The 282,225-nt window shown below is 28.0% G+C and overlaps 8 protein-coding genes across 11 annotated transcripts in view; 6 read left to right on the top strand and 2 right to left on the bottom strand.

The window, feature by feature from the left end:
- The window catches only part of LOC113558694, a 17,149-nt gene extending 6,722 nt beyond the window's left edge, over positions 1-10,427 (top strand). The window contains exons 4-10 of the mRNA XM_026964204.1: positions 6,457-6,818; positions 6,946-7,080; positions 7,471-7,696; positions 7,771-7,998; positions 8,714-8,987; positions 10,039-10,186; positions 10,264-10,427. Coding sequence (XP_026820005.1) covers positions 6,457-6,818; positions 6,946-7,080; positions 7,471-7,696; positions 7,771-7,998; positions 8,714-8,987; positions 10,039-10,186; positions 10,264-10,321 — 1,431 coding nt within the window. The 3' untranslated portion in view covers positions 10,322-10,427. The remainder of the gene's footprint in view (positions 1-6,456; positions 6,819-6,945; positions 7,081-7,470; positions 7,697-7,770; positions 7,999-8,713; positions 8,988-10,038; positions 10,187-10,263) is intronic.
- A 95,008-nt stretch (positions 10,428-105,435) lies between these two features.
- Positions 105,436-182,365, top strand: LOC113556769 (protein O-mannosyl-transferase TMTC2-like). The gene is made up of 11 exons (XM_026961909.1): positions 105,436-105,501; positions 105,620-105,723; positions 114,029-114,178; positions 115,010-115,490; positions 136,154-136,805; positions 138,990-139,104; positions 160,216-160,301; positions 160,478-160,716; positions 173,984-174,124; positions 177,894-178,157; positions 182,075-182,365. The coding sequence occupies exons 1-11, from the start codon at positions 105,460-105,462 to the stop codon at positions 182,243-182,245; spliced, it is 2,445 nt and encodes an 814-aa protein (XP_026817710.1). The 5' UTR covers positions 105,436-105,459; the 3' UTR covers positions 182,246-182,365.
- A 7,682-nt stretch (positions 182,366-190,047) lies between these two features.
- Positions 190,048-201,886, bottom strand: LOC113556768 (serine/threonine-protein kinase minibrain). 3 transcript variants are annotated; one of them, XM_026961907.1, is made up of 11 exons: positions 201,044-201,886; positions 200,604-200,825; positions 198,016-198,242; positions 197,291-197,521; positions 197,069-197,216; positions 196,716-197,002; positions 196,508-196,654; positions 196,179-196,439; positions 195,887-196,097; positions 193,623-193,987; positions 190,048-190,262 (listed from the first exon to the last, which is right to left on the bottom strand). In XM_026961907.1, the coding sequence occupies exons 2-11, from the start codon at positions 200,686-200,688 to the stop codon at positions 190,224-190,226; spliced, it is 2,001 nt and encodes a 666-aa protein (XP_026817708.1). In that variant the 5' UTR covers positions 200,689-200,825; positions 201,044-201,886; the 3' UTR covers positions 190,048-190,223. The 3 variants fall into 3 exon arrangements, with proteins under 3 accessions (XP_026817708.1, XP_026817707.1, XP_026817709.1); XM_026961908.1 differs by lacking the exon at positions 190,048-190,262 and adding an exon at positions 195,611-195,689 and having other exon boundaries at positions 193,848-193,987; XM_026961906.1 differs by lacking the exon at positions 190,048-190,262 and having other exon boundaries at positions 191,734-193,987; positions 201,044-201,884.
- Positions 201,887-202,560: 674 nt separating this feature from the next.
- Positions 202,561-204,407, top strand: LOC113556770 (probable 18S rRNA (guanine-N(7))-methyltransferase). Its single transcript, XM_026961911.1, has 6 exons — positions 202,561-202,870; positions 203,068-203,105; positions 203,159-203,337; positions 203,595-203,788; positions 203,871-204,097; positions 204,163-204,407. The coding sequence occupies exons 1-6, from the start codon at positions 202,697-202,699 to the stop codon at positions 204,308-204,310; spliced, it is 960 nt and encodes a 319-aa protein (XP_026817712.1). The 5' UTR covers positions 202,561-202,696; the 3' UTR covers positions 204,311-204,407.
- A 918-nt stretch (positions 204,408-205,325) lies between these two features.
- Positions 205,326-210,296, top strand: LOC113556876 (G patch domain-containing protein 2-like). 2 transcript variants are annotated; one of them, XM_026962081.1, is made up of 11 exons: positions 205,326-205,691; positions 207,321-207,396; positions 207,466-207,542; positions 207,621-207,748; positions 207,850-207,978; positions 208,091-208,278; positions 208,358-208,542; positions 208,614-208,741; positions 208,807-208,923; positions 208,980-209,065; positions 209,656-210,296. In XM_026962081.1, the coding sequence occupies exons 1-11, from the start codon at positions 205,635-205,637 to the stop codon at positions 209,763-209,765; spliced, it is 1,281 nt and encodes a 426-aa protein (XP_026817882.1). In that variant the 5' UTR covers positions 205,326-205,634; the 3' UTR covers positions 209,766-210,296. The 2 variants fall into 2 exon arrangements, with proteins under 2 accessions (XP_026817882.1, XP_026817883.1); XM_026962082.1 differs by having other exon boundaries at positions 207,326-207,396.
- Positions 210,297-212,017: 1,721 nt separating this feature from the next.
- On the top strand, positions 212,018-218,634 carry LOC113557064. Its single transcript, XM_026962355.1, has 8 exons — positions 212,018-212,428; positions 214,536-214,693; positions 214,791-214,957; positions 217,155-217,289; positions 217,363-217,512; positions 217,573-217,734; positions 217,804-218,036; positions 218,163-218,634. The coding sequence occupies exons 2-8, from the start codon at positions 214,585-214,587 to the stop codon at positions 218,230-218,232; spliced, it is 1,026 nt and encodes a 341-aa protein (XP_026818156.1). The 5' UTR covers positions 212,018-212,428; positions 214,536-214,584; the 3' UTR covers positions 218,233-218,634.
- A 1,431-nt stretch (positions 218,635-220,065) lies between these two features.
- On the bottom strand, positions 220,066-221,987 carry LOC113556031 (V-type proton ATPase subunit d). Its single transcript, XM_026960732.1, has 3 exons — positions 221,832-221,987; positions 220,838-221,639; positions 220,066-220,737 (listed from the first exon to the last, which is right to left on the bottom strand). The coding sequence occupies exons 2-3, from the start codon at positions 221,621-221,623 to the stop codon at positions 220,468-220,470; spliced, it is 1,056 nt and encodes a 351-aa protein (XP_026816533.1). The 5' UTR covers positions 221,624-221,639; positions 221,832-221,987; the 3' UTR covers positions 220,066-220,467.
- Positions 221,988-239,648: 17,661 nt separating this feature from the next.
- LOC113555969 (homeobox protein CDX-4-like) lies at positions 239,649-274,067 on the top strand. The gene is made up of 3 exons (XM_026960626.1): positions 239,649-241,187; positions 271,568-271,713; positions 272,951-274,067. The coding sequence occupies exons 1-3, from the start codon at positions 240,407-240,409 to the stop codon at positions 273,095-273,097; spliced, it is 1,074 nt and encodes a 357-aa protein (XP_026816427.1). The 5' UTR covers positions 239,649-240,406; the 3' UTR covers positions 273,098-274,067.
- The last annotated feature ends 8,158 nt before the right edge of the window (positions 274,068-282,225 follow it).

A 282,225-nucleotide genomic window follows, 5' to 3' on the forward strand; every position in this document is an offset into this window, starting at 1 on the left:
ACTCTAAAGGAGTAATTTTAAAGGACATCGCACTCTAGTTTTTGTAAAATGAAGACAACTTGTAGGGATGTGGCGTTCTTTCAACAATTTGTGATAATTTTCTTTTTAAACAATTTATTTATATAATTTAATTATTGATTCTCAAGTTTTTAGATGAGATAACCTACCATAAATTAAATAGGTATATTAGTGTTCTAATAGATACTAGATCTAACATTAGGTAATTCTTTATAAACAATAAGAAAATTAATTCTAATAACCTTAAAAAAAGTTTAACACTGACTTAGATTACAGAAATATACTATATTGCAAGCGTGTGGATACATTTAAAAACAATAAGAATATTATCATTTTGGATGACTTAATATTTTTTAATTAAAATAATAAAATGGTATCTACTACCTATGTTAAAAGTTTTTTTCTATCTTGAATGAAACATAATTTTAGCAGGAAATAGAACATTAGATAACTAGTTATTTTGAAGACTTAAACCACAAAGTATTATCGGAGATAATATTCTTAAATACTCACTTTAAAATAATATTGAACGATACATATTGTAATAATATTACAATCAATAATTAAACAGAGGTTTCACTTTATAAAACATATTAATTGAAATTGATAGATTTTTCAAATGAAAACATTGAAGTTGAAAAAATAATTAAGATTTAAATATAAATTCTCATGAACTTGATACATTATTTAAGCATAACGGTGATTAATTTGATGTGTTGATAAAAAGACCAACGATTCATTTCTGTGTTCCTACATATTCATATCTAAAAATCAATCTCTCTTATGTCCCTTTCCATTCCATTAATTATTGCCTTAAATTGATTTTTTTTTATGTTAATATTCAACTAAATTGTGACTTTTATTTATAGTTCTACGGCTCATCTTAGTTAATACTTACCTTTACTTAAATTAAATTTTATTATTTTTTTTTTCTGCTATACATACATGAATATTTATATTATATTTTATATTATACTTGTTTATTTGTAAAAGGTATTTTTTAAAAACTACTATATCAAACATAAATAAATAAATAATAATAATACACCATAACAACAATGTTATAAATGAGAAATTAAGCTAAGGTATTGCCTCTTGATGAAGTTTATATGGATAATATTTAATGCATAATAGCATTTTAATTTCACAAAAAAGTAAGCTATATAGAAAAGGATAAATTCTAAAATATAATTTTTTTAGTTTTTAAAATACTTCAATATTTTATAACATGGCATAGTCAGTATAATATCATTTAATTTGCAATATTAAAATATTATATGAGGTTTTCACAAGAGTTGTAAAATCAAATAACCTAACGAAATAACTTTAGAACAAATAAATTTAACTTACTTACTTTTGATCAGAAGACAGAAAGTACTAACTGTTAAAATATCAGATACAATTTATTACAATTTATACTAATTAGCACTTTCAGGTAAAAATTAAACCATCTTCAGTGTTTTGTAAATAATTTAAATTTAATATCCATTCTGTTATTTGTTCATAGGTAAATTCAATGTATTCAATAATCTATAAAATTAAATCCTATTTCTCCTTCATTCATATTAAAACAAGTCACTTTTACTATTGAAAATAAAGCATAAAAATTAAGTATAACATTTTAGTTGACGACAATTAACACTTAAGATTATTTAAATTTAACAACTTTTGATTTTAATGTGTATACATATTATAATATAATCTGCGATTAATTAGAAGCACGAAAAAAAGTAATCTAATCTTTTAATTTTCAACCCCTATACAAATAATTTATGAAGACGTGATCTTTTCCATTATCCATAACTCAAAAGTCGCAAAAAAAATTAGTGTTACACAGAATAATTTGGTATTAGGCTGGCTCATCTTAATCCTTTAGGGAAGCAGATAGTGAAAAAGACTCAAAAGAAACATTAACTATATATTTAACATATAATTTAAGTTTAAGAAAAATAAAATTATTTTACTTGTTTATTTTTGCTATTATCAGTTATCACTTACTGAATTAGATTTGGTTCATTTGAAGTAATATTATCTTCAGTATCAGATTTATCATTGATAATAAATGAATCAATTGCTATTTTCAAATTCGTAGTTTTCTACATTTTGATACAATCATAATTTTTTTTATAATATTACTACGGATTATCTGTTACTAATTAAATACCTGTAAAATATAAAAATGTCTCAAAATGTAAATCTATCTACAAATGTATTACCTATGTGATTTTGTTAACTTTATTAATCTAAATTATATTGTATAACACCAAAAAATACCCTACTAGGTATTGGTTAATTAACTAAAATTGAATTAGTTTAAATTCAATTTCAACAATTACTTATTTTTGTTCATTTAGAAGACTTCCTATTATACATATTCTATAGAAGTAAATAACAGGGATAAATCCAACTTATTATTTTAATATGCAATTTATCCGCATAATTAAATAGTTATTGACAGTTACTTAAAGTGAATTCCATCATCTTATATGACTTATTGAAACAATTTTTACATTATTTCTCTTACTCTAAACTGAAAAGATATCGGCAAACGAAAATTTGCATAATAATATTTGTTATGAAACATTTTTGGAATTTCAAGTGAAGCTATATATTTTTGGGATATTTAAGTGGTATAAATAATAAATATGCAAGTCTAGGCAAAATAAGTTTAAGCTACCTCAACAAGCATCTAAAGTTGTTTTTGTATTGATATTTACTTTAATACTAGCACTAGGTAGAAGATTAAATAATTGTTGTGCTTCAAATTTCAAAAGTCCTTTTAGGTACTTTTTAAATTATTTTTTTTTGGATTCATTTGGTTAAAATCTCATACAGTTTATAATGATGGTTTAAAATATAGTTTTTTTTTTTTAAATTAGTATATCTTAATCATCCTATAAAAACTTCTAAATAAGAAAAAAATATTATTTTATTTTATTACATGCTCATGTTTTTTTTTTTTTATAAAATGATAATATTATTAGTCTCCTTTATTTTAAGATTCACAATCTCAAACTTCTAATTTTCTTAAATCAATTAAACTCATGTAAATAATAGTAGGTACTAGTGAATTATAATATTATAATTACAGAGAGAATACTGGTATAGTATAAATACCAACAATAAAAATTAAAAAGTTAAATTAAATTATTTATTTTTACAAATTTGGTACATATAGTTAATTTGTATTATGAATAGGTAGTTAGTAAAATTAATATAGGGAATGATTTATATTAATTTAAATATTCTTATTTTTATTCATAATATCTAACATGAATATTGGTTGAATTCAAACTTTAGTATAGTTACACTAGGTATATAAATACTTGATATAGTTGATTTTTTGTATTCATAAATAAATAATACAATATTAAACTATAAAGGATACTTAAATGACTTGTTTAGTTGTATAATAATTATTGTGAGTGATAATTTAAACTTTACTTGTGAAAAATTTGATTATTTATTTGATTCATTAGAAATTACACCAATTAATTAATTATATTATAAAATGAATATATAAATGTTTTGAAAATTGATAATTTTCTATTTTTCTAATTAGTTTTAAACATCATAGATTTATTTAAAAATACAATATGAGAAATATTCTAGAACTGTCTACAAGTTTTTTCTAAGAAATAGCTTAACAAATAGGTCACATGGATAATTAAAATTTACATTATTTCATTACAAAGAAAAAAATTAAATGTTGGGGGAGTTAATATATATTATGTAGGTATAATTAATTTAGAAGTTAAAGTAGGTAGGTACCTAAAAAGATAAATGATGGCTGATTAAAACTAAAACAAAGAATATAAATTATAAATGTTTCAGTCCAAAAAGCACATCTAAATTTGGAAAATGATTATACGTATAATACTGGTATACTATTAAATATTATAAATACCACATGGAATAAACATTTTGTTAGATGAATGTGACTATAGGTACCTAAATTTAAATCCAAGTAAATACTACTTACCTTACAAGATATTTAGGATATTTATGAAAGTTAGTTGGTTCGTTAATTTTTTAAGAAAGGAATACCGGCGCAATACGCTAAGCAACGGTTTTACTAGTTTCATCCGAACACATTTTATAATATCGAATACGATCGCAAACATCATTATTCATTGTAGATATTATCATCATCAATGTCCAATATGAACTCAATACGACAAAGCGGAATAATATTGTCAACCTATCAGTTATCGTTAGGTAAACACGAACATAATATATTATAGCGAACTAGTGACTACATTGTAGTCTGTACGATTTTAGATAAGTAACTCGTTGGGCAACTGAATAAATATAGTTCGAACAGTTCGGTCGTTCGGTGGCAACTACACTATACATACCTATTGTCCAGTGGTTTTCAAACTTTTATTATACACGGCACACTGACCTTTTTTTTAGATGAACAAAATTGTCTTGAATTAATTATAATTATATATACATTTAATAAGAAATGTTTGATTGATGGGCTAACAAATATTTTTAATTCTTGGACGAATAGTTGACACATACCCACATTTTCCTATATCACAATTCAATGCAATCGGTAATTTATGGAAAAACCATGGCACACTTAGTGGATACTCGCCGGCACCCAGCTTGAAAACCACTGCTATAGGCTATAACCTATGAAAAAAAAAAGTCGTGGTCAAGGTGGATAAATGATCAATAGGTACATCATACACGTATACATTAGAAAAATGCTGTCAAAGAGTCAATAATTATTACTTCCTATATCTAATGTACCTAGTAATGTCCATTATGAAGGCAAGCCGAACAATTTAGTAGGTACAGTCCAGTCGTAACTATACCACCAGGAGCAATGCCTACCCGACGAGGGCTCGAATATAATAATAGTATTATGGTTTGTAATTTGTAAGACATAGTAGCCAGTAGGCTATAGTATACATCATTAATTAGTATGCATTAATAAATAATAATTATTAATATTTTTAATGTTAAATAATGTTTAACTTAAAAATTACGAGAGTAGTTTTCATTAACACTAACTCAAATAGATATTTTATTAGCTTACCTATGAGATTAGATCATTTTTGGAATGCTAAAATGGTAAGATTATAAAGCTAACTAAATTTAATACGTAAGCGTGCGTACACTGCGTATGGGTACAACAGGACGGGCGCCCGGCAGCTTCCCCTCCTGTGGGCTACATTTTTTCTCTTAATATAATTTATAAATTATGTTTAAAAATATAATAATTGTTATTTTGTTGACCACAGATTGTGTTATTAAAATTATTTCATTATTTGTATTTAGTTTTTATTGAATAATATAAAAAAAATATTAAAATAATAAACCTAATATATTATAACACAATATACGGTGTGTTTCCTTTAAAAGAAAATTCGAAATATTTCAGTTCAGTGGTCTAAGATTAATAACTGATGTGGGATTTTCGGGAAGAGACAGAGAATATTTAGTTACACGTTTTTTGACGATTTTCAAATTTTCATATCTTTTAAGAGGATGTCAGCGCACTGTTTGTTTTCTCTCTCTAGCCCACGCGCAACATAGATAAAACGCATTTACGCAGTCTGAATAGAACTCGCTCAATTTTGGTTCTACAGTAAATATACCTATTATAAAATTAAATTTTGACAAAATTTCAGAATACAAGACAATGAGTTTTTTTTAAAAAAATTAAAATTTTGAAAAGTTTAAGGTTATTTAAAAATGTTGTGATTTATATCTATTTTTAAACAATACAATTAACGTTGTATTGGGAATAATGAAAAAAACTCATCGTTTTGTATTCAGAAATATTATCAATATTTAATTTTATAATATGTATATTTACTCTAGAACCAAAATTGAGCGAGTTCTACTCAGACTTCGTAAATGCATTTTGTCTATGTTGCGCGTGGGCTAGAGAGAGAAAACAAACAGTGCGCTGACATCCTCTTAATGCGTGCATGCGCAATACAACTTGCATTTTTTTAAATAACAACGGGTGTTTTCAATACCAAATTCAGATAAACCTAATTTTTTAAAATCATTTTAACCTCTCAACCATGACTCTAAAACCAAAATTAACTGAATGACAACGAGCAAATGTTTTAATTTAAATCATTGAACTTTTCGTCGATCATTCTATAATTTTACTAATTTCCGTGCGATTCCGCGTATTTTTATTCACTCATAATATGTTTATAGACATAAAATAAATTATTTTTAAGATTTTAAATGTAAGTTTATCTCAAATTGGTAATAATGTTTAAAAATTGAATTTTCTTTGCATAAATATAGGTACCTATTGTTTTATAAATATTAATGTACAAAAAAAGTGTTCTTTTAAATCTTAAAAATCAACAGTGAGAACAAAATATGAACGATGAATTAATAACATCAAAATATTACAAAAAACATTACACTTATTTACCATGCAACATTAATTGATTTCAGAAATTGTTTATAACCAACGAAATACATCCATTGATTGTACTTATGTCAAAAAAAAAGTGTGATTCGAAATTGTACATATCTGCAGCATTATTCGAACACGAACACCGCAATATGCAGGCTGCAAGAAATTATTTTAACGAAGGCATTAGAATACATAAAAATTGCAAAAGACTGCGTCTAGAACAATTCTTGATAGAAATACAATTTTTGGTAGACAAAGATCTGGAATCATCCCACATGGTTATACAAAAGTATAAAGAAACAATCGACCATTTCCGCGACGACATAGAACTACACATAATTTTACTAGAAAAGACCTTACAAGTTGAATCCATTAATCATCTTCAATACATTGTTATGTTGTGAGTACCTATTATATATATATATATATATATATACAATAGTAAATAAATATATGTTGATTTATACATGAGGTTTTGTTTCAAAACATAAATAATATTAATGTTATTTTGTAATTACAAAATATAGCGATTTTATCAATAGATACTCTCAAAATTATCTGATGTGGCATAAAGTTGCATTATTATGTACAGAAGGATACATGCTTGATGACAAAATTCCGAGCACTATAAAGTACACCACTAATTGCGAACACAGAATAAGGTTATTTTAATCAATATTATTATTATTAATTATTATATAGAATTTATAACTGCGAGGGTATACATTGAAAATATCTACCTGCCTATCTTAAAAGTACTAACGTTAATAAAAATATTTTTTTTTATAATTTAGTCAAGAAATTATTACATTGGTATAAAAAAATTATGTAAAAAAAAATTGAAAATATAATATAATATTAAAAATATTGTTTTGTAATGGTTATGAATATATGGTTAAGAAAATATTTTCAAAAACTTTAGTACTCATTCTTTTACATAGATAAATGATAATATAATAACTTATGATGATTACCGTTAAAAAAAATCACTCTGTATTTATTAATTGATTATAAAGGTACCTACATAATAATGATACGATTTTGTTGTATAGGAGTTGTATCAAATGGTATGAAGAAGGTTTAAAAAAATTGTTAAACATGGAAAAAAAAAGAAATTTAAATGAATTATTTACTGAATATTTAGTAAAACAATGGATAAGCAGTTCTGTTAACGACGAGGCAATTAGATGTTTAGTCAACAGAGCAATGGAACAAGCGTTCCAAAAAGGGCATTTTGAGCTTGGTGGTCTACACAAACCAGATTATTACGTTTATTGGGTAAATTTTGTAAATATAATAATAAATGTTAAATTTTAAATTATAATTTGTATACGTTTTGTTGTGTTATAAAGGCCGAACATACCAATCAAAGACGTCCTGAAATTTTAAAAATGGCGATCGATCGCAACAAAGACAACGTTGATGTGTGGGTAGAAGTTTTAAAATATCATAATGAGATCCTTGATAATTATAAATTAGTAAAAATGGTTTTTGATGACGGTGTTCGGGCATTGGAAAACAAATCATTGTTCTTGTGGAAAACTATGGAATTATATTTGCAGAACACCAATCTTTTTCTGGTATGGACGGTATGGTATAATAATTGGTATTTCAGTATTTGGTATAATTATGAACATATTTAACTATTATTTTCGACTACATTATACTGTCTTACGCACACACATTAAAGTTATATCGATGGTTGGAAATTATTATGGACTTTATAATATTACGATATTTTCTCGGCGTTTAATAGTCAAAACTTATTTTTTATTTTAACAAATAAAAACAATTTAAACAGAACGTTATTGTGATAGTATATTATTTACAAGTATAACATGCATCTTGATACACATATGCAGAGCCGTGCCGTTAAGATTTGGCGCCCAGGGCAAAATTAAAAATATTCGCCCTTATTTTATTTATCATTATGCATTTCAATTTTTTTGGCGCCCCTTTTACATCATGTGTCCGGGGCGCATGCCCCCTAGGCCCCCCCCCCACTGCACGGCTCTGCACATATGTCGAAAAAATGATCTTTCGTGCATTTGACGCAGCAGGAAGCATGATAACAGTAATTTGAGATGTTTTCTTAAATGAGGTAACTAGTTATAACATCATGGTGGAACGAATTACGTAAACAATAAACGGTAATAATATAGCAAACATAATATTAAACACACGAATGACTGTGAAGCGGATCAACACCAAACTGTTCAAATGTCCTGATTTTTTGTTTTTGTTGTATGTCTTTTAACATGGTTTGCTATAAGTTGTATCGTTTGTTGTCCATAGCTCGAGCAGTTTTACGAAGAAGGCGCCGACAGCCCATACAACGAGATTAACACGGTATACAGAGTCAAGTATCTCGAATGGTGCACTTTGTGCAAAGACATAGACTTTAGTCGGGAATTGTTCAGCAGATTGACAACCATAGAACCAGAGAACAAGAACTTGTACTTGACCATGATAAATGGCGAGAAATTGGCCCCTATTATAGACGTCAATATCATAAGAAATCTGTATAGCCTCACGTGCTTGAAATTTGGCCACCAAGAAAATGACGTCCGTGAGTATATTTTTATAATATTAATAGTAATATGCATTGCAGCCATTCGACTAATAATAATATTGGGTAGAGGTAGGTACTACCTGTTTTTCTGTTACTGGTATTTAAATTACCTACTATTCACATCGATTATGTGCCATTTTTATTCACTTGTGAAAGAAACGTATTATAATTAGTTTCGTGACAAATTCTCCTAAATAACTAATGGGTAATACTTTTAGTCCTTTCCCACTTATTATTTCTCTTTGAAAGCTTCTACAACAATTTTTCTAAGCCTCCAATTTTCGTATAAATACTTAATTTTTGTTATTTTAGATTTAATTATTATTCCAATTTACTACTGAGCCTTTATTATGATTTATATTTGACAATGTTTTTGTAAAATGTAATAAACGTCATTTCTGCAGTTCAAAAATACATAAAACATATTATATTAAAAAAAAATAATCGACCATTAATTACCATAATATCATTGGTTATATAGTCTCTGCATTGTTTGATGGAATTGTGACTAGTGGTATCCAACCTTTAGCCTATATGGTAAAAGGGATAATTTGTTCCAACGAAAAACAGAGTATGATGTGGTCAATAGACGTTCGTTATAATTTTTTTTACAGATAATATAAATTAGTCTCCATCTTCCGGACAATTTTTTTTTCGGTGTATTATTTGTAGGTTAATTTAATTGAAGATATTTTTCTAGTAAATTATATTATTTAACAAATGTAAATGAATATATTACTGAGTGCCAAATGCCCAAATCACGTTTTGTCAGCAGTTGAGGCGCGTTTTTAAATAGGATAAGATAAAATATGAACTATGATCAGTTATAAATTATAACTTAAACTATTATTTTTTAATGGGCGGACACTAATATAAAATTACAACGTAATCAAATATTGCTCACATATGACATTTTTTTGTAGAGACTAATTTTTCTAAATTCACCTGTAGTGTCTCTGTCGAGACGATTGCAAAATATTTAAAGACTAATTATAATTGTATAATTGTATCGTATCGAGTCGATTTTATTAAATTGCTTAAATTAAAGGTTTATGGACCGATTGGATTCAGTTCGAGTTCACATACGGTAAAAGTCCAGACGCCGAAGACACCTATAATGTGGCACTTATGTTTGTCAAGCCAGAGTTGATGAGTGTTTTGGAACACGAGTACGATTTGATGAAAGAAGCTTACAAGTTAGTATTATTAATATGAGTTATAAATACTTTAAATTATTTTAGATTGTAAATTATTATTATATTTTCATTTGCAGCAGTCGCACCGTTACTATCGATCCAGTTGTTGTTAAAATTCCAGACCCCGAAGAGTAGTAAATAGGTATCTGATATATTCTTATTAGGTATATTTTCTTTTTTATGTTTAGCACGTTATTTAATTATAAGTGTAACGTGTTATATTGGTGATGATTGGTTGTGTTTTAGTTATTAAGTACTCCATTTAACTGTACTTATATAATATAATTGATAATTATTATGTTTAAGTTTTATTATTATTATTATAGTAACTGCCTCGGCAACTTGGGCCATTGGCTACAGTATATTTATATTTATTTTTAAGTTTGAGGGTATATTGTTACATTAGGTTGGGGAAAAATAAAAAATAAAAATAAAATAAATAAATACATACATACATTATATATACAATTATATTATATTATTATTATATTTACAATATTGAATATGTATAAGTTTGTATTGCAATATAAATATATAATCTTAATTATGTATTCTAACTGTGTCTCTGTATATTTTGGGATCAAGTCTGTAATATTATTAAAAAATAAATTAATAAATATATTATGTATGTTGTTCTACAGACCAATAACACATTTAAAAAATAGTTACATAATATTTACACTATAAGATTAATTATGACGTATAATTATGTATGATATACCTTGTTATTTATGAATATTGGATACTCCGTTTTGATATTTTATTGACGCTGCCCTGGAACAAGCATACAAAGTAAAACACTTATATTCGTTGTATCCTGTGTAATGTGCCTTCTAGATTTTTATTTACTACCTATTTAATAGTAAAAGTTAATATTTAAAACTAATAATGATTATTATACACTACACACTACCGATATAGTACTTAAATACCTGAGTAAAATACAGAACATACCTAATAATGAAGTGATGAAATAATAAAATTAATTATATTTATAAATATTAACATGTCTTTTATGTCTATAAAGAATTAATTTATGTATGATATTGTACTAGATTTTCAATTATTTTAACTTGGAATACAATTTTCAAAAACTGCAAAAATACATCGAAAATTAAATAAATTAAATTACCTAATGTCGGTATACTTAAATAACTTAAGATTAAATAATTTGACTATTTATTTTATTTTTATTTATTATATTAATTGAATTCAATATTAGACATTATATTCAGATGAAACTTATGTAAAATTATGTTTATAATGAAATCTTAAGTGAAGTCAAGAAGTAAAATGTAAGAGATAATGAATAATTCATAGTATACTGACCACGCGGTGTCCGTCTATTTAATGATTTCATAATGTTCTAATTATTATCCTTACAGCCGTGTGATGCGGGTGAGTGGAAATTTCGACGGTTGCGCGGTGGCCGGCCAACCGGGTGACGTCACTGACCACTGTCATAGTGTCATTGGTCTGTTGTGCAGACGTTCTGTTGCATGTAATAAATTCAAATTTATATTATACATTTATAAGACGATGTGTGTATGGTTGTAGTTTAGACGAAATCGTTTAATTAATACAGCTGATATTAAACAAAATATTAGTGATGATTCTAAAAGTAATAATTGAAAAACCAGCTGCATCTGAGTGTAAACCGTGGTTTTTAGTTGACCTACCGCAGAGGCTTTTTTTTTGGACGTGCTCTTTCTTTTGCATTATTCTAGGCAGAGCAAGTTTTTCAGATTGCCCTGTGTTTTTGAAACAATATTTGTATATTTAGCTATCATGTAGGCAGATTGCTGTTTTGTAATTTTCACCATATATCACACAGAGATTGTTCAGGGCAATAAATGAGTCTACTCTAAAATCGATGTCTCTGTGCACTGCCAAGTCCATTTAGTGTTTGTATAAATTATTAATCAGTGCCCGAACTAGATCGGAGTGCACCGAAACGGCGTCAGTTCCGGTTGTTAAATTAGAATTTTAAGGTCACTAGACTATATATTATGGAAACTAGTACTAAATTTTTAAGCATTTTTTTCAAAAAATCATTTTTAATGGACATTTTTTTCGTTAAATATCGTTAAATATTTATATTTGAATTCAGATACTCATAAAAAATTAATTTGGCTTTCCGGTAGAATATTTTTCACATATAGTTTAACTAAATAGTGAAGAACTGTATTACATTTTTAAATTTTAGGTATAAAAATAAAAGTTTTTATACATGTTATCAAAGTTCTGACTTTATACACTTATAAAAAAATATATAACTAGATTTTCGATATTTTTTAAGGGGCTGTTCACCAGCATTTGTTTTCACTGTCTATCTCCCACATAATATAGGAACAAAATGTACTCTGTATTTTCACGACTCTCTGGTTCAGTTTAGGGCAAAAGTACCTATTATATATTTTATAAAGAAGAGTATTTCCTGTGCATTGACCGAATATATTTTTAATATTTACATTTTTTATAAATATAAGCATGTTTTAATTTAAAATAATTTCGATTATTTTTAACCATTAATAATTTATTCAAAATTTTGTTGAAAATTAAATTTGCGTAATAAATGCACATTTTCCCTTCCTTTTTTATCAGTTTTCTGAATTAATAAAAATAAATACTAGGAATTTTTAAATTTTTGACTTTCTAATATACAAACTAGATCTAATTTCATATCCAGAAATCACCCTCATTTTTGAAAATCGAAACATTTTATCATATTATATTATTGTGTACATAAAAGTAAAATACGTCATTACAAAATCAATACATTTATCGCTTCGCTCAGAATTTAAAAATATTATAGTATATTATAGGCATATCCGTAAATAGAATATTAATTTCATTAGTGTTTTGGTCCATAAAATTTAATTTATTTGCATTACTTGAATTACTTGAACGTGTTAAAAAACATTTAAAATATTTTTAAAACCATCGCTAATTATCAATAATTCACATATTTTTAATTCTAAGTGGATAATGAACACATAAATTTTAAAATGATGTGTGTATCAGTGTATATTATTATATATTAATATATATGTCTATATTATTGTACCTACTTGATAATAAACAGTTGAAAAAATGTTTTGATCTTAATTTTGGCCATTTTGGGGGTACATAATATATTTACCTGAATGATACTGTAAAAAAAAATATACAAACAACGGGAATTTTTACGCAAAATCATTAAGTATTTAACTAAATCAATTTTGTTTTTTTAATGTGACTCAAAAACGAATAACTTATACGAATACTTAAAATGTTTGTACTAGAGTTAGGCCATTAGTATTCAAAATATTTGTTTTTATATAAGCTTCCTTATTATTAGTTAATTTGTAGATTAAAAAATATTGTATTATATCATCACAGTATTTTTTTATATAAATATTTTATGTTAGAACTTAGAATTGTTGATTGTTTTTTAATGATATTTGTCAAAATCACGAATATTTACGTAAACGGTTTTGTAGTTAAAAACTCATAAAATGTTTTTTTTTTAAAAAACAGTGGTTTGAAAATGTAATACAATATTTCTCAATTTTCTCATGAGATATTATTGTTAAAATAATTAAAAAAGTTGAGCGTAAATATACACGAATTTTTTTTATGTACTTTTGGAATTGAAATTATAACGAAATTGTATATTTACATGTTTATTGAACATTGTTCAATAATGATCTTTCATCGAACGATTTTCGTTTTTATCATTTATCATTGTATAAGTGTATAACTAGTATTGCAGATATTAGTACTAATGTTAGATATCGGTAACATTCACTTAAATGCCCGTTTTTGTGATTGTATATAGAGTAGTTCCTATAGCTCATATTTTGTAATTATAGATCAACATTTTTTTTATGCATCATTTTTACTTTGTAATTAAACCAAATACGATTGGTCAAACAAAATTCCATTTATGTTTTGATAAACATTGGCAATTTGTATATGTGTGTCTATAGTGCCTATGGAATATGCATGGTATATGCACTATATATAAGTGTGTATACTGTATATTATACTATACACATTATATATATTATGCTCTCAAGGTGTATCCATTTTTCCACTGTGAAATGATGGTCAAGTCACTGACGTAGTGACGTGCGTTCTTGACCTACATGCATTTTTTTCAAACATTACCTAATACTCTTTTGAAGACAGTGAATACATTTTCATCACAATTATATATTATGTTAAGCATTAGGTACACGTAAACTTAGACTTTGGGAGAGCAGAACATATAAAACGCAACTATATATTTAGAGTAAATAATTTACATTAATTTTGTATTTTTGTGAAATTTCAGTAGTAAATACATTTTAATGTATTTGTGAAGGCGTTTGCATACCTTAAACATGCTTTTACAGACATATATCCATTGTCCATTTGTCAAATAGTACATATATCAAACAATAATAAGGCATAAATTCGATTAATAAGATTAAATTGGTATCATTGAACAAAAATCAACGTTTACGAATTTACGGTCGGTCGTCGATGTATCAATTATATAAAATAATTTAGAAAAACAATAAGCTTAGCCGCTTAGGTAATCTAGATAATTTTTTTACATCATTTTCTATAGTTATAATAAACTATTGAAGCATTTTTTTTTATTTATAATTTTTGTTATCAACATCAGAACCCAAATAAGTATAACTGAGGATGCTATTTAATATACACAAATATAAAGATTCATAAAAATTTCAAAATTCATGATTACATTTTTAAACTATGTGATCAGTTAAATTAATTATTATTTGTTGGTATAGGTATATGTAGTTGTATTGTTAATAATTAATTTTTGTATACTTCTCATGCGATCTAGTAACGTAACTTGCATAATACAATTTTTAGTGTTAATTTACGCTCATAGAGGTCAGTCAAAGAATCTAAAATAAAAGAAAAAATAACCATTTATTACTTGGTTTTACAAACTTATATAAGTATATATTATTATATATAACATATTTAACTTTCATTTTTAAATTTCTTTGTCTGTAGTATGTACTTTAAGTTTTTGTTATACAATTTAAGCAATTCCACCGTTGTAATCAAAAGTTTTGTTCGAATGCATCATAGAATATTATGTCATTTTAGTCTAATGCTACATGATACATTGATACAACCACGATCTTCATCGTATTTTCACATCAGGTTTTTTGAAATAGGATTATAATATATAAATAAAATTGTTAATTGTTACATTCTTTTTAGCACAATTATTCAAATTCTATAAAATTATATTTGAAATCTTCCTGGCTTTACGTACTATGTATGTGATCCAACCATTAATCATTAGGATTCAATTTTTATATATTAATATATATTCATAGGCGCAATTTGAGGGGGCTTGGGGGGATAACCCCCCCTCCAAAAATCAATCATAGCCCCCGCCCCCCAAAAATGGTTTGTATGTATCCCCTTCCACCTTTATAAATCTCAGAGAGCACACACACACACAGTACATACATGAAAATTATTTAAAACTCAAATTGCGCCTATGTATATAATCCTAACTTCTCGAAAATTGATTTAACTCCTATACTATGATATACTAGATGTCATAAAAATTTGGTTTCGAATTTTGTTTAAACAAATAATATTTGTGTTCATTAAGTTGTACAATAATATAATAATAGCTAGTAATATACTATGAACTATTCGTCATATTCAATATATATTTTATACACACATATAATGTATATGTATCTGTACGGTTTGATTCTTATACTCTATAAATTATTGAGTAACAGTGTATGTAATACAACAATGACTTCTTTGTGGGTATGTATAGTTTGACTTATCAGTTATTATTATGTTGTTAGTGGTAACGATGTAAACGATATGTTTATTGTGTTTATAGGTAGGTACTAGGTGTAATATAATTAGTAATTACTTTAATTATATTTTTATTTATTATAGATAGGTACTTAGCTAATTATTTAGTGTCATTTTCCATCGTTAATCCATCTATATTGTATTATCGACTGTACTATATAGAAAAATATGTTATATTTAGAATTTGTTTATTCATAAAATTTCTTGCCAATAAGTTGAAAAAGTTTAACTTGTATAGTCTGTTACAGAAATTTTATTAAATATTTATTTTAACTTTTCGGTTTGCAATTATTTTTAGTTATTAATCATTATCTTTTTTAACGATATATACATTAAATATACCTATGTCCTGTATTAACATGATAAATTAGTTAAATCATAGTTAAACATATTTATTTTTAATTCATCATTTGTTGGTTGAGTACTTTTGTTTAGAGAATTAAGGTTACATAATTTGTTTTGGACAGGTTTATAGTGTTAGATTATGCTTTAGAAATCAAATTCACGTGTTTCTGCAATCATGCAAACCTAATCCAAGTCATTATTAGTATTAACTAAATAAATGTTGAATTGTCTGCATAAGGTACATTTATTTTTATTTTTGTAAATAGATAAATGATTAAGTTTTAATATAAAACAATACAAAGTGAAATCATTTATTTTCTCGTTGGTAAATTCAAATGCAACGAATACTAAAAAACGTTGGAATTTATACGTCATGTATTATTATAAAATTCATATACGTTTTTTTATTCTGTGAAAAACCCGTTCAAATGTTAAAAAAAACTACACACTGCTTTATTTTATTAATAATTTTATAAATATATATAAAAAAAATCTATTATAATATATTATATTCATAGCAGTTATAATTTTATAAATAATTTCTATTGTAAGCCGTATTGTTTTTTTATGATTTTGCTTTTGTCTCCGACATTTTAGTAGCTTAAAAAAATATTTATTTACGCAAATTTATTCTTCAAATATTATGAAAATAAAGTGTTAAACTATAACCAGCCATTCATCTAAATACATGCATTTATTCATATTTTGTTAGCTCTTTAAGTCATGACTGATATTGAACTATATATTTTCATTGGCATTGATGTTTATTACATTGTTTCCCATAATTCCGTGTTATATTGACCCATAAAAAACACAATAATATACATAATATACAATACACGTTTGCACAATATTTTGTATTTAAAATATTGAGTGCATTTCGCATTTCCGTGTAATTCATTTCGTTTCTATGCGGCACTACATTGTATGTACTATTATTATGTATCGCTATTATTTATAGTTTATACCGACGTGATAACCTATTCGTTCTGCACATAAACTTTGGAGAGGCACAAAAACTTAACAGAATAATTATTAATTATTATGTATCTAAAAGTTCTATGGATACCATTCATTCCACAGCAAGTGCCAAGCCTAGGCACTATTATATAATATATATAGGTATAAATATATTATATAACATATAAATTCTCTTGAAACATTAACGTAAAATATGTATATTTAAATGTATACATACCTATGTTTTTACTTTTTTTTTTTACTGTAAAATCGTTATCTCAGTAACTTCAAATAAGTATTATATAAATTATTGAAGCACTGTAATTGTTTTATTGTGTATCTGAACGAGCAAATAACAAATTTAATAATAATCCATTTCGTAATAATAACGAGCACAAATACTTATTTTATATTTTATACACCTATCATAAAATAACTATCGGAGTAACTTATGTTAAGATTTGATCGGTCGTAAAATGTGACAAATTCAGTTTCGATATTAAAAAAAAATATATATTATTTTATTGATCAATTAAGTAACAAGATAAATATTTCATACGATAATGTAGAATATATTGTATTTGTATACATAATGCTATGTGAACACAGTGAACAAAGTTTAATTGTTTGCCAAATTGTCACCCATGGCTAATACTGCTGAGGATTAAAACATTTTATAAAATTTGTTGATAATAATTTCAATTAGTATTAACCGTCAACTGATTTAGTAGGTTATTTTTCTAACAAAAAATTTTATAGGTTTATAAATTGTGTAAAATGTCAAAACATTAAAATGCATATAATAATATATAACACGGAAAATAGTTTAAACAATAACATTGTTTAATAATACACAATATAATATATTTCAATTTATTTTTCTAAAGTATTATTTTTATTTCCACTGGTTTTTTAAATTTTAGATTGAAGTTTAACATACTAAATATTAAAATTAATAACAATACTAAATGTTAAAATTAATAACGATGAATAAAATTAAACCAGTGTGTTGGAATTCCTAACTTATAATGAAAAAAGCTTGCAAAATATCAGTTATGTAAAATATAATATATAAAAAAGAATGAAACTTGTGATATGTATTAAAAGTTTGATCAGATGATGAATAAATTATATATAATCGTTAGAATTTTTTTTAATTTAAATATAAATTTTATTATTAAAACAAAAACGAAATATTATGGTGTTATTATGCATATATTTTGCGTTATTATTATTATTAGTAGTATTTATTACTATAGTAACTAAAACATATTATTAATGTCATAATATAATATTTACTCAAATTCAGAAATATTGACAAAACGTGAAATTAATATGACCGATTGAATAAAAAATATTATACGAAATTTTTAAAGTAGTTTGCGAAATGCAATTGATGAAATTACATGTATAGCTGATTTTAACTATTATTGCTCAATGATAAGTCATTGATGTACAAAGTTAATGTACAACTTTCCATACAGTAAACATAAAGTTTGATTTGTAATTTCCTTAAACACCTTTGGGTACATTTTTGGTGCTACATCAGTTGAGTCTCAAATGTCTTTCAGCATTAAGCACACGGTTTTGCGTCATTTTGAAAACTGTCATACAATATAGTACCTATATATATATATACATTGTAGATGTAGTACGATCATGTATTTATAATTTATAAACCAATTCGACCGATCACCATTGCGCATTATGTTGATTACTACTTCGAAATAAACATATTATATTTTATATTATTCTATCGTATTTTCAAGAATATAATATGCAAAGCGGGACCTAAACTAACCTGGGCGATGTTTTTTTTGTTTTGTTTACACTGTCTCGCTTTACTTACATCAAATATTGGTATTATTCGACAATCGTCAATCGATAATCGTAATATGAATCGTATGTCTGTTGTGTTAGAGATTGCGAATCGTTGTGTACTATAATCTAGACTGCCTAGAGATGTATCGTGTATGTGGTTTACGGAGGGTATACCGTTTCAGTTTTTGTATTTTTTTACATTAATGTTTTATATATCTATTAATTTTTCAGTACATACTATCGCCGATGCACGAGATACGAAATTCAAAAGTGTTAACGCGAATTAATCGTCCAAAGTCAGCCGACAAACTGCATTTGAGTTAAGTTTAAATCAATATGTTACATTGATTGGGTTACGAATTATTTTAGGTCATACGCTTATTAGAATTTAGACTTACACTAGCTAGAATTAAGAAGAAGAGGTAGTATAATAGGCAAGCATATCAGTAATTCATACCAGTTACTATATTATAGACTATATAATATACGTATATAATATGCCTGCTTCAGTGGTGTAGTTAAAACTTTTAACGATAAAATGGACGGACATAGAAAATTATATTAAACATTTTATTTTTATTTCTACCGCTAACCATAATAATAATTGAATATACATTAAATCTTAATAGATATTATTTATACTTTACCTTGAATTTATAAAACTACATACATTTTTCTCAATTTTTCAGATATGACATCAATAATTTCTTCAGTTAATAACGTTAAATCAGCAAGAATATATATATATAAATTTGTATGTTTCGGTGAAAGTACGAATACCTGTGAAACCTAGGGTACATAAAATAGTTTGGTTAAACCACGAGCGATTTTTGTAGTTCGGACTTTTACAAACGATGTTTGGTAGATCTTCAGATAAACAACCAGTGTTGGAAAAAGTCCAAAATTTTTTGTATTAGCTGATAATATATCATAGCTAGTGGCTACTACTTACTAGTATTATATTAAATAGATATATCGTATACACATTAGAAATTCGTTTAATTATTGCAATTATTTTTATGTGTAGACTTGGTACTGTGGCATCTTGAGTTGCACAATACATTTTTGGATCGGTATTTACATCTACGTATTTGTAATACGTTTTTTTGAATAGATTTTCTTATCAAACATTGTCTACCAATGAAAGACAGTCGTGATACACTGCTCGATGAATATCAATTATGTTGTCTGGCATTATTGTCAATTCTAAAAAATGGTTATTATAAAATACGTATTAAACGTAATACTAAATTATTCAATCAATTGTGTTTTTTAAAATACCCAACTTTAAATAAATTGTGCTATTTAATTTAATTAACTGTATCAAGTAATCTAAATATTATTAATAATTATTATTTTGAGTATAACTTTATACGTAGTGATATATCGACATCTGTATGAACATGCGAATAAAATAATTCCATTATTAACTTAATAAAAAAAAATATTAAAAAATATTGCTTAATAACGCATAACATACTAAACACTATTTGACAAACTATTGAGCAATTGTAACCAGTAGTAGGTAGTAGCTGATATGCACCTAATAGACTTAAATAATAATTATTATTATTAATATTATTAACATCACATAATTAGTAAAAAATTGCGGACTTTTACCAACGCTGGTTGTTTATTCTAAGATTTACCAAATCTCGCTTGTAAAAGTCTGAACTACTACAACAATCATTCGGGGTTTGACCAAATTATTTTGTATACCCTAGGTCTTAACGACATTCGTACTTTTACCGTGAATTAATATATACTCCACTTATTCACGACACATGTAGATGCAATATTGTACTTGAATAAAGGCGCAGGCCCGCAGGTTGTCCAGATGTGAGTTGGCGCCTTAGCGAGTCTAAGTGATAGATAATACACTGTAGACGACCAAAAGAATCACCGGCAAGGTCTAATGTAAATACATACCTGTAGTGTACGCTATATATGCGGTATGTGGATCGATATGACGGTTATAAGAGGACGTGTGCTTACAGTTTTGAGCTACGCGCGTATTACCTAAGTGCAGAGCGTCTTCGGGGAAAAGTCGGCCATTTATAACACATTCCGTCGCGAACACATGACGATGAGGATATATATTTCATATACATACACATATAATACGGTGAAAACAATAGGAATCGAAATACGTCGGCTTTCGGATATCGTCGATGGGACGGGCGGCGCCGCGGGAGTTAGATTATAATAAATATCATATATAATTCATGAGCTATACAGCGGGAAGGCGAACGCTGAAGACAAAGGGTTTTGTGTCGTTGGCTATAGACGGGCGCAGTGCAAAGACCATCGACCTTTAGTCGGTTTCAAGTTATCACCGCGGCAGGGGGTGGCGAGGACGATATAAGTGTATATACGCGGCTCTGGCTTTCGTACTGCTGCTCCGCGCCAGTTTAATTACAAACGGTTTGAGGTGGTTCGCGGGCGAGGACTTACGATTGGAAAAGCTAAGCCGCTTTATTCGAGCTGCAGCCCGTTCTGCATTATCGTACACACAGTCGTTCTGCGTCCTTATCGGCCACTTGCAGCTCGCGGCCCCGGCTCTAATCCGCCTTAAACCCGCGCTCGCTCTTGTCGTCGGAAGTATTAAGCAGGTACGTACCTGCAGCGGAGTGCGTAGTTGCATACAATTATATAGGCCGCCGACGCCTTCCACTCAGGCGTGACTGTAAATATTGATATTATTTAGTGCTATATACACGTGGTGTGTACGGAATGTTTCTTTTATTGTGAATCGGTTGACTTTTTAGCAAATACAACGTTTTTTTAACCATAGTGAAATGAAATTATTTTCTTAAACGTTGAAAAAAAATTATTTAAAAATACCTCGTGATATCTTTCGATATTGCCTGACTACTTTGACAAAGTAATTGTTTTACAATATTAGGTTTATATTTTTTGCATGTAAACAATGTATACAGTGAAACCTCTGAATAGCGGACACTCTCGGTCGCCGAAATTTTGTCTACTATTTACAGGTGTCCGCTATTTAGAGGAAAACATTTTTTTTTAATAAATAAATAAATTCAATAATTTTATTTTATTTTATTTTTACATTGATTAAATACATCTTAAAAAAATAAAAACTAACATATCTGAAAAAAATCCGTTACTTCAGCTTGCTTACGAATTGCAGGCGTAGTTAATTCACATGTTAAAGCATTTTCTAATTGGACTGTGTTTGAGAACAATAATGGACTATACTGTACCTCGATAGAAGAAATATATTTACGTATGTCTTTTACTGCTAGCAATGCCTCTCGTAGACTTCTTATTTGTGGAATTTCTTGATCTTCGGACCCATCATTTTCTTCATCACTTTCTTCTTCATTTTGTGTAGACATGCTCGTACTATCAGATGGGTATTCGATATCGGCGTCGTAAGTCTCTACGCAATCGTCTAGTGTTATGTAGTCATTTTCCGTAATTTTATTGTCAATCACCTTAATAAGATTGCCAAGTTCTTCTATTGGTGTAAGTAGATCATCAACGTCTGTAACATTGTTATCATGGTGCCTAAAGCCAGACCGCAAAAAGCATTTCTTCACTGTTTCGGGTTGAATGTTTTTTCTAGATGAAGACACCCAGTAAATTGCATCCAACACGTTGATAGGTCGACTTGAATTGGCATCCAAATCGGCAACAGCTTTACGTAACAATTGCGTACGATATAACTTCTTAAACTAAAATTACTAATATCAATGTCATAAAAGTGTCCGTTATTTAGAGTGTCCTGTATTTAAAGGTTTTCCTATACAAAAATAGTGAAAATGTCCCCGTCCCCGAAAAAATGTCCGCTATTTGGAGGTGTCCGTTAAGGGAGGTTTCACTGTATAATATATATAATCCAATAATGCTATTAGGTACCAAGTAAATAAATGTGATTTATGATGTCCGAGTGCGATGCGTCTTAAGAGTGAGGAATTCACGTAAAACATATATATATTATATTACCTAAATGATAAAAAAATAAATTAATGCTAAGAAAACGGATTTATTGGGAAAAAAAAAATACTTAACGTATTTATTTCATTTAAAAACTATTTTTTGTTTTTATACTGAACAAGTTAGATACAACTACAATGAGCATATATTTTAAAATGTATATGTATTATTTTTTTCAGAAAAAGAGAATGACAATACGCGCGAGAATGACACGACTTCTCCCAAACAATAATATCAATCCCCGAACAAAATTCAATTGTTTTTTAAATATTTGAAATTTTGAACACTTGAACTGATGTGTATATTAATAAGATATAATTATTCTTTTCAAATATAGGGTAGTTGTAGCTGAATATTTTGTCCTGTTTTTATTTGTTTAACATGGACAACGTATATAATTCAGAACGCTGTACATGCATATAACTTAACTCCAGGGAAAAACCTACCAGTGAAAATGAGAATACTTCATTATTCGGAATGGACATTAGAACTTTAATTCTATAGAGTTAATATTTTTAACATTCAATAAACGGTTTGTCTGAAACAACGTAATTTATTACCTATATATAAACAAAATGATTACATAATAGTTATGTATATATATAATATAATTTATATTTTCAATAATATTTAAAATATTTACAAGCTTTGGATTACAATATTTTATATCTTTTGTTTTTTTTAAAAAAGAAACAAAAACAATTATTTCAGGTGAACCAAAATAATATTACGAATTGTTAAAAATATTGCGTATTTACGCTATGGTAATAATTTCCCAAAATTATAAATAGAAAGAAAATATATTGACATGGGCAAGATGATAAGACATTGCATAAAATATAAATAAACTACTGTAAAATATTGTCTCCCGTTTAAAAAAAAAAGATTTCCTACCTGTGAATCTAAAAATATATGATATTATGATTAAATTATTAGATATCGGCTACTATATTGTGCATTTGCTTAAAAACTTTTAAAACCCGTATATTGGCTCTTGGAAAAGTTAAAATAATATTAGTAAAAACTATACAATATTAATTAAAAACAATTATTCAAACTCTTGCGAGTGTAAAATATTTAACGATACATTATCTTCAAGTGAAGGTTCTTTATCTCTTTATCTTCAACAGTTCAACACTTCGTAATTTAGACATATGCAAATTTCTATTTTTTTTTTTTGTTTTGCTATTCAAAATCCAAAATGAACATAAAAAAGTGGTAAGACGGATTATTGTGTGATTTTTTTCATCAAAAGTTTACTTTGATTATTTAAATATTTAAAGTAATTTTAAAATTTAAACAGGTATTATGCATATTTAATAAGTTAGACTAAGCAGTAAGCACTAACGTATTATAGCTTAAAAAATATTCAATACTATTATTTATTTATTTATTTTAGTTATAATGAAAAAAAGAAAATTAAAACTAGTCTAAGTACACGAAAATTCTATAATTTATAAGTATGATAATATTAGGCTAAATGGATGTCTATTGTCTATAGTGTTAGTGTATATTATTATAGTTTAATAATTATTAAGTGAGAATTATATATCTTTAGATGTCGGAAACCACAGGGAAGTGGTTATATATTATACGTAAATATGTTCGAATATTTTTCAAACATTAATAAATTGGAATTGGAAATGGAAATGGGAAATTATATTACATAATATCATATTCAATAATTATTATAAATAACAGTAAGCAATAATGTTGGAATGTCGAATCGGAGTCTATAGAATATAATATTTTAGTGTTCTTAATGTTCTTATAAATATGTTGCATCAAAATTGCACACACAGAGCGTCGTCTTATAAAAACTATACATATTTTTCTATACTCAATACTTTAATTTATTATGATAATTATTATTATTTTATACTCTTTTATAGGTACGTACTCTATATTTAACGTTCAACTGAATTATATTTTCTAATTCATTCGTTTTCTTCTAATTGTTCGGTTTGTTCACGAGGGAGAGGATGGAGTTGAAGGTCCCCGCTATTATGGTTGTAGTTTCAAACACATTGTGTACATTCATCAAAATATTGCGTTTAAAAGTGAACCATCAGTAAGACATTTTCTAACCACTCAATGGCATTTTTGATTTCTATCAAAGCCCCGAAAATGTTTTGAAAATTTGGTTTTCACTCTCAAAATCATCTTGTGTTTGTCTGCGTGACCTAGTTTTCCATTTACAATATTATAAACGTCTACTGCTATAATAGTTATTAATTTATTACCGCCTACTACCGGAACGGAAAATTCGGGTTAAAATTAAATATTGTAAACACCGGTTATTGTATAATTGTTTGCTGATAACAAAATACGGAAAAATTAATGTCAATATTATTCACTAAACTTGGCTAACAGTACATTTAGGTATACAATATTATTATGGTTGACAGTAATTATTATACCCAACTATATAATATATTGACAATAACCATCAAGAGTGGTTGTGTTTGACGTCGTACGTACATCAACTACTGTTTATATTCGTTAATACTCATTAAATTTCGTTAATCAATATTATATGTATATTTTTTCGATTGTAATTTGAGTACTAGCTAGTTGTCATGGAAATTTAAACTGCAGGCTGAAAGATTATCCTTTATTTTAAGCATCATTCAATTTTCAAACAATATTATAATAACTTATCAGCTCACCGTGATATTTTGAACATTTTAAAAGTGTTTCATTGTTATTATTATTCTTGCTTTTATCGAAATTAAAACTTGACATTTTAATTAAAAGTTCAGTAAGTAACTTTTTAATAATTTAAAAAAGAATTGTATACAATAGCGGAACACATAAACATTGAAAAATATAATTTGATTAATGTGTACTCTTATGTACATCGTGTACGCGAGTCTATGATAACATTGAAAATTTAATAGTATATTTTATAAAAAAGGGATATGTAAAAAGTATATTTATAGTTTTTAACACTAATTTTTTTTTTTCTATAAGTTAAACTATTTAAGGAAAGAGTAGTCATTATAAACACGTACATAATGATAAATCAATAGATTAGTCTACAATAATAAACGTTATTATTAACCTTAAAATAATTTAAAATTCTAATAGTTTTTAAAATTATTTACAGATAACAACGAGCATAATAATTATACTTAAGCGTTTAATAATTAACAGTTTATACTGTAAATGTATGGTACACTAAAACAGAAATGAATAAATAGTAAATCATAAATTATAATTTATTCATGACAAGTATAATAAATAACAGTATGCGTATTGTTTAAAAATTAAAATTATGAATGTAAATTTACTATTATATATTATGATATAAATTTGACAACTCTACTTCCAGATTTTTTTTTAACAATACTGTATTTGTTACGTAAATTTTTAATATGTTAACTATGTTTAAATTACCTAACTCGAGTAACGAATAATTATTATTATTAGTTTATTACTTATTAGATATTACAGTTATTACACTAAGAATAAAATTACCAATTAATTCGTTTAATTCAATATCAAATAATTTTCATTGCAATCTCAAATTGTATCCAATTATTAAATATTTATTTTATTTTAAATATATATTTGTTTTTAAGCCGTAGCTATCTTTAAACTACACAAATCATTTGAGTTCATCAGTTAAACTGATTTAATGGAAACGAAGGTATGGATATTATATTTTAAAATATTTTTACCCAGATTATTCTTATTTATTGGTGTCGCGTTAAATTTACAATAAACTTTTTCTCACTATATAGATGGCATTTGATTTATCTGAACACCAAAACCGATTATATGAATGTATAATATATATATATATAAAGAGAGAGAGTTAATATATTTTATTACATTTATACATATATATGTATAATAGTATGTCGCATATCCTTTACAAAACGTGATTCAATATACGATCTTATTGCGAGTGGTACTATATCTGCGATGTCATTTTATAATTTTATATACAACCAAAAGTTCGATTAAGTCCGTTCGGGTTTTACTTTTTCCTGCTCATGTACTTATTTAAATATACTGTACGATAAACAACACTTATACATCATAAAACTTTCGTGATAGATTCATTAATATCGATACGGAAAGGTTTCACGTTAGGTTTTTTATACTTTTTATTCTAACACCTACACCATATACGGGACAGCTGCTTCTGTTACACAGCGGTGACGACCACCAGAAATTATAAATATAAAACAAATATTTTTTTCTTCCTATTTACTGCTATTTATTTTGAGAATATTATTGGCTCTTTACTAATATATTGACATGGTCACAGGACTGATACATAATACCACTGTACCAGAAGAAACGGTACAAAAGTGTATTAAAATATAGTCTTGCATTTATTGCAGTATATATAGGTAAAAGAGAAAAATAATAATATAAACCTTTATACATTATATTGTAGTAGTTGTTCCGTATAAATAATATTTTATAATAATAATATAGTTCGGGAAAAAAATGTCTGGCCCCCGAAAATGTTATTTCCGCACGGCGACGCCGTAATATACGTATATACTATAAATAGTAATCGTCATACCTACATTCAGAAAATCCTCTATATACACATAAACTATATATTATGCACAACAATCAAATGACGCGAACAGAAAACCAAACGCCTATATAAATATAAACGTCTCTTATCCCTAAATAATATGATATACATATATAATATTTGTACGAATATAGTGTTCCACGGGAACCGAGTCATCTATTTCATACAGAAGGATTCTCTTATCGTGAACCTACAAACAATATCCACGAAAATAAAATACAAGTATTTCGGGGTTAAAAAAATTGTCTATCAATACAACACCTAACCTGATAATCATAGACAATTGTAAACTATATATAGATGTACAATGTTCGTTCTCAGCAGTTTAAGAATATAATAATTTAGGAATAATTATTTCTCGTATTTCCGGATAAATGTTTCATACTGTAATAATACAAGCACCCTGTATACATCAGTATGTAAGTACATTTAGTAGTCACCTCGTCGTCACAGCCCGCAGCAGCCGGTGAAATTGGGTATTTCGCGATCGGATGTTATTGTCAACCGACGACGACGGCTGCCGGTCATAATCCCCGTTGATCATCAGTATTCCGAGCTCGCGCGCGGGTCTCCCGGAATCGCTCGAACGACACGTGTTACGCCGAGCGGGTGCGAATGCAAAGGATGAAAAAATATGGTGGTGGCGCGGGGAGGATAAATAAATCCAAAAGAATTGAACACCACGTGGACCGTACGTGTATATTATAATATAATAATATTGTATGTGTGCGCTATGTATACACGTTATATAATTTGCAATTTACGCGCCCAAAACGTACGGAGCTTTGCTGCCCGCGATAACGCAACAACGCCAACGACTAAACCGATGCACGATTGTATTATGTTGTTAAATATGCAATATTATCATTACCAAACCTAACCTAAATTACCTAAACTCGTATAGGTATCACGGGTGAACTAGGTACATTGGAAATCGGGCGTCGTGCACGATAATGTCCCACGAGTTATCAAAGTAGTAATGTCGTTGTAATAAAGTTTTCAAAGTAATAAAGTATATTATAATAACGAAAAAAGTCTTTGGGACGCTAACCATAATATCTAAGTTGATTTCCAAAAACAAATTATAAAATCTCAACAGATTATTAAAAACTAAGGATCATAATCATGTACAATATACATGCGTGATTTGGTTAAATTTTAGCTACAGAAGTACAGGAAAACTAAAATTTGTTAGCTGCCGCAAGTTATTAAATTACCCAGAAAGTACAATCCCTTTGCGCGTAATTGTACATAATTATTTTTGAACGAGGACCTTTTGTCAAAAAATGGTACTACCACTCACGTACAGGCACTTCAAACGTTTATTCAAAATACAAACACTTCAATTAATTTAAAATGAAGAGTAGAACCGTAGACTGTGTAGTATAGTCATTGATCATCTGACCGGTGGAAGGTAGTATTGTGCGTGTTATTTACATTCGACAAATGTACTGCCTACCCATATTGAAAAATGGAAAAATGCTTCAGGCGCGACGGTACTATAAACGGCCTAAAAACTGACAGACTACGCACCCTCGAGATTATACGCGTATGTAAAAACGTACCTATACCCCTGTGCCGCTGATAGCAATAGCTGTCTACACCGTTTTCGGTTGACTTGACACGCTGTCAGCATTGAAAAAACACACAATTTAAAATAATAATAAAATGTCTGACATTTATTTTTGTGATTATAAATTTACATACGAGTTTTTTTTTTGTCGCGACCTTATATTATATTGTTCAAATTATTATTATTATTATTATTACTATGATGATACGAGTACAATATTTTTATCGCGCATTGTATAGTGACTGCGGCTGCAGAGACATAACAATCGACACGATACACGCATACAGTTTTACGATATTTATTTATTTATTTCAACGATAAACTCGCGGCGAGCACATAACATATGTATACGAGTACATACGTGCAGAGTACACGCACTGTACACTTGAAACTTTTGCAAGATTATCGATTGTTTGACACGGATAGTTAGAACGGCAGGAATTTATCGCCAACATTTATGTTCTCGTCACTTTTTAACTACCTATATATATAGTCCAAACCAACAGTAACGGGTAAACATGATTTTCCAAATAAGTGATTTATATTAAACATAACACACTTAACGGGAGACAAAGTAAAATGTTCTTCCTATAGTTTCTATACTTATATACCTATGGACTTAATGAAAACGTAACTGTTAATATCTATTTAGTATGAAATTGCATTAGCTCTAGTTGGTATGTATAATATGATAATAGTCTTATGTAAACTAATCGTTATTAAATACGTCAACAAGTCCTTTTGGTATATATCTCATTCTCATTTTTTTTTTTTGTCAAAAGTTGGGATGACGAAATATCTGATGTCATAGTGTAGCATTTTCCGTTAAGTTGGATCAATAGCGAGAGCTTTGACGGTTCCAAAGTCTGTTACGACAAACTCGATCCTTTTATATATAAAATATATATATATTATATAAACATACACACGTACTCGTCTCGAAACTACAATGGAAGTCTGATTTCTATTCGCCAGGCTTACGATTTCTTTCACAGTTTTACTGTATTGTCACATTATATTGACGGGTATCGAGGGTGTCTATTTCACTCACATCATGAACAAAAAAAAAAAAATAAAAATAAAAAATAAATTATGAATAAAAATTGTAAACAAATGCTTCAAACGTGACGTATCACGTTATCATAATATAATAATAGTTGGCATGTGTATCAAAGGATTTAACATCTCGTTGGTAATATTATGTATTTATGTGTATGAATAAAACATCTGTCTATCTTGGTAAAGATTTTATATTATGTCTATTATAATTTTGACGAATATTAAATATACGTATGTACGTGTATACACCAACACTTAAGTAAACATACTCAACTATATCTGCGCAAGATAAGAAATCCATCATATTGTTTTAATTACCTATTTAAGTCTAATAAAGTGTACAAACATTAAACAACCATTATTAAATCGTAATCAGAGCACAAAATCGGAATTAATTTGGTAAATTTACCTTCGAATTTTGAGGACATAATTAATGTTTTTTTGTAAGTCTCTGCGTCATCGTTAAATAGTATAACAAAATGTTGATTTGGCTTATGAAAAATGTATTATATTATATTAAAATAAAAAATTTATTGCATATCGCAGAGACTAAGTTGTATAGACTATTTGCAGTCTACGCAGAACGTTTTTTAGTCTGTGAATATTTAGTACCATCACTACCACTTGTGTTGTCAAGTACCTATTTATACAACATATTATGAAGTTGTGTACTAAAAAAAAAATTATTTTAAATTAATAATAAGATTCTATAGAGTTTCTACCATTGGTGTAACCATGGTTTTCCAATGGTAAGGAAAGGTCAAGCTAAACATAATAAATTATAATTAGTTACTGTAACACAGTTTTTTAATACAAATAATTATTGAAGTAATATAGGTATTATATACTCAAGTCTTAAGTAATAATTACAACGTATAATATACACATATAGTAATAATATTGATAGATACTGTTTTATGTTAGATATAAGTAATACGTTAAATAAAAATTTTAATTTAGTATAAAACGACAATATAGTTTTATTATTTAGTTTAACCGTGTCCAAATTCATTTGGGTGTTATTTTGGAGAATAATTTGAGTATAATATTAATTTATTTACCTATTGAATATTTTTTTTAACGTAGGATATTCATTATTTCGAAAATATTTTTTATACAAAATTTAAAACCATGGAAATAATCATTTTTAAAACAATTTTTTTTTCTTTTTATCAAATATATTCTTCAAATTTTCCTATTTTTGAATAAAAATATACATTTTATTATTTTAATATCATATTATTCTGAAACAAAATATTTTTCAGAGTATTTATCTGATAACACTGATAATAGGTATTAGTTAAAACACGTGATCTATAGTGAATAATGATCAATCAATTATCAAACTGTAAAGTATGCTTAATATTATACTACACGACTGTTTTTATGTTTTGTGTCACGTGTCTTTAAAGCTGAATAGCTTATATTTTTCATATTTTAACCGAAGTCTCCTTAGCAACAATTCATTTTTGAGCACGCCGCGTGGTTTTCACTTTGTACAACATATCGCAATTTAGTAATTTTATACATTTCAGACGTCTGAGAACTTTTGATGCATACAATTTCGATTATTCCAGAGATTTTTGTGAGTGATTCGTGAGCAAATATAAAAAACACGCCGTGGGTTCATTTTCCGAGGAAAATAAAAAAACGGGGAAAACGGTTTCCGTAATACGCGAATTCATTAATATGTGCGTACGTGTAAGAAGATTGTTCCGTTCGATTTCGTTTCAAATTACGTTTAAAACTTTAAAACGTATACATCTGTTGTTATTATTGTTATTAGGTGGTATAGGTATGTAAATACGTGCACCGTAATGTCGCCGAGACTGCGGCAGTTGGGTGGCGTCGGTGAGCGCTATTCAATTTCATACGCCGATAAACGACCTTTGTAGTACTATATAATATATAATATAATATTTTACGCGTTCCTATATAACATTATTATGCTAATCGACCGATATTGCAATAGATGTTATTTATACACGGGGATCGGGTGCAAATCGAACCGGAATCGATCCGATTATGTGTTATATAGCGCGTACGAGAATAACGGTTGGAATAGCACGCTTGCGGACTTGCGTGGCGGTGGTACGCACGTAATGCGATTTTAATGGATACGCTGCCGTTGACGTGTCGTGCGACAGTAATATAATAATGTTATTACATAATATGCGTGTACCTTATTATAATATAATATACGATGTAATGTTATACTGATAACGGTATGATGCGTAGTTTTTTTTTCCATTCCACACAATTATTATAACACCGTCAATTCGATTGTATCGTATTAATTTGGCGGGCTTTTAAATAGAAAAACACTGCGGAGTAGACCATTACCGCCACCGCCACACAACCGCCCCTACCACCGCCGCCGCCACCGTCGCCACCACCGCCGCCACTACCGCCACTGCGGCAAACCACCGTATCGTCCTAATAATGTTATGTCCTCCGAAACGTTAACCAACACACGCTTATAATTTTTTATGAGGATTTTTCCTTTTCACGAGGTGTTGGTGTTGGTTAGCAACGTCCGACCGATTCTATTTCTGTTGAACGGAGCCTCTGTTTTTCTCTAGATGACAGGTGGTTGGGTTACCATTTTTGCGTGCGGATTTTTAAATTTAGATATTCCCGGGATACATTGCTGCTGTCATAAGTATATTGTGTGTGTATATACATAAATTGTTAGAGATCACTTTGTTTTTAATTTTAGCGTTGTGTCATCAAAGTCGTTTAGAATATTATACTAATGGCTTTTGAGGAAATTATCGAATCACGTATTTTTTTTTGTCCATTCTTTCCGTGTCAAATTATTGATTATGGTTAAATACATATATATCAACACAATCTAATATAACTGAATTATTTAAATTATGAAATTGGTTTTGGATTTTTTTGGACATCACAAGTTAGGCAATATTGTTATCGATACTTCTGATATTAGTGACATTTCTCAATGCACTTAGTAGTTAGTGGTAGTACCCAGTCGCTTAGGAAGACCGCTTTGCAATGCACAGATTCGGAGTACGTATAATACGGAATTCCCGCCGTTTCATCTGTGTGTATTTAGAGCTTTTGACATTTGTGAATATAAATTAATCACATTTGAGATTAATTTATATATTATACACATTATTATGTCGTGCAATTGTGTAGAAACGAAAAAAAAAATACGCTTACATTATAATATATTAATATTATATATTATTATTGTTTCGACGTCGGTGGCGTGATCGTCGGAGTGTTGCAAGGGATGGATGTATGTGATATTATTATACGTACATATTATACATACAATGTATCTCGTGGGAAACAATAGCCAACAAAAGCGTCGCCGGTCAATGTATAAATTGCTTATTTATATAATTTACGCACGAACTCTGGCGAGCGCGTGTGTGCGCGCGTGTCGCAGTGGTGTGCGAGTGTGTTGCGCGGGGCGCGTCGTGTCGTATACATAATGTTTACATTGAACTTGACGTGTTTTGTTCGCGGACCTCATAATTAATGAAGTAACCATGGTAACGAGCCATTCATCAATCTATTTAAAGGGACCTTAACGCCTAAACAAACCCGCGAAAATTCGTAACAATTAAACCGCCCGCGTGTGGCTTGCGGACGACGTGATATCTGTGTACTCGCGTGCGCTTTTTTTTTTTGTTGCCTTTTCATCATTATCGCGTCATATTTTCGCGGACGCCGCGTGATGGATGTATGTAATATTATTATATGCCAAATTATTTCCGTGCGAAACGGTTTCGACACGACCGGTCGACGGGCGCCGAAAATTCGGTGGTTTTTTCGGGAGGGCGTGGGATAAAGTCGGAGGGAGGCAGTTTGTATATATGTACCTATATCTATATGTATATTTGTATATATATATAGATAGAGAGAGAGAGAGAGAGACATTTGTACGACTAATTCGAATATCCCTATACGCCTCGATGGATTCACCTACTCTCGTCGCGCCCGAAAGCACACAACCCGGTGGATTACTACACGTCTATTAAGTAGGATTTCATGTCGATTTCCCTCCAGAGTCTAAATCTGAAGTCTTCCGCTCGATTACCGTTGCTCGCACACGATACGACGACGGTTGATCTATACGACGCGCTGCATTGTATACACTCTATATACCTATTCTATATTATGTACTATGATACTGCAGGTACTTAAACATAATACGTATTATTATACGGGGCGATTCAACATTCGTATCCACCCTTCATTTTAGATTTGAACGATGAGTGTATCGATTTTACAATGATGTATGTTTTTTTTTTTTGATTGTATAAGCACGATAAATAGTCGATAAAATATTTCAATTTTCGGTTATGGACAGAAAATTGGATTTAGTTTGTACTTTAAAACGGTAAAGTTTTTATTATCGTTTTCTTTTTACAATTAAATTATCAAAATATTTTTACTCTTTGTAAAAGACTTAAGAAATTTTCGATTTTTTCTATGAATATCAAATAAAAATCGTTCGTTGGGTCAAAATGCTTTTAAATGTAATAAAAAATCCCACATAATAGTTGTTATTATATTTGTATAATAAAGATATTAAGAATACATAGGCACATTTTTTCATTATTAATATGATAAATGCAATTTTTTCGGTAAAAACTATAACAATCTACCGTAATGTTTAAAGTAAAATAAATATAACTGTAATAGCTATATATATCTAAAAATGTAAAAAGAAATATACTTACTGATACAGACTGCGGTGTTTCCGTTTAGAATCGCTTTTCGTATACAATGATGTATCATTGAATTCAAATTTAACTCACCTATAATAGTAACCAATTACACACATAATGTATAGTAGAGCGGTACCCACTCTTGCTTATTTTTTTTACATTACATTATTCGATAGATTACTTTTTTTAAATGTTGATTTATCCAAACCAAAATTTGAATTAATCGAAATATTTTCCGAGTTATTAAAATGTACCCAATTAAATTAAGTTAATAGTCCTTAATTTATAGACAAAAATATAAAGTAGATGTAATATCGAATCTATTGTTTATTATACATAGACAATTTTTACAAATTATAAAATTATGAAGTTTAACATTAATAAATATTTATTATATTTTCCAAACATACTATTATCCTTAGTATACAATGTTAAACGTCAAATTACTCCATAACTACTGAATACTGGTCCAAATAATTTTGATTTAGATTGATACATGAAAATCTCAAGAAGAAATTACTGAATAGTTTAAAGTGTTTTTTTATTTGAGAAGTAGAAGCTTGTACAACACAAGTAGTGACGGATACTCCTATCAAAAATATGATCATATTATTATAAGAAATTATACTATAAAAATATCTAACTGTACTAATATATAAAAATGTCAAAAATCATATCTCATGTTATGACTGAATCAATAAAGAAGAAAAGTAAGTGGCCGTACTGGTTGAATCACTCTGTATATATACCCCGATTGCAATATAGAAACACTACGTCAGACCAAGCATAAATGGCTGATCGCGCCTGTATAGTGCTAGTCATCATCGTCGTCCTAGCTATGTTGCGACGGGGTTTTGACGGTTCGATGGGTATTCATAATATTATAGCATAATGATTCATGTGTATCAAGGCATAGTTGCGTGGGGTAAACGAATATTAAAGCCACAGACTCGCTTATGATCCACATACCGTTCTACGGAGCGATGGGAAGGTAGCTTAGATTTTTGCGAAGTGTTTCCCGCAAACAATGTAAGTACATAATATTATTTCATCCATAAAATATTCTATATAGAGTTCGAATAATGCATTATAAATTGTTGGTAGGTCCGAAAATGCAAATGTTAAGTGGAATACAAATGTTTTAATTGTGATGATATTACGACTTACGAAAAACAGTTTAATATTCTTATATCATATGATTATTGTCACATTGTTAATATTTTATAAACAATGAAAACTATCTCAGTTGAATTTTGTTTTTGTTTAGGAATTGTGTTTAAAGTAGGAATTATTTTAGAACCGAGTGACTCGACGAGCATATATTATTATTGTGTCGGTCCCCTGATACCGAAACGTATGGCACGAAAACTGTATATGAATACGAAGACAATTGTTTCAGTGTTAAAGTTGTTTTGAATTTACAACGCGATTAATATCTTCAAGTTTTGGTCAGGTGATATTGTCCTGCGGGGAACAAAGTACAAACGAAACGCCGTAGAGATAATGGGTAAGGCTAAATCACGTTGGGCTGTAAACATTTTCTGTTTGTATCTATTTGTTCGTGAAACGCAACATACCGTTTCCGTATATATTTAGTTTGATTTATTATGCATCACGTCTCTGACTTTATGTTCCTTTTAATTATTTGTTCATCCATTACAAGCGTACAAGTATAATTAGATCCACTGTTTCAGTCGAAAAGTAATACAATTATGAAACGCGAGCTACTATTCATTATGAACAACCCACAGGTCGTATATGTTAAAAATAATAATAGAACTATGCATTTTACATTACTATGTATATATACACACATATATATATATATATGCATTATAAACGTCTATCAATGGATTTATTTTTTTATGAAGTTTAATGTGAATATTTTCCATAGGAATGTAAAATGATAAAAAAAAATGTACATGCACTTTACGTAACCTAATTGGTAGGACCGTTTGTTACAGCATCGTTACAATTTCCTAGTAAATAATTTAAACGTCAATAACGATGAGGCTTATGAGTTATAATTGTAAAATGAAAAATTGATACAATTGATCATTATAGTATATACTGGCAATATATAATAATATTATATTATACAAGTCACGCGCACTATTGTGTTTAAAATAAATAGAATCATATTATTTTTATTTTTATTGACGTTTCCGGTCAAATAATATAAAATTAAAAATAAAACAATCTTCATTAACAAAAATCATCACAGCAGGTAACTATTTGAAGTTTTTTTTTTATTAATAATTACAAATTATATAAATACGGAATATCATACTATACAAAACACGCCATATGTATAATAAATATAAATAATAAACACTAAAAAATAATAAATAGTTATTACAGGTAACGGACTTGAGTCAACGATATATTATTTACCCCGATATTTATACAATAATAATTCATACATAACATAATTTGCCTATCTGTAATAAGATAAGTTTTTTTAGGTACTTAACTATACTCGTATATTTAGGAACCAACAAAACATTAGGATAGACGAAACTCAAAATTTAAAAAATGACTTACCTACACTTAACGGATTTATAATTGACCGCGGGTCACACATTCGAGCACTTGTGTTCAATTTTCAAGTATTATATTTTAAAATTTATTTTCGATTATCTGCAAAAAGCAAACAGCATGAACGACTCGAGAATAATAATTAAAATTAAATTTTCGAATCTACTTATTATGTATACATATACTATTTGTTGTGTGTAATATGTAATAATACTTTTCAATATTATGTGAAATTTAATTTGCTCTTAAATATGAGTATATGCGATGTGAACTCTGGGGAATCATTTTATATATTACCTTAATGAGAATCAATTAAGCACATATGACGTACTTACTAAACCGCACACGCCTCGAGTAATACATATTTCTCCAAATATACGTCAATCATTTATTTATATCACTTTATTCCAATACCGGAAAATAATTTTACGTCTCTTCCTACATAATCTTCTTTCTTTTTCTTTTTTGTTGCATGAGATATTCTCCTGCGATTTGAATTAGTTTGACGTGAAATGAAATAATTTCATTCCCTTTACGAAAGTAGAAAATTTAATATTTTAAAGTAATATTCGAAATTCCTCTGATGGATTTGCAAGTCATATCAAGTGATGTATCATAATATATTATGTTAGCTGCCTGCATCAAGAAATATAATAATATGAAGGTATATATATATATATCTGAATAATAATAAAAAAACGCCTTTATTCTGTTTAAAACGTTTATGTAAAATTATGTGCTATGTCCGATTATGTATTCACTTTGTTATCATTAATAATACTACTTTCTTTACAAAGTTTGTTATGAAATACCCACATCTAATATAATTAAATAGTCATATTATATAAGAAAAATATTTTAACATTTATGTTTTCCACGCACCAGTGTCATTACTAATAACATTATTCGCAATACATACTTTACAAGAATTCTATAATTCTGAACGGCGTCTTGTATAGGCAATTGAAGGGCATTTCGCTAGTTGAATCTTGAATATTATGTACATCACCGAAACGATAATAATAATAATAATATGAGATGGTTCTTTTTATTTAATTGTATACGTATAATAAATATAATTAACTTTATATTGTAAAATTTGGTGACAATATTTTTTGTTATTGTATTAGTTATAACCAGGTGATCATCAAACATCAAACCTCCATTTTTCTTTAATAATGAATACACTACATTTTTATTATTAGACATTTTAAGTATACTTTTGGACCATATTTTCATGTGTTTGATTTTTTTTTTTATACCATTTTATGGTTGTATTATACTCTGTTTGAAAATTAGTATCTAATTATTTTCAAAACGTAGATATAAAGAAAAGCTTTTATGAATTTCTAACTAGAAAATAGTAAAAAAAATCGAAAATTTCAACTGTCTATAAATATATCAAAAAAGTCAAAATATTTCGAGAATTATATCATGTATAGAAAATTATAATATTTATAAATACTTTTAATACTTGGTACAAATTTAAGTCTGTGGTAACTCGTCTTTGAATTATAACAAAAAAATATCCACAATTTTGATCTTTCCAAAGTACAAACTAGATCCAAATTTCTATTCAAAACTACCCTCAAAGTTGAATAGTGATTAATCTTATTCAATAATTATCGTGTATTTACTATTCATACACAAACACGCACGCACACACAAGCACACGTCATTTTAAAATCTATATATTCATCGCTCTACCATAATTTATACAAAAAAAGGGCGATTCTCATTTGAATAAAAGAAGTTGGTATCGCCACATGGCACTTTTTAGTTTTGAAATGTTAAAAAAAAACAAATTTGAATAAATATTTATTATTAAAGGAAATATGTGTGTAAGAATCTTTATTAATTGAAATATTATTAATTTGTTCATCATTTTCATATTAACACTCTGTTTAGATTCCAGAAGTATACACAATTTACTATAATATATATATGTGTGTGTGTAGAAAGAGATAACATTAATATAAAATAAGCACGTGTAAAATAAAATTCGATAACTAAACTTTATTTACAGTATGGTACGAATATTCACATAGTATTTACTTTATTGATTAAATAATGGCTGTTAAATTTTTATCATTGTATATTTGTATATGATAATTATAATGGGACAGCAAGGCCTGTGGTAGTGTGGAATACTAAAAATTATTTTTAGTAGATTAAAAAAAAAAAAAAAAACAGTATCTATGAATATCCCATTTGTGTCACTAAAAGTAAATAAAAGCGAAAAACGTGTAGAGATATTTCAAACATATAATCAAATTAATACAATTTTAGCGACGCGAAAAAATATATTATATTAAGTCGATTATTCTTAGGATCGCTTAAATACTGTTAAATCAACGGTGACATAATAATATAATAAAACCGTTGTTAAATTAAGTTAGACTATGTCCGTTTATTGTACGTGACGTGAACAAAATCATTGCTCTACTGTCACAATAAATGATTTAAAACAAATTATAAAGTCATTAAAAAGTCAACTCATCCTTATGATTTATTCTATTAAGGCTTATTGAGTGTGTTCTATGTGTTTGCAACACATCACGTAGGTACCAATACATTTTTTAATATAAGTGAGATTTTTTTTTATAATATCATAATATTAGGCAGTCTATTCGATTAGAGTTTTATAGTTTTTCGCAGACGTTTAAGATCAGTACTTTTCCACGATAAATGGCATCGCTTCGGATCGCCTGACGCGTTTCGCATCCACGTTGCAGAATTTAATCAGACCCCAGTAGCAATTAAACAGTTGAAATTCACGGCGGAACAAGTCGTTTAAAGTCTCTGCCAGTTCGTTTCGGGTCCTGTCATTCCCGACCAGAACCGGAGACTAAGCTACGCGTGGTCCCCCGAGGACGCGCGAGGCGAACACTTATGCGGGTGTTAGTGTGTGTGACGTCTATGTGTGGGTGTGCAACTTCTCGTGTGACGGTAACGACCAGAATATACACACACACACACACACACACACACACACACAAATATATATATATATGATACACGGAGTCCGGGTAGAAGGGGTTGTCGGGATTTAAGTCGTGTTGTGTTTTTTGCCAGTGTAAACATCTGCCCGCCCGGCCCGCGGGAAAAGCGACAGCTGGAACAATACGCATCTAATAAAAGTTAACTGCTGGCTCGGTGTCGCGGAGGTTTGCGAGCGCTGCACACACACACACATGCACGGTCGTGCGTATTATAAGGGTGGCCGAAAGTTTTCAATGTGGTGTAAAAGAGAAGAGTTGCTGCATGCTAATCAGAGTCCTTGGGATGTACGACTTACTATAAAATAATATAAAACAATAAATTATACACCGTTGCGCGACGACGGTGTAGTGTTGTTGTTTTTGATCTCCGCCGTTAGCCAGTCGCCGAAAATAATTAATAACCACCTCATCCCCTTTCACGCCCACGACTAGCGCCACATTTTCAAGACGACCGTTAAGTTATGGTCTAATGTGTGACACGCACCTCTTCGTCCCCGATTTCGTCGTTCGGTTTTCCCGCAAATCCGCTTATACATTATTTATAAAACGGTTTATAGTAATATATTAAATAATAGTATTTTAAACTTAATTCGATTCCCCGAGTCGTAATTCACGCGGTCAAAAATGGTAAAAATAAACGTCTCCGACGTGGAAAAAAAAGTATTCGCCCGTAGTACGTCATGATTATATAGCAATAAAAATAAAAATAACCCTTGAATTAATACGTAAAATATTATGTATTATATAGTCGTATAATATGTCGTTTTAGACGCAAAACTGAACGTTTCCGCATACCGCATAAAATATCGTAGAATATAACATTGCGCGATACTCTGTTGGCGGTGGTGTGGTTTTTGTCATTCAAATAGTGTGGCTCATCGCGTCGTCGCCAAGCTGCGATTATTGTGGTATTGATTTTGAAAATCGCGCCGATACGTGTATAATATATGTATATGTATATATATATATATATATTTGTATTTAAAACGTAATGGTGTATTTGTGTAAAACGCGAGTGGTATGTATCGGTACACAATTTCGTAGCGATTAATCCCTTGTTAATCGGTTGCGGACGATTAAAAATACGCCACATTAATTAAACTTTAATGGAAAATAGTGGTTAGGTGGAATTATAGTATTAATTATTCTCTTTATTGATATGGCATTAACATGATGGACGAACGGAACTGCGAACTAATATACGAGAAATATTGTATGCGCGGTTTCAACTAAAACAGATATTATAATATAATAATAGAGGTATATCGCAAAATAATTGGCTAATGAAGAAAATCGTTGTTTTTCTATTTAACATAGTTTGATCATATTACTTTTATATTATGATGAAATGTGCGAAAATAATATGGAATCATAGTCATTACTCGTTACTTCGAATTGTAATATTATGTTTCACGGCTTTTTTTTAACAGTTAGATGTGTGTATATTCATTGAACGATCGACAATCACATATTCGCACGGATGAAACGACGAAACGTCGAAGTTGATATAATTTATTTTAAGTCCGATATGTGTACAGAGTAAATCGTCACAAACGTCTTCCACGTGCTCCGAAATCAAACATAATATGCGATTTGAGACCGAGTCTTCTAGGTACAGACCTAGTTCATAGGTTATATATATATATATATAGTAATCAAGGGTGCGCTATAGTTTGAATTACGTCCACGGTAATTATTAATACACACGCATAATGGTAAATAATCGCACAGAGTGTACGCGGGCGAACGACTGGGTATTTAACACGACTTCAATAGGATTTAGACGCTCTGGCATTATCTTCTCGCAAACAAAATGTCCACTGGCGTTCGTAGTTTCTTGAAAGTTAGTTCCTAATAACATTTCATCGTGCGTCTGCTGACAGGTTGTGTTTTCGTTGTACGAATACATAAGTGCGCCGCGGACAAACCGAGTAGACACCGGTGCGAGCGGGTGGCGGTACAGTGAAGGTGATGCTTTAACGGGGCCGAACTATTTTCATTATTAAAATACACTTGTTAGGGAAGTCGGAAAAAACAGCGTCGCGCGCGCCCGTGACAAGGGTAAAATTACGCGGAGAATCTGTTAGGGGGCGAATAAAAAAAAATAAACAAAACGACGGTCCCGCGCGGAGGACTCATAAGTACGTAGTGACGCGTAAAGAACAAAAAGGGTCCGATCAACTTTGCCAAAAACCCGTTCGACAAAAGGGCCGAACGACGCCCGTTCGAGACATAGTGTCTGAATAATAGTGACTGCTTTGCATATTATTACGTACAACAGTGGGCTATATATTGTAGTTGTTTTACGACGTCTTCTGCCGGTGCGAGATAATAAATTCCGTAATCCTTTATACCAGATGTTTAAGGCTCTACAACATTATATATATATATATTATAGTCCGTCGATACGGGACATTAAATTTAAGTTTTTTATTTTACGTCACAAAACATACTATTCCGATTGTTTTAAACGTTCGCCTTTTTTCTTTCACTCTCAGTCCTTACTATTGCTCGTTCTAGTACCTGGTGAAGTTGTAGTGCTCCGCGAAATCACTTGCAAACAATGCGCCATTGTAATAAAACATTTTCCGAGATGGGGGAGGGGTAGGTTGTTGGGTATGGGGCAAGTAATCGGGGAGGGGGGTGGGTAGATACACGCGCGCAATCGTCGAATCTTGGCGGATTCGAATTTTCCACATTCACCCGGAGAGTCGGAGCAATTATAAACTTTGAACTTTTAGGGAACGTGAAATAAATGTATTATTATATATACGTGAATAAGGAGAACGGCTAAAGATTATAATGTCATAACAATATTTGCCGTCGGGTGAAAAGCCCTTGCCATTTCTTTCAAAAAGTTTGACTCCGCGCCCGAAAAACACTATACATATATACACATTACACATACATAAGTCGGTCCCACAATCGACGTCCTTATTCTTTCCGTCGTTCAATTGTTGTATTTAACACATTTTCAACGTTTAATTTAATATATTGCTGCCGTCAGCCACCTTTTAGAGTATTTCGACATATAATAAAATACAAAATTAGGATTTAGAGAATTATCATTGTCAAATAATAATTAATTATTTTAATCATTGTACATCATAAAAATAGCGTTTACTTTATAAAATAATTTGTATCGACATTTTTTAAACGTATAATTTGTAAGATGTCATCTGATTTTCTATACGCAAAAATAATGGGAATTAACGCGAAATTTGATACATTCATTTCTCTAAAAAATTTAAATGAAAATGCCCATACAAATAATTTAATATTTATTAAATATTATTGTAAAATATGTACTTATTATTATTATACACGGAATTACGATTTCGACTATTATTTACTAAGTTGAAACAAATTAACTTAAAACCTCAAAGAATAAGTAAAATATTACTGTAAAATAATTTTATAAATTGTTCCTTCATTTGAAATTTAAATTGTTTTAATTATTTGTTTGGCTTGACCTAAGAATACGCGTTTTGTAGATATACCCACTACTTTGTATTTTATATTATATATTTATGGTTATACGTTATTTCTATTATTATAGAAATGGTAGTTTATAGCTTATACAATGTACTATATTTACCTTGAAAAAATACATTATTACTAACCATTAATAAAATATAAATTTTACCGTGTACAATTATTTTTGCATTATTTTACTCATAATCAACTTTTAAATTGACTAAAAACCATTTAACATATCGTTATAATGATTATATTGTACAACATTAATTTTGTTTTAACTGTAGCGTAATATAAAATATTAAACTAAAAAACCTTCAAAAAAAAGTATTTTAAACACCAACAGTTATAGTATAAAATGGTATTTAATTTAATTTTTATATTTATATTAGTATATTATATTATATGCATGCAAATTATTTTATTTAATAATAATAATAAAAAAAAAATTAGAAAATAGTTGATTTAATTTGAATTTTGATTATAAAGTTCATTAATTCTTAAATAATACTATTTGTCTGAAAATTTTTTAAAAAAATTTTTTAAAAGGTTTTCAAAAATGTTAATTGACAGAATTTAATTAAAAATACCGGAAAATGATCTAAAAAAGAAAAATATGATTTAAATATGCAAAAAATGCAAAATAAAAGTTTCTTAAATGAATTTGTTGTTATATAATTTAAATGATGTACTTATAAAGCTACGTTTTACAATCACTAAAAAAAAAAAATGCACTTTTCTACAAATTCATAGGCCTAGTTATGATAATTCATATAAATCTATATCATAATATGAGTAACTATATAATAGTTTTTCTATTGTATCGTTATAATAGCATACTTATATTTTGAGTAGTAGTAGCGTCTTGCAAAGTGTTTCAAGACACTTCAATAATATTGGTATCATACTCGTGATAATTTGTTAAACGGCCATATAGGTATAGTGACGTATTATTAAATTATATGGATTTTGGTAAAGAATATATATTTTAATAAAATATGTTTAGAAATACTGTGATGTTTTATTTAATAATAACATACATAGTTATTATTTTAATAATATAAGTTATTTTTTTGTAAAAATCAATGTAACTGTTGAACATTTAAAATTAAAAATTTACCAATTTTATTTTGATCACAAGAGATATACAATAACACGGTCATAATTAATCTAAACGGTTTAGTAAATTATTTAATTACATTTTGTATGGCTAATATAATAACATATCGATATGCAATTTATATGGAAATTGATTCGAATATGAGGAAATGATAAAGAGATTTACATACAAATTAATTATTTTAAGTTGACATTTTAAAAATAAATTACGATTGTCATGATAATTTATTTTGGTTTCAAGAAGCCTTTAGATATAGTTACAGCATTTTGGACGTATGCGTAATCCAATAAAACCTTATTCATGTAATCTTTAAGATTATCGGTACAATGGTTTGTGTAATACTTGTTTTTTCTTTCTATTGTTGTAAATAAAAATTAATTAGATCGTAAATTACTTTCAATAAATACACTTTACACTCAGATTTTTCATAGATTTCAATGTTCGTTGAATTATGTTTAAGGATTAATATATTACATTTACTAAAACAAATCTATATTTAATAAAATGCCTTCAATAATATTAATATCATATTATTAAACATTTGTATATCAATGTCCAACTCCCATGTCATAAAACCATTTGTTAATATGAAAAGTGTCATAACATTGCGTCCGCATTGTAAAATAGTAATTTGATATGAGTTTATTGTATACATTGGGTTATGCATGCACAAATATAATATAATTATTAATTACATTTATACAATTTACAATTAATAATCCAATCTATTTTGACCAATATTTTATTAGCAATGAAACAAATGTGTTACTTTATTGTTCTTTATAAAATAAATATTTTTATTTCTCGTAAGCTAATCAATTGTCGAGCGTTATAAAAATTGTCTTCCTACCACAAAAACCGAAAGAAAAAACGAATCTTAAAAAAAAACACTTGTCTTATACCTATTATTATATAATATTATCAATTATTATTTCATTAAAAATTCATTTTTTCCCAACTTAAACTATTTTTACAAATATTGATACATAAATGTATTATAATATCATGCTACACATTAATTTCAATTGAATATAATCGAATATTACGCGCATATAATATTATAACATTTCAAATAAATTACTTTTTTTCTTAGTAAAGACTGATAATATGTCATTTAAATGTCAAACAAGCTTAACGGTCTTCTGCATTATATTTTCAATTGTTCGCACCTACATTAACAATACGTATTTTTATTTCCCCTCTCATAAAATAAATAAACAGAAATAACAGACTGTTTGCCGTGGACTTGTAAGAACACGCGTAGTTGTTTACTCTACTTGAAAAACAAATATTTCTTTGGCGATTGTGACACTAAAACAACACGAACAACTTGTCACCTATTTTTTAAGCTCAGTAAAAAATAAATACGGTTTTCAGCGATACGACATAATATAAAGGCGATATTTAACAAAGCTGGCAAACATAATGTCAATATTTATGGTATTGAGTATCTTTTGGTGAACACACTGCGTATAATATGCGAACAAAATACGGTTACTCATATTTGACGTTTCGCTATTGTGTAGGTCTCCATTAATTATGAATTGATAACTTTGCAACTAAATATTTAAAATAAACTTTGGAAATCCTGATGATATCGTAGTTATGAACAAGGTTAATATTTAAAATAAAGCTTGAAATGAATAATATTTGTTACGTATAAGTTTCAAAATATGTCAATCATTTATAAAATTTCGAATGAATTGAATACGTTAATAATTGGCAAACCTATAGGTACTGAACTAGACAACCTAATATTTAAAAAAAGGTTTTTGAGAAATTTAACACCATATGTTAATTAAATTACTTTTTTTTATACAAAATAATTAAATTAATCAACTGAATTTACATGTTATAGTTTTTAAAAGGTACACTTCAACACACACTACTTGAATAATTGTTTGAAGGAAAATGAATTTAAAACAATAATAATATGTTGAATTCAGACTATTTGTTACCTTATTTTAATAACACTTAAATGTTTATGAAAAAAGAAACAATATTAATTTTATAAAATTATAGAAAATCAGTATTTAAATTTTTTTGTTACATATAATATGACAATCACGGCTTGAATAACAAGCATAGATACTTTAAAATACACGATGCTCTATCTGACCACTTTGATTTATTATTTGTGTGGCTCATTTATATAAAATGTTTAAAAAAAACTTAATTATTTATATACATTTTTTTTAGATTAGTATAGTGATAATATGTTATTCATACTTTTATTTGTAAAAATAAGTAATAACCTATATAGGTATATAATTATATCGATTATAAGCATCTATATCTGAATTTGTAAAAAGTAACTATTTTTAGTGTTAAATAATACGGTAAATAAATTTGATCAAAAGAGAAAAAAATGACACGTGGAAGACATGAATAGAGAAAATATCCATTGACATCATTTTTTAAATATAAACATAAATAGCAATAACATTATAATAAATGATCTAAAATCTGAGTTCAAGAATTGATTTTTTATTTTTTTTTATAAATTTTAATATGAAAAATAAAGAAATTAAAAGGTGTCTGGGCCATTTTCTTTTCAGTTGACGGGTTATATAAGTTAAGTCTAGAGAGGATGAATTTGATTTGAGGGGATTTGAATGATTATGTAGTTATTATGGAATCGTTTATAGAATTCAGATGCTTGATCAAGAATAGTCATTATAGAGGATTCGATTACCAATCTATCACGGAACATTGGTTATTGTTCTGAAGGAAGTTGTAAATATAAAATTTGATTTAAATTAATATTATTTTTAAACTTACAAAACCTTAACACAACATAATAATTGTATTTAAATTTACAATTATTCAATACAATGCATATTGCAATTTTATTATATACATTTGCATAAATAATAATATGTTGCATTATGAAAAATATTACACAAGTATAATAAAATATAATAACTTCTAAGTATTTTCACTATAATAAGTACCATTGCGTTAATAATTTCAAAAGGAAAAAAAATACCGTATTTCACAAAACCAAAATATTTTAAGCTAAAAGTTTTCACCCTAATATGTGTATATTATTAATGCACATAAAGCCTTTATTCCGAGCAATTTCCTCTCGAGACACGAATTTTCATTTCAATGCTCTTCCAAGTTTAGTGGATAAAAATATCTGGGAAAGTTGAATAAAATAATCGTGTTTAAGATATTTTGAATTCAATTTTATACTCTCTTATATTCAGTTAAGTATATATATATTATATATTTTCAGTATTTAATAATATATTTGTTTAAACTTAAAAATACATTGAAATCTGATTGATTGAAATATATGTATTTAATAATTATTGTATTCTAATAATATTATCAAACTAATATTTATGAATATTTTAATTACACGCATGGTGAAAAAATTTAATATCTTACATTTATTTGATATTTCAACACTATACGTATTAGGTATAATTTATAATTATCTTGTTTTTAGGGTTTTAGACAAATATGGCTGTAATAATCAAACACCAAACCAGCAATAAATATTATTATTTTTTTTTTTTTTTTTTGTTGATAGTTTTCATTTGTAGTAGAGACGTATCGCATAGTCAATATATATTAGATAACAATAAGTATAACATTTTTATTTATATTGTAGGTACCTACCTATACCTAATCATCATCAATGCTCAATAATACGCTATAATTTCTAAGTAATATACCTTCCATGTATAATGTGTAGCATGGGGACTGCGAATGACATATTATTAATAATTATTAATTATCGAAAATCATTCAAACTATATCATCATGACAACTACAACTGTCAGAATTTTATTTACGAATATACCACATCTCAAACCTTTCAATATGCTCACCAGCTGGTGGCGGTTAGACAAGAGAAAATCAAACTGTAGGTATATAAACCAAATAAATTAGCAATTAGCATACATATTGTGTTTGAAGAGATTTCCTCGAAATGTCGGGTATAATTTACATGAGTGGTTTGTAAAACTTTTAGAAACTTATAAATGTGTCTTTTTTCAGAAAAAAATAAATATTACTATTGGTAAAAATTATTTCAAACCACCGTATTGACAATAGAAAAATAAATTACTAATATTGATATAAACATAGAATGAAATTTACTTAAAAATAGAGGAGTACGCATTTGAGTACATATTTTATGTAGTTATTTTTAAACTTATAGTTTTAAAATAAAATATTATTAGTAGTCCGCCGATAACATTGAAAAAAGAAAATAAGATATTGCACTAAAAAATAAATACATGTGCTATATAAAGTGGTATAGATAATTTTGTTAGGTATGGAAATGAATTCATAGCTCCAATAATCGAATTAGACGAATTTCAGTGATAAAATATGCGGTACTTCCGATCTGTACATTTGTATTCTGAATCCTGTTCGCCAGAAATGTGCTCAGTGTACAGAAACAGCGGTTTTTCCTTTACTTCTGAGATACCTTTCGAGTAGTCCGATCACGGTTTTTAATTTCTTCAAGTTCACCCTCTCTCTAGGTTTGTGCAATACGAATTAGCTGTTGTAATTAAAGCTGCAACGTTACTGGAATAATTTCTAAGGAAAAGAATAATACGATCAAAAAAGTATCTACTATTCAAACAATATATGTAGTATTTTTTTTCGTTGTATAGAAATTCAAATTTAAAAGTCTTGTTTATAAAAAAATATCGAATATCTGTCACTAACTATTATTATTAATGGTATTAAAATAGATACGTGGAAAAAAATCATTCCTTTTAAGTATGGTATTTAATTTAAAAAAATAATTGCACAATTAAAACACACAATATAAATAATAATAACAATTTTTAAGAAAAATAACATTTTTAATTTATTATACACTCAAACAGGTATTTAAAATAACTAGTCATTTTTAGTATTAATTAAAGTTATAAAAATTAAATGCTAATGAGTAGTTTAAAATAAAAATAATACAAGTATAATGGAGTAATTTTATTTCTCACTATATCTAGTAATTAGTAGGAAATGTAAATATACGCATGCAATATTTTTCTATTATCATTATTAAATAAAAGTCATAATCATTGAAACACATCTGAAAATAGAAATTTCATCAAGAAACTAATGTAACTAAAAAAAATTAAGCAAAACAGTAAGATAATTTCAAAAAACATATTTTATATTGTTATTTTAATGTACTTTTAATTTAAAATATTAATTATGTTTATTCATTAACAACAGTCATTACTCCTCTAATCCTCAAAAATAAAACGTAAACACTTAAATTCCTAAAAACACATTTGTGAAATAACAACTATTATATAAGTAAAACAATTCAAACAAATAACTTCAAACACGATTAATGAGAAATTACTTTAGAACGGAAACTATTACGTACAAACACAATGTACATTGACATCATAACAGAAAACCACTCATATTCCGAACAAGTAGAAAAAAAATTGACAAAAATTCGTTTTTATAGCGAAATACTTTCAATATAATATACAGTTCGCGGAGTAATAGACTTATGTACATAAGTACATAATATAGTATGATTATTCGTTACAATAAAAAATTTTATTTCGTCCAATTCATCTCTTTGAATTGTAATATTGTATACAATAGATTGAGTACATGGTTATATCTACGTTGTGTTAATATTTCGTTTTACTGCTGCTGATAGAGCGCTTTTATACATAAAAAATACTATTACTTAAAATCAATACCGTATTACATATTTTATATTTTATATTAATGGTTGTTTATTAATTGTGATTTTATAAGTGCAAGCTAAATATAAATTACTATTATTCTTTCACCCCCTTCCGATTTATCTACTCTACACCGGAATAGCTACGATTTTCCACCCATATTATCGTAATAATATAATAATGTGTATGTCCTTTAGTCCGCATCGTGGTGACTGATACATTCGAGGGTCAACTGTAAGTGTTTTTTTTTTTCATTTTAAAACTCTCGCATTAATACACTTACCCTATTCGGGACGTAACTGCATCGAAATTGCATCATGTACTCTGCCCCTTCTTCACGTTAAGTTTGTTTACAAGAAAAGGGGTGGACAGCCGCTGTCGAGTAACACGTAACGAACGGAAACAACATACTGAAGTCATTATCGTCATCGTTTTTTTTCGCTCGCACGTATATGTGTATCATTATACATTTTTTTAAATTGCATAAGCTTTCCGTTGTCTGTTTAGAGAATAAAAATTATGACACGGAATTTTTCAAAAAAAAAACACTACGCGCTGTTTTTTGTGTGACATCCGCGAGAAGACGTGGCTAGGAGAAGCGGGACGACGACGGCGGCGGCGGCACCGGCGACAAAGACGCGACGTGCCCGCCTAAAAACTTTGGCCCGTCGCCGCTATACTCGCTTCCCTCATACCCCCTCCAGCCCTTCCCTCCACACCATCGGTCTTGCATTATTTATCCCGCAAAGACGGTCGTGTGTTTTTTCCCTTACTTTTATTTTCTCGACGCGTCCGCAATAACTTCGAAAGTCATGATGGATATGAGCAATAAATAAGTGAGACTAGGGGAGGTACAACCTGTCATTTATCACAGGGGCGAGGGCGGCGAGTGGATAGCGCATAACAACATTCCCTCGTGCATGTTACTTATGCCACGGCGGTGTATAAATTTCTACCGCCGTCGTGTAGTGGGTCAGTACAGTCTGAATAATAATATGATTAAAGTCGGCGCGGATACCTACTGTATACACACACACGAGTATATTATTATACATTATATTATGCGCGTGTATGATGGCGCACTATATAATATTATATTATGTACGTGTAGGAACACACACACACACACACACACACACACACACACACACACACACACACACACATATACATACATACGAGATATACCCATAAGTAGTGTGCGCGGTACTCGTTGAGTATTCAAAAATGTCACGTTTTTGCTGGTAGAATTTTTTTTATTATTATTATTATTTCGGCAGCGACCAGCGCGCGAGTGGGGGTGTGTATTTCGAAATTGAATGGTACGCCGTCCGGACCCCCCTGGGGGCGGCATGAATTTTTAAAACATCATTCTGTTCCGTTTGGATTTCCCATGAGGTGGCAGGAACGCGCCTTTTGTTCGCGCCGACTATGGTTCGTGTTTGTTGTTTTTGTATACGAACACACATATAAATATATATATATATATATATATAGGTGTGTGTAGAGCGGAAGAGAACGATAGAGAGTACTATCTGTGCTAGTGTGCTGCCAGCCCGGACCGAGCGGAGACTGGTAAATTGAAATTTATTTTTCTATGACCTGTAGTCCATGTTATCCATATGCGCACCCGTACACATGTGCGATATCCGTCATAAAATAATTTAAAACAAAGGCCATCTTGAATTTTTATCAACATTTACAGACCTCATAAAAAGGTTTTGTTTGAAGTAAATAATCAATGAAGGTAAAGCGCAACGCCTGACTAACTCGTAGGCGGAGAAATACGTCTGTTCCATATAGGTATAATTTGTTAACGTCTTCCGAAATACATAAATGGTATGACATATAAAAATATTATTATTTGTTCATTTAAGACCAAATGCAAACTATAATACATGATTTTAAATATAATTTTATTTTAATTCTAAGGTGATAAAAAATAACAAGAGTTCACGCTGTTACCTTACCACACGGAAGGTTGGAAACCCGACTAATGCACTTTGTTCATAATTGTTCGTTCTACACGCATAAGTACAAAAGTTGAATTTGTATATAAATACAGGCATACTTACATTCAATGTATGACTCAAATTAGTCAAATGTGAACAGCGTGTAACATAAAAATGCATTATAAGAATGACATTTAATGCTAAATATTTACGAAAAATTTAAAATATGCAAACACGCATATTATTATTATTATTATTATTATTATTGCAGTTACATTTTAATAATTGCAACTTTGTGATAATAAATATACGACTTAACCTAATCAAACCTAATACGAATAAAATGGCGTTTTGATAATTTAATGTTTTTATAAAGATTGGTGTTATTATTACACACTAACACTGCAGTAAATCACGCAACACTCTTTAGGTGAACATTAGAAGGGTTTTACCATCTGACAGTATCGTTTGGAAAAAAAAAAAATAAGAACATTTTTTTTATTATTATTATTACGTTATGGAAGTTTAAAGTAAATATAAAGCACAAAACGCTGGAGCGGGGGAATATGGAATTAAACTGTGTTTATCACTTTACGACCACGGTTGCCGACGTCACAGTGTTCGCTTGTATTTTCACAGATTTCACCATGGGTCATATTTGTGGACATTTTCTCGCTTAATGGCATATCCAACGCGGCCGGAGCTGCGGTCGGAAAACTCCGAACAAAAGAAGTACGGGCGGGTCGGCGGGAGTGGAGGGCACTGATACGGCCAACGGGAATAACCGGCGGAAGAAGTGAGGGACAAAAGAACGGCGTAATAGAAAAATCTTTACTGCGGTGCTATAGTAGTTATTACCTCTTGGGAAATTAGCTGGTTGCCTGTTGACTTTTGAAAGGGACAACACCGGCAGATGTGGCAATTACTCTCGTACATCTCCTGCATTAGAGTCCCCTGAGCCAACCCAACTTTTTATCTCATTATCCCTAGCCTCCACGTCCCCCCGATACGAATCACTATTTTCTACCCTCTGTATTAACTTCCCTAACCGCATGTATACGAAAAAAAAATAATACCTGTTTATAATTTTTTTTCTTGCCATAACCCTATATAACCCTACCGCAATAACGATATCCTTATTTGTATAGGTTAAATGTATATACATTAAATTCATTCTCGTATGGTTATAGCATTTATAATACTATAAATATTTTATAAACGATTTTTATATTATTTTCACAAATATTTGGTGAATATTTTTCATATTACCATTTACCTATATGTTTTTTAATACATACGACTTTTTAAATTATAAAAACGTTATCGACAGAACAAATCGAGTATTTGCAAAATTTAAAATTGTAATATTAATAATGTGTTGATTTAGGTTTACAAGACAGAACACCTATTATATTTTTTACTATAGTCATTCATCTGTAATGATTAATTTATTCCAAATAGGTTGAAAATGTAAGTAGATTAATTATATATTATACTAAATAGTTTAAATTATAACACGTTTACAAATTATGTAGATGTATAATAAATTTGTATGTTATATTAAAAATTTAAAACTTATAGTAATAATATATTATTAATTAATAAGTTATAACCTAATATAGAATATTTTTGAAACATGAAGTACACTTTGTAACCTTTATAATTTACTTTAATTTATAAATATGCTAAAGGATAAAATGTTAAATTAGTAAATACTAATTAAAAACATTATAATTTATAATACTTTATTCAGTATCATATTTTGGATTTTAATATACTGAGTGGGTTAGCTGCAAAATTAATTGGCACCCAAAGCCCTTGCGGGAGACCGGTCATCTAATACTATAAACAAAATAATATTTTCCTTTCTCGTAATCCAAAGTTTAACCAGTAAAATAATTAAATTTCTAACTATGTGTACAGAGATCTATGATTTATTAATGTAGAATAAAGAAGCATATTCACGAATAGTAAAATACTTATCGAAATAATCGTAATCATACTTCATCATAATTAATTTTTGGTTTTTAAATTTAAAACATTGCGTTAAATTTATTATTTCGAAAATTATATTATAATTTATAGTATAGAAATTATACATTAAAACAGGTCGTCTATCGTCTTTATATAGTTAATTGAATTATTTCCATTTTAAATAATTGTGCGTCACGAATAAATGTATAATAGTTATCAGAAATATACTTACTATGCGTAATCAAATTGTATACTCAAAAGATCAAAAATAATAATAATAATAATAATAATAATATATAGGAATTATATGAATATTTTCAGTCGTTTATTTATTAATACTATAAACCATTTAAGTTTTATATTTATGAAAAAAAAAAAATGGATTTTAGACTTTTAATCAATTTCAATGTAATCAGTGAATCCGATCAATGGAAGAACGCTGGCAACGGGAAAACGTAGAAGTCAATTGGATTAAGTATCGTTAAAAGGCATTTCTTTAGCGTTCATCGAATCACCAGTGAAATAATATATACATATTATATCGTTGAATAGTGGGCGAACTCATAAATAAACCCCCACGCTTGCGGTTGTGTCCTAAATCACAGGAGGAATACCTCTACCACTCGCCCAGAACTATACAAACGGTTCGCGGACTATTCCGGCAGTATCTCTTTCTCTTACAAGAAATACATGAATCCAGTACGGAGCTGATTGAAAACAAAAGTTCAGCGGCTTGGAAACAAAATATAAGAAGAGTAAATCTCCGGGTCAATTTGAGATTAAAAACATTTATCTTTTTTTTCGGGGAACGCTGTGAATTTTGGATGCATAAACAAACCTCTCGGAAAACACCCTCTGAATCTCAAAAACTTCTCTCGAATTATTTGTGCTATTCCCCTTTTCCATTTCCTCGTTCGTATGGACTCTTTTTTACGTGTATATATACTTATTCTATGAACACAGATTAAATATTCTCCCTAATGGTATGTAGAGCATTCAATTTTATGTGTATATATATATACATATATACTGCATATTATTATTTTCGTTGAAAATATTCAATTACTACAATAATTGTTTACAAGAATGTGAAATCGCACTCAATATGTTTTCCTCGATCGTCGTTAGTAATACGTAAAACGCAAATAAATTCTATACGCTTAACAGCTAACAAAGAAAATTAATGTACTAGGTAGTAGGTACACTAGCTGCAGTGTATACTGTAAGTAATTTTCAAAAAATAAATGATAATAGAATAATATAATATGTAATCCGTTTTTTTATAACGAAATGCTGTATTTTTTATTTACAAATTTAAATGTTTCAGTACATTGTGAAGTATATTTTAATAGTCTATATCACTGAAATTATCAACACTCGTTGTTTTAAAGTTGAACATGTCAATACTGTATACAATCATAAGCTAATACCTAGTACCCACTGTATTACTTAACTAAAGAGGTAAAAGTAATAATAATAAGTGCCCGAGACACTTTTATGGAGAATGCGTTTATTATGTTATTGCATATTGATAAAAGTGATGACTTTTATTTCCATTAGAAGATGTAGGTATCATTTATTTTAATTTGTTGAAAATGAGTTTTTATAGTTTGTTTTCAACTTAAAGACTGTATTTCAGACTACTTTTTGTCCTATAAATGAATTTCAGACGACGTTGTTATTTACGATAAAAAAAAAAAAATATATAATAATTTTGTGTTGAACGGCGTGATTTAGACATGGCAACATGTGTCTAATTTAGAGTGTACGAATACTACGAAATACAAAGAAACAAGTATCGTGGTCTATACCTTGCATTATTTGAAATCGACGTTTACTACAGAATTACGTATAATTATTTAAATATGTCGTTCAGCATTTGTACGGTATACCGTGAAAAGTAGGGCAATTTAATGGCAAAAATAGTTAAACTCCTCATCGTGCCTCACGGTATGTATATATTAACTATTATGAACATACTAGAATTTAATAGAATACTCATCGACGTTTGTTTAAAAAAAAAAAAAAAAAAAAACATAAACATGTAACACACAAGGCATTAAGACGTGGACTATGCTCGATAAAACAAAAACACCCTGCAGTTATTAATGTAGAATTTAACGGTAGAAAAAAAGTTATTTTTGATTCTTATTATGTTGTTAGTAACTGTTTATTTTCCATTTAGTTCTTAATTAAAAAAGTTTTGGTGTCCAATAGAACCGTTTCGTACATAAGTGCAGCTTATTGCTTAAGTAAGCTCTACGTAAAAAATTAATACGAATTGATCAATACTTTTCAAGCTAACGGAAAAATTAATTTTAACTAAAATATCTTTTATTCAGCATAGCAATTCAAAGTTGGGTATATAAGTGTAATAAAAATAAATCCGAACAGGGTTGAGCAATGTCGCAGTGGTTATTCGTTTTGCTTCGCTAAATGGTACCGGTAGTACTCTAGCTGTACATAGTAGTGTGCATTATTATTCAAATACAATTTTGTTTATTGAAGATTTCCAAGATTACCTAACAGGGAAACTATTCATAATACTAATACATTATATTTTAAAACTTCAAAGTATCAATAAGATAGTGATCTAAATCGATACCTATAACTTTCGAAAATTTGTTGTAATATTAAAATATGTACCTACCTACTTAAAAACTTGCGAAGTAAGAAATACGTATTGTGATATAAATACATTGATCGTTTTGTTCCAAATCTGAAAATAAATATTAAAAAACTTAATCTAACCAACCATTATATTGTGAATTTGTGAATTATATATTATTTAAACATAGTCGATTCATGTTAATTGATGGAGATATACAAATATATTTTACAATTAATAATATGATTGTTTAAAACTACAACAAAATCTTGATCGATTTTCAACATGGTACCCAGATAACAGGTTATATTTAAATAATGATAAATATATGCAACAATCATTCCATCAGTTGACCATCACAAACGTTCAAGTACACTTTTGAATTATATCCTGATATATCAATATTATTAAAGTTGAGAATGAAGTAAGTGATCTCGGTATAATTATATCATCTAATTTGAGTTTTAAAATCATATTATAAGGCTCGAGAGCTTTTATAAATTTAGTATAACTTTTTAATTATAAATTATACGTGCCTAAAAGTTTTGTAGTTATCATTGGTACACCGTCTTGGAATTTAGTTCGGTAATTTGGAACCCTTGACAAACAGGTTTGATCAATAAAACTGATAAAATCCAAAGAAATTTCATTGTGATGTTTTCTCTTAGATCAAACTACCTACAGTAACTGTCAAAGTCGAAAAACAGTATAATACAACTCATCTAAGTAATTATAGACGTAATTTTAATAATCGTACATTTTTATACAAGTTATTAAATGGAACCATTAACTTGCGCTTTCGAGTCTTATTGGCATTAGAGTATCCTTAGGTTAATTCCCTATTTCATATTGCACCGACCAAACAAAATTTTGTTCTTCGTAGTCCCATTAATATAATAAATTGTATATTACAGTAACGATCATTTGTACAACTTTGATTTTTATTTGATGATAATTATTGCTAGTTTAAAAAGTTGTTATTTGTGTATTATATTATTATTTCTATGCTATAATATGTCACTGTTATTTCTGACCTATGTTTTATATATCTTCTGTACTCCTTACCTAGTAGGTAGGCGTTTCTGTCAATAAATAAAAAAATAAATTATCAAATCAAATATTTTTAAAATTATACCTATTATTGGATTTATCCCATTCACAATATTATTATTTGATATTTTCCATAAAACGATAATTTATTATGTAAATACTTATGTAGTATGTAAAATGGCTAAAATATATACACACTTAGTGTAATAATATTATAGATATTTTCGGAGTTGAGTAAAACATGGTGTTTTAAAACAAAAAATATTATAATCTACTCAACAGGAGTATACAAAGTATATATGGTAATGTTTAATATTTTAGCATAATATGCATTATCGTAATGAAACAGTTTATACGTATTATAAGGCTTCATATTCTACTACATATTTTAATTAAATATTTCCAGGTAATTTAATAACGAAAAACATAGGAACTCTTACAAAAGGATAGTAATTAAATCCTTCAAAAATGTAAATATGTAATATTTTTTAAATCACAAAGAAATATTAAAATTACTGAGATTTGGTTATTATATAGGTAAACCAAGCATACGTACATGGGGATTTGCCAAGTATGGTTACTCGAATTTTATCCTTTAATAGTTAATTTATTCAAATTCTGATTTTTAAAATTTTTAAATACACTTAAACAATATATTTTAAAATTGTTGATATTTTCTGTTCTACTCAAGGTGTGTGTGATTCATTTTTTGTATTTATCAAACTATATGTCTCTTTTCTTTTTACTGAAAATATTTAGTGTATATATAATTTTGTAAATATTGATGTACCTTTAATTTAAAATTCTAAGGAATAGTTTATCATTTATTAATATATTTATACTTAGAAATTTAGAATAATATAGTTAACACATAGTGTTCATTTTGTATGACACTCTAGTACAAAGACATTTTAATGTAAGGCATTTAAGTTAATTTGAAATATCAAAAACCCGTCATTGAATAACCGCATTATTGAAGAAGGAAAAGTGGTTTGTACAGTTTTGGTGAATTACTTTGTAATGCTGTGTGCACAAATATATGTGTAGAGATATTCATGATCAAACAGAAAAATAAAAAAAATTATCATTGTTTCTTTTAACTATATTTATATACTTACATTATCTATATGGCTATATATGTTACAGTTTAATTTTATCAAACGTGAAACATTTACAAATATACATAATACGAATGCGTTACGGCCGTTGGTGTGTATTTTCCTATGTTACGAGTAAAAATAAATAATGCATTTATTTGTAATATTCACATTTAATATTCTCAAATATTCTTATGAAGATAAAAAAAAAAAAAACATTTGTAATTAAAAGTTTATACGTGAAATCAAACACGCGTCGAGTAAGTAAATAGTAAATGTGAATGTTTTTTTTATGCAAAAAAAAAAAAATCGTTTTATTTGTCGAACATGATTATGTTTGTATAAAAAACCAATAACAACCCGAGGCAATCGTTATTCGTTTGTTATACGATATTTTTGCCGTTATCGAAACGCAATTCGTGAGGGGATAAAACGCTTTACCGTACATATCTATCGCCGGACTTTAAAAAGCGAAGATTGCCCCGCCGCGAATATACGACGCCGCTACAATACGATATTATATAAAAGTGTGCTTTGCGGGCGCACGAAATACGCGCGGCGGCGGAAAGGTGTCGCGGTAATCGCGACGGTGTTCCGCTTATATTATCCGCGCGCGCAACGGACCTGATTAATTTATAACTTACCGTGTACAATAAGTTCACGAGGCGTATTTCGAGGATTTACCTACCCAACGCACACACGTTTATGTGTATATATATATGTAGGGGTTCTGGCGAGGATCGCGCGTGGCGAAATCGAAGTTGGAAAAGGCTTTGGGACTCGCGTGGTCGTCGTATATAGGCGTGTCGGTTGCCGCGAACTTTCCAGATAATGACAATCGGAGCTCGTTAAAGATTTATATTGCTGGAAAATGGGCTATGTGTGATTTGTACGTGTGTGTGTGTGTGTGTACACTATAAGTATTTGTGAATGGGAATCCGCGTGAACTTTCGGTCCCGGCCACGTCCCGGTCCCTTCCCGCCCGTCCCGCCGCGGTTGTTGGCGAACAACTCGGAAAGCCGCCCCGGCGTGACAAAGTGTGTTTGCAGGACGACAACGCGCGTCTAACTTTCAATACGATATACCTATATCTCTCCGACCACCGACACGCACGTAAATCGTGTACGACGGGCCGGCGGCGGTGGCGGTCGCGCGCAGTTATTTAGGGCGTCCGATCTCGGCGGATAACGCCCCAGCCATTCCCCGTCGTTCCCGTCCGGAAACGAAAATCAGACGACCACTGTGTACCTATGTCGTGCACCGATACTCCCCTGACCCGCGATATATAATAAGACGAAACTTTGTATATGCGCTGGGGGTTAGCACGTACTCGGCACGTACAATGGCATTTCGTTCGCAGCCACCCGACATTATTCTTTTCCGTAGTATACCTACCAGTCGATAAACAAAGCTCGTCCCTGCCAATTCGTCTTTCTCTCTCTCTTACACACACACACAACACGTGCGCACGTTCAAATAACAACAACTATATACCCGATCGACCAACAACACGAGTTGTACTACACCACTGCATTATAGACTATATAGCTAGTGGCCAAAAGGTTATTCTAAGTATTTATTTACGGTGTCCTTCGCCCCGATGTTCCAATTTATTGTCCGAAATAAGCACACGTGACGCAAGCCGACTGATTGGAAAATCTCGATTTTTTCTCAGCGAAAAAATTGTTTCTCCGAAGAAAATATCACGTGTTTGTAACTATAATATGATAGTTTGTTTCATGTTCTCGCCACATCTTTTTAAAACTTTTATGCATATAAATATATAATCAACAAAGCATTTATCACTAGAATTTTTTTTAATAACATATACGAGCACAGTATAGTGTACACGTCGGTATATTGTTATACGTCGGGCGGACAAATGTCACTAGTATTTGTAAACTAGGGATAAATATTAATTATTTGTGGCTTATGTGAACTTGAAACACCAAATAATGAAGACGGCGAAAAGGTAAGTGACACAAGTAGCTTACTGGCGTTCGGCTACCATATCCTCCCAACATCCAACCCGGTAAACCGCCATTCATGCAATACCTTTGTTGCACTATTGAAAAACGCTGATATTATTTATATTTAAAGAGACGAAAATAATAAGAACGAATGAATACCGGGGAAAAGACTTCACTGTGGATCCTGCAGTTGCTGTCATTAAGTGCGATATGAGAGGAGGTAAACATATCACCGTTGTAAATTATAGAAATATAGGATAACTGATAAGGTGTAATAAAATGCATCGTGTAATATCTCAGCGAATGTGTTTTAAAAAGTTTTAATTTATGAAGAGACCTACATTTGGTGATGTTACAAATTATTATATTTAGTAAAGCCAAATAACTAACACGTCGGTGTTCAAGATGAATAAATTATACTGGGTAATTCTTTTGCTGTTCTAACGATTTAAATTTATTTATTAATCTGAATTAGGTACGGTTTATAATATTATTATATAGAACGATTACCAAGCTAAATATTAAACTGTATTAATTGAACGTTTAGGTAATTTAAGTACAATTTCAATAAAAACTATATTACGTGTTATACTAAAATAAAAATAAAAGTAAGTTTTAAAGGTTTTTGCAGTAGGTTTTCAACCGTACAACTTTTTCAACGTATAATATAAGCTCAAATACTAACAGTAATTGGGATATTTTCACATAATATTACGCAACATAATAATCGTTAATTTAATATAGGTACCTTAAATAGGATGCTTATAAGAGGGCTCGGAGGTCGAAAACATCCATATAGGACGCACACAAGGGCTTATCTTTGGGTTTATCTCTCGCATACAGCCAAGTGACTATATGTCCTTTGGTCAATATAATTTGAGTGTATTTAATACCAGCAAACTCGTGATGCAGAGAACTGGAATGAAATAAAAACAGCCACAAACAGAATGGTTTTACGAGACTCGGTAAAATCTGCTATATTTAAAACGTATATAATATTCAACCATTAAATAAAATACTCTAATTTAAATATAGAAGAAATTATGAATCTTAATAACATAAAACAATTCATAGAAAATCTTTAGTAACTCACAGCAAAAATTGTACTGATACAAGTAAGAATTATTAATATTATAAAAATAAATCATTATTGCGTATTTTAAAATATTATTATTATTATTATTTGAATTTTAAAACATCTAAACATAAATGTAACAATGTGTGTAATTTTACACTCTCTATCATTAAAACATATTCAAATAATGTATACATATTCGTTTTACAATAATATACATTTAAATTTATTAGCTATTTCCTTCTAAGAATAATAATAATAATAACAATAAAAAAAAAATCTTAAAAGTTATTTTTTCAAATGTATAAGAGGAATGCACTTTACAACTACAATCGTTATAAATAAAAAAAAAGTTAGAATTGCTAACATCTGTCTTTTAAATTATATCAAACAAATTGTTATAAACAGTAACTTTTATCATAATATTTTATAAATAAAGCTCAAGGTAAATCTTGTTAAATGATCTGTGAATTTTGATTTTAGTTTCGAAGATTAAAAATATATCATTGCATTATAATAATATGTGTGCTTTGAAAAATTTACTATACTATTATATTTATAAATGATAAACTATTAGATAATTAAAAACTTAAATGAAAAATTAAATTTCGAATTTTGCAGAACACTAAATTTAAAACCGAAGATTTATTTCATTGTCCTTTTGTACAATAAATAAAAATATAATAAATAAATATATTAAAAAAATTATAACAAAAAACTGTCATTATTCCCAATAAAATTAACTAAAAAAAACCTATTCATACTAATCATCTTCGTTACACATTAATGACTATAATGAATTATTTAGATAATACCTCGTATTTTTGAAAAAAAATATTCATCTTACCTGTAAGTATAAAAAAAAAATAATAATATAATAGCTGTATACATAAAATGTAATACTTAAGTTTAATCTGTTTAAATTATATTTACAAACTTAGGGGTAGATAAAGATCTCCTAGTTTATTTTGTTCAAAATCGTTTTTTCGTAAACAATAATTTATTATTAAATTCAAATTTAAAATATCCATTTTAACATTGATCATACTTAAATACGAGTCATGATTATTTTCGTTTTTATATTAAAAGAAATATATTAAATGAATTAGACCCAAACGTAGAGTGTATATTTTTTAATTTTCTATCGCAATGCGCAATGTAAATATCAAAAATGAATTAAATTAAAACGAGTTTATAATTAACAAAGGGTTTAAAGAATTCGATCAAAATGTATTTTTAATTAATCTGTAATTTAATACTAATATATTTATTATTCAAATGATAAAGACGTTTTTAAATCTGTTTCGTGCTAATTACAAAATAATGATAATTTTGGTTATTCGCTGAAGCACAAATTTTTTTTTTTAAGTTATAAGTATGCTCGTAACTCGTAATCTCGTAATTAATACCGTAAGGTAAAATACTTACTTGATGGATAAATGTCACACTGTGTTAAATTCTTGTAAGAATTAAATTTCTTTTTAATAATATAAATAATTTAATACTTAATGATTAAATTTTTTTAATTAATCTATTTATTTATTCTTGTTAATTGTATGTAATATTAATTATTTATCACTTTCGTGCTAAAAATCTGAAATAAATACACGGATATATTTTTTCTTAAAAAAATAGCAAATATAGTTTTAGTCATAAAATTATGTACTTATTTGATAATAACAAAAATAAAATTCTAGTTAATTAATTTTTTTTAAACAAATTTTCAACCATCATCCATTTACACTTTTATCTTGAAAATGATTTATTACTTCATAGTTCATTAGATAGATTCAAAAAGTGAACATGAGATCCTTTGTCCCTTGAATTTTCGCCTATACGCATATATTATATTTGATAATAATTTATAGACAAATTCGTAGAAACGTAATATATTATATTATTATATACGTTGTTTACTAAATTTATGAAAGTGAGAAACAATAGTTTAATACACATAAAATAATTAAAAATATACTACTTTTTTGGGGGTTAGTTTAATTAATTCCCTTATGTTCTGCAAGTAGTCTTCAACGATTGCTATATATAAAATTTAATTCTCAGAAGTCAGAATAATTAAGTTTCTTTTGTTTAAAAAAAAAAATGTCTATTACGTAATAATAAATTTATGTATAATTAGTCACCGAAAAACAATGTAAGTAGTTAATAGAGATAATAAGATAAATAATACAATTAACTTTTGATTCTTTTTTCAAAAATAAAGCTTGTGCTATAAAAGAGAGTCGATTATAATAGTATTTAATAATTTAATTTAATTAATTAAAAAATTATAAAAATATGATATAGAATAAAACTTTGAATCGGATCATAATAAACTCCGTTAGAAACAATTACGATAGTGTGTTTTCTCTATTAGCCATCTAATTAGCACTCTTATCACGGGTGTACACCAATTGAAGAAGTGAGAATCTCCTCATAAGGATGTACAACACAAACGTAAATGGACGAAGGTTATCCATTGGTGCGTAATAAATCCCTAGAATAAGTCTACATTACCAGACCGAGAATTTTTCTCGTCTAATAAGTGCGCAGTGTAACTATTCTTGCAAAATAAATGGCTCCGGGAAAACGAGCGTCATTTCGTTAATTATTTCCGTTTAAACAGCCGCAGAAGTAGATAAGGAAACCAGAGCTTGAAATTAATAGGCGTTAAAAAAAACTACTCGTAAAAAAGGTGTTACAAAAATAGAAACAGTAAACCGCACGAAAGGCGTGCAAAGATTATGGTCGTTTTCATGTGCGGCAAACCGTGATGGAAAAGTTTTTTTTTTATGTATACGCGGCGGTTGTAGTGTTAGTAGTAGTGGAAGTATAAATTCGATTAAAAGTAGCTTTCTGCATCGCTTCTGGACGACTGATTCAACGTCCTACAAAAAACACATTTATTTTTAAAACTTAGGTACTCCATTGCATTGGTTGAATATCGAGAAAAAAAATGAACAAAACGACGTTATTCGTGTGTTTTAAAATGACTAAGTATACCTACAGCAGTAACTATACTGTATCATTATTTTAACAGAGAAAAAATTGCCAAATGGCACTGACAGTATTTGATAAACTATACGTTATATCAGATTAGTTATTAGTAATGTAAGTAATTCAGTATGTTTCTACATTACCTATAATTTATAGGTTTTTATAAATAATAATTTTAAGTCTTGTAATAATGTAATAATGTATTATAAATCCAATTCTTTAGCCGGTGTAAGATAAGTTGAGTGTTATCACTTTTAATTAGTTATATTAACATATTTAATAAAGACACGCATTAATAAAATATAAATTATTTATTGGATATAAAAAAAATAGAATATTTTAAAATTATTCAGCTTTCAACAAAAATTAAATTTGAAAAGTTTAATATTTATACAAATGATTGTAAAAAAGATAATATTATATCATTTTTATAATACCGTATTTTGTTTATACATTTAAAATAAGTAAAGTTAATGTATGTATAAATACTTAAAACTTAAAATTATTTAACGTCAATGTCATGAAACTATCAAACTTAACAAACAAGATTTTCATCAATTTGATTTATTTAGTATAAACCTGACAAAATTATATACTTTTTATAAATAATATAAAAAAAAAATAAATAAAAAAATATGACTTAATTAGATATGTATAAAGCGCAACCGTATTTATAACTTCTCTTTTTTTGAGAGAGAAAGGATATTTTTTCTTTTTGCCAAATATATTGCATTATAATTATTTTTACAGGACTTCAAAAAATAAATTAAAATTTTAAAACATTTTAAAAGAATTCTGGCTCCCTAAAATACCCTCCAAGGCTCCAAATCCACAGCGTTTATTATTTTTAAGTAAAAAAATACGTTCTGTGTTGTGCACTTGTGATTGAAGTAATTAATTACGATTCAGCAGTTTAAATTATCGCATGCATTATAGAAATAAAAGTGATTACAAAATTAAATATCTACTCAAATAAAAATGTATTGCTTTTTATTTTCATATACATTTTGAAACGATCAATATTAAATAAGGACATTTTCAATATAATTATAATATTCAATAGTGTTATTATTAAAATGATGCAGTAAATTCAAATGTTATATTTGAAAATTAATTTCATTTTTTCCTTATTTTTTTTATACGTGAAATGTTAATTGACTTTGTTGGTTTGGTCTGTTTTTACAAAAACCTAGTGAAATTTTGTATGAATGCTTTATTTTGAAAGCTAAAATAACAATAGTACATTAATTTCCATAACAATAAAAATCAGAAACAAATTGGAGAAATCGTTTTTATACTACAAAGGTCATTTTAGTTTTTTACTGGCGATTCAATTATTATTATCATCATCATTGCAATATTTAGATGGATTCAAAAAAAAAAAACGATTGGTTAATTATTGATATTATTTTCCGCACTTTTTTTACTCTGCAACGTCAACGATGGAAATTTTCGGAACCTTTTATTATTATATTATTTTTTTTCTTTAATATATTTAAATTGTTTTTGATTATATAGATGATATATAGTATAATAAAAACGATACTGAATTATTTCGTTTCATTATCGTTTTAGGTTTATTTTTTTATTTCCAGCAAATCATATTTTTCAAATTTATTTTTAATTTAATTCACAGGTTTTTACCGACTAAATCCTTTTGGATATTTGTATGAGTTTTAATCAACGTTATATTTATTTACGAATATATACATTTTAATAATTTAACAATTTAAATTTATTTCAAAAAATAAATACGTGAATATTAAATGTGCCGATTATAAAAATTGTTAATAACTATGTTATTTAAAATTAATTTCTTATAATCCTATAATATAATGTTGACTGGAAGCAGTTATGATACAAAAACCTCCTAAAAAAAATTTACAGTCGACGATCTAGAATATTTTTACAGAACTAAGTTCTTATCATTCTGAACATAATTTATTCTGGCTGTAAGATTTAAATTATTTAAATTAATTTTTCGTTGCAACAATATATTTTTTTTATTGGCTGCGGTGTACATATGATTACATGAATAATCTAGATTTACTTTCATCTTAAAAACATGGTTTTTAATTTTAAATTATATTTTCTAATATGTAATATTATAAGATTTATTTAATATACATCTAAATATCTAATTGAAGGTAATAGAATATACCTATACAGTTTTAGTTTGAAATAATATAAGGATTCAACAAAACTTGGTCAGCCTGTACAATAATGGGTTTTTATTTGACAGGAGAGGTTTAAGACCAAATTTGGGGTGCCGAGTAAACATCCGCAGCTATAATGGGAAAAGTATATATACCATTAAATAGCAGTGTTTTTCTTTTTCATTTCTTTTTCGTGAAGAGTTAGTTAGTGGTTTTCCGTCCCCTCACCCCTGTCAAAACTAATTCGATTAAAAACCTAAAGTAATATATATATGAACAGATATGGAACCAATTTTATTTACACTGAAAACGATAGCCTAATGCGATCCCGTGGCAATTGTTGCTTCGATGCTACTTGCACAATCGGAAGACTCGATCGGGTGATTATTGTCGTAGGGCACACTCGAGGGCACACTTAAGTAACCGCTCGGAAGCCAAATAAAAACGTCCATTTTGTCGGACAAGCCCAACATTTATAAAATAAGATTCAATTCGATACGGATAAATGGTAAGTCCGAGATAATTGGGTTCTAACTGAAGTCACTTGGCGTATATTTAGGGGTGATTTTTATTTTTATTTTTCGTAGAACCTCGTAAGTGAATATAAGAAATATATTTTGTAGCTATTTATTTCACTCATCATTTGTCTATGCAAACAGGAATAACAAAAAAAATATATTTGTTATTATCAGTTGTCACCGGGTGACTATATGAATCGGTAATTAATCAATCAAAGTGTAAACAATTTAGTATGAAATTCCAATTTGTTCACATATTCTGAATACACATTTCGTATAAAAAAGTAATACAATTATCTACACACTATAAAATATATTTTATAAAACGATTAACGACACGCGCTGCATATTTTATTGTGTAACATAAACAATATTCATTAGTTGGTACAGCGTAAAGTATAAGTCAACTCAATGCGATAAAAAAAAAAAAAACACGATGATATTCAATCGTTTAAGTATGTGTACGGAAGAATAACATTTTTACCTTTTATGGCTAAAATATCATTCTTTCAAGATTTGCTCATTATAGAACTAAACTTTTTGTTATTATGATTTTTTAATTGACGCGTTTGAATAAAAGTAATTTTATAGCATACGAAAAAGATAAAAAATTATAAAAAAAATATATTCATCACATACGCTTGTTATCTATACAAAAAAAATTACAAACTGACTTATTTATATATATAAAACATTTATTCATTTTTGGACTTAAATACACCTTTGTAAATTATGAAATATTATATTTGTGCACATATTCGCATAATATATCAGAATATATCATAATATTATACAATATACTTTATATCATTATATTGTATGTATATCATAATTTACAGCGGTTATTTTATAGTTTTTGCACAGTGTACTGTAATGATTTCGTCTGAATATGTGGGGCACATAATATAATTATAATGCAGTACGAACTTCATATGCCATCTCTTATCATACATCTATATTCCACATAAATAATAACGGACAGTGGAGAAACGTGAAATATATGCCTCGAAATAAGTATACAATTTTAACTACATAAAAAAAGTACAGCCTGTACCTTGTATAAAACTTGTTTTATTTTTTATGTAGTTAAAATTTTATACTCGGAACAGGAATGACAATAGGGATGACATTATTGTATATTAATTATCACTCAATTAATTGCATTGCAATTTTATCCGAATCTCATAAAAGATAATCGAAATGCAGTTTTATACTAAAGTTATAATAGTTTAGTTCTGCTTAAAACCAATAGATGAACAAAAATTTTTAGACAACAGCGTTTGAATTGTTCAATTATATGTCTTATCAGATTTAATTTAAGTTAGTACTTATTTTCAAAAATATAATAATCAGTGGTTATAATAAATAGTGATATATGTCATTACAGTGATAATATTTACGCTGTATTTCAATACAATGTGGTTTATTCTTATGCATTTTTAATCTTGCAATTCAACATTTATCAATCCAGCATACGCTTGACCGATTTAACGATATTTTTAACACAGTGCTAGTTTTCTCGTTCAGTGTATGGTTGTATTCGGGATAAAACAGAGAAAGTGACAGAGAGTGAGATGCGGTGCAATGAACGAAAAACACGAAAAAAAGCTAGTTATAAAAAAAAAAACATAACAAAAACAGATTTATTCCAGTTTCCGCCAACTCTCGCGTATCAGTTTAATACATTTATTTAATGTTATTTTATATATATATATATATATTATATTCAAGTCGTGTAACATAATATCATTGCATTATACGTTATGGCGCGGTGAAGCGACGACGGTGATACTATAATAATAGAAACTCAACGGAAAGAGGATATCCCGTACCGCTGCGGCGATAGGGTCAAAGCTTATGCGGCACGGCGACGTTAATTAATCGTAACCGAATGTCCCGCCGCAAGCTCGCAACAGCCGCCGCCGCCGCGGCTAAAATCACTGCGCGTTATGTAATAAGGTAGGCACCTATATAACATTATGTGAGTGTGTGTGTGTGTGTACTCGCGCGCTAAGGGCAGTGGAAAAGGATGGTTAAGTGTAGTCGGGTTGTGGGCAGAGAGAAGAGAACGGGCTACGTTTGGTTCATGAATATTCGAGTAGGTTAATTAATCGTCGAAACCCGAGAGTGGGTTCGGAGAGAGCGCGCGCGCGCGCGCCACCTTACACGACGGCGGCGGCGGTGTTTGGATGAAATACAAAACGCCTTTGTGATGCGACACCGTTGCAAAGTCCTGCCAGCCCGTCCGTTTAATTATATGGTAATTTAACACTCTTATAAACACGCGCCGTCTTCCGCATCAACCGTGTCCGTCGACCCTGTATCCTCGTGCACCGGTGTTGTACAATACGCGCCCGCACTGCAGTGTGTATACATAATATTATTATTAAACGATATACATAATAGTAAGCCCGCAACCACGACCGTTATTTTGATCTGTTATTCTGTTTGATTTACCCGTTTGGGGTAGTCTGCTGCAGTCTCCGCCCACTATTATCGCGCCAAGTCCGTGGAGACACCGACGACTGGTGTACGATTTGCAAGTATCCCACTCAGCCGCCCCATAAACACTCATCACTATTCTCACTACGAGAGTAATATTTTATTACACGCGCCTCGTACGTTATACGTATATATATATATATATGTAGAGAGAGAGAGTGATTCAACAAGCATGATCGTACTATAAAAATGGCCCAAGCATAATAAATACCTAAGATCTAATAGCTTTTAAATCTATTTTATATATTAACGACATTTTTTTAAGAACTGTTATCCTCAATATAAATATTTTATAACTGGAAAACTAATCATTATAATTTTAAATTTGACACGCTAAAATTTTCAAAAACATAATTTACAATAAAAGAGGGGTTTCCTGTTTGAAAAACAAATGTTTGTTTCGTGACAAAACACTTCTTTAGAAGTACAAAAATCTCATTAATTTAAAAAAATAAATTTAACAAAAAAAACTTAAGTTCTAAATTTGAATAATTTCATTATCAAATGAAAAAACGGTGATGAGTATGTTTTGTGAATTACTCTATATATATTATGAACAAATATTTAATGGTTTGGCCTCCCCCCATGTTCATTGACAATGGTTTGGCTTTCGGTGACGGATATTAAAAAACATAAATTGATATTGAATTTGATTCCCTATTATAGTGGATTCGATTTCAATACTTGACATTTGTAGCAATACTTTGTCTGCCACTGTCTATCTGATCATATAATTGCGATGATATTGTACATAAATTTTAATGTTTCATCAATATACGAGTATATGTCGCTCATAAATCAGTAACTATATATCATGGTAAATATAAATTATGCTATACGAGTATACAAATTGTATTTTTATTACGAATGATTGTTGATAGGAATTCTACACAAAAATGCATACAAAAAAAAAAAATATTTAATAATATTGTAGTTGTGTATAAATTGACTATAGTTCCTAATTACAATGTATTATCCGTAGGCGTGTATATTATAGGTATCATACAATTTATACAAATGTAATAACTAGTCATTTCGAGAATGTATTGGTATAATTTAACAAGGTTTCAATTGGTAATTGTGAAATAAAAATATTTTTTAATGGTCGCAATTAATGTGCCACGAGAAAATTAAAGTGGCTATGTGACATACGACATTTTGACATTTTGGATATTGTATTTCATTGATGCTCCCCCTCCTCACCACACCCACCCACCACACACTTAACTTTATTCAATGTATTGGAGCTTAATGTGTGCGGAATAAGAACGCTACGAAAAAGTTTTAAACCGAAATCATTTATAACATGCATTATACTCTGTTGTCGATAAATTCGTTTATATTTGTTCGTGCACTGACAAAATGTGACGCGAATATTATACGCGAATTATCAAGGCTGGTTATATGAAATTAATCGTCTGGAAAGAAACCATGATAAGATAAATAAGTGTTGAATTTCGATGTATTATACCCACCATTTGTCATTAGTTTTCCAAAAAATAACCCTCTAAAATATAGCACTATAGCAATTGAAATTCTTAAAAATATAAATTTATAATACCTAGTGTGTTAAAAGACGATGATTTTTGTGATCACAAAAACCAATTTATAATATCAACAAAAGGTATACAATCAGATCAAATAAGATCAAATCAGGAAAATAATATGTTCTCAAAGGGTTTTAAATGTTTAATACCATCAGTTAATATTGAAGTATCTCAATATACATATAATATACTTACCAAACCACTGGCTAAAATTAGCTAGCTTGTAAAATGTACCACTATTAACGCTTTATGTGCAGCTATTAATAAAATTATGTTTTACAGTGATCAATTAATATTATATAATACAGCCCTAAGAATAGTGGTTCCAAAGCTGTTTTTGTTCGCGTATCTATAAAAATTAAGGGTTAGTCCCCATAAATTAATTAACTACAATTTTGTAGTATTTAAACACTCAAACAATTTTATTTATTTTAAAACACCAATTACAAATATTATATTATATTTCGATTTAAAGTATGTATTACAAAATAATTTTATTTTTACGAAAAAAAAAAATGATTATCAATATTTAATATAAATGCGAACGATGCGTTTATTTTCCGTTCATTAATGCTTCAAAGTTAAACAAAGGTGTTACTGGCATACGCATTATTCTTTCAATATTAAGTTTGGACCAATTGGATTTTAATAGAGCAACTGCTGAAAATCCTGCTTTACATAAATACGATATCGCAAAAATGGTATTGATGTACGCAAAACTTTAGGATATTCATCTTTTATGTTGTTTCGTAATCCTAAAAGTGATAATTTCAAAGAAAATTTCATTCGTAGTGAAAAATCAGATAAAATGTCGATCAATTGTTCTTCATCTGTATTTGTCTATAGTATAAACAATACCAAGTAAAATTTAACCCTCTGAAACGGGAATAAGAGCTATCTATAATAATGCGATTTATTATATACAGTAGGTACCTGTGTGACTATATATTGTATTACAATTATTATCAGATATACGAGAGAAGCTTATTCGCGTATCACGTTCAATACATTTAACATGGTTTTCTACTTAACTGCTGTATACTCTGTACTTACATTGGATTATGCTAATGGCAAAGGAAGACAATTTAATACTGTAAATTCATTTTGTATTGGTCTTTTTAAATTGTAACCTGTAACTGGGTATTCGTTGTAAGTTATAAAATACATATACATAATATCTATTACGTATATGAAAAAAACACAACGAAACATTGAACTATAGACTCCGGGTGGCGTAGTATTTTTTTTTTTTTTTGTTTTATTAGAAGTAAGGCTTCAACATCACAGGTCATGATCCTGGTATGAATTACAAGTATCTAGATTAGAAATAGTAAAAGAAAAAAGGTAAATTTACAAAATGTACTTAAACACTACGGAAAAAGATAATATTGTTAAACGATAAATACGAGAAAAGCACAGTGATTATTATTGTTTATTAATAATTACGCGTCACCGTGATAACCTCGTTCTATTTATTAGGTGACTAATTATATATATATATATATATATATACTCTCGTGACAGTATTGTGCCTTTTCGGCGTGGTCCGGACATCTGTATTTCTTGTCGGCCATCAGCGCAGGCATTTGCACAATGAATTATATTGTAATACGGAACAATATTAATCCCATAACGTATTAATATCTGTATTGATATATAACTACTGTAGTAGTGTGTTCCGCGTAAGACTTCGTCAGATATATAGTACCTCTGCGACTATGCAATATAACTAACATACACGTATTTGTCATACATCATATTATGTACATAATACATAACGGTTGGTATATATATATATATATGCGTGTAGTTGATTAGCGGTGTATAAACCGCTCGCCCCCGCGTCATGTATACGCATTACATATTATGCGCGGCCCATAAATGCCTAACATGTGTAATCGAAGTACATATGGAATTCCCGATCAGTTTACCGCGCACACCGAACGGAGTAGTGATTGGCATTCGACAAAAGCTTTAGGCGCGAAATGAATTGCACCCTATAATAGGCACGTAGCTACGCGTACACACGTGCAGCACGTTGTTACATGTACAATCTATACTACGCCAGTTCACATTGTATTCCGCATAACTAAACAATAATACCCACGGGGGCTAGCGACATAAACATTATCGATGATGTTTATCGCGCGGGTGTGTGTGTATGTTTTATACAGACAGATATCTAATGTGAGTTTGTTGTATACAGTTGTATTAATAAGATGCAATATGGTATACATGTATATATATATATACGGGGACACAGGGTGATTCTTTTATCAAACAACACTCATTATTTCAAAAAGTGTTATACATAAGTGTTATACTATTCAAAATGTTTTTGAAAAGTTTTTTTCACATAGTTTCAAACTGTTAAAAAAAACGTTTTTATTAAAAATTATATTTTTAAATATTTTTTATCCTTATAATTTTGTAAGTTTTTTACTTTTTTTAATGAAAACGTAGTGTTTTAATTTCATATTCCAAAGCAGAATAATTTTCTGAGTATTTTGATACATACAATTCGAATTTAGGGCGAGTAGTTTATGAGTTATGCGTATTTAAAGCTTAGTTGCGCGGAGTGGAGTGAAATGGTACGGGGTTACCCCGCAAAATGTTTGTCCACTACTCCGCTTGTCTAGACTTTAAATAAGTGTAACTCATAGACTACTCACCCTAAATTCCAATTTTATGCATCAAAATACTCAAAAAATGATTCAACTTGAAACTATGTAAAAAAATATTTTCAAAAACATTAATACTTTTTGAAATAACGAGTGTTGTTTGATAAAAGAATCATTCTGTATATAATATTACAATGCATCGTGCAGTGATATGACTTCGAAATGTTGACCCGAAAAAATGTATTTTTATTAGTCTATCATACTATGCTATATAGGCTCGTGATAAGCCCGTAGCCACCGGAGGGGGTAGGTTTTGCGCTTCACGGACCTAATCGTTGTCTCCTCCAACAAATAAGTGTGCATGTATGTTGTGGTATACTATGGTTAAATAGGTATGCATTTTATTGCTTAATAATTTCATCGGAAGTAGTTATAAGAAGCACTGTTTAATGTAAGAAGATTTTTCTAGCTGCAGTATTGAAACTTTTGCTCCAAAAATATATAACCTAACTGTCTATATTTCATTTAGACTTATAACTTATGCAATTAAAGTTAATAATGCGTCACGTTTAATTGATGTTTCCAACATAATCATACGCCTTTTCATTCTCCGTCAACGCACGTTCCGGCCAAACCAATACATTTTACAAATGATAAAGTAAAGAATGTATGCCGAACTTTTAAAACTTTAAGCAATTGGTAGTGTTAGAAGAATTTAGTGCCTTTTGAAATTATATTTTATAAAAACACATACTAATCGAATAACGGGATTCCAATAGTATTTGAGCCCGCGGATGTCGTTTCGACCTCTAGTCCCTCCCTCACCATAGTTACGCCACTAGCTATATAGTGCTATAGTAGGTATATATCGTTACATGATATAATATGATACACAAGAGCGCTTTCGCCGCAATTTTTATCGTATTCACTGACCAGCGAGTTGTCTGCTGTCTCGTCGAATTTATCTCTCACGCGCGTTTTTTTTTTTTTTTGTTTCCGGACGATTAGTTCGTTCGCTGCCGAAGGCACACGACGACGGTCTATTGCAGTCTTCGGCAGGACTATGGCAGAGATTTGTCTACATGTGTCACGACGTGTCGTAGGGCCACCGCCGCCGCCATTTATACGATTCACAGAGAATCGATTTGCGATTTATCTGTGCAACTATTCATTTAATAACACACACATATATATATATAGTATGCGGGTGGTAGTACGTAGGCACTGTGTGCTGGCAGTGGCGGCGAGTCTTTAATGTCGGACGTACACACGCCGTTATATTACCTAAAAGCCGAGTGGCGACTGGCGGGAGAGAGGCGGTTGAGTTAAAGGATGTTAGTGGGGGGGAGTGGGGCAACTGGCGCATTTGTCAAATGAACCGAACCGCGAGGACAGATAAAACGGCACCGAATACTATACTAGTATACATCTATATATATATATATATTTATATATAGATGTATACTACTGTGCGCGTAGTTTATTAACGACAACCTCCCGCCGCGCACCGCACGTCGTCGCGAGACGTCAGTGGCGACGGGGTTTCCCCGATCCGGTCATTTGTTAACTTCAATCTAATCAAAACGAAACGTCCGTGTCCGTTGTGTACGTGAGTTCGAGCGCTCGCTATCTTCTCGTCACGACATTGCAGTATTTGTCAACGTTCCCCCGCGCGATATTATATTATTATTATTATTATTATATTATTATCTACTTCACGACGTCTGAACGCCACTCCCGCTGTCGACGTTATTATTATTAGATATAATTTATTTTTGATCCTACCGCCCTGCCCTCTTGTCGAGGATATCCGATCGGCAATTGTTAATATTATATCCACCTTGCCATCCGATCCGCAGTTACGCAACGCATTTCTATCGTTCTTCTATAGTATAAATTATTATAAAATGATATTGCAGTATTATAAAATATATTACCACGCTTTCCACACATAATAATAAGTACAATGTAGATATTATCGGTTTTGGATTTGTATTATTATATGTACTTTGTCATATTATAGTTTTACCTGCGTGTGATGAAGCTTGCGATAAGACTAACGACATCGAATTTGTACAGTTATTACCTACCAATAATTCGTAATTTAGTTAGTATCTGATATAGTTTTTTTTTTTAAATTTACACCCTTATAATATATGACTTTTTGTGGTGAAAAAGACACAGTTTCCGTGGTTATAATTCATTCGAAATAAAATAAAAGTATAATACAATAATTGATATTTTCAATTTTTTAAATATTATTAAAATTATTACTACATATTTATTAATGTTTATTAATTATTCATAATATTGTATACGTATACGCGAAAAGTAACACTTATTGATTACGCTTTTGGTCGTGTCGTTGTTGATATTAAAAGTAAAATATAAAAAAAAAAAACAGAGTCGGACTTACTCTCAATAATATTTTACTATAAAAGTATCATATAGTATTAAAGTACCCCCTTACTCTATAGTCTATGGTAAATACTATATAGGTAGAATCATTCATCTTTGAGATAAATAATGTCTGTAAATCCATTGAAATCCGTTTTTGCGACATCGCCAATTTCACTTCTAGTTTCCATTATATTGAACCAACGTTATGAAGAATTTTTATTCGTTATTTTTTCTTAAGTCTGAAAAAAAGTATTTCACCGCACAAAATCGATATATACACTATAAATAAAAGCTATGTGCACTTGTAGTTTTAAAAACAAGCTAAAGTTAAAGAAAATAAGAAAATCCATCACTTATGGCAACACTACGGTAAAATTAAATGCTTTAAGAAAACAAAGGTATTAATCATTTTTCTACATTTGGAACTTATTTTATTTTTCTCATTTAATAATATTATGTCAGCTGTAAGAAAAATAGCTATTTACGGTATATTCATAAAGAAAATAATTTAGCTATATTCTTCATATTGTAAGTTGAGCTGCAGAATAGTTTCTAGTTATAAAATAAGATTTATTACCTAAACATTCGTAAAAATTAATAATATCCGTAAGGTATCCACTATCAGTTATAGTATAACTGTTATACTTAATGCGTATATATATATAACATTATCGTAAACTACCGATCATTTTTGAAGTTGTATTTATCTCAAGCTAGCATCCTAAATACCCCTCCTTCTTGAATACATGTCGGTTTACTTTATTATATATTATATAACTTATACACTCGTATAGTTTAAAGCAACAAATATTAATATACCTATTAAATTTATTTTTTACTTACACTTTCAATTTTAGATACAAAATAATTTAGTATAAAATGCTAAAATACAGCATAATTTACTAGTTTTCCTTACAACATACCTATATATGTATATATATATAGTATACAGTACATAGTATATATATAAGTACATATATATATATAGACAATAATTGTATATTGAATTTTAATTGAAAATATTTGTCTATTCGATAATTATGTAAAACATGAGTCGTTGCAGAAAAATATTTAGTAAATAAATAAAATAACAAACAAACAATTGATTTAAATATAATTATATAGCGCTTTTTACAAGAGAAGTAATAGCAATTGAATACACCTAATGCATGGGAACAGATTAAATGTTTTAACCTCTTGATTTACCTTAGTAACTGACTTTTTATAAGCTCTATAACATATTTTATTTTCAAAAGAAAACATTTGATATATTTAATTTATAAAAAGCTTACCAAGATTAGTATTCATAGAATTAAGTATAGTTCAGAAATTTATTTATTTTAAATAAGGTTATAATAATATTATTCAAGTATAGAATATATGCGTGTGTATATTTTCTATTCAAACTGTACCATAGTAAAACCCTCGAGTCTCAATAAAACAAGAACTTTTATAAAAGAGTACTTGGTGTGATCTTTAAAACTAAAACAATTGCAATGAAAAAGCTGTTTCAGAAAATTTAAACTGCGTATGCTCAAAGAATTTATAAAAAACACCATATGTGTTTATTTGATAGCCGCATACTTAAAACAACTTGAGTATAATAGGCCATTTGCAATGGATTTATTTATTTGTTATGGGATATCGTGAAACAAATATTAAGTCTATCGGTGTTCGGGTAAAAAAGTTCCCAAGGAGATAAATTATGTATGATAACAAAATCGATTATTTGATTCAAAAAGTTTGAAATGATACTCTAAGGATACCGGAGATAGCTATTCATATTATATATTACATAGGTATTCAGAAAATCGTATTAGAGTCGATCTCATAGTAAAACAGATTTCGAAACGCGTAATAGATATACTTATAAAGAAATACTCACGTGCAGTGTACCTACCGTCCTATAATACTACGTGTTTACTGCTATCATATTATTCCTTGTTTACACACAAAAGATTTTATAAGTCAATGATGACCGTATGGTAATTTATTTCCATACATCTCTATAAAAAATTATAGTATTTTATAGAGATGTGAGATCTTTTACCAGTAAAAAATTTACCATAAATTTTACTAAATTTTTTTTATCAAAAAAAAAAAAAAATGTTGTTTGGCTTTTCTAATTAAATACAATCCAAAACGCTTTTCCAAGTTTGTAAAGCGATACATTTTATATTAACTGATATTAATACAATAATTATTGTACTATTCATATTTTCTATTAATTGTAGACGAACCGCAAAAGAACTTATAGTGATATTATCATTTGTTAAATTGATAAAGTTACTACAATTTGTTGTAAATTGTTATTATTTGTTATTTTAACAAACAAATATAATAAAATACAGAAAATTTTGTATTAAATTAATTTGATAATTTAATTTAAATTATTTATTAATTGTTTTATGAAAAATTAAATATTCATTATATGTACTTACACAGAACAATGTTTAGTTGTTTATTGTTATTATAAGAAAAAAAACCAAATTTGATAAGTATACAACAATAAAAACAAAAACGATGGCTCTAAGATTTAGCTATTTTACCATTTTTACCACTTTATTACCGATATTTTTTTTATGTAAATTCTGCACCTCTAGTATCTCAACACTTTCGTCTTTTAGTTGAGTTCAATTCACAGAGGTAACGTAACTCGATGTATTCATATTATTACGTCTCATACTCTCATATCCGTCTGCAGTAACGAATTTCATCTTCTTTTGTATAATATATTATTAAATATTGTCTTTTGTCCAGGTAAACTGAATTCGATTTTTCAACTGCCGTATTGTCGATATTTGCTTTTACAAGGGTTAGGCGAGTGGCGAATGACGGAAAACAGAGACCTAGGGTGATATACGTAATATTGTTTGCAAATTTTACCGTGTACAATATAATCTGCATATAAAAATAATAAATATACATATTTAATGTGTATACGACGGGTAAATGCACAATACGAAGGTGTATGATGTATAGAGAGGACCGTATACTAGGTAGACGCTTACTGGTCGGTAGAATATTTCTCGTGTAGAATGCAAGGTGTCTACGGTCTTACGGCACAGCCTTCAAAAATACACTGAGCTGTTTCGCAGACTTCGGTAAATTATAACAAATAACCAAGTTTTATCCGCCAGTCGGGCGAAGGTTTCCAGTGGTGCGAAACAGTTGCAGTCCGCTACATGACGTAACTTGTACCTATATACAATATAAACGTACAGGTATATATTATAATACTTTGCACGCGCAGGTGTTACATTTTCTTTGTACTTTCATTACCACGTCGCCACTTTAATCCCGATTTAATCTCGGTGCGATTGTCCGTTTGACTTTCGCCGGAAAGTTTTGCCCGGGGAGAACAACATCCATCTTATTATTGTCGGATGACACAAACGCGTCAGACGACATTACTCGCGTAATCAACCTAATGGGTTTTGCCTCCGCCCCTTCACCACAGCCTCATCCGACCTAAGTCACACAGTCTATTCATCCACAACTCACAAGCCGCCTACACCGACTCCTTTTGTCGTGTATAGCTTCAAAACACATATATACACACACATACATCCCATCGCCACGTCTCTCCGTCGTGTGATTTATACTATATAGGCGGAAGTGTATAAGTTTTACAGACTGAAATATATATTATATAAATATAGCCAGCAGTTTTTATTTCAGTTTTATGACATATATTTTAACGGAGAAGTGTCGCACGTTTTTGGGATATCTACGAGTTTAAGAACAATTTATATACCCAGTACCCATAATATTATTATAATATTCAAAATTTCCTACTTAACCGCTTTAATTTTTAAATTAATGATACCGGTTTGAAAAATGTCTATGAAAAAAAAAAAATATGAAATCGACTCTCATTCGTTTCAAATGTTTTAGTATATTATTATTACGTGACTGCTGTTTTATATTTAGAGTTCGCCTAATCGTTGTCATATATTTTTCAATTATATTTATTTTTATATCGTATTACTAAAAAGTGGCTATTCAGGTGATGGGTGAGTTTATGGAAATACAGTTTGATCATTATTATTATAACTGTACCACAATAACGAACGTATTTTTTTTAAAAAAAAAAAAAACGATGTTTGACGTGGGATTATATATAACTCATCGGCAATAAATTTAAAAAAAAAAAATGATTTTCCTCAAGCATTCGCTGAACTGATAGCGACGAAACATCTTGTCATTAGACATCAATTGTTCGATCGTGATAGTGTTTGATCTTTCTATATTACCCTACATACACATCATATAGGTATCTGCTATATTCCGCCGTATTGACTGAAAATAAGTATCGAAAATATTTTTATTTTACATTGTTCGATAGGTGATAGAATAATAATGGAAAATACGAATATTATAATGATTTAATATTACGAACTATAGTTACTTATGATACAATAATATTGATCTCAAAATTATTTTTATGTCCGTACATATAGGAAGACGCTTTTACACAGAGTGATTCACCGATCGTTCTAACCCCGATTTTATCATTCAATTATGAATTTTTTCAAATTCCGATTTTCGGGAGTAAAACAATTTTTCTGAAGATGTTTACCTCGATCAAAATCAAAATTCAGATAAGTAAGAAATACAATGAATAAATGTAATATTGGGTCTGTGTTGATTATATTCGGACCATTATTGAAGACGAAAAGAGGGTGGTGAATCACTATGTATATCGCAATATATCAGTAATATTATTACAAAATTGGTTGGCACTACACACACACGCACGCACGCACGCACACATAAACACACACACACACACACACGCGCGCGGGACAATGTGGTTAAACCTAAAACCGTACATAATATAGGCGTATTTATGGTTCAACCACTATGCTATCCATTACATATATTGCTCATATCGGTGTACAACGCGCGTACGTCATTCAATGTAATTGTTTTACTCCCGCTGACTCGTCCGTCGATTACTTTGCGGCTTGTTTGTTTTGTTCGGCCGCGTCATCGGCTGTCGTCCGCGCGCGTGACGGACGACCGCGCGCGCGCTCACGTCAACCCCCTCCCCCGCCCCATCGTTTAAAGCTCCCGGGACCGACGCTATTAGAGTGATTAAACTCGTTACAGGTGCGCCGCCGCCGAAACCCGTTGGCCCGCGTCCCCGGCAAACACATCACGTCTTGTTCAAAACGGGCCCGCGTTACTAGATTATATCAGTATATAATAATGTATATGACCGGGCGCGAGCACTAACGTTAATGAATTGTCAAAACTCAAAAGCGTGTCATACAGCGGTACCTATACGCGTGTGTAATGCGTGCACGAGTGTGTGCGCCAGACGATTGTTTCAACGCGAATCGGCGATAACCGAGTTGAGATATCTCAACTGTCTCCAGGCGTCCTGAATTTTATTACAGGATCCCGTAACAAGTGCGACCGGTGTCCTGATAATATTTTTAATTAACTTAATAACCCAGTGCGAACATCGTGTAATATTTTTATTTTCTTTGTGTGACTAATTTACTAATTTCTCATATTGATTTGCATAATATGATTATTATGAAACCAAAACAATAAGAATAAGTCATTAACTATGTTCTTTATATACTCGTTCCGTCGAAGAAATGTCATAAATACAAAAACCCACATTGTGTATTATTATCAATGCTAACGATTGTTTTTTATTATTATTATGATTAATATTTTAACGTTTTAATGTTAATTGAATAACTCAATAAATATTATACTTAAGAATAAGTAAATAATCAAAATGTTTAAATCTAATAGAAAAGTAGATTTAGTTTTTCAAATTTATTGAAAAAAGTGAACCTTATTTTATTGATTTATTTTTTTTTATTTGAGAACCAAAGTCGTACATTACCCCATTATTATGTGTTGAGTATAAAACTTTTAATTTGTCTTAATTTTGAAAATGTTAACACCCTAATAGTGTTAGCTCTTTTATAGGTACACATAGTTACCAACTGTTTAAATATGTACCTATAATATTATTAAGTATTTTCTTAAATTTCGCAAATTATGATTTCCAATAAATACAGTTTGTCATTAATAATATGATCCAATAATATACTAATATAAATTTTAATAGATATTAAGGCATTGAGATTAACCTAAAACGATTTCATGATGATCACGGGAATGACAGGGATCGAATTAACACTGCAAATAATATATTATATTATTATAATTTAAATATTATACTCGGTAGTCGGCTTTTCTTGTTTAAATAAGAATCACTCTGTATGTAAAATTACTTAATAATATTAAATTATTGTATATTTCCAAAACAATAAAAGTGTATGCTTGCACGTCCCGTCTGAAAAAAGGACAACCTTATTTGTCTTACTGTTTTTACTTCGGATTTTCGATTTTTGTTTCAGAAGTTTTTTTAATCGTTTAAAAACTCGTATTGTTTGTTTTCAGTGTATGCTGCGTATGTATTATAGCGTATTATACGACCTTTTTGTAAAAATCCGATAGACCATTACTGCAGCAATTATATAAAAACGTAAATGCACTAGAGATCTCGTTTTACGATCATTTGGAACTACAAAAAACAATGAACGCGTTAATCACGGTTACTAGTTCTTTTCAATATTATACATTACACTATTTCACTTATTTTTAAGTGCGGTGTACCGTCGTAAGTACATAATATATAATACACACACTATATAATATTATAATATAGAACTATTGTAGTAACATATAGTATAATAATTTACGAGTGGAGTTATCGATATTTATATCCGTACACCGTTATTGACGTTATTGTTGTATACTTTTTCATGTCTAATAAAGTAGTAACTTTATACCTTTTATGATTTTAGATTCTTAGCTGAGCGGTAGATAACTATTGGTTGTGCTGCAATGTGTGCATTTTTTTCCGGTCAACACTTTTCGAGGTCAAAAAGTTTCATGCAGCATTTCTTTACAATGTATTGGAAATTGAAAACAGATTGATATTGTACTTTAAGAAAGTATAATAAATATAATATTCTATCATAGAAGTTTCCAAGATAATCGAAGAAAACCAGTAGACAAAAATAAGTAATAACTAAGGATATAAAAGTATAAGCACTCGTTTAATAAAAAATCTTGACATACTTTTTTTGATTAAAGAGCGGACTCCGCTCTAAATCATTATTGCAATATCAATGCATAATAAAATATAATAATAATATTATAATAATATAAATATATATTATATTGTCGCTGTCGGATAAAAAAGTAAAAACGATATTATTTTTCATTTACATCTGTGTTGTATTTTACGAGGCATGCTTGTATAAATACAGCAAATGTTTACTTTTCGATCAAATATATCATCAAACTATATAGGTAATATATTTAATATTTATATTATACGGATACTCGGCGAACTAATAAACATGGATAACGAAAGAAATGTTTCAATCAAAATAGCTACCATTTATTTGTAACTCGCCTATAATGAATATAGACATAATATTATAAAATATATCGCATAGATATTGTCTACTGTATACGAAGGGAATATTGCCAATTATGTATATTTACTATGTTATTGATCATGTTGTGTCGATTAAAAGCTAGCTGATGTAATGATTTGAAGCTGTAGACCGAGAACAAACAAATATTTTGATTTAAAATGCATTTCTTGAAATCGTGCAGGTACAGTCAGTTTTTATACAATCGGATTTAAATGTTAAAAAAATGTGTAAAAAATGTAAATGGTTTTGATGTCAATGTCGTTTAGGTATCAATTTCAAACCCGGATGTCTGTGCATCTATGTATATTTAACATAAAAACTGCCGTCGCGTCGTTTCGTACCAATCGTATTTCTCGGTTGAGATTCGTACGTCAAAACCTATTAATATACTATTGTTGCGCATATGTATATTATCACGGTCGAGTCCCTATGACCCTTTTCGATTCCCGTGCACTGTAAATTCGGTGTTTTCGACGCCACTGCAGCCGGACACTGAACAGAAACGTCCCGTCCTACAGTCCCTTCGGTGTACAACAGTCATGTTGTGCCACAGCGGCGGCGGTAGTACGACACGCGTCGAGTCCTGAGCGGGTATTACAATACAATTACGATGTTTGTGTCGCTGTCCCGCGCTAGACCGTCGTAAACACGAATATTTACCAAAACGGGGTCGAAAACGGTCGGCCGGCGCTATACTTATATATCGTAATTCGTATAGGCGTCTCCGGCGGACGATTCGGATCGCCCGTCGCGCGTAAATCCCACCGGTGAGCCCCATAAAAACCCATATAAAATATATATTGTATGTTATATGTATTTATAGGTATAAATTCAGCTATACCAGCTACTACTACTACACTGGCAATTTTTTATTTGTCCAATATAAATTTAATAACCTAATTATATTATTATTACGCGAATCCACGACGAAATATATGTCTCCGAAACGGCCGGAACGTACACGTAGGTACAATATACATATATACATTCTCTATCATATATTATACATACCTGTTCGATAGCACTTACCGCAGTACCTATATAATAATATATATTATATGATATGTTTAAACATAAAACCTTTTTGTTTCGGGCTATTTTTTTTTTTTTTTATCGCGAAACGATATAATACCACGCAAATGTAACTCGCGATATGACTTCGAGACGATAAAATCCACGTTCGGACATATAAAGTTTAATGTGTGTAAGGCCATTTGATATGAAAAAATTCATGTACATTAATGCGACCATATATTATTATTATTATGAAAACATTGTTATCGAGCTGCAAATACACATTAACCAAAGAATCCACTGAGGTATATAGTATTATATAATAATATTTTATATACTTACATATCATATTATATTATAATATAATATAATATAATATAATATTATTATATTATTATATTAATGTGTGTATTTGAATGCGCAAAAAGAAAATTAAGTAATTTATTAATTAGGTTATGTACATATATATATAAGTGTGTGTCTAGCCATTTTAACAATTTAATAAAAAAAATGCCGTCTCCATTCATTTGTGTGCATTTTATACTGTTTATTAATATTTACTCGTCATCCACTTACACTTATTATGTGAACCTTTTATAGGGTGAAAATACATTTTTTTAAATTATTTTAAATTGAATAGGTATGGAAATAAAAACATATACACTTCAAAAAAGTTATCTTTAATTTACCACTCTGTTTCTAGTATAATAAGTTCATCTGCTCACTATACTGTATAAAGTTATTCGTAATAAATTATTAATTAACAAAAATAAATTAATTGAATTCATTATAAATAATATATACATTATACGCATTTTATAAATTGTAACTTTTACGTATGCACCATATAACTTTTTTAAATGTACGAGAGTATGCTCTTCAAACTACCTTTGATATCCCTGTGAGTATAAATAAAATAAAGTAAACTTTATCAAAAAAAAGTCAACAGTTTCATGAATTAATTATTATTTGCAACAATAATATAACTATAGTTAATTATAATAAATTATGAGTTATAACACTTATAACTGTTTGAATACTATTTATAGACCATGTGACTTTCACATATTTTACTAACATGCTTATAAATGTTATAACTTATAATATCATAGTAAAATAAGTATTTCTTTGATAATATATATTATATTATATCATTTTAGTAGGATGCCTGCAGAGTAATTAAAGTAGCTGAAGTATTCAATACTAGATACTGTACTAGAACTTGAATAAATATTTATCGTTTTGATACTATGAATTTCTATTGATAAAAATCTTTTCTCACGCATAATAATAGCTGTAAAAATAAAATATTTTTAAATAATATGACATATTCGCCCTTTTTAATAAAATCTCTTACTTAAAATACTATAGATATATGTGTATATATTATGACAAATTAGCACGGAAGATTCAAATGTATCACTATACTTTCTACTCTTATTTTTATACTTTTTATATTCATTAGGTCATATGAATTAAGTCCATTGCAGTTTGTTTGTATTTAAATGAAAAAATCTATTTATAAATTACAATAGTCACATATTATACACATAATAGGACTGATATTAAAGTGTTCCAGTGAATGTTGATACAGTATTGCTAGGATAACATGATGGAAGTAGCATTGAGTTGCCCATCCCTGGTATATATAGAATTATAAATTACCCGCAACATCGTAACTCAGGCCAACGAGCAGACTGTGGAAGTATTCCAGTATTCCAACCACCCGTTAAATTAGAAACTCGTGTATATAGTATTAATAAAAATAAAATTATAATTGAAAAAATATTAAATAAGATTTAAAAATTATAAAATATCTTACAATAATTTTTAATTTTAATAGAAAAAAAATAATATTTTAAATTTTAAAATATCTAATAGAGATAAATTAGTTTGAAATTTGTGTTTGTTTTTCTTTAACCGATCTTAAAGATAAAAAATTCGATAAGAAAAAAAAGATAATAATATATTTATTGTATTTAGCCAAACGATTATAAAAAAAACGTGAAATATGATCTGCAGTGTAAATATTGAAAAGATTGCTTACACCTATCATAGCTGCTTATTAACTATTTTATACCTTATTTGAAAAAAATTCTAATTATTTTCCCAATTCCCATGTTGTAATTAAAATTGAATGCATACCATATAGCAAATATAAATTACTTATAATATGAGTGCTTGTCAACATCAATTTGCATAGTAATATTGTTCAAGAAATAATATCCCAAAACGTATTCCTATTTACGCATTTATATATTATTTTCTTATCACTAGACACTAGCAAAACTCATCCCGACTTGTTGGCCACTGCTGGAAGATTAACCTCGGAGAGTCGCAAGGCCTGTTAAATGGACCGAAAAAACGGTCTCTCATTCTAAAGCGTTTAGGGTGAATTTAATGCGAATACCACCGGATGTATATATTATATTTATTATGTTTATGCGTCATATATATATACATGTGAAAGTATATATATACGCTAATATTATGTATAAAGGCCGTGACAATATATCACAAACGCTATATTATATTATATATTCGACGTGACATTATAATAATAAAACTAATGCCATAATATATATATATATATATTATAATAAACCGAGGCCCGGATGTCGGATATCGGAAGGAGACATGGGTTGCTGTAGCGAAGGGAAAATAATGATTGATTTGAGGACGACGCAGACGCCAACCGTACACATAATACTCTCCATTACGACGGACACCCGTCACATTTTTCATACAAACACACACACACACACATATGTATATACATTATACCTATGGGTACGATTTTTATTTTTTAAACATTCGCGTACGCCATGAGCGAGTGAGCATTCGTATTATAAAAGTACGAAAAATTGACGACCGCACGTCAAACGTATATATATTATACGCAGTATATAATATTATTGTATGCATTCGTATACACGGAGATAGAACTGCTGCGCACATAATAACCAAATCCGTCGATATCCTCTCCACTACAGTACCCTCCAGCAGTAGACCCAGTCAACCGCCGCACATTCGGAATCTCTTCTTTTTTTTCTCAGTCCGCGGGACGTTTCCAATGATTTTTATTTCGTTCGACGTAATAATAATACAATATATATATACGCGTGTGTGTGCATTATATTCTATACGTATATAAAGCGATTACTATCGAATCTCCTCGCCGCCCCCGCGTCGATCTGCCGCGTCCCCGGAGGCGTCCGAAATCCGAAAAGGAACGCGCGCGCGCGCGCTCTTTTCACGCGTTATTAGATTTACGCGCGTAATGTATAATACACTGAATATACGACGCAAGTTTTACGTTATTACGCGGAGCGGGGCGAGTGTCTTCCGAATGCGTCTTCCGCCGTGGCCCGATGGAATACGTAAAAGTTTTCCCGTCTCCGCCGAATAATTTCGATTATTTACGCAAATTCAATTTTCTCATCCAGTCGCGTATTATATTGTATGTTGTATGTATACCATTTTTTTTTCCTCTCGCGTGAATGCGCCTCTCGTTGTGTATTCGGCCCATAATATCAGCCGGCGGTACGCGAGCGTCATTCGACGATAATGGAATAATAACAACGACTACACACGCGCGCGTATAATACGCGTACTCGTACCAAACGGAGCGGTGTGGATTTAGGTACGCCTTATGTCCCTATGCGTAAAATAATAGGTATGAGACGTATGGGGTGGTGACACAATTTCTCTTCTCCTCCTCCGTAATATAGAACGAACGTGTTTTACAGGAATTGCGTTCTCGCGGGTGGAGGAAATAAATCGTAACACGCGCACTTAGATATATATATATATATAAGTAACATTATTTTAAATGATAATATTACGTTTTAAGAATTTTGGTTATACCCATTATCTATGTCAGCGGTTCCCAACTTTTTTAGTTGTGCGGACCACCAATTTTATAAAAATCTTTGAGGCCCACTAATGACTAAAAGCACACGTATATAATATACTAGCTGCCCGATCTTCTCCCGGAAGAAATTATTTTTTTATAATTTAATTTAAAACATATGACTGTTTTTTGGCTATGCAAATAATATAGTATAATTACATACTGTAGTTATTGTTATTGCTAATTTCTGAAAATTATATATCCTACATTTTGAATTCAACCACTGGGGTGGTAAATTTTATCCTTTTTATTATAGAATAGAGATAAGGTAGAAGAAATGTAACAATAAATTATTTGCTCAATAAATAATATATATTTCGAATGGAAAAATGCAAGTGCAAACAAATAAATAATTAATAATACTAATAATGATAACAATAAAAAATAAACAAACAAATAAAATATTTATTTTGAATTTCAATAAATTACAGAAGATAATATAGACAATAATAAAATTAATAATCAATGTCTTATTGTCTTCTAGTAATAATTCTATTTTCTACTGCTTGACGTTCGAGATTTAATCTGATTTTTTTAAATGTAAAAAAAAAAAAAACAGATATCGTTATCGGTAAATATATGAAAATAATTGGTAATTATGTAATCTATAAATATATATATAATAATTATTATTATGAGTGGGAAGCGATAAGGTCAGAGACGCTCAAAACCGGTTTCCTTCGTCTCCAAAATCAGGTTAGATTCTTACATAATATATAGATATGATATTATTAAGTATATAATAATATTATTTTTAATATAACATACGTTAGTAATGCACTAATGTTAAAATGGTCCATACGGCTCAGTCGATGCTTCGCTCGGTCCACAAGTGGACCGTGGCCCATGGATTGGGAACTGCTGTTCGGTTGATCTATGTGTGATACTGTAATTAGGTACAGTGTACCACGTGTTTATAAATAATCAATGAATATAACAATGAAATTTAAATCGATCATTTATTTCAACGTTATGCTTAATATCTAATCATTACTATTTGTCATTTATGAATATAAATTTCGAATAATTTATAATAGATTTGCTTTGAAATTATATAAATATATTAATGATATAACTTATAAAGAATTCTATACATTACACTACGACCAACAAACAAAGAGAATATTTAGTGGGGACGCGTGACTCTAGTACCTCCCTTGACTCCGGCACTGGTTAATTGATATAAATATTGACGAGTAAATTGAACAACTTACATTAGGTATGTAATTATATATTGTGTATACGTAATTAGTATAATTATATACGTTTGTCGTTTTGATATTTAGACAAGTAATGGACAAGAACACATACACAGCGAGAACCCTATATATTCAGCAATGAGAAGATGAAAAAAAGTGGGGAACCGCTTTTCCAATTAAGTACATATATATATATATATATATATTGACCCCGATGAATAAACAACCCTCGATTCGATTTATTTTTAATAAACGGAACGATGTTTCGGGCTCTTCAAACCAAAATCTATTGCACGAACCTCGTGATATACCCTCGTGTGCGGAATGATTCAATTCATACATATGTATACCTATGATAATAATATATGTATAGGTATCAACTCATCCCCTCACTCTGTAAAATACAAATTTTATTTCAATCGATTTTCTCGGTTGCCGGAAATTGGCCGCGTGTATATTCGTGAATATATCAATTTCTGCTAAATAACCCGTTATAATTTATAAATTATACGTACATATTAAATTTAATTTAAGTGACATGCCTTAAAATTGTCATATAAGAAATATTACATGACTGTAAACACACGCATGACGTGTGTAAGTAATTAGTACTTGTTAAAATATTTTAATGCATACATTTTTTTTTTTTTTTTTGTTTGTTTAACCAAGAAAGCAAATTTCCGATGATGCGTTGAAACGTATAATCTTCATTCTTATTTAATGCTTAGAGTAGTTGTTTATTTTACAGTTTTATACATTTACAGTGTAGGTTAATATGTATATTAATTTAATATAGTATTATAAATAAATAATATACCATTTAATTGAAAATCCAACATAGATTCCCATATCGTATAAGTATTCATGAAGCCACCATGGCTGTAAACCATTTACATAGCCGAAAGTAATTACCGAATCCCTTAAAACACGTGATAATACCTCTAAAAAATTATTATGCTCAAAACTTAACCTATCTATTGTTACTCTTGTCAATAAATATATGAATACAAATTTTCCATTTACAAGGTAATTGACAATATATCTATAAAACTGGAAAATTAAAAATATCAAAAGTCAAAACAAAATAAATCTTTCTAGTTTTTGAAATTTAAGCGCACACTACAACGTAAAGTCGCATTAAAAAAAAAAAAAAAACCGTTTTGAATTAATATCTACGAACGATGACAATGACGTCTTCGATTTCCCGATTGATTTTCCAACTAATAATATGACTATCCTCGAGGAAATAATCAAGCCGTCACCTCCAATGTGTATAACAAGTTTATTAAAACTTAATTGAATGTGTAGGAAATTGAGAATTCTTATTGATAAAGACAACATTTTTGTAAATCTTCTATGGATCAAATATTAAAATTACAAATTACTTCTTATTATAATTTTAAATTAGAATACTAATAATATATAATATAATATAGTACTACTAATATCAGAGTACTACTCTGATATTTTAAAAATAGTAATATGTACGTTTTTTTGTATATTATGAATCGATGTAAAAAAAGCCAATTAAAGTGGTGATCATTAATATCCATCCATTTACTAATATTAATCAAATAAAAAAAAAAATTAATTAGCTTATTGTTTAAAAAGTTAAACAAGTAATCAACGTTCTTCATATAAATAAAAAACAGAATATTACTTTGTTCCTTATCGATCTAGGAAAATCGGAAAAATGTCAAAATCTTTCAATTAAGTAGCCAGACAGCAGTATAAAAAAATATAATTAAAAAAAAAACCAAAAAAATACTGAAAAAAAATTTTACAATTAAATTTCCAGGAATACTTACACGTTCAAATTCATTATAGATAATCTTTCTGATTTATATTTAAAATAAATAGGAAAAACGGAAGAAGCTTGAATTGGAATGAACTACAAACAGTCGATGCACATCCGCAAAATACCATTATCAATATCATACTATGTATAAAGAATAAAAAATACATATTTATCGTAAGTTTATGGTATATTAGAATTTTTAGATATAAAAGTATAAAATACAATATTTAATTTTGTTATTTATGGTATAATAATAATATCATAGCATATACAAGATGATTCATTTAACAAAAACATTGATTATTTAAAAAAAATACAATCGTTTTCGAGATATTTAATTTCAATAATTTTAAGTTGTTACAAAACAACATTTTTGGAGAAAAAAATTATATTATTATTATTTTTTCTATCATTACAATTTTCAAGTTAATACTTAATACTTTTAAACAGGATATTATTTATTTAATAGGTATATAATGTATATATATATATTATTTCAGAGTATTTCAAAATCAAATTTTGGACACATAATTTATTAGTTATATCTATTAAAAGTATTAATACATAGTTTATATGAGCGGAGTTGTGGACCAACATTTTTCGGTGTACCACATTCCACGACACTCATAAAAACTTTAAATAACTGCAAGTATAATATCCATAAACTACTCGTTAAAAATCGATTTTTTTTTGTATCAAATTACTTCAAAGAATATTGTGTTTTGGTACAAGGAATTAAAACTGTATGTTGTCATTAAAATAAGTATAAAACAATTAAAAAATGACAACAATACATTTTTTTTAGGAATATCTATTTATTTTAAAAAAAAATGTTATTTTATAACTATAAGAAATTATGTAACGAAAATATATTCAAAAATGTTAATAGTTTTTGAAATAATGAGTTTCTTATATTAAATGTATCACTTGGTATTATTCTATTTGTCACGGTCGGACGGCTATACTACTATACTAATAATTATAGTACGGAAACTGGAGAGTTTGTAGTAAAGCGCAATATTATAATCATGAGATTGTTAAGTGGGTACATCGTTAAAACGGGCAATTCAAAAGTTTAGAGGAACAAAAACAACGTTGGCTGTGTTTAAAAAAAATAGTCTGGTACAGGAATAACGAGAACGACCTCGTATGGAATACAATTTTGGTGGAACCATCGAGATATGCGTGTTTATGTATATACATATATACATTTATATATTTACCTACTATATTATGTATGAATGACATAAATTATTAAATTTTTATATTATTAAAAATAAAAAATAAAATACACAAATATTTCATTCGTTGAAAATTCAATTGAGAATACGAATATTATATGAATTTTAATTAAAAACTTTTTTAACAGGCGTTGTAAACTTATAATTATTATAATAATAATATTTAATAATTTTAACTATAGGATTTGATAAATCTATTTGAAAACTACACATTATTTTTTACGATTATAATTTTATTAAAATTTTGAAGAATAGTATGTAAAGATTAAGTTTTAATAATACTAAAATATGATTAAAAAAAAACGATTTTTCATCAGATGATAGCAATTAAAATATTATTGCGGGTTATTACATTTGAACGTCATACTCTTATATTTATATTAAAAAAGGTAGGTAGCTGTGTTTAAAAAAAAAATTATAATATTGTACAAAAGAACTTAAAACAGATGAAAACGGTTTAAATCCATGTGAAAATCCCAGTTTAATGAGTTTTTGTATGCGTACACATGTAGGTAGACTAAAAAAGTTAATATTCCTGAGCACGTGCCATAAAATTATCTACCATTTTTAATTATAAAACCTAATTAAATAATACGTCGACAATAGCACATATTTAAACAGATTCTTTACTAAAAATAAATAAAGTTAACATTTTGACTATTTCGCATTAGTGAATAAATAAATATAAATATTGTACGAGTCATAAATTGAAAGTTTAATTTTAATCTTCTTAGTTCTTTGCTTAATGGTTGAATACAAAACTGTAATTCTCATGGCTCTTCACCCGTTGTTCTTGTTGCAAACGTCTTGCATTTAAGCATATGCTGGTAAGAGTTGATAAGGAACGGCTGTCGTTTAATCGAAGAACTAATTCGGATTTATAACATCATATTTCAAATGAATGGACACATTGAAATGCCATTCCTCCCCCCCACTCAAACACAAGAAAATTCTAAATATAAAGTTGAAGTTGGACTACGACTGATTATTTTCAGGATGTTTCGAGGCATGAAATTACAGACTTAAGTATTTTTCCAAATATGTTTGTGTCTTGAAAGTTTTAAAGTTAACGTCTAAAGTAGTTTTGTGTAATGTAATAGACTTTATGGATTATTATTATAGAGTTCACTAAGTTCAAAAGCATTTTTACTATTTAAAGTTGAACTATTATCATGCACATTAGCACATTTGCCTTACATAATAAAAATACAATAAACATTTAATTGTAATTATTTTAAAAAAAAATGCAAAAGAAAATATTTGTATTTTGTATTCCATTTATTGCGGTAGAATAAACACAATTCTTTCGATGATTTTTCAAATCTATTGTTATAACTATAATGATATTATTTTATATGAATATATGATAATATAACAACAATATAGAGTCATTATTCAGATTAAACATTGTAAAATGTAAACGAAGTGAAACAGAAATCAGCTCTCCTTGTTTTAAAATAATGTTATTTAGTTATTTTTTTTTTAATTACTTCTTCTTCATTTTCCAGCTACTTCTATAATTAACCTCTATCTAAAAAACACTAATGAACTCATAAGGGTGTGGGAAAAACTTTTTTGCACAAGTTCACTGAAATAATTTTTAACTTTAGTTAGAATATTTAGTGGTTTTTATTTGTATTTAGTCATTTTGAAAAACAATAATACTCACGTGTTTCAAATTCCAATTGTATCCGGGGTGTCTCTACTTGATCGGAATTTATCACCTACCTGCCTTTAATACATTTATACACGGATACATAGCTATAGATTAAAATTTAACTGGGAAATAATTATTTTAATATTGACAGATGTAATATATGATATTATATATATAGTGTCTATATGACTACGTATAATATGTGATTATATACGACAGAAATGATTACGTTTGTCATCCATTTATTATATACGATTATTCCATTCCGTACAATTGATATCCGAAACTAATCGCACATACAACATAGGTAGATCTACACGAATTAAACGATTTAATTTACATATTTTATGTATGTACGACGTACATACTGAAAGTATTCATTGGTTGGTTTTAAAAAATGTGTCCTTTGATATATAGAAACTAAACATAATTAATATCTTCAGAAATCATGATAAAACAAATTGTGTTCATGTACAATAATGTAAGACGAATGCAATGAATAAAATATATATGACAACCTCATCAAAATGATATTCTTATTATAATGATGGGTACAAAAATGTTTTTGATAATTCTTCGAGGACTCGTGCAACCGCAAACACGGCATGTGCCACACAAGGGATTTAATTAAAAGTAACCGCATTCGGCTTTTTAACCCTTTCATTCTCTGTGCGCCGATTTATAATAAAACAGAATTAATGGATTTAATGTGTTTGGCTGTAGTGCATAGAAGTATTAGGAAAGATGTCCCTGGACATACCAACCCGTCCGAAAATTTATGATAAATTCGGTTAATTAACTAATTGTGTTTTATAACGAAGGTAAAAAAAAAAAATGTAGATAGATTATATTATAATATTATGTATAATATACGTAAAAATGACCTTATGAAGATTAATAATGAAAAAGGTCTGACTCATTTTATATTCATGAAGTTTTCGTACACTGTTACCGTGAACGAATATTTTAGCAAACGTATTGTTTATAATCTAAATAATACGGAACAATTTATAAAAATATAAATGACATTTTACGTCGATTTACATTTGAATACGCTTATTTATTTAGCATTTATTGATTCTTCTCACTGAGAAATATTATTCAAAATTATTTATAGTGATAATGATAAATAAACGTTTTATTCCAACAGGAAAAAAATATTATATATAAATGTAATCAATAAAACTTTTTCCCGGGAAACTGGCAATGGTAAAATATATCAATCATTATAGAAGTACAATTATTTCATAGTATCAACGATTAATCAAAAAAAAAAAAAAAAAATCTAATAGAACGGTGCAAATAATACAAGTAATATTAATTACATATATATATATATTTGAAAATATTATAAGCAGTCAAATAAAAAAAAAAAAAAAAACATTTACAGTTATTCACTGATTAATATGAATTAATGTCAATCTGTTTTATAGGAATACATTTAAAAAGGGATTTAAAAACAAATTAACTCACAGAATTATTTTCAATTTAATATAATAATGCAAACATTTTATAATAAACTATGTATTAATATTATGATAAGTATTTTACGAATGTTCAGATAATATTTATAGTTTTTTTAAATAATTTAATGTTAACTATACCAATTTAGTCTTAGTCAATTTAGAATTTATTGTGTTATAGCTTATAATATTATACATAAATAATTATAAAAAGTACACATACATACAATTTAAATAAAATACAATGAAATGATAACTATATATAACTCAATTATATTTCTGATTAATGATAGTATTTTTTTGTAGTCTTACATGCACCAACCATATTTTATTTCTTTAATTGTGCTATACATAGTATTACTATTGTTATATTTTATTTGCTTTTTCGGCTTTGTATTAAAAATACGTCACGTATTATAACTTATAAGTCCTCACACTATTTTATCATTTTAGTTTACCTTGTGAATCTTAGTTTTACCTTTTCTGCAATGTACATAAATAGAGGTACTTAGATTTGCTTTTAAATAAATTATACAAATATTATTTTTAAAGTTTGTTAGTTTTACTTTATAATTATACAAGTTTTATTTTCAAAATATTATGTTTCAAAAAGTTTCAGGAGACGTCTATTGAGTGCTTGAGTGGTCGTTAGTAGGTAGTTGAAAACGTGTTTACAGTTTTTTAAAGTTAAAAAATTAGAGCTCTCATAGAAATATAATCATTAATATTTATTTATTTTTTTTACTAAGAAAATATATTTATTTAAATTTTAAAATAATTTTCTATTAATACTTATTTAACTTATTTTCAGATGCTGAGAAAAGCGATGATTATACCATTTGTACCTATTGGTTTTACAAAGATTTGTTTTTTTTTTTTATGTATTTTAAATGTGTATGTGTGTGTATTTATATTATTTGAAAAACAAACAAAAAATTAAGAAATAACGGGAATTTTAATCCAAATTCAATAATATTATTAAAATAATTGTTTTGTGATCACGGTTACTTATAAACTTTTAGCTTTCAAGTATATTATAAATTATACTAGATTAAATTTAAAAAAAATGTAGATTAAATTAAAAATATTACCTATATATTTATACCATAAACGTATTCACACTGTTTTATGTAAAGTACTAAGGTGGTATCGATTCAAAAATTAATTATTTAATAATATGGTATAAATATATATATTTTATTTTAACTACATCAAAGTCATATACCATGAAATACACTTAGTGATATTATAGGCAAACAGACTTTCCGCTTAGAATGGTTTTTCTTTTATAATTATGATATATCGTGAATTCAAAATTAACCGCCTCTAATAGTGAACCATTCCAAACCTAATTAACAGTAATGCAGTCCTCACTTGTATACTTGTTTTAACTTTTCTTTTAAATTTCTATAAAAAATGTATTTTATTTAATAAGGTAGATTATAGCTACTATTATCATAGGTGCAAATAGGAATTTTTATTTAAACTACAAGGTGCGAAATAATAATCAACTTAATTTATTTTCCAATAATTTTTCCTATTACAATTTTATTTTTGATATGAAAGCTTACATTTCTTCTTCGTATTAAAATGCATTCACTTTGTTATTATACAAATTATATCATACTATATAATATATAAATTAATGTTAATACCGAACAATTGAATTTAGGTGGATTGGTTTTTTTGTTATTTGATTGTTGCGATCTCAGTATAACTTTTATTCAACGTAAGCGAGTGTACTGTACCTGTATACTATTTATATAATAATATAAATGCATATTATTAAAGTAAATATAAAGTAAGCTGAATAGAATAGTATTTACACCATAAAGATTATACTATGAATAAAATATAAGCTTGAACAGGAAATACAATGTCACAAGGAATTGTTTACAAATTAAACTATGATCCTTATAAACGTAAAATTAAAATTAATGGTAAAAGAAAGTAGGCAGATGAGTACCGCTCTGCTGGTAGAGTGCCACTGTCGGATGAGTCACTATAATATTATGGGTATATTAAATTTGAGTTCAATAATTTATTATTTTATGCTAATCACTAAGTTTAGTTCATGATATATTTTTTTTGTTTTAGTTACTATTTAAATAATTTATTTTAATTTAGTATTACAGTAGTAATTTTTTCTTGAAAGTATTAGATTTATATTATTATTAGTATTTAATTATTAAAATTGTATGATTTCAGTATGAATTACTAATGAGGGATTTGATGTTAAATTATTAAGAATTTTTTCCCAACGAATAATTGTTTTTATCGATCTTTATGCTTAATCACCCTTAAGATTTTAGATGATAGTGTAGCACTATTGTTAAATTATTAAAGTATCTACCTATTTAGTCTTCCAATCAATTTTACTTGTTATATTTAAATACATTTGAACTTATTTACCATCATTTTGTAGCCTCGTCTTTAATATATCTATTATAAGCTATGACAAACAAGACTTCGTTACGTCAAAAGTAAGTTAGTAAAATTCCATACTTGTACAATATGTACAATACAAACGATAACAACTAAGTTTTGCTGTTAAATGTCAAAAATGTATTATTATATTGTGTTATTTGATTTTAGAGATCTCATATTTAAACAAACATTTCTGATATTTATTTTGCATTTAAATCGATGAAGATAGTATAAATAAACTACATTATTTTCTTTCAATTTTGGCAATTCCCAACGAGCCTGACGTTTACAAACGATTTTCCTCGTTACGGACGGTGTTCAAACTGTGAGCGGCGGTGATTTCAACGTAAAGACATGAAGCTTTTGTGCAGCCGTGCTGATAATAACTATAACCACAATATTATTTGAATTCTTAAATGTGTTTATTATTTACATTGATTATAATCAGTATTGGTTCAATGTTACGCTACAGTTTACAATGTTACTGGTCATCGACGAAATACCAATATGACAATGACTGTGGTTAACAGATGCAATCAAAAAGTTTATATTTCATATTATTATTGTAGTTATATGTAAAATTTCAATATATTTGTTTATATAAAAGCCAAATTTTTAACGAATATTTAATTAGCTATGAATAGATATTTAAAGTTTGAATGAATTGAGCACAGTGATGGCTTATTTGGGATATTCCGAAAAATGATGATCCTATGAACAGGGTGCTCATAAAAACGTAAAATACTTATAACTAATTGTAAATATTTATTTATTAAAAAGTATAAGCTGGTAGACCAATGGCTACATTATAGTGCATTATATTGTGTATATATATACTAAAAGTATAAAACTCACAAGATAATATTTTCAGTTTACAATAAAGAGAAAGTTGGAGCTAATTGGCAATATGCATTCTTTTCGAGATGATCATTAGTAGTGTAGTTAATGCTACTTATAGCAACATAGAGCGGAAAAATATATGGAACATTGAAATCAACGTAAGCAAGGATATTTGGTAAGTCTATTTTACCTGAAAATAACTTATTAAGACAATCATAAGTTCTTATACATATATCAGCTGGTTAGGACAAATGTAATGAAGTAAGAATAGGGAGTAATCATGTGGTTGGTGATTAATTTTAAGTATGCATCCAGCAAAATAAAATAATGTACGCTGATAATGCTCTAAAAGATAACTTTAGTTAGCTGTATGCTAATCTCATAATACAGAAGCATATTAAAAGGTTAGGTTAGGTACGAGAGCGTACTAAGACAGTATAAAGACTTAATAGGTTTATACTTTACACTTTATACATAGAAATATTAAAAAAAATTCTACATCGGTCATAAGATCAATAATGTTTGTATTCATTCAAACGAGTAAAAATATAAAAAATATTGTTGTATATTAAATTCGAATTATGTAAAATTAAATAAATTCTACCAAAAACACCAATACTTTTTGTGTAATCTTTACAAAATAATCACTCAATATATTATTATGATGAAATATTGTTTTATTGGGATTTTTTTTTTTTTTTAATTACCTAGCCCTGACCAGCTAATTTTAGTTTATTTGATTAAATGTATGGTTAATAAAATGCGTAAATTCTAACGTCGTAAAATTGTTGTCACAATACTATGGTCAATGCGTATTGTGTATACATATAGTTGCCTACATAATATAGCTCAGTAGGTACCTTTAAAGACTATAATACCGTTAAAGTAACAGCTTTATGAACTTTGAAGCTTTTAATTTTTATTAACAGTTACAATTCTAGACGTCATTAAAATATATAACACGCGTATACGTACGTGTATACCGTACTTCGTAAGTTGTCAGGTAACCTCTGTCTAGTACACATCTATATATGCAATATATATTACTACAGTAGCCGGCAGTTTAAATAAACCTTCTGCGGCCGACTAAATACGAGTAAACAAGTGCGAAGGCTCATGGAGAAATCCTCCTACTCATGTGGTACGTTCTACCACCGTTCATATCTTTCTCCGTGGCCTTTACTACGCACCAGTATAAATATTGACTTATGCAACGAGACTTCCTTACATTATAATAATTACAACCTGTCAATCGGAACGATTGCTTTTTTTCGATCGCTTATCCTTTAAACGTCAGTTTTTACGGGGGGTCGAACGAAACTCAGCTGTGGCTTGCAACTCGCCCCCTATATGGTTGTGGACTGTGTTATACACAGAGCCTCCTTTGCTGTTGGTTAAATATGAAAAAAAAAAAGATATTTTTTATTATATTTGTATTTTTCGGTTGCGAAAAATGTGACATCAGCATTATATGAGCACAGCGATGATGAGGACTGATAATAAAACGGTAATATTATTATAATATTTCAAAAAAACTAAATGTAGTTAAAAACTCATAAGTCACTAAACTGTAAAAAACGGCGTACCTATACATAATTTATTTAATGAGGGGACAAACGAAGGTTAACAAGTTCATCCCTGTCCTTTATTTGCCTATATTATTATATTGTATTATAAATGTTAGGTATTATATGATAATTTTGATCGTTTATGTTCAATTATTATTATTGTCATTTTCAGCGATTTGATCGACACTTTTAAGATTAAAACTCAATAACAATTAACCAATCATAATTATATCTCAGTATAATCATAAAAAAAAAAAAAATTATAATAAACAAATTTTAAATATCTGTCTTTAAGTTATCTTAGAATATCTCTTTGTGTGTTATCCATTCGGTGCAGCCATTGTTGACAAGTTCTCGGTGATTAACATTTTAGATTATTTACATAAGCGTGTTGTTTTATTGAATTAATTATGTATGCTCGGGTAATCAATTTAATGTAGTTTTATTTTATTTCACGCCAATAAAATTATTTTTTCTTTATTGTGTCGCTGACTGTATGTTATGAAAATAATTTAATTTAACATACGGTGAAGCTAAGCAACAGTCATTTTGTTGTACATACAGCACTTGTGGTATCATAATATAATTTTGTCTAAACATTACAAAGATATTACATTGTTTATAAATTAATATATTATTATTATGCGTATTTTTATAATACTTTTCATCCCACTACCTATAAATTAAATTTTCTCTTTATTTTTAGTCGTAATTATATTATGTAATGCCTGTGGAAAACACCTACAATACTGGCCTCGTACAATAACTTTTCATAAGGAGGTTTCTAGTAATTAAAATACCTACATGTTAAAATAAAAAAAAAAACAATAGATTGAAACAACCTAATTTCCAGTACATTTTCATACATTTCAAATGAAATATTATCGATAAATTAAACGATATTGGTTATAATAGGTAAACAACTTGTAGTATACAAGTATATATAAATCGTGGAAGCAAGTAGATTATTAATTTAGTTACACAATTATCTTGTTAGGCAAATAAATAAATACGCTTAGAAAATATTAAGTTGTGGAATTAGTATATTAGAATTGTTTTTTATTAGGTAGCCATTTAAATTGTACTAATTAATAGCTTAGCGATTTGTTTGATTAAACAATATTAACAGTGATAAATATATCACTATATAATACGACGTAATCCATACGTAAATAACCATGTAATTAAATTCTTATTTTAAAATACTAAACGGCACATAATTACTTTTCTTGAGAAAAGCTTACAACTTATACTGTATTATAATCGTAGGCAAGCCCACGAGTGCAGCAGACCGTTCATACGCATCTGCTCCTGCATAATCTTTTCTGACATTCAGAAAGGATTTAGGTTGGTGGGCCAAACATTATTATAACATTACATATCTATCGTCTACACCTTATAACATTGAGAATAGTCATGAATCATATTAATATATTCCTTTATTTTTAACAAAATTATAATAATTTCATTATAATATCATACGTTACAACTCGACAACAATATTTTGTTTAAAAATATCATAACAAAAACAATTAATAAATTAAATATAGATATGTGCATAATTTATATATACTTTATTAAATAATAAGTATATAAATAAATAAAATAATAAATATACAGACAATTAATGTAATTTGAAACTAAATACAAATTCTATTATAGCTTTTGTAATATTGTATTATATTTATATTATATTCTATATTAGGTTGTTAGAGTATGATTAATTTTGATGTTATTTGTATTTATACTATTTTAGAAAAAAATTTCATAATGTTTTTATTAATCAACCCATTCAAAGTATATTTGATTTTTAATTGGAAACGTTGGGATCGCTATAATAATTATATTTAAATATTCATTTTTTGATTATTTTGATATTCGAATAATTTGCTGATTAGTGACGTTATACCTAGTACCTACATAATACCCACATTTATTTTATTTTTTTCAATCACAACACAAATTTGTTTTATAATTACCTAGGTGTTATATAATTTAGAATATAGTTATCCTAGTTTAGACATTTGTCCTGAAACTTGAAAGCAAACATAATTAAAGTTATAACTAATGTTAAGTTTATATTCAAACACGCTATGTGTGTACACAATATGTTATTACTTCACTAAAGATAATACAGTGATATAAACCATTATATATTCTATATAAATATTTAGGTATACATAAGGTGTAATATACATGTAATAAATATACCATTCACACACACACACATATATATATATTTTAGGGTTGGTCAACTTGCGGGTCGTGTCTTATTTATACAATTTTTGGTATACATCTATAAAAATTTATCAAATTACATAAAATGTATTTATAAATTATAAGTAATTTGGCTTTTAGTATCATTATATTATTTATTATTCATGTGTCTCGAGAAAATATTCATACTAGTATGTGAATTCTAGTATATGAGATATGTTTATTACGTAATTACTCAACTAAACCTTCATAGTTGACAATAATACTAATAATATTATCTAAATTATTTTAAATAAATTAAATAAATTAAATATTAATATAAGATCATATTGGTATTATTCACTAGTCTTAAAATATATGCAAGTAAAATTGTTTTGTATCTAAGTTATAACTAACAAGTGATAACTACATATTATATTTAATTCAATAAGTTAATTATTTACAATAATATTCACCTTAGTTTTTAAAAACCGAACGAAGTACAAATTTGAATAATACAGATATATATATTATATATTACTATGTATAGGTTTATTTATATTTTACTTACTATTTTAATACGACTGATGTAACATTCAATAATTATTAATAGAACTAATTCATTCTAAGTAATTCTTAGTTTTGAAAAACAAAAATAATATCATTAAAATAATCTTTATATTTCCAACTTGTTTTACGGTTTGGAAGAACCCAAGATCGTGGAAAAAAATTATTTGTGAAAATGCAATATTATACTCATGATTATTACTTCTATAAATAAAAATGTATTTATAATTAACATTAAAACTATTTGTAATGTTTATACGGTTCTTATGAAACTATTATTTATTAATAATATTAAACATATTGTGTGAAACATCAATGATTTTTAGGATATAATTACTATTTTGAAAAATAATTAAATTATATTTTCGATTATAAAATGCTCATTTACGCAACATGCATTATATAATATACATATTATAAATCATTTAGTCAGCATACATATTGTTTTTCTAAAGTAAAAGTTAAACAGTTAATTTATGTATTATCATAAAATAATGTGTTTTAAATGTATTATGTAAATGAGTACACGTGTAATAATGATGTATACTACGGTTACATTGTACCTAATAATATGATTGATTAAATAGTTTATTATAATATTGTATACAGTTTGTATTTATATTTCATGATCATTGAAAGCCGTGTGGAACTATGAAATTTCTATCTAAACATGTACGATAGGCGTCCTTGCGCAATTGAAAGTCAAGCGCATGCGCCAAAATGACACTGGGTGGTTCTGCTTTGGAAGGACCGCAGAGTGTGTTGCTATTCAGTCACGTTGCCGCGATGGTCTCGGCTACCCCTGTGCCGGTCAAAAAGCCAAGTCGAGTACGTAATAGAAATGATTAAAAGAAAAATAGGAACAATAAATTTAATAAATATATGCATTTTCCCCGCAGCATAAAAAAAAATTCTGTTCATTAAATGCATCATATATTGTTTTCAGATAAAACGTTATTTTAACGTCGACTATCATTTATTGATATGTTGTTTACTGGCGATTGCCGTGTACGCGAATACTCTGAATGCTGGGTTCGTGTACGACGACAAGTAAGACAATATGAATATTATTATTTTTAGAATATTATATTATATAGGTTCTGTTCATTTATATATCGAAGGGCACCCATTACCAAGTGTATAAAATATACGCGTATACCGATTTGTGATTATTTATACCATGGTTCCTTAATTTTAACATCTACAAGAATTGTATTAAAATACATGGAATAATCAATTTTATTTTATTAAGAAATGTATTACACAATAAAAATATTTTTTTTTCTATAATAATCTACCAATAATAATTTAAATTGCGCAACGTTCTACTACTTATTATATTAAGTCGACTTACATTTCTTTTTAAATTCAATTACTTATAAATAATAATAAAAAACGAACACTAAAAAATGATACCGATTCCATACTAATAGTTTGGTAGGTATTATTTTTATTTTCTAATTTATTGAATAAATAAAATATTAAATACTTTTATAACATAATAATTTTTTAAGTATCTTATTATTCAGTAAGAAATGAAAATCAATAGTTCTTTGATATTTTTTTGGTATTCTATAGAATACCTAAATATTAAAATAAGCATGGTGAATACAGAATAACAAATATTAATTTGATAATATATTATTAAGTAGTAATTATAATGTACCACATAAGTAGAAAAGTACTTATATATTACACAATAAATTAAAGTGCAAGGATATCAATCCCCAATATAATATATAATACCACACTCTTCGAATATATGACACTAAGTTTACTATTAAAAAAAAAATAATAATATAGTTGTAAAGTAATGATAGCGTCAACAAAATACATGCGTTATATTATTTAATGATATATAGCTTTATTACAAAATCTGGAAATGACATTGTTATTTTAATACGTTCTGGAACAAATCTTCAATAAATATTCCTATGTATTTGGAGACAATTTCAAGAAAACAGCGTTTTTGTACTTTAAGCCATAGAAATATTTGTGGCATTAGTTATAGGATTTATGGTAAGTATACCACTGTGTGGTAACATGGTAATGGGAAAAATGCAATCGTGTAATTTTCGATTACGTTTTTATTTTTATTTTTTGTGTTGTCCTTTTCCCGTTTAACTCGTTTTGTTTTTACCACTTTTTTATTTAAAAGTTTGGCGCACGTTACAGCATTATAATTTTATTGTAGTCAATGCAAAATTCCTAACCGTATAGCGGCAATTGCATTCGTCCTCTCTGCCACATATCGCATACAAATTGCCGCATTACAACGATAAAATCCCATAGACTAAACTAGACGATGTTAATATGAAAATCAAATACGAAAATTATCCTAATTTTGACTCAAAATCTTATTTATAATAGTAATAATAACTATAAATCGTGATATTTAAATTGGAGCTAAGAAACCATGGTATTATGCATTTGATACCTTATATAGCTTAATAATACACTGGTTAATATAATTTATTAAAGCCTATATTCTGTATTTTATAGATAAATTAGTAATTTACCTCGGCTTAGTACATATACCACTTACCAATCACATTTTTATTTTTAACATCTGTTATAGTAGTTATATATTAATGTAACTGCGTAATTTCTATAAGTTTTCTATTTAATATTATAACTTACAAATAGTGTTAATTTTAAAACATATGTAAGTATTATATTATAATGTTTTTACATTTGAATTCGATGCTTTGTATTATTTATTTTATTATAACTATTATTAATAATAACATGTAAGTTTAAACTTTTAAAATTAAACGATTGCGAAAATGCAACTCTTCATTTTTAAATAAACTAACAAGTTTCACGTGTAGCAGTAAATATTATAATATTTGTGTTTAAATGCCTTTCAACATTTTTAAAAACTACACTATACTTAATACAAATAAATAATTATGAAACTGATTGTAGAAATTTATTAGTTACGTAAATGAAAGTTGAATTAAATTATTAATTAATTTTTTAAATTTTAATGAAAAAACTAAATTTTATACTTGTTTAAGTATCACAATTAATGAAAAGTTATCATTTTTTTATTATCCTTGTATAGTTGTATATAATATAATATATACACTATTTACTGTTTTTGATCATCTATAATAATTCTTTGATAAAAATAAATAAAATGAATCATCTGATTTTATTAAGTTTAATTATTGAATTGTTTTACAATGTACAATATAATTATATTGACCCTTTTAAGCCTTTTATGATTAACACAACGTATATGAAAACTTTTACCAACTAAATAATTTTAAATAGTGAGTTTTCGATTTTAAGTTTATAACTGCTTTAAATTAAACTATATATTTATATTTTTTTTATACATCATAGGTTGTTGAATTATTTATACATGATTATAGAATTATGTAAATTGATCATTCTTCTTATTATATTTATAAGCAAACTAAAAAATAAATAAAAAAAAAACCGTAACATTTTATAAGTTAATATTAGGTAATTTATAAATATGTAATGCTTTTTAATTTTGTTTAAAAACTTTCAAGTTAGTTTTAAATGTTTTTGTATTCAGAATGAATCTTAAAAGTAATTTTAGCAAATGAAAATATTAACAATATTTATTCATTGTACAGTTAACCAGTTAACCCGAATAGGCATTTATATGATTCATAATTAAGAAGTATGAGTATTAAACTAAAACATAACATCCCATTACAAATTTATTAAATTAGGCTTCTATACATTCGTATCATTCAAATTTATATTTTAATTAAAAAACTTGTAAGTATCCTTTGATACTGGTATTAGTTATATTAGTTATTTAAAATTATCTATCGGCTAGTTATAGGTATCATATCATTGTTTTACTACGTCAGAATCGTTGCAAAAAAACGAAAAAAATTGAACATTGAAAACCGATCGAACGTTATACCAGTGATATAATTTCGAATTTACAATAACAAGAAAGTATGTGCGTATGCCTATCAAAAAAAAAAACGTGTAAAACGTAAAGAAACGGTTTCCCCTCAATGAAAGCAATATTTTATTCCGCAGCTGGGTCCCCCGTTATTAAACGTCGGAGCGATTTAATGACAAATTAATGTACCACTCTCCCCCTTCGTCGACCTATTGCACAGCTGCCTGGTGTATTTCTTTTTCTTATATTTGCCCGTATAGTTAATTGTTTTTTCCTCGTTTGTTTAAAACCCCGCGAGGCGTTGAGAATTAATGGCACGGGGCGCGCAGGGACAAAACAATACGAGACGGCGCGGCGGTGACGGTGACGGTTGTGGGCCCAACGGGGAATATGATAGCGTAGGAACGAAACGGAGAGGAATGGCCGAGGCGAAAAAGAATAGACGGGAAAAATAAAATGAAAAAATGTCGGTATTAATTTTAATGAGCTCTGGGGATTTACTATTAAGCCTAATGAACAAAACAAGGGAAATGTAAAGGATTATCGAGACTCATTTAGACGTATTTTTTAGAAGTCTACACCCCCTAATAGCGGGTTACCGCCACTACCGCCGACTCTGCTCGAGTAGGAAATTTCCATCAGTCAACAAGATGAATTCGCGTTCCCACCGTGAACACACCGAGTTGGTTAGGAATAATAATAACAATGACAACTGCTGCGACAACAATAACAACAGTGCTGTGAAGTGCAATATTATATATACGTGTACAACGATATAGCGGGAGGCTGAGAAAATTGAGTTTTTGATAAATCACTTTGGGAAGGGTATAATATATATTATGCGATATTTAATTGTACGCGGAAATTAGATTTTCCGTCCTTCTAGCCACGTCATAATATCATCGTTGCTGCCGCCTTTGCGACGCGATCAACGCTGTGTGTATATTCAATTGTGTTGCGACGAATCCGCGGCAGTTGTATGTGGATGTTATCCGCATCGTACACTTTTTACGCGCGGTTAAGTGAATAATTCATGTAAAACTCTGGTCGTTACAATAATAATATACGTCTTGGGGTAATTGGCATGTATTTTATGTACGCCCTGTGTCGCGATATCACGCGAAAACCCTCCGGTCGTTCAACGCCGCCACACTCAATTTCGTTTCTTTGTACTTGCTGTTTGTAATTACGTTTGGCGCATACCGCCGCCGCCGCACATCAGAATAAAATTCCTATGAACTTTTTTCGACAAAAAAAAAATACTTCAAACTTGGAAAAAAAAACTTTTATTAGTCTCGTGCAGAGTAAATATTTAAACGGAAACCAAAGTCCCCTTTACCCACTGACCAACACGTATTTTTCGTCGAACACGGAACGCGTGTATTGTACTTCAACCGGATCCGAATGTGGCTAATCATAGAAATATAACTCAATGTCTTTGGTTATTTTCCTCGAGCCGTTAATCTAATTTGATATTTTCCGAAAAGTTTGTCGCACTAAAATGTCAACCATTGTTTTCCTTTATACGGTAATTAGCGTCGAAAACTTCCGTTGCCATGTTGGTATAGTGGTTTTTTACTCATTGATGTGTCGTTATAGAAGTTTTCAAACACTACTAAACTAAACACCAAAACATCTCGGTAACGTGATTTTCAACATTTTATAGAAAGTTGCCGTGACAGCTATTTCTCATTAATCTGTATTTCCATTATAAATGTATTTATTATTTTGACCGCCGTACTATTATGGTGTTAAGACTAATTAATTACTTGCTACATTATCTTTGTCTTTTCTATTTCAAAAAACAAACTGTAAAACCCTAATAAAATTATTTAAAATATTGTTTCGCATACTATGATAGCGACGTAAATATTTGTAATCTCTCGAACGAATCTAAACAAAATATGTATATAAAAACATTATCATATTATTAAAATAATCTCATTTGGTGTTTGGATTTCATTGTGTTGAAATACCATTCATTTTTGCTATGACGTTTTAATTTTTAATTTTATTTTGTTGCCGTTGTTGTATAAAAGCATTAAATAATTAATTTACATTTGAATTTTATTAAGTTACTTAATAATTAAGTGGATTGTCTCAAACTTTTACGGTGTTTATTTTAATATTAATTCAGTTGACTCTGCGATAAAATAATTGTTTTACTCCATAGCACTGGCCATAAAGTAAACAATCCTGTTTGTATTTTATGAGTGATCAGCGACTTATAATATTTTAATACGGTTTTATAATATTTTAATATTTTAATACAATTTTTAAATATGTTAATAAGTTCTAAACAGCATGAACTTCAATTTCAGTATAAAATTATATACTTCATACTTATTTATAATACGATAACATCCAACATATCTCTTAAAGTTTTGATATATTGTTACTATACCAGTGCAAAGTTAAATAGTTAATAGAATAAATTATAAGTAGGTATGTCAATCAAACTGATATATTTCTTTAAAATATTCATATCTTTGTACCAAGTGGCAATTTCAAAACAATTTTTTTTTAAGAAAGTGACAATGTATGACACTGAAGTGTTATGATTTACAGTCAACGAACAGAATATATTTTTTAACAAAATATATTTAAAAATTTAGTTTTAAAATAAATACCAAATCTATTATGTAGCATTTAAAACAAAGTGCTAATTTAATAGCTTACGAAGTTGAAATCATATTCAAACTTTATATTCATAACGAAAAACTTTTAATTTGTTTTTAAATCACCAAACATTTATTATTAATTTATTGGCAATTAATAATAATTATTATTTTTAGAATATTATGTTTAATATATTTTGATTAATGACAATTTAATTTAACTAATAATGCTTAACATCTATATATATTCCGTGTTAAGGAAAAACACTGACAACTTAAACATAAATAATATTGTATGTGTCTGTATGTCCCTTATTTGAAAACCTATAGTCTAGTCCTAACATTTGTGTATTAACTCTCGGTTATGGTAAGAGGTAAAGATAAGTTACTTTGTATTAAGAAAAACCACGAAAATACAAAACTGATAGTAAATTTGTGGCAAGCATTGTTGCATTATTGTTTAAACTTGTTTGGTAATAAATGATTATTGAAAATTATAATGACCGCAAAAGAGAAGGACATCGTGCTAATGACAGAGTCCGTGTGAATGGTGTGAGCAGACAAATACAAAGTAAATCGCATTGTATCTCGTTATGAATATCATCATTTCTTTATGGTAATGGTATTCCTGTTTGTTATTCAAGACCAGCGGTTTCCGAACCACGTTATTATTATAAGATTTGTTCGTTTGGAGGATAGGGTGAAAGTGGAAAAAAAGGAAAAAGGATCGTTAACGAAGGGATTATTTTACTGGGCTCTACTGGCAGTCATTTCTCTTTGAAACTTTATTCTGTCTTTGATGTGAATATAAAAATGTATATAATACACGTGCTTACACTCGCACAGGTACATAATGCTCAGGAAATTATGTTGGTGAGTCGTTGGCCCTCATTCAAAATGTCGTAAAAGCTGCTCTTTTGCAAATACTTCTTTATAATAAATCTTTTTCTTGTATTTTTATTTTATTATTATTATTATATACATTTTTTATATATATATAATGTTTCTAATAAAATACTTCTGTACTAAAGATGTTATCTTGTCTGTTCTGAAACCACGAAAACTCTTTGAAAACTTTGAATAGCAGCCTAACCTTCAATAAAAATTTAAATGTTGTGTTCATGATAAATAAATAATAATAACAAAAAGATCTAAAAAATTATACGCCAACTTTCGAATGTAATTTATATGCTGCTCATACATTTGATGACGGCGAGATAACTTACCATTTAGAAATACAATTTGAATAAAATGATTGCTGATAAGATTTCTTATCAAAAAATAACAACTCTTTTGCAAATAGGATGTATAACCACGTATACATCTATATTATATTATAGTATACATTTACAATATTACAGAATACAAACTCGTATAATTTAATGGTTTTACATTTAAATTATTCTCTGAGTATTTTAAAATATTATGTGAATTCAGACTTCAGAGTCCAAAAGTTGAACATTGGTATAATACTATACCTATATCTTATGAATTCGATTACGTTTAAAAAGTAAAACTACTGTTTGTAAATACTCTACGACAAAGATAAGAGGTGATAAGGATTGAAACTAAGGTCTTAAATTCCGGAAGAAATACTATTACTTCCTTGTTCGTTAAATGGTTTTCAAAACAGCATTTTTTTCCAGATCTTTATTTTAAAAAAAAACCTTTAAGTACATGAATACATAATCAATTGGATTTTAAATTATATTTTGTAATCTTTAATTGGAATAATAAATTTCTGTTTATACATATAATTTATTTAATATTTAAAGTCATTGTCGTTGTCACAATTTATTTGCAGTATCGTCGATTTTAAAAATAAAACTGGGAAGTCGCTCTGCTTTATAGTAGGTATCAAGTATACCTATTACATATTCATTGTGTAGGACATTATAATGTATTAGTTATATTTAAATTAAATGATAAATACTTACAAAAAAAGGATTCCTAGCTTATATTATCTAGCCACCATACAGTATATTATATTACTGAGGCTATTTTATTATATTATATTGATATTGCTAATATTAATTTATTTTTCTGTTATTTATACGATAGATTAAATTATTTTTTATTAAAAACAAATTGCATAAAATATAAAGGTATTATTTTAGTATTAAAAGTGTTATTCATTACTATTACAAGTCAATAACGACGTACCATAGAATTATGATAATAAATTCGTGGTATAAACAGTGTAAAGGTTAAAATTTAAGTTTTTCAAATATTTGTTAAATGAAAATAATAATAATAATAGGTATGCGTAATATAGTGGCAAAAAGTTTCCACACCTTACGAATAATAGTAATATTTTTTGAATTAGAATAAAATAATTTACGTCGTTATTTTTTGTTTAAACTTTAAATGATATCCAAAACATTGAAATTTAAAATTGAAAGAACTTAATTTTCAGATTTTAAAAGAATAATTTGCAAGAAATCTTGTATTCTTTAATACAAGTTTTATTTTAGCCTTACAAATTATCAAAAAATACAAAATAATTTAATAATTTACACATTTTCAACAGAAAACAAAATTGATTAATTTTATCTAAAAATTCTCATTTTTTTTTTACTTTTTTTCTTGTTATTTAAAAAAGTAATAGAAATTGAACTTATAAGTCATAATTATGATCTTTCAAAAGTATCAATTAAAAACAATTTTACACAAGAAAATACCCTTGAAATTTGTTAAAAGCATTTGTACTGTTCTAAAAGGGTGATGAATGATATAACAAATACTTTACAACATTCACTATACTAAACGTTATGACAAAACAATAAAATATTTATGGTGATATATTTTAATCAGCTAATAAATTTGTTTTTTTGATTTTTAGTCAAGCTATAATAGCGAACGAAGACATAAGACCATCGACTTCGGGCTCGAACCTTTGGTGGAATGATTTTTGGGGCACGCCGATGGGTACGGGAAATTCACATGGATCGTATAGACCAATCACCGTTCTAACGTACAGATTCAATTACAGGTAAACAATGCTTTGTCTTAAAAAAAATTATTAGTGAATTAGGTTTGACTAAATCCTTTTAAATAATATTAAGAAAATTCCCGGCTTCCACGAATTCACATAGTAACTGCATATCACGTAGATAGTAACACGTGGTTATAAAGATTTAAGGACATAGTAAGAGTAGACCTTTTTTTTTGTATATAATATCGAGGATCAAAATCAATAGTTTGAAATAAAAAAATACTATTGCATAAAAAATATAATAATAAATCTGACTGTTACTGCTATTGCAGGTTTTTATATTGTTCTTTATTAAAATAATTCGTTATATAATATTAATCCAATCAGTAATAACCAACCCACGCAGCAGTCTTATGTCGCGCACTTGAGCTAAAAATACTTTAGATGTAGAACATCAACATAGTTAATAACTTAAGAGTAAATGTGAAAAAAAAATGCATCAAATGAAAAATGCTACCCACCTCACGTGTGGGTACCTACCGGACAAATAATACCTGTAATAATAATAATAAAAAAAAAAAAAAAATGTCCAATAATTAGTGTTATTTTTAACTTTAAATCGTTACGAGCTATGAACAATCGGTATTGACTTAGAAAAACAAACACAATAGCTTTACTAAAACTCACGGAGACGTAACGAATTTCGGTACTTATTGTATTATATTATTATAAGCAACGATATGATGATAAAACGTAATATTAATATAACAAGCCGAAACACTTTGACGTCGAGCGGTCTCGTTCGCTTACGTACTGAATTGCATCGCAACAACAATTTTATGATAACGAAACCGTTTTTAAAAATGTATTTCGCAATGCGTTTCGCAGGTTTTCGGGCCTGAAGGCCACCTCGTACCACGCTACGAATGTAGCGTTACACGGGCTGGCCACCGGCCTGGTGCTGGCCGTCGCCCGGACACTGACGTGCCGGCGCGGCGCTCTGCTTTCCGCCGCCCTGTTCGCGGTGCACCCGGTGCACGCGGACGCCGTTGCCTCGGTGGTCGGCCGAGCCGATGTGCTGTCGTGCGTGTTCTTCTTGTTGTCGTTCCTGTGCTACGGCCGGCACGTGCGGGCCAGGGACGGCCAGCGGCACCACAATGGCCAACAGCAGCAAGGATCAGGCTGTCGGCGGCCGCAGCCGTGCTGCAGCAAAAACGGCGCCGGGCGTCCGGCGACCGCTTATCTGGTGTTCTGCGTGCTGTTCGCGCTCCTGTCCATGCTGTCCAAGGAAAACGGCATATCCGTTATGGCCGTGTGCATAGGATACGAACTCATGCTGCGGCTAAGATCCATCAAGAGGTGGAATAAGGTGAGTGACAACACAATAATGCAGTAATCACATAGGTTTTACTAAATTATATTTATATTTACACATAGTTAATACGTCTGATAGAATATTAGAAATGTATAATAATAATGTGAATAAATAATTTAAAAATATAAAATCACAATCGCCAAAAGTATAAATCTAGTACGTTTTACCCGCTCAAACAGTTGAAAATCACAACGTCTAGACGCCGATGATGTCTGTACCGGTAATTAACACTAGACTTTGCAAGGAAAACATATTTTATTTAATGAAAAAAAAAGTAAAACTGCTTATTTCGATTTAGGATAATATTTGTATAATATTAAAATCATTCAAATATACTCGATAAATAATAACAAAATATAAAATTTAAAAATAATTGATTACTGATAAATAAAATATTTCATAATTAATCATACAAATATTTATAAAGATATAAACAATACTACAGTAGTATTTAATTTGGTAAATTGATATGATAGTATCTAATACATGTCATGAACGTTGATTCAATTATCAAAATTTAATAAACTCAATATTATTGATTATATTATAACTTTTTTTTGATTTGGAAAATTTACAATCTGTGTTTGTTAATACAATATTATAATTTATTGTATTAATTTTTTTGGTTTTTTTGTAATTATTTATTATGTTTTATGCTTATATTGATCGATATTTTACGATTGTTTATTATATTATGTTTATTCTTCAGTTAATAAGTTAATATTACCTGAAGATGGTTCCCAGGCTGAAAATATTATTATTATTATTTAATATATATATATTATACTTCTAGCGATTGGGAATTATTATTTTTAAATTATGTGTTATTGTGTTATTAGTTATTTTATATTTATAACTTATATATATATATATATAAATATACACATATACACAGTATTATCGATCGCTCGTTTGTCTAACGTCTTAATCATATTATATTAAATATATGGTATCATATACCCAGAAAATCATCGTAAGCACTAATTGTACTCGAAAGCTATGCGTTTAAAATGTGAAAACATCTGTGTAATAGTATCATAATATTATGTATTTGAAGTGGATATTCAGAACACATATTTTACAGTATAGCGTTTATTGCTGCTTGGAGGAAATATATTATTAGATTTTTAGCGACCCAATAAAAAAAAAAAATATACAAAATATTTCGTAAAAAAATTCACATCGTCTCAATTTCTTTTATAAAGGCATCTGCATCTTAAATTAGGTAAACTTAATTTGCGAGTGTACTAAGCTACTGGTCTCTCAACGTGTATTAAAAAATAAACTTTATAATTACATAAATAATTTTAAAATAATTTGGTAACCTAGTAGCCAGTGGCAGGTATATACTCTTGAATGTGTAAAGACTTAAATAAAATTAAATGTCTTAATTTGTGAATAATCGTCACGACATTCTTAAAAATTTCATGTTAGAATGCATAAAAAATTGAATAATGTAATTGTTCATTAAAATTTAATGGACGAATCATGAGCTATTAATTCATTTTTAAGGAACAATTAGGTCACTATTGATTCAGTTCACTGAACATTAGTGATTGTATTTACAACTCAAAATTAAAGTACTTATGTTTTAATAGCAGTGTTGTGAAATAGCAACATTTAGTTAAATATATGTATCTAGATAAATTACAAAATTGATAGTTATCTTATTTATATTTAATATTTATTTATAGTTAGTATTGATTTAAATTAAACTAATATTCCCTAAATAGCAATAAAAACATATATAACTAAATTTAGTTTAACAATAAGATGTAAAAAAAATATCTCATTACTTTATATAAATATATATATATATATATAATGTTTAACTAGACTATTTGAAAATTTCCATTACAAATGTTATTATATTTGTTAAATATTTCTGTAACACTCTGTATATATACTACATTTTATCATATTAAATATACTTAGGGAATTTTTTAATTTTATTCAGATAATATTTTATTGACACCGAAATAAAAAAAAATAGATAGGCATAAAAAGGATATTATAAGATAACTAAATTTACATTTAAAAACCTAGTAAAATAAATATATTAACGAAGCATAGTGTTATAAAAAACTCATTTTTTAGTTTTCATAATGTTTAGAGTTTTAATTCTCTTGTATAACTTATCATCATAATAGTGATTGAATAAATATTACTCTTGATTACTCGAATGTTTCATCACTAATCACAGTTATTGAGCGAGGCGTAATCCAACTATTCACAAATTTGACGAACATTAAATAATAAATAGTTACCAGATAATACCCGAAAAATTGAATATTACGTGATTTTAGTTACGTTAAAATTAATAAACCATTTTCACTTGAAAAGCACATCATTAATGTACGTAATATACGAATACGTGTGTGTAGATCGTTAATTAAAATAACTTATTCTTGACAATATACTACAATTTTCATAGTTGAATTACTAATACTACGCAAACATATACTGTAGGCACATGTATAAAGTTGGTCAATAGTCTTAATTAATGGTGTATTCACAATCAATATTAAATAAAATAATGTTTACAGGTTACATTAAATTTTAAAATGTGTCCATGTAATATTAGTCGTAATTTAACAATTTAATTTTGTATATTTTAATAATTATTCATAACAAAGTAAGTATATTCAATAAATATATTGAATATTCTTACAAAAATAGTATACTTGTATAGTTTAGTTATAAATAACTAATAATGAACTAAAGAAGTATAATAAAATTAGCTATAAAGTGTTAAATTATTAATAGAAAATTTAATTTACTATCGTAAAAGACACTAATTCTTACCTGGTTAGATATAAGATATTGAACAAGTAATATGTGTTGAAACAAAAATTATCTAGTTACATTTATTCATTTTTAAAATATATTTTTATGGTATGTATCCTATAATACATATATTTATGTGTGTGTGTAAAATATATAAAATATAATATCTCTTGAGAAATATGGTGAATATTATTTCAAAAACTATGGAAATTCTAAATGCCAGGAATTTTTCGTTTATAACAATGTTTTATTGTTTTGCCATAAATGTATGTATAATGTTATTCCATTTCAAAAAATAATATAATAATAATATGGTTTAATGGAAATTAAAAGTGGGAATTTCGATCGATTCATTTGAATCCTCGCCACTCTGCGTTATTCATTATCGCTTCATTGTTTCCACTACTTATTATACAAGATTATCGGAATGCACAAAATTATGACATCAATAATAATTGTACAATAAAGTAATAATTGACTTCATCTTTATCAATTAAAGCATAATAGGTAGTAAAATATTTGTAAATTTCACAATATTATTAGTTCTGGAACGTCTGAATTGATTACTGGATAAAATGAATAATTGTTGTACGATTTTGTAGCTTTAAAACAATTCATAAAAATTGTAACGTTACGTGAAATAAATATAATTTTTTAGTTTTTTCAACTTGGTTCTGTTCAAAAATGTGTTCCTCGTTTATTTCCCTATTATTTTATTATATTTTATAATTTAACTTCGTGCACGTATTTGTGCAGTAAGACATCTTAACTTTTGTTACTCAGCTAGTAGTATAAATTCTACACAAAAAACATGTTTTGTGGTTAATAATATTACTACGTATAGACAAAATCACAGTGGAATTCAATATCAATTTTTGAATAATATTTGGATACCACAATTAAAACGTAGCCACATTAAAACAATTAAAACTATGTATATCTATATCTTGCATAAATATTAATAACAAACCCCAAGTACATATTATATTTAATAGACCCTGTGAATAGCGTGTATAGTCTGGTGCGGCGTGTACGCATATTATATATAATACATAGGTGTAGTATAGCGTGCTGATGAGATGAATCCTCGCGATACCGGAATAATGTGCGTCTAGTCGAACGTTACCTATTTATTCAATGCAAATTGTTTTCTACAGTCAATATAACCTAATGACGTAAAGGCATTGTTTACAGTATAGGTATTATAATACAGGTACCTACCGAGGTTAATATTGACAAGTCCCCGTACAGGAACCTTTGAAATCCGGGTGGTATCAATATACATATACGATCCCCCGACAATGTACGCCGAGAGGTCGGGCATACGCACCTATATACAAATATTATATATATATGCGTGTGTGTATGTATGTGTGCGTGTATGTGTATGTGTATGCTATTATATACACTCAGTGCTTTGTGCGTGTGTTTGTACACAATAGCTTCCGGTTATGAACTGCAGCAGTGACTGCTTGCTAGTCGGTGGATAACTGTATAGTATAACTTTATTATGTATAGTAATGCTGCGGCTCTACGTTATGTAATATCGCGATCGTGTCGAAATTGCGCGTAAAAATATTAAATAATTACGTCGTCCGCCTGCAATACGGCCGTGTGGCAAAGGGACGGTGCGGTTTGGCGGATTGGAAATTATAAAAAAATTAAATTTATATACATATTATAATATATGTATATTATGATAAAACCTAATCGAAGGTCCGCCTGGTCGTGTATAATTACGCATTGAATATCGCACACGAATCGAATAAATTAAAAACCGAGCGCGACACACAAGCCCACTGTTCATACCTATATAATACGAGGAATAAAATCAAATCGGTGAATTACGTTCACGAATATCACGTTAACGTCGAGTCGTACACATTTACCCTAATGACGGGGTCGTCGTTTCATATTTTAGGATTATAAATTCCAAACCATCTCCGTTGTTTCGTGATCGAAATAATGAACGTCGAACGCACTCGAGAGGTTTTATTTATGTATACCTCTATATATTGGTTGTACATTATAATATTATAAATATGGGCAAAACGCGATGGCAGCGGTGACTGCGGCATCGGCATTGTCAATTTTTTATTATTATTTATTATATATAATTGGATAGGTACGTAATATTATAATCATTATTATGCGTGATAATTTTTATTCGATTTCATATCATATTACTATAATACCGAATACAGGTATAATAGTCAATAGTGATTATGTCAGCGTCACTACCGCCGTCGCTTGCATCGACAAAGGTGGCTTATAAAATACCACCACTGCGTTTTAATAAGTTAATTAACTCAAGATTCATGTAAATATATATATGGGTGTGTGTGTGTGTGTGTGTGTGTATTATAGTAACAGTTATATGTATACTATGCAGACAGGTGTGGCATACGAAATAATATCACATTATATTATGCTTAATTTATTATGACAATATAAATTATATCACTGTACAGTTTATCGTTCATTTTAGATAAATTTTTTTAGCTACCAGTGTTAAATTCCAAATAAAAAAATTGTTTATATACAATTATTTATATGTTATAAGATGATGTATATTTGAATTTATTTCATTTTAAATTGAATGGTTTAAACTATTATCAAATAATTTAATCATACCATTATAATTGGCATTATAAAATATTTATTCATATACCTCAACAAAAAATACGATTAATTGATTATCTATAATAATATATTTTAATAATTGAATACACACATAAATGGTACGCTTAAATGAATAAGCAATATTCGTTAAAAAAGCAATAATAACAATTTAACGAAAAGTGTTTTGGTCAAATAATCGTTTTATGCGAAATTTAATTTCGAATAGATCTTTGTAACATTGTTTTCATTTAACATTGATTCCGTCAGTATGGAATTCTTTATTCGAAAACTTGTATTTGTGTGTGTGTTTTTTTTTCATGTCAAATTAAACAACACCATTAACTCAACGAAACAAGGCGTCCGACAAAAGAAGACGAAACAGGGGTGGTAAAAAACAATTCGATCAAAAGCCATTATAGTCGCGCGCTCGCAATTCACCTACACTGTCAAACAGTCGCGGATGGTATGTGCTGCAGATTCGATTAGGAACTTTGCCAGCGAATATTAAACGGATATTTCTCTCGTTTCGAAAACACCGTCACTCCGAGGGCAATATAAAAAGTCACTCGTCCACCGCTCAGGGACTACTCTCGTGCGTGTAAAAAAATGTCGAGTGTAAATGTTTCTTAACACGGGTTTTTTTTACCGCGTAATCGAATAGGCTTGTAACGCGATATCGCACGCTTTAATATTCGAGTGTAAAAGCAAACAAGAAAAACCAATAAACAAGTTAAACACAATTTGAAGCCACCACCTGATGGTTGTTTACGGATGCTTTTCAACCATGTAACGACTTTTAAACGAGTTGTTGCAAAGTATAGTTACTTTAAAATCAGCATTACGCTTACCCCCCGCTCTATATTTTTATTAAAACAATTGTATACGTGGAATCTGTATCTATGGTAATGAGAGCATTTCCCGAGCGCCGCCGCCTCGACCGCCCCACAGCCGCTGCAGTATGTATAGTATGGTTATGTAAATGATGATTATACACAATATTTCAATATCGGGGATTACAGGGCCGATGCTTTTTGAATTCAAACTATCGTTTTAATTTATTTTTTATTTTTTTATTGTTATTATTATTGCTATAACATTTCTTTTAATTGATGGTATATATTAAATCAATTACTATTTAATAAATAATTCATGGCAGTATTCAACCTACTTGAAGTCTGATGGAAAATACGAAACAAATATAGGTACACATATCGAAGTTATATTATTACAGGCTTCGATACACACAACTAATATACAGTGTATAAAAATTCATTGCACGTGTTGTTTCGAAATTGTACAAACGACTCAAACGTGAAAATTGTTTATTTTTTTTCTTTCGTATTTCTATTATTTGTCTTGTTCCGTCTGTTCGTTTGTTTTACTAGATTTAGCCGATGGCTACAAGAAGTGGGGTAGCCTCGTAATGGAGTCTGTTATTGACAGATAACTTTCACGATTGAAAAGTGAGTGTCCCGGACGTTCGTTTTTGTTTCCCAACACATGTCAGCCAAGTACTCCTTACCACCCACCGCGTGTCCCAATAATGGAATGAAAATTATTCTTTAAGAGTCATCCTTTATAATTTATCTTTTCCATCGACATAAAATTGTCCAAGTCTATTTTCACCCTGAATTTAACACGTTCTATATATACGTATACTTACTGATAGTATATTTATACCTATACCATAACATTTCTTCTCGTGAAATTGCAAGTATTTATTGTTGTATATACAGTATACACATAAATGAAATAACTTTCATTCTATAGTGTTTAAACGGTTTTATTTCAAGCGTATCTAAAATTTAATTTGGAAGTTATATTTATATGTGTATTTATAGTTAAAAACTTCAAACTTAAAAAAATTGAATACAACTTTAAATATTTAAAACAAATCAATAAAAATAACTTTAAGCTCTAAAGTAAAAATCAATAAGTATGATACATAGACTCTTACTATTATTTTATTGGGTAAAAAGGTTTCTCGACATCTGAGGTTATTAGCATGTAATAATTACGTATTGGTCTTAACACTAGGAAGGTACATTATGTTGAACAGTTGAGTGAGTTTGTGAAACATATTATTATCATTATTATTATTTTACAGTTATTATTATTTTTAAAATATTTTGCGAAGTATAGCATTATTATAATTAAGACAGTGTGGAATAATCAATAAAAATATTCACTAATCAGTACTGAAACTGTTAGGTTTTTTTAAAAAAAATATTTAGTCTTGATTGTTTAGGAAATTATTTTCAGGTGTCATATTTCTGATACTTTGTGAAAGAGTATACATATTATTGTTACCATTTACAACTGAAATTTGAGCGTCACCCTAACAATAGGGGTCATGGAGATTTCTTTTTGACGTGGGTCTATTGGAAGAAAACGAAAAAAGTGATCTTTGAAATAGCATTCGATGTTACTCGAGGATTTTGGTACTCGACTGTCAGAGTAAAATGATTTGGGATTGAGTCGAAAGAAGCCGGTCGAGGAAGGGAGCGCATAAGCCGATTGAAGTGTTCTTTATGCATGCAAACACAGTGCATACACAAAATATACCGCGTATGATGTTGAAGAAAAATTGCCAGGAATAGTCCAGAGACATATTTCAATAGAAAAAGAAAGAAAATCCCGCACATACACGTTTATACATATATTGAATTATTATATTGAATATGGAGGTACTTATATTGGTTGTGATGTGAACGGAACCAGCTTAAAGAGCTTACGTCATATATATATATATATATATATATATTATACATGTATATATACTTGCTGGGATATGGAATTATGTAAGGATGGACATTTTATATGGCAATACCTACATGACTATACATTCTGCAGTATATAGTTACTTTTTTGTAGTCCGACATAATGTAATTCCTTTTTACATGCCAGTCTAGACCAAATCTTTTTTTTTTTTTGGAAGGAGAGCTTTGTGACCGTTGAAAATTCTTCATTGGGATTTATAAATTGCACGTTATAATGTTATACATAGAAGAATACTACTAGCCCTTTTTCGCAACGCTGCACAATAGTCATAAACGTTCCTTTATTTTATTTAAAAAATAACTTTTTCCTATGATCCCGAATCATTTAAAATCTGATTTAAACATTTTACTAGAGAAAATTTAATATTGCATTCCCTGTTCATTCGTCGTTTCAGTAAACAAAATATGTTTATAAAAATTCCATAATAAAAATTAAACAATATTTGTACCTATTAATGATAAAAAGAATCAAGTTTTAATATTTCATAAGCCAAAGAAATAAATTAGTAATTACGCACGAACTTTTATTTTAATGTCGTATTAATCTGGTATTATGTTTAAAACTCTATAGTACATTTGGTGCTTATTTCTCAGAAATTGATGGAATTATTAATGCAGAAAAACATATTTACTCAGTGTTGGTAAATATTAAATATACAGCCTTTAGCAGTATAAATTTATTATATGAAATGCATTTTCTCTACAATAACTGAACAAATTGTTTATACATTTAAAATTAATAACCATTCAGTATTAACTATAAAAAAAATATATTTTATTTTTAGTATTGTTCAAAAATAAATAATCGATAGATATACATAATTAAAGTCCATGCAATTATTAACTAAAATATTTAGACCTACTTTTATTATCTATGATTTATGATTTATATTAATTAAGTTTACCTATTTTGTATATTCTGTACTTAAAATGTTTAACAACATTTAATACTGTGTTTTAGCATACAATATTCTTTAAAAATAATATTAACTATACATTTTTCTCTAAATTAAATTATTTATTTTAATATTTAATGGGCATTGTATAGACCTAGTTATAATGAAAAAACATAAAGATGAATAATAATTACGTACAAAAGAAAATTTACAAAAATATATCTGTTAAACTTTGTTAAACCTTGTTAAACCTTCAGTCAATGGCCATTCCAAATTCAAAATAACCTCTGTTTTAAAGATTAATATTTTATTAATTTAATACATTATATATTATTGCTATTATTTTTATACTAAATGAATCAGTTATATATATATGTCTCATTAGTTATTTTTAAATTATTCAATTTCACAATTTCTATTAAAATATTTAAAATACCTTAATTATGTAGTACCTATCTTATATAGATTTAAATAAACTTAATTACTCAAATTTTGAGACAATAATAACTTCATTAAATAAGTCTGATACCGGTTATCGCGACAACTTTCCAGACCCGCACGTTTGAACACGTTCGTCAAAAATTCCTAGGAAGTTATAAATCAACCGTACGTACATAGAACCTTGGTATATACTATCAACCGTGACAACCACTATTTTTACAGTTGGTAATATCATTATTTTCTTTTTGGCAAGTTTTAAAAAATGTTCGTTCATCGCTTAACACATTGTAGTTTTCTTCACGCCCCTCGCACTATCAAAACAAATCGTTTTCGTGTCACTGTCCGCAAGGAAAGTGTATTATAATATTTGATCGGTGCTACAAAATTCCGACGAAAATGATTCATTTTCCCGTATATAAATAAGCTAATCTTGTTAGAGAACAAGGTAAGACGAAACGTGTTACCCGTTTTTCGAAAATTACACGCCTGGGGGCCAAGTCAAGGTAAGACGCAGGTCAGTCTTTACATTATTCACAGGTCCTCTATTGTTAGATTAGACGTTTAATTAATATTGTATCTATGGTTTACGCCTCGTCGCTTTGTCTAATAAAAGTTATTTAGAATTTATCAGGCTTTCCTGCAAAAATTAATTTTTATCATTAAACTAATAAAATACCTAATATATATAATTAATTTAATGTAAACTGTCCATATAAATAGACTGATCCACCCAACTCCTTCGATCTGCTGAATCTGCTGATTTTGGTACACAATAAAGAATTATGAATATTACATATTGATAAAATTGAGGAGAAAAGAGTGAGTTATTTGTATGGTCTAAAAGTAGTAAAATCCTAAACATATCTATATCTACCTATATTAAACCAAATTAACTATAATAAATATATAATATATAAAAATTAAAAAACATTAAAACGTTTTTGATAAATCAATAAAGCTGAATAATTATTTAAAGATTTTCCAAAAACAATTTATAATTTAATGTACCTATTATTTTACCTAAATAGCTCAAATAATTTTTAAAAGCAAACAATATACATTGAAATAAATTTAACACCATTAATGGATGCTAATATAGTTAATGTATATGTTTAATTTATTTAATATGCTATTATTATTTAATATATGTGTGTGGAATATCATACATAATAATACAAACATATTAATAAATTAAAATAATATAGTTTGAAGACAGTAATTTTATTCAGCGATTATTATAAACTTTAATAAATAGCATGTATGTCTCTGGATCCCAATTAACCGTAATTTGTTTGACATGTTTTTTGATTTAATTTTTTATACATTTAATCCATCGTGACAGAAAATGAAAACACATTATCAATACTTCACAACGTGAAACATAAAACATATTTTTATGAATAAAACAACTTAAATATATTTGTTGGTGTAAAAGCGCGTAACAAGTTGACAGATGTAATTTGATTAGTGTGTAGATTACAAACATGGCGAGTTCAGTTCAGAGTTTGGTTCGTATTTTAATAGCGCTTAGATCGTTATTAGAATATCACTTAAGTAATCTAAGTGCACACGGAATTTCATTCTATAACTGTAAAATAAAAATTATTAAATTTCGAGATGGGTGAACTATAACGAGAAAACCTAGGGGTAAGGAGGCGGATTCTTTTCGAAGCGCCGCCCAGACGTTCTGTCTGTAATATTATATGGGTACACGATATATTTAAGGTCTTTGCATGGCCATCAAAATATACTTCTTGTATGCGTGTAATGATTTAATATATTATTGTAAATCACGGAAAACATAAAAACATGTATAATTAGGTATATGTAACATTATATTATTATTACATTACGCTGTGTCTTAGTACGTTATACATTATACGTCTGGATTTATATTCACGAATCAATAATAGATATAGACAATGTAGAAAGCAAAATCATCAGGCATGTAATGAAATCGTGTCGGTCCATTTAAAAAAATATCATAAATTCATAAAAGTTTAATAATATATAAACAACTTTTTTTTGTTTCACAGCAATATAATATAATTATTATTCAATAAAAAGAAATTAAATACAAAAGTAAATAAAAAAAAAACTCCTGCAGACCGTCCCCCGCCTACTACCACATTACTCCCCCTCCTACCCAGCGTGATAAACCAGGACGTTATTGTATTATCAGTTATACTACATTATATTATGCGATACGCCGTTTTTCCGTGTCATATCGTGATACCTATAATGCAGTTTAATTTATGCGCATAAAACAAATAGAAAGATTATAATCGTCCACATAATATGATATAATATAATCGTGTAGGGACCGCGTGCGTATCACAATTGCGAGCGGGTAAATATCAGTGTACGCGAAGATTACGGCCGCTAACAGTACATAGTGTATTAGTATATACATTATATAACGCAGTATAGCCGTTGATGGTATAGTGTATAGTCGTTCACGAGCGATTAGTCCGTCGCCGCCGCAGTGTTTAGCCCAACGTTCCATAACCGAATAAACCCCCGACCAACCGTGTTTTTGATTAAAACGCGGTAAAGCGTGCGTTAACCGAATTACATGGCCTGTTTATAATAATAATAATAATATTCCGTGTACGATACTGTGGTGAGACGCAAGTAGATACCTGCGTATACTATACATATTATAATAAATATATATACATATATAGTATAATAGTATAAACAGTGGGGTAACTGTACCATTTTGGCCCGGGAGCGACAATTTCAGTTGGCCCTTTACACTATACGTATAAAGACTACTCACGTTGTGCATGCTGGAGAAAATTAGACAGTTTTTTTCTTTAGACTTAATTGCTTGTGCAATTATACAAGGATTTTGTATTAAAAAATGGGTGCCACATTTTTGTTCCGAATTCAGACCTTTCACTTTTCGGCCAAACCAAAAAACTCAGTTTAATTTTAGGTTTTTATTTTTTGTTATAATATGCCAAAGGTAAAGAATATTGTTTGATATTGTACACATCAGACGAAATACGTAATATATTCGTTAGTCGGCGTGTTATATAGGCAATTTCGATACATTAACGTGTAGGTGGCTTTCTAACAATCTTTCGCTTTCATATAGGTACACAAATTTAATAATATTTATAACGACAATAACATGTTAGCGTCTCCAACCACAATGTGGAAACATATGACTCGATTTAAGTCTTAACCATTCAATTTAATAGATTAAGATACTACGACGTCAAGTTCACTGGTTTCAAATTACGTGACAACCGCTAGTGATTGTCTAAATTGTAAACGTTTTTTTATTATATCTTAGTAATTACAGTAGCAATTGCTAATATAAATTAGAAACCCTACTTTGACGTTTAATGAATTTCATTTCAATAAAAATAAATAATATAGTAAGAAGGTAATCTTGTTAATTATATCTATGGAAAAAAAAAGTTATTCGTTAATATCATTATAAACGATTATATTTTGTTACTGTATTGTATGTGTTCTGATGGTGGGGAGAGGGTATGTAGTTTCATAAACAATTAGTATCAGAAATATTATTTAATAGAACAAGATAAAAAGACATAATAATATTATGTAGACTGTATAGGGATTCAAATAACTCAAACTTCAAATACATTATAATTAAATACAGTAAAATATATGTGGTTTTTGTAACGATTGACACTCCAAATTGTCATAACATCATAATATTAACCCTAAATAAAATGTAAATTGAATTTGCTTAATATTGTTGTTGGACACATGAATAAATAATTCAAATATTGTTGCTCGATGTGTAAATATATACTAGTGTATACTGTGGCTAATGTGTAGTCAGGCAATAGTACCCTTGTGAGGTATGATAAAATCGTTTTTTATTATTTTTCTTCTCTCTCGTACTTTTTATAATACAAAATGTACTGCAAAAAATTGTTTTTAAACAATTAAGTAAACTTCAAAAAAACAATCCTAGTCCATTTTTCTATGCTTTTCCAGGACTTGTAATATTATTTGAACATGATGGAATTAAATATAATACAGTCGTACAATTGTACATGCATTATAATTGATTGGTATTATATATCATTTTAAAGTCCATATTTCACGTAGCACGTAGGTACTTAAAAAGTAAAGTTGAATTATATCAAATCCATGTATATTTTACAAAATTATTCGAAATATTCATGTTTTGAAGGATATATATATATATAATATTTATATGGATACAATTGTAAAACCCGGACTAGTACCATTACATCCAAGCACATTATTATTATATCTTTTGAAAGTATGAATTAATAAAATATAACTTATTTCTGGATTATTGGTCACTGTTAATTAGAATTTGATCAATCCAGTAGGTATATAGTTATATATTAATTTTAATAATATCTTATACTATAACTTTACATGTTTAATTAGTATAATAATTGTATAAAACTAATACATAAATAAATGTACAATATTCATATTATTTTTACCATCTATAAAACTTATTTTCGTTTATGAGAGGCTTTGGATAGGATATGAGTTGTACAATAAGAAGAGTTCCTGTAAACATAAGTAATGCGGGGTAAAAACAAAGTTTCGATATTAATTTTCATTTTGTGTATTTTTCACACGCTCCATTCGGTCGTATCGGACGCTGTTTTTAAATTTCGTTTTATTTTATGAGGTGTTTTCATATGGAAAAAAAGTCCTGTTTATTTACCTATTATACGCTCCGGTTGTTTCAAATTAACAAAATAATAATTCATTTATTTTTTATCGCGCGTGCTGTTATCCTTTGATTTATTAGCACCACGTTAGTTTAATATAATTTATATATCTTAACATTACGTCAACGATATGGTACTTTTTTTTTATATAAAAATTACGGCTTCAAACAATTTTAGCGTTTGTAAATTTTATCAATCATTATCATCCTTATCCTTATGTTGAATACTTTTAGTCAATTTAATTGAAATTATTTTTTACCTATTTCTCAACACATTTAATTACGATTATGATTTATATACATTTTACGTATTATGTACATATTAATTATACGGAGATGTATAAGTAATATGAAGCTAATATTAATTATACATTTATTTTTCAATGAACCCGGTAGTATTCAAGTGATAAAATAAATAGTTACCCATTTTTTTTTTTTAATTTTATGAAAAAACATACCAATTTATATATACCACCATAGTTTTTGCTTTCTGCATCAAATTTGTAACACTCTTAATTAACTTTTTAATTATTCCTGATACCAAATGAATAACCACTTTATACTATGTACAACATTGTATATTTATATACAAGTATTCAATTATTTTCCAGTTCTGTTGGTTTGATATACCTATGTACTTTCTTTATCGTATATATTTTTATTATTAATGGTATATATTCGTAGTATAATATTTGAGTATTTTGCTGTTTAACTACGAAATAAAATTCTTTAATTAATTTGCTATGTATATTTTAATAATAAATTAACAAATATATTTATTAAGTAACTAAATACAGTTATACTATTTATTTTTCTTAGTCATTTATGGAAATACTATTAGAAAAATTAAATTATAATTTTCCTTTAATTATGTAAATATTTATAAATAATTTTTGTTTTTATATTGCTATCGAATAAATTATTTTAAGTACTCACTCTTTAATTTAAGATATATTATGATGTTTATAAATGTAGTAATAATTTATTATTTATTATTATTACATTTTACATTTACATTCCAATTACTAATATAACAATAATATTCTATAATACTTAAAAATTAATATTCAAAAATTAATAATTTATATAAGAAAATATGAATAAATAAAGCTATTAATATATATATATATTGCACGCGTAGAGAAAAATGTAATATTGCACATTTATTTTAGCGAGAATCCATGTACATAATTTTTTTTAATTAAAATTATATTATTTAATTATTTACAAGATAATACTATATTTTTTATAATAAAATATCATAGGTAGTACCTATATATTGTTATTAATTATAAACAGTATTAAATAGCTAGATGAAATATAAAATTTAAATTCATTAATTTTATTATTTTAGTTTGATTTTTAATTTCTATAAGTACTCAGCTAAATATTTTTATATTTTATAAGTCTCTACTACGCATATTGTATTGAATTGTCTACGTACTTGTACCTACATACTGAAATTTAATTACAGTCTACAGACATTATTCAATTATTGGAATTTTATGTTACAGACTCTAACACTACCTATAGCTGAAATAAAAATATATCATTATTACCTTTATTTTCCGTAAGTACTATAAGTAACTAAAGAATTTAATGGAAATCGTCACTTGATTTTTTTTTTTATATGGAATATAATACTATAATATTTACAGTGATTCAGTTATAAAAAAAACATTTTACTGTTATCTATTTTGAATGCACATTTTTTTCATTAAAATGAGAGATTTTTCAAAAAGAAAAGTTGAAAACATATTGTATGTTATTATATAGTGCAGGTTTCGGATGATATAGTTCTTGCAGTGTATGCAACTGTTCTTGGTAATATTTATATACAGGGTGTAACATGACTATTTAACAAATATAGTAACATTTGTATTGAAAATTTGTCAAATAGTCTTGTTATACCTTATACATTAAAATATTTGCTGCATATGTTTAGTTAAACAAATGATAAATATGTCATATTTTCTTTTAGATATTGATCGGAGATCTCACATATTTCGTCTAATTTTTCAATATTCATGATTACCATAATAAACTGTTGGGTTTTTCTTGTTATAAAGAAAATAATATTGGTATCTAAATCAATTTTAACTTTTTCGATTAAGCGTGATGTAATTCTCATAACAAATAGAAGACAAAAAAAACTTTAACTGAACCCTTTCAAAATAAATTGTTTGTATATATGTATTTTAGAATTATATATAGTTTATTCAAATCACTGTTCAATAATCAATATAGTTGTTATCTTGTATTTTCGTAAATATATGCGTGGAATCTGTACAGTTAATCAGTATATACATAGTAATTAATAATACTATATAACTACATAAATGTATTAAATTATTATATTGCCATATTATTGGCATAAAAAATATCATCGTAAAAAAATATGCACATATCCATCAACACATTGAACTTGAATACTACGCTATTAGAAGCATAACAAATGCAAACACGTACTCGCACTTAACCCGAACGCGTATAATTCATGCTATATTATATTTACAATATAATATAATATACGGGTAATCCTTTTTGATGTATCAGTTAAATATATACCGTCATAGTATCTTCAATAATATATTACATAATATTATTGTTGAATAAAAATAAATGTTACACTACACTTTTATTAGTGGACAACTACAAGTAAATTTAGTTTGGCACATCAACATGGTCGAAATCACACAAACAAATGAGAAGAATATTGTACAAAACGCAGTAACAAAATATATAGTGTCACGTATCATATAAAATAAAAGTTAATATGATGGTTTTCAAAACATATATAGCTGTATGTTTTTGTTTTGACTTTATAATTATTACATTGAAGATATGTATAATGTGTTGTATACATAATATGTATTGAAAGGTCTTTAATTTATTCAATTTTAATTGGCGTTTAATAGAAGTGCGTGACCACATTTTTAAGATATCTACATTATTATTTTATTTTTTAACGAAGGCTTGAATTCTACATTGTACATTTCCGGAAGATGAAACTTAAAGTGAGGTCCAGCATTACGCTCCAATGACTAAGTATAAGCATGAGTGTTTTTTAGATTATTACATTGCTGACATTGACCAGGGTAAAAAGATATTTTATCGTATTTTATGATATATATATATATATATATATAATGTGATAAAGCTGCTTTTGACGTTTACAACGATTCCTATTGGAATATACAAATATATATGTACTAACCTATATTTAAACATCTAGTGCACGAATACAATTGCGACGACTACTTATTAGATTTAAGATATTGGTATTATTAGTATTTCTTTTTTGTATAATATTATGTATACACCCACACACACTCACATGCACACATATATACAGATAATGTTATTATTGATTAAAACTTTGGAACGTATTTAAAAAATAATCGAAGTCAAAAAATACATTTAGACAGTATAAAAATTTATAATCAGAACGTAGTGGAAAAACACTACACATTTTTCACATTATATCATTATACATTTTACATACAAATTATACTTTTAAAATAACTAAAAACGTATTCATTATATTATTTATACAAACATATTATAATATCTATGGGTATAAAATTACTAGTGACTTTTATTTTTATTATTTTACGATGATAATAAAAAAAATATAATAATATAATATTATATTTATATGTGTATAATAATATAATATTATCATTCAGTATTTTATATCCTCGTAATATTATATATATATAGTTATGTATTATACGTTCCATTTTTTTTCTTCAGTTATTCTGAGAAATTTGTTTGGTGAACATTATTTTCATATGTTAACTTATACATTTATACGTTTTATAAATATACTCGTAATATATTTATATGTGTCTGTGTGTTGTACATTATTTATATACTTCTAATATCATTTAAATATAACCACCGAATTTTAAGGTGTCATCTATCGAGCATATTGAAACTATTTTTTAGAAACTCACACGAATCTAACCGTGTGTATGTGTATTTTCACTCAGATCAAGCTGACAATCCGGTAAAACGCATTACGGTGATACGTCATAAAGACGATTGCAAACGCAGATAAAAGGCGCACCATTAGTCATCACCGCACTGTAAAATACGACGCAGTCCTTAATGGACATTATAGCTAGAAATGCACTCGGCGATGAGCACCTCCTATTAGGACAATAATATATATATTAAATAGTAAGTGCTCTTTCTCTCTCTTCTGTCTCTTTCGGTTACTCGAGTTTTTTCATAAAAATTCTTACTTGTGAGTCTTATACTGATATGTATATATATATATATGTAATTACCAAACACGGAAGAAGTTGAAAAGCATATAATTTAATATATACCATATTACGCTTAATTATATTGCACTAAAAGGTGAGAGGAAAAAAATCAGCAGACGAGTACCTCTTATACACATCATACATCATGTATATGATACAAGTATACTTATATAGTTATATATACTATAATAATAATATATACTATCTATTATCTATTGAATTGCGCTCTGTCGAAGATTAATAATTTTTACAATAATGTGTACTTATAAACCTATCTATTATATTGTGTGACCTCAAACTCGTCGCTTATCACTACGCTACGTGTGTTTTATAAGGATGAATATGTTTAATTTTACCTGTATCTATATAGCTCGCATTATTTATACACACTGCAACTTGATATGAAGTTTATATCCCCTCTCACAAACACAACTTACTCTATTGATGTTCGACGAAACTTTATTGTCAAACAAATCATTTAAATGATTTATTCACTCGTGCAATAGTTTATCTAAATACGTTTTGTGCGTTTGGGTGTATATGCACGCTCGTCTTATAATGAGACGAATATACGAATATGTGCATATTATTCTTTCATATATATATATATATTATATATATAAATGGAGAATTTGCAAAGTTTTGAGAAACAAGAATTCAAAACAAGATACAAACACATTTAATTTTGTCTTCGGGCATTATAGCTAGATGGTAGCCCAGTCATATATACAGGTACTAAAATTTTATCTTAATTAAAACATCTTTAATTTCGATGTTTTGCTTCTAAATATTTTCTGTTTTGCGTTCCAAAATGTGTCAATCGTTTAAAACGATAACTGTTCATTTGCTGTCGTTTACAAACACTTTGAAATATATTTATAATATTATATCATATTGTTGAAAGTATTTGTATAATAAAACTCAACTCATATCCTTAGATAATTTAAACTTTTACTTTCATTTCTCGCATGTTTTCATTTCTTTTCAACAATATATCATAATATTAAGCTGCTCTTGCATTTAAGTAAGTTGTTTTCATTTAGTGCCAAAAGTCTGATATTTTGAATTTCATCTTATAGCTATATAAGCGATACTATAAGTCATAACCGTATACTATACTAAACGCGAATTTAATATTATTATATATTTCTATAGGTATTGGGTACAGATCGATGACACGTGCAATATTTAAATTATATGAAAATACGAGCTGTATAATATATCAAAAATGACAGTTATATGTATGATAGTATATTATTACACCTTTACGAATCTTTATGTATATTTGGCTTGCATTATAATATAGGACGTTTTATTTTTATTGTTTTCCCATTTTTTAAACGATTTTTAGTGAAACGATTGAGTTGATATTTTACACGCTATAATTTAAACTTAATTGGTTCGATATTGAAGTTGTGGAATTCTATTACTATAAATATACATATACGATTATTATATAATAATGGCCTATTATTTAAATACATATGTATATATATTTTTGTGGTCGTTATGATAAAACAATGCACTGTATAAATTTATAATACTTTATAACACTGCAATATGGCTGGTGTTAAATTAAAACATATGTATTTTGTATTTTTTACCTAATTGTTTATTACCGATTAATCTAGAAGCCTGTAATAATGTTGATATTTCAAATATACATAAAATAAATTACCAAGTTAATAGTATAACACTATTGGTATTACATTAATAAATATCACACCTACCTATTAAATACGACGTACGATGAATTATCGATAACACGTCGTTAAAAATTTAAAAAAATTTTGATAGCACTATTATTATTATAACGAGTATCATAAAAGTATAAATATTAAATAAATGTATTTATTTGTTAATCCAATTATGTATCCTGCATGAATATCTAATACATCTAAAGAGCTATTTATACAAAATAGAAATTCGTTTTTATCGTAGAAATTATTTTTAATTCCGCATTGAAGGATTCGTAAATATTTATATTTAATTTTTTTTTTAAATATACTTATTTTCTTTTCATATTTATTTTTAACCCTACTTAATATTTAGGCTAACCAACAGTATATACACTCTACTATACATAATCATCTGAATATTATTGTTTTTTCCTTTAAACACCATTCTAACGCTTTGTTTCATTTAATTATTGTAGGTTACTGCGGACCAGGATTACAAGAGAACGCTGAAAGTGCTAGTGACCAGTACCGCGGTGATGGTCGCCGGTCGGTTATGCGTCATGTCAGGCGCGGTTCCGTCGTTCGCGGCGTCAGACAACCCGGCGGCCAAGCATCCGGACCCAACTGTCCGGGCGCTGACATTTCTGCACCTGCCCGTGGTCAGCGCCCAGTTGCTTGTATGGCCGCAAGTGCTGAGCTACGACTGGTCTATGGACGCGGTACCTCGGATCGAGTCGGTGGCTGACCCGCGGAACGTGGCCACCGTGCTGTTCTACGCGGCTCTGGTGGCCGTCGCCCGCGCTTCCATCCTCCGGAAATGGACTGCCGTGGCCGTAGCTGCCGCTGTAACCGTCGCCTCGTACGTTCCCGCGTCAAACGCCCTGTTTTACGTCGGTTTCGTAGTGGCCGAACGCGTACTGTATATACCAAGCGTGGGCTATTGCTTGCTAGTTGGCTGCTCGGCCACCGCGCTTGCAAAGGCAACCAGTGGACGCCGGTCAACTGTCATATACGCGCTTTACGCCACGACAGTGGCTACATACGGTCTGCGGACCGTACTCAGGAATCGCGATTGGCGCGACGAAGAGTCCCTCTACCGGTCCGGCATCCAAGTCAATCCGCCAAAATGTAAGTACATCACGATCTTTTCACACCCAACATACATACATTTATTATCAGTCATACCACTGCAGCGCTCGTCCACGACCTTAAACCGTCTGCATACCGTCCTTCACCCGCATCCACATCCACGCTTTTATGAAATTTTTATCCCAAAGATTTTAAAATCCCACTACAGGTAACGACAATTATATAATATATTATGTCAAATAATTACCTTCATTTGTTTATCAAACATCAATATCAATTATGGTCCATCGGGTTTTCTGTTTTAGAGAACACGCATTTCACAGTGTTTTAATCGAATTAAACGTTCGGATTACTATTGTTTTCCAAAAGTTTAATGACATATTTCCAGAAGACTTAAAAGATACAGCTATACAACTTTTGATATTTTAACAAAGCCGTATTTAATCCATTGAGTCATAACTATAAAGTCATCTGATATACTTTATGCTACTACAATATAGTTTTCGTATTCATAATATGTATAAATATAAATATTTTATGCAAATGTATGTATTATGTATTGTATACCTATGTATACCTATGTGTACCAATTTTGATAAAAACACGTACCATATAACTTGAGTACATATTTTGTAATTTAGCGCAACTTGGAGAAAAGTTATTCGATGAAAAACCATAGGTTTTCGAGAAATTGCAATTATAGCCATTAAGCATATTCATATTTGTAATACACAATACTACGTCATACTCGTCATATAGTTATATATTTTCTTCTAAAACAATACAATTATAGTAATATACACTTTTCAAAAGCTCGTTAAGAAAGTTTTCTCCTCAAAAACCCTTATCTGAAATTGTACGTACGACTTCTTCTCGTAGATTATCTCTGTAAAATGAAATCATAGGATGTTGATCGTATACACTTTTTAGGTTTACGGTTTGGAAAAAAATTATTATTGAAGTTTAATTTCTATTTTAGTTGTAAACATCTCACAACGCGTTCAACTGAAATTTTAATAATCATATTCATCCAATAACTATACCCACATGTACCTATTGTCTAGAGTTGTTTTACAAGATATAATTTTTAAAAAACCTTTGAAAATACGTATTTAACTCTACAGTTAAAATAGTATTAAAGTACAACTAAAAATATTAAAAAAAAAAAATATATTTTTATAGATACTTTTAAATTACTACAAATATTTTTTTCACTATATAGATAGTGTTAATAGTATTATGATTTTAGTATAATACTATCAACTTTAGTATTTTAAATTTAAATGTCTTCCCCTGTAAATTTGAATCTATTTATACAATATACGCGTTTATAAACATTCTATATAAATTTTATAATATATTGTATATTTATTAGATGATTACATTATATAGACATATCCAATAAATATTTATTTTTTAGTTTAATGTGTTAATGAAAATATTAATAAGGTACTTATATAAAATTATTTAATTTTAAATATAATCGCTTTAAGAAATTATTTAAAATTCCGTATGTTAGTAGAAATTAAAAAATATTTGAATGCTTTATTCAAATATATTTAGGTACTCGATTACTTTATAAGACTGCTTAAGAGAATATAATGAATAGTAAAAATATAATAAATAGTACAACTAGGTTTTACGTAAAATAATAGTATTATGTAATATATAATATATATATATATATACGTTTGTTTGAAAAATAAGTCCATGTGGTTTATGGTATTTATGATCACTGTCAGACGAAAAACATTACATATTATACGAAGGGATATGTTTTGAGATATTACCGTGTCTTGTCCCACTGTAAGACAACTAGACAATATTTTATATGTATTATATATAATATATATATTATGTAAATACCGTTACACAGTTTTTAGTTTTTACAATTTACCGGAATATTTTTGGAAAAAATACGTTTTGTTTTATAAAACACTGTATGTACTACGTCTAATAAACTTCTTAGTGTTTTTAATTTCGTGCCTTTCCCCGCTCCCAGCATTCCATAAAGTCTGCAAGACTATACCTATCAATCCACTGGCTACAACCCTCCAATCCAGCAGTGCGACCGTTTTAATTCAATAAAAGAGAATAGGTTTCGCTGATCGTTTCCGTTCTTTTCCCCTCTTTTTCACCGTCTCTATTTCTCTCTTACTCTTTCTCTCTCTCTCTCTCTCATTTTCTCTCTCATTCTCATCTCGAATCTTGATTAAATTTTAGCCTACGGAAATCTTGGTTCGATACTCAGCTCTCAAGGCAGAACGAATGAAGCAGAACTGGCATACCGATCCGCACTCAAACACCGGCCCAACATGGCTGATGTACATTACAATCTGTGAGTAATATATTTTTATAATATTATATTTACTATTTCATCAACACTTGCAGTCTACGTCCTTGTATAATAATATAATAACATAATTGCGCGCAGACCATGATTATTATTATTGTTTATATAGGAAATTTCGTATTATTTATTTGTTTTTTTTTTTTCAAGAAACAGCTAAGGCTAATGCTATTTTCGAAACTCTATAAATAATATCGTTTACCGCATACCTGTCAGAGAAAAAAATAAAAATAAAACAATTTTTTACTTCGAATTTTGTATATATTCCGTTGCCTTGTTTCACTCGTAAAATATGTTCCGTTATTTATCGGAGGGGTGAGTTTTGTGCCAAATGTGCCGTATAACAATCACAGTCTTTATTGAAGACCGTAAAAAAATATCATTTCTTATTGTTCCTCATCTCCTTTTCGTCTACGGAACAAAACAATAAATTGAGATACGCTAGGAAAAAACAATTTAATAACACACCCAAGAAGCTTATGGCTGTCCGAAAGTTGATGGCTTTTATACGCCTACTTTTGGTGAACGAGTACCATATATATATTTTTTCTTTTCTTTTTTTTCTTTTATCTAAAAAGAATGAAACGTCATGTTACTCACATAATGAAACTCAAGAGTATAAAAAAAAAATGCAATAAAAACCACATTGTTTTGTAGTTTAGTGGTATAGAATGACATGTGGTCTAGAACATTACAAGTGAAACGATCACGTTTTCGTGTGATTTGTCTTGGTTACTTTCAACCCAATTCTTTTATTTTTTACAAAATTTAAATCCTGTTGTATAAAAATACACACATTTTTTCCATCCCTTTTACTAAATAATATATTGAAAATAATTATTCAATATTTTTTTCAATGATGTCCCTTTGAAAATATATTTATAGAAAGTATCAATTATAAACGTATTTTAACAAATATTTAATTAATTGCAGTAAAAAATTATTGATCGAAACTTTAAAAAAATTCCTTTGTTAGTTGGTCTTATTTTATACAGAAATTTAAGATGATAGTATATTTTTCACAGAGAATTCTTAGAATAACTTTCTTTATTGAAGATGATGCAAAATATTTTCTAAAGAATTTTCCTCTGAAACCGATAACTTGTAATACGTTTTTTATCCAATATATTTTTTAAATACATTTTTAAAATAAAGTATAAATTCATAAACATAAAATTTTAATAGACATTTATTAGTTATTTTCGTTAAATTAAAATTATCCTAACCCAGTTTTAATATATTTAGATTTATATTAAATATTTAAAACTCCATAAATAAGTACCTATATTATATTGTAATTGTAATTGAGGATATTAAATTGCTTACTAAAATTTAACATAAGGGCATATGCCATATAGCTTATTTTTAGTCATGAAATTTAGATCACGTCGAGCGTACTTAAAATAAATATTATAATAACTATAAGCTGATTATTATTATATTTTACTATCTGTATTAAATTATCTATAATAGTTCTAAAATTATAGTAAATACTTACCGTAGTATGCAAACTATTTACTATAATATATAAACTAATATAATAATGAATTAAAGTATCTATAAATTTGACCTCTGGAATTTTGGGTTTTGATCATTAACAAATTTAACACTACTCTTAACTTATAACTTATAAATTTCCATTGTGATTTTTAATTACACGGATAGGTACCGTAAAAATTAAAATCACTGTTAAAAGCCGGCGTAATGTTGTATTTTAAAACCTTGCAACTATTATAATTATTAAATGAAGATTTTAGAAAATCTAAAATATTTAAAAACAAGTTAACATTGAACAAAAAATGTTTTTTAATAGTATCATATCATCGTAACATTAGACAAAATAAGTAAACAACATGTATTATTGTCAAAATGTTTTAAATTATATTTTTTTTAATGATTAGCTAACTGATTAGGTAAAAAAAAACAATTGATAGGTATAACTTATATGAAACATGAGCTCTCAATTTATTTGTATGATTATTATAAGCTATTGCAGCATTGGAGACACTACATCTTTCTCAAATAAATTTATTTTTTTCTTGGTTATATAGGTAAGTCCCTGTGCATTTTTTATAAAATATTCTCTAAGATCGTATCATTTATGTCACCAAATTTAATTAATCTAAAAGATAAATACTTACTTAATTTTTGATTTATATCAATTTATCTGTTATCTATGGTAAATTTAGAACTATCTTTTGCATTACTTTCCGTATTCAACTTATCAGAAGATCCCGATATTTTATCTAGCATTGGCGTTATAATGATCTATTGGCCACATTTACTTGTTCTCTCGTCATAGAAAAACCGGTCGCAATTAAAACTTACTCAATTCATTTTGAGATATTGTTTAAAATGATTTGATGTTAAGACTGCAATCACCATCTAAAATAATTGTTGTAGCATTATTATTCTTTAAAGTTTAAACGGCTGATAATTTCATCTGCGCTGCGATTTTTGTAAATCATAATCGTACAAATTTAAATAAATTATTAATACATATAAATATAAGCATAATACATATAAACTAAATTATTATTAATCCCAGTATTTCTCAAGTGGTCGAAAATTATTGATACAAAAACTTTAGAACCTTAAAAGCATACTCATTAGTGACATCCCAAGATTCCTAAAAAATGGGCCGTACTTTAAATTCATATGATAAAGTTATCTCGTTTTTTTAAATATATAGTTATATACTTATAATATATATAATACCTATGTATATAATTTAAGCGAACATTAATATATGTAAACAATCATTGTTTTAACATTTTAAACTATATTGGTTGGTATATAGCCAATTTCAACATTTTAAGGTAATATGTAGCATCTGATATTGAGAAACTAGTAAAATAATTATATGATTAGTAATATTATGTATACATATTTTATAATAAATAAAAATACTAGTAAATTAAAATATCAGTTATACATGATAGACAAAAAAACATATTAACAAAAATTCATTAAAATAAGTTTAAATAGCATACTGTTGTGAAATAAAGGAACAATTATTTTATAATATATTACATGAAATTAATATATTTAACCACATTTCAAACTCAAAAAGCTTAAATGTGTACTATTATTATTATATTATTTGTATGTGGGTTATTACTTTAATTATGGTTGTTATCTAAATATATATATTGTGTATCTATTATATTACTTTTAAATTATTATTATTATCAAACTATAAAATACAAAACTTTTGATCACACAATTTGTTTTTAAAAAATTTTGGTTCGTAAACTAAAATAATTGTTTTAAATTTTAGTAGAATAAAATTTAATAAAATTTTATGAGATAATTAATAAAATAAAATTCATCTTTTTCAATTTATAGGTACTTATAAATAAATACGAGTAAAACGGTATTCATCTCCCTATAAAAGGGATCAAAAATCACAAATGTAATTTAGATCTTTTTACTATTTTTTTAAATATGTTAATGCCTCGAAATCTAAATTTAAAAGTGAAGTATTTGAGTTATTAAGATATATGTGCCAATGATAATAGTTATTAATAATGATTTTATATAAAATATATACTAAATGTAATTCTTACTATAAACTCTGACAATTTAAAAAAAATTATAAATATGTAAGAAATTAATATAAATGATAGTATATTTCAAAACATCGTAATCTCTATATTTCCTAAACATTTATTATCCTCTAAAATTACTAGTACTAAATTCTAAGTTTAATAACTCAAAAGCTATTCGTTCGAATTTTAATTTAAATACTTACAGCAAAATTTTCAAAAACATCGTCTTGTTAATAATTTAAAAAAAAAATGATGGTTATTATTTGAAAAAAAATGTCTAATACCACACAATGCTCTTTAAATTGAATAAAATCTTTGAGATTTAAAAAGATGGTTTTTAAATACACTTAAAAATTCCTTTAATCATAATTTTAATAATTTAAATGATCAATTTTATAAGCATATTTGGTAGATCACCCTGTTAGACTTTCCTTATTTATCGATCGGAGCCCTTATATTTTGATAATTTCAAAAACTCAAACAATGTGGTCAATGCGGTGGCCACGCGGATCAAAGGACCCATTGTGCTGCCAACGATTCGTCTGCGGCTGCGGTCGGAAAATCGCCAATTTCGCACTTGAACTGCGTTTCGAAAAGCCAATATTCGTGTTAGTTCTTCAAATCGCTTTCCACTATGGTTCGCAGAGTATTAAACTCTGAAACGGATTTCGTTCGCGCGCGCACACACAATAGCTGTGTATGTAATAATATAGTGTCGTTGGGTCAACGCGTCCGAATCTCTCTGTCTCTGTCTCGCAACTTTATCTTCGTCCTTTTCTATCTTTGTGTCTCCATTCCTTTCGATTTATCTATATAGATACATTTCTCTAAAACTGTGAAAATGAGCGATGCGTTAATATAAATCACACAGCTTCAAACACTGATCGCCGAAAACGGTTTTAGAAAAACTGACTTGCGTGAATTATTATAAAGTAACACCTATTTAAAATCAAAGAACCTTCATCTCGAGAATTATTTAAGTCCACTATATGGTTTGTGCAGTGACCATCACGTATTGGATATAAAATCTCGACAGAAATCTATAACCACAGATATAAATGCAACGGTTCGTAACAAATGCCGTTGCCTCTTTAGTGTATAGTTCCAGCGCAGTGCAGTATATATATATACACATATATATAACTTTATAATACATATAATATATATATATATATATATATATGTGTGTGTGTGTGTGTGTAGTGATCGAGAAAGCAATATGTGAAAAGGAATCGTTTACGGCCGACAGTTTGGACCGATGGTGCAGATGTCACCAGCCAATAACGTTCCTTCGTGACCCGCTCACCATCCATTTGGAGCGAGCACATATAAAAAGAAAGCGTAATAAAATTAAGGACAAATCGGTCGCCGCCGCTGACTTGAAACCAAATTGGCGACCAAACTTCACGGTATAAATAAGCGAGCAAGCGCGTACTTTCTTAATATATATATATATATATATACAATATACATATATATTTTTATGTATATATACACACACATTTATATATATATATGTATGTACGTACAATATGCTGCAGTGATAAATCTGCTATGTATTATACATTGTACATTTTCAGATTATCGGTGGAAACTTCTTTTTCCCCTCCTTGCAGGGTACGATAAATGGAACAATTTTATCCCCGCGCGACAACCGTTTCATCTCTTTGTGTTCGGTCCTTTCGGGATTTTGTTTATAGTGAGAGGGAAATAATAGCGTATAGTAGGCAAAACAGTACTGCAGAAGTATATAATATTATAGCCTTAAATACGTAACATGCACACGACTACGAAAGGGTGATCTAACAGCTGCAGATGATTGGAATTATTAAATTATTAAGAAAACGTACATACATAAGACGTACACCTGTAAAACAAACTAAATATATATACAGAATGATTCTTTTATCAAACAACACTTATTATTTCAAAAAGTATTTATGTTTTTGAAAATATTTTTTTACATAATTTCAAGTTATTAAGAAAACAACGTTTTTATTAAAAATTTATATTTTTAAATATTTTTTATCCTTATAATTTTTTAATTTTTAATATCTTTGACAACATAGTGTTTTAATTTTTTGAGTATTTTGATACATAAAATTCGAATTTAGGGTGAGTAGTTTATGAGTTATACTTATTTAAAATTTAAACAAGCGGAGTAGTGGACAAATATTTTACGGGGTAACCCCGTACCACACCACTCCGCGCAACTAAAATTTAAATACGTATAACTCATAAACTATTTGCCCTAAATTCAATTTTTATGTAAAAAATATTTAAAAATATAATTTTTTAATAAAAACGTTGTATTTTTAACAATTTGAAACTATGTAAAAAAATATTTTTAAAAACATTTATACTTTTTGAAATAATGAGTGTTGTTTGATAAAAGAATCATCCTGTATATATAAGTATAGCGGTGTTTTTTTTAGCGAACCATCATGTTCTCAACCAATCGTTAAAATACTGAAAAGTCGTTTATAATAATAATGATACTTCTTAATGGTTTCTTTTAGAATTTATTTTTTGTATGAATGACATCCTTATTATTAAAATAACCTTTAAACATATTGATGATCGTTATTGATTCATAATTATTTAAAACATTTACAGTTTAAATAACAATTATAGATACATTATGGCTAACGGTAGTAATTTCTCACTGCTGGTAATACTCAATACCTTATACTTATTATTTTTAATGATTATCAGTTCTTCGAGACATAGAATGTTTTCATGAGTACTACTAATAAATATATTTAATTTTCACGTCAACATTTTCATAAAAAAATATTCCGCTCGAATATCCTAAATTTAAAATAGCGGTTGTTATTAAACTGGATATTCCGTTAAAAAATACAAAATGAATACATAATTAAGACTTGATAAGTATAAAAATATTCGACTTTTTATCTATTGTGCATAGAAAATAATAATAAAAAAAGTGTCTGAAACTTATTAGTTAGTGAATACCGAATGGCATAAGTGTGTTATAAAAATTACATTGTTTAAATAATAAAATATTCAACACTATATTCCGGCTATTACCATCTATCGATATAATGCATCGCATGAAAATAGTATTCCCTTTGATCTCGCAATATCGCAACTTTTCCAACGCGAAGTGCATTTCGTCCGACTAAAAAACCATAGCGCAATATATGATTTCACATTTCAATACTCTTCGTAATCTATAGATATACAGGTCACCGAATTTTCAATTATATCGACTCAACGTAATACCTCAACAGCGAATATAACTATCACACATGTCAACAAAATATGCAAAACAATCGTATTCGTATATATAAATAACAAACATAATACTCGTACATAGTGTATATTTTACATTGTATACATTCAAACCATATACATTACAATTTATATTTAATAATAATATTTTATTCGAACTTTTTTTGATAATGTTCAAACAGCTTAACTCAAAATATTATCAGAAAATAATAAATATAATATCCATAATGAAAAATAATAATTACATCGAGTGCTGAGTTATTATGATATAGTAGCCTTAAGATGTCATTATATTACATTATAATAACAGTATAACTGTATAAGTATATAGAATAATGTTTTCGTAGGAATTCGATTATTTTCATATAATTTTTTATGTGTTTTCAAGATATATAAATTTTTTATTGTATACCTTTATCTTAAAAACTACCAATTTATACTAATTTTATACTTGTCTAAATTATAAAAATATAACTATATTAAGTAAAAAATTTAAGAAGTAGATTATAAAGCTAGTCAACATATTTTTTTATAAATTAAGAAAGAAACCAATTTACCAATATTTTAGATTCTTCATCTCTCGAATCTCTCTAAAATATAAATTTAATCTACCTATATAAAAATGATTTTAACTGATAATTTTTTCGACCATTATATACCTAGTAGATTTAGTGTATTGTACCTATACGCTATACTAATAAAATATTAATGCAATTTCTTACACCTATATTTAAATTTTATTTCAGAACGTAAAAAATTAAGAATTTTGAGTGGGTTACAATATTAAAAAAAAATAATTTTACTTAAGAAATATTCATAAAATTGTTCAATGTTTTCTGATTTCTTATTGCGTTAATAGCGATTAACATGAGGTTTAGTATAATACTCATCAACATCAGGTTGGTGCCGTATAATATATTGGTTGACAAGTACACCCTGTTATCTCTTTTACATTATCTATACTACTACTGTCTGCTACAGCTAAGCACATTTATTTATAATCACTGATACGCAAACACGTAAACACACCATACGAATCGCATACCTGCACTTTTTCTATATTTAACTCCTTAAAAACGATTGGTATAGAGTTCAATTCAAATTAAATTGCAAGAGTAATTAGAAAATGTCTATTAAAATTGCCATATCTGACTTATAAACAAAATTAATTAATATTATAATTATACAGACATTGCTTTCATCATAAATTTCCATGCATATTATATCATATGAATTTGTTAATTGTCTTGTGGGTAGTAATAATATCCCACGTTGTGATATTTTATTAATATATCACCTATATACAGCAATATATATATTATTACATTAATTTATTGTAAATTTTGTGTTATATATAAAACTAATGTAGTTGTACACTTATAAAACAATCATAGCTTAATAATATTCGTTTCAGAAACCCGTTAATTGCTTTACGAAGCCAAATAATGAATCATCTGCAGTGTAGGTTATCAAATTGGTGAAACAAAACAGGTGTGTTTATATAAATTTATAATATTGCGTAATGGTTAACACCGTCGAAATAAAAACACAAAGTATGTAATAATATAACAATAATTCCCAAATTTTGATCAGTATAGACTTCCGGGGCTCTGCGTGTACGTAGGAATATTGTTGTACAACGAGTTCTGCGTTTAAATTGTTTTATTATTTTATTATACTTTTATAGACTTATGGTATTAATAGTGATTTACTGATGTACATCAATCCAGTGCGAGTGCACCGAGACTAAAATATTATAATATGATAAACAAATAATTTACCTTTTATACTATTCTCGTAAATTTTTGTGGTTTTCGTGACATGTTCTAACACTTCTAACACTTTTACTTATGTATTTATGTCATTAATGCGTTCTTTGAATTATAAGTCTATATAATATGCTAAAAATTGTACTTTAATTAATGATATTTTATTGAAGAGTAGGTAATTTTTCTATTGTTATGGAGTAATTTATAAAAGGTATCAATATTTTACTATGTATTTTTTTTTTATTTTAGTTCATTCTTATATGAATTTTGCACAAATTGTAAGAAAAATCTTACATTTAAAATCTACTTTTATTCATTTCTAGACCATTTATAGTATTATTTAAGTATAATAATATTAATTTGAGTTACTATCTTTAATGCAATGCGAATATTCTTTAAATCGAATTTTAAAATCACCAACGTGGCAACGTCTGGAACTTTAACAGGATGACTACTTAAACATGATTTTTAAAAAAAATATATGTTTACAACAGTTCTATCGTTTGGTTGAATGCTAGCAGCGTATCTACTCATGAACTTTAAAAGTGCCCCAAGTTGTAATTGTAAGTGTAAACTGCGAGTGTACAACGTTGGACGAAATATCGCTAACGTCGTAACTTATGATATGTGTAGGGTATTTACTATTTATACTATACTCGTTTAAACGCGCAAAGGGACGTATTATTATATTTAATATCGTATTGCACTTTTGCATTGAACGTGTGGGTACTAGGTACCCACATTATGTGACGTAAATATTTTAATATTGTTGTTGCGTTTCGACACAATTTTTTTTTATTTACAACGACGTGGCGGGGTCTGTCTGGCTTTAATATGGTACAAATACACAATGAGTTGTTATTCCGGTCGACGAACAACGATCGTGATGATTAATTCGCATGTAAAACTTTTACCAGTATATAGTACTATAGTATGACAATAAGGGTTCTGTCGACGTGAAAGTCGCGTCGACGGGAGATTATTAAAAAAAAAAAGGTCGTTTTTCACATACCGTTTGTATCAATTTGTTTTGTCGGCGGCGGCGGCGACGATGGCGTCAAAAAGTAGGCGCTGTCATTAAAATACAAATTACTGGATAAAAGCGACAGCGGAAATGGTATATATATATTTTCTCGTCCCGTACGCATCATATGATATACCATAATATAACGTGTATACATAATATCATGTTATGCGTTCGTATAATTTACAATATTTTTTTTTTTTTTTGTTCATGACATAAACAATTTTTTTTTTTAATAACCGCATTTTATACGTTGAATATCCGTCTCCGTCGTTATAATTGTACGGCGTACGCCTGCACTGCGCTGTTTGTATATTATAATACCGCGTGTACGATGACTATAATAATATACATTATGTACACACACGTATACGATGAATGCGTTGGTTTTCGCGCATAATATGTTTGCTGCCTGGTGGCAAAGACCGCACAAAGCGAATAGCGTTAATACGCCCGACCGTGTGTGTGTGTGTGTGTATTCGTGGTCCCGCGTAAATATATATATTATGTATAGCGGCGAAGCGTCCTGGAAACAGCGAGTATAGTGCAGTGTAAAACGAAAGATTAATGAACCGGGTAACGCATATGCCGATATTCGCACGTTACTTAAGCCGAAGCAACTGGTGCGTGTGGTGTGAATGAGCGGATGTGTGCGTGTGTACGTCGTCGCGCGTTTATGGGCTGATAAAGTATTTTCTTGTATTTTTTTTCCTCGACTTAACGCCACCACCGCCGCTCCGAGGTTTCCAAACAACAACGCGTGCGCCGCGAAACGAAAAACACCGAACACGCTGCTGTTATTGCTTTAGATCGCACGGATTAATCGTACACACACGAACACACGCGCCCGGGCACGCATTAACGCGTAATTTAAGCATTGTCACAATATTTAAGTGCGTGTGTGTGTATGACCCGAGGGTTAAATATGCGTTCACTTGTACTCTGAAAATCAGTTTAGAAAATGTTAGGATTTGCTTTAGATTTAAAAATACGAAACATCTCTATTTTGCATATCTCTACGGTGACAACGCGTAGATTATTTAAAAGAGCATACGTAAATAGCATTTCTACGGTTTTTAAAATAAAAAACTATTAAGTTGCATAGGTATAAGTACACGCATTTTATACATAACCATATAACCTAATCTTTATGACCATCTTATACACCACTACTCTAAACATGATGTAATAGTGTACAAATTATATAGTACATGCTTACAGAGAGTGGTATAGATTGAAATGTATTTTGTAAATATTAAAAAATCTATACATATAGAAGATAAATTCTAAAAATGGGCATTTTTTAATCCGTCGAAGTACTGTAATTTTTTTGTAAAATATTCCTTAATTAGTTTTTGTAGGTAGGTACATACATACGATTTAGAATATAATATAATATATAAACCAACGGTTATATACTTTTGCTTTTAATATCTTAAAAACCAAATAATTTGATTACAATGCAAATTAAAATGTTTATTTTTACGTTTTCATAATATAATAGGTCTACCGTATAATATTATACGCAATATGCATTCATCGTTATTAACCGTTTGTTAAATATTAACTCTATTACTCTAACAACAAGATAATATAATACATTTCTGACTACGTTTTATTTGCATAATGATGTTACTTGTCGTATTATAATATAATCGTAATCATATACACGTATTATAGTATAACATCTTGCTAACTTTATGAATAAAATTCAATCATGTAACATTGAAACTCCGGCACAACTTGAATGTGTTTGAAAATCAAAATATGTTACTAATATAATATAATACCAAGTTAAGTGATAAATTAAACTAAATAACTATTCATGACGTATTGAATGTTGGTTCATACCTACATTATACGCTTATAAATTACGAATGTCAAGTTAGAAAAAAAGGCACAACCGCGCGTTGTAAGTTGAAAGCTTACCTATATGTAAATGTAATTTAATTATTAAATTTCAAATTTTTTTTAATTTTTATTAATTAACGTAGCTGTAATCGTAAAATTATACATAATTAACATAAATTATTAATTGACCTTAATAAAAAATTATACTTATAACGAAAAATAAATAAATAATTATTCAATATTTTTCAACGAAAATTATTTGACAATGTTTAACAAATTCGTGTTTATAATATTTTTGTTCAACACGGCAAACAACTGAATAATTCATAATGTATTTTTTTCTACATCATGTCAGTTATCTGTGACTTTTTTACTGTCTAGCCATGCAGACAAATAATTTATCCAAAATCAATAATCGTTTTAAAATAAATACAAGTATTTCAATTTTCAATACATTACTTTTTTAACATTATTTTAATTTAAAAACCAATTTATTCTTTCAGTTTACTTCAAAGCATGATATTATTAATAGGTATTTAATATAAATATGAAGATTATATGAAGATGGATTTATAAAATTAATAACAAATTATAACTGCAGTCTGCAGATGAATAAAAAGAGCAATAATAATATTACAAAATAAAAATTGAATAACAATAAAGTACTCATGAATTATGTCAAATTCATCGTTTAAAAAAAATTAAGACCTTAAGAACTCTTTATTTCAAATATCAGTTGTTATTACACTTTATATTAAGAAATATAAAATAGCTAAAATTAAAGTTGCTGTATTATACTTTATTATATCGTACTAATATGTATTTATACATATTTGTAAAGATTACACTATAACCATATTTGTTTAAATATTTCAAAAAATAAACTTGTATTAATTTATTTATATTTTCAATAGGTAAAAATAGTTATAGTATAAAATAGTATTATACATAGTAATTATAATGTGGTGTTTGTTTGAAGTATCAAGATAAAAGTAATTTATTCTGTAAAATATGAATTTTTTCACAGGTAATTGTTTTTCTTTTGTCACTTGTATATCCCAATATACTTATAATTTCCTACCAATTTTTTTTTTTTAAAGGTTACATGAATTACCTTTCGATTTCAAAAATATTTTAAATTTAAATAGCTTCAAATTTTAAGTAGTGGTCCTCTTATACTGGAATCGCCCACGATTGATAAAACTAATCAATTTCTAGTTTAAAAAATAAATATGAACATACGCGCGTCGGTTAATATATAAATATATAAGAACTTTTAAACTATAGAAAAAGTTAATAAATTAAATAAATTGAATAATAAGTTAATATAAATTACTATGAAAAAATGTATAATGGTGTAAATAATAATAATTAAATAAGCCTATACTAATTATATAATATGCATATGTTTATATTAACATAACAATAATGAATAAATAAATGTTTTATTGTCATAATTATATAAGTTATAGATAATAATAATGTTTTTAATAAGTAGACCAATATAGTAATATAATAATAAAATTTATAATACGAGTGAATATAGTAGTAAATAATTTAATAATAAATAAACTCTGGTCCTCTTCACATAATATCGCATTTTCTCATTGATCTCCTTTAAAATCTCAACTACATTCTAATTCTAATTCTAAATCATACCAATAAATTCACGAAGCTATAACTAAAAAGTCAAAATTTCTGAATTTTATCTTGACCTATTCACAACGTAATTCTTTTTTTTATTTAAAGTTCATCGACTAAAATGCTGTCAATGAAAAAAACAACACCTCACCCGAACAATTGAGATCTTTGCAACGAAACATAGAAAATATAGTTTTTAGATAATATATATTAGTGAAAGAAATGAGTTGGAATACTCTCAAAGTCGTCATGAACGTATAATGTATAATAAAGTATAATAATTATATACCTTATGTCACCACCGATATTCGATTTTCGTCTTCAGACCCATGAAACGGAAATTAAGTGTAGGTGGTAGTCGCGTCGCATAAACTATACCCGTGTATATCTGTGTACCGTCGAAAGATAGAACGTAGTGATGACATTACACCGCACGACTTTTGTCAAGCTTGAGGAGGTGACCGTTATGAAGAGAAGAGTAATGGAGGATGCGATTTATGGTCTAAAAGCTGTTGGAATATAGTGCGTATATACCTATATATAATATAACATACACAGTATATCCGTGTAGGCATACCATAGGTAGTATGTATATGTATATCAAGTATATATAATAATATACATATACGATAATACACACACATTCACCTCTCGAGCGGCCTTTTACTCAGCAGTGGCGAAAACACGCGGTTGCCGCGGCATTGGGGTTGAAAGATATTAATTCTTGTTAAATGGCCGTGTTAAATGCCGCGGCGTGTGCTCGTGTATAATCGTTTGGCGGCGGAGAACGGTAATTGCGCGCATTTCTCGGACAACAGGTCGCCATAAATTAGAAACAGTTCCGCCGACGTACTACAACAACTCGCCCGGTCTTTTCATCCGACCGTTGCCGCCCGCGATTCTTCTCGGTGCAGCTTTATTATAATAATAATAATAATAATAATATGCACGTGTAACTTTCAGCATACCGCGTCGTTATTTTTTTATACCCTTCGTGACCCACACTGGTGGAATTTATAACAAAAATTATATTATAATACAACAGTATAATAAAAATAAATTAATATTCTTTTATATAGACCATCAAAAAAATTAAGAATGTGGATTCTTGAACTAATATATAATATTATTTTAGTTAAGATTAGACCTAAATATTTTGAAATGGGAATAATATTACTTGTAAAATGTGGATAAGCATAATTCTTTTTTCTTATATATTTTAATAAAAAAATTAGTGTATAGTAACAAATATACAAATGTTTAATTTATTATTTTTAACAGTTTAAACTTGATACTTTAAATAAAAAAAATTTAATAATTCTAATTTTCTGTTTGATATTTTATTTACAATTTATAGTTGTTAATTTAATACAAACAAATATAATATTACAAAATAACAATTCATAAACAGAATAATATTATGCAGTTGGTAAAATTTGAATTCATTGCGTAATAATTATTTTCATCATATATAAAGTATTAATATTATTTCTATGAATTAGATTCTATCCACGTTGGTATAATACTTATATATATAATAATAGAATATGTGCACGCTTTCAGCCAAAAAGTGTGTTGTTAGATCCCGTGGGTTCAGCTTGCGACGATAAAATAAAGTATATTATGGTCGCTCGCCCGCTAGGTGTTTATTTCACCTCCGACACCGTTCTTCGCCAAAAAACAACATCATTGTTCTTATTAATTTTATTTGTGTTATTATTATAATATGTAAAACGATAAAAAGCGCTTTCCGCACAAAATAATCGGTTGATTTTTAAATCTCGTTTTTTTTTTTGCGAGCTTTAGTCCTGGCGTTTGAAACTGTACAATATATATTTATTGTGTGTATTATACATAAATTATAAGTTATAACTGCCTAATATTTTATACGATATGAAATTCATAGGTACTTTTTTTATATAAAATATATAATCCTGGGATATCTACGATTTTCCAATTGAATTTAAAAAAAACATACGTGTGAGGTCGTGTGATGCGGAGTGTGCATGTGCGTACATAGGATCACATTGACAAATGTTTTTAAATTGTTACCATGGTAGTTTAACACGTAGCGAGTCTTAAAAATTATTACTTTCCTCATATTTTTGGGTTTATTATCTAATATTATACCATATTGGATTACAGTATATGGGTGGGTATATGAGTTTCTTACTGTAACTGTACATAATAAATTATGTATTTTAATATACCTGTTTATCTAATCTAAATGTGTATTATTGTTATTACTATTTTTGCAGTTAATTTTCATTTCCACCCTTATTTTTAAAAATAAACAGACAAATAAATTACTTTTATGATAAAAAAATGTAGTTACATTAAATTAATTATAATATAAAAATAGTATTGTAGACATGATAAATTATCATTTAGATTGTCATTGAGATGCTAAGAATTATAATATTATCATTTTGAATCGATCGATTGGACTTTTTTATTTATATATTATAACAACGTACATAGCTACTATCAATAATCGTTTCGAAAATCATTCATACGTGCACACACTATATACTTGACGTTTTATAATTAAACAATTTATTTTAAAAATAATTATACGCTATTATATATTACTTTCCACAAAACTATAGTAAATTTAATAAGAGAACAAACTAGATGAGAATTTCTGGTATTTGAACAATGTTATTTGGAACGAGATCTGTACATGCTTAATTTATTTATTTCATGGTATTATATAACCAAAGTATGTGATGTACATATTGAATTTCAAATAATTGTAATCACAAATATTACATATTTGAAGTTCTTTTGTATATTACATCCCATTCACTATATTTCCTCTTATATAATATACCTATAAGCATATATCAACTATTTATGTTCATTTCACTTTTAATTTTTTTCGTTTTTCTACATGATGATAATTTTTCAAAAAAATAACCATTTCAGGAATTTATTTATTTTATATTTTTAAAAATCGTTAAGAATTAAAATAATTGTACAACTATGGATTATAATGGGACCCGCATTAACAGTTGTATTTTCTAATAAATATGTACTGCTATTATCCATTACGTAATACTCTATAGTAATAAAATACTAAGTAATACATTATGTTCGACCACTTTAGTAGTGTTATAATATCGTCTTGTTGTCTTTGTTACATAATATTGTTATGCACTTGCAAAATGTTATTAAGCTTGTGTGACAACTCGTTTGAATAATTTTTAGCTAATAATTTTTTCTACTTCCAAAGCTCATGTTCAAAAAAAATTTTATATTATTTTTTTGATTCATTAATTTTTCTTTTTATTCGGTAACCAATTTTATCTTTATAGGTTTTTTAGGCACGTTGTTTTTTTTTTTTTTAACTAAATTTTAACAACATAACAGGGCAACATAACTTATAAACTTTAAATGTTTATTTGTACAACTTATTTTACCTAAATAATAAATTACTAGTTTAGCATTCAATAAATATTATATTTAAACATGTTCAAATTATTTTCCTCGGAATATGAATAGTAAAAAATATATAATTTAAAAAAAATACTTAAAACTATAATTCGGTTCTTTTGAAAATATAATAGTATCATTATTACTTATAAGTTATACCTATCTTCAAACAATATAAAACACAATTTTTTAAAAATACAAAAATTGTATAAAATTATACTTTATACGAGTAAGAGTTGTACATTTGTACGTTAAAAAAATCACCATAAAGCATTATATTATATACCTATATATGAATAATATATATGCATTTAATGTGAAATAAATATAGAACTTGATAAAAAAAATAAAACTGTAAACTATATAAAATACATTTTAAAGTTAATAAATAAAACTTATTCTGCTGTTTGGTATCCCAAGGGCTTGTATTGAAATTTTAATCGAAATAACCATACATAAATAGTTTGAACTATATTTTTATCCACCAGTAATAAAACTTTTATATTGGAATCTAGCAAATAATGCTTATTACTTGAAACTCGTGTGAGATGGGGATATATTTTTGAAACGTAATAAAAGATGATTTTCTATTACGTACCTTTATAAAATACAGCCAGTCGAGTTAAGCCGTTTAGTTTCTATTGTTTATTATTGATAAAATATCATATAGACTTTTTTAATTGTATTTTTGTTTTAACATTATACAATCATTATAACCATTAACCATAACCTACTGCTGTAGATCATCAGTGATTAATCATATTATAAATAAATGTATATACACTCAATACAGTATTATAATTTATAATAGCATATTATTATATATGCATTAACATATATTTAGCGCTTTGATGTTTTTCTTTTTTTTTTTTTTATAAATATTTAAATAATGAAAAAGTATAAAGTTATTTATTCATAGAGTATTGTCTATGTTGATTTGATTACAATATAATATATTATAAAAAAAGTTAGTTGAATTTACGAATTGTTCATTAGATCAACAATATTTAGAAATAACTTAACGAGAACTTATAGTAAAGTTGTACATATAGTTTGTATTTTTTTAACCGTTTGCTTGCTCTATAATTGTTAGAGCAATGTATACAAGTTATTTTCCATATAATTATATTATGCTCTACGAGTTTGAGAAATTTGCATGTCAATGTGTTTTTAGACCTTTTAAGAAGTTTTCTCTTTGAATATAATATTACGGGACAAAAATCATATTTAAAAGGGTTTTTAATATTGTACAAAATAAATAGCCGCCGTTTCTAAAATTATCGTTGAACAAAAAAGTTTAGCCAACGCACGCCCAAATTGCACATGAAGTTAGTTACGACAGAAAAAAATGGCGAAAATTAATTTCCTAAGGCAGAAACTTATCCGTCGACAACAGTCTAGTTGGTAACACGTATAAATTGCACGTGTACGTGTCACGTGCACAGCTTCGAACTTCTCGGGGCGGAAAGACGTGAGTGTGGGTGTTTAGAGAGTAATAGTGGAGGGGAGCATTACGAGCGTCGTCGTGTAGAAAAGCGCGTAAGTCGACTGTAATTGCAATTTCATAACACCCCCAAAAAACAGCCTAACCAAACCTATAACGTAACCGGTAAAACGCGCGTATAAATTACATAATAATGTTTTTCTGTTGATTTTTTGTGGGCGCATTGACATGTGTTATATAGATTATCGCTGAAAATTTATGATTTGCATCTGTAGGTATAGGGGTTTTATTTTCCGAGAAAAATGTGCAATTTTTTTCCCCCAATAATAACGACTTATCGTTACCTACAGAATACAGGGGAAAATATTTATAAGGATAGGTAACTTACTAGAAGGTGTGGTGTCCAGTCCACTGACCCTCTGCACGTTTCTCTCTACCTCCCTTCCACAGCCGTGGTAGTTAGATGTCACACACAAACGTGAGTTACGTAAATATAGAGCTGTAAAAACATTTAACGGTCCTATACTATATTATCGTGTATAAATTGTACGCATTTTGTATAAATCGGCTATTTTTATTAAGTTAAAATACATTAAAGAATAAATAATTTTTTTTAATAAGATACAATTGTATTAGTAGCCAATAGATTTACCTTGGTGGACTTACGTTGTGCCGACCAATATATTAATATATCTTTTATGTGGTTAAGAAGTAAAATTACGTAACCCTGAGGTATATAGCTAGACTTACTATAATATGTATTATATTATAATATAAATTCTGTATTTAGTGTACCTAAACAAATTATGTGCACTGTAATGTTTCGTTATGTATTTACTATTTATATAATATATTTTATCGTATTATCGTAATATAAACTAAATATACACGAGTATATACTTATATACAATGTATAAATTGCCTAAATAATGTCCTTAATGAAAGGCGTTCGTTGTTTTTTTTATAAGCGAAAATTGGATGTCTTTATGTGCACCGATTAATAACACGCGTTCGGTGGTCGTAAACAACTTGCCGTTATTTAGCTGCAGCTAATACCGTGTGATTTCGTTCGTTTAATAGAAGCACTAATACGACGTGTATGCTGAAATTACTACAATATATCTTTATTATACGTTACGCTTGGTAAGTAATAATACCGTTATGGGAGGTACCTTATACAACTGGATATATTAAGCGACATTAAATAAAAGTATAGTCGACGACTTAGTTGTGAAGATATCGAATTTTCAGACCTAGACAGTAGACATATTATATTCATATATGATTCTAGGCCTTAGGTGTATCTAGAGTTGGGTCTGACTCGTGTCCGTTTGAAAAAAATCGCAACAGATTTTGAATGATTCTACGATCGATTTCTTCAATCGTCTTCACAATAATTCTTAATAATTCATTATGAAATTTAGACTTAAATTGTATACCAAAAATCTTAATGTATTTATCTATCTATAAATTATACGTACAGTGAACTCTCGATTATCCGCGAGCGGATTATCCGTCGTCTTCCGCGGAATCATCTACATATACCTATTTATGTATACAAAATGAAATATATATCTTCACATTATATCTACATAATTATCGGTTTAATTGGGTTGTGATGCCAATTACTCGATAACGACTTCAAATACAATACGATTGTTTAATAAATATTAATACTTTTTGATAATTGTTGTTACGTTTAATAAATTTATAATTTTATTTTTTCGGATTATTCACGGAATTTGCTTATTTGTGGATGCCCTGCAATCCTATTCCGTAGATAATCGAGAGTACACTGAATTTATTGTATAAAATATACCTATACAATATTTTAACATAACGATGGCAATAATGACGATGATGATGATGTCATTATGACTTTCTATTTCGTCTCTTTGGCACTCTTAACACTGCAGTACACCTTGAATCTTGAAGCTCTTATAATAGTGCCGTGAATCACATCTGCCGTATAATATCGTTTATAAACGTAAACACTATACATCTATACCTAACCCTACACGAGAAAAACGGGTGCACATATTATACACAAGTACTTGAGAAAGATATAATATAATTTCCACTTTCTATTTTATTATATAAACGACTTTAGTACTGTCCGCAAAAACACATTATACTTTATATTTGTAGTGCTTTGTGCGTAAATATCCACCATGGTAATATACAGTGATAATTTAATAAATATTGATGGTTAGGAGTAGTGGCGATGTAGGATCGACCTACGGAAGAGACAGCGGTGGCTTCGTTCGGTTGACAGGTTTTCAGGAGCGTCGTTTGAAGAAGAGAAGAAAAATATATATATATTTTTTTTTTTTTTGGTTGGAAACTATACTATATATTATATAGTACTACGTATATTATAGTATGTAGCCTCTTGGAGAATCCACTACCGACCACTAGAAAGAGTAGATGAGTAGAGAAGCTCCTCTGTCAGCGACAGACAACGCACTCTTCTCTCTCCCTCTCCCGACCTCTACTTGCACCCTCTCTTGTCTCTGTATCTATCTGTTTCTCTCTCTCGTGAGTGTTTTTTTTTTCATTATTATTTTACCCCACTCGTCCAAAAACAAACTGCCTGTCACGTTTTCGAGAGATGCCATTCGGTCCCTATTTTCCCTTACCCTACCAATACCGCAGATGAACGGTGACGAGTGGAGGTGTACTATTAACACAATTTATGGTAACATTCCCTCTGTGCAGAGACTAATATGTTTCTGAAAATTAATTGAAATAATTAATTGCCAACTCCCTTAGACGACGTAACTGCAGCAGCAATTCAGGCGATATAAACGTTTATAAATGATTACAAGTCAAAACCGAAAAATATAAATGAAACTGCCGGCACCGCCATCACCGTGATAGGGTATAATAATATTATCTAAGTCATATAATAAAATATAAAATACTTTTATGTAGACCACTATTACATTCATAGTGTATGCAAATAAAATAAAATAATTCCATTATAATATATTATCGTATATAATTTGCAATAATGTCCCCACTAAAATAACTGCATGTAACTATATGCTATATTATTTACCACTAATGATAAAAAAAAAAATCTGAAGTGGTTACAATATTAAATGATTCAATTTTCATTTGTTACAGTGGGAATCTGTTAAGGAACAACAACAATTATGACGAAGCAATTTTAAGCTACAGGTCGGCGATCAATTTCAGACCTACATTAGCGTGTAAATATAATCTGATATAGTATAAAATATATTATGTTTTGTGTATGATTTGGTCGATAACAGTTAACAACCGTATAAATCAATATACATACAATTACAATAATTAGTAATTGATAATTAATAATTATTGTGATAATTTATTTAATTATTAATTTACAATTAAATGTTTATTGCAGTGGCCTATCTGAGTCTGGGTGACTGTTTGGCAGCTACTAATCAATACACTGAAGCCGAAGTAGTATTGAAAAAGTGCCTATGTCTGGATGGTTCTAGAGTAAAAGACATTAGGTCACACATGGCCACTAAAAAATCGTGCGTGTTACGATTAGGCAGAATGTTCGCAACGATTGGAAAACACCAGGAAGCAGTAAAAGTATTCAAATCAAGCATTAAATCTGACGAATCTTCGTCGCAGGTAAATCATTTTTACTTTATATAAACTATAAAGACCGAACCGTATGATCCTGAAAAAAAATATTTAATATTAATTATTAGCAACTGCCACAATCGTTTTGAATTTTGATATATATATATATATATATATGACAATGTAATAATGGCACTGAAATATTAACTACAGCGATTAAATATAAATTCAATAGTAAAATATATCATACATCTTACTATTATATATTAACAAAATGGACGTGCAATAGCATCCAATAATTACCAATAATGTGTTTTCTATAAGATATAGAACTCACACATAGTAATCGCACTATAGTGCTTATATTGTAGACACAAAAAAAAAATACGACTTGTACTTAAAGATATTAAATATACGATAACAAATTACTACGATTTGGCATGGGAAACAGCAGTTAAGATATAGATGTTTCTAACGCCGGAAAAAATAATATAAATCGATAAATACGATAATATAATGATTATAGTTTAGAATTATTTTGACGAAATAAGAGATAGCTTTATTATTAAGTCGAATATTTCATTCGTACATTATTTATTTTATTGTGTTATAGTATTTCTGTATGAAATTCGATATTTTTTGGCCGATGGGGGTGTTAAAAAAACTAATAATAATCAACCATATAAAAATACCTAGTTATACATATACGATATAGATATATTACATACGTACATTCACCATTCCAGGCGATAACCTGTGTATTGAATTACGGCTAATGTCATTTTTATTTTTAGAGCATATATTCGAATAACAAGTGCTAATAAAAAAAGTAATAAACTCCTTGTAATTTAATACAATCATCTATCTAATATGTCTACGCATTATATATATAGCATATAGATAAATAGGGGTCGTCGTTCAACATATCCAATATCAATAGTTGTACCAACGTTTAATAAACGTCGTATTAGAATACACCAGATTGAAAAAAAAATCTCACTGTGTTGTGTGTAGGTACTTACTACTACAAGAGAAAATAATAATAAAATATAATTTATTTGATGGAATAAGTAATGAATATTGCTCGAGCCTTCCGGCTTTCCTCGATGTTACTTATATACTCACTCCTCCACCCGTATAAACCAAATACTTCAATACAATAATTGTATATAACAATAATAATAAAGATAAAACTTCGTATGTTATTGGTTAAGTTCAAACTTTGTTGTAAATACGTACCGTACACAATATACTATAGGTTTATGTATTATATGGTGGCATCGGGTTTTTGCACGGGAATTTTTTCACTCCAGTACTTCTAAAGGGTTATAATTTGGAACTGTATAATAAAATTGCAATGTATAATAAAATTGCAATAAGTGTTGAATAGTAGCCGTCAGCTATAATAGGCGTCAACGAAAGAGCTGCAAATTCTCATTACAGGCTGCCAGTTTTTTGAATGAAAACGCTAACTCACACGCCTGATGCGCTCGCACGTACAACAATCGTACTCACACACGCACAAAACACACATAAATACACGCCTACGCGCTTACGTCACTGTATTGTACACGTTTTGCAGTGCAAAGGCTCTGCAGACATTTTAATTTATATCGCAATACGACTCGACTTCAGTCTGTGTGTATGTGAGTGTGCAGTTATTAATATGATGCTTGCTGCGAACACACGCCACCCAAGAGAGGAGAAAATACTAAACTCGGCGTTTATTATTGTTGTGGCTGAGATCTTAAATTTCGCGAACTCCGCCGGCCTATTCCCCAGCGACTAAATGGTTATTAAGAAAATGAAAACCGGAGAGAAAAATGTACTCACGACGTCGTAATATCATATATATATAATATATATGTAATACTCCACTCTGTATTCTAACAGTAAACGCTGCGCCGGGCGCAACCGCAAACGGGATTTTATCGTCGTCGTACGTTGTTGTTAAAAAAATAATAATGATAATGATGATAATGGTTGTATATAATATGCCGTCCAACAAAAACAAACATTAACACTTCTGTTTTAGACCCCATCATGTTTCTTTTTTTTCGATTCCTATGGCGTGCGAATCAATTAAAAATCGTTTCGTTATAAACGCATACAATATAATTTATATATATATATATATATATATATATATATATATATATATATATATATATAGATTGGTCGGGGTCGCACATAAGTAGCTACATGCTACAACACAGCAGGATAACCACTATTGTATTTTCATATTGATTCTAGCGGACAAAATCGGTTTTTGACTACGGAAGGACAAGGGCTATAATACTATATTATACAGGAAACGGGCTGAAAATAGTTTACGGTGGAGGTAATACGTGACGAGCATTTAATAATATGCAAGCTGCTAAGTCAAACATTTTGGGTGCGAACAACACGTCCGTTGTTTGTCCGGTCGCACGGATTGTCATTGTAATACTATAATAATAACGTTCATTTCGGCGATGCTTATAAAATAACAAACACGACATCGGATCGATTTGTATACATTGTTCGTATGATACATATTTTTATAATAATATCGTCTAATATTGATAATATTGATACCAATTTAATATAATGCAGGTATACCAAAATAGCGGCTCTAGGACTAATGCTAACGAGAAATTTATTTTATAATTAATTATAATTTTTCATAGTGAATCAAATGATTTTATTAATTTCTTTTATCAAATAAATATATTAATTTAATTTTGTTGTCACTCTAGAAACTTTACAAGTTTCTAATTATGTCACCCTTAACTCTAGAATAACATTAATTAATAATCCTTGTTATATAATGTGATCCACTATAAACATAACCATTCACAAGTAACATTCATATATTTATTGCAATGAGCTAGGTAATCAAGCTATCTTTACTATAATTAATAATAATATAGGTATCTTACTATAAGATATTAAATATTTAGGAATATCATACAAGATAATCCCTTTAAACTTAAACACTCATTTTTTTGAAAAGTTTCAATATCTAAAATAGATATTATAAAGTAATGAAAAACAAAATTTTTAAATTAAAAAAATCATAATTATTTTAATTTTTTTTTAATGTATTTTTCTATGAATTTTAAACAAGTAGTTAATTATTTGTAACTAATAAGCATTTAAAATATTATAGTTGTTAGGAGTGGAGCGGAGCCAATGGGATATCCCGGCAAATGGTAAACGATAGTTCAGTAGTCAACCGCTCATCTAAGCTTAAGGTTTTAAATACTTTACGTATTATAACTTATAAGTTATAATTATAAATAATTAACTATTCATACGAAATTTTATATTTATATATTGACATCTTCAAAAAAATAATAAACATTAAACAAAACAATTTTTTTCTAAAATAGTATTTTATTTAATGCCTTGATAATATTAACTATAAAAGAATTTTTTCCAAAAAAATTAAAATTTCAAGAAAATGGATTGTGTTTACGTTTTAAATATTCATAGTGTACAATATACATACTGTACACGATATATATTTATAAGACATTTTTTTTTTATTTACTGTGAATCCGCTTTGTTATAACAATAATAATAATAATACTTGTCCGTGCACATATTTTTCAGTTATTTGTTCTCGGAAAACGAAAGGAGGGATTTAAATTTCACTGGAAAATTTTCTGTAGTGCTATTTATAATAATAATAATAATAATAAAATACCAAAGTATTGAAGACTATGTGTAATATTCATGGTCGTTCGCCAGGGAATTCGACACCTTATATATACGCTATACGGTTCAATCAGAATTCGCGCGCACACCTTTTGACGATCAAATATTCGATCTTTCTCGGTTCGGGGTGCGCGATAAGAATATAAAATATAAAAGCGACCCATGGTAAAGGCCAAAGGCAAAAAAATTCACAAAGACTACCGATGTGTTACACCCCGTTTTTACTTTCCTTTCAATATTATAACCTATCTGCCCTATCCGCGGTAAAACCGAAGTATTGAATACAGTAACGATAACGTAGAAGTCCATGTACACGTAAATAGTATAGTATCGGTATTAGTAGCTGTAGTTGTAGTTGTGGTCATAGTAACGGCAACCATGGTAAAATGCGGTGGATGGATAAAAAAAATACCTTTTTGGGGCTTATGATTAGAAAACGACTATATACACACTCGGTGAACGTTGGGCGAAAGCCCTCTCTTTTTTTGTGCACCTGCCTATTATTGAACGTAAATAAAGTAAAGATCGAATAATTTATGAAGCTGACGTGCTGAATATATACGTACATACTATATTATATATTAGACCACGCGGTGCGTATCAAAACCACATTATAAGGCGCCCTCCACGTACGGTCGGATAGCAAAAGGGGGTGGGTAAGGGTTCAGGAGATGTCGAACGGATCGGCTATACAAGGACGGGAGAGGGCGAGGTTAAAGGATCAAAATGATGTGTCTATTCATCGTTGCGGCGGCCGTCGTGTGTGCGTGTCGTAAAGAACCAAAAGGTATAGTACATTTTACACACACATACACACACACACATATTATATATACTTCACGAGAATTTACTCATGGCGGTATATAATGTTTGTGTGGCATCTCTCCGGCGTATAGTAGGTACGCTTATATCGAAAGTAAGGGCCTAATCCGATTGCTCTCCTACTGCGGTGGCGGTGTCTTCGGATGGCAGTTTTCTATTCACAGCCGTTTCCACCGCCGTCGTCGTCGTCTTCGTCTTCAGATGATACGGAGCTATAGCACAAATAGTGTATAGCTACTCCACTGTGACGGTGAGCGTTATTAAATTTCCCTCTGGCTGTCGGTTAGGAAGTTATACACACACGCGCGCACACAACAGGCACCCTCGATTTTTTTCAATTGGCCGTTCTCCGGCTAAATAATATATATTATGTACATAATACACGGGTGTATTACGCGTGCGGTTCTCTTATTAAAAGCACATCTCCGACCTAAATAAATTTAATATTATATAATATAATACAGGCATATTTGATTGTCGAGTACGTCAAAGAACTGAATTAAACTGCATAATATTATAAGAACTAAAATAGTCACCATTGCATTAATATGTATTATGTATATGTTAATAATTACTACTAGTTCAATATTATAGAGCATAATATTTTATCGTATCCTCATTCAATGTAGTAACATCGTCTTCAATACAAAATAATAATTATTCGAGTGCAATTAACTATTGTTAAAACAGTTATTTATATGTTTAAATGTAATAATTATTTATTACCAACAAATAACAATTACTATATTATACATATATATGCAATTTATACGAACATTATTGTTTTATAATTGTAATTTATTCCATTGTTATAGAAAATAAAAATTTATATTTTAATACATTTTCCAATAAAATAAATACATATTTCAGTACAATTATTATTTAAAATAAACAATATTTGTTGTTTATAGTAGTCAGTCCAGAAAGTTATTACCCTTATTATGAGCTAAATACCAATAGTAATCTAAACGGAATAATATGTAATAAAAACTTCATAAAAATTGCCAATATCCAATATTGCCATCATATTATATGACAGTTAAATCTAAATATTTAAACTCATATTTTAATAACTAAATATGTCTATAAATATTGTATTACATACAAATATACTTTATACCAATTTCTTTATAATTTTCCTAATCAATACCCTATTATTTTTATCATCGCTATAACGAACAGATCGAATTATTTTTATTGCTTTTCATATATTATTATTCGTTACGAAAATAAACGTTATTTACGCCAGTTTCAAAGTATTACGTTGTAAATGGTATTCAGACAAAACAATTTTAAATTCCAATATTGTGAAAACTACAATTGTGTCATTTACAGCTATGAAATATTTGAAAATAACATCATCGGTAGACACTAGATATCATAACTGTATATAATATTGTAAACCTCCATATAAAATTATAAACGGCCATATAGCCGGAAGTGATACGCCATTAACGCAGAATTCGGTTTGTACTATGTAGTAGCAAACAATATTAATAATGACAACAATTTTTTTTCATCCAACAACAAAATAGATGCTAATAATATAGTTAGTTTTATTAAATAAAAAATATATAATATCGTACTCTGCTTTTTTTGCTATGGATTTGAACATTTTTAATTTCCTAACTTTTTATAATAGTCCTTGTAGAGTTTAATCGACCGTATTTACCAAAGCCGTTCCTATTTATTTTTTCTAATAAACATATGTTTTTTATCTATTAATTTTACGATACAGTTGTAATTTAAAATTACTATCCTAATAGTATTCTCTGTAAATTGTAATACAGTATTTGACAGTGCACTTGTGTACAGTCTATTTTTGCTTAATTTGTAGTATTCATACATACATTTTTTTATTCTCAAAAAATTATTTTTGATTTGTTTCAATTTCTTGATTAAAACTATTATCTATCAATACTTAAAGGTATATTAAAATTTTAAATTACAATGTAAACACATACAATATTTTAATAAATAATTGTGTGTCCAGTGGTGATCTGAGTATTCTAAGTGAAACGTTCTGTTTGTTTTTCAATATAAAAAAAGTAATATGCTTATAGATTATTATTTATTAATATAACTAACATAATACATTAAAAACTTATGATAACCTTACTCTGTTTTCTATATTAAAATTATTAGATAATATTAAAGCAATAAAATGGTGTAGTATAAATATAATTAATAATATTATATATTATAGTATTTTCAAATCCTTTTAATTAAATATTAATTAATTTGTATACATTAATTTTTGGTCGTTTTAAAAAAGTTATGTTTAGAAACGTAAACTCATATAAATGTATATAATTTGTTCTATACATTTATGTACTAATATATAAATTAATTATATTTATAAATATATGTATATAAATATTATATAAATACGTAAACATAAATCCATCATATTTTTGACGTATTTCATGATATATGTTTAATAATTCAATCCTTTAGATATAAACTGTTTTTATCATTTTATTTTAATAAAAATAAAAATTAAATATAAATTTTGATAAACAAAAATATTCTAGGACACGAAATAATGAATGAAAAGCTATTTTGAATTTAAGGCATTTTAACTTGTATAACCCTAAATTTTCAGACTTCAAAAATGTAATTTAAAGTTCAATGTTTTTTCGTATTTTAATAATTCAACAATTGTACTTATAGTTGTGTAATTAATTTCAAACGATAATATTATGCGCGTCTTATTTCGCATATAAATAACTTGAATTATATTTGGTAGTCTTTCGTGTATATATTATTATTTAACTGTAGCATATATATACAAGGAAGGCGTACGCTGCAGTATAAAACGTGCACATTTTATTTAAACAAATTTATCCTATGTATTTTCCGTTGCGTTTGATCTAAATGCATAGAATATATTATATTGTTATTATACCTATAAACATGGCATAGTTTATAAAAATACGTGTTGTTTGTTTTTTTAATTTAATCCACCGATATAGATAATCAAAATTTCTTGAAAGATAAACACTATTATTTGTATTAAAATGCTTATATAATATATAAACATAATAACTGTGTGTTCAGCTGAATAAAAAAATATTTTGAGTTTTGACAATCGCCACAGTGAAAAATATTCATTCTTGTATTTATCTAGACAATATACTAAAAAGTATATAAAATGTATAAATATACTAAAAACATAAATAAGTAAACACACGTTGTACATACACATAATATATAATATAATATACATATTTCCCTCTGGTCATATTTTTTCTGATTTGTTACTAAAAAAAAATCATTGGTTAAAATTTTTTTTTTATATATAAACAACCGACTTTCTAGTGATACAAATCAATTATAGTAAGTCAGTACCTATATTTAGTTGTTCACGCTAAGAAGTACCACAAAATATCTCAATTGGATGACCTTGTATTGAAATGGGGTTTGTGGGGAATAAAAAAAAATTATCTACCAAAATACATATTATTTTCAGATAAATTTAAAATTTTTAAACCTTTCGGCACGCAAAGCACAATTTTTTTGCTTTTTTTAAATGGCAAAACCATTTATTTTTTACACATTTAGGTAGTTAATTTTAGACTTTTTTTATAAAAAAATTTTTTCTCGTTTTTTTGTATGATAAAATTGGCAAATGAAATTGAATGTTAAAATTTAATATTTACGAATAATCTGTTTTTGATCAAATTTTAACTATGTTCAATTCATAATTGAAAATCGAAATAATATATTCGATATTGTTAAATAACAGATAAAACATAAATAAAAACTCATATGTTTTCATAATAAATTGATGAAAGTAGACTAAATAAACGCGCCATATTTATGGAATTTATATAACGTTTGGAATCGTGCTTGAATCATCAAGTCAGAAATTTTGAACGATTTATTAGGTAATAATTTCAACATAATATTGCAAATAATTAAATTTTAATTTATAGTGTGTACATTTTCATTATTTTCATTACCTTCAATATTTATAGATCTTATATCTTATTTTTAGTTATTATTAAATATTAAATGTCTACGTTAAATTTCATTTGCCAATTTTGCAATAAGAAAAATACTTTTTAAACAAAAGTAGGTTTAAAAAAAAATATTCTACCCGAATTTGTAGAAAAAAATGTTTTTGCTACTTAAAAAAAATTAAGTCGTATTGTGCATACGCGTACTGAAAGGGTTAATAATTCAAAATTAGTCAGAAAATAGGTATTTCGGGTAGGTATTCCTATTCATTCCCTAAAAACTCCATTTCAATATATAATGGTCATCTAAATGAAGTATTTACTGATAACTCTTAGTGTGAACACACTGCATGCATGTGATTAAATACAGTTTATAAATATATTAATATATAATAAATACATAATACTATCATCTGACTCGAGTTATATTATAAATACTGTATTTTATATTTGCATAATAGTTTCAGGCGTAAATATTATTTATATATATATATCTTTAAAATTGCATTATTTGCCTAACAAAAAAAATATAATACTTATAACTTATAAGTATATATATATAATTACCATTATTATAATAATTATTCATATTAATATATAAATAATTAAACTCTAATTTTATCTATAAACTGTTCATTAATATGAACATAGTATAGTGTCACGTTTTAATACTTTATAAAACTTATATTAAACGAAATATATTTCATATCATATTTTTAATGACATAATAATATTATAATTTTTGTTAAATATAAAATCTCACAATTAATACATAAAAATATAAGGGAAATAATAAATAATTATATAAACGTAAAACAATTAACCGTTAATTAATTTCAAATTTATGGTCGTTTCTCCATTTATGTTGGTTAGTGTATTTCTAAATTGTCATTCATCCCTGTAAAAAATACGATATATTATAATATAATTCTTAATTTTACCTGTCGATTTTCGGAACAATTGAAATCCAATTATTTTTTAAATTATTAACACTGAAATAATAATATATATGATAAATATATACATAATATAGTTTATATAACAAGGACGACTACGGTAGTCGTGATAAACGGTTTAAATACCCAGCTATTTTATAGCAATTAACTAATTTATTGTAGGTACCTAAAGTTAATTTTAAAAGTTAACGACTGCATAAGCCAATTAATTATACTTAAAATTACGTGCCAAGTATGCTATTTCTCGTGTAAGTTAAATAAAAAAATAATAATAATCTTGCACATGGTTGTGTTTTTAAATGTGTAACCCTAGTTATAATGAAAACACTAATCATAGTTGATGTTTGAATTTTAGGTTATATGTATTTATTCGCTTTAGAACACTTTAAATGCTTTATAAAGTGTAATTATCAAATAATAATAATCAAATGTGTACCTACATGTTTACTATGTCCTGTTACAATAGAATCAAAAGTTCATAATTATTTATTATTATCTTGGTTAATATTAAAAGAACATAATTGGATTAAATTAAACGTGAAGTTATGTAAATATAAAGAAATATTACACGATGATCATTATAAAAATGAATTGTTTTATTATAACGATAGATGAAAAAAATCGAATAATTATAAGAAAATATAATATAATATTGAATATTATAGGCAATAAGAATATTGTCACTTTTTCAGTTGTAATTATATTGCCTATCTTTAACGTTTTCATACGCCGTAAAACGAAATAAAAAAACTACTCGCCCTTCTTTCTCGTTTGAAACGTTTTCAAAAGAAAAAAAAACTATATGAAAATATTATGTCGGAAAACAACTGCTTGGAATCAAATTAATTAAATATAATACAAAAGTGAATCTATTGTCTGTTTCCTCTTTGGGACCGGAAAACCAACTTGCAGTTTCGATTCTTTCAAAACGCGTATTTTAATGGCACCTACTATATGTACAGTGGCCTCGCGTTTTGTTCAGGCACTGCTGCAGGAAGGGGCGTCGCGTCTTTTTGTCTTTCACGGAATATTTCTGCCTCTTAAACGTTGTTGTTATTAATAATTAGAAAGAAAAAAAGAAGACGAATACGAGACTTGTCTCCGTCGTAGTCGCCCGCACAGCACGGTTTTTGGATATAACAATGACCTGAGGATTTTTTTTTTCTTTAATAAAGACGACTAACAAAAGCTGCAAGTTACAGCAATTAATCAAAATATTTTTCCCCGCCCTACTGTTTTTTTTTTTTTTTTGTAAAACAAGGCCAAGTGGATGTTGAGTGTTACGTCAAGTTTTCACACAACGGTCGTCTCAAAAGTTCACTCTAAAAACAATACCTATCCGGCAAGTGTTTTTGTATTTTATATTTTTTATTTTCTGTTCTGCAGGCCCACTCTTTTTTCTCTCTGGTACTTTAGCTAGATCAAAACTTGTATTCGAGTAGCTCCCGACTTATATATTGTACGCGAGTATGTGCAAAACAATGACCGACCGGTAATGGTGCAAAAAACAATGTTTCTCGCGTATAGGTACGTGTTTAAATTCTTTTGAAAATTCAAAACTGAAACCTTCCAAACGTGCTTTTTTCATAATGTCGTGTGTACAAGAATAGCCGTTGTACACACGTATTGTTCTTCGCCGTGGCAGTATAGAAAAATCCATTACCTTGACGAGCGTGCTTTGAAAATGTAAATTTTTTTATAAGTTGAATACGCTATAACATATATTATAGTTGTATGTATTTCCTATTAAGGCAATATATACATGCTTGCACTTAAATTCGTGGAAGTCAAGTCATAATTAAATACGTTTACTTTACATTGTATTCGGTTACAACACTTCAGCTTTAATATGCGTGTTGACCCATGTAATAATTATGTTGTTAGATACTATAATGATCCATTCAGCTATAAAAGGCTACACAAATATCATTTAAATAGTAGAATTATTATAATACACAATAGTATGATAATATATCATGATACCGTATTCAACATTAAATATTAAAAAACACATATATTATATACTTGATATTTATTTAAAGTCTTAAGTGATTAGTTTTATTATAACATATATTTTAAATATTTGTTCATTTGTCTTTAAATTACCTATTTAAATATTTAAGGATAATGCATTTATAAAATTAAAATAGTTATATTTTATTTTATATTATTTTATTATTGAATAACATAATAATAAATAATAATATAGAATTATTATGTAAGTATACTCTATACTGTATAATATCGTATAATGTTTAACACTTACGTGAACTATGCCTATTGGTTATAGTTATTACTTATTACCTATCTCTTTTTATACCTAAAATGTCACAATATTAACCTTTTTCCTGATGGGATAATCAATTAGTAATTACTCATTATTATTATTAAAAACCATCATCATTAGACTGTATCAAATTGAAATATAGGACAGATATATAATATTATGTCAAAATTATAGAAACGTCAATTATTAAAGTAATTACTTATCGGAGTGACTGGGATATATTAATATAAATAGTTACTACCTTACAAGAAGAGAGAAAATACGTCAATAACAGTCAGTCTGTGTAGTTTACTATATTATCATTGGTGACATTATTTAAGTTGAAAGTTGAAACTAAGTACATTTCACATCTATATATTTTTTTAATTAATTTTATTTTTGTAAAAGGTTGAACGCTATATTATATGTACATTGTGTTTGTATATATAATATGTATTATACATAATCTTCATTTCACATATAAATATATATACATACATATATATTTTTAAATTAATTATTTTTTAAAAGGCTTAATGTGATAGGTATTCATTTTATTTAAATATTAATATAAGGTACGAGGTTTTTTTTCCCGGAAAAATATTATGAATCCATTCGGATGATATCGAACATTAACAGGGTGATAAGCTTTTTACAAATAATAGGTAATTATAATAATAAAAACAACGTTCAAATTAATATAAAAAGGAAACAATTATATACCTACTGAAATTTACAAAACAATTAAAAACATGTAAAACGCAGTAGCATTCCGCTATATAAAATAATATTATATGACGTATAGTAATTTATTTTTAGTTTTAATAACATGGTTTAAAATCATTTTATATTATAACTGTGTAACTGACAACTTATTATAATTGTACATATTTTAAAACACAACTATCAATAATCATTTAATATATAAATTGGTTTCAAAAATTAAAACATACAAATAAGAAATTTTAAATTTCATGAAAGTATGTATATAATTCCTATTATTGAGCATGTTAGGTTTTAAATTTAAATTTAAATTTTAAAATCCATTACCTGTGTCTAATTATAAATCTATAAATTATAATATAAATTACATTTATTGAGTGTGTAATATTATTTCACTTAAAAATCAATATATTGTTTAAGTATTTGGTAAAGCTTGTTTGTGCGATTATTAATAGACTGCATTCGTAGAATGTTATAATTGTTCACTGTATATACTTTATTATAATAGGTATATAATGTAGATCTTAGTATGCAATTTTAACATTGTTCAATTATTGACTACATTATTTATTTAATACACTGTACACGGACTACAGTACACCTATACAAATTAGTACAAATAATTTATCTATCATTCCATAATAACATCGATGCATATGTACGTTATATATTAAACTGCGTCAACGATAAACCGTATTCACCGCGTATACATAATAATTTATAGTGTACATACTACATATACTTGAATGGTTTCTAAAGTTATAATATATAATACACGGTGCAATAACCTTTGACTAATACTTTTACGTCTCTATCTATTGTCATCGCCGCAGTTTATATATATATATATTACACAGAAGTAAATCGATGATCTCTGTTTTCAGGCAATGATGTACTCCTTGGCAAACTCGCTCTCGGCGCTTGGCAGAGACGCGGAAGCCGAGCTCTACTACAGACAGCTGCTTCGGGTCAACCCAACAGATGTGTCCGCCTTCCTGACGTACGGCGATCTCTTGGCCAAAAACGTAATTGCTCTGGGTTTTTTTTCCACACACACATTTATACACATCACACACACTCATAATATGTGATTTAATACACTCGAAATATATGATGTGTATAGTGAGGGTAAAGTTTTCTATTCGGTATTATATATATTATATTCCAATACGGCGGTATGCCAATATGTATAGAGGTACTTTGAGAATCATTCGATTTATTAACTCTGCTCCCCCTCCTTTCGCTGATCAAATCTCACCGACGTGTATTCGTTTAATTGGTTTCTTGTCGTATTTCACCTCCATATGTGTATAGGTATATTATAGTATAAAAATAAACTTTCAAGACGTCTCAAATACTATATCTTATGCGTTAAATTGAAACGACTTCGCACTCAGAATGTGCGAAATATTTTAACAAGTTTAGACTCGATGTTACAAGTTTAGACTCATCTTACAATCATCGGTTATCACTCGACTGACATTTTTTTATCCCATATAGTGTTTGCGTATCATAAAATATATAATATGCTCAGCGTAACCATTTCTTGTCGAAAAACAATAGGTAATTATTTTTTAAGAACACTCATTTTCTCAAAAATTATTAATGTTTTTTATAATTATGTCGACATAATTAATTTTTCATTACAAATCAATATTTTCGAGAAAATAATTTTCACTTTTTTAAATGACAATATTATTTGTTTCATATTTCTTAGTAGAATATTTTTCTAATAATTTGGATTAGTCATACAGAAAATTTTTAAATTTTACATAACTAGAGTAGTGGATCAAATATTTCCGGAGTGGGTATACATCTAGCTGTACCATTACACTCCGCTGAAATATAAAATTAAAAATGTATGCTATCATTTAATAAAATAACTAACTCGAAATATGATAATTATAAAAATAAATAATTTTGTTTTTTAATGACTTTGGATATGGTGTTCAAAAAAAATGTTTTACTATTAACCTTTAAAATAACCGTCTAATATTGAGTAATATCTAATGTTTTTTTTTAACTATATTGAAAAAAATGGCCCACCTCATCTATAAGTAAATCATATGTACGATAGATAAGTATGTATCAGGCATACACATTATTATATAACTTAGAACGGTATACATATTATTTGCTCGTTTATATGTTATAGGTATTCATTATTAATCCTTTTTCAAACGATTTGTGTTGTTTACACTATTGTTGAGCCTCTGTGACGGGAATACTATATAAAATCTCCTGCAGACGAGCCGATATTGTTCTTTAGTTCTTTAATATAATATATTAATTTATATTGTGTACTTATTATGTGTATAATGTATATAGTACATTATAATATTATATTGTAATGCGTGCAAACACAATACGCGTATAGATTATAGACTTCGCCCGACTTCTCGACTATATAATAATAATAATAATAATAATAATAATGTTGGCTCTCTGGTCCCTGGCTAGTCCCTGCAGCAGCGGTAAATACGAAATTTATTTACGCGCGCTCGGTGTATACTCGGTGTAAGCCGATTATACCACCGGTGTGTAATGGTTTTAATTAAATTCAACGCCGTCATCGATTTTGCTTTTACATTATACGCACGTATATATAATATGATAATACATCGTATATATACAAAACTATATAGTATACTTATATATTATTAATAATAATATATATATTATGTGTCTAAGGTACACGGAGACTGCGGAAATAAGGAATATTATTATTATTATTATATTATGTTCTTATGCTGAGTTGTAGTTGAAGTTAGAAAAAGACACTTTTTCTAGCTTAAATAATATTGTATGTTGTTTGATCTTATTCAAACTGGAAAAAATTTCTTTTTTAAATATTTATAATTATTACACAATATACCTATACCACAGCTTAAATGGTCATCATATTTATAGCTAATACATATTATATATACATGAATATGATATACTTTTGTCGTAATAATCTGACATTACATAGGAACTTAAGAACTTATATTTATTTTTATACTAAACGAAGAGAACTATTATATACCACCACGTTCTATGATATTTATTATTTGTAATATGACAAAAATAATAATTAATTTATAGATTAACGAAAAATATTGAAATATACATTTAAAATTATAACACGATTATTGCGAGTCTATTCCATAAAATCGTGCATTTTAATTTGATACCAATATTTATACGAAGTCTCTATCTATATCTTTTTTTAAATAATGAAGCTTATTTACTAAGAGTATAACAACAGTTTTAACAAGTAGAAAATACATAAAAAGAAATGCGTAATCGTTATGAAAAATCCTGTTATAGAAAGGAAAAATTAGAGAATTAAAGGATTAAGAGCTTAATTAAATTTTAATTATAAATTAAAATTTATAAAATTTACTACATTTGTACCTACGCATAAAATATGAAAAACTAACTTGGAAAACATAGCTTAAAACAGTACGTCTTGAATAAATTAATGTCACTGCCTCTTTTCTTCATGTCATTCAGTTTTTTGTTTATTTAAATCAGTAATCGGTCTAAATTGTATATTTATTTATTTTTAATAAAAAAAAAAAAAAAAAAACTCATAACCAAAAAAAGCAGCACGTTTCGTTGTGTATACAACATTTACACATAGTCGCGTTGTTAAGGGCGACGAACCTCATACTTTAGCTACATTCAGACTCACTGCAGTATGGTATAGGGTAGGTCGGGTAGTCACGATTGCGTTTATCAAATATTGCGTATAGTTTGTTTTCCTTCGTCGTCATTAGACATAATTAGTATTATTTCAGTGTTACTTTATTTCTACGACAGCGACAGCATGGAAATATTTTATGGCGTTATAAATTTATAATATATTACTATATTAATATTTTTTTATATTATATAAAATAATACATTATAGTAATCGCCAATCGGTATACATCTCAATTTCACCAAACTGATGATTTTTTTATATATATAATTTAGAAAAAAATCATCATAGAAAATCTAAAAAATAGTTTTTATTATTTCTATTTTTATTTTTTGAAGATAATATTTTACACTTTAAATTTATTTATTTTTTGTTTTTTGATTGATGTAGATACAATTTTTGTTTCTCGGTCAAATACTTAAAAGTGTAATACAAGGAACCTTATAAATTACTATATTATAACTTGTAATTTTATAATTTATGTACATTATATTTTTCAATTTATAGTACTATCTTTATGCAATTTAAAAAAAATATTTTTTATTAAGATTCTTAATAAGTAAAAATACTGAATACTTTTAAATGTTTCAAGTACTAGACGTAGCCATATTTTTTTGTCCACCTTAATAATTGATGGGTATTATATATAGTTTGACAGTCTAGGATAGGTATATCTAAACCTGTTCCAGAATTTATAAGTAGATATAGCTGAAAATTTCGCAAATATATATACAAATCATTTCCGTGTATGGCGTTATCGAAATTATTGTGCATCCTAGTTTCACAGCTAAAATTTAAAAAAATATATATTTTAGAACGATCAGAATAATTCATGTATTCTAACACGAATGAGTTATATTAATATAAAATATAACTTATTATAAATTAATTCACAAAAATATAATTACTATAATTTATTTTTTATCATTAGCTTTTATATAAATACCTATTGAAAACCTTTAAAATTAAAATCGATAATAATTACTACGAAAAATATCATTATTCTAAAAAATAATAAACAGCGTTAAAATTTAAATCCCAACCTAGTTTTTACATTTGTATATAATATAATGTAATAGTTTTCTGACGTTTTTTCCGTATGACAGAGGTCTAGAGTGTCCGAGGCGGAAGAATGGTATGGCAAAGCACACAGGACAGCGCCGGACAACCCAGTGGTACGGACTAGGTACGCTGATTTCCTGTCTTCCATGGGCAGGTTAGACGATGCGGTGGAGCAGTACGAGGCGGCCGCGGCGCTGGCATCCGATGACCACGAGATCGTGGTCAAGACAGCCACGACGCTACGCAAAGCCGGCCGAACGTTTGACTCGGAGAAATACTACAGGTGGGCTGTACGACTTTACCCTCAGGTAAGTTCATATTCAGCAGATACGTTTAAAGTTTTTATCATTTTTCAACACTTTTTTAAATGAATTATACTATTATATTGTACTATGGTGATATAATATATTACATAATAAATAATTATTTACATAAATAATTAAAAAAAAACGCAATATCCACACATAATATACGGTAGTACTCATATATACCCTGAAGTTGTAAAACATGTGTTTAGTGTTATTTGTACACCATTCGTAAATATTACAAAAATATTTCGGTTTTAATCCTGATAATTTTTTTTTCAATTTTGTCTCTTGTAATAAATAGAAGGTACCTTTATTATAAAACAACAGAATCAGTACATTTTTGATGTTTGACCGTTGAATTCTGAAACATATTATACTACTATAATAAGGGTTATTTTCTATATCAACCAATATAGTGCTCTTGTTTTAGATCAAAAAATACCTCGACGGTCAGACATAAAAAATATCATTTTTCATTTTTATAATAGGTATTTTTCGCCTAAAACCCGATTCAAAGCCCCAGAGGGTTCAATAATTCTTAAAACAACAGCAATAACGTGCGTTTTGTATTGGTATGAGCACTATGAGCTAACGTTTTAGGATATTTGATTCCGTATATAGGTAGTTCGTAAAAAGTCATACCATTTTTATATCATAATATAATTAAACTTTAATTTTCGTTAGTAAAAACTTTTATTCATCTAAAATATAATATTATAAATTTTTATATTATACGTTCTTACGGTAAACAAACAAAAAAATTGTATAATTACTGATAAAGAAAGTTGAATTATTTGCCACGACGGATTGTCAATACATACCAGAAAAAAATGAATGAAAACTTTATCCCACAATCATATATATATATATTGTCTCCCCATTCGGACTCGAACTGCGTGATATTGACATTTTTCAAGCTCCGCCGAATTTTAATGGGAAAATTCGAATCCGGCATCGCTAACGGGTGATATATATTGTAGGGTCGGCGCAAGCAGCTAGTATTCTATAATACACTTTGAATACAACGCAACTTACGCACACGTAACGAGATTTGAATTATTTAAGGGATTATTTTATTATTATTAATTTAAAATATTATATATCTAAAAACGATTAGATAGGTAAAAAAAAAATCATATCCTCGTCGAAATCATATCATAAAAATAATAATTCAAGTCGACTTTCATTCTTATCGACATATATAATATTATACAGGTATATTACCATAAAATATTTGTACTCCCAATTAATATATAATAATTCTGTAGGGGGCGATGTAATAAATATCCTAGGAAATTTTTACCTGGTATAAAATTTAACCTAAATAAATCATACTTCTGAGTAATATAATTTATTTATTACACTGAATATTAGTTTTAAGAAATTTTGCAGTCTCAAGTGTTTCATTTCGGATGAGATTTGTTCAAATACTCTTCTAAGTGTCACCACGCCGCCCTGATTTTTTTTTTTTTTTTTGTCTGAGGAAGGGAGAGGGTTGTTTGTATTTAAAGGTTACGATTTTTTTTCACAAAGTTGTACTAAATGAGCCTACGAGTAAATAACTTTTATTATTAATATATATTTAAAATTAATTATTAATTTTGTTTGTCATTTCAATTATAAATATCATAAATTAAGTTAAAATAGTTAAATTATATATATATATATATATATATATATTATATACTAAATTATATTACATGCCTAGGCTTTAAATAGTTTAATTATAATAAAAAAAAGTTAAAAAACCAATGTATACCTATACAAATCGATTATTTAACACACGAATGAAGCTGGGCTATTTAGCTAGTGCTATGTATAATTATATGCTTAGTCTTTACCAAAAAAACAATTTTTATCCCAATATGATGGGTGTATGGGACTGTTGACACGTACGTAAAAGTTTGACAAATTTAAATAGCAATGTAGCCTTATAAATTAATGCCACAGTTGATCCGTATGTATTCTACTGTTGAATTTCCATAATGTATATCTTCTTTTATATTTACCTAATGATTATATTCATCTATAATAATCTAATAAGAGTATATTATTAAACAATATAATTGACCAAAATAATTAGATGAAACAGACGTAATAGCGAAAAGCTGAGATGTCGGATTAAAAGAATTTGATGAAAAATATAATATTATAAAGTTGAAAGTTTATTTATTTACAATCTAAAGAATTATGTATCATAAATCATAATACATCAGTCCTATCATATTATACAATATATAATATTAAATATTAAATTGCTCTCCATCCTCTGCGCCTGGTCTCTCCTACGCATGAATATAAAATACATAAATATAATAACTACCTATAATATCATAAATAATAAATAACTCGATGTTCGTTAAAGTAGTGGATATGAATCCACTTAACTCATGGAAACAGCATAAACCACGCGTATAAATAGCTCACCGCGGCGTGGTGGTTCGGAAAACGCGCGATTTAACAAGATTAAAATGTATATGATAATATAATATTTGATTAGCTTACGGAAGAATAAACGGCGATATGCCTAATCGTTACGCGAATAAAAAATAATTTAATAATAGTTGATACTATACAACATTAAAAACCTTTTCTGAGTGAAAAGACAGATGATTTGATTCGTTTAATATTATATGAATATTAAATTATTTAAAAAGATATTATAATGATTAGGTTTCTATTTTTTTACGATGAGTAAATATATACAATATACATAAGTTATAAAACATTTGTATTATTTTGTTACTGATCATTCAACGGGTGCCTTAGAGTACTATATAATAAATAATAATAGATTCATACAATCGAAATTTTTTTTGTATGCCATGGCTTACGGTAAAGTAAATTTTATGTGATAAAGCGACTAAATTTCTTTGGACATTATCGATTTCAGAGTATAATATATTATATTTATACCTATAGGCTTAATTACATTACCAGAAAACTTAGAGAAATATGCATGTTCAATTTACTGCCTTTTAAAAAAAATAAATGTGTTTTTCATATTTATAATTGTGTTTTTATATTAAATGTTTGGTACCTGCCAACTTGACCTGAAATAGTAATTGAATATCTGACCAATCGCGCTAATTCTGAGCAGAATGATGAATGTATTGATTTTACAGTGTATATTTTTTTTTATGTGCTTGTAGAAAAAAAAATGCTTTGATTTTCAATTTCAATATTGTTTCTGGCAGGAATGTTAATCTAATTAGTACTTTTGGGAATCAAAATTAGAAATAATTTGTTTAATAATTGGGAAAACGAACACTTTTACTCTAAACTAGTTTTTACAAAATCGATTTGCTTAATTTATTGCAATTCAAAAATGAATAACAGTAACAAAAAATTGTATGACTGCCGTTAAAAAATATTAAACATAAGCATAATTTTTTTGAAACATTATGTTAAAATTCGTCAATTTTACATACAAATTGCAAATTATTTCGTAGTTAAAAATTTATGAATGTTCAAATTTTTAACTTAGGATTGAACATAAATAGAAAATTTTTCATTAGTAGTATAAACTGAAACTAAAAATATATATAAATATATAATTTTTTTTAGATATTTTAAATTCAAAATTGGAATACGAAAACCGAATATTTAGACGAAAAATAACTATTTTAATTATCTTATTGTAGTTTTAAAATAGTATTCATGGGGTATGAGTACTTGACAATGTTTACGTATATTATTAATTATTATATTTAATAAACAATAATCATATTTTGAAGTGCAATGTTTATATTCTTGTATTTTTGTTATATATTATTTTCTTATTCTGAGTATCTATATTTTATAAATTTTTAGTGCATTAAAATAAATTTAAAGCTTTAGTTTTAATATTATACCGTTGGTGATAACCATCGGCGACACAAACGACACAAATATTATATCGTATATGTTTTCCACAGGACGCGGCGAGCCACAGCAACCTGGGAGCTATACTTCACATCAACAACAAATTAGACGAGGCGGAACGTTCGTACAAGAACGCGTTACGACTGCAGCCGGACGACGCAACCACGTTGGCAAATCTTCAGAAACTCAGGAACGTCCATCGCCATCGGCACACGGTAAAATGAACGATGTCCGCGATCTGTCAAATTATGTAGGTTCATCCACGCGATCATTGTATCGTCACGATTTTCCTACAAAATATAAAATTATATTATATTAATTTCGTTCTTTTCCATTGAATACTTAACTTATGCTTTTTTGTATTCTTATGTTTTGTAACAATATTTTATGATGTTAAGTCTTTCTTTACGTATTTTTTTCCAAAACAATACTTGTTGATATTATTACAATATTATATATATACATATATATGAATTTTGTGTATTGACGTTGCGTTGCTTTATACACTGTATTATTGTGATCCAAATTGCTCATTTCCTATCCTCCGAGATTACAACGTAAGTTTACCAGCCCGAAAAATGAGTGCAAGGCTTTTCATATTACGTTAATTCTCGATAGTATAATACGTATGTTTGTTCACCTTTTTAATTTTAATTCTTAATATTATGCAGCTTCCCACATATACAAATCTATATACCTACTTATAATGTTATATCAATATACTCGAAATCAATATTATAACCCAGAAGTAAGTCGGGATACACCGAGATTATCTTAAGTCCTTAATATCACCCAATACCTATGACAAAAACCTAATATTTTTCATACTTTCACATATCACATTAAGTAGCTTTAATAGCTAGGTATATAGAATTATTTAGGCCTATCCTAAGTATATCATATTTATTGCCCTCTTCTGCGTAATTTTTAAACTTGTAACACGAACGTGACTTTCCGGCTATATTATGCGTATTATTATTATTATTATTATATTAAATATATTCCCGTCGCCGGGTATATTATTTAGTATTTACATTTAACTTAAATGATTTAAGTATGTATTTAACATTAAAACCATCAGACTGTCCGTCGACACAATAAAAATAGGTCTCAAAGGTATTAATATACGAGTATATTAATATAATATATCACTATTTCTTTAATTTTTTTTTCGCTTACTACATATGTATCTCACGAATCAATTGCAGTCACTGCCTAACACTATAGTGAATTAAACCAAAACTGTTAAAAAAAATTCAGAAAGATATTATAATAATATTTAATGAACCTATATCTGTGGCATCTGGATAAACATTGATGATCAAATATATTACATATTCGTCGTTTAATTGTTTGGTGACAATAATAACACTCGGCGCGCCTTCATAATATGTAAGTATAAACATTAGTAATAATAATAATAATAAGAAAATTTAATTTATTTCTCGTGCAACCACGTCGCTTTGGTCATCTGCAGTTCTAAATACCGACTGTTGAGCGCGTACCACAATTTAAAAAATTCTAATTATTATAGTATAATATGTACCTACTTATGCGTGTTATATTAAATTACATGATATTTTGTTTTTTGATAAATGTAATACGAATGTGTAATATATTTATATTTACGCAGTTCTCACCGGGATGTGGTGAAAAATATTCATATTTTTATTATTTTTGCAATTCCCAATTTCATCCTGGGACGGCTGGGAGTTTAAACAAGCACTGTATGTGCAGACAATAATGACTGCAGTACAAAAACGTAACCAGAGTGAAAAAAAAGTCTCGAGAGATTTACCCTCCACTCTCCAGAATATGAAGTGGTAGCACGATATTTCTGCAAATAATATTACATATATTATAATATAGTTACCTAAATATAACGCCTCCGTTTCGCCCCGTAGATTGTATAACATAGGTATAATGGTATACAACAATAATAAGCAACATGGGTACCTATTATAACGACAATGACAACGTTTTGTTTTTCGGCGATTCGTTACGAACTGTAATAATAATATATAAATTATACCTATATATGCTTGGCTATAAGTATAAAATATTAAAATATAATGTTTTTTCAAGCGCAATTTCTTATACTTTGATAATTATTATGATAATACCATGCATCTTATATACGCAACACTTTCGAATTCCACTATATGGATAATGATAAAACAAAAAATAAAATATACATTATTTTGGTTGACGCTGAAGTAGTCTTATGGCATGGTCTTTAGTCGAATTTAAATCATAACTGAAAGGATTGTATATTATTAAAACAACTTATCTTGTATGGAGATTCTAAAATGATGCGTCATTACGTTATTATTATCATAATTCAATGTATTGCTATGATACAGTGTTTATTTGTAAGTAAAAAAGTTGAAAATTTATTCAAGGTTTCTTATAAGTTTTTATATTGAGTACTTAAATTAGTTTGTAGTTAAAGATGCATATAAATTTTAATTTTAACACCTAAGGTTTAGAAATTTAATACACGATTCCTCGTAAATAGTTTATGCTGAAAATTAAAAAAATAGATATAAGCCACTTATTTTATGCTTGAGGAATTGTCGAAATGTTGAAAACAATGACAACGATTGAAATTCTATCGATAAGAAAATATATTATCTACAACTTCCAGCTGTGAATACACATAGGCCACAATCTCAAAATACATTATAGTAGTTATTAACGTGATTGGTGTATGTAATATTATTATCTCCATGACTGCATAATATGTGTATAGTAAAATTTTGGGTGGATCGATGATGTACCTGCTTGTGTAAATAAAAGAATATGAATTTATAATAGGAAAATATAGTTCAATATAAGTTACCTAGCTACTTCTTACTATTTATGTTCTTAAAACGATAAAACCTATTTATAAAATGTCAAGTATACATAGTCTTTCAAGTATTTTTAGTTTGCCGGAAAAGGAGAAAAGTATAATATAGTATACATTTTAGTTAACTGCTTTACTGTATAGAAGGTGTTGAGAATACGTCTTTATCATTGAGTAAATAACTGTAAAATATCATATATAATATATATCATGAAATGTGTTAAATTTTAATTTAAAAATGAAATTCATGTATGTGAACTACTTTACAGGAACCTCTACAGGACTTAACAAAGCTATTATAATACACCCCGAGTTCCAAAGAATAGGTATGATTAGGTGCCTATATTTGGAGCCAATTGGTTCACTCGTTTCCAAGGCCCTAAACCTCATCCAAGCGTATAAAAAATAATTTTTATATTTATAACTTATAATAATACCACTAACCTCTATTTTAATATGCATTTAATTTCTAAATGTAAAATTGTTTAACAAACTCGTATAAAAGTTTTAATTTTTGATTAAATTTATTCATTGAAAAATGAAAAATATTTGTAGTTTCTTCATATATAAGATTTGCAATATTATATAAGTAAGTTTTGAAGATTTTTAATTTTTCTACGTATTATTATAAGTTATAACTAATATTTTTCAAAATATTTGATTTGATATTTTTGAAATTTTAGGTATGTTGGCATATTACACTCAAGAATCAGAACTGTAGAATTTTACCTAATCCATAACACCAAACGAATAAAAAAAATTTACTGTAATAGTCAATAGATGCATGTTGTAAAATATTTAAGGAAATAAATTACTAATAAAATCAAATACTATTGTTAAGTACCTATAAAGTTAAAATATTTTATGTGTTTCTGACATCGATATTTAATATATAAGTTCCTTCTTTATTTATTTTAGTTATAAAAGGTTTGTTTTCATGTAATACCTAGGTATTATAGATGACAATAATAATTGATGTTATTCGCAACATCATTATTTTTTGTTAATCCTCAACGTGGATGAGTAAAATAATTGATTCATCAAAATTTCAAGCATTTATAATGTATTATTTAAGCTTATGTTACCTGCTTACCTATATTAAAGATAATAACTACAATATTTATGAATAATTATTTCGTTTTAAAACTATTTTTTATGTATTATAATGCTAAACTATACGTTTATACCTATTGTTTTACTGTAAAACTACTTTAACGCAGCTTAATGTAGTTCGAAAAAAGAGAGTAAAAGCGATTTTACAGAGATGATAGTGTTTTTAAGTGACATATTCGTATTATGTTTAAGAAAAAAACTTAAAGTAAAGTAAGTGACCAATAAGAAAGGTAAATATAACTCGAGTAAATCCCCAAGTTGAGTGAATGTGCCATTTAGAATGAATTGCGTTTGGGACGCGGTTTAGTTATTTTTTTCACATGTAATAGTAACCTAACCTACTGTTCATTTACAATTTATAAATGTAACTTAGAAATGAATTAATGAAACTTAATTGATAATTTATTATTCGAAAGTATATGAAATGTACATTAATTAGAATAATTTCAGAAAAATGTAAAACAAAATAATTGTAAATATATACTCATTTTAAAATTAACTAAGTAACTATCTATTTAGTATTTATTCTCATTCATAGTGCATAATTTAGTTTATTAAGTATTACTTTTATAAATTATTTTAGACCTATAGGTATTATTGCATGATATTTGGTTTTAAAATATTATAAAATTAACTCCAATATCTACAGATTAATTATTGTCCAAAAAATAATTCAAGTACCTATTTTGCAATAAAAAAAAAAAATTCATTATATAACAATTAATCATTAACTATATAGCTTAAAAAAATATATATATAAGTACCTTAGATACAAATTCAAACAGGGACACAATTTGTGTTAGGTATTTTTTGGGTTTTGTTTATTTTTATACAATACTTGACTAATTTACTAATAGGAACGTTTTTATAATTACCTATAATTTATAAGGTTTCATTAACTCAGAATAATAATAAATAAAAATATAAATTATAGATAAATAAATTGTAGTTGTAAGATTATTAAGATTATGCATTATTTAATTATAGATAAACAATAGATCAGGTAAGGCTGTCCTCGGCTATTTAATATCTATTCGATCAATTTGGCGATTTTAAGCTCCGTCAAAATATCATTTAGGTAAATGTTTAATTTCAAATTCACCAGTTTTATTTACATACCTGCAAGTGCAATCAACACATGGATAATCGGCTGAACTTTTAAGGGTAAAATAAAAATGCTTTAAATGTTATCACCATGTTTATACACTCATTTATTATTAATAATGACTTATTATTTATTGATCCACCTATAGGCTATAGGTACTCGTTCTAAATGAATTATTATGTCCTAAATAAAACTAATTAGGCAGGTACTTACCAAATAAGCAATTTATTTGATAGATTTACTTTATAATTATAACTTATAAGTAGTTAGGTATACTGTATACAACAGAAACACAAATTACGAGTCTTGTAAATAAAATGGAGATGCAATTTATTATTGCAAGTTTTGTTAACTTGCAATGCATTTATTAAAACTGTTAGAGCGGAGCAACATAATATTACTTTAACTAATAATTCGTCAATTAATGCTAAAACTAACCGACCCTATTATAACTAGTAGGTATCATAGTACTATGAATATTTTACTTTTGACCCCCAAAGTACCTACCAACTAGATCTAATTTTCTACCAGAAACTACCATCAAAGTTAAAATTCAGTTTTTACTGCCCCAATAGTGATGACGAACGCATAAAAAAACCACAAAATTGTGTAATTAATAAATTCATTTGGTACTCCGCTCATCGCAAGCTATCGGCAAGAAAATGCGTTTTATTGGCTACCGAAAACAGATATGTCACAGTCTACGCCACCCCCCCCCCCCCCCCGGTTATCACCTCTTCAATCCGCGGCTAACATGTATATACACTGAGATAGATAACAACAACTGTAGTGCGGACACTGTTCCGAAAAACGAGCTGTCGCGTTAGGACAGTTAGGATGATTCAGTCACTTTGGTTCAAAATCAATTTTTTTGAAATGTAACACATTTTACTGAACTATTAAATTTAATAAATTTGTATAATTAAAATTACACAGCAATACAGCATTAATGTTGTAACCTGGTTATAATTGGAGCGTTCCGGCGTACCTTACGAATAATTTGTTAAAAAGAACGCTTTTTAACCACATTTAGAGGTAGGGTAACTGAATCCCCACTTTAACCCCTGACCCCTGAGTATAACTTAATATAAGTATCTCATACTAGAATATGTACTTTTAAAAGTTTGATATATTAAACTCTAGAATTCCCTTTTCAAAAGGAAAAAATAAGCATAGAGCCATAGAATTTGTACAAAATGAAAGATCATATGCAGAATCTAATTCAGAAAATGAAAATGAAATATTAAATTTCATTTCTGGTTACATTGTTAGAAGTATTATGTCAAAAGTGGTGTGTGACTTGTATAAGTATGTTAATGGAAAATCAATTTGATCATAGTTATATAAATAATTTAACATTTACAAAGTCAGTTTAAAGTAAATTAATTAATGTTTCAAAATCAGTCATATTAATTGTACAACATTCGGAAAAAGCGTTCCAGGTTATTGTTGTCAAAGAAAACAAATTTTTTAATAATGTAAAACTAAATGTTATAGAATGTGCTAGAAGAAGTATACTAAGTAAAAATACATTTTTTTTCCTGGCACACACCCTATAAATGTTGTCTTAGGGACTCCTAGTCATGAATATATATTATTTTATTTAATTAGTAAAAGGTTTGTTAATATTAGAGTGAGCCATTTTGAAAAAGAATTTAATATAATATGTCGAGTACTTAAAAATAAATCTTCCTTAAGAACCAAGTTATCTAAATCAATATTATTTAAAAATTTGTAAATAATTCAAATTTGTATTTATTTTTTTTAATTATTTTTTTACATTTTATTATATATTTTATCTTGGTTATGAATATAATTTTTTTCTAGTATAATCATTTCTTTACTAATTTCTCTTTATAAATTAAAAATATTTCATATTAAAATATATCAATATAAATCCAACATCAAGATGAAAATGTTGATATCAAATTCGATCAGTTACGATCATTTTATTACTGTAAAACGTTAAGTTAAAGTTTACTAAAATCCAGCGTTAAGTAATGTGCATTTAAATAGTTTGCCATTCGGTGGTGGGGGTGTCGGTATTCGACACGGCTCGTTTTCTGTTACATTATGAACATATAGCGAATCGGCGCTCCAGTTGTTGTTATCTATCTCAGTGTGTAAATATTATTACTTAAGTTCTTATCAAATTTAAAACTCGGCGACGGCCTAACGGTCGATCGCAGACGATTTTATGGAAATCGATTCTCAAAGGTGAAGTATATATTTAGTAGATCTCTGCCAAAAGAAATTTGGTCATCTATGCTCTAACTTATATAATACTTAATGACCTATCTGCCACTTCAACGTGAAATATACATGTCACCACTGCGATTCTTTATCGAAATATAATATAATATTATAGGTTATAGGTAGTAGTATATATTTACAATGGCTTAATTACGGGGGGATTTGGGTGTCGTATCTCCCCCCCTCATGATCTTTATTTTTTTTTAAACTGATTAACTACAATTATTCATTGATTTAATAATAAATATGATTGTATATTATTGAATATTTTGTAATTATTTTTGTTTCTGTGTTACATGAGTACATACATTTATTGCACTGAAAAGAGACGCTTATGAAAAATGCAATTTTTTTGGGTAATAGGGTTGTAAAAACATTTCATCCACCCTGACAATCATGACTAAATTACGCCAATGTATACCCTATACATATTACGGTTTTTAAATGGAAGATAATTGTTTTTTTTTTTGCATTTTGTTAGTCTTACTCTCAATATATATGTATACTTAATATACATAACAAAATGAGCTAAGAACAATTTTGGAAAACCTCTTCTGACTTTATAATTTGAGTTTTATTAATTTACTCATGATTTGTTGATTAATACGTTTAATATTCATATAAATATATACCAATATGAAAATTAAAATTTATATGATATTATATAATAATTTATTTATTATAAATTATATTATTACATAGGTACTTCTTATTTCTAATTATTTACAAGATACATTGAGTTTTATTTATAAAATCACTGTATTCTCAAAACTGGTACATAATACATATATGTATATCCATGTTTTTCTGTTGTTTATTTTTCTAAGAATATCAAGTACAGAAAGGAATAACGATAGATGATACCATGCGGGATATAACGCCCTTATTGGAAAAGAGGCTGCATTCGAAATGATTCCCATACCTAAACAAACAATTGACGTCAAAATAATTAAAAATATCTTTCTTAATAATTACTGGTTGCTGATATTTTATGCGACACGTCTCAATTGATTATAGATAGGTAAGTACTTATTTTTTTCCGAACACATACAAATTGAGTCCCCCTAGATTTTTAAATTGCATATTTCAAATAGTTTTGAGTTGTACGTATTTTGATTTTTATATAATGCAATATTATTAATTTAAACAAATTGAATAAAATTAGATTAAAAATGTTCACATTTTTAGCCACATCATAAGACACAAACTAAATGGTGATGATCCATGGGTTTGTATACAATAGAAAGGAAAAACGAAATTGCTTTCAACATTTCAGAACCAATTCAGATATATATTTTTTGTAAAGGTACGGTTTCCTTGCAGCGTCCAGACGCCGCGTCTAGCGTCAACTACCGGTCTGGACATAGGTAAGCGTCTATGACGCTGTGCAGTTCCACTCTTTGACGCTGCAGGGAAACCGTACCTCGAAGGAACCCAGGAACCAATTGACGTTTCAGAAGCGTACACCGCAACGAACGTAGGACAACACGTAAGCAATGTGAGTACATGGTGAAAATAATTTTTCTAATTTTTGTTTTTGTTTGTTTTCTTTTCTTTTTTTAAACGCCGTATACATTTATAATACATATAAACAATAATGATAAAAAAAAAAATCATCTGTAAGGTAAATATGTTTCGTTTTCACGGTTACATATATCTCATTTTACTTAATAATATAATAATAATAAAATATGCTGACAGACAGACAATTAAACGATTAAAATTATTAAAAAAAAAAAAAAAAAAATATAGAAAATTCATATATAATGTATATATGTTAAAATCGTGAATTTTTGTGGGGAGACACGGGTCGAGTAGTAAAACTATATCTCATACATCATAATATATATATATATATAATAGTAGTTATACCTACTAATATTACTATTTAATATTTACTAATGATTTGGCTAAGTATATAATATATATATATACAGACACAATTGATATGGTGTACCTACTGACTTAAGCATACCTCCCACATTAATTGTCTCATGAGTTTGTGTATATGACATGAACATGTGTGTGAGTACAGACAACTGCAATTCACAACGATATTAAAGTAAATCAAATAAAGGCGGCGCGTTACAAGAAAAAAAAACAAAACAAAATGTAAAAATAAATAAAAACTTTTCCTATTTCATACATATAATATAATATTATAATTAGTATTTAAATATGAACATCTCACGTACAATATCTAAGTCTATATACACAACAGTCTTTAATAATAAAAAAAAAAGAAAAAAAATTATATAATATAATAAATCAAATTATATATATATATATATATATATATATATATATATATATATGTATATATACTTAATCTTAAAATTAATATATAATAAACGATCACCGTACAAAATGAACAAAATAATGTTTTAAGGATATTCCACCCTGTTCTATCACATATTATATTATTTCTTTCGTTTTTTTTTTTTTTTTTGTTGGTTAAAATTTATACACACGCGCCCGCGATACAAAAACGAAAAAAATACCTCGGTGGCCATGTCATTAAAATCAGCTAATAAATGTCGCTACATAACAATAGTCGCGTAAGAATAGTGTGTGTGTCTGCGTGTGTACGAAAGAGTGAGTAGAGCGTATCCGACAGCATCGTCAGACGATGAGTCGGGCATAGACTAGAAATTCGTTGGTCCAAACCACCGGTGTAAAATTATCCCGCATCCGGTATGCTACAAACATCCCGGTGCTTTTTTTTCACACAGATTTGAGCGAACGGATTTCTACAGGTACTCACTTTATATAATATTTATATTTTTAGACTTTAAGATTATCTAATACATCTAAATATAATGCAGACACACACACACACACACATACATCCCATATATATATATATATATATATATATATATATATATATATATATTTATTTATTTACACACCTTATGGCAGTGGAAACGCTTAAAAAATCATTGGGGTAACACTATAAGACTACCACGTGTGTTTATATATATATATTTATATATGTATATATGTATATTGTTTTAACAAAATATATAAGAATAAAAATATGCTAAACAGTCCAGGAAGACACAATAATAACGAAATCGTGTTAAAATACGTATAAGTACGTTTAGTCGTTATAAACGCAGGCCATTTTTATCTTATGCAAGTTATCGGTTCTTTTAAACGAATAATAATTATAATATTAATAATAAAAAATTATATACATACGGTCAGTCGTGTTTTTGAAAGTCTAAGACAATAATAATATAGAACAAATCGATGCGCACCAGTTGTTAAACGTTAGTCGAACATAAACTGTTGACATACGTCGTTGTGACTTTAATTGTACAGACGAATTCTCTCGTTGTGTGTGCATACCGTCGTTGCATAATTTTAAATTGCAATGGTTTAGAGATGATAAAAAATGATGAACCCCGCCGATAGAGTTCACAGCAAAAGCACCAAAACATTAATACAGAATAATGTTTTCTCTGCAGTTAAAATTTATGAAAAATACTTATTGTATTTCCATTAAAGATGTATTTTTTATCGATTATAATATTGTATTGTGTGTGTATAAATGTATGATACACGGAGTGATTATTTTAAACCTAAATTTGATTTGTCCGATAAGGATGTAATAAAAATTAATTTCAATAACCAAATTGATATAATAAATTAATTAAAAAAAAATAATAATAAATAAATGAAATAATTTATATTTAGTTTTTTTATGATAATTTATTATACAAATACTGTATATGCGTTAGTGGGTACTATATCACTTTAAAATAGGGTTTAAATCAATCGTAAGTAAATATTAAGACATAATTTCAAAATTAATTTGTCTGTATTAGTATTTAAAATTACAAAATGATTTGAGGTAGTTTTAAAGGTTATCCGCGTACACATGAAGATAAAAATGGCGATTGGCAAGTTTATAAAAATACGTAATTAACTAATTATACATTATTGTATCAGATAAAAAATATTTGTCATTTTATTTTGTTTTAATTTAATCTAATAAACCTGTTGAAATAAAGTTATAGTTAAATTCTTTAAGGATTTTGTTTAGAAAAAAAAACAAAACAAAAACAATGTCAATGGAAACAATAAAATTGAATTTCTGACACTACTCAGCACAGATACCTACTATCACCTGAATTTAAAAATTATACTCTTTCCCATTAAATTAATCACAGTTATTCGATTTTTACATTGAAAACAAGTATAAATCATCCCTTCAACATTTTATACGATTTGATCATGTTATATTTATTGCTACAGGACTTTGACCTATACATACCCCAATCATGTCATCTTGTTCTTGTTTAGTTCGATTGGAATGGGAAGTTGGTACCCGTGCAACAGGTTGTTGTACTGGTGGTGGTGGTGGGTGATTATGCAATGAATGCAATGAGCGTGGAGGTTGCGATTGTATTGGTTGATACGGGTGATGTTGTGGATGTAGGAACGGCAAAGAGGTGGGTCGACAGTGAACCAAAGCACCGACAGCAGATGCTGGGTTCATTGGGTAAACTGTAGTATGATGAGGCAGATGGTGTCTAGCCATTGGTGCCGTTTGGTAACCGTGATACATAGAAGCGATCGGTGGAGGGTCGCAATCCATTGTAGTTCTACCTCGGCACTGGTCTGATCGCAATCTTATTGCTAAAAAAAAATAAACTAATTAGATTAAGAATTTACTTATTATTATTAATATAATTACTAAACAAAATAATTTAAAGGCAATAAAAACTTAACAAAAATGCTTTAACACCAAACAAGCAATAGTACTATGATAAATCAGTGCAAATACAATGGAAGTATTAAACCTGAATAAATAGGACAAATTAATAGTTATTTTCTTTTTAATTTCAAAAATTAAAAACAAAATAATTTTTAATTAAATTTTACTACTGTGGATTATAGTCATAAATGTTGTTTACAAACAAATGAAAAAAATCCTTTTAGGTTATGTACTTCAAAAAAATAATTTAAAACCAATATAAGAAATATCATATTTTTACATTCCATAACATTTTTAATGTAAATAATATAAATACTTCATAACTAAAATAATTAACTAATATTTTTTATAAACAATACACTTATGTATGTGTTTAACAAAAAAACTCATAGCTAAAAATAAATAATACCAAATTAATGTAGTTATGTAATAAAATAAAATAAATTAATAAACTGAAAATAATATATTTCTTAATTTTCAATAGATAACTTTAATCAATTTATTGCATTTTTTTTATTTAAGTTAATGTTAAATATGCATATAATAAATTATAATATTAGAAACTATTTAATTAAATACACATTTTAACAATGAAACCTCAATTAATATCATTTAGTTTTATATTAACTATGAAAATAAGTAATTAATTTAAACAAAAATATAACGTAAAATTTTCTTTCGACCAGTTTAACCATATTTAAATAAGGCCAAAAAACATATTTATATAATTTGTTTATAACAAATAAAAAGTAACCAAGTGAAAATTTTAAAATTGTATAACTTCATATTCTTAATTTTTCTTTCATTTAGCTATTATTTGCTTGACAGGGACAATTTACTTTAAGTTTTTAAAATGCTTAAAAAATTAACTACTTAGTATGATTTGGTAAAATAATATTAACTTTAATGCATTTTTTCTTTTAAGTAACTTTAAAGTAAAATAAATATTGTTATTTCAAATAAATGCAAAAACTTAACAATACATTTTTTTAATAAAGGATTTACAAAACTGTATAATGTATGTACATTAGATTTTAATTGCCATGAACTAAAAAAATTCTTATTAAGAAATTAGTTAAAATATGTGTAATCCACGGTTATCTACAAGCAGATAACTGTGATTTAATTTAAACAATTAAGTATTAGCTTCATACAAATTGTAGATATGTTTTAAATGTTTTAATACATGGTATATGTTTTTTCCCTCTAAAATAATTCTTAGGTTCAATACTAGTATACAATTTGTCTATAAAAATAATGTATGAATTTCAACTACAGAAAACATGATTATAATCTAACAACTTTAAAAAAAAAATTTAATTAAAAATGGTAAAAACCTACTACTAAGATAGTACCGTGCTCAAAAAAAGCAAAATGATTTTTCTATCAAATTATGATTCATATTATTAAAAATTCAAATTCAATGTTATGTGTGTGTATTTACATTCATATAATATATAATTCAATAATTAATGTTATTACTCAAAATTACATAATATTATTTACACAAACAACACACGTCACATTATTAAGATTTGACTTACACTTTTTTTGAAATCTAATACGTTGACCCAAAGTTTAGCAATAGTCATCGAGCGTAAAAATGTGTAGGGAAAGTGTTTCCTTCAAGGTAAGCAAAAAAAAAAAAAAATAAAAATAATAATAATAACAATTAAAATAATAAAAGTACATACATAAATATTTAGTCTTAAAAATATCACTTATAATGTCTATAATTTTGTTTTGTTTTCACTGTTAAGATTTAATAAAAACATAGACATATCCTTAACATAAATTAAATATTAATTAGGCATTCTTACCAGATGATTGCACATTAGTGTCCCCTAGATTATTACTAGGTAAACTATTAAATGGTGGACTAGCACCTAAGCTGTGTAGTCCAGCTTGAGCGATACCACTAGCTGTATTAGTACCCTCTTCAGAAGTTCGCTTGAAGAAGTTGTGTTGCAAAGCATAATATGGTGTAATTCGAGTTTTTGGATCATAATCCAGCATTCGTACTATAAGATCCTAGATAATTGTATACATTATATTTTAGAATATGTCAAACAGTTTTATGATTGAATTAATTATTAAAAACAGTAGTCTTACTTTGAATTTAAGGTAGTCAGACACTGAATGTCCTGGTTCACCTAAACGCCTAGCGTATGGACCTCCTGTTTCGACGCCTAATATATCATGTAATCGTCGACCACCTGGATTTCTATACTTTTTGGCATCTTTAGGTTTTTTTAAAGTGTATGAATCAACACCAGGCATTTTATCAAAATATTTGTGAGCTTTCTGTGCCTGATCGAGTATATGTTTGGGTGGCATTCCAAGAACTTCAATGATTTTATTCATCTGATCCACCTGAAAAATAAAATATAATTAAATAAGATTTTATTATTAATGTAATTTGGATTTGTAATAAAACATACTTCATTTGTTCCACTAAATAATGGTTCACCAGTATGCATTTCTACTAATATGCATCCTAAACTCCACATGTCAATAGCTAAATCATATGGTATACCAAGTAAAACTTCTGGTGAACGGTAAAAACGAGATTGAATATATTGATATATCTGTAATAAATAAGTTGAACATTAACATTTTAGAAGGGAAAATGTAATTAGTGTAACTAACTCTTTGGCCGAGCTGACAAGATGAGCCAAAGTCTACTATTTTAATAGCTGATCTTTTAGGATTGCACAACAATATGTTTTCTGGTTTTAGATCACAATGTATGATGGACAGGTCCGGTGTGGACAGGAACAATAGAGCCGTGCACAGTTGAGCAGCAAATTTACGTGTAAGATTTAAAGAAACACCTTTAAAATTAGTGTTCCTAATCAAATCATACAAGTTATAAGATAATAACTCAAACACCAGGCACAGATGATTACGCCACATGAAATGACGCTTGAGTTTAACTGTAAATAATTATTATTGTCCATTTTATTTACTGAACCACAAATTCTTATATATTTTTCACATACCAATATAGTATTTGTTGTCAACATCAGCTCTATTCATCATTTCTAATAGTCTTACTTCAATTTGAGCTTGATTTAGGAATGGTTTTTTGTTCTTTATTATTTTAATTGCTACATAACAATCTTCTTCCTCATCACGAGCCTTAACAACCTAAGTAAATAAAAATAAAAATTGATTTTCTTTTCTTTAACTGCCATAAATGTTTACCAAATAATACGACTCACTTGTCCAAATGACCCTTTGCCTAGCAAGGAAATGATTTCATAGCGATCCAAAAACTTTTCACCACTTCTAATTATATAATCATGGTTGTCATCATCATGACCATCATTATACACTCTTCTTTCTTTTTTATTGGCTACAGGCCCCTCAACGGGGGCCCCATTATTTTGAGGTTGACTACTTAATCCAACTGCTCCACCACCAGCTCTTTTCTTTTTCTTAGCATAATAGACCTAAATTAATAAAAAAAAAAAAATAATAAATTAAGTGAACATAGTTAATAAATATAAAATAAAACATACAAAATTAATTAATTGTTTAAACATGTAGATTTTATTGTATTCCACTAAAATATAGATTAAAAACACATTAAGCATTAGTTATTAAAATGATTTTGATAATGAAATGTAATACAAAGCAATCATTATTTATAGTAAGTGTTATCTTAATATTTAAAACCTGGTTACTATGATTAAATAACTGGCCTTTGACATTTTAAAATTGAACACATTATGTAAGCCATATGAAAATACGCACTTCATAAATAGTATTGGAATGAAAAAATATTGTTTTAATCAAAAAAGAATACACATTATCTAAGAAACCACTTATATTTTAGCATAGTTCAACAAAATGAAAAATGTATTATATTACTATTTTTGTAGATAGCTTAATGTTAAAAATCTACAAACAATAATTTTAGATGAAATAATGGTTGAAATTGTACCTCATTAATAAACTTATAAGTTTTGATTAAATCCACTGAAAGCTTTCTCAGTGGAGCTGATGATGGATCTCGAAAATGAGGCGGTATTCTTGCTTGCATGGCATGGATATCAGCATGCACTGGAGCAACACCGCCAACCATTGGTAATTGGTCTTCAGCAACAAGTCTTCCATACAAGGGACCACCACCAAAACCAAAGTTACTGTCTTGAGATCCTTGGCCATGATCTTGATAAAATAATAATAAAGTATAACAACATTGCAAACATAAAGGTAGTACTCAAGCAATTATTTAAATTTGTCTAAAAGCATTAACAAATTCTTATAAATATTTTCTAAGAACTATCAATGGTAAAAGTAAAGGTACCAAATTTAATTAATAAGCATTATTCTAAGAAATTAATAGTAAGTTATCCTTGAGTAACATTTATTTTATACTATTATTATTTAATACAGGATACTATTCACTAACATTAATTTGATATTGTTCTAAAACTAGTATCCTTAATGTTGATCATTAAACAATTCTTTAAATAATAGGAAGAAAAATAATGTACAGAGCAAGGCCACAACACTAAGATTAACCTGGCTGTTAAATGATTGATTTATTTTTAATTAGCTACTTGTAGTAGGTATCTGTTGTACAATAAATAATTAAAATAAACTATTATCTAATTGCACTTGCAGTTAAAATAATTCCAAATTATACTTATTGGAGTGATCATTGTTTCAAGTTCATAGTAATCGAGTACATTTTAAATTGTTAAAAAATTAAATAAGTTTTCTAAATTAATAACATATAATATATATACATAGTACAATCTTCTCCAAGTAGAATTTGGAATTCAAAACGTGTAGACTGATTAACAAAACTCTATAAATAGTTTCAACAGTACAGCAAATCTATTTTTAGTTTATGTCATCTAATCCCCAACCATATGCCTGCCAGTGAATTGATTAAAATATGCAAGTAAGGAAATCCATTTTAAATAATTAATTGATATTGATCGATAATCTAAATTTTGATCCACTTAATATTCAAATGATATGTTTAAACAAGGTAAATAAATAGATAAATATTCTTCAATATTGCGTGTATATCAAGCATAGACAATGAAATACTTTACACCAATTTATCACTTATAAAACATATATGTATATCATACATAACAGGTAATTTGAATTAATTTTTAATACAAGTCACATACAACTGTAGTATACACAAATACTTTAAAGCAATTCATGTATGGTTGTCCAAAAATTCGTTTAAAAACCATACAACAGTTTTAAATGGGGTTTTAAATAATAAGATGAATAAAGTTGATCTTAGCAACTATAAATTTCATAACACCAGCAACATTGAATAAGGCCAATAGAAGCAAACCAAAACCATATACACACAGACGACTGAGTTCTAGTCAAATACCATTTGACTTTTTAAAAATAAAAATATAAATTACCAGTAGAACTAACCAAATAACTAGGTATTATTATATTATTATACTTTATGTTACTTGTTTATTCATGTATTTAACTATAAATTTATTAATTTAGTTCCTATTGATAGTTTCAGTTGTTTTGTAAATTGGGACCATACATAATGGCTAATGCACAATGAAAAATAAAATAAGTTATACTGGATTGTCTGAATGAAACTAGTAACATCCTATACATCTATAAAGACAGTTAAATAACCGTAATAAGTATCAACCAATTCACAAATATTTTCAATTTATTATTCAACATTATTTTTTAAATCATTCAATAGTTATTTCAACTTTTCTTTGATATACTATAAAATAAACTTTTCATATAAGCACCTGTACAATTTTCTGGGGGTATTTCCTATCATACCAAGCAATAAAGTAGATATACAGACAGTTACTGAATTCCATTTATAATTTATAGTTACTCACATACAGAACACATTAATATTTTATGACGGTGACTAGTCTAATTTATTTGTACATAAATACCTAAATACTAATTAACTCACTTTTTGGTGAACAGGAATTTAAAAAGATTTTTCATCATACACTGATACCTACTATTCCTAACAGGAAAAGCATTTAAACAAAAATGGAGAAGAAATTGAGCACCTAGCATGAGGAGGATGTCAATGAAAACAGAAAACAAATTATTGCATCACACAATAGTTAATGTGAATGTTTAAAATGTAATCTATAGTTAATAGTAGTTGGATAATTGATTATCCATTTCTCGCAAATAAATCTTAAAATGGATATACAAAAATTGAATTATAAAAGATAAGCGGCATTTGTTTTAAATAATAAAAATCCAATTCGATTATCAAAACAGTTGTCTAAACATATGGTGATGCATAGAGAATTCATTTTATTCAAATGTAGGCAATCATTCAAGGACGCTTCGAACATCTGGTAAAAAAAATCGTTTCAAAACACTTAAACACTAATTCAGCTGAAGACACAGTGACATGACAAAGGTTGTCAGGGCAATATCTAAATATTAACCGCAATTAGCTTAAAATCAATGTCAGTCAGTTTTAATAAAAATCTCAAATGATCTGCGAATAACATTACTAAATGTTGATAGCAGCGTAACACTTACTTTTATTTTTCTGCTTTTCGACCATCATGAACGGCTCATGCTTGTGCCAACTATCCGCTTGCTTGGCTCCATTGCTGCCATCCATATCTCAATCGGTAGCCGGCAACGCGTTGCCGGGTTTTCAGGAACACCGTCCATGCAAACGCATTGTGTCACAATGGTAGTCGATCAACAATACGGTTGAGGTAGGGGCTGGGTGTGCTGTCAACAATTGGCTAGACTCTGGACAAAAAAAAAAAAAAAAAGCTTGATAATATAAATAACGAAACTTAACTCGTGGACGACAGTGGCAAACGGACAGCGTCCAGCCTGTGAGATGACGAGACTTTTCGTGACCCAATAACCCGCTACACTCGCTGTCAAACACCCGTGTCGTGTGACGGACAGGAGGGGTCAAAGCTCGTCAACAATAACAATACGGCGTGCCAGTGTACACTTACACGATCGAAGTGACGGTCACCGAGTGTGCTGGACGGACACTCACAAACGCCCGTGGCCGTGGTCGCGGCCGCTGTGGCTGACGGACACCACTAGGCACGGCTGCTGACCAGCGTAAAGCGCGCCGTTGCGACGGCGGTGGGCATATGCCCTTTTTAGGCGGTATCGTACGTCGCCCGGCGATAACGCGACATCGTCACGTAACGACGACGGCGTGTCTTACAGCATGCACGTACGACACGATATCGTCAGTCGACCCTGTCGTTGCCGGCCGGAGTGTCCGACTGCTATCGTTGTTGTATCGGCGACGATTGGAACAACAAACGCACGGGAAACAGCGACGACGAGGACCGCGAAACGATTCACCACCGTGCGAACGAACGTCGACGGCCAACGACAACCGTAACCGTAGTAGCACTACACCAGTAGTTACGGAGATGCGGCACGCGACGATTCGGCATAATATTTTAAAACGATATATTAATGGACATATTTCATACAACCCAACGATGTCGTTGTTTATTATATTATATTGTGATGATGACGATGACGATGATGACAGCGACGACGACGACGACGACGACGACGACGACGACGACGACGACGATGAAAAACCGTGAAACGGGAATAGAAGAGAAGAAAAAACGTTTACACAATTTTTATGTATTTATATTAAATCGAATGACCGCGAGTCGCGACACGACGTGCGCGGGGCGATACGATTTTTTATTTTAATTTTCAATCGTTTTTATATAATAGTAATAATAATAATAAATAAATAATAACAAATAATAATATACGACGCGTTATCGCCGACTGCCGAGTGCTAACACAGTAACACACGAAACGCACGCACGCACAGACACGGTGGCCGCCGCGTATATAAATTGCAGTCTATATAGTCGGTGGTGGTCTGTGGACGGACGGGTGGCGGCGGTTGCGTCGTATGCTCGTGGTACTTATAGTCTCGTACCACTGTACTTCTGCACTACTGTACCACACTACCACCGCCGATTGAGACGACGGTGGTCGACCGCCCGCTACACGCGCGGCATATTTGTCCTGGCGACTCGTCAGCACACCGTACAAATTTTAAAAATATTAAGTGTCTTTGTCACGAACTCGCAACTTGAGTATTGCGATTGTCGTCCCGTCACAGCTACGATACGAAGATAATCGTATTTTTAGACTAAAAGGGATTGTCCTGTTAAATGCTGTTGGGACTCGGGAAGGCTTTCTCTACGCATCCCGTCAGGGGTGAGGGGATTTTCGTCCCACGACTGGTGGCAGTGTGGCTGTGGCACTGTCCCAGATGCATCACGGCGTCAATCGTTAAAACGGCTAACGCCGTTGGTCGGTCGTGCCGTCGGACCGCTCGACCGCACCAATGGAGTACGCCGTTCGATACTTCGATGAACGCGTTGAGTAAATGCAGACTGTCAGACTTAGTGTCGCCATCTAACGGTCGGTGGTTCCGCGACCGGCTGTCTGTTTGTCACCGCTCGATAGCGGCGTATCGCAAATATGGACCCATAAACCTACAGACACGACGTAGAGAAGATTCATCGTGCTTACAGATCATGAATTTTTTATTTTTACACTACACATCGAATGAAAGCCCGTGATAAGCGTATTGTGGTAGATAACGACATGTGATGATAACACGATTTTCGATTTGCATTTCGCGGTACTGCAGTAATTCACAAAAACAATGTGCTTACGAATTTAACAATAAGTCAAAAATTAAAATTATTTTGATTTCATATTGGCAACAAGTGCCAATAACTAACAAGATGTCTCGTCCAGAACATTTAGCTCCACCAGAAATTGTGAGTTTTACTTTTACATTACTTAATCATTATAAGTCATTTTTATATTCAGACCTACTACATATTAAAATTTTGTATTATTTATAATCATACATTATTCATTATTTTTATATTATACTATGTCGGTTAAAAAATAATGGTATGACAGTTTTATAATGTACTAATACATTTTCATAATATCATTTTTTTTTCAACAGTTTTATAATGACGTTGAGGCTCAAAAGTATACCCAAAAGTAAGTAACTTCAACATAGTCTTTACACAATTCTATTAATACTATTTTTTTAGTTCTCGTATGATTAACATTCAATTAGAAATGGCCGAAAGGTGTATGGAATTGTTGATGTTGCCAGAAGACGAAACTTGTTTACTATTAGATTTAGGTTGTGGTTCTGGTTTAAGTGGCAGTGTTGCTGAAGATTCTGGTCATGTTTGGTTTGGAATGGACATCTCAGAATCCATGTTAAGTATGTTAATTAATCTATTCCTGTAATTCAAATGTCAGCATATTGCTTGCTATTACAAGTCTAAATTACATGTTCTAATAACAATTACTATTTTTTACATTCAATATGTATAATTAATAATTTATATATTCTGTTATTCTTTGTGTAATTATTTATAAAAATATTTGGTTTCTCGTATAGGATATAGAATGTAAATATTTTTTATAAACAGACTAAAATATATTGAATTAACCATTTACAATTGACATTTTTATTAGAAGTAGCAAAAGAGAGAGAAGTTGAAGGTGATTTATTGTTGGGAGACATTGGTGATGGTGTTCCATTTCAACCTGGTACATTTGATGGTGCATACAGTGTAAGCACATTACAATGGTTATGTAATGCAGATAAATCATCACATAAACCTGCAAAAAGGTTATATACTTTGTTTTCGTCATTATTAGCTTGCTTGGTAAGTGATAAATTCACATTATAATTTTTAAATAAATCAATAGAATATATATATATATATATAACTATTGATTTGATTTTAGGGACGCAATGCAAGAGCAGTCTTTCAATTTTATCCAGAAAATGTACATCAAACAGATTTGGTTGTATCACAAGCAAGAAAAGCTGGATTTTTTGGAGGTTTGTTGGTCGATTTCCCTGATAGTACTAAAGCAAAAAAATACTTTCTTGTTTTAATGACTGGTGGTGCTATGCCTATGCCTCCAGCACTTGGTACAGAAAATTCACAAATTAATTATACATCAAAAAGGTAATAATGGCATAAATTACCTACAAGTGATGTAATTTTTATTTATTTATTTATTTGATTTATAGGGAAAAAATGACAAAAGGGCGTGCATCAAAATTAGTAAAAAAAAGTAGAGAATGGATTTTAGAAAAAAAAGAAAGGAGAAGACGTCAGGGAAGAACTACTAGAGAAGATACCAAGTACACAGGACGAGCAAGAAGTGGACGGTTTTAATTTTAACTTCACTCTAATTTACATTTTGTCAATTTCAATATACTCTTGTTATTTATTTAAGAATAAAACTTCTATGAACTTACATAGTCACTTCATATTAGGTCTTCTTTAATTTGCGCTTATACCATCTTGTTTCCACTTTGTGCATTAAATCAACTTCAATATAAATAGTCATTATCAATCTCTTATGCATCTCTTTAAAATATTGGGTTGATGAAACAAATATTAGAACTCTTTATTGTGTAATTTTTACCATTCTTTAATTTTAAGGCTGGTGCATTGATGAAAATCAAAATATGTTTAAAATGTAAGAAAATACCTAGCAATAGACTTTCAGTGCACATTTTTTTAATATTTAATAGTTTAACATGTTTAAAAATCGTTTGCAACTAGACTGTTTCTAGCAACACTATGAATTTTTCTGAGGGTGTACCTGTGTATAGTATGTGTTTTTTTAGTCTTAACTCTACTACGTATTGATGAAAAGTGAGGACCACTTTCTGAACTCATTGGTCTCGAATATCTTAATTTCTGTTATAACTTAGAAATGGGATTAAGTCATATGAGATATCGAGTGGCAAGTATTAGAAGGTGACAAGGTATATCGACGCCTTACCACCGTACTCAGTACTGACTAGTGACTACTGTTACTGTAGTAGTAGTACTCGTGGCTTAAATATGCAGTATATAGTATCATGCTACCACGTAGTATATGATTATACTACCGTCTGCCATAATGACATACTGCCATGTGTGTATGTGGCTAACCATTAGGGCATTAACCAAACGTCGCTGTCGGCGCCAAGTACTTCAACCAATCTATTCCGTGTTTCAACTTTAGTGACCGCTAACCGGTTACATTCAATTTGTAATTTGTATACGGAATTTTTATTATCACAATGTAGCCATTAACCATTTCGGGTGAGATAATTTGTGCTAACCATCATTGTGGTTATGACCACAATACCACGACTCATGCAGCCTCACGCAGACGCTGTAGTGAATAGTGATTGCTTTGTCGTTAGTTGGTTCGGTTGTGTGATAAGTCCTTTGTGTGGTGATCGAGCGCCGAGTAGAAAAGGAAAGAAAATTGTCGTCGCCGCACAAAAGAACGACAGGCTGAGTGAACGGTGAAAGTCCAGCCACTGATTCGTCTGTGTACGAACCGTTTACCGTATTGATTGAGTAGTCTCAATAGCACTCCGCGCTTATAGCGCTCAGTTGACGACAGTGCGACAACACGTTCAGTCATATCGACTTACTGTGATACGTTAAAATAAATATTTCGTGTAGGACAAATGGTGCGGTAAACGAAGAGCTACTTATGCGACCAGTGCCGGGCACTTTGAGTTGTGCTGTCGCGCGTCTGCACGCCCGAAAGGTAAATAATGAAATCGAACAATAGATACTACCCATTTTAAATGATCATACATTTCGTACTTGTAACAGGTATTGTAAATTAGTGTAACATGATTTGATGGTTAATGCAGTGATCTAGTCTTGTAATCCCCTATTTGTGCTCATAAATTAAAATTTTTGATTTGGAAAATTGTTTATCGACTAAAGAATGGCGTTCGTTTGGCAGTGAATTAACAATCCCTTCAATTTGTTTACTATAGGCGTTCTAATTAGACACCCAATGCGGTGAATTATAAATGCACAAGAACGGAATCAAATTTGTGTGACATTTTGACATTGTAGTTATGTGTGCGACTTCACTTCTATATTTTGTGTTATAGTCTGTGATTTTTAGTTCTATAGAAGGATCCATGACGTGTAAACTTGTCTACACTTTGTAGGTTATTTGATTTTCTATGGTAATTATTATATTACAATATGAATAAGGATACAAAGTGATGTGATTTCAGATTATATTCTGTGGTTACTATTGTATGTTTTAACTGCTTAGTATATTGTTATTATACTACATCATAATGGACATAATGTATAAACTAGACTTTTTTAGTTTGAATTGTGTTCAATTGTTATCATTAACCAACTAACTCTATAATTTGTTTGTATTATGGGTTACATCTTTTTATAGATAGTTAATCTAAACAATTTTTAATTTCAATCCCATCAAAAACTCTCCCTTGGTTATTTTCAGTTCTAAATAACCTATATTGTTATGTATAATTTTAATTTTTATAGAAGTAAGAATTTAAAAGAAAACCAATACATGTTCAATGTACAAATTTAATAATTCTGTTATTCAGATCTACTAAATAAAATTTATTTTTATTTTATGATAGTTTTTAATAATATGTTCCAAGTAATTATAAATTGTAGTTTAGCAAAATTCTGATTATAGTCATAGATAAAAATAGGGTAGCTTAATTTATTCCATAAAAAATTAATTTTGAAGTATCTTAATGTATTGTTATCTAATGCTAAGCTAAGCGTTTTATATTTCTGATAAATATAAATTAGTTGTAGGCAAATTTAACGAACTTAATTTAATTGTTATGTCATATTTTGATTCAATTTTTCCTATTTTTAGTTGGTGTTTAACTATTTTAATATCAAAGCTCAAATAGGTTGGCTATTTGTTTTGTTTAAGTATCTAATTTATGTTAAAATACAGTAATAATGTAATAATACTTATTTATTTAATATTCAACTAATTTTTATTCAATTATAGACAAGACTGTGTGTCATTGGTGTTGGAAAAATATTATTCTATGATCACATTAAAATATTTCTTATCTATTTCTGATGGAAATGAAGGGCAACAAAGGGCATCAATTTGATCTGTTTTGAATAAAATATAAATTAATCAACATATTCTGTAATACAGAATCTGTATCATTTAGATCTTTCATTTGTAATCATATTGTTATATTATTCATGTAATTACTAATTACCTATGTAATCAAGTTAAAGTTACTTAAGAAAAGATCTTTGTTAAATACTTAACAAAACTATAACTTACGTTTATTGGCTAAGTTATTCAACTTATTATCAAATGATCAAATATTATAATCTAATATGATGAATATTCTTTATTTAGTTTAGAATGGATAAAGTAAATAAATTCATTCGACCAATAGGATTCAGGCGGCGAACAAGATCTGCCAGTAGCGTTGGTATGTTATGAATTACATTGTAAACTAACTTATTCATTACTTTCAATCTTATTTTTATTCATGTTGTAGCATATCCTGACAATAAAGCTCAAAGTGATGATTCTAGTAGTAATTCCAAAGATGTAGGAGTGTCTAGTATTTATCATGTAAGAACACTTTAAAGGATTTTACAAACATTAATAATTTGTTAAGACTAATAATATTATGATCTATTTCAAAAATAGAGTGATTCGGATGATATAAGTGGTGCTCCACAGCCAATTCGATTTGCTTTACTATCGAAACATTTGATGCATTTGGAATCAGATTCTGTCAATGAAAATTTTACCCCTGGAAGACCATTCACTAGAAGGTTTAATTGCAATAGTTAAAATATTATTAGTTAAATCAATTCTTATCATATTTGTTCATTGATTAAATACTAACTTATATTATTATTTTTTTTTTTCTAAGAAAAAGAAAATTCAAAAAGATGATAGTAGATCCAGATGTAAAGTTTCCTTCGCAGATGACAAGTAGTTGTTCTCAAAGTAGTAGCAGTGAGAAGAGAAGAACTACACGTCATTCAGCTAGTATGCCAAGGTAGGTACTATTGTTGTTTTAATGTTTTTCTTTATTCAACTATATGAATACAAGTGTTATTCAAATTTAAAATTCATTAGATTAATATTTACATAATTCTTTAACAATTTAGAAACTGTGGGTCATTGATCTTGGCTATTGGTAAAAGAAAACGCAGTAATCGCGAAATTATAGCTGGTAGTTGTCATCAAGGTACTTCAAATATCAAATCAATGGATATAGACATTGCTAGTAGCTCAAGTAGTATTAGTTCCTCTGAAAGTGAAGCTGGAATTTTTACTAATGATGAAGGAAGAGAAGGTAAAACCAATATTAATAAGAATTATTTATAGTAAAATTATGAGTTTATGACAATAAAAAACAATTATATAATACTTAGGAGATGATGAACAGAGTGATTGGGTTGGTAATGCATGTGGAGCTGGTGGAGTAACTGATGATGATGCCGAACCAATGAAAATTGATTGTCAGAAATTATTATCTGTGAATTTACAGAATAGTGCTTTAGCTGAAGGAAGAGGACCTGGGCGTATGCCAATGTGGCATAGAAATAATTTTCTTAAGGTACTAAAAATTATTTTGTCAATATAATAAAGTAATAATAATAACAACACAGTTATGTATTATTTGTTTAGAAGAGTGATAGGGAAATTCGTGGAGGTTTACGCAGAGTTCGGTCAGTTAAACCTAGTTTTTCTGTTATAACTTCAGCTAATGAAAAAGTATCTCGTTTTTTACGTGATCCTGCTCAATCTGAATTAAGGTAATTATTTACTGCTTGTTTTGTGTATATTTTTTAATTGTAACTAAAAGTAGTTTATATTGTAGATTGCATCCAATGCCAAAAAAGGAACAAGACCAACTATCACATTTAGCAGAAATGTATTCTCTTCATATGCAACTTAATGACTCTCCAAAAAAAGGAGTTACTCTGACCAAAACTGAGTTAGTTTTTTTTTTTTTATGCTAATAAACATATATTATATAACATTAATTTTCAGCAATACAATTCAAGTAGATTTAGAAGCTCCATTTTCGCATCTCAATCCATCAAAAGATCACAAAAGAAAGAAATCAGCATCTTCTGGTAATAAAAGAAAAAAGTTATAGTACTTATAAGTAGTCCACCGGCTTTACATTTGTTATCTCTCTAATGAACTTTGTCGGGAACATATTATGTCTGTTACATAAGTCACCCTTGCATGATATACTTATAGCCTATAGTCAATTAGACTTAAACTCATTTTATATCATACCATATTTATTATGCTTTTATAGGAATATAAATTTTCTGTCCGTTTGTTTTCAGAAGATTAAGTAGTATTTTATATTTTGGATAAAATAATTAAGAACAATATGATACTGATAATAATTAATAACAGTAATTATTACTAATTAATAAAAATCTGAATTTTTTTCTGAACATAGTTTGTGAAAATGTTCTTTCTTTAAGGTTAATTCTATTTCATGTTCCCAGTATACTTAAAAATAATAATTTACTTGTTAATTATTTTCAATGCCTTAAACAAAAAATAATTTATACAATTTTGACCAAATGTGTACATTGTACGGTTACATAATATTTTTATGAATCAATACAGGTTCGCGATCTACTAGTACCAAAACTAATTTATTACTTAATTAAAATTTAACTAAAATAATAAATTACTGTTTCAGAATTAAATTTAGGCTTGCAAGCATTACATAATCAAGCATGGATACCTATAGTTCTTGAAGACAAGCCTTGTACATCATCTCAAACAGAAACTTCAAACCAGAACAAATGAAAATGATTTTATACTTGTGCCAACTATTAAGGCTGAAACTAAATGAAAATGCAGCTTTACATGCTTGTTTTACTATTTATATATTACATATATATTTATATTATTTTTTGTTGACATGTAATTTGTCTACCAAAAATGCATGTTAGATAATAGTAATACCTTAAGTATTGCTATTGATTGAAACAGTCACGATTATATATTGACTTATTAAATTTACCAATCAATTTCAAGTCATTATTTTTAAGAGGAGTTTATCTATTATATTTAAACTCGGAGGTCGAAATACTCTTGATACTATTACTTTCTAAATTCTCAGTATTCTAAACATTCTGTTGAACTTTTTTCATCTTATTAAATGTAAAGCTTTCTATGATTATATGTTTAAAACATACACTACTCTTTAAATTATTGACATAATTATAATGTTTCGTTTTAACCAATAACACTTTCCTTATGTACACTTTTAGGTATTATTTTTATGTTACTATTCCATAAATGATATTTATTATTAATAAAGTTTTATCATATAATTTAAATGCTCATATTCATGAACTATTATTTAACTGAAGGTATTCATAATTTCTTAATTTATAAGATGTAACATTGAATCACCATTAAATACATTTTAAATAATTAAATACACTGATTGTTTTAATTTTAAAGATAAAAGACAAGTTATTATTATTAAAATAAATAATTATTTGAAGAAAAAGTATTGTGTATCTACAGTTTTTATTTTCTTGTTTTAAAATCTAATTATAAATAAAAAAATTGAAATTTGAAACAACAATAATATTTGAGAGAATAATTTATTCGAGTGAAATTATAATTGTTTTTAATTTTCACCTTTGCATAATAAGATATTATTGTAAATACTTCTAACAGCATTTCATGCATACAATCAATCAAACAACTTAATTGTCGTCATTTTTTTAAATTGATTGAAAAATAGAAGTCTTGAGTTAAAAAAAAAAATACTAAACTAGGTAGCTTCATAATAATTTGTTTGATTATTTTTAAATCAGACATAAAATTTGAATTAAATTTAACAAAATAAGATATTTTATGTGGTTCAACCAGCTGTCAATAAATTCTATTTTAAATGAGATTCTTTTCTAATATCTCATATTACTTAGATGACTAGTTTTTTTTATGGTACATCTTACAACTAATTATTATGGAGTAATTACTTACCTATATTACTGATCTTATATAAATAGTTATATTATACTCAGTATTATTTTTAGGTTAAAAAATATTTAAATTTTAAATTTGGATGTTGAATTGCTTAAATTATTAATAATTATGGAAATTATTTAGACATCCTTTCGGCTTTCATAAAAATAATTCATATTTATTTTGCAATAAAAACCAAAATCAACTAAGATTATTTTTTTTTTTATATTTTATTTAAAATTTAAAATTGTTCTTTTAGTCTTAATGTGAAAAAACTTGCAGTTTAACTTATAATATATAAATTTAAGGTGTAACAAGACTATTTGACAAATTTCTATTACAAATGTTACTATATTTGTTAAATATTCCTGTTACACTCTGTATATAACTTTAATATTTAAAATTACATTCTTGTGAGACCGTATAAAAAATAAATAAAATTTGAACAAATATGTTTAAAGTTGAATCATCAATGGACTGTTGAACTATAGATGTTAGTACGTTAACACGCATATATTAGGTACATAGAACTATATTAAATATATATTTATTGAATTGGTGTATAGGGTAGGCATTAAAATTCCAGATTAGATTTAGAAATGCCTAATTTTTAAATTTTGAACATTCATTTACCAAGGGTCCACAAAAATTCTAATATTGTAGCAATATGGTGGAAGGGAATGTCGTACACTCGTACCCTTGCGACTTATATTTTCGGTACATCCGTGGACCATAACCCATATGTGTAAGGTACTAATCGTCCGTAACTGTCATAACAGGTCGAACAAACAAAAGTCTTGCGCTTGTGCGCGCCCAAGCAGATATCGACGAAATACTGTATAATTGCTTGTCATTTAAAAACACGATAGTATTTCATTGATAAAAAAACATATTTTCAATATCCATTCTTTAGTGGCGGTGGGTGTACACTTTCGAATTTAAGCGGGCCTGTGTTGTTTGGGAATCACTGGTCGACGGCGGGCCAATGGCACGAGCCGTGCCACACTACAGCCGGGAGACCGCGTGATTTTCCCGCTAAAATCCCTGCACTCAATCGGGACAAAGGCCTCTCATAAACCGGTCGTCGCTGTTGCCGGTAACCGGTACTTTGCGTCCGTCGACTTCTCGAGAGTCGATTCTGGATTTGTCAAGTGTTAGTTCGCAGTTGCGCTCCTGCGAAGTCGGTCTCCTGTTGATAAAAATAACATTCGCTTTTGCCGTCTTTCAACACGAGTGGTCGGCGTCCCCCGCCCGCCCAGCCGTAACAACATCGTTACCGCCGTATTACGATATACTCGTTTTTAACGGACAAACGGGACCCGTTCTCTGTATGAGTTTTCTCGTACCGGACCGAATATTTTACGGTAACGAAAATCGCAATCGTACATCGTGTGATCATTTTCCGACTTGCTACAATTTGTTTTGTTTCCTTTTTTTTTTTTTTTTTTTGGCGGCAAATCCATCGCATCACCGTCAGAAGTTTAAAGGTTAGTGTTTTTGTGCGTAGCTTTTTTAATCAATATTTTCCGACCACGTCTTACTGTTTTGTGAAAATTTTCCCAATCCAAAAACCGCCGTCGTTTATAATAATTTTAAATAATATTATTATTATTATCGTTATTTTTTATCCAGACAGGTGGTTCAATACAATATAGGCACGATGATTTTAAGTAGGTTTATATAGGTAGTACAAGTATTAAGCTATAAGCTAATCAAGCTTTTTGACAATTCGATTTATTTGGTCGTCAAGCATGATTTTCACCATTCACGTTTTTTTTTTATATATAATTAAATAGTTTTTATATTTCTAGAAAAGTGTATTTTGAAGGTAAATTATACATTTATACCGTTACCTACCAGTAGTTTGATGTAAAACAAAAAAATAATAAATTTCCTTGATTGGGTGTCTGGTGTCATTGTCGCCGACGGAAAATTTTCGTACAACGATACTAGCGTGAAACAATTAATTAATTAATAATTTATTTCATTCATCCGTTGCCTGTGATTACGAATTAGGTGTATCGTATTTTATTATTATGTAAATGCCCACAAATAGTCTCGTCGTATTTTGAATATTCAACAAGTTATTTATTTCATTACAATACCATATGGCATTTTCTACCTGCAACTACATTTAATTTATCATTTCACATTACAAATACTTCAATTGGCCATAATATCTAGGTACTTATTTATTTTCATTTTTAAAATCATTATAATTTAAATTGTTCAATATATTGTGAAAAACATGTATTTTTATAATATACTCTTATAGATAAGTGGGTACCTAAAATATTATGTTAACTATTTCTAGTAAGGTTTTTACGATAAGTATCTTTCTAATTTAAATGATTTCATTGTTTACATGGACTACAGGGAATAATTTAAACTCTAAAGAATAAAATATTATCTCCGATATTAACAACCTATCTAAGTACTTGCCTAATTATGTAAATAATCATTAAATAAATTTAATTTGATAAGATACCTTGATTACTTTATTAGGAATAATATAAAAAGAATACTATCCAATCATTTTAAAATTTGCATAAAAACATGATACAAGTACCTAGATAAATACTTTTCCCTTAAAACTTTTTTCCTGTGTTCCTAGTTTCAATTTAGTTAGAAAAGTTGAAACCAATGTTTTAGACAATTAAAAACATTATTAATGTTAATAGGTAATTATAGTGCCAAGATATCTTGGTCATTAACATACAGAACATAGATTTGTGTTTGTATTTCTTCAATTTGGTACATCTAATTATATTTTAAAAAATCTAAATAATATTACTACTTATACCTATTTTTTTATTTTTATTAACTATTTTAGGTATCTAATTTTATAGGTAAAATTACATATGTAATTGCATATAAGTAATTGTCAATTGATTTTTTTTTTATTGGGTATCTAGTATATATATATATATATATATATAGACCTTCCTATAATTAATTGGAATATTCCTATCAGATTATTATTATATAATAGTCTATTTTACTTGTGCTTCCTTTATAATACTTGTGATTATTTTGTAGTTTTTTCCATAAACAGTTATAAAATTTAATTCATACCCACCTATTTCAATTCAGAATAACATAATTTGGAACAGATAATAACTAATAACTCCATATAATAATTTTTATACCTAATTATTAATTAGACATTGTATGTTATTCTGGAATAAATAGAAGTTTATCATTTTTATCTCTTAAAAATAACTACCTTTTATTTCTTAATTATTATATTTCTCTCTATTGATATGGTTTATAAATAAATATTTACTTAATGTATATTAAACATAATTTTTTTTTTACTACAACTTATTACCTTCACATTTAAATTCCCCCTAGAATAAATTTGCAATTCAGTATACTAATATTTTGATAGTAGTAGAACGAGTGGTAGAACCATAAACAACCTTTAATATTAAATACCACTTTAAAAAAAAGCAAGTGTAAAAATTAAATCTTAGTTTAAATTAATAACCACTTGCGGTTTCAATATGTACAATTTCTATTAAGGTCAAATTCCTAGTTATATTTTGTCAGAATCATAATATCATAAATCATTTGTTTAATACACATTTACAGAAAATCCATACAAATAGAACTGATAGAGGATTTAATTGGATAAATAAAAATGGAGACACCGCCTTTTAATCCAGAGCCAACTCGGATGATGACCAGAAGTGTTTTAGCTGAAATACCAACTAGACTTGGACGATTATCCATGACAGACCCCAATAATGGTAATATAATATTAACAATTATTCAGTACTTACCTTAATATAACGTTATATTTAAAATTTTGATTACACATTATACCTATTTTATTACTTTTATTAGGTTTGGGCCGAAATGACCACCACCTCAATATAATGAATACCACTATAAGTAACTTGCCAACATCAATGATGACGCCATCCCCTAGTCCCGATGAATTAATCATCCAACAAAGGGGACGTCGTAAAATACCAGTTACTTTTAGTCCTGACATTGATTCCATCAAACAGGTTAGTGCTTATCTATTTATTTTTAATTACCTTCCTACTTCACTAACATTTTACCTTTTTTTTTTTCTGTATCATTACTTATTATTTACTTTAACTAGATCAATGATGCGAAACCTGTAGAGTTGCAACCCCTGAGGGGTCTCAAAATTTTATTAGGGGGTCACCAATAATTTTACACCAAATAAAAAAGTTATATACTATGAATATTAAATAAATATATATTATACACTTTCATAATGTTGGTCGTATTATCAAAATAAATAATTTTGGGGGGTCTTAGATCAAAAAAGGTTGAACTAGATAATACTATAGTTTTATGTTTTTAATTAGTGCTTTGCTTAATTTCTACCTAATGAATATTGAGTAAAAAAAAATCAACCCTTACAGTCTTTTTATTATTAGAATAATATATTTTTTTTAATTTTAATGCTATTAAATTATAAATTTAGATATATTTAATAATGTTATCTTATTAATACAGAATGTTGAATATAAATTAAATTAATTTGTATTAATTATTTATTCATTTATCTTGAATAATTTTCGTTTCATATTTTTTTTTTTTTTATATATAAATATTTTAATTTATTATTAAAATAAATATAAATGTGAACCCGCTATCAGTATTTTAAATATTTATTTCCAATTAAAAAAGTAATTTGAATAGGTACATTTCATTTTTAAATTATATCAACAATAGAGCTATAACGAGTCTATGCTTACAATTTATATTTGTGTATGGAAAGATATGAAATAGTGTGATAAATAAATCTATCATCCTCCCTCAAATGTTAATAATATAAAATATGTAATACCTATCAATTTAGATAAAATTTAATTTTGGATTTTTGTAAATAATAGCTAAATATTGTAAATATCTGGTATTAATTATATTGAACTTAACAATCTCATAAACATAAAATAAGATAACAAAATTAATGTGTTAATTATCATAACATTTTCGGAAATCAGAATAAAAATATTGGAACCGTTTTTATATAAAATTGTCTTAAGAAGACGTCATACCCACATGTGTTGTCTCTGTCTTACTAAAGTACATCAATACAAATTTTTGTTCAGCAGAATATATTTTATGACGTTAGCTTTAATATTAGAGTAAATTTACCTATTATCAAATTTAAAGGTAAAAATATTATCTAGACAATGACATATGATTTTATTGATATTATCATTTTAAAGTTTTAATATTTTACATAACTATAACTCACTTAAAAATCAAGATATCAATAAAAACCTATGAGATGCTCTAAATAATATTATTACCTTTAAATTTGATAATAAGTAAATTGACTAACAGCATAAAATTAATTCTGCTGAACACAAATTTGTTATGTTTTACGTTTGTTAGACGAATATAACACATGCGGGTATGACAGCCTCTTAATGATTATAACTAATTTTTAAGTATACCATTTATAAATTGAAAACAACTTGAAATCATTAAAATACTAATAGATATAGGTATTTACTTATTTTATAATAATTATAAAAGTATAATAATAGATTTCTGATTTATGTAAGATAAATATTTTGTAAAAATAGATTTAAAAAAATTTTCAATCATATTTTATGAACTTAAGCCCCTTATACAATTTATTAATGTAAAGATTTTATTTTTGTTTATAATAATGATAAATCATTTAATGATTAATTGATTAATATTTAAATTTAATAATATTTATAAACTTTTTACATGTCATATTATAGTAACTATATTATATATCTGTAAAATAAATTTAACTTCAAAATAAAACATTTATTGATTAAATAAATATTTAACACATAACTGATGCTAATACAGTAGAACTCTGATTACCCGAACGCCTATCATCCCAACGTTCAATTAACCGGACGAGAAAAAAAAGCTTTTTTTTGGTTTAAAATTATGTTACATATTATAATTTAGGCTTATTTTGTTTCAGTTAAATATATATTAAAATTATTTGTTTATGGTTACGAGTTTTAAATTATATTACATATTTATTAATAATAAATACATACATACAATATATTCATACAATTACATATCTTTTGATATATCATACGTCAATCATCCAGATATTTGCTTATCTGGACCACCCTTGACATTAATTAATCCGAATAATTGGAGTTCTACTGTAGTTTAGTTAATGTAGTAGCCGTATTTTACACGGACTTAACTCAAATTTATTTCTAGAATAATCAAGAAACTCCAACAAAATCTGGTTGTTCTAATTTTATCAAGAGTTCAATCGTTTTAAGAAGTACTCCTCGCAAAAGATTACTGTTAAATGATCCACTGGAATTATCATCTCCAGACAAATATAAAATTGTATGTAGTTACAAATTATAATTAATAATTTTATTAATACCTATTTAACAATGTTTTTAATAATTGTTCTTAGGGCTCTCCCAGTTGTAAAAAATTACGTACTGATGTAGCAGTTGAACTTCCAGAAGATAATTGTCTATTATCTGCTTTAAAATCATTGTCTCCAGATCAGCTGATTGGTATAATCGGACAGATTGTTATTGATCATCCGAGTATTGAAAAGGTACATACATATTCTATTTAATTTAAAAACAACTTTATAGTTATATGTTCTAATCAATAGGAAATTAGATCACACTTTCCTGTGGCAGACTTAAAACCCCTTGAAGAACGGATTTATTACTTACGACGTAATATCTATAAGGCTTTACCAAGTAGCCGATTGATTTCAAAAACTGATCCAACTGCCTATAATAGAGTCTCAACCCATGTCTTAGCATTCAAGGTGAATGTTACACTTTTTTTCATTTAATATTTTAATCCTACGTTTTTTCATACGTTTTTTTTTTTTCAGAAATGTGTTGTTGATCAAGGCAGACGCTTGGTTGAAAGCAATCAGTGGCCAATCGTTATGGACTATGTGTTCATGGCATGGAAGCATGTCCGTAATACTCCTATATGGGACAATCCTGCCCACAATGCTGCACGCAGACAGTGTTTCAAATCACTATCAGCTCAGTGTATGACTGCCCTCAAACATATGAAGGACACTATGAACCAGCAAATCTGTGACAACTATACAAACCAGTAAGCTTATTTTTTTGAAATCTATTAAATTTAATTGATAATCAATGATTAAATTATAGTATGTTACAACTAGTTGTTTATGTTTTATTTCATAAAATTGTTGATATTTTTTTCTGTTATAATTAGATTGAAGCTATTAGTTGATGACAGCGAAGACATGGAATGGTGTTTACATTTCCTGAATATTCATGAATGACCGCATTGGGGTTTAGTATTCTCTATTATTCTTTTCTATTTTTTCCATCTATCGGCAAAGACATTTGAAGTTGATGGTTAATATTTTGACTGTAGGAAACTATTTAGCTATACATACTATGTAACGTCGCGTTAATTTAAAATATTAGTAAATTTATTTTAATTGTATACAAAAATTGAATGTTTTCAACTTATATGTGATTAATATGGTGTATTGTGTTTTATTTTTGAAAACCCGGTAATTGTAATAATTTTGTTAACAAACTCACCCTATTTTTTTTCTTCACCAATTGTTGAAATTGCACCATCACCATCAAACTACTAAATGTTTTTTTTTATTAGGATTTATCTGTTTTTATTACCTATTATTTATTTCATGCACCATTGTCATTTTTTTTTTCTATTAAAATGTATTATTTATTACAATTGTCAATTATTATTATGTTCATAGAACTGGACCAGTAATTTAGTTAATTATTTTACAGAATATTATTAGCAACAGTCTTATATTGTAGTAAATTATTTTTTTTTTCTTACAAATTATTAAAATAAAAATTTTGCATATTGATTATACACAATATACTGAAAATAATGTATTATTAAATTCAGTAAATTTGTTCAACCTAAGACTAGGTATAAACAGTGTTGTTCAACTGTGTAATATGTATAATTCAAATCCTTTGAAATAGACTGTATAGTTAATTTTAATAAAATAAATTAAGTATATGTACTTAGATTAAGAAAAGAAAAATGTTCCATGGGCAATTTTATGTTGTATGTATGTATTACTTAATTTATGTAAGTTTGAGTTATGTGTAACATTTGTCGTATTTGTAGACAAATGTTTAATTATTATTTGTAGAAATGTATCTGAACTCGTACAATTCCAATTAAATGTAATAAATGAATAAATGCTAATTATACTATATTTGTATTGTATTGTGCTTTTTGTTATTGATTTATAAGTGTACTATGTCTTATTTAATTATTAGTTTTAAATTAGGAAATACTAAATTTCAAAGTAGTAATTTTTACATCACAAAATAATCTTTTTACTACTCTTGTAGTTTATCTAAATAATTATTTCAACTTTTGTGGTTGTGATTTTTTCTAAGTGTTATCACTAGATCAGTGGTTCCCAATAAATGGCTGTAGTTGACCTAACTAATCTGTGATGGTTTGTTGCATAACATCAACATAACGCTGACAAAGAATCTTCTCTTTTTTATAATCCAACAAAATTAATAATTAAGGACAATGATACTAGATAATTGCAGTTTTCTTCAAAATTACACCAGTAAATTAATGTATGAACATTTTAGATGATAAACTGATTGCATCCAAATAATTGTACTCAATCTCATTTGACAGATGTCACATTTTTTAATGATGTACCTACAACTAAATTAATAGATCTATATTTTATTTATGTTTTAAGCTTATTTATGTAGTTGGCTTTTTTTTAACATTTTGTACTCTATCTAATTTTGATTTAACATTTTTTTTTCACAACTATATGTCTACATTTATATACAAAACCAGTACTATTTAGTTTATTCTATTGTTTAAGTTTGGCACATTTGTCAAACACTACTAATTAATAAATATCCACTAAATTCACCTCTGAAGCATTTTAACAGAATTAATCTCATTTTTCTTTTTCTAACCATTTGTTTAATACAATTATAGTTGATTGATAACAATATTTTGAGTTTTTTTTATATCATTATTACTTACATAGTACTGAGTACATAATAGGTAGCTTTGTGAAGTGACATATTTTATTTAGAAAGTACGGTTAATTTTTCATATAAATAAAACATGAAGCAACTGGTAATTTAAAAATTAAATTTATTTTTCATAATAAACATTGTTAAGACTGTCTAAAATAACGGTCTTCTGAAAACAAAAATTAAAATAATTCTACATATTGTAGGTTTTTTTTTATCCAATAATTCAATGATAATAATTTACTATGTTTTTTCTTTTTGCATACTTAAAAACTAATAAAAACAAAAACATATATAATATACTGACAAAGCAATCAACAATGCTCCAGACATATTAATACCGTTGGAATGATAAATAAAAACAATGAATTAATATACTATGCAACCTATGAACAATCTAAATTATACCTCAAAACTGTAAGATAAAGGGTATTAATAATTTATAATGTTAAATTGATGATAATTGATAATATATGTGTACCTACACAAATAACCATCGATTTAAGTTACTTGAAAATGGGAATGTAGTTGTCCATGCGAGCACGGTGCTTTTGCGACACACATTCAGATATCCAGACAACATTTCTGCATTCTTGTTCTTTAAGTTTCAAATATGAGTAGAAAACACCGTAATGGAATTGACGCATGAATGCATTGACATTCAACTTCACTTCATGTTCGAAGAAACGATCTTCAAGAGTTTTTTCACCAGGATTAGTACCAGCACCATCAAACAGAGCACTGTACTCAGCAAAGTATTCAGCAACAGCTTTAACCTATAAGTAATAAAATTAATATCAGAGTATAATGATATAGTTATTATTTTCTTAAAAGAATATTGTCAATCTTAATATATTACTAATTATTTTACGGTACCTGATCGTAATCATCAGCCCTAGCTAAAGCTGCCAGGCCGTCTGGATAGAGTTTACCACATCTCGGATACAGCTTAGCTCTATCGTCCTTAGTCAATTCTGTTCCAAAAGAGTTGATTGTTATGTTAATTGCACGTCTGTCAGCTTCAAACGATAATATTTCACACATAGTATCAGCAGTGATACCTCCAAGCTTTTTACAAAAATCATAAAAAGATTCCAAGTATGCCTTATACAGAGTATTACGAATAATTTCAATATTCATTTCGTCAAGGTCCTGTTCACTAATGCAATCTACAAAGAATGGAGCCAACGGTGTGTCGACCAACACAGCATTGTAGAGTTCAGCTGGAGTAGCAGCAACATGTATTGCTTCCATTTGCTCGAAACTACCCAATGGATGACACTTTGGTATTAATTCAGATATCGGGCGCTGGTGAAGAGTTCCAGTGATCAACAATATAATGTTGTCAATCATGTAACTGTAAGTGATGTAATCAAGGAACGTGCTGAGCGGTTCCACGGCATGATTGCGCATGTGTTGAAATTCAATAACAAGCTTCTCACGCAACTTGTCATCGATGACAGACACTGCCAGCGGGCTGGGTTCATTGGCTAAGAACTGGCCATAGTCTGTAGATTGCAAATGCAATTTGAGATCATCCAAGGTCTCGCACTGCTCAAGGTTCAGGTAATCAGCATGTCTGAGTATGCCACACTTAAAGCCACGGCACAATCCTTCCAAGTAACCGCCATCAATATTGAAGAAACAACCGGTATCCACCATAATTTCTTTTGACGACCTGCAAACAACATTAAAACACAGAGCTATAGTTAAAACGACCGATCAAAATGAGACCGTTCACGCCCAAAATCCCCACTGAATTGCTTGATTATTGCTCTGTAGTAGGAACAATATGTAAACAAAGTTAAAACTGAATCGATAGCAGTCCTGGAGATGCAAACACAGATCGATTCGAGTTCATTCTGCTTACCTAAAAGAGTTCTGACGATAAAAACGTAACTGTCCACTGCAATTTGAATATTTAGGACACTACTGAAAACGAAATTACGTTAGAGAACTAAAATAGGTACACTGTTTCTAGTGCCTACAAATTATAGTACACGCCTTAATTTTTATCAATTATCGAGAGTGGAGTAAGTTCTGAATACAGTGGTCTGAAGTTACACACACGATTTGACTGATACGGACAAGGACAATATGAACACAGTAACGTTTTACAACAGCCGGCAGTTTTCAAACATATTATTTAGGTATACCATTCATTTTTCAGGCTAAAAGTTTAGCCTGTTTAGAATTTTGTTATACTAATGTCTGGTGAGTGGAGGGCTATAAGTTTATATATTTATAACTTATAAAATATTATCAAAATCTATGATTTCCAAGTACGCAGCAATTCAAAAATTGGTAAAAGACGCTGGACGAGTATGTAAGTATGTTACAACAATAACGCGTTTATTTACCACGGAAAATATACGATTATGCGTCAACGTATTTTAAACTTAATATATTCGTGTATTCTTACTCGTAAATCGATTTAAGTTCGACCAACTACTAATACCCCAATAATATACGTATTATTGACGTATATTATACGAATATTAATTACGTATATAGGTACACCAACAATCAACATTATCCTTATTTTAAACGTAGATTATACGCGTATTACGTGCTATGTTGAATGGGCGGTTCTCTGGCATCACTTTACATTTTTAAATAAGTATTTTAGTATTTGACCAAGAGTCAAGAATATACAATAGTGAATAGATATTACAAATAACTTAAAATAAGTTAGTTTTAAAAAGGTTCAGTATAAAAACACGAAAAAAAGTTTAAAAATATACATGTTGAAATTTACATTATGTATAATTTACTTTTATTTTTGTTGTTATTTAATATATTTGATACATTTTGTTATTTATGTATATCTAATGGATTCTTCGACCAAGCCAACAGACTACTTTTCCCCATAAATCATGTGTATACTTATAGTAGTAAAAATATATATTTACAAATTGTATAAATAAAAATAAAAATACTAAAAATATTTATATATTATATATACATATATTTATACAACATGTAGACCTAAACCTATTTGTAATATAGGAAAAATTATATCAAAAATAGATACTTTTACATAGACATTCTATCAGGTATATTATACAATTAACGCTTCTACATAAAAAAAACTAGTAAATATTATGAATTAATAACACTGAATTTCATAACTAATTTAAACATTGATTTCACTGAGCCTGGGATAATTATTAATTTATGGTTTGATTGGTATTATTTGGCTTTTAAAAATTTAAGCAATCCTTAAAATATAAGTCATAATTACAAGGAAAATCACTCACACTGTCATACGTACGTCCTATATGTGATTTCGCTACACTCGTTAAACAGAACAATGGATAAGTAAAACCTTAAAGTGGACTAATACACGATTATTGAATATTGTCAATTTTTAGTGATGACTGACTGTTGAGTGAAAAAAATCTAACGTGTTTAATATTCATCAATATTTAATGATAAAAAATAGAAAAATTTACGTGGGACGGAGTGAGGTAAAATTTTTCATTTTTAGAAGAATGACGTACTTTATATTTGTAGAATAAATATTAAAAAACTATTTCATTACATAATATTATGAAAATAATATTTTGAGTTATAATTTGACAGTTTTTTGTCTTGATAATTTGAATAGTTTACTTGTATTTACTGCTGTTCATACCTACTACAATTAAAGCTGTTAAATAATACTCCGCTCAAATAACTTGTAAAATGATTTCATATTACCTACCTATGATATATTAAACGTTATGAACGTTCATAACGTTTAATAATAATAGTTATAGCATAAATCATATTGAACATTATAATATTTTAAATATAACTTTGCTACTTATTTACAATGAAGAAAGTGAGCTTTCCTAGCTTGTTTTTAAATAATATTATGGTTATTTTATTAATATTATTTTATTTACGGATTGGAAGTTCATTTGGTTTTGATTTTTTTTGTAAAATAAAATAAATTATATGTTTAAAAATAAAACATTTCATTTTAATTGATATTGTTTTATTACTAAATTTGTATGTTAATCTATATAAATAAGATATTCTGTTTTGTTTGTGCTTATTCAGAAAAAAAATTCTAGCCAGGCCATTGGGGCTAGCCTATTTTAAACGAGACTTAAATTAAATTGAATTAATTACATTATTTATATATGAATAATTATATAATTCAATTTAAAAAAAAATTCACATGTGTATGTGTTGTGGAAAATTATATCGAGAAAATATTAATTATTTTAGTGGACGATGGTTGAAGTCAGCCAAAAATATAGCGGTTAAACTTTTTAACACTCCCCAAGCGTTAGATATTATGTCTGCAGTTCTGCACCGCATAATACAGACAAGTATAGTACGATAAAAAATATAATGTATTAAGTACATAATATAAATCTATTATAGGTATATATAAATGCAGTTATATGAGAAAGTAGCATAAATATTTATTTTTGTGGTGTATGATATTTGAATACTATTGTATAACCTCTTCCATCAAATCATAGGTCATTAATTCATCAACGACTCAACATTTAGACACCACTGACAATAAGGGGCATTAGGGGCCTCTAAAATTAGCTGGCACCTAGGCCTCAAAATTGTAGTTGCGGCACTGTATAAATGGTATAATAATAGGTATATAAAAACAGTGATATGTATTGTTAATACTCGGAACAATGTCTCTTTATAGTATACTTCCTACCCGCTTGTAGATAGGTATGTAAACATATAATAACAAAAGCACTTTATAGGTATAAATCCGAGTCCTTTTGGATACGCCCGCCAAACAGTGCCGCCGCCGTCGCAACTACTGAACGAAGATTATTGACCATATTGTAATAGAAATCATTTGGTTAAATTTTTTTTTTCTCGCAAGGTATAATACATATTATTCACAAAAGTTGTTAATGTATCTAAATGTTAGTATACGTATTTCTTCTTATTTTTCTTTTTTTGTAAATAAAACTTAATAGCTACAGTATTTTTTTTTTATATAGGTAACAAGTATTTATACATTTTTGTATTATTTATTACCTACCTATAAGTATTAACCTATGTTTAAGAGTATTATAATATAATAGGATACAAATTTAAATGTACAATAATAGTACGAATATAAATCGTCAATAATAATTATACATAGACATTTGGTGATAATAGACACGACCAAGGCCGTAACTGGAAATTAATTTTGGGGGGGGGGGGGGGTTAAGCTAAAAAAATTGTGTTTTGATTAAAACAGAGATTGAAATAGTTATTTTACTACCACATACTATTACACGAAAAAATTTCAGGGGGGGTGAACCCCCCAGGTTTGACCTTGGACACGAAAGTGGTAAACAGAATAAAAATGCTTTTTTGAAAAAGATTATTCTATCTTTTATATAATGTAAGTTTAAAGTAAATACTCTGTAAAGTAAAACTTTTGAAAATTCCTTCTAATAATTAAATTTATTACAATTATTATCTACCTATACTTACTATATTCGTAATTAAATATTAACAATAATATAGTAATTGTTAAAACATTTTTATTCGATCATTTTCATATGATTATTGATTATGTCTTACTGTCTAAGTGTAATATATTGTATTCTGGGGATTTTTTAGACCATTGACGATATAAGTTATATTTAATAAAAAATATAGGTTAGCAACATAACATGTTTTATTAAAAAATAGGAAAACTGGAGAAATTATTTTATGCATTTTTATTTATTGCACATAATACTATAATAGTGTGTACTGTGTAGGTACCTATGTTACATATTATAATACCTACACCAACTATTACGTGTCACATTATTTAAATTCAATCTAACACAATTTAGTATAGGTTCTTATGCGTTACCTTATGATATTATTATTGTGTAACAACATTCGTCCTTAATATATATATATATATATATAGGTAGTTAAGTTGTATACATAATTTTACATCCGCTAAATAATTCGAATATATTATCATAAACACGAAACAAACATTTCACATTTTATTATGAAAAATAACTACTGAAAAAAATTAATTAAAACGAAGAAACTATTACGCAATGTATAATATATATATAATACCTATACATATAGGTTTATCGACACGCGAGTTTTATACTGCGTGCATTAGCTGCTGTAATAAGGCATTTTCGACCTACTCACACGATGTCATATAGCTACAGGGCGATGTACCTACTACCTATATAATATTATAATAGGTACTACATATCATGTATAGTCCCATATAATCTTAAATTTACATTCGAATATAGTTCTAACGTGCCGCTGTTTTACCTGTTTCGTGACTCCCGCATTGACTGCATCGTGGGGCTGTCGTCAAATGTCAATAATACCTCCGGTATACGACCAATGCGACTATATTATACTTTATACCAAAACGAAAAACAATAAAACGACAATATTATTATATTATATAATATGCATGGTTGATAGAGAATAGTCAATCGTTTACTATTGTGGCAATGTTATATTTTTTCGTACAAAAAAATAATAATAGGTAATTCATAATGAAATGTTGGTAACATTATATAATATATATTATATATACTATATAAAAAGCGCACTCTCTGCTTAGTGATTTTCCAAGCATGCTCAACTAATTTAACCTTTATTAAATTTTACTTCATCATTGCATACAAAAAACGAATCTAAGCAAAATCTGTTAGCCTATATTACTATAAGTATATTTGTATTGCCTAATTTTTAAGTAATTTATTTTACTGTCAGTACTTATACAGAAATTTGAATTAGTTGTTGACAAATATATTACATTCAGAAATATAATTGTGTATATAAAATGTTTTTATCAAATGTTTAATTCTTAAATATACAAATTTTAGAAATTTTTAACCACAAAATTGTTAATTTTTGTAATTCTGACAATTTTTTTTCAACACATTTGAACTTTAAAGTTGAAATGCTTATAAAAATAAATGCTGCCTATTTATCTACACAATTTTTAAATAGTTATATTTCAAATTATAAAGTATGAGGAACTTAAAACGGTCATTTGTTTTTGAGTTATATAAAAAAAATTAAATCAATTTTGTTGAATACAATTGTTTTGCGTAAATATTCTATTTTTTCTTAAATTTTTGTTTTTTGTAGTTATTTTAAAAGTACCTGCTGGGACTCTTTTCTTTTGATCTCCTGAAGTACCAACTAAATCCAATTTTCTATATAAAATTAGAAACCACCCTCAAAGGAGATAATCGAAACATTTTCACTGTCCTAAAAGGTGAGATAGCCTAAAATCCATATCATTGTAAAATCAATGCATTCGTCATGGCTCTGCTTAGATTCTAAAATATGTGGAATAATAAATTAAAGATAATAGATTATTAATTATAAATATTAAAAAGCTTTTTATATGTATTCTAGAATACATTAATTACGGAATCCCGGAAAAAAAGACCAAAGTAAAAAAGAACAATTTTTAAAAATATTAAATATATTAATTGAATATGAAAATTAAAAAATGATCATCACTTACTATACGTACACATTTACATAACCCGTATGTACTCACATAGAATTTGTCTATATTGAACTCCTTAAAAACAGTCGGTAGTTATCTATAATCTCGAGAAAAATATTTAATATAATTTTCAAAAATATTGAAATACAAATAATATATTACTTTTAAAAATTGTTGTTTTCTTATTGCATAAAATTATGTCGAAAAATATAAAAAAAAATATATATCTTTCATTCTTCATCTTTATATAGGTAGTAGGTAACTTACCTAGGTAGTATATTTTTATATTATATATTAACTTAGTATAATAATATAGATCAGAGGTTCCCAAACTTTTTATTCCTCTTCCTTATTAACGGAGAATATAGGGTTGGCAGCAGATGAGTATAGTATTGTTCAAACGGTAATCGATCAAAAAGTCGTGGACAAAAATTTCGTTTTAAAAAAAAAGTTGGACTGAAAGCCAGGATTTAATTTTTATAGTCGGACAAAAAGTCTGAGCACATTTTTAGCGTCGAACAAAAAGTTCGAAAATACAAAATATTTTATATAATTAATATTGTTTTAAAAATTTAAAAATGTTTTTAGACATTAGGTATATTATATTATACACATTATAATGTTATATTTTTTTTCTATTTTCTTATTTTCATTTATAATTATGTAATTTTAATTAATTTTAATAGGTACGTATAGATACATGTATTTAAAAATATTAACATACAATCGTCAATCACACAATATCTTAGGAACAACAATATCAAAATGTATTTGTAACTAAATACATTTAAACAAACAATGAATTTTATTTTATTTATAAACACATAAACTATACTAAAACTAACAAAATAAATAGTATATATAATAAAAATATATAAATTTGTCATTACTATAGATTACCTAGCTATAGTGGATTTCCGTTATATTTTTGTTAGTTATACGAAAATATAATACCTAATATAATATGTGTACAAACATTTTAAAATTTTTAAATAATTAAAATAAATATTAATTATACAAAATATTTTGTATTTTTGGACTCTTTGTCCGACTATTATAACTGAATCCGGACTTTTTGTCCGCGATTCTGTTCAAACGGAGCCTCTTCTTCTTAATGGAGAATTTAAGAACCAAAATTGTAAAAATATTATCTACATGCTCTATAATTTGACAGTTATAACTATTAACTATAGTTAGCTTATAAGCTATGTCGATTCTTACAATACGACGGAGTTACCAAAATCGAAAATCTAAAATTTTCTCTGACGGAAAATGGAAATATATCTATATTATATTTACTGGTGGTAATGGTAAACAAAAAAATTGATATTGGTGGAAAATGGTAATGTTTCTCTTCCAAATTAAGCGTTGATTATTTTATAATTTAATCACTATAATCAAGGAGTATCCATATTCATTTTTTTTTTTTTTTTGGTATAATTATTTTGACGTAATAAAAAATCTACACTTGTCTTTTCAAAATTATTATGCAATTAATAATTATATGGTTTAATAATGTAACAAAAATGGAATGAGTGGATTTAATCAAATTTAAAAATTGTTAAGTTTTTTTTTTTTTTGTATAAAATAAAGTTTTGTATAGGTAGGTAGTTTATATTTATAGTGTTTATACAAGGGTTCTTTAAACTTTTATTTCTTATTGTTGGGTAAATCCTTATATTCTCCAAGGAATTTATATTGCATAATACTGATTCAAAAAATATACATAAAAGTTAATATAGTATGTTAGGAATACTATTGACTCAAGTTTTTAATATCCCTTTTCTATATATATATATATACAGTGTGATTCTTTTATCATCAAATACTTATTATTTTGTCAAGTATTGACTTTTAATTTTTTTTTTCAAAATATTTTGATTTATGCTTTTATCAAACTGTATAAAATTTTTATTTTTTCACCCTTTTATTTAATAGTGAAACCACTATCAACTTTTAATTTTCAAATGGCAACATATATATATTTTAAATATCATAAAATAGTAGGGCTATTTTTTATGAATTTTAGCATTCAAATTATTATTTTGAGATTGAACTATATTTTCAGCTATGCTCTAATTTTGTCTTTATATAAGGCCGAATTTTTATAAAACGTTTAAAATATTTCAATAATTTATAACTATAAAGGAAAATAAATAAATAATGGGCATCATATTCCAAATGAATTATAAATAATATTTATTTATTCGTTTTTAAATTATATTAATATGTTATAATGACAACGCCAAGGAAATAATATATTATATTTAAAAATTTTGAATCAAAATCAAATCTGAAAGCGTAGAAATTTACTGTTATAGATGTTAAAATATCCTATTGGGTTTTAACACAACATTGTCAACATCCAAGTTATGTGTAAATACAGTGTATCGTTTTTATGTACAGTATATACTAAAATAAACAGTACCTGTAGGCGGTAGTAATATAATGCCGATATTTTTTTTTTTGGATAAATATTAGTATGACAAAACAAACTATATTATGCCGGTGTTGGCGGTGCTTTTAAAAATTCTTAAATATCATTATTACTTAAACGGTTGATCCAATTATTCACAAACCTATATCTATACAAAATGGGTTGCAATGTTGTCATAATATGTTTTGGAAGTTTATAATATTTTGTTAAAAAGCTTATTAGGCTGAAATATATCGCAATCAAGACTGTAAATGGGGGGTTCAGGAGCCCGGATCCCCCTCAGAAATGTTTAAAAATAGAAACATTTTAGTGGTGAATAAAATTTATTGGCTATACATTTTCAGTGTTAATATTTGAAAAAAATGTTGGATCCCTCCCCAAATAGACATTGGTATCAATTGTCTTTAATGTGCTTACTACCTAACATAACTATGAAAAAAATAGGATATAATAATAATAAATAGGTTATATATAAGCTGTTTGAAAGGGTAGAACTGTTTTCTGTCAAAGTGATCATCGTGACTTCATCCATTATCACCATAACAATTTTTTCTCAAAGATTATATTACAATTAAAAAATAAAAAATTTATTTGAGAAATTCTGAACCTAAATCCATCAAATTATAATGATTACGATTTATCCTATAATATATATATATATATATATATCATGTGAAAAAAATACATATTTTATATTGGCTTACGTGAAAAAAATGTAGTGTCGATATAGGCGGAACCCATCTCACTCAAACAATTTTGACCCTGGTACAAATTCAACTATCTTAATAACAAAATGTAATTATGAAGAATCTAATGGATTACAGTTATATGTATACAATAATTAATAACAATGTATTTTAAGTATATTGATTATTTAATGATGATAATATATCTTATATATTATTCCTATTCTATATTTCTATAATTTTTCTTTTACTTTTATATATTTTTAATAGTTTTAGGTACATATAAACATATATTTCCTAAAATAGTTATAATATCTATTTTATAGTCAATTAATATAAACAGTGGCACCCATAGATTTATTTTTTAGAGGCTGGGAGTAAAATAAAAAGTTTCTCAAATATTTATAAAGTAATTTATAATTTTTATTAATTTAAAAGTTCATATTTTTTCCCGTGGAGGAAGAGATTCGTCATGCTTCTTTTTCAATGAAATATGGTTATGAACATAATATTTTGTATGACATAATATTATTTCTATCAGTAATCAGTTATGATAATAACTAGTAATTAAATAAAACTATAAGATATTATTTAAACAACAATATTGCCTAATATTGATGTCATCAGTTTTTTATCAACAAATTCGTCTAGCTATAACAGTTCATTATTTAATATAACAAATTGTGTAAATTTATGAAAGTGTTTTCATTTGAAATGTAATTACTTTATTGTACTTATAACAGTAGGTATATAAACTATAATGGACGTAAGCAAAATGTACGTCTGTTCAACTAAAGGATTTAAACGATACTTCACCTTGTAAAGATAAAGAAAAAAGCTTTAAAATTACATTATTTGCCAATAACTTGAATGGTTGGCTGAATATTAAATTAAATTGTATTTACTATTATAAATCGTAGGTTAATATAAAAAATAAAATATAAAGAGTTATAGTAGTATTGTATTTCAATAAACTAATAACACTTCAGAAATTTTGAAATTTCTATGTGATTGGACAATTTTTCAAAGAAATGCACTTTATATATTATGAGTATTTATACAGTAAATACCTACTTATATATTTTAATAAGCAAAATAATGTTAAGCACCTGGCATGTAAAATGATAATTTTAGCCATATTTTTTACCTATTTAATTTTAATTTTTCTTTCGTTAGCTAAACTTACCTAGTTAAACTATTTAAAATATGTTTAATTAAATTGTGAATATCAATAAAAAATTTCGTATAATGATAATTCGTCGGCCCGGATCAAGATAATTTTGTGCCCGGAGCCAAACAATTTTAGGGGCCCATAACCATAATCAATACATTGGTGACCCACAAATAAAATTATTTCAGACCAAAAAAAATAAATTTATAAATGTATTTCTTACTTTTTAAAAATAAAAGAATAAAAATATTATTTGTAATTATAATTGTACATGTTTCTTTTGATATACAAAATATACTACTATTATTATATCCAAATATTTCTGATTTAATAACAACATACTATTTGCCAGGGGCCCACAATTGTTTGATATCTGTTGTGGGCCCGGAGCCATGTCCCCCCCTGCAGGCCCCCTTAATCGGAGTTTGATAATTTGTATGTATATAAAAAATGTGATACAGAAATGTCAATAATTATTATAAATAAATATAATATAGTATATGACGTATAGGTACGGTATAGATTTTTGAATCCTTGAATTTTTATTTCATTTGAAATTTTATATATTATTATATCAAAATAATATGATCTAGGTATTTCACATTTTCACTGTACCTACCTATAACTAATTTTAATTTTTGTACGAGTAAATAAAACTATAAAATATAAATAAAAACATTACTTATTATTTAGGAATTTTTTACATAAAATATTTACTATTTAGAATTTATAAATTTAAATTTTACTATTTTTAAAAATATTAATGATATTTCATTTTCATTTTTTTTCATTCAATTTTGTTACAACTATCTATGACAATTTATAATAAATAATTAAAAATTATACTAGTATACTTAACGTAATCAGATCCCTCATATTGCTATTATTACTTCAGCACACGATAGTACTACAGCATATTATTTGTATCAAAATTAATTTAAAATTACCTTTTTCTGTAGAATTTGAAAGGTATGAGAAGAATCGTCGCAATTGAAAAATGATTTTTTAAAGCAGAAATCTTTAGTTAAAACCATTTTTGCCGGGTTTAACGTTTTAATAGTTTTTTTCTTAAGCCTAGCTTACAATAATATAGAAAAATCAAAAAATTACATTTTAGTAAAATATACACTTAAAAAAAAAAAAATATCTTATGTACAAGTTGATTCATCAAGTTTGCTCACCTCAATTTATTTTACTTTTACAACGATGAATTTATTCATTCTGATGTTTTGGAACTTTTAAAATATTAAACATTTTTGTAGTTTTTAAAGAGTGACAAGATACTATACAAACTTCTGTTTTGAAAATGGAAACTTCGTTCTTCCTTGCAAATTATTTAGTAGACAATTTCGATGAATCTAATTCAAAATTCTAACTATTAGTTTATCAGTTATTAAAATGTTGGTAGTAAAGATAATAGTCCTTACAAAAAATATGTTATATTTTATCTACGAAGTAGTATTTATTGCCGTATTAGTGTATTATACTTGGACTATTTTTATAAATTGTAAATATTATAATTACTAAAATATTCAAACCACCATGCCCTCCTCCTTATCTTCTAGCCCAGGGGTCTCCAAACTACGGCCCGCGGGCCGAATACGGCCCTCGAACAAGTTTTAACCGGCCCGCAGCACCCATAGGACGGTAAATAAAATATAGATATCTAAAGATATGTGCAATTTAAAAAGTCGTTATCGCGGGCACGTATCATAATTTATGAGCTAAACGCGACGACCTTTTCTGACCTTGACATAAAATCTGAAGAAATAAATATTTTTCAAAACCCGTTTAGTTGTGATACTTAGAAGTTACCTCCTACCCTTCTAATGGAAATGATTGATTTACAAAGTAATGATGCACTGAAAATCAAACATCGTGAAGAGACTTTAGTTGATTTTTATAAATTTCTACTCTCAGATACACAGTATCCAAATTTAAAAAAATTGCAATTGAATATATATCTGTACGACTTATTTGTGCGAACAAACTTTTTCCAAAATGAAATACATCAAATAAAAATATAGATCGGCCATGACTGACAAACACTTGGAGTCAATTTTGAAAATTGGAACTAGCAATATACAACTTCAATTCGATCGAATATTAGCAGAAAAATATAAATTTCATACTTCTCATTAAAAAAAAAAATATTAAAAAAATTATTAAAATCACAATATATATATTATCATTTAAATGTATACCAATTATATTTAAGTATATTGTAGACAATATTTTATAAAAATATTTAAAGTAAACTTATATTTGTATACCTATATTTTCATAAAATTAAAATTTATGTGTGTTAATAAGCTTTTGGCCCGCTAAGAGCATTTGATATTTTTTGGCCCTGAAATAAAAAAGTTTGGAGTCCCCTGCTCTATCCCATTATCATAGACCTATTACCTTTAGTACACAAAGTTAAAAAAAGTCTCAAAAACTACTCATACAAATTTTGATTTTGATACTTTTAAAAATGTTAAGAAAAATTATCCACTATTAATATTCTATTTGAAAATAGCAGTTTGGAGCCCAGAACATTACTTATTAGGTAATATAAAAAATCTCAAGAATTTGAAAATATGGTCTTTAGGTACTTGTATATTTAAAAATTCTAGAAATTAAATTTTGAAAAATTGGGCGATTATGCTTGGTGAATCACCCTTTATAATATGTGTATCTATGCTAAATTTTAGAATTATAAATACCTACATTAATATTTATAGATAATACTTATGTGTATATTATTAATTATTATAATACTTATTTTATTCATAATATATTATAATATGTAATATAAATATAATATATATAACTAAATTAGATCATAATAGGTATATAGTTTTTTTTATTGAATATATATAGGTATTTTGCACATTCAAGTTTTAACCATATATAGTTTCGATTTTCAAAAAATACGTTGAGATTATTTATCTTTATTTTCGATGATTATTGGCCATGTTAACAGAATACGCGTAATTATCTATAATATTCACATGTCTTTTGGGTGGCTTCACATTACTTAGGTGCAATAACATACCGTTCAACCATCGAGCGATAACATATTTTTGTATATAAGTATTAAGTGTCAACAGTCAACACGTGTACAACGTACGTAATAGACTAATAGACACATATACCTAGATGATAAATTATAATATGTTTCTATATAATACCTAAGTATATCGTATATATATATATTAAAAATTATTATGCGAATTGAAAGGTATAATACTGTTATAGGTATGGTATAAGTATAATGTAAATGTTAAGGAGAAAAATGTAAATTCGTTTTTGAAGTCTAATCATAGTTAATAATCATATATAAAGTAAATTGTATATGGTAATTTTTTAGCACCTTAAGGAAGTATCTACATTTTAATGAATACATCACTACACATCACTATTTTTATATAAAATTAATAATTTTTATTAGTATAATATTCTATAATTTATTTTATGATTGATTTGGCCAGCCTATGTAATCAAACTATTTTTATTTTTAAAAAGTTAAAGAAAATTAATTTTCTATTTCACTTTGAAGAGTTCACAAAACGTACCTGCAGTTTATTGTTGAACATTATAATTTTATTAGACATAATAGTATTTATATTTATAAAATGAACTGAGTTGTTTATAGTATAAATCTAAATTATATATATAGGTATATCTATAGGTACCTAGAAATATTATAGAAAAATAAAATAAAATATTTAGAAAAAAAAAAGTTGATTTATATTTTCTATTTTAGTTGTGACAATATAATATAATACTATACCAATAAATAATAACACGACTATAAAAGTACCTATAGATAGCTGTGTACATAATAATATATTATAAGAAGGGTAAAATAAGGGCAGCTTAAACGACCTGTGTGTTCTACCCTGTCATCTCTACTATTATATAGAAACCAAAAATAAATGGAAAATAAAATAAAATATTATGTGTCGGTATATTTTGGTTTTTGTTATAACCAATACACTCAATGGGTCATAATACTTATATAAGCCCGTTGGTTATTATATATTATATTATTAAATACGCTTTTATAAGTCAATTTTAAGCATTATCTATAACAAATAACAATACATTGGTTTCGAAAATACTGTTTAAAAATATTTTCACCGCAGAATTTTGAAAATGAAACATTTGCTTTAAGTTTTATTGTTATATAATAGTATTGTAGGTATATTTTTTAATTTTTATTTCTATGTAACCTAAACATTTAATATTATTTATTAAATAAAAGATTATAACCGCTTTATTTAAACATATTTTAAGAATATTTTTAATAAATAAAAAATATGTAAAATATTAAATGATTTCTTTAACTTCATTTTAATACTGAAAATGTAGATGTTTAAACGTGAAGTTATAATCATATATTACTTACATTACACATCTTACATATTTACAATTTACATATATAATATGGTATAATTTTAAATCTATAAGATCGTAATTCTTTGAAAAAATATACATAGAAATTAAATAGTATAACTATATATGGGTGTATAAGTATATAATTATATAGGAATATATATAGTTAAGTTGTTGTTATTTCTTGCGATTTATTAATTGAATTTAGTGTCTAAAATCAATATATTAATATATACTTGATAGTTATTGATATTATAATAATGCTATACATATGAAATAAACAATTAAAATGTATTTTTAATATAAAAATATGTACACATGTCTCCATATTACATATGTTACACTACATTTAATAATTAACACTGTGCATTTATATATACTCTATATTATATATAGTCATCATAACTTATCTTAGAGTTGACTAATTATTGAATTAGAGCTTGTTTTTTAGTGTAGTATCATAAGTTTGTCTGTTTGCGATCTGTATATAGCTTCGAATTGCGACCTTAACTTCTAAGTACCAATAGGTGCAGTTATCGTTTTTATTTTTTTTTAATATATTGCATACCTTATTACCAACCCATCATTTTATCTACTACTCTTATTGGTGGCTATTACGGCTACAAAGCTATAGTAATAGCTAGGGTTAAGATATTCTATATCATATGTTCATGATTTTGCATATTTTTTTTAGGTTGTCCAATAGCTTTTGTTCTTATATATAGAAATGTGTTTCATGATATTTATATTCAAAATATCAAAATATTTTGTATATAATTCCATATTTTACCATTTTTTATTTATAAGTGCATATTTGGTTTTTTCTGTTTTTAAGCGCGCATATTTAACGGTTTTTGATGCAAAATTCTGAAAAGTACCGTAATTTTATATTTTATTAACTGAATCTGATATAAATTTGATTATCTGTTTTTACAAATCACTTATTTATTGTTAAGAGTTCAATATAGTTAATAATAATAGCTTATACCTAGTCATGGCCTCGGCGTTATTCTCTTATTGCTCATTCTAGAACATCTCACCCAATTTACCTTTCTATTATTATAATGGTACTAGGAATGGAGTATGAAAATAAATAAATCCAAATCCGTACACTGATATTTCACGTTTATTGGTAGAAAAAATGTATACCACTTATTCATAATAAACTAATTTCATCAACTCCGTAATCAGCGACGTATTCACCGTATTTTATACTTTTTTTTATTATAATATGAGATATTTTACAACTCTATACAGGGCGTGTACATAAATTTGAACTTTTTGTTTGTGCCCCCCAAGACATTTCTGAATACGCTCCTGTCCGTAATGGATCAATTACTTAGATATTACTGTATATGGACCAATGACTATTACCTATACAGTATTCACACATCAACGCATCAATAAACCTCTTTCCTTAAACTATCGGTTTCCAAAAATAACCAACTAAAGTACTAATTCAAAAGCGTTTCATAAACCCAATTTGGATACATCAATATATTATATTCAAAGTTCTCCAATTATGAGGATCAGCAAAAATCATATTTAAAATTTTCATTTTAATTATTCTTTTGAGCTTTATAACCTGCAATAAAGTATTTTTTTTATCTATTAAATTACTCCAAACCTAATATTTATACAAAAATAATTGTTTTTTCTTAAAAGTGATATTTTAGGACATAGTTCAAATGAACTCTAAAAAAGTATCTACCTGTATACACATTTCACACATGACATATACGATATACCTATACATACAATAATGGTAGAATAATAAAAAAATCAATTTTAAGCTAAATAAGAGTGTATATAGTGTTATTCAAACATATAAATATAAAAATGCTATTATAGGTATCTATATATATATATATATATATATATAATTAATATTTAAATTGATACCTTTATATATTATACGTAGTAGTAATTAGAATTTAGAATATATTATTTTGATAAGCAAAGGCAAAAAAATTGGAAATAAAATATATATAGGTATATTGCGATAATATGTATAAGTTATATTTTTCTAAGGGGGGTGGGCAAATAATCCGTCAGCCTGTGAATGAGCACCCGTGATTATAGGTATCTATATAAAAGTGTACATTACAACTTTGAACCATGATAGTATTTGATTGTTTTCATATTTATTCATTATATGATTATCTATTATACAATTTTCTTTGTCTATATAATTATTGTTTTTCAACATATCTAATATGTTTGTATCTAATGGGTATTTGGTCAAATATTCTTGGAATAAAAAATCCTATCTAAAAATAATTAGACGGAGGCCTGAATCGTTTTTTTAAATATTAAAAATATTAAAAAAAAGTTTATTTATAATATTGGTAATATAATCTAAACAAAATTATTTAAAATTAATTAAATTTTTATATAATAATTATATAATAAATGCCTTATACGGCTATATATGCTATTTAAAAAATGCTTTCTTGTCAATCAATTATTAATAATTTTCGTAGGTAGATAAGTACTTATTAGATGTGATTTTCTATTGCTTTCTGATTCATATATTTTTTTATTGTTGTTGCTCGTAGGTTTGATTTAATTTAATTTAATTTAATACTGTTTTCTCCTTATCTTACTTCCTCATAAATTTTGATCAGTTTCCAAATTTTTAGTATATCTATCAAATATTATACTACATAAGAAAGATAAATATATATTTTATTTAATTTTCCATGACTTTAAATCTTGTGAACTGAATGATTTGTATTTTCGGATTATAATTTTTGTCCAACTTGGAAAATGTGCACGAACTTTTTGTCCGACAGTAAAAACTGAATCCGTACTTATTTTCATCCAGAATTCATACCCAGTTATTATACCTACATTTTCCTCCGAGTTCACAATCAAGTAAAACCCGTGGTATTATAGGTATGATATAAATATAGTTATCATCAATCATAATTATAATATTATACATGTAGGTAACGTATACGCAACTCGGACGCAGAAAAAATAGATCAGTCTGTGGGTATTGTTATGATTTTAACCGCACGCAATTCGGATGCAACAGAGTTGGCTGCGTAGGAGGTCGGAAAAAAAACCGTTGTTCAAACGAATTCGAAGATATAACATATACGGCTTAAAAATTCAAAAACGGATGGTTATTCGGAGAAACGCATTGATAACGGATACCCGGGTACAATATCCAACAATGATAGAACAGAATCTGGCGGCAGGTAACCTATGCGACAATGGGCTTACCGAGAAATCGGCGGCGACGCACCGTCAGGCCGTTCCGCGGACGGCGAACAACAAAAACGTAAACGAAAAACGCGCGCGCTCGGTCGCCGCCGCCGCCGTCGCGGTAGTACGTTCGGCAGCGGACATATTATTTTTTTACGCGGTCCACGACCACCGCCGCGGTTGCCGCACTGCGATTGGCCGGCGCGCGGCCCGGCGGGAGTGGCTCGATCACGCCCGTCGTGTTCCGCCGCCGCCGCCCCCGACGGTCCCTCGCACACGAATGCAGTCCGCTCGCCACGCACGACCGCACCTCATCAGTCGTAATCGATCGCGTGTCTAAATAATATTAAGTACACACTTACACGCACGCACACACACACACACACACACACACACTCACACTCGAACGCGTAATAATATAATATCAACGCGTACACGTACATGTATACGTACGACGCACACGCACGCATTCGCCTGTCACACCTCGAAATATAAGTCTACTGTTATTTTTTTTTCCCATCTTTCTTTTAACAAAACGCACACGATTAATGTTGTAATATTGTTATATTGTACCTACGCTCTCGAGAACTCGCGCGGCACACACACTCGACGACCGCGACGACGACGTTTACGCGAATCCGTTTTATTGTGTTTACGCGACAGTTGCAGTAGGTACGTATACCTGCTTTACTTGATACCGAGTTACGCGACGGTATACAATATTATTTTAGTAATAGACGTTTTAACTAAATCATAATATTATGTCTGTATAATATACGCGAGTGTAAATATCAGCGTAGATGTACCTCATTATACGCCCTGTAGTGCCAGTGCATATCAATTCGTTTTCGAATTCGCTCATTAAGACGTAATTTATTGTCTGTGTAATTTATCGCGAAACTACGATAATGTCGTTCGCGACCCGCTGAGTTCATCTATACGTATATTATAATCAAAGCATATATCTGTGATCACCGCTGTGTATAATATATAAAATCGTCGTGTACAATAGGTGCATACAATTGTACAGAAGACTGTAAGTGACGAAAATGCGGTGGATGACCTGTCCGTGAACGACCGTAGCCGACGAAAAATGAACGAATCGGTGGCCGTGTGCAGCAGACAACAGGGTCCGTCGTATCACCATCACGGTCATCACGTCGTAGTCATGCCGGCGCAGTGTAACGGTGACGAATGCCCGGCCGAACCCCAACCCGCTACCGTGGCCGGTTCGTGGACGGCTTACGGCCATCAGCCCGCGGCGATCGCCGCCGGTTACCATCAGCACCACCATCACCATCATCTGCAACATCAGCAGCATCAGCAACAGCAACAGCAGCAGCAGCAACAACAACAACAACAACAACAACATCAACAGCAGCAACAGGACCATCACCTTCATCATCCGCATCAAGCAATGCCCGCGGTACCGCCGCCGCAGTCGTTGATGCACCACCACCATCACCATCAACCGGCGGACAGTGGCGGTTACGCCGCGTGGCCGTCGGCGGTCGTATACAACAAGAGGCGGCTGTCGTACGCGGACGACGTACAGGTGTATCATCACCATCACGCGCCGCCGCCGCCACCGCCGCCGCACCATCAGCCGGCCGGCGCCGCGGCCACCTTGCAAGCCGTCGCGGCCTACAACCCGGCAGCCGTGACGACCTCGACGGCCACGTGCTCGTCGCCCGGCACGTCGTTGGACGAACCGTCTTCTGCGGCCGCCGCAGCGGCCGCGGCTGCTTACCAGACGGCCAACGACTACAAGTACTGGCCGCCCGTGCAACAACAGCCGTCGCCCACCGGCACAGGGCGCGTGAGTCCGTACGGTTGGATGAAGAGAGTCGAGTACCAAGACCGTCCACAACCGGGTTCGTAAAATATACCAATATAATTATTGTTTTACTATTATATTTAAGAAAAACGAATTTTTCCCGCCAAACTAGAACGCACAATTTAAGCGATTTTTTTCATATATACCTAATACAGCAATTATTATTGCCGGGTATGAAAAATATTAAAACGAATACCATAAAGTTTTGATGCGCTCACAATGTGTTTTGTATCGTAATGGTTTCCTATACGGGCTTGATGGGAGGATACCATGTTATTTAACTTGTAAGTTTAATAAAGTATATTCAAATCGTATTATGTACATAGATTAAATTATAGGTGAGTTAAGGATATTTATTTTATACAGATAATAATACCTATTATGTCGTTATGAGGACCTAGGTATATTGAAGTTTATTATAATTTACCAAGATTCTTATTAACATTTTAATACAAATTAATAAATTTAATCAATTTTGTATTAATTATTTCTTTTAAAAGTACATCTGTATGTAGAAGGTATATAATATTTATTTATAGGTAGATATATATTATTATTTCGAAGTTTAGAAATTAAATTAAAATTTGGTAATACCAATATATTTTGATATACTACCGCATATACCAGGCACCAACTAATTGTATAAACTATAATTAGTAATTCTATGACTATGCTTGAAATATTTACAAACTAATTTTGTGTAGAAAACTCGTCGTTATTTTACAAGTATTAGGGCGTTCTTTTTGATAATCATAACACTTAATATGTACAAACATTAAACAAATACAATAATGATTTCTAAAATATAAAAACTACTACACTATTCATAGTATTCATTACCTATAGATATAATTTTGTTTTTTTTTATAACTTATATAGTCACACATTACATTATAAGAATAATACAATTTGATAAATTAAGTGTCAAATTTGCTTTAATTTTTCTGTCAATTTTCAATCCCCAGACATAATAATGATAACAGTGCAATATAGAGTGTTCTCAGTGAATGTGTATATTTGCACTAAAAATTGTATGATATGAAATTATCATGTATTCTATTAGGCACTTACACCATTTTACCATTTTGCGTTCAAATCGGCTCCCTATAATTAGTTATTAACATAGTATTACAGTAAAACCACGATTATCTGTCACTTTATTTTCCGTTAACTTCTATTATATTTCACCTATTGTCATAATGATATTGTAAATTATAAATAGAATATTGCACGCCCGTTTTATGGGTGTATATATGTATTATGTATTTATAGAAAAAATAAAAAAAACGTATATACGAAAAAAGCTGGAGATTCATATAAACAAACTAAAATAATTAATTAATTAAAATTATTTTAATTTATTATCACTATAAAGTATAATATTCAAATTTATATAGGTAGATATAAATATAAAAATAAATTTTTTTTATCTCAGTTAATCGAAGTTTTACTTATGAACAATAGTATAATGCATAGGTAACACTACACTTTGTAATAACGTATTAATATATTATGTAAACTATGGTAAACTTTATTGTAGGAAATAATATATGAGTAGACAGAGGTTTACGGCAATCATATAAAAAATTAATAAAATATACACCTATTACCTACACATAGAAGTGGCGTCTGATAACGTGTGTAAAATCTCAGCAAGTAATGTATTAATAAATTTGTATAAAACTTTATTAATTATAGGCTATTATACTTTATAATAGGTATATATACGGTTATCAATCAAGCAGGCTGTCCTTTTTTCTTCTTCAAGAATTCAGTTATTAAAAATCTGTTTTTGAAATTTTTATACCTACTTAATAAGACTAAATTTTCTAATTCTTGAGTGAAAAACTTCTATTTTTTAAATAATAATCCTATTTTTATACTCCAATTTATTTAGCAGAATTTTTTTTTGAAATTTCGGTGTATATTAAAACTAAAATTCGAATAAGTATTTTTGAGTTATTTATAACTTTGTGTATTAAGAATAATAATTTCATGGTAATTAGGTTTGGAAAATATAGAGACAACGTTGATTAGAATATCTTATAGTAGATAATAAATATTCTTTTATAATTTCCAAAAAAATGGACCCAGTATGATAAATATTAGATTCAATATTATACTTCATACATTTTTGTAAAAATATTTTTAAGGAAGACTATATAGCATGTTTATTATAAACATTTTAATAACTAATTACTCGTTTGAATTTTGAATTAGGTATATTGAAATTTTGAAATTATCTTCTAAATCAGTGGTTCTCAACCTATGGACCATGGGTATAGTGTAGGACTGGGCAGTGGACCATAATATAATAATTATACAACTAATGCAATAAACTATCCAGTTTCAATTTAGATATTGACTCTCTTGCAAGGGACAAGCAATGTCAATTCTGATTAAATGGTTTAACTTGTAATAATTAGGTTAAGTAAAGTTTTTTAATAAACAATTGTTTTATATATATGTATATACATTTAAATAAATATATAGGTGTGCTATTGTTGAGTCTCGAAGATTTTTTCCAAAATGTGTGGTTTGCTCAACTAAAAAGGTTAGGAACTGCTGCTCTGAATAATTTACAGTATTAGAGGGGGTCCATTTGAAAAACAGAAATTTATGTCATTGCATACTCTTAAGTATAATTAATACAAAATTTTCAAAAATCAAAGCGACTCATGTTTATTATACTGTGCTGGCGAAATAATATTATATAATAAAAGAGTTATAGTAAACTATAGAGTTGCACATGCGGCATGCCGATTGTACATATGCGTTCCACGGCATAAATAATAATTTTTACAGAGTTTGTGTATTTATTTATTTTTAAAAATAGTGTTTTTGGTTTAAAATAATTTTATTGTGTTTAAAATGATGTTTGAAATTAAATTAAATGTTTGGATTTTAAATAATTCACAGCTTACAGCAACATTTATTTAAATTTTAGTTTGAGATATTTACCTTTAAATACAATTTAAGAAATAATTAGTAATTACATACATAAGTATTGTTAAAATTTTCCTTTCTTAGAGGACTTTCCATACCGCAGACAACTTAAAAATATGCACTAAAATATTTTATTGTTTATGAATTTATAAATTAGATATATTGTTTGGTATGAAGGTATACTAACAGTGAAACTGTAATAAATAATAATCCCATATAACAGGAAAAAATACAATTTTGAAAATCTTATGAATTCATCTTATTAAACGATTCTATTATTACTGAAAAACAAATGAAATATATTTGTAGGTATATAACCAACGGATCATGAAAAAATAATCACTCGTAGTATAACCTACTTGGTAATTTATTACAAAATATTGAATATGATGTTTTATCTTTGATGTAATACTATGTCCATTTTATAAAAGAATAATAAAAAAACAATTTTAACACAATAATCGCATAATAGATTTTAATATTTCATACTGTTTTAAACATAATAATAATAATATTATTAAGTACTAATACTATGAAGAGATTGGGTAGTAGTTACTGCAATTGAACATTTTTATATTGGTAATTGAAGAAATATATTCTTTTTTCTTTGTTGATGGAATGTTTTTTTACCAAATTTTTTTTTATCAAGTAAGGTATAGCGGATATACTAATAATATTGGTGTATAATATACTGGATATAATAGTAGGTATACCTATTGATATTAACCTTCAAAACGTACTTTATTGTTTTAAAATAACAGCATAATAATTAAAACATTTATTTTGTTTGTATATTTCAACACTAAAACTATGTATTAAGAAATTTCCACTGTTAGTCAAGCTCGTAGAATTATATTTGGTTTATAGGTGCATTGTGCATATTACCTGTATAAGTAGAATTAATTAATTTTAAATAATATTTTTTTCGATACAGATATTCTGCTGTAATAGGTACTTAACTTAGATGTAAATTCCGAATTAAAAGAAATATAATGTACTACCTATATATTTTATTAACGGGTTAATATAACCCAGTTGATAAAATTATGTTCCTATCCGAAATCAACATAGATTATACTTCTATATTATAATATATAGACCATACATAGTGACGTTAATATCTCGTTATTGTAGGCATTTCATCGTTCGCATTAGTAGTTATTATAATATTATAATGTTATATATATATTCAAATATAATACGTGCTATATAAATTTCAGCAGAACACGCACGTTTATCCGAACAATATAGTAACATTATAATATGATATTGTTATCACGTTGGTGCGCATAAATTTAAACCTGTAGAAAGGCTTACTATACGTTATACTGCAGTAAACGACTGAAAAGCATGAGTGCATTATTGCGAGGATATAAATGATATTATATTCACTTTTCGAGAAGCCGCTTATTTGGATGTCTTTATCGTCGGTGTCTGTTTATGCTATATATTTATCCATAAACAAAATAATATAATCCATTATTGTAATATATACGACACATATTATACGGTCGCGTGATGTTAACTCATATTATAGTATTGTCCCTGACGTCCAGATTGTATGACAAGAAAAAAATCGAGAGAAAAAGGATTTACTCAGGAGGAAAAAAATGTCAGCGATTCCGGAGCCATTCGACCTGTTTGGCGGCACCGTTTGTCGTAAAAGCGTTAAACGAGCGCACACGCAACATTATTATTCCTCAATAAAAATCAGGAAACCATCTGCAGGACTTATTCTGAGTATTTTTTTTCTATTGCCAAAAGAATATTTAGGATGTGATGCTAATGATTTCCCATTTTGTTGTCTGCAATATGGGTGATTAGTGGGAGAGGAGGAGATTGTAGAGGTAATTTTTTTAAGATTAAAATTGATATCGAAAAAATAAAAACGAGGTTGCACAAAGTACAAAACCTCCTATTTCTAGTGTGAAAGTTTGCTTGCTTAACTTGAACTATAGCCCGAGTTGTCCTTGCCTGCATAAAATGGGTTTTACCATATTGTGCGTCTGTTAGACAGATACAATGTATTCGGGTGAAGCGTCCTCTTAAGTTTCTAAGGATTAATCTAATATTTAAAATATGGATAAATTATTTTCTAATTCGTCATTACATAAAATACAGCATACAGGTAATAAGGTATATGTGTTAATATATTGTAATAATAATTTAAAATATATTTACAATTAATGTAAATAAAATTCAACGAAATTAACCATTGATTTTTATGATTATAGTAATCACTAATAACAAATTTCACCAGCTATATAGTTTTATTTGATACATTTTAACCATCAGTTTATCATAGTGTTTTTGACAAACACTGATTGTTTTATTTGTGATAGGCATAGAAATTGAAAGAACAGGTTTTACGGTTTTGTGATACAATTTAATGATAACTGCTGTCCTAAATATATTCGCAAAGTCTCAAAGTCAATGACTGATGGTCTTTTATTGTTTCCTAATTCCCGTGCAATTAACAGACCGAAAAATAACGTTGGGCTAGGTATTCGTAGCCTTATATATTAGTAGTATGAGCGTTTATACAGCGCTCAGTTTGAGATGACTTCAATCCCTTATTTTTGCCGCGATTGCGATGTATATAGTATATAGTATATCCGAATCCGTGTCGGTCGGCGCGCAGGGATCATAATATTATACGTCTAAATAAGACGTATTATGTAATACTATATTATGGTATTAGTAGCTATATTGTATATATAAATATTATAAATATATGCATTGTTATCATTGGCGCATAGTATAATATTATGCCGAAGACGTGATGGCTTTGGGTCGTTTTTGTGTCCTTAAACGTCGGGCGGTCGCGCGTGGAGAAAGCCTGCCGCTTCCTTTATATTATTATTATTGTTATTGTATTATGTTATACACACGCGTTACACGTTGACGGCGGCGGACACGCTGGGCACGTACGCACGCGCATGCAACTGCTGCATACGGGCCGGAGGAGATATTATAATGTAAGGAGCAGACTCGAAGAAAACGTACATATGTTATTGTTGTACACAATATTATTATGTTGTGCAACACTTGTAAATCATTCGGGTGGAGAGGAAAAAAAAAAGGTTCCGATGAATCGTACGTCAAAAGAGACCGACTTGTTTGAACTGCGCGGCGCGCTTCTTTGTCGCCCTCACGGCGCGCCGATCCCTCGTCGGGGAGATCCGTACATACTGTAGACACCTATGCATACGAATATTATGTATGTACCTATTTAGGTCCTCCACGTATTTATGTACGTCACGTATGTATGGTATATGTCGTATTCTATATTCTATCGTGTGTATATGTATATACATATAAATAGTATAATAATTACGATAATACCTATTTAGTATATTATATTATTAAGAAGTATATGTGCGCCTACGTTGCAGTGTACCGTATATATACTATATATATATATATATATATATATATATATATATATATATATATGTACCTATAATGTTACAATGCGCGCAAGTATGGATAAACAAACTACCTAAATATATGTATAAATAATATAGGCATGTTATGTAGTGCACGTGACCGGGTGAATGGGTAGGTTATAAGTATGGGTTGTTGCGGGACTGACATTTGGTTTTCCTTGAAACGATACGTTTAGAATTTTTTTCCATCCCCTCCCCACCCGGGTGGGTAAAATTTATGTGGCGTTTACCGCTCTGTGTGCGGCGACAAATAACACGCGTGTACATAATGTAGCATACGGCAGCGCCACCCACTGTGACGTCGCCTGCGTGAGTGACGACACACTGACACCGATGTTATAGTGGTATATCTATTACAATAAAATATATTATATTGGGATACAGTCATTGCGGTCGTATTGATGTCATTACGATAAGATTTAGTAAAACAATTATATCATCATGATATTAGTATTTTGTTGGACAGATAAATTCACTCGCCTTCGGTTAATTGTCTCAGCTAAAAAATACTAGCTTACAAGCTTTAGTTTTACAATCTGTAGTTAAGCAGCTTGGATAGAAACGATATGTTATTTTTTTTAACAAAAAATACGGTAATACTAATAAAATATTTTTTAACATTATAATGTTGAACTATACTTATAAGTAATATTATTATGATAGATATCTATATAGGTATCATCATACATTATTATTCGTTTCTATATGTTGAAATTCAAAATACGGTATTCTTTCTGTTAAAAATATATCTATTTTATAATTTTTAAGTTTTTATGGCATATTTTATTGTTTTATAGTAATATATATATATATATTAAATTTTGGTTAACATTATTTTGATAAACACATTTTTTTCATATCAATAATTTATAAATATTTCTTGTGAACAGGTACAGATAGTATACAAGTACATTAATGTTTTGAGCGCCGAGTTTGAACACTCATTGAAATTGTTTTTTCTCAAAGTAATTTATATCACACTTTTTTTAGTTATTATATTTTCTATACATTTATTGGTATTTACTATTTTGAAAATCTAGAATCTATATGATCTCATTGATTATAAATTATAATATAGTTGAACAGTTAACTTAATTAAACTACCAATAAATGTTCATAGTTAAAAATATTCTGTAATGAAATATATAACTCCAAATAAGTGCCTACTTATTAAATTCTTCATAAAAAAAAAAAAAAATGGTTTACGGTCCACTTAGAAATTTTCAATGTATGTTGTTTCTTTTGAAATAATTGTTTTATATAGAAGAATTATTTTTGAGTACATATAATTTGTATTTTCGGTGCACATTTGGCTTGTTTTTATTGCATATAAATCCGTCTATAGTTTTAACAATATTATAACATCTATTTACAACACACATAGGTATGTTTATACAGCTAATAATATATATACCACAAATAAGCTAAATAATCTATTACCGTTAAACGTAAGTCTGATGTACGCGTCATAATATCGTTATTCGTGTATAACTTGTTTATCGTGTGTATACTGTAATATATTTTATGTGTAAAGTATGCATTTAATGTCCTGTATGATATACCTGGTGCATGCCGAAAACATTGAACCAGCGTACTACTTCAGGTTATGATAGAAAATGCCGCGCGTGGAGTGAATTTTATTTTTATTTCCTCGATTGTCGTAAAAATTGTAATTTTAGATAAGAAATTCTAGAAAATCCAGTTGCTACTGTATGATGTGATTTTTCCTACACGTTCGTACTTCTGTCCTATACCTACGTATATGACACTGTAGCCATGACACGTTAATGATCTGTAAAACATGTTTACGATGCGCGCGTTTATTTATGTATGTATATTATGTATAATATATTACGCGTATATAATATATTTATGTTCACCTTGAATACCAAACCTTGCTAGAAGTCGAGAGGGGAGAATACATTTACGTATATTTATGATTATCGAATTTTATTTAAAGCTAAGCCGATTTTGAAATATAATATGATACCTACCTATATAGTATATACATAACGTATAGTAACTATATTGCTTTTACGATGCAAGTCTATTAAGCGCATAATATAAATTCAACAAATTACACCTTTCATTAGATTTATTATATGCAGATTTGGTAATCTGTATTACACATAATTACATTTGCGCATCTGGATTTTTCCTCCAATAATTATTATATAATACGAGTACTATAATTTCATGTAATGTATAAATGCATATTTTTTATAATATATTATGATGAATTACTAGATGTATTTAGATAGGTATACAGAAAATTTCATCTAGTTTTATATATGTATTTTTATGATAAAATTATAGGCCATTAAAATTATAATTATTTTATTTTTAATTTCATATTTTAAAGAAATTTGGAATGTCTAAATAATGAGATATCTTTTTTATTTTTATCAAATAATGTAGTGTATGTAATGTAGATGAGTAATTGTCGAGTATAAATTTTAATGTAAACATAAAAAGTATATTTTTGACATTTTTAGGATTCTCGCGAGAACCGTTTTATGTGTAAAATATTTTTCTTAAGCCTTAACTTTAAAAATTACAAATTGAATCTTAAATATCCATTTCAAAATCTGTATACATAAATAATAAATATAGAATAATAAACTAATGTGGTGATGGTAAATTATGTGAATGAGAAAAAATATGACTCTCAGAATGGAAAATATTCACATTTTTAGAATTTCAAAGTGAATAGGTATAATAAATATTTTTAACTAAAAATAATTTGCAAATTTTCGTGATTTGACGAAGAGTTTGTCCAAATTTGAAAAACTGTATGTAAAACTGTATTTTTAATATATTTAAACATCTGATATAAATCTAATATTTATAATCTTTTTATAAATTATACGAAATTTTGTAATAAATGTTTAAAATTTTCGATCAATCATTAAGTATTTTATAAACTCCATTAAAAAAAATAAAACATTGCCTTTAAATATAGCTTAATATCAGTTTAAATATTTTAAAACTTTTTTGTGCATAGAATAGTTTAAAGTTTAATTAATAATAATTTTTCAACTCTATAGTTAATATTTTTTAAATAATAATAATAAAAAAAAAACAAAAATCGTTAGTGAATCAAATTAATTGTTATTATATGTATTTAAATCTAATGTCATCAAAATTTGAGCTCAATCAGTTATTAAACAATTATTTATATGCATTTATGATTAACTTTTTTTTTAATTTATAGGTATTAAAAAACTTATTTTTTTAACCTTTTGTATTAAACTTTTAAACCTTAAGTACCTATAAAAGTTAAAAATAAAATCATGAAATAATTTTTATATTTAGGTTCGTGACTGATAGGTCCTGTGTAACAATTTTAATTTTGAATGTTTAAAAACAAAATGTAACTATGTTTTACGATATTTTCAATTTTAATAAGAACAATTTATTAATATTTATATTATTTAGTATTAATTTTCAAGTATTTATATTAAAAATGTGTGTAATATTATCATTTATCATAGCATATAAATCCATTAATTTATCAATAATACTTCCATTTCATTTCATTATTGCTCAGTCCATAATCCAGGTTTTATCTTTACTCTTATATTTAGTCCCAATCTGTACAATATAAGTTTCTTATACACGACAATGCCTTAAAATCTTAAGTTTTATTTAGCGAGTAACAAATTAATTTAAATTATCAATCACATTCATCAGACCAATAATAGAGTACAGATGTCCTCTAGAATCTTATATATTGCATCCAACGACTTATTGTCAGCTAAAAAGGTTTCAACGTTAAATATTGAGGTTTGTTAGCTATAATGTTTATACCTATACTTAAAATTGATTAGCCCTCATGATCATTCTCCTGTGTGTATATCAACGCTTCATTTCTTTAGCTAATCGTTGACACGAAGCTAACTAATAACCATTTACTGTTTTATAACTATAATTTTCCATCTAGCTATTAATTTATTAATATGCTATTTTCTTGAACTCAAATAATATTTTTGTTATTAAATAAATAAATATTAATTATGATTTATATATTATAATTCAGTTAAAAACTATAAAATTAGCAACAAACTATTACTTAATAAATTAAAAATAAACAAAGAAAAAAATATAAATATCATAAAAAGGTCCAAAATGTTTTGAAAATTATTTCAAGTTTAGACAATTTTAATATAAATATTCAATTAAAGATTCAAGTAATCGATATTATACATTTATGAATTTACAACAATAATTTAAGTACAATATCAATTTTGTCAAAAACTGGTTTTGGATAAAAAGTTTTCCTTCAATTTTCTTTTTCCCAATTATTTTGAAAAGCACCAGGAATCTTTTTACTTTTAACTCCTCAATATACCAACTAGATCCGTTTTCTTACTAGAAAGTAGAAATTACTCTTTGTAGAATTATACATTTTTACTGTTTCTCTAAATTTTTCGTATTAAATTCAAAAATAAAAAATTGAAAAAAATAGATAATCATTGTAAAGCCAATACATTTATCGTTCCACTCAGAATTTAAAAGATGACATATTTTTTTAGTGATAAATTAAATTTTTAATCAATTTAGAGCAACTGATATAGGTATCTAATCAAGGAAATATAAATAATATAATTACTATATGCTATATGCATATATATATTAAAAATACATTTTTCGTCTACAATTGATAGAAATATATACGTAGAATATAATTTATAGATTATATATAGGTAGGTATAATTATAGTGTATTATATAGCTATAGGTTAATTTTTTGTCAGCCATATTGTCATAAAAATTATTTCGGTAAAATAGTTAGAATTATTATTAAGTAATGTTTTTATTATAAGTATTAAACGCATGATGTATTTCTAATCATTGCAGATACAGTTTATAACTGTCTACTATACGAATTTGTAATACATAATGTTACATTACTACAGTAATATAACACTTGCCACTTGATTAACTATTTCATCAGCAATTCAGTAATTTACTATATACACACTTCAAAATATAGTTAGCGTCATTGTATATTATATATTGTATACTGCAGCAGTGAGCTTTAGAGTAAAGTGTAGTATGTGCGATTTTATAAACGTGTTGAATGGGTAGAAAATGGCGTGACTTAGTGATAATATTAAAATAGTTTAAAAATACACATAGATATATATCAAATGAGATTTCCTGAAAGGCTATAACAGTTAAAAAAAAATAACAACCCTCAGAATTTTCGTATCGTATTTTCAACATCGTAGTATTGCACAAAAAAAATATATTGAAACGAAACGCTCGTTAAAATTTCTTTATCCATGGTTAAAAAATTACACGTATATTGTATACACTGTACACTGTAGCATATATTTCGAAATGGAAAATTAAAAATGAAACGAAAATCACCAAATTATAAACGAAATGTCATTTATATTTATAATATAAACGGTTTTCCGCTTTTGAATTCGTCCGCGTAACTTTATATATTATGTATTATTATTATACGCTGCAGCAGTTAATGTTATTATTACGATCGTCGTCGTCGTTATGGTTGCGTTAACAACGCGTATTAAGCGCGAATAAATATATCGGACGGGAGGCTGAAACGCCGCCTCCAGTATCTCAGACCGTTTACACATCGGCGCGGCGTACTACTCGTCGTCTGCGTACCGCTCACCGTCCCTTTCGGCCCTTCTTCGGAAGCGCAATAGGGGGGAGGGGGGTAGGGAGCGTATACGAGAAACGCTATTTTCGCGCCTCGGCGATGTGACGGTTCGCGCCGTTTCCGGTTTTTCGCCCGTTTACGTACACACAAACGGCGGCGGCGGTGGCGCGGCCAATGGCTCCCCAGCGGCCCATTCCGGTGGCCCTCCAATTAATCCCCTCGTCGTTCCCCGTCACCGCAGCCGCCGCCGACACTTCGCGTAACGACTCGGGACGCTTATATACAGTCATCAAATTCCACTCACATACAAATGCGGACAATAACGGACGACTCGGTAATAATGGGCCACTGTGCGAGGGAAATCGAATGAAATAAAAACAAACCCTATGTATATATGTATATTGTGTATACGCGGACGAGACGAAAACCACTTGCCAAAACGTTATCGGCCGTTATATCGTCGGTCGCGCAGTAATGTTAACGTAGCGATTTCGGTACGGTGTATATATTATTATTATTGTTATTATTATAATGTCGGTTTTTATGACGACGACGAAAATATTATGTAAGGGTTTTATTTTTTTTATAAAATACAGTGTACAGTGAGGTCAAATTTTCAATAACTTATTATCATGTAATCGGACAGGTCCGTCATTTTGACTTCAAAATATCTTGAGACGCTACGCTATTTGTATAGCTCCCAATAGCCAACCCTGAACTTTTGGACAGGTCGCCAACCACGAGCCGAAACTTTATTAAGCCGGAGCATCGTAGTTTTGCTAGTACGGAGAGGAAAGAAGAAGACGAAAAATAAATAATTTTACAAATCTCGGTTAAAATATATAAATAGCATTTAATTTAGGGCTGATAAAGCCGAACGGCATATTACTCAAGCTCTGATATAAAGTAATTGGGTAACCATATGTTAACATAGAATGACAATGATTTTAATAATAATAATAAAGAAATCTTGCGAGGGTATACATTACAATAATATGGTATAATAAGAGCATTACTCACATACCGGCCGGATATATTTTATTTTACCTTGTATATTACGAAAAAACAAAATCACCACCGTCATCCACCGTCTTTTTCCACTCAGAAAAACCGCTGTGCAGACGTCCACCCCAAGACCATGGACATCGCACACTTATTATAAAATTTGGTCTGGTCGCTATTTCCGCTCTTGACGATTAGCCGGGGAAAAGGAACGGGAATGTTTTTTGTTTTATTTTAATATAATGGGCATTGGGCAATTGTCGTGGTAGTGGCTATCGTTTTCGTCAGAGTATCTATTATTGGTGGCGTACTGGATTTATTTTATAATAATAGACCGATTAGTCGCGAAATCATTTTTGTTAAGATGTCCAGGCGTAGGTGATTTAAAGGAAAAAACTATTTTAATTGGTCCGTGAATAATAACAAAATTATATAGACAATCGTAGCATTTTGGTCAAAATATTGTTATACACATTGTTAGCACACCACGAAATTTCCGGCGGATAGTTGTTTATATATTGCAGAATCCCTACATACATTTATGATGGTATTCACATTTTTTCTCTCTATAGTTTTAATGTTTAACTATTTTGAATTTGTATTTTTGTATCGTACTATTTGTAATTTGTAATTTTCAATACAGTATCTGTCAATCTATCTATACCTAATAAAATCAGTTGTAATTTTATTTAATAATATTTCAATAATAAAATTCTGGTTATTAGATTTTTTAAATTAATATTTCATTAGCTGTTTATAATATATAATAATATTTACATAGATATAAGTATATCGTGTACATATAAATAATTCGTAATTTTGATATCTTGACATTTACTTTTTTCCCTACTCTGTCATACAATTGAAAATGTTCTCGGTTCCTAATTGCCTGTTTACCATTATTAGCTTTAAGAATAACGTGTATTATTTTAAAACGTTTATCTTTACATTTTTAAAATAGCCTTTTGAAATACCGATGATATACTTGTACAAAATCAGACTATATGATACAGAAAAGACTGAAGATGAATTAAAAGTTATTCATTGGTGTGTATAAGTGTAGAAGGATGCATGTTATGTTTACTGTGTATAGTAAATATCATATACAATTATAATATATATTCTTTAGAATATAAGGAGCTTTTTAGTGTTAACACGTTTTTACTGGCAATGCCATTAACCCAAGTAACGCGTGATCGTTCGTTTTCGAAATTAAAAACCATTAAAACTCGCTTAAGAAGTTGTACAATTAAAACTAATTTAGAAGTTTTATTGTTAATGAATTTCGAAAGAAAGTTGTTATTGGATATTACTTTAGATGAAATTATAAAACTAATGTGTAACAAAAGTATTGAAATGCAAAAGATTTTCAAAGTATAATTTTTTTAATTTTTTTATTTATATTTTATAATTTTTTTATTATTATAATATTATATTTTAATAAGTTAAAGTTTCTTTGTTTCATTATTACTAAAACTATTGAAAATGTGTCTAATAGTATTTATAATTGATTTTGAAGTTAAAATTTTCATTTAAAAGTTAAAAACAATTATTTTATCTTTTGATTCTATTAAACAATAGGAATTCAAACCAAGTATTTATTGTCTATTATTCTTATCATTTTATTATTTAATACTCAACTATTATAAATTTAAATTTAATAATTGTAATATAATATAATTAAGTTGTCAGAAAAAATCACTTAGTATATAGTTATTAATAATCTCTCGTTTAGTACACTTTTCTGTTGAAAACTTTTTATGAATATTAACTGAAATTTATTTTTGCATGCTATCGTAACCAACTGTATCACTTGTAAACAATATACACAATGTTAAAGAAATAATAATAGATTTTTAAGGGGTTAAGCTGTCCATGCCTTTTCTTAATACTCATTTTAACTATACCTAGATGCTTTTTTAAGTATTTCGAACGTTTATAATTTTTAATGAAAATATTAATGTTTAAAAGTAAGCCCTTTATTGATTATACCACTTATACCTCGCCATGAAAAAAGTACCTAGTACGTGCCCGAGTCATAATTATACAATAATATTAACAAATCAATGGTGTTTTGCCAATTTAACATCTCACATGTAAGCGTATCTACGCGCGTGCTTTTTATACCGATTATGTCACATTTCTCTAGTTGTGATTTGTGAATTCAGTGGTGTACGCAGGGGGGGTGTCTGGGAGATATGACACCCCCTTTAAAAATAAGTATCTGTTTAAATTATGAAACAAGGACTAAAAAAAAAAAAAGTCAATTCGTGCATATAATTATGATATGACACCCCCCTTAAAAAAAACCTGAGTACGCCACTGTGAATTTAACCAATATATCTACGCTAAAACGTGTGTTTACGAAATGTGTTCATGTGATAATGTGAAACAGATTTTACCTAGATTGTACACTATAATTTTCAGGTCTAAGTATTTTGTTTTATTAATTGGTATATGGTATAATTATATCTCGTACACATATTAAACTAAGTATTTTCTTATTAATGTTGCGATATTTACACGAAATAAGAATTATTTTGTTTTCTTTTTGATAAACAGCGGTATTACTTATTATTATGACGGCGTATTATGTTTTTATTTTTTTATTTATGGTTTTACAATACGTATTATATAGTCTCTCATAAAATTACATTAAAGAGTTACATTTCCCATTTGGCTTTAATCTTCTCTAATTTATTCGGCGTTTAAACTCCTTATACTGCGATTGAAGTCGACAATTAAAATTAAAATTAAATTTCAATTATTTTATTGCGATGAGTGCATATAAACGTTAAATGGAATCTCAGTTTAGCGATGATGTGCAAATGTTATTAATGTTCCGTACGCTTGCCTGTATAATTAAAATATATTATGCTATATATGTATATATTATGTATTGTCAAATCGTTTTGCTTTATATGGGAATAGCAATCGTTCAAACGGGAACATAGTTTTTTAACTACGTGTTATTGCAATTTGAGTTTGTGTGTTTATAGCTAGTATTATCATACCTAAAATGATGTTATATTATTTTTATGAACATTAACCCCATGATCACTATTTAGTACTTCAGTAGCTTGAATTGTTTTCTTTTGCAGCTACAAAATACCAATTTTTTTAACATCTATTATAATTGACTTATAAACACTACTTTCCTTGATGCCAGCCTCATTTTTGTGTCCCTACGCTTAATAAAAGATCAAATTTCCTTAATGATATTCCTCCCTAAACTATACCAATTATGAACTAAACTCTCTTCACATTAGTTTTATGAAACTTGCTACAGAAAACACATTTTTCTTTATTTGATTAATAATTGTTTTTTTTTAATTATTTTTATATTTTGATCATAGTTTAAATGTTTATTTAAATTAGGCCACTCCTGTATTCTATATATATATAAATAAATAAATATTTAAGTTTTTCGACTCTAAATTTAAAAAAAAATACGATCTTAAGACCGCTTTTGTTTATGAATCATGTGTATACTTACGTTAGTTTTATTATCGGTGATGCCTGTATAAATGTTTCGACCCGTTGTGCATTGGATCCAAAATTTTTTAATGTATAAATTTCAGGCTGATAATGCAAACAATTTTGAAAGATTTCTGTCTTTAACTGCCGTATTACGATAAACTTGCTCAAAACTATAGTATCTATTATCTAAACACGTACATATAGGTATTGATGAATTTTACTTAAAACATTATTTATCTTATGTCTGGAAAAAATATCTCTTTTTTAAAAATTACTTGAATTAATTTATTACTCAATTCCCCAAACGTCCTTATAATAGGTACGTACACACAGTACCATAGCCTGTTGCGTATTATTAGGTATTATTGACACGTTATTTAAACATTATATTTTGTAAGCAACTGGTTTATATTTTTACACAAAAACTTTACAAAATTATCTATTATAATCTATACACTATCTTCTCATTAGAATATACAGTTTATTGTAAATACTGTGCCTCCACCCTAACTAATAATTTTAATTTCCCGTTTATTTTGATTAAATACTATTAAAAATTATACGTATATTATTAAGACTCTTTTATCTTCTGCTATACCTCTGTGTATAATTTATATTATAGCTAAGCTTATCCATAGTATAAAAATACCTAACTGTCTTTTAATAAATTTAAAATAAAAATTGTTACAGATTTTTTTAGATGTGACCGTCTTTAAGATTTATAAACATAGACTGGTGAAAATTGCCTTTTTATATATTTTTAAAATTTTACTTATTTAAATAGCCTCGAACAGATTTTATAAAATAAATAATATTACTCAAAAGAAAAAAAATAATTAGTTTTATTACGTGCTTAAATTTATATGCTAATATTTGTACAGAAAACAACTTCTGTAGGTAATTTAAATTATTTGTTTGAATTTGATTTCTCAACCCAATTAAAATCTATCGAAAATATTTAACCCGAAAGTCAAAACTTTGTTTCGCGTTCTTTTAATAAGTATATTTTAATGTACTTAGAGCTTTATTTTATTATTATTAGAGAGCTACAAAACCAAAAATCTTGACTATTTTGTATCTAATGCGTAAATGAGTATAGTATCCGGTGAATTGGTCGCTGAACGAACATTTTTAGTTTCTTAATTATTTTATTACTCTAGGTCTAGGATACTAATATTTAAAATATTATGCAATTCGCCCGCGATCAAATCATCGTGATCCAATGATTACTATTAGGAACATTTAAATTTTAAATCTAAAAGTATTTTAAACCCTAAAAGAGAGATAAGACTGATCCGCCATTCGCATTATAATGTTGTAATTTTGGATAATGCCTATTTTATACCTGTTACCTATAATTCCTATAGCGTGGCGTATAATTATTATATGAAATAGTTATTTATTTAGGTACTTCTGTATTTTCCGTTTATAATTTCTTGTGTTAATTATGTTATTGTGTCAAAAAATAATTTTTCTATTCGTTCTTACATTTATTTCAAAGTTTTAAAGCTATAATTTACATCTGTTGATAAATTTTTTTTTATCTTAATAATATTTTAAATAAAAAATTATTATGCATGGAAAATTATTTTAAGTAAATCTCTGTGTATAATATCATAAATTAATGTAACGTTAAAAGTTGTTCACGCTCATATAAAGATGCACAAACATAAAAAAAAACGTAATAATAAATATGGAAAGAACGGAAAAAAATATTGTTTAAAATCCTATGTACAACCCTTAAAATTTGTTCGTATTTAATATTAATACGGTTATTTATTTAGTTGTACACGCTATAATCGTGTCAAGTAATAACTGTTATAGAAAATATTTCCGGTGTAGCAGAGAATTGTTTAAAAGGCAGTAAAATAAACAATAAAGCAATGGCATAATATCGTAGCTAAATCCGTTTCGTTACATAATACTGTCAATACTATTGACATTTTTTATTTCAACAATTGGCAAAATATTAAATTTTTCGCTAAGTCACATAAAAGATTTTTTATTGGGTTATACATCGTGAAAACCTTCTTCGAGTTATGGAGAAAAAATTGATATCTTAAAACAATTTTAGTAGATGGTATTATAGATATAAATAGTATAATAATAATAAGTTATAAAAATAATATATAATATAGATACCTACAGGGGAATTTTTATAAAGTTAAAGACTAATTTCATCAAAAAGTATTAACGTTTTAAGAAGTATATTTTTTATTTTTTTAAGTTTTGACTTCTTTAGAATGAAAATAACGTGCATTTTTAATTTCATATTCCAAAATAGAATATTTTCCTGTGATTTTCAATATAATAAAATCAAATTTCGAACAAAAAGAGTAGTTAGTTAGTCATAAGTCATAACTAATTAAGTAATTCGTTCAAAATCCAATTTTTATACAATTTTGTTTTTAAGCAATACAGAATTAAAAATATATTTTCAAAGAGTTTTTTTTAGAAAAGAAATACTTTGTTTACACGTATTATAAGTTTGTTTGTTTATTGTGTTTAAATCCAAACAATAATTTAACATGTGACAGAACCGTCACTATCATGAATGCAGCGTGATGGACGTAGTGCGCTCGGCGTATAGGTGGATTTGAGGACTTAGGGAGATAAAAAAAATTATAAATGTTTCATAGTTATTTTAGCACTATCACACACTACAATATATTATAAGTTATGATACAATGTAATTGGGTACGTTTTTAATATTATATTAAGTCGACATGACGTTGGCCTCGCAAATTTATTATGCAATGGCGGAGCACGACGATTCTTGCGATGCATCAACAAACTAGGGATGTAGATAAAGATTACACTTGTATAAAATACTTATAGGTACACATAATAGTAATATTATATTACAGTAGCCATAACATTATAATAATATTGTACATATTTTATGTTGCTGTATAATATATAAATATATTAATACTTGTTATATGACGTGTGCATTATATACGTACACGATATACTATATGTATATATAATGGGCAACTACTGCAGCACCAACACGGCAACAGGTAAACGCAGAAAAATCCTCTACAAACGCGCGTAATATGTAAAGAGGAAAATGAGCATACATATACATATATTATATGGGAACGTGCGTATAATATAATTATAATGTTCCCCCGCGATGAACTCGGGGATCCGGTTTTGGCGGTATGGACATTAAATAATAGTAAAATATATAAAATACGATATTATACATCGAGTGAAATAGCTGCGCGCATAGCGTATTTGTGCGCTGGACAAAACGGCGCACGGGGATGGGAAGGGGTGACTGTACGTACGTACGCATACATATTATAACGATATTAGAGAAACATACGCGCGACCGCATAAATGTATTATATTATCGGACGGACATTGGTCGTTATAGTTGTATTATTATTATATAATATTATATTATAATGGCGCGTACGGATATATTGTCATAATATTATATATTACTATACTATATTATGCGTCGTGGGCACTTTTTTCTATAGCTGACAAACATCACTATATAGCGCTTTATAGTTTATAATATACATACATATATATATATATATATAATTTATGTGTGTGTGCGTATGTTTGTGTATATATGTATATAAGCGCGATGACCGCAACACCGCCGATGTAATAATATATACATACTTATTATTGTTGTGTATATAAATAACATATGTATATGTATACGTTGTGTACTCGTGACGTTCGCGTGTTTTATGTATTTTTATTACATATGAGTAACGACCGACCGCAGACGCACTCGTATATAATCGCACAGTGTGATGCCTATATATCTATATATCATACATGTATAAATATATTGTACATTATACATATTTTACGAATATACCTACAATATATATATATGTGTGTGTGTGTGTGTGTGTGTGTATGTATATGAGAATAATATGCTACACAGAATTTTACGACTTAGCCGCCGCCGTACGACAATAATGATGAAATCCGATGCGAACCGCCTCAGGTACAATTAATATTATACCGACGACGCCACTGCCGTTGCCGCCGACGACTGTCGGCTCGCAATAATGTCTCTCTCTCTCTCACGCACAGTCTAACTTACTTATATGTGTATATATATATAAATATATATGTATAAAATATTATCGTTTTTCCCCTTTTCACCGCGGACAGACGTATATGGTTTCGATCGCGCACGAATTGTGCGCATAACGCGCTTTTCGACGATTCGCAAGGGACACGAGCGCGGTTTTCCACTTTCGCGTCACTGCTGCCACTGTTTCCACGTCGATAAATAACATCTTCCGCTTTTCGTGATTTTTATAATGTATTATGTTATATTACCGATGATGACGGTCGGTTTCAGTTATTCAAAAAAAAATAAGTTATGGCAACAGTTGACGTGTCAAATTTTTAACCTTTCGAACAAAAATTAAACAGTGTACGATAACGTGTCTTTTTTTAAACGTAATTTCTCGGACTTGAAATGGAATCAATATTCCAGGACTTACGCAATTATTTTTTTCTGTTCTGTAAATATTTATTAGGACAGCGGTTGTATTTTAATTATATAGCTAAGTCATCAATGGAAAGACGAGTCTTATTATAATATTAATACTGTACATTGAAATGGTATAATATTTAGTTTTTCACAAGGAAAAACTAAAGAGAAGAAACAATAATACATTTGAAAATTGAACAAATAGGTTAACAAAACCTGGCCCATCATATTATTATAAAATCGTTTTTGATAATATATTAAGTGATTATAATACATTAAATCTATAAATATATACACTCGCCCCGCTGTAGAACCACTCATTTCTAAAATCAGCAGCTATTATTTTGTTTTAGTTTTACGGGTCTTGCAGCTGCCGATACATTTCCGTGAGATGATATTAAATCACAACTTTTTACAATTTATTACTGCCTACCGCGGTTGTCCATTTATACTATACCTAAAACCATAAACAAATCCTTTGAATTATATTGTTATAATTTTATTAGTTATTACTATAAATATTACATTATAACTCTACACAGTATATTATATTAATAGATGCTGCAGTTTGATTGTTTTTTTAGTATGTTCGTAATGTCGATAATATAAGTATTTGTTATTTTTTATTCTCTATAAACATTAAATATAGTTGTACATCAATCGGTTGGTGATTTCATAGCATAATTTATAATTTATGTAGTATTCCATAAAGAATATAATATGGTTGATCAAATAAAATTCGGCACTTACGATGATATTATTATATTCTATTATACTGCAATATACTAAAACTATTTATCAAGAATAGTTTATTATAAATTATGTATAATTATATAGCTCATCTACAGTGTGTAATCAGGTTAAACATATTTTTTTTAAATTAAAAACATAAAGGTATTTACACTATATATATATATATATATCATTTAAATAACTAATGTGGTTTTTTAAATAGGTACTTTGATGTACTTAGTAATTTTATTTTTACCCATAAGTTCGAGACTGGTTGAGTCATAGAAATACTTTAACACCCCATAACCTTTTTAGCCTTTGCTCTTGAACCTAAATACTTTTCCTAAAATACCTATACATGAATCAAAGTTAATAGGTATAAAAATATACTAAAGGTAGCTCACAACTTTCTATCTAGTAAAAAGTATGAATGTTGTCCACACAACTATATATGTATGTACTTAATCAATATTCCATCCCGTACTTTTTATCCCTGCAGGCTGTACTGCAGATAAAGGTAAAGTCTTGAGTGTTTTATTTTTCTAAATAAATATTATTATTATACTTAATTAATGCTAGACAAAGATGAACTTATTAATAGTTCAGTCAACTAAATTTTAAATTAAATCTACGAAAAGTTAAAAGTGAGTTAATTTAAATTATAGTTAATACTTACTTATTCAACTGGAGTGAAGTGGCACATAGGACGTTAAATATTTATATATATTATGTATATAGTATTTATATATAATTAACTACTTATCCAAAATTTGATTATTTTTTTTTTTTTACATCTAAATACTTCGAATAATATTTTGCTTTGGAATATAAAATTAAAAATGTATATTGTCATTCAAAAGTATAAACCTTTGAAATATAGTAAAAAAATAAATGTATTCCAGTAACATTGTTTCATAATAACTTAAATTTATTTTAATTACATATTTATTAAAATGTCAATAGTTTTTAAATAATGGATAATACGTATAGATCACCGGATAATTGATATATAGTGTGTTCTGCTATATTTATTTATTATTATGTATACCAGGGGTTCCAACCTGCGGTAGGTATTAATGCGGCCCTCATTTCACTTTCAAAATTATCAATTAATTGTGTATTAAATTTGAATGTATTATTATTAAAATGTATTTGGCCCACAACGACTTCTACTTACATAATGTGCCCTAATCTTCACAAAATGTTGGACACACTTGGTGTACATTATAGGTGCCCATATATATTTTTTTACTGCATATAGTTTAGTAAATTATGTATTTGAGTTAAAATTATTTATTAATTTTTCTAATTGTTACCTACTTATAAACTTCAATACGATAATTTTATAAATTACTTTGATGGTCAATCATAAATTAACCAGTACTAAACAGTAACAATCATTTTGATGGTGATTTTTGCTTTTTTAAATTGTATTTTAAGGTAATATTAGTCTCCGAACTAGTTTTTCTTTAGCTTTCATTAAGGATTTCTTGGATTTTTGGAACAAACAGTTGCATAACGAAGCGAAAGAACCATAATCGATAAATACTATTCACTTGTACGAAAATACAGTTTGGAAATTGGAGTTGATTGTATTTCATATTATTTCGTTCAAGTTTTTCACACATGAATATTATTATTCGTATATAATAATGATCTTTATAGTGATAACTTATTTTTTATACTTATTTGTCATGAGACACATAATATAAGATTTATTTTACGTCGTGTTATACTTGATCATAATTTTATTTTTTTCAAATCCAAGATTTCGTGTTACAATTTGTGATAGACAGTGATTTAATGTTAGTTTTATTAATTGTTTGTAATTATATTGTTATGTAGGTATATTATTTATACCATTCTTCGATTTTTTAAATCAACTACGTACATATTTTGATTTATTCAATTTCCGATAAAAACTATGTACACTTATTATAATTTTGATAGATATTTATATATATGTATTATGTATATATACTTACTTAATACGAGACAATATTATATATATATATATATATATATATATATTGTAATACATTTTGTTAAAGTAAACAATTCTTATTAAAATATCTCAAACTCGGTGATGGATTTTATATTTCAAACACACTTTTATATTATGTACCCTAAATGTTTTACCTATAACGGCCGGTAGCAGTGTATATTATACATTAAACAGTAACTAGATGTCTATGTATAATAATTATGGAAACCGCTATTAGATTATAAACACCTACGTATATTCAAATGCGTATGTACAGTGTACACTTTAAGACTATTGTATTATAACTTATTTTTAGTTACACATACGAAATGCATTTTTACAAAGATAGTGTCATGGGCATATCAAATATTTAAATTTCCCAACTCATTTTTGATAATGTTATATGAACAGCGTATACCTGCACGAAAATATATACGTATATAGAGACGGGTTCAGTATACATTATTTACTGTTTGGAACAAATATTTTCCAACTTTTCATATCCGACTTTCGTATCATGTTTTTTGATGTCGAGAATAATTATTATACATGCGATTAAAAAATGAGTGTAAACAGCGTATATATAACATACTTACTACATTCTGCGTGCACGCGCGTCGTATAGACGAAGCAACGGATTATAATACCTTCCTAAATCCTAAACCTATATCTTAACTATCCTTTTACACGGATTATATTTCAAAAACGTTTTGCATATTTTATATAGGTATAATTGTAAGGTATAGGTACATATAATACACAATAATAGTACACGTACATGCCTAACGCCAACACGCAGCAGATCGGCCGGTCGAGTTCAAAAAGAATTATTGTATATACATGTACAGTTTTTATCGTATAATGCGCGTCCTAGTCATTTTTGTAATTTATCGGTTTTTATTTAAACCACTAGGTAACATTTAATACTTATTATTTTATTGGTGTTTATACCGGTTTCGGCGGTCTGGACATCGCTTGAACAGATTTTATTGCTCAGGACGAAGGAAACGCGTTGCACAGCTATTAAAACCCATCAAGAAAAACCCTTTCGCCATGTGTCGAGCACGATGAGGCGGCAAAAAAAAAACAACCGACCACATTATCTTATTTAATTTTATTGCATTAAACATTTCCCTCTCGCCCTCTTCCCTGTACTCAACGCCAGCAGTCGTCGTAACACGTCGTAACTTTGATAGCTGTACACACATTATATTATACTTGTACACGTTCTGACGGTTTTAGTTCAATTTTTTCCATTTTTATATCCTTATTTCAATGGAGACATCATCATCAACAAAAGGTTTCACATCGCAACGGAATGTTATTTTTATTCTTTTCATCGGAAACGAAGACGGCGGTAAGTGCATAATACGAGTACACTATACATAGTGTATTAGTGTGTATATCCAAAGGGCCATTAAAACGACCCGATGGTCGATAAATTTGAGCTATTATGTCCGAGAGCAATAATTATTACATTATATATTATTTACATCCAAGAGACTATAATAATATTCACTACCTTGGGCATTGACGATAAACTCGACGATTTACCTCTTACACATAAGTAGTCGATAATATAATATCGATGTCTTAAAAACACATAATATTTGTTGCTGTTTTGAACGATTAACGATGCCTGCAATGTAACTCGACGACAATGTATTATAATATTATATATTTATATACACTGCTGCAGTGTACGTACTTACATGTACTTGTACAAAACTACAAGCCCTCGATATTTTTTATAGTTAATATCATATCCAGTGGTCCATCACTGTCTGCTCACCTGACTGTTAGTGTATGTGATGTATTGATGTGTACAATATTTAATGGACGATTAATCTTATTCTTTAAAAGTTTATGCGTTTACAAAATATTTGAGTGAAAAATGTACATATTTTTTAATTTTGTTATGATGATATCTTCTTCGCGTTTTCAATAATTTGTTGCGGTAAACAATTCCCCTCTATCATAATTCATTACTTTTACATGATTTCGCTATTCATATTTATCATAATGTGTTTCGTGTAATCCATCATTGGCTTATCTCTGCTGATATGTCCTTATTCATCACCTTCTAAGATGTTTTGCTATCGTGGCACGCAGTAAATTATGGTATATATTTTGCAGATTTTAATACTTTTACATTTCTCATTTTTTTCTTTATTCTGTTCAATACTTCCTAGCTCGTTATTCTTTTCGTCTAATAAATCTTAAGCATTTAACAGTAACATCAAATTTTAAAAGCTTCTGATCCTTATAGATTCTTTGCCAACTGTCCAAGTGTAGCAATAATGTATAATTTCTTATAGGTACTCTATAATGGTCATACTATTTATAAGCATTTTCAGAAACCTATAAAAGTGTTAAGTCATTCTAAAAATGGCGGATAAATGATTTTCATCCTAAAAAAGCCTCATTCCTTGTGATATCCTGATAATTATATCTGTTCTACTTCAGCCGGTTCCTGTAATTTTACTTTCTAAATCATTATACTTTTCTGTACATAAGCATTTTCCATTATTACATTACAACGAAGAAGATTTGTTACTATGCACTATTACTAGATCTGTGCAGGTATATGATCAAATTAGTTAGAGTTAAAAAAACCGTGCTTGTGTGACTGTTACATTTTTATCGGTATAAACTTTGAATTTCGAATTAAATCGTTTACACATATAATAACGTGCGTGTATTATATATATATATATATATATAATATGTAAGCTTCGCAGTCGTACTCGGATTTGATTTATCGTCCTCCGGACGGACGTCTGCGGCGCATACCCGCAACATCATCACACACCACCACCGCAATTTGAGCCGTTGATTGTCGCGAACGATGTAGTCGTTTTAGTCGTCGTCGTTGTCCCACAAAACGTGGCGCTGTAGCGGGTGTAGATCGACCGAACAAACCGATCCCTCGAGAGTCGTTATAATAATAATAATATTATGTGTATCGTCGGCCGCTATAATAATGTTCCCCACGCGTACAACCGTTGTACTTTAGTATATATACATGACTGCTCTGTTTTTCGGCAACTTTTTCGACGACAGCTGCGTTGAAACAATAGCGTGTTTATTAAAAAAAAAAAAAAAAACAAATCTCACCGCCGTTGCATCGTGCGTATATAGTAATATTATATAAAATTATGCAGTAACGGTAATGCGAAGGTAGTTTATCGAGTCCCCGAGACTCGAACCGACTTATAAATAGGTGGTGATGATGACGGTGAAGGTGATGAGGGGATGTTTGTGCGAGATTAGGATGTGAACTAGTGTGTGTATAGGATAATATTTATCGTCTCATATAACATATATATAAATCTATATTTTATGACTTTCTTGGCGATAAAACATGTGCATAATTTAAAAATAATGAGCGCATCAAACTAAATAATATATTATAATAACAATATTAACTATTAAGGTATTGTAGTGTTTGAACTGCATTACCACATATACACGATATATGATATATCTACCTTTATCTATATATATATATGTATGATATTATAATGTATTATATATTCTCGATAAATACAAATATACGCGATGCGCACGAGTGTTATATACTGTAATATATGCATAATCGTACTTCTATATTATATACATGTATATATAGAGTATATGAGGTTATGTTTATATATTAGACACGTATCTGTTATATATATAGTTGTGGTGTGTATATTATATATTATACATGTTGTGTATGTGTGCGTGTTGTGTTCGCGTACGCACTATACGCGCGCATGGTTCACCTGTTCACACAGAGTCACGAGTATCGGCTGCCATATTGTTACCTGGCCAATGGCGTTCTCTCATCCCGCACGCCACAGCGGTTTGTCGGACAATCGTTAAACGAAAAGGTAAAAGAAAACCGCGGCGATCCATTATGTGTTATGATAATAATATTGTAGCTATTGTACCCGTCGTACAAGCATATTATAATATGATATATATAAGCGAATACATTTACAAAACTCATATATCACAACTATATATATATATAGGTACCAACGCGGAAACGATATAAGTACTATAACATCGATTTATTGTTTTCGTCAACCGTTCGATATTTCCTAGGTAATAGTTATCTATAACCATAACGTATATATACGAATATCCTCGCAGTCGTCTTCACGTCATTTCCCCCAGGAAACTCGATCGTTTCCGGCTGGTATTTACCTAAATATAACAGTGATACCTATATATACTATTATTCATCACATAATATAGGTTACTCGGTGTATAATTATTATGTTTAAGTATGTATAGGACATAATATGTAATAGGTATTACCATCATAGCAGCGGTAAGTTATACACCACGATGCTGGTGTGGTGTTATAACCGTATATATACTATATACATTTCCATTATATGGACAAACCAAAAGCTGTGAACATACTCACGGGTACCTCATGTTCGCGATATCGCGCTGTATATGGAATATTATAAATTGTGGCTCTGCTCGTCGTTGTCGTCACCGTACCCGGTGTGTATGTCTGCGGATTATCTCGAGTGGCTTGGCGGCTTATTTGAAAAACCTCGAGCGGCCCAAGATAACGTAAATGGAATTACAAAAACCTTATCCTATCAGTTACGCCGTATACACACGCACGCTCAGAAAACGTTGAACAAGTCAAACATGTGTAAATATATATTATATATATGTGTGTGTGTGTGTGTGTGTGTGTGTGTGTGTGTGTGCGTGCGTGTGTGTATGCACTCGTGTATATTTGTGTATTAAAAGGTGAAAAAAATAATATTAAAACCACAACGCACACATGCACGAATAGACCGAACGAGATAACCGAGTGAAGAATATTTTCGTGTGGCTTAATGCTCGTGGTCGTTTTTTACTTCATTTGTGCTGTCATTGTTATAGGTATACCTACAATGCAATATATATTATTTATATAGGTACATTTTGTTGAGCGAATTTATTGTGTCAAATATATAATATATATATTTTCTTATGAAAATAAGGAATAGGTATACTTAATACCACAACACATACAACACAATGAATTTAATGAATCACTGCAGGAGCATACATTACAACTACCTCTATTCCGCCGTTTAATAATTTTTAATAATATAATTTATTTTGAACAATTGATATTTTATGATTTTTAAAATTATTAGGTAATAACAATCGGGAACTAGAAATAATAATATTATCTATTACTATTAAAATGAATCATATATACCATTAGAAAAATCAACATAGTATTAATATTATTTTCAATGAAATTAAAAACTATTCAAAAATATATTCAATTGTCCCCAAAACAATGGTTTGTGACGCCACCACTACCATATGTAAAATTAGTGTAGGTACCTACTATCATTTATTATATGCACCAATAAGGTACATAAAGTATCTTACAAGAGTAAGTATCTGGAAATGAATACATTACCTACTTTTGATTTTGTATCGAATAATTTTTATCGTCAAAAGAAAAGATATGTTTATATTCTATGAAATGCATTTATAATTAAGATAATGAGCAATGATATTGCAGAGAACGTTTTATAATAGGTACAGTTATATTACGAGTATAAATATTATATAATGTTTTCTGTAGTGATTAAGTACGCTGACTTAACACGATATAATAACGTCTATACATATTATACATCTACACATATATACTATATATTATTGTATAACTTTAACCGTATGGCCATATTCATGATCTACTGATCATGTTTGTTTGTAAAGGATTTTCTATTATCTAAATAAAACAAAAAACGCATTCAATGTTATACACTTGCACTATTTCTAGACTAAAATTACATATAATTATATGGTTGTAATAATTACATACACAATCCACGGCGATCTCATTAAAAATATTAACACAAACCTATTATTGAGTTTAACAATATTTATATATATATATAATATATAGAGTCAACGTAAAATGTCTTTATTTCAAAATGCCTATTCGATTAATTAACCTATATTGTTTTAATGAAGTCGTAAAGTGTATACTTAGTAAAAGTTCGTTGCTTAAAATTTTTTATAATATTATGTTAACTTATTTTTAAATATTAATTGTTTATTTATTGTATGTATACTTAATGTATTTACGTTGATATATATATATAAACTTTCATGTTATTATTCATAAATAAATATTATACAATGTAATTCAAAAACTGTTATAATATTGTAAAAACGAATTTGACCAATGGATTAATTCTTAGAATGAACACAAAATTTATACCTAATATAAATTAAATGACATGTTTACATTACCCACAATGATGATGTGATAAAATGTATTTTGATTAGTCGTATATTTATATATATATTTATAGTATCCGCGTTATGTCTCTTAAAATAAATAATCACGATTTATAAATTAATTTCAGTTAATTTTAATCTTTTTTTATGGGTGATCAATAAAATATCTATAAAACAATAATTAAAAATCTCAGAAGATGGATCAATTAAATTCTATGTTGATGTTTATATTTGCCTTGCCGTGTTAACACATTAAGCGATTGTATAGACAATAAAAATGTCACATAGTACTTATGCACACCCGTGCCGCGGAAATTGCTACTAATTTATCATCTTTATTCCACAGCAACAGCTCTTGTGTAAATTAATAAACTCGCGTGCAGTTGTTAAACCTTCAATTTATTAAACCGGCAGACCTAATAAATAATTTTCTTATTCCTATACAGGTAGAACACGCACTAAAGATAAGTACAGGGTCGTATACACCGACTTACAACGTCTGGAACTCGAGAAGGAATTCCACTTCAACCGATATATCACCATTACAAGAAAAACCGAGCTGTCCAAAATGCTGAGCCTGTCTGAAAGACAAGTAAGTCCATATTATGATATTTATAAATAAATAAAATCAATGTATATATATATATATATATTATAATAAACTGTGTAAGTATAAATTTTGAAAGATTAAACCATATGCGAGTTTATGGTGATTGTTATTATTATGTCGGTATATAATATAATATAATATAAACCTATGAATATATTTAAATTTATACTTGCGACATTTAACATCAGGTACATTTCTCAGAAAATAATTTTTGAATAAAAAGTTTAATGTTAGATACCTATATTTATGTATATATTATTACAAGTTTAAACTTTAATTGATTTAATTACTGTTAAAAACGTAAGTATAATTTTTTTTAGAATAAAAGTAGGTTTGTAGGTACCTACCCATTAACTATATGCGTATTATATTTCTTTAATAGAATATCGTTCTCTGAATATATAGATATAGATTTTAAAGTATTACATATTATTTTTAAAATAAGTTTATGTAAATTATATATTTTATATATTCCTCTACATTACAAACGTACCTATATAATTCAAAAGTATATTTTATACAGTGATTTAATTGAAAATTAGTTAGAATTATATTCAATTATTAGGTATAACAGTTATATATATATATATATAATTGTTTGAAGTTGAGATAAGTGAAGTGGAGTATATATTGTTTGAAGGCATTTTATCTCCATTTACACAATTTACCTATCCACTAGATGAGTCCTTCTAAAAGTCATTCTTCATGCAACAGGTATAATAAACCTAATGCTATTTCTATTTGAGAAACATTATAATATACATAAAAATAATTTTTGATACACACGTAAATACTTTTAGGTATATAAGATTAAATTAACATCACACAATTCAATTGATTAAAATTCTAAATAAATTATTTTAAATGTTCAACATGCGTATACAAATTAAACAATAATAACAGTATATACCATATACCTATTACCTACATAGAAATATTATATACTTTGCATATTTTACTATTAAGTTTGATATTATTAGTTTTATAATTAAATCGCCTAAATATCGGTAATATTTCATAATTATTATGACGCGTATTTAAATATTATATATGTATTTTATGCTTAGGCTATATTATATATTTTTATTTTTATTAGATATACCATAGACCTATAAGGTATAAGCTTCAATATACTAATTGTAATAATAACAATAATAATACAACTGATTAAAATCAATCATAAAATAGTTGAATAATATTAAAATATATCATTTTACAGGTAAAAATATGGTTTCAAAATAGGCGGGCCAAACAGCGGAAAATCGATAAAAAACGAGAAGAGACGATTATCAGCGAAAACTCAAAACAACTGATCCAAACACCCGTCGATTCGAATTATTCGATCGAGAGCTGTTCGCCCCTGTGAAATTATCGATTTATTCATACTGTGTAAATGGTGGTACGAGATATTCAACCGATATCATAATAATATTATTATATGTATTTATGGAAAAATCCAACAAACTTTGGACACAAAGAAATTGTACGTTATACATTTATTTAATATTATAATACATAGATTGTAAGTTTTAATCGCGTCTAAAAGAATCGATGTAACATTTTTCATTATTTTATTTTTTAAATACAATTTAATTTTTAATTTTTAAATTATTATAGCATATTATTATTACTATAATAAAAGTTATATTTTTATTTTAGCTAATTTTTGATTACGTGCGCTTGTCATACCGTTACACTTTTGACTGTATGTATAGAATACATTGTTTAATTTTAATTTTATTTTAACTACGGTATTATAATTATTGGTGTACAATGTGTATTTGTTTTAATATAATACAACTGTTACTCGAATTTTAATTTTTACGAATGAATAGTGAGCTTATCGAACTTGTTGATATTTTTAATTGTCGCCGTGGTGTACTTACCTTTATAGGTTTTATTGTAAAAAGTAATATCGTATTATAATAATTATGGGTATTAATCTACCTATTATACCTATCTCGGTTGTAATGTATGTAGGTATTGGTACTATGTGCAGTTGTTTACCTACGTTATTAGGATAATAATGATAATAATAATAGTAATAATAATAATAATTATTATTTTAATATAATTATGATTATTGTTATTATGACGACGAATATGTTTGTACTTATTGACGAACGTTTACTGGGTGGCATGTAAACGATATACATCACTTGGAATTTTATTTCTAGATTGTAAATAATATTGTACTTAAGCAGACTTAATCCGAACGAATATAAGTAGTTGAACTTAAAATAAGATTATAATATTAAAATGTTTTAAAAAAATAGAGTTGAACAATAAATTATGTGAATGTTTTATTGTTTGATATTGAAATATATGTTCGGATCGTTTCAACTCATGTAGTTTATTATTATTATTATTATTATTATTATTTAATTATTATCATTATTATATATATTATTATTACTATTATTATTATAATTATTTATATTATTATTTAATTATTATCATTATTATAAATATTATTTGTATCATTAAAACCATTATTTTATTATTATTATTATTTAAGAAAAAATACGACTTCATTTGTTCATTGACATTTTTTGTTAGAATTAAAGAATTATTTTGGTTAATGTATTATAAAAATAAATAGGACATAAAACATATTCGTTAAAGTATACTTGTATTTATTTGTTTAAGAAAAATTAAATGATACTGCTATATAATTTTGCATATTTCAAAATTAAAATACCAGTATTTATTAATAAAATGTTATTATAGACACATTTAAAAAAACCCTTAAGATTAGATTAACCAGATTAGGTATAGGTATCTACTCACGTGGTTGCGTCATCGATTTGTGTTGATAGTTGATACTTTGCATATTTGAATTGTTTGTATTAAAAACCGTTTATATACATGTAACATGTATATTATTATAATGAACCATATTATACTATATCGCTATAAATACAATAATTATTATATCATAATAAATTACATTATTCTTTGACAGTTAGACTTGTAGATAATATTTTTGAATATTTAATTACATATTTAACGAACAAAGTGATTATATAGGGTAAGTACCATCGCTACATATTGTCCCATTTCCACACAGTACGGCGTCCTGATCCTGACGATATTTAACTATAGTATACGCGAATCACGTACTTGCAACGTAAGCACATTATATTTCTTCCCATTTTATACAGATTATATCCATTGTCGTGAACTAATTTAAAATGTACATCATGATTAGTTTAGATATTTTCTTTTAATAGAAAATTTTGTAAATTGGATACATTTTCTAGTAGTTTTGGAATTGTAGATGACCTGCGTGAATGTGTGATGCTTATTATTACGGGTTAGGATTGTCACACAAGTCGTCATTGTTGGATACTTTTGATAAATGTTTACGCAACAATACAACTAACTAAAATAACATAATCTGTTTTAAAGTTATACATAAATGGACCTAGAAAATAACCAATATATATATATATATATAATATAATCAGCTATTCTGTTATTAATCAACACTCGTTCGTTATTTCATAATCAATTAACGTTTTTGGAAAAAAAAAATTATCAAAACTTTGAATAATTATAAGTCATAGTAAGCTATTCATCCAAATTTCGATTTTAATGTATCAAAGTACTTCAGAAAAAAATTTTTTCGTAGTATTAAATTAAAAATGTATATTGTCTTTCAAGAAAGTATAAAAACTTAAAAATTTATAAGGATAAAAAATATTTTTTGTTGTATTTTTAACGAGAAATAATAAAAAAAATTTTCAAAAATGTTAATAGGTTTTGAAATAATGAATGTTAAAAAAATAATCGCCAATATTATATATTATAGCTGGATAAATCGTTGGCTAACATGTTTACATTATTTGCAGAAAAAAAGTCACAACTAATATATCTATAATATAATATTTTATCAATATTATTATAATAAAATGTATGGTATGGATCGGTAGTCATACTTTTGTAAAGTGGATAGCTGTTGCCACTTACTATATAGTATATACACACTCATATATATTACTTATGTTTATATATATATATACTTAATTATGTAAAAAAATTATACGTTCATACCAATATATTTACAATTAAATTATGCAAAATAAACAGCCAGGTACCTATATAGCTTAGGGTAATAATAAATAAACATTAAAAATTCAATTAAAATGTCATATTCGAGATGAAATTACGTTGCATTCGTAGTATAATAATACCAAGTAATTAATAGGTAAGTACTTACAATTAAGACAATACTTATACGATATGGCTATAAATTATAGAGGTGCAGTTATATATCTCCGGAATACCCTTTGTATACGAAACTGCAGTACCTATCTGTTGCAAATCTATATATATATATATATATATATAAGGTATGACCACAGAATAGATATATAATAATGTATAACTAACTATATTAGAAACTCATTGTAATAAAAATTAATAAAATAGGTAAAAAAGGTAAGTAGATTTTTTTGATTTATTTTATGTGTTAGGTACGCCATAGTCACAAGTAATTACCTATATATTGTCGCAGTAACCACACAAATCATTGGCCCGTCTGTGTAAATTATATAAAAAATGAATACTAGTCTATATGTCTTATAGTGTAATACTGCAGACTATAGTAAAGAATCAGTACAGTAATTGATTAAGAACAAAATATGAAGTGTCCTGCTAATATACCAAAAATGATTTTTTATTTTAGGATAACATTAAGTTTCTAATACATACTATAATATACACCCATAATTGAATGTTTATCTATATTATTTCATTATTTATGAATGTCGTGGATGTTATAGGATGAAAAAAAACTTTGTTGAGGTTAACACAAATTAAAATATTGCATAAGTAGATAAGTACATAATAATTTTAAATACGAATACTTATTGCACCAATAATAATATTGGTATTATAATTATAACAATGGGTGCCGTCAACCTTTTCGGCAAAAATTTACAGTTCTATTTTCGATCAATTACAGCTTTCTTTAAAATTTACAATTTATTATAATAACTGAACTTGATAATAAAATTAATATTATATCAAATAAGCAATATCTAATTTTGGTTTATCTTTATATCCAAAAAGACTATCTACAAACGAAATATAACCTACATTAAAAACTACATGTAAAAATAAAAATAATTTGTCAAATAAAAGTTAGTTTTTAATATGTAAAAGTATTTTATAGTAAATTATTTTTTTTTTTATATTTCACACATCAATTTATCAAACAGATATATTAAATAAAACTTAAGATTAAGTTTCAATATATTAACGAAGGCATATTTTTTTCACACAGTTGTAAGTAATAATTTTGATTATTAAATATCTAATTTATTGATGTAATGATATTTAATTAAATAGGTAAAAATTGTAAGATTTAGTGATAATTTTAAATTAAGAAAAAAAAATTATACTAGCCGAAGTAGGAACTGTAAGTTTTTGCCAAAAAGTGCACCCATAATAATACTATTAGATACTATATTAACTAGTATTTAGGGCTTACCGGTTAGATAGGTATTTAAGAATATGTTGCTCAATATTCGTTAATTTTACTTATATCAAAATCTTAGGCCACAGTATATTGATCGTCACATAGTATTTACAAATTGTTATGATTTACAGGTTTGGTAAAGCCGAGTTAGGTCGCCTGTCGTGTCGTATGTTCCTTCACCGTATTCTGATAGGCCGTCGTAACCATGGTAGGTATCATTCACTAACCATAATCTACCATGAGTTAGGCATAGTTCGACTTTTTGACACAACACGACACTACAGACGATGTGACTCAATTTAAGGCTGGTGATATTTTCGGTATACTGGTATGCACTAAAAAGTGTTGTGTTTTCGGTAAATACCTAAGTACAGTATAAACATTTACCGGATAGTGGAATGAAATTTTAAAATCCGTCAGCCCCCCAGTTAATAATGATTCATTCGACAATCATACAATATGTCGTCGAATATGATAAATGTACCTGTATTAAACTGTCTGTGTAGCTGTCTACCTAATTGTCATAAAAATTATGCGTTAATTCAGTAGATACACAATAAAACTAAAATTTAAAAAACAATTTAAAAACAATAAAGGACGATGACTGATGATAGATACCTAGATAGGTACGTACTTGTTGAGTACTTATATTTAATATGTTTGCGTACCTATGTCAACGCATATGTATGCCTGTACAGAGAACATTATGAAACTGATGAGAGTAGGGCTCAAGGTGCCCCTCGAGGCCTCCAAACATAAATTATCACAATAATATTTTATTTATAAGAAAAATAATATTATGGCAGCTGTTGACCGATGATATATATATGAATACACGTTACGCTTGGCGCACTCTACCGTAGTGTTTTCATACTGGCGGTTGTACGCGGGTTCAACAGACCGAACTAACTAATACTAATGTCTATTATTATCGGATTATACATTTTGCGTAGTAAAAATATATATATATCAAACGATACTAATAATATTCAATATTTTAATGTCAAACGCCGAAAAATATTCACAATTATTTGTTGTGTGCGTCGTCGAAGACACGATCTATGCGGCGGAAACTGTGTCGTTGGTTAAAACATGTTTCATACACGTAAATACCTAGCACGATTAAAGATATAACCGTGGTATCTAGTCAGAAATCGTATTATCCGATCATCTTACAGGTGCAATACTGTTATATCGTACGCAAAACAATCATCAATCATAATTAAATTTGAAAATAGGCCTAGTGAACATATCTCCAACAGCTTTTCTTTTTTAATGATAAATTTCTGTCGACATTTTTATTAAACCCGCACGCGCTGATGATTGATCCATATCAATACCGCACGTTTAAAATACCTATATCCAGAACGCAATTTATATACCTATATTATAAAATACACGAGCCGCAATTTACCGAGTTAAGTTAGTAAGTTACAATAATAATGAACGTTGTAGATAATATTTCTGTTATTAAAAATGTATTTTAAATTAGACATGTACCTTAAACTTATAAAATGGCAAATATACAACTTATACTTAACTAGTTTATTAGAAAAGTAAATAATTTATATTTTCACCTCGGAATAGATTAATAGCCAATAGGTTGGTTCACATAAATCACTAGATTAAACTTAATTGCTTATATTTTTATTTCCATATTATATTTTAAATTTGTGCAATTTTTAATGCTTGAAAATATATTGAAGATTTTTAAATGGGAAAAAAAATCTTATAATTGTTTTATACTTATTAATTATTTTAATATTAAATATAAATATAAATTGTTTAATGGTATTTGTTTCAAATACATCATATTTTATTGCAATTCTGTTAAAAAATAATAATAAAGTTTTCTTTATCATTTTTTCTTGATTAGTTTATTAGAAAAATCAAGTATTTTAAGTATAAAATTAAAATCGTGACTTGATTAAAATTAGTTTTAAATTATTTTATTTGCTTAATATACTAATAATTCCTTTGATTATTTTAATTAATAATATCTTTTAATTTAAATATTCAATATGTTTTATCTTTTTTGTAATTTTACATTAATTTAGTGTGGGCCCTAATTTCTTTTTACTAAAACGTGTACTTCTTATCAGTACTTTTGTCTTTTAATATGGAAAATTATTTAGTTTATTGTATTAAAACCATAATGAAAATAAGTTTACTTTTCAAGATTAGTTTTAAATTATTTTATGGACCTTATAATATTTATATAAATATTAAAATATAGCTAATAAAAATCATCATTTAATGTTTCGGTTTAATTTTAAAATTCAAGGGACTCCTATCCAATTTTTAAGGTCTTTTAAAAGTTTTAATTTAGTCTATCTTAATTTTCTTTTATTTAGTTTCTTTAAAGGTATCAAATATTTGGTTTTATCGTTAAGAATCGTCTACACATAAGATTGTAAACGTTTCAATTTTGAATACAATATCTCACTAACTTGTTCCTCAAAAAGTTTGTTGCTTTTTCTCATGCCTAGACTAGGCAGCCAAGCAGCCTAGATATGCATTGTTCCTGTGATCCACTAACGTGAAAATATTCCACTTCTCCGTTTTCTTCAATGCAGACTGCAGTATGAGTATGAGTATTATAATATTAAGTGCTATGATTTTCAATTCACATAATGACGCATAATCGGTTGTACAGAAAATAGAAGGCTAAAATCAGCAGTGGCGGATTTGGTTGTATTTTTTTAGTGAGGCTAATTATGTATCCTCCCCTATTATAACAAAAATTAAACAATTCAAATGGAATTTAAAAATATAAAAATAGTAATACCTAATATAATATATTTGTAATTATATATATAACATATATAATACAATAATAACAAAATTACTTATTTTGTCGTCGAACGTGCCGCAACCGTGGCTGCGGGCTGACTAAACAGTAATACTAATACTAGATCTATTTACATTATTTACAGTATACAGAGACGATGAAAAACGAGTTTCACAATGATCATTGCGCATGCGTAAATTGATTTTCTTTTAAGCCAGTTTTTGTTTATGCACCATGCATTCATTCAACTTTTAAAATACTTTCTATTTATATAACTAAAATATTATTAATTATTAAAAAAATATCATATATATTTATCTGATATATAAAGGTACATAATCAAATTATAAAAAATTTTAATTTAGAATATTCATATTATAGAATATTCAATATTATAGTTTAGATGATAATATGAGTTGAAACCTTGCCTGCTATTAATGATATTATTCGGATAGGTACTTAACATTTTCATAACAATACTATGTTGTTGGGTGTGATTTTAAACAGGATTTCTTCATTCCACTATAGTTTTAGTGTGGTATCAAAAAGTTGTACCCCATCAAATAAATTTATAATTTAGCCTCCGAAGTTTTAACTAAAGTATAGAACTTGGATTTTTGAAACAAACGATAAGAACGAATATGTTTCTACTATTATATTTTATTATAAAAGTACATAGTAACTAGTTAGTTTATTTAAATTAAATTATTTTGGTTTATAAAAACTACGTACATAGAACCTACCAATAATATTACATAATATCAAATATACTTAGGTAACAATGTTACATTATAATAATATATTGAATAAAATAATATTAAGATGATCGATTTGAAAAAAAAAATTGTCTATTTGTAATATTTCATAACATTGTGGACATAGGACGCTTACTAAAATATTACCAAAATATATAAACAAAACAAAAATATTGGATTAAAATAAAAATTTTATATATATTTATTTATAACCTAAATTAGGTATTTAATTACTTATTAATTATAAAATGTGAGAAATGAAGGGTGCATTGTTACAAATATTATTGAATTCATCTATGTTCTTGAAAAATATTATATATACTATATATTATAAATACTTGACCAGCTATACTAATTATTACTTTATCAACACCACAGTAGTCCAAATCCGTCATGTTGGTTATTTATCTTAGTCCAAATACCGAAGCGAAAAAAATGTTAGCAACGAAATAATATTTATAATTTTACATTAATTGTTACCTAATTGGTATTGTAACATGTGTTTGTGTTGTTGTATTTGTGCTTCTAAAATATAATGACTTTTGGACATCTACAAAATATATATCTATAGTTGGGTGAAATTCAGTTGTTGTAAATCGTTTGATTGCAATAATTAATTATATTTATAAAAATACGATGTGTTTGTGTTTGAACTTTTACCGCACGATGAAAGTTTCTTGCTTTTATGGTTTTATTTTAAATATTTGCGTATTCGTAATCGTCAACCAAAATGATAGTCGAATATAATATTTTTATTTCTCGCCTTTTCCCTAGAAAACTTTTTTATTTAAATATAATTTGCAAATTTATTCATTTCCAAAATTAATAGTAATTATTATCATAAAGCTTTTTAAATGTATTTTTTATTTGTTTAATGGTCGATAATTCGATATTAGTTTATTACTCGATTGGTCGTTTTGCACGCACCTTGTTGTTTATTCCATTGTAATCTTTGAATCTTTGCAAATGTTTGCCAAGTCGTGGCTGTCGCTGTTGAGACCGGAAAATGGCGGGGGTGGCACGAGGGTTTGTTTTCCGTTTCCATTATGTACGCGTACATAAACGGACGTCATTTAAACTCGCTACGGCAATACACTACGAGTCACCAGTATGTATATTATACTAAACCGTTATAATCGTTCCGGAAATTGCAAAATTCATCATCTAAAGATGCGGCCGCACGTTTGTAGGGCTCTATTTATTTATTTCATGACATATAGGTACTTATATATAAGTATTCTCGTTCAGCATTACCGTGGGATCTACAGAGTGAAAATAGTATTCACTAGAGGATCACAAAAAATACAACACAGAAAAATATTATCCATTTAAACGAATAAACAGTAAATTTAAATATTTTGGGATTTTCTGATGGCCTACCTTTTATGTATGTTATATGTACACGGAAAAAAATATGAATTAATAGCATTCAAAGTGTTTGTGCTGTGGTCGAAAGCTGATGA

This window comes from Rhopalosiphum maidis, chromosome 4, assembly GCF_003676215.2.
Source record: "Rhopalosiphum maidis isolate BTI-1 chromosome 4, ASM367621v3, whole genome shotgun sequence".
Classification (NCBI taxonomy): domain Eukaryota; kingdom Metazoa; phylum Arthropoda; class Insecta; order Hemiptera; family Aphididae; genus Rhopalosiphum; species Rhopalosiphum maidis.

Bases quoted from the DNA above. Each gene is read 5' to 3' on its own strand.
- LOC113556769 (XM_026961909.1), top strand. From the start codon at position 105,460: ATGGTCTCGGCTACCCCTGTGCCGGTCAAAAAGCCAAGTCGA. The intron at 105,502-105,619 runs GTACGTAATAGA...TATTGTTTTCAG, and splicing joins CGGTCAAAAAGCCAAGTCGA to ATAAAACGTTATTTTAACGT. The intron at 174,125-177,893 runs GTAATTGCTCTG...TCCGTATGACAG, and splicing joins GCGATCTCTTGGCCAAAAAC to AGGTCTAGAGTGTCCGAGGC.
- LOC113556768 (XM_026961906.1), bottom strand. From the start codon at position 200,688: ATGGATGGCAGCAATGGAGCCAAGCAAGCGGATAGTTGGCACAAGCAT. The intron at 197,003-197,068 runs GTATGTGAAAAA...AATTATTTACAG, and splicing joins TGACAACAAATACTATATTG to TTAAACTCAAGCGTCATTTC. The intron at 196,098-196,178 runs GTAAGACTACTG...ACAATTATCTAG, and splicing joins CTGACTACCTTAAATTCAAA to GATCTTATAGTACGAATGCT.
- LOC113556770 (XM_026961911.1), top strand. From the start codon at position 202,697: ATGATAACACGATTTTCGATTTGCATTTCGCGGTACTGCAGTAATTCA. The intron at 203,789-203,870 runs GTAAGTGATAAA...ATTTGATTTTAG, and splicing joins CGTCATTATTAGCTTGCTTG to GGACGCAATGCAAGAGCAGT. The intron at 204,098-204,162 runs GTAATAATGGCA...TTTGATTTATAG, and splicing joins ATTAATTATACATCAAAAAG to GGAAAAAATGACAAAAGGGC.
- LOC113556876 (XM_026962081.1), top strand. From the start codon at position 205,635: ATGCGACCAGTGCCGGGCACTTTGAGTTGTGCTGTCGCGCGTCTGCAC. The intron at 207,979-208,090 runs GTAGGTACTATT...TTAACAATTTAG, and splicing joins CATTCAGCTAGTATGCCAAG to AAACTGTGGGTCATTGATCT. The intron at 208,279-208,357 runs GTAAAACCAATA...TATAATACTTAG, and splicing joins TAATGATGAAGGAAGAGAAG to GAGATGATGAACAGAGTGAT.
- LOC113557064 (XM_026962355.1), top strand. From the start codon at position 214,585: ATGGAGACACCGCCTTTTAATCCAGAGCCAACTCGGATGATGACCAGA. The intron at 217,290-217,362 runs GTATGTAGTTAC...AATTGTTCTTAG, and splicing joins CTCCAGACAAATATAAAATT to GGCTCTCCCAGTTGTAAAAA. The intron at 218,037-218,162 runs GTAAGCTTATTT...TGTTATAATTAG, and splicing joins TGTGACAACTATACAAACCA to ATTGAAGCTATTAGTTGATG.
- LOC113556031 (XM_026960732.1), bottom strand. From the start codon at position 221,623: ATGGTGGATACCGGTTGTTTCTTCAATATTGATGGCGGTTACTTGGAA. The intron at 220,738-220,837 runs GTACCGTAAAAT...TATTACTTATAG, and splicing joins GGGCTGATGATTACGATCAG to GTTAAAGCTGTTGCTGAATA.
- LOC113555969 (XM_026960626.1), top strand. From the start codon at position 240,407: ATGAACGAATCGGTGGCCGTGTGCAGCAGACAACAGGGTCCGTCGTAT. The intron at 241,188-271,567 runs GTTCGTAAAATA...ATTCCTATACAG, and splicing joins CCAAGACCGTCCACAACCGG to GTAGAACACGCACTAAAGAT. The intron at 271,714-272,950 runs GTAAGTCCATAT...ATCATTTTACAG, and splicing joins TGAGCCTGTCTGAAAGACAA to GTAAAAATATGGTTTCAAAA.